The 202,406-nt window shown below is 37.7% G+C and overlaps 2 protein-coding genes and 1 pseudogene across 2 annotated transcripts; 2 read left to right on the top strand and 1 right to left on the bottom strand.

The window, feature by feature from the left end:
- Positions 1-29,982: 29,982 nt before the first annotated feature.
- GSTCD (glutathione S-transferase C-terminal domain containing) lies at positions 29,983-168,501 on the bottom strand. The gene is made up of 12 exons (XM_024574857.4): positions 168,291-168,501; positions 158,084-158,521; positions 157,020-157,487; positions 150,142-150,393; positions 145,825-145,918; positions 67,851-67,966; positions 67,650-67,694; positions 65,522-65,650; positions 40,539-40,672; positions 38,675-38,705; positions 35,261-35,330; positions 29,983-31,957 (listed from the first exon to the last, which is right to left on the bottom strand). Exons 2-12 carry the CDS (start codon positions 158,498-158,500, stop codon positions 31,821-31,823), a joined length of 1,893 nt encoding a protein of 630 aa, XP_024430625.2. The 5' UTR covers positions 158,501-158,521; positions 168,291-168,501; the 3' UTR covers positions 29,983-31,820.
- Positions 55,697-56,138, top strand: LOC112317778 (large ribosomal subunit protein eL32-like; annotated as a pseudogene).
- A 42-nt stretch (positions 168,502-168,543) lies between the features above and the next one.
- On the top strand, positions 168,544-196,236 carry INTS12 (integrator complex subunit 12). The gene is made up of 7 exons (XM_024574950.3): positions 168,544-168,666; positions 179,313-179,477; positions 183,171-183,323; positions 187,141-187,328; positions 189,211-189,370; positions 192,644-192,790; positions 195,547-196,236. Exons 2-7 carry the CDS (start codon positions 179,322-179,324, stop codon positions 196,129-196,131), a joined length of 1,389 nt encoding a protein of 462 aa, XP_024430718.1. The 5' UTR covers positions 168,544-168,666; positions 179,313-179,321; the 3' UTR covers positions 196,132-196,236.
- The last annotated feature ends 6,170 nt before the right edge of the window (positions 196,237-202,406 follow it).

Raw genomic sequence — 202,406 nt, 5'->3', positions numbered from 1 at the left:
TTATACACCAACAATGAACTATCAAAAAGGGCAACTACAAAAACAATTCCATTTACAATTCCATCAAAAAAAAAAAACAAACCCTAGGAATAAATTTGATCAAGGATGTAAGAAAACTTTACTTGGAAAATTATAAGACACTGAAGAAAGTATTTGAGAAAGTTAAAAATAAGTGGAAGCACATACTGTATTCATGGATAGGAAGAATGAACATCATTAAAATATCCATGTTATCCAAAGCAATCTATAGATTCAGCACAATTCCTATCAATACCAATGGTGTATTTCACAGAACTAGAACAAGTATTCTAAAATATTTATGGAACCATAAAAGACCTAAATAGCCACAACAATCTTGAGAAAGAACAAAGTTGGAGGAATCATGCTACCTGATATCAGACTATATTACAAAGCTATAGTAATCAAAGCAGCATAGTATTGGCATAAAAACAGACACACAGATCAATGGACAAGAATACAGAGCCCAGAAAAAAGCCACAACTTTTTGGTCAATTAATATTTGACAAAGGAGCCAAGAACATACAATGGAGTTAAGACAGTCTACTCAATCAATGGTTTGGGGGAAATTGGACAGATACATAAAAAAAATAAAAGAACGAAAAGAAACAAGACCACCTTCTTACACCATATGCAAGAATAAACTCAAAATGGATTAGAGTGAAATGTTAGACTTGAAACCATAAAAATCCTAGAAGAAAACACAAGCAGTAAAATCTCAGAAATTTCTTTTAGCAATATTTTTTTCTGATATATCTACTAAGGCAAGGAAAACTAAAGCAAAAATTAACTAGTAAGACTACCTCATACTAAAATTTTTTGCACAACAAAGGGAACAATCGATAAAATGAAAAGACAGCCCACTGAATGATAGAACATATTCTCCAATGATACATCTGGTCAGGAGTTAATACCAAAATTTATGAAGAACTTATATGACACCAAAAACCAAATAAACAAACAAAAACAAGCAGTCAAATTAAAAACTGGCAAAGGACCTGAATAGGTACTTGTCCAAAGAGGACATACGGATGGCCAGTAGACGTATGAAAAGATGCTTCTTCAATAGCACTAATCATCTGAGAGATGCAAACAAAAACCACAATGAGCTGTCACCTCACACTTGTCAGAATGGCTGTCATTAGTAATTCAACAAACAAGTATGGAGAGAATGTGAAGGAAAGGGAAGCCTCTTGAACTGTTGCTGGGAATGCTGATTGGTGCAACCACTATGGAAAATAGCATGGAGTTTCCTCACAAAGTTAAAAAAAGAAACTTCCTTATGACCCAGTGATTTCACTTCTGGTAATATGTCCGAAGAAACCTGAAATGCTGATTCAAAAGGATATAAGCACCCCTATGATCACTGCAGCATTATTTACAATAGCCAAGATTTGGAAGCAGCCCAAGGGCCCATCAGTAGATGAATGGGTAAAAACGCATTGTACATCAGGGAAATCTTATCCTTTGTGACAGCTTGAGTGTACCTGGAAAGTGTTATGCTAAGTGAAATAAGCCAGTCAGAAAAAGAAAAATACCCACTTATATGTGGAATCTAATGATCAAAATAAACTAATGATAGAAGAGAGTCACAGGCACAGTGAACAAACTGAGAGCTGGTAGAAGGGAGGGGGGTTGCGGAACTGGGTGAAAAGGGAGAAGGGGTTAAGAAAAGACAAACCCCCAAATCCATAGACACAGACAGCAGTGTGGTGATTCCCAGAGGGGATCCGGGGTGGAGGGAGGTGGAAGCAAGTAAACAGGACAAACAGTGACAGTAGGTGACACACAATACAATACACAAATGCTGTGGTATAGACTTGTACACCTGAAACCTGTATAATTTTATTAGCCAGTGCCACCCCAATAAATTCAATAAAAGTAAAAAAAAAATGGTTCTTAAAGAGGCAGCTTTTGCTGCCACCACATTTCCAAACAAAATGAAAGCTGAGAGTCTTTCATTTGAAAATGCAACAAAATGAAAACCTGGACCCTTACTCTGGCCGGGGTTTGGAGGCAGACAGGGGGTATCAGGCACTGTAATCACCTGGCTTGACTTCTCCTTTCCAGGGCCATCCTTGCAGGATTAGAATTTATCTCTGGCAGTGGAATAGTTGATTAGCAAAAAATTCTCATTTTTATGAAAAATTGATTTAATACTTAATTTTTAAATTAAAATGTGGAATATGCAACCTTTTAAATATTAGATTGTTTATATCAACTTTTAAAATAAATGGTATTTTTCCTATTTAAGAAATAAATCATTTGAAAACAGTTGCAAGTATCTTTGATGGTTTTGAAACTTGGATAATTTTTTTTTAGTTTTCCAGGTGTGATTAAAACTAAAATTTTAATTTTTTTCCATTATTTTGATTTGGTATTGTGTTTGAAGCATGTGTGATTGATTTTTTCCTATTGAAATCCAGTTTCCATGTCACTAATGTAACTATTGTTGTTTTAAGTTTGATTCCTTTAACATTAAACTTTCATGTGTAACTGGGTTATTGTCATATTTAGCAAAAAGCTAAAAAATAGATATTTTATATGGCTCTAACACTTAAGATTATCTTTTTTTAAATCCAACTCTAGTTTTTAATTAAAGGCAACATTTTTCAAGAGGGGAAAGAAAATGTATCTGTAATTGATTGGACATTAACACTAAGTATAAACTTTTTCCTTGGCCTTTATTTGCAGAGAGGACAAGAAAGTTGGACAACTAAGCAGAATTTTTCATTTGCTTTTCCAGGAAAAATAACCACCCTGGTAATTTGGTATTATCTCTGGTTTTCAGATGAGGAACCTGAGGCCTAGGGAAGTTAACTCTCCCAAGGTCGGACACAGTCTGGTAAGGGGTAGAGTCTGCTTTCTAGTTCCAATTCCAAAATCTATGCTATTTGTCACCCCCCACAGCCTGAGGGCTTCACAGACTGTAGAGTTATGGCGCATATTGCCAGGGCAGGAGAAAATGTGTGTTTGAGTTAGTATAGCGCAATTCAACTGAATGGCTCCATTTTGAGGAGCATGCTTGGGTGTCAGGTGGGGAAGGAGATTACCTCACCCCATCATTGCAAAATTATACTCTCTGTTACCTTATGACAACCCACTTTCTTCTGTAAAATAGGAGAAAGTAGCTGATAATATATTGGCTATAGAGCCTTGTGCCCTAAACTCCCTTGAGGTTTGAATTATTATAGCTAAAGGAGACGAAAAGATGTAGCGTGATTACATGACTATAGCAACATAAAAACTGTTCTCCTTCTGAGTGTTCTAAGGTTGGTAGCATTAAAGTTATGGTAAAGGAAATGTTGCTTTACATTTGGGGAGTCTGGAGATTTTCTAACCGGGAAAATGCCTCCGTCATTTATACTTAGCTGACTGGGTAAAGACTGAGGCTAAGAATAGATATGTTACAGCACCTTCTGTAAAGTTAAGGGAAAGAGTCATGGCTGGAACTAGGAGAAATCAGGACATTCAAATGTCCTCTCAACCACAATGTAACATATAAGCACCACTGAAGTTTGACATGAGACCCAGGAGGCTGATGGTAGGAAATGCCTCACTCAGCACACTGCAGGCAGAGGCATTTGAGCTACAGAACCAGTTTTTTTTTTTTTTTTTTTTTTTCCGATCTCTGCTCAGAGCCTAGCTCTGAGTTCTCCCAGATACCTTCTTCCTTTTAAGTAAAATCCCCTGGAGAGAGAGTGTGTGTGCACGTCTGCTTTTGTTAGATGATGAAAAGTAGCTGTAGAGATGACAAAGACACTGATGTAGAAGCTGTGTACAAAGAGTTTAAATACTGCTCTTTCCTTCAATGTTGACAAAATAAATATTTTTAAGTTAATTTATAATTTTCTACTTATAATTTTAAGTAGTGAGGTTATCTAAATTAATAAATCAAATACTCTCTATATATTTCTAGCTATTCCATCTGAATCTCTAAAAGTTTATTTGTACAAGTGAGCAAAAATTTGTGAGAAGAAATAAGTCACGGAAACATGGAATCCTGTCATTTGTCATTAAAAGATTGATTTGTAATCTCTTTATTTGTTCAAATGTTTATTTCTATCTCTCAGTAAATCTCTTGAAGGGGATATGATGAGAAAGAACTCTAAGAAAGATTATTATGATTATTTATTATTTAAGACGATTAAAGCTATATATAAATGAATTGGAGAAGTGAAGACCTGGAAGGAAACATAATGTACAGGGAATTGGGGGGGGGGGAAGTGAGGTTTTCAAGAACTTTAGCCAAGAAAAACTCAAGTCTTGGTGACGAAAGAGCTATAGAGGATGGCATTAGAAATACATGAAGAAAATGTGACCCCGAATTCGAGGATTGTTACTTGGGGAGGTTTACAGTAGTGGCGGTACTAACGCTGACCTAGCTCTAATTCTCTTGATCCTGGTTCTTCACTTGTCCGTGTAACTGAATATTGCTGATGGGGACGGGCATGTCGGCTTCTCATAATGCAGTAGTTTGTTATTTCCCCATGCAGTAGTGTCAGAGTACAACTTCCGCTTGATCTCTATACCCTCGCTTAAGGGAGATAAGAAGCCTGAGGTATCAGAGGTGTAAGGAGAAATGGGAGGAAATGATGCGCTCTCTGGTTATCTTAGGCTTCAGAAATCCTGCACAAGCACATCCCGAATGAGGCTTATAACCTTTCTCATTGGCTGACAGTTGTGAAATTAATGTTGGCATCAACTGGGCGGTAGGAAGAAAAAGGTATGGAGAAACTCCAGTGAGCGCATTAGCTGATGTTCTCTGATGCTTCAGGTCTTCTTCCTCTTCTGGGTCAGCACATCTACCTGGTAGAAATAGCTATCTACTGACTCAGATTAGCCCCAGCTAGTGGAAGCAACTCTTCATTCTTACTCTGCTGCTTCAGAAAGAACTGTGGGGACTGAAGTAAATCACAACAGCCATACTAAACTTCTCCCCTACAAACTCATGCTAATGAGACTCATCTTATACGTACATTGTTTGGGAGGCACACAGTGCTCACAAATAGTTTGGAAAGAAGCAAAGTTTGGCGTTAAAATTCAGTTAGCTACCTGTTCAGATGTTCCAAGTGATGGCGTGTGTGCGTGTGTGTGTCAGTGGGAAGGGCACCGGGGTACGCGCTGTGGCCTGGTGAGACGGGGTGCTGTTGGAAATGTTACGGCTCTTAGCTTTCCCCAGATGAATACACCAGTTACTCAGAAATGCAATTAAAAATTAAATTTGTTGCTTTATAATTTTGAAAGTACTATGAAAACAAATTAAAGCAGTTCAAAAGGACATACAATTAAAAGTAAGACACTCTTCTCCCTTCCTGTATCCCCAGTCCATTCCCCAGAAGTAACTATACCAGTCAGGAACGCTTTGCCAATAGCGGCAATTGTTAATTTGCATGAAGATCCAAGGAAGGTGGTGTCAGAGTTGGTTCCGCAGCTTGTGACATAATCAAGAAGCCCCCCTCCATTCGGAGCATGCCAGCAACAAACACACCCCACTGTCACAAGGTGGCTAATGCAGCTTTACGCAGGACATTGTTCAAATAAAGTGTTCCTATTCAGGCAGGAAAGGGGAAAAAGAGCTTCTCCTCATGCACAGCTTTACTTTCTGATACAGGAAAGCCTCCCAGAGTCCTAAACAAACTTCCCCTATGGGCCATTCCCCAGGCAAGAACTGGCTCCGATCACTAGTCCCACCATGGACAGAAGAGAATGAGGCCGCCATGCCTGGTTTGGGTCAATCATAGCTCATCCCCTGGGAGCAGTCCTGTGGCTGCCTGAACAAAACCAGTGTCCTGTTGGCAAGAAAGAAGGGGGATGGCTATTGGGTAGCTAACCACCGGTAATGGCCACACCAAAACAATTCACTGTCTTAATGTGTGCTCAAAACTTCCTGTATATATTTAAGTAAATGTATACATACTACATAAAATATCATATACATAGATATGCCATGTATGTGCTACATTTATGTACATACCACTCATGATACTTGGCTAAGCATTTTTTTTGATAAATGAAGTACTCTGTGCCTAATGCTTAACACATAACTACTACATAGTGTGTTCTTTATCAAGGCTAATTGGCATTATTATTTTCTGTTGTAGTTATTTCTTGTAGTCTATGACACACATACACCTTTTTTTCTTATGTTATCCTCACCTGAAGACATGCTTATTGACTTGAGAGAGGGGGAAGAGAGGGAGAGAGAGAGGGAGAGAAACACTGCTGTGAGAGGGGGACATCAATCAGTGGCCTCTCATATGTACCCCGACTGGGGACTGAACCACAACCTTTTGGTTTATGGGTCGATGTTCCCACCAACTGAGCCACGCCAGCCATTTTTTTAAAAGAATGAGGATTCTTTTTAAAACATACACCATTTTAAAAAATAATGAGGATTATTTTCTAGCAGATACTTTACCGGTACCTTTAAAACAACATGCCAGCAATTTTATACTGGGCTAGTGAATACTCTTGAAGATATTGGCTGCAAAGCTCCTTTAAAGAGAGATAAGAATTACCATGGTCAGCAGTAAATTCCATTTAAACATAGTGAAATAATTTTGTGAATAACAGCTAGGTGACTAAATGTTTACTTTCCGATGATTATCTAGCCACAAATATTTTCTAATCATGTTAATATGCAGGCAGAAGGAAGAAGGTTAAGTATTAAGCATTTTTGGTGTATTTGCACAAAATATCATGTTAACAAGAGAATTTTATATTATTGACAGACTTTTGAGAAGAAAAAAATAACTCTGCCGCTATTTGCCTAATTTATGCTGCGCAGAGGAGATGAGTTATTTGAGAAAGTCTCATGGAAGAGAAGATCAATACAGATATTTCAAGTAAAAGCAAAGCACTTTTCTTCAAGTATTTGACACAACTGGATGAAAGCCTGTGGGAGAGAAAGGGGGTGGGAGAGGGAAGTCTCCTCAGTTACCCCTGAAATGGGATCCTGACAAGGGTTTCAGGTAGGTGAGTGTCAGGTGGATCTGGCTTCAGACTGCCTTTCAGCTTATCTCTAGTAGTCCTTAAGGCCTATTTGTAAAATGGCTCATCTTTAAGGTAAAAACTCTATCTTTTAGTCCCCTTTTCTATTGTTTCTCATCATTTGTCCTAAAATGTGTTGCTAAGTATAAAAATATTAGGGATATATATATATATAATAAGTTATTTAATCTCTCAGGCTTCATGTTCTTCCATTTTTTTAAATAATATATTTTATTGATTATGCTATTAGTTGTCCCATTTTCCCCCCTCTATTCCCCTCCACCCTGCACACCCCCTCCCACCCACATTCCCCCCCTTTAGTTCATGTCCATGGGTCATACAGATAAGTTCTTTGGCTTCTACATTTCCTATACTATTCTTAACCTCCCCCTGTCTATTTTCTATCTACCATTTATGCTACTTATTCTCTGTACCTTTTCTCCCTCTCTCCCCCTCCCACTCCCCTGCTGATAACCCTCCCTGTGATCTCCATTTCTGTGATTCTGACCTTATCTGGGAAGCACTTTATCTGCCCTTTCATTCTAAATGAAAGCTTTGCTGGATAGAGCAATCTTGGATGTAGGTCCTTGCCTTTCATGACTTGGAATACTTCTTTCCTGCCCCTTCTTGCCTGCAAAGTTTCTTTTAAGAAAGCAGCTGACAGTCCTGTGGGAACTCCTTTGTAGGTAACTGTCCCCTTGTCTCTTGTGGCTTTTAAGATTCTCTCCTTATCTTTAATCTTGGCTAATGTAATTATGATGTGCCTTGGTGTGTTCCTCTTTGGGTCTCACTTCTTTGGTAGTCTCTGAGCTTCCTGGACTTCCTGGAAGTCTATTTCCTTTGCCAGATTGGGAAAGTTCTCCTTCATTATTTGTTCAAATAAGTTTTCAATTTCTTGCTCTTCCTCTTCTCCTTCTGGTACCCCTATGATTAGGATGCTGTAATGTTTAAAGATGTCCTGGAGGTTCCTAAGCCTCTTCTCACTTTTTTGAATTCTTCTTTCTTCATTCTTTTCTGGTGGAATGTTTCTTTCTTCCTTCTGGTCCACACTGTTGATTTCAGTCCCAGTTTCCTTCCCGTCACTGTTGGTTCCCTGTACATTTTCCCTCATTTCACTCAGCATAGCCTTCATTTTTTCATTTAATTTGCAACCAAATTCAACCAATTCTGTGAGCATCCTGATTACCAGTGTTTTGAACTGTGCATCTGATAGGTTAGCTATCTCTTCATCGCTTTGCTGTATTTTTTCTGGAGCTTTGAGCTGTTCTTTCATTTGGGCCATTTTTTTTTGTCTTGGGGTGCCTGAGCCACGAAAGGTTAAGTGCCTAAGACAGGTTCTGCTGAAAGGACCGATGCGCCCAACTGTCTCGGAACGTGCAGGTAAAAATGCTGGAAGAACTTGTCCCCGTGTAAAAAGTCTAACCGCATCCACACAACTGCGGCTCCACGGAAAAAAAGCACGTTCTCGGTGGAAGGGATCACTGCTCTTTTCTTTTCAAGTTTTCCGCCTGCCGCATTCCTTCCCTCCAGCCACGTTCTTCCATTTTTAACACCAGTAGGTTGGATTGGATAATGGTTAAGGTCTCCAGATCTAAAACTCTAAGTTAAAAATCAGTGTTTTCAGAAGTGATTAGTCATCAGAATTACCTGCAAACACTTCTAAAAACAGTTCCCTGAGCCCTGCCTTCAGACATTCTGATTCATTCATTCGACCAAAGATTATCGAGGACCTAGCACTGGAGACTGCCACACGATGATGACCAGGACGGGCACAGTCCCATCCTGCCCCGGCCTCTGCAGAAGGACTGAGATTGAATCCAGTAATATTTTTAAAATATTACTCTCCAGGCAGTTCTGATAACTAGGCAGTTTAGAGAAACAATGTTTTATACCACGTCCAGAGAAGAGACATTTCTGAGAGAGTGTTTTAATTTTATTTGGGATGAACTCAGCTTTACACTTTAAAAAAACATCCATTTTTTTACTGAAAAAATTTTTTGTCAGCTTCTCTAAAACATGTACAAGGTGGGGGTAAAGTAGGTTTACAGTTTTTTTTGTGGAAAATAATACAATAATTAATAAATAGTAACATAACAATAACCTATTTTGCATACTCACAACTGTAAACCTACTTCCCCCCTCTGTGTATGTGTGTGTATAACATTTATAGATATGTAAAAGATATATGCATAGCTTAGATTGAAATATAAATGTTAATAAGAAAAAACACACACTTAACAGATGTAGTATGCTGGTATTGGGTGAGATTTTCACAAATTAGCATTGGTGGTTGATGCATTAACTATGGAAATCTGCACAAGTTAAAAGAAAATAATATTTGATTTGAAAGATGGAGAGTTAAAGTTCATATTGCTTCTGCAAATAAATGAGTTCTTTATTTTGAAATCTGTTCTTTACTGTGATTTGCTCTTTGAGGAATTTAAAAGCCTCACCTACTTTAATGTTCAGCAGCGAAACTTGCTGAGATTTACCAACAATTTTATGCTTGCTAGAGTTATCTTCCTCTAAATAATTCCAGACTGAGAATTTACCAAAGTGGAATAAATGAAAGAATCCCTATTTTTAGGCCACCAAATTATAAACACAAAGACAGTTTGACCTCAAAGGGGCTCAGAATAGCCAACCCTTAATTGTTTGATTGGCAGGTTAGTCAGACCCTTTATTGTACGTTTTTACCCTCATCAAAACCTACATTTCTGTTGGGCCAGTGAAAATTGAAAGGTGCCATTCAAATCATCCCATGTCTGTTCATTTGTAGTCCCTCTGTGTCCATCAGAGTTCCAGCAGCTGGTTCAAAGGAAGGCATTTTATTTGTTGCAGGGCCCACAGTCGGGCAGAGGCTGGTCGAAGGGAATGAAGAAGCAATGTGGGAAGCTAAGAGACTAGCCGGAGTGGGAAGCAGGTAAACAGTCTTGGGTGTAATGGGACAAGAGGAGGACACAGCAGACCAGAACAAAACCCTGGAGGAAGGGCCCCTCAGGAGGAACTGTGGTTGGGAAGGCACACAGAGTACAGAGACCCCTTCCAGCAGGTCGCAGGGAGTAAATAACACCCTTGTCTCTCTTCCCCTGTCATTCTACCTTCCTATTTTCTGTGATCTCTTGTGCATGCTTCCCCAGTGTCAAGCTTACCGGGTGCAGAGCAAGAAAATGTACGGGGATGCACGGACAGTGTAAGAAAAACCCAGGCTCTCTACACATAGACTCTCTAAAAAGAAAATTTATAGTGGGTGTTTAAAACTATGCTCCCCATTCTTTGTGCATAGGCCACTTACTGGGTCCATGACTATTCTCAAATCTTAACTCTGTTTTTGGTTGCAAACAACTTTTTATTTCCTATGTTTTTACTAAATTCTAGCTGCAAGAATTACATGCTTTTATGTTGCCTCCTCCTCTAATCAGTTATTACAGGATGAGTAATAAATTGTAAGCAAGGAGCCAGATCTAATACAAAAGAGATATTTTTGGTTAGCTGTAAACTGCTCCTCTACTTTAATAAGGATTATCCAGAACTTGACTTTGACGATTCAAATAATAGGATTAAGACATGATTCAGCTTATGTGTGCATTGCCTCTTACAATGGGAGTCAGCTGTGTAGCTGCAGGACCTCTATCCTTAGCGTGGGTGTGGGACCAAGTCAACACTCACACCTCTTGAATACCTGAGTAATTGAAAATGCCAAAATACCTTTTATAAATTCAGCAAGAAAAAGCGTAATCATTGTTAATGCTGCTGAAAACCTGGATGAATAATTGCCTTTGAGAGGCTGCAAGATGAAGACAACAGCGGGTCAGATGCCAGTGTCTAAAGGAGGACAGCCCACACGGGGCTAGCTGCCCCTCACGTGGCTTCACAAACGGTTACCCGGAAGGGATGTCACCCACTGCAGGCAGCACAAATGTTGTTGCCAGGACCTTACAGTTTTCAAATGCAGGTACTTAAAAGGACTAAGGGCAATCTGATCCAGAATGATAGATGGAGATTGTTTAAATGACTTCTACGTCCAGAAAGCAGAATGCCTTTCCCGAGAAAATGCTTTACAAAGAGAGCATTAGAACATTAGTATCACAGAGAAATACGGTAGTTACTAGTTTTCAAAGAGTGCTTCATAAATTTGTGATTTTACAGTGGAAAAGCTGCATTTTCCAATTTTATTTATTTTTCTCATTGTCAACAAAGGTGTAAGCAGGGGATGGACAGTAAAAAAACCCATTCGATTATGTCTGCATATTGCATTGTAAGGTAAATGCTGGCCATTTGTGTATTTGCAATTATTTTCAAGTACTCTAAGTAAACTGTATTTTATAATAATTTCAGCATTGAGTTTGGGTAGTCTGAAGATTAAGAAGACACTGTTGATTGGAACCAAGTGCAAAATATACTGCATTAGCTTCCTCCTTTGCCTTTACAATCCCTGATGCCTAATAAAGTCCCTAGGTCCAAGTACGGATATTGATTACCTAATCTGTTTCATGTTAAATGCTTCCACCCAGCTATTCCAGCCACAGATAGCAAGATCTCTGGAAGCACCAGTTCCAGCCCTACGTGAGGCAGGCTACACCTGTTCTGTTGTGAGATGGCCAAGTCTTGATTCTAAGTTTGCAGCAATGAGGCAGGAGTTTCCCATGTATTTAAACAAGGCTTCCATCCTTCATCCATCACTCTGCTCCACAAAGATCCAAATGGCTTCTCGTAGCCAGTAAAACTGTCCCACGATAATGTATTGAGAACTCATCTGTGGTTTCCTTCTCTTTACCCACCTGCGAGTAATGCCCTCACTCCCACGCTGAGCTTGTTGGGTCATTTGTTTTTGCATAAGGGTCTATTCAGGGTCGATTCAGGGTCTAAAACAGAAGCAACTTGAAAACAGCTGTCTGCTTTTGAAAGTCTGCCTAAGTCATTGCTCAGGCAAGACTGTGTATCAAGGACAGGAAGAAAAGAGAAAGGGATGACTTTGAGGAAGGCAACAGGTGAGAGGAAAGTTTTCCCCAGGCTGTGGCAGGTCATGATGTCTTTGACGAGGGGAGCCCTGAACTGCACTCTGCGGCAGGGTCCGAGTTCACAGGGACGAGCTGCGCAGCTCATCCAGTGTGAATGGACCTTGAGCGACAGGGTTCCAGTAGAGCAGCAAGTGAAGATTTTTCTCAGAAAGTGAGAAAAATCTTCACTTGCTGCTCTACTGGAACCCCGTCCACATGTCATACACAACTTCTGATAATTCATGAATCTTTGGTGAGGAGGGTATGTGATACACCGTCTTAGGAATCATACTCCATTTCAAATATTTACTATTATTAGCTATTGTTTAGACTAAATGATGACTCCTCTATGGGCCTTATTTCATGCATCCATAGAATTAGGGATTAATATCCATCAGGCAGCATTGTAAAACTAAGATATGAACAGTATGTGACACCCACTCAATACAAATCAATGACTTAACTCCGAAGAGTTATACAATTTTCTCTCTCTCACACACACACACAATTTCGTTAGCAACAGTATCTACAAAATTCTCTATCCTTTCAAAAAAAACCAAACCTTGCAGTCAATTCTTTCAATTTGTGGTAAAACATGTAGCTGAAATCTGCCCTTTTAACAGATGTTTAAGTGCACAGCGTAGTGTTGCTAACTATAGGCACAATAATCCACAGTGGATCTCTAGAGCTTCGGTACCCCGTATAACCGAAACCCCACACCTGTTGGGTAGCACCTTCCCATTCACCCCTCCCCCAGCCCCTGGCAACCACCATTCTGCTCTGTCAATTTTTCTGTAAGTTTCACTATTTTAGATATTTCATTTAAGTGAAATCTTGCAGTATTTTTCCCTCTGTGGCTGTCTTATTTTCCACTTAGCACCTTGTCCCAAGTTCAACCACGTTGTTGCAAATCACGAGTTTTCGTTTTTCAAAAGGCTGAATAATATACCATTGCATATATACACACTGCATCTTTTGTTCAAAGATCCAGTGATGAACATTCAGGTTGTTTCCATATCTTGGCAATTGTGAATAATGCTGCAGTGAACACGGGAATGCACATAGGCCTGTCCATAAAGTGTCCAGCCATGTACTATGAAAAATAGAGACATTTACTGAAGATACAAGATACAAGAAACATTGCACATAGGACAATTATGCCTCAGTCCCATTCAAAGTAGGCACCTTGGGACCTCACACAGTTCTCGCAGCGTCTCTTCCACAGTTCAAAACACTCTGCAAAATCCTTTGTTAGAATTGCCATCAGCTGCCCTGTCATATTTTCCTGAATCTCATTGATGATCCGAAATCTCTTCCTTTTCAAAGCTGATTTTAGTTTTGGGAAAAGCCAGAAGTTGCAAGGCACCAAATCTGGGCTGTAGGGGCACTGAGTCACCTGGGTGATTTGATGTTTCACCAAAATCCTCAAGATCCTGCATTCAAATCTCCAGGTCAGCTTCTAGTTCTCACACTGTCAAGTCAGCAATCCTGTTGATTGCATCCCGTACACGTTCAACTTTCTCAGGTGTTCTGCTTGTTGCAGGCCTTCCAGAATGTGGATCAATTTCGACAGATTCTCAACCATCGCTGAAGCATTTGTGCCACACTTTTATTTGTGCTGCACTCATTGTATCATTCCCGAAAGCTTTCTGAATCATCTGAATGGTTTCCGTGGTGGAACTTTCAAGCTTAATGCAAAATTTCATGCGGATTCATTGCTCTACTCACTCAGTCATTTTGAATGTGACGGCCACACAGCACACATGCTCAATCAACGGTGTCTACCACCCCCACTGACTCGTACAGTGAAGTCGTTGTTGTTCACATATGTGCATTTCAGTCCACCTTCCTTGGCTGCCGGGTTTCATCAATGTCACGCAAACTCTTCTCAGTACATTAATAATGGCTTTTTATTGACAGACCATAGTGCTTTGAGATCCTGATTTTGTTTTTTTCAGATATATACCCAGAAGCGGATTGCTATGGTAGTTCTATTTTAGTGTTTTGAGGAACCATTGTACTATTTCCCATAGGGGTTGAATCATTTTACATTCCCACCAAGAGTGTAATAAGGGTTTCAATTTTTCCATATTTTTTCAACACATCTTTTTTGGATAATAATCATCCTAATGGGTGTGAGGTGACATCTCAGTGTGTTTGGTCTGTTTTTTAAACTGTTCGTTTCTTTTTTTAAAAAAAGATTTTATTTATTTATTTTTAGAGAGGGGAAGGGAAGGAGAAAGAGAGGGAGAGAAACATCAACGTGTGGTTGTCTCTCATGCGTCCCCTACTGGGGACCTGGATGCAACCCAGGCATATGCCTGACTGGGAATAGAACTGGGGACTCTTTGGTTCACAGGCCCGCGCTCAATCCACTGAGCTACACCAGCCAAGTAAACTGTTAATTTCTTCTAACTCATTCCACAAGCCTTTAAAAGAGCAAATAAAAAGCATGCACCTAAAACATTAGTTCTTAATACATTTTGGATCTTATTAGTTCTTAATACATTTAATAAAAGACCCCTTTGAGAATCTAATAAAGGCCAGAGGACCATCTTACCAGTAAAACGTACACACAATGAATAAAACAAATTATTTCTTGGAATGATGGGTCCCATATACCTATTTGCAAACCACAGTTTAAGATTATTTGCCTTATATTAAGCTATTCTTGATACCTACTGATTTCATTCAGGGATTGGCAAGCTTTTACTGTAAAAAGCAAGAGAGTTCATATTTTCACCTGGGGGCCAGTATCTATTAAGACCACTCAACTCTGCATTTGCAACACAAAAATAGCCATAGAAAATACATTAAAAATATGAGCATGGTTGTGTTCCAATAAAATTTCATTTGCAAAACAGGCCATAGGCTGGCTTTGGACCTTGGGCTATCATTTGGCAATCCATGAATCAATTCTTTCGAAAAATTAAATAAATTGAAGTAGTTGTGAACTGGGAAACTCTTGAACACACACACACACACACACACACACGGAAGGCCGTAGGAATACACTGTAGAGGAGTGGCAGCTGCTAGATCCCCTTTCCTCTGGAGTTCCTAGGATAAGAAACCACAGAGACGATCCTCCTCTCCCTTCACATTTGATGATAATCCTTAATTTGCATCTGATGGCAACTGATATCTTTTTTTCATTGTAGTTCAATTACAGTTCTCCCCATTTTTCTCCCAGCTCTCCCCTGCCCTACCCACCTCTCACCTCTCACATTCAACCCTCCCTCCTCCTGTTGTCTTTGTCCATGGGTCTTTTATACATATTCCTTGACTTGATCCTTCCCCTTCTTCCCCTCAATATTCCGCTACCCCTGCCCCTCTGGTTACTGTTAGTTTGTTCTTTATTTCCTTGTCTCTGGTTCTATTTTGCTCACCTGTTTGTTTTTGTTGATTAGGTTCCACTTAGAGGTGAAATCATGTGGTATTTGTTTTTCACCACCTGGCTTATTTCTCTTAGCATAATGCTCTCCAGTTCCATCCATGCTGTCATGAAGGGTAGGAGCTCCTTCTTTCTTTCTGCTGTGTAGAATTCCATCGTGTAAATGTACCACAGTTTTTTGACCCACTCATTTACTGATGGGCAGTTAGGCTGTTTCCAACACTTGTTCATAACAGTTAGGCTGTTATGAACATAGGTTTGAACATAGGTCAAATAATACTGCTATGAACATAGGGGTGCATTGGTTTTTTTTGAATTGGTTTCAGGATTCTTAGGGTATAATCACAGCAGTGGAATCACTGGGTCAAAAGGCAGTTCCATCTTTAGTTTTCTGAGGAAATCCCATACTATTTTCCACAGTGGCTGAACCAGTCTGCATTCCCACCAACAGTGCACTAGGGTTCTCTTTTCTCCAATTCCTTCCCAGCACTTGTTTGTTGCTTTGTTTATGATGACCATTCTCACCGGTGTGAGGTGGTATCTCATTGTGTTTTTAATTTGCATCTCTCTGATGGCTAGTGATGCTGAGCATCCTTTCATATGTCTCTGGGCCCTCTGTATGTCCTCCTTGGAGAAGTGTCTGTTCAAGTCCTTTGCTTATTTTTCAATTGGGTTGTTTGTCTTCCTGGTGTGGAGTTGTGTGAGTTCTTTATATATTTTGGAGATCAAACCCTTGGTGTCTTCTTTCAGTTGTCTTGGACATCATTAGAGCCATCCATTAGTGCTTCTTACCAGTGCATTTTAATTTATGACTGGGGAGAGAGGGAAACACTCAGGATGTAGCATTCATTTCTCTGTACCTGCATTCCACCATGTCGTTTTTAGAACAACAAGCCTCCTTAAAGAACCTCAAGGGTCCATATATTGTTTATTTCCTATTATTGTATTTTTAAAATTTGTTCTTGGAAAGCACAAAACAATAGCAATATGAATATAAATTCTACATAATACATGTCTATACATTTAAAAATCATTGGAGACACATGGACAAAACCAAAGGCGGGTGGGATCAAGGGTGGGAGGTGGGGATGGCTGGGGTGGGGGAGAGTTGGGGGGAATGGAGACAGCTGTATTTGAATAACAATAAAAAATATGGAAAAAACAGAACATGACAGAGGCAACATGAAAAAAAATAAATGGGAAAAACAATGAAAGGAATGACTTCTTGAAAATTCAGAAAGCTTCTCTTGTTCCTGAAGACTTACGCATCCATCACTCCAATACAATAATAATGATGTTGAACACAATAATAAGGTAGTATTTACTGAGGACCGAAAAAAAAGTCATTGGAAAAAAACCCTTGCAAGCACCTTGCTGATAGCTGCCAGCAAGTTTTCATAAAAATAAACACTGTCAGACTAACCTGATCTATTGGGATAAAAGTCCCAGGTAGATCGAGAAAAAAGAGTTCTAATTTTTCTTGGCTCTAGGAAGGTTAGGTGGTTTAGTTGTATGAGGCAATAAATTCAGAGAACATGGTCCAGAGAGCATAATTTTTAGTTGAGAATACAAATTGCTAGAGGGTCAAAACATAATGCAAGGTGTTTTTCAAACTCAGTTAGGAACTGAGATTTTTTTAAAAAAGTTTTTACCACCAACTTAAAGAAATGAAGAAGTCAATCCACAAAATGCCTTAGAAAAATACACCTTAAAAGAGCAATTCAAGAAGAAATGGAGAATCTTAATATACCAATAATCATCAAAGAAATTTAATAAGCAGCTTAAAATTGGACTCCTATCATCCTGTCTCCCATATACTATGTGGTTTTACAAGCCAGTGAACCAAGCATTTGAGAAAGAAAATACCTATGTTATGGAAACAGTTCTAGAGAATAGAAAAAACAGTTTTCCTATCAGTTAATGGTGCTAGAATAGCCTTGATCTTGACGCCTAAATCAGGTTAGGATAAGTATAGAAAGAGACGATCATCCCTCACTTGTGTGGCTCAATTGGTTGGGCATCGTACAATGGAGGAAAGGGTTGCCGGTTCACTCCTGGTCAGGCCATATGCCTGGGTTGTGGGTTCGGTCCATTTGCGATGCCTACAAGAGGCAACTGATCAATGTAGCACAGATGTTTCTCTCCCTCTCTTTCTCCCTCCCTTCCCCCTCTCTAAAAAAAACACCTCTTTTAAAAAAGAAATCCACAATCACATGACAATAACATGTACGAACAAAAATGATAAAATTAAAAATAAAATGTTAGTATCCAGAAAAAATCTTACCTTGAGCAATTTCAGATTTTTCCAGGAATATAAAGACAGTTTATCATTAGAAAATATATTAATAAAGGTATCCTTATTAAAATGTAAAAAGAGAAAAACCAGATGATCTCCTCAGTGGATATAGAAAAAAACATTTTCTAAAATCAGCAATCTACACATGAGAATTTTGGAATTGCAGGGAGCTACCTTGTTCGCATATACGTTGCTCAGGAAAGAAAGACTGGAACACTGTGAAGAGGGTACTTCTTCCCCAAGCAGTATCTGCATTCAATACAGCTTCAGTAAAGTCCTAACAGCAGGAATAACCAGGGCTAATTTGAGGGAGAACAACAAGGCAGTGTTGTCTCTGCCAGACATCAAATCTTAGACAACTTTAGGTAATCGAGAGAGTAATTGGCATTAATTATTCTGTTCAGATTACTTACTTCTGTAATGCATCCATGATGGAAATTGGGCTAGGTTCGGAAAGGAGGCTTAGAAATATATAAAGATTTAAGAAATAAGACTAAGAAGGTAAAATTAGAAGTCTTTAGTCTGACGATAATTCTAACAATACTATACAAACAATAATAAAGAAAACACTGGTTAAAAGTTATACTTCACAGTATATTCAAATTTAAAACAAGAAAAGTCAATTCATAGCTATTGTTCCTTTCCCATGATGTAAGCACTTGAGATGCATTTTAAATGTAGCATTTAGAATTTGGCTCAATTAGAAGTTCTTTGAGGTGAAATATGAAAAACACACTAAATATTTACTGAGAAAGAAGGTAAAATCTCTTACTCTGTATATCTTAAAATGATATTAACTTTAATCCTTCAAAAATTGGGAATTTAATTTACTAAAGTCAAAATTCATAATTTGTCTACAGAAACTATTTCTAGCTATATAATCCTAGAAATAATGTGAAGATGCTCTCTTATGGTGAGACTGAGGGGGGAATGAAGCTTTTTAATTTATATGCATTGTTTTCATTTCCCCAAATACACATACAGGCGCTGTCCCAAAACACCTGTCTGCTCTTAACTCAGCAGAAACATGCTATCCATGCAGTTGATGAAAATCCTACTCAGAGCACCCTTGTCATCACCCTGGATTGTGGCAATTCTGAACTCAAGATATAACAAGGAAAGAACAGTTGTCATTTACCCAGGAATGTACTTATGTATTTTTAGTCTCATTAAATTCAAAGTAATTTGTGGGATGATGTTATGAAGCATCTAATATAAATGATAGGTTTCAATAAAAGATTTAACTGAGATGACTATTAAAAATTTATAGTCAATCTGGTTACGTATAAAATTCACCTTTATTAACTCTATAAGTATATAGTCACCTCCTAGTTGGTTATGTATATAAATTATAGTTTTTTTCTAATTACTGAGTACATCTTAAGGGATGTGATTGTTTTCCTCAAATGAAATGTATGCTGCATTCCAAAACTTTACTGGGCTCTCTGTTATTATTCTTAGATCATTGAGCTGGCTAGTTTATTAAAAGAAGAAAGCAGCATACAGAAAAAATTGTCCTTGGGGCTTCAAGGCCCCGCATGTGCTCCCCTTCTGACGGAAATGCGTGCAGATGGTGAGCAATGATCTGTGTCTGAGATCATTGCCCAGTTGTCAGAAAAGCGAAGAGCAAGCTTCTCTTTTCTCACAGAAGCAGCTCTAGTGACAGAGAGATGGCACCTCCTTATGGATTGCACCTTCGACAGTTTTATTTCTTTAGTGGTGATTCAGTATGACTTATTCAACAAATATTTGTGAAGCACCTCTCTTGAGTCATGTCCTATGCTGGGACAGGTTTACAATGGTAAATATCAAACTAATATTTGTTGAGTACCTTCTTTTCTTACTTTAGCTTAAGCATTTTGCCCTTTCCTCCATGGAAAGGGACAATAATTTGCCATTATCTTCTTACACTAAACAAAATAGAGATAAGCATCCCATTGGGTGCAGAGTTCCAACTGGTTATTAGGATGCTCAAGGAACTCATTGGGTACTTCAACAGCATAAAAAAGACCCAGGCAGAAAAGAAGCCTACACTAAGTTAAATAAAGAAAAATTTACAAGAACCAACAGCAGAGTGGGTGAAGCGAAAAATCAAATCAATAATTTGGAACATAAGGAAGAAAACATTCCATTAGAACAGCAAAGAGGAAAAAGAATCCCCCAAAATGAGGATAGGCTAAGGAGCGTCTGGGACAACTTCAAAGGTACCAACATTCAAATCATAGGGGTGCCAGAAGGAGAAGAGAAAGAGCAAGAGATTGAAAATTTATTTGAAAAGATAGTGAAAGGAAGTTTCCCTAATTCAGTGAAGAAAATAGAAATACAAATCCAGGAAGCACAGAGAATCCTAAACAAGAAGGACCCAAAGAGGACCACACCAAGACACATCATAATTAAAATGCTAAAGATAAAGAGAGAATCTTAAAAACAGCAAGAGGAAAGAGACAGTTACCTACAAAGGAGTTCCCATAAGACTGTCAGCTGACTTCTCAAAAGAAACCCTACAGACAAGAAGGGGCTGGAAAGAAGCATTCAAAGTAATGAAAAGCAAGGACTTACAACCTAGTTTACTCTGTCCAGCAAAGCTATCATTTAGAATGGAAGGGCAGATAAAGTGCTTCCCAGATAAGGTCAAGTTAAAGGAGTTCACCAAACCCTTATTATATGAAATGTTAAGGGACTTATCTAACAAAAAGAAGATCAAAACTATGAACATTAAAATGGCAATAAATTCTCAACTATGAACAATTGAATCTAAAAAAACAAATTAAGCAAACAAGCAAAACAGAAACAGAATCATAGGTATGGAGATCATTTGCAGGGTTATCAGATGGGAGGGGGAAGGGGGAGGATGGGGGAAATGGTGCAGGGATTAAGAAGTACAAATTGCTAGGTACAGAATAGATGGGGCTATAAAGTAGAGTATAAGATAAGTAGTAGCCAAATAATTTTTTTCTTTTTATAAAAAAAGATTTATTTATTTTTAGAGAGGGGAAGGGAAGGAGAAAGAGAGGGAGAGAAACATCAATGTGTGGTTGCCTCTCGTGCGCCCCCTACTGGGGACCTGGCCCACAACCCAGGCATGTGCCCTGACTAGGAATCGAACTGGCAACACCTTGGTTCGCAGGCCAACACTCAATCCACTGAGCCACACCAGCCAGGGTTAAGTAGCCAAAGAATTTATATGCATGACCCATGGATGCTGGTGGGAATGGGGAGTACTGGGTGGTGGGGGCAAAGGAGAAAATATTGGGACAACTGTAATCTCAAAATCAATCGTATATAGATATAGATATATAGATATGTAAATATATATAGATATAGGGCCAAACAGAAGTAACACCTGCTTGAGTGTGGTTGGTAGGGTAATAATATGGGTGTAATAACTTATGGTCTTAAGTTGAACATTTCACCTACAATGTCATATGCTTGAGTGATATTGTTATGTTACAGAATTACATTCTTATGATTGTGTAATAAAAGAATTTGTAATAAAGAAGGGGCATTTATTTATTCAGGATGCCATATATATAGAGAGAGACACACACATATATAATTATATATATAACACACATATATAGAGATAATTTCTCTAATACTCTATAGTAATAAGAAATATCCTTTGAGTGGTTTTTTGGAAAATTTCTATCCAAAGTGTGAGAAGTCTCCAGAGCAATGTCAGGAAATGCTTGTGGCACACGCCTTCCCTGTCTCTGATGAACCCAGGATAGTGCCCTATACCAGGGCACTGGTACTCAGGGTCTCTATTTCTAAACTGAAAGATGCAGTGGCCTTTCTTTCTGCCCTCTTCTGCATTCTTTTCCTTTTCTCCCTCTTCTCTCCCATTTTCAACAACGTTGTCGGTGGTATATTTTATTATTGTTTGCATTTGTCTGCAACCCCCCTCCACCATAGTTACACATCCCACCCTGTTGATCTCAGGAGAGGCTGTGTAACATACTTGCTAACAGAATAGAGGATGTGAAGTGCATCACATCTGAGCAGAATCTGTACGAGCTAGGAAGTTTGCCATGTCTCTTCTTCCTTTACCGTGAGATCAGCTATGTTTCTGATAGAGGCTATTTGGTCAGTTGTTAATATAATGTGGAGTAGAGTCATAGCTAACTTGGATGGATATACACATATAAAGATTATATATATATGTATACACACATATATATGTATATATACACACACGTGTGTGTGTGTGTATGTGTGTGTGTGTATATATATAATGATGTCTGGAAAAGTCCAACCATTGTTAATATAATGAGAATGATTTGCACAACATCGATATAATCTGGCAGCCAAGGAGAGAGGACTGGAATGCGCATACATGAACAATGATGAGTTCTCTGTACTCGTCAGTGGTGGCGGTAGATGCTGTGGAGTGAGCATATGTACTGTGTGGCTGTCACTTTCAAAATGACCAAGTTGAGCAATGAATCTACATCAAATTTTGCATTAAGCTTGAACATTCCTCCATGGGAACTATTTGGATGATTCAGAAGGCTGCAGCTATGGGCAACTGCTGATTGGCAGCTTTGCCATGCACTTTTTGGCGAACATCAAATCATCCAGGTGACTCCGCCCCCTATAGCCCAGATTTGGCACCTTGTGACTTCAAGCTTTTCCCAATATTAAAATCAACTTAGAAGGGGAAGAGATTTCAGACCATCGATGAGATTCAGGAAAATATTACGGGGCAGCTGATGGTGACTGGGAGAACTGTGTGAGGTCCCAAAGTGCCTACTTTGAAGGGGACTGAAGTATCATTGTCCTATGTACAATGTATCTTCTAATTTGTATCTTCCTCAATAAATATCTCTATTTTTCATATTGCATTGGTGGATATGTTCTAGGTAGGCTATGTTCTGGGGGGAGAGAGAGAGAGAAATACACCTTTCTGTGTAGAACTTCAAAAGACACAGAGATTCTGTCACTCTAACCTAACACATCCCAGCAAGATTGCTATGAAGCCTGAATTCAAATATTAGCTGTGCCACTCACTGAGCTTATATCTGAGTCTGCTCTTACTATGAAACTTTGGCTTTAGTTTCTATAAAATGGGATTACTAATGGTATCCAACTCTTTTGTACATTATGAGGATTCAATGGCTTTAAAAGACAAAGTGAGTTATTATTTATAAAGTGGCTAGAACAATGCCTAGCAAGTGTTAAGTACTGTTTGTAAAAAGTGTTTGTTAGATTAATTCATGTGTGTCTGTGTGTATACGTGTGTAGAACAAAGCCTAGTAAGGTATACAACAAAGTATTAACAGTGATTTAAATTTTCCCCCTCTTTTTGTTTAGCTACATCTTCTAGTTTTTCTTCAATAGATAGGTGTTTTTGATATAACTTGAAAAAATCTCTTCAAAACTCCCAAGTCCCATGCATTTAGAGTCTGTTTTTAAAAAAGTATAAATTGAAAATGTATTTCTTTATCATGATTTCATTATATCACTTCCACAGGAACATATCTGTAATTTTATTGGAAAAGTCAATAGAAAAATAGGTATCAGTAAGTGTAAGTTCTATTAATGGCAATTTTCTTGAACCATGGAGAGGGTAACACCTGTAGGCAAAATCTTGAGAATGAGATGAAATGTTTAATTTTTATTATTCACATGTTGTTTTGTATGTGTGCTCTGAAAATATTTTGATTTCTCACATCATTGAAACTTGTCTCCCTAAATAAAATAAAGTTGTTTAGTCATCAATAATTATACCCCTGCCAGGCTCCAAAGTCAATGAAAGATGAGCCTTGGCTTCTAATATTACAACCTTGGGGAAGACAGATCAGTGAGGAGCAGCTTTGCTTTGATGGGCAAGGCTAGGGGTGAGGCCAGGTCATTTGCTGGGATTGCTGTCATTGCAACAAACTTACACGGCCTGTATCCAACACCTTTCACTTGCCCTGCAGAGAAGAAGCCTTGGCAAGGATTCATACAGAAAAGTCATGATCCGAAAGCAATCACAACACCCACATCGATGACTAGCCACAGCCGTCACAGATGGAGAATTCCCTGCCTGAGAACCAGGATTGGAGAACAGTGGGGTCACTTCCTTTTTTATTCTCTATATTCATCATATGGGCTTTTGGGGGCGGGGAGTGTTTGGGGTCACTTGGGGAGTATGGAAAAGACTCCTGTGGATGGTCGCATTCTACAACAGGCACTCCAGGGAAGCTAGAAAAGGCCCTCCTCAGAAGGTAAAGCCTAAAAACTGAAGATTGAACGAGAGTGAGCTAGAGAGAGCGGTAAGAGGAGGCTTACTCTGCGTAGTGGGAACAGTGTGTATAAAGCTCGAGGTAACAGCATCAAAACTATCAAATAATAATAAATAAAGCTAAATATCTACCTTGAAAATTATGAAACATTGCTGAGAGTAATTAAAGAAAAACTAAATACATGGTAAGATATATTACGTTCCTGGATTTTAACACTCAATGTTGTTAACATGTTTATTTTCCCAAATTGCTCTAAAGATTCCAGGTAATACTAAAAATCCCAGCAGGCTTTATTTTATTTATTTAAGAAGTTGATCATTAAATCTTTAAAATTTTATGGAAATATAATGGATCTAGAACAGCCAAAACAATCTGAAAAATGAAAAATAATTTTGGAAAACAAAACTACCTAATTTTAAGATTATTATACAACTACAGTGATCAAATGGATTACTGGAACAGACTGGAAAATTCAGAAATAGACCCATACATATAAAAAAAAACTGACTTGCAACCTAGCTGCCAAGACAATCCAATGGAGAGAAAAAAGGTTTTTAAACAAATGGTGCCAAGACAATTGTATATTCCTCAAAACCTCCCTCGCTCTCTATGTGTATATGGATTTGAGATAAATCATAGCCCTAAATGCAAAAAGGTAGAACCATAGTTTCTTTTTTTTACTAAATGTTTTATTGTTTTATTATAGTTGTCCCAAGTTTTCCCTTTTGTTCTGCCCTGCCCCATCCAGTCCCCACTCCCTCCGTCAGTCCCCATCCTCTTCTCCATGGCCATGGGTCATTCGTACATGTTCTTTGACTAGTCCCTTCCCCTTCTTTTCACCTTTATCCCTGTCCCTCATCCCCTCTGGTAACTGTCAGTCTGTTCCTTGTTTCCATGTCTCTGATTCTATTTTGCTTGTTTGTTTGTTTTGTTCCTTAGGTTCCTCTTATAGGTGAGATCATAAGGTATTTGTCTTTCACTGCCTGGCTTTTTTCACTTATAATAATGTTCTCCAGTTCCATCCATGCTGTTGCAAAAGGTAGGAATTTTTTATTTCTTTCTGCTGTGTAGTATTCCATTGTGTAAATATACCACAGTTTTTTGATCTACTCATTTACTGATGGGCACTTAGGCTGTTTCCAGCGCTTGGCTATTGTAAATTGTGCTGCTATGAACACTGGGGTGCATAAGTTCTTTTGGATTGGTGTTTCAGGATTCTTAGGGTATAATCACAGTAGTGGAATCACTGGGGTAAAAGGCAGTTCCATCTTTAGCTTTCTGAGGAAATTCCACACTGTTTTTCACAGTGGCTGCACCAGTCTGCATTCCCACCAACAGTGCACTAGGGTTCCCTTTTCTCCAATTCCTTCCCAGTGCTTGTTGTTTGTTGCTTTGTTTATGATGGTCACTGTGACCAGCGTGAAGTGGTATTTCATTGTGGTTTTAATTTGCATCTCTCTGATGGCTGGTGATGCTGAGCATCTTTTCATATGTCTGTGGGTCCTCTGTATGTCCTCCTTGGAGAAGTGTTTGTTCAGGTCCTTTGCCCATTTGATTATTTGCCTTCCTGGTGTTGAGTTGTATGAGTTCTTTATATATTTTGGAGCTCAAACCCTTGTCTGAGGTATCATTGGCAAATATGTTTTCTTATATGGTTGGATCCTTTTTCATTTTGGTGATGTTTTCTTTGGCCATGGAAAGACTTTTTTTGTTTGATATAGTCCCATTCATTTTATTATTTTTTCCTTTATGACCCTTGACCTAGGAGATATATCAGTGAAAATCCTGGTATGTGGAATATCTGAAATTTTACTTCCTATGTTTTCCTCTAGGACTTTTATTGTGTCAAGGCTTAATATTTAAGTCTTTTATCCATCTTAAATTTATTCTGGTGTATAGTAAGTTGGTAGACTCATTTTTTTTTTGCATGTACCTGACTCCCAATTTATTGAAGAGGTTATTTTTACTCCACTTTATTGCCCTTCCCCCTTTGTCAGATATTAACTGACCATGGAGACATGGATTTATTTCTGGGCTCTCTGTTCTGTTCTATTGATCTATATATCTGTTCTTATGCCAGTACCAAGATATTTTGGTTACAGTGAGCTTGTAATATAGTTTGATATCAGGTAGTGTGATCCCTCCTACTTTGTTCTTCTTTCTCAAGATTGCTGAAGCTATTCAGGGTGGTTTTTGGTTGCATATGCATTTTTGAAATATTTGTTCTAGATCTGTGAAATATTCCATTTGGTATTTTGATAAGGATTGCATTGAATCTATAGGTTGCTTTTGGTAGTATGGATATTTTAATGATATCAATCCTTCCCATCCATTAACAGTATATACTTCCATTTATTTGTATCTTCCTTTATTTCTTTCTTCAGTGTTCTGTAATCTCTTTGATCTCCTGAACTTGATGCTCTTGGGATGCCCTTTATGCCACTTATGTTGGCTGTCTGGATGTAATTGGGTTTTGATTGTTGTTGGGCTGTTCTTTGGTGGGTCCTTCCCTCCAGCTGGCTCACTGAGAGTCACACTGCCCAACCTGTCTTGTACACCATTGTGCAGGTGCTGCCAGAACAAAACCAAACAACCCAGGAAACAAGCCCACACCCACATAAATAACCCCCACCCACAAATACACTATAAACCCAGCAAATGAGCAAATGTTGATAAAGGTGTAAAGAAGTTAACACTATTATAAGAAAGGAAAAATGAATATGAGATGACTAACTGAAATAAAAATGATTTTGAGGCTATAGAGGGAGGAGAAATAATAAGAGTAGGGAATAAATACAATGTGATGAAAGAAAGAAAATAAAATTTACATCCTAAATAATAAAGGGGTGGAAGAAGGCAGAATGGAGTAAGAGAAGGGAAGCATATAGTATTCGTTTTAATCAAAACATTTAAAAAATACAGTGAAACAAATAGGAATCAAATTGGAGAAAAAGATCCACTTCAGCAATATCAACAACAATGAGCGAAGATTAATACAGGTGGTATGGGAATAGAAGTAAGAAAAAAAGAAAAGCTTTTGAGCTGTCTAGAGGAAAGAGAAGTGATTTTGAGAGGACAGAGGGAGAAGGAACACTAAGAATGAGGAATTAAAACCAGGATAAGACAGGGAAAAATTTAAATTAAAAAAAAGAGAAAGGGCAGGAGGAAGGTAGGGTGGAATAAGAGAGGGGAATGGTAAAATTTGGGATTTCAAATACAAAAATAGTGAAGATCTAGAAATAAAATTGTAGAAATGCAACAACAACCACCATATCAACAACCAGAAAGATTGATAAAGGTGGAAAGAGAATAAGGGTATTTTAAGAATATGAAAAAGAATATGAAATGAGTAATGACAAGAAACGTAGTATGGAGAGGCTGGAGGGAAGAGAAATAGTAAGAGTATGGAATAGAAATAAGTTGTAGCAAGAGAAAAATAAATTTTAAAACAAAAATAAGAAAAGGAAGCAAGAAGGTAAAATGGAGTAAGAGAGGAGCAAAATATGAGATTTGAAATAAAGTAAAATAAAAAACTAGTGACATAATAGGCACAAACTTGAAGGAAAAGAAATGAATATTAAAAAGCCATGCAGGAGAGAATAATGCAAATCATGAAGACAACCATGGTGGAATTCACCTCAGTAGAATTCAGTGTTTGTCACTGTCTTCTCTTTCTGGATCCACCCCTGGTAACGTCAGATGGTGTCCTAGTCTGGCCCTAGGCAGCCTGTTCGAGGTTACAAGTGATCCACAGTCTGTGGTGTCTCCTTCAGGTTTGGCTGGTCCCCACTGTTCTGCCCTGCTGGCTTTCCATCAGCCCAGGGCCCATGAAAGGTCCATTTAAAGACCCAAGAGGAGTGCCAGTACCTTCTCCTCCTGCCTCCAGAGGGAGCCTCTGGTGAGATTGGGAGGATGGGAACCCTGGGTCACCCCCAGGGGGCACTCTTCAGTCTTCAGGGAAGAGGATTGGAGTGTTTCCCAGTCCCCTTGCCACACATCTCGGTCTCTGTCAGATTCTTTCCAATAATGTATGGTTTCTGGTGAATTAGCTGTCCATTTCCTGTGAGGCTCCCAGCTGTTTAAAAAGGGCAGCTCTTTCCTGCTTGGCTCTGACAGCAGCTCTGTCTAAGAGCCAAGGCTGGGCAGGGCCCTGAACCCCTCTTGTTGCACCTGTCTGTAATCAATTTGCTCTGCTGATTTTAGTGGATCAGGGCCTGAGGAACAGTGTAGCTCATAGTGTCTGGTAAAGGTCCTTTTCAGAGCTTTTTCTTTTTTCCCCTGTGGAAATGTTCCCAGCAGGGTGCCCCCGAGCCTGGCCTCACCCATCTGCAGAGCCTGTATTCCTGCAGGTGGAGATTGGGCTCGCCTGTCTATGAGGGGACCTGCCTGGCTGCAGCAAATCTCAGGCGCTCAGCTCCTGGCTGTCCAGTCCCAGCCTGCTGCTGTCTTGCAGGTGGCTGAGGCCCACACTCTCCACTCTGTACAGTCCCTGCTCACCAGCTGTGCTGGGTTGGGTCCCATGGTCCCTTCAGTGTAACTCTATCCTTCTGAGTTGTTCTTAGTTAGCAGAGCTGCTGTGCACATGCATACATGTACGTGAGCACTGGGTCCCTGCCGAGTCTCGAGTCTTGCCTCAGCTCCTCTTTTAAAAGAGTTTCTTAAACAAACAAACAAACAAACAGTTTCTGTGTAGTCCCCATGCTGCAGCACCAAGCCCTGTGGAACCTGTTCTCCATGCACTCCTCCTCCCCCCAAATCAGTCTCTCTCAGTCAGGGCTGGCCACCACCTGCCAGAGCTTTCCACAGTTTTAGATAAGGTTTCTCTCAGATCTCTCCCGATGGCGCTGAGAGGAGTGCTTCAGTGATACTATCACACGGAGCAGTGGTGGGGTGCTCTCCAGGCTCCCTCCAGAGATTCTCAGCTTTGGGCGGGCCTGCTCCTTCTGCACTGTTTCTGCAGCCAGCACCTCCCCGCCATCTCTCTCCGCCCCCAGAGCTCCCAGCCCCTGAGCAGATCTGCAGCCACCCTGAATTTGTGCAGCCGGAAGTGCCAGGTTGGCCAGCAGTGGTGGCAGTTGCTCCACTAGGAGAGCCTGGCCACCCACTCCTTAGTGTCCTGAAGGCAGGCAGGATCTTACCCACTCTCACACGTTCCCCACACTCCCATCCACATACGCAGTCACTCACACACCCTCTCACTCACTCTCTGCTGGATTTTCAAGTTGATTGCTCTATGGTTTAGTGGCAAGCTGGGTATGGGAGCAAGTGGACACAGCTTCCAGCTGCTCTACAGCCATCTTGGATCCCTCTAGAACCATAAAGTTTCTATAAGAAAACATAGGAAGGATCTTCATAACCTTAGAATAGGTAAAGATCTATTAGAGAGGACACATAAAAATATTTACTGTAAAAAGATATAAACTAGGTTTTATGAAAACTAAAACATTTATTATGAAAATGGTAAGCCACAGAATGGGAAAAATTTTCTCCACACATATATCTGACAAGGACTCACACCCAGGACATATAAAGAACTCTTATAAGTCAACAATAAAAACCCCAATTGACCTAATTTTACAAATGAGCAAAAGACTTGAATGGCACTTTGTAAATGATGCTTAAACATCACTAGTCATCAGGGAAAAGAAAATTAAAACCACGACGGAACACCATTTCACATCCAGAAAAGACGGACACTGTCATATGTTGGAGAGAGGGCGTGGGAACTGGCACTTTCCTATGTTGCTGGTGAGAGCAGAAAATGGTAAAACCACTTTGTAAAACTGTTTAGCAGCTGACATTCCTTTATTTAATGACCCAGCAGTTCCACTACTAGGTATTTACTCAAGAGAAATAAAAAACATATATCCACAAAAAGACTTGTACAAGAATATTCGTATGCCTCATTTATAATATCCTCAAAGTGGAAACAATCCAAATAAATACCAATAGGAGAATGGATAAACACATTTTAATATATTTATATAATGGAATACTATGTAGGAATAAGAAGAAACTATTGGTACACATAACAATGTGAATACTTTTCAAAAAATAATGGTGAGCAAAAGCAGCCAGACACAAAAGACTACATACTAAAAGAATTGATTTATTTGAAGGACAAAAATAGGCCAACTGAATGTAGGGTGATAGACATCAGAGAGTGGTTGCCTTTGGGGCGAAGGCAGGAGACAAGTTTCTAGGCTGATGGAAATATTCTACATCTTATTTCTGGTGGTGGTTGCATGGGTGTATACAGTTGTCAAAACTCTCAACCTGAACACTTAAAATTTGTTATTTGTTATTTTATTGTCTGTCAACTATACCCTAATTTAAAAAAAAAGAAAGCCCAGGATAAAAGAGCATAGTGTGTTTATAAAGTACAAATGACTAAAATACTCCGGGCTGATGATTAATTCTTTTCTCAATTTTTATTCCAGAAAACAAGAGTTCTGTGCCCCCCACTGCAGCCTCCAAAAATTATTCATGTATTTTAACCCACAGTGATAAAAGAATTATTTATTAAAGTCCTTTCTCCTCATGGTATGTCGTACAGGGTTGACATCATCAAAATTGATGAAATAAATCTTATCTCAAATGGAATAACCTCGGACATGTAAAAGTCAATTAGCGGATCATGAGAGGGGACATGCCATCCGTCTTTAAAAACTTTGGCCGGTGGAATATGAATCTTTGTAAAGATAACTATTCACATAAGCTCATATATTCTATACTCCTTGCACCTCTGACTTATACTCAATAAGTTATGACCCCACATAATATGACTGATACCTGAAAACACATCCTGTGACCATACATTATATTAGGATATAAAGAACTTAACTAATTCATTACTCTTTCTCTTCTGGGGGATTTCCTCCTACAGACAAGGCCTCGTGTCTATTGTAATTCCTCTTGTATCCTTATACGAATCTGGGCAGAGTCTTCAAAATAATGGATCCTCAGTAATTATTTGATCAATGCACTTACTGATTAGTTAGAGTTTATGTCCAAATTACATGTGTCCACAATGGGAAACACTGCAATTCTTTTACTATGTCTTCATATAAAGTGTCTGGAGCACAGGTGATCTCATTAGGTAATTTATGGGAACTATATAGACATTTTTAATAGATTTTATTTATTTATTTTTAGAGAGGGGAAGGGAGAGAGAAGAGAGGGAGAGAAACATCAATGTGTGGCTGCCTCTCGAGTGCCCCTACTGGGGACCTGGCTGGCAACTCAGGCATGTGCCCTGAGTGGGAATTGAACCGGTGACCTTTTGATTCACAGGCCTGCACTCAATCCACTGAGCCACACCAGCCAGGGCTTATGGGAACTATATTTAAATGGAGTATATGAAATGATCCATAAGTCTAACTCAGTTTAGTTTAAAAGTTTAACCATACTGTTATTACCTGACTAGATTTTTAAAAAAAATAATAGAAAAAGTACAATTTTTAGAAATATAAAAACAAACAACTCCACAGAGTCTAGTTTTGGTCTCCACTGGAGTATCTCAGTGATTATAAAGGCTGCAAGCACACTGTTTTGAGTTGAACACCACATTGGCCAGATCAGAAAAGCTGTGAACTGAGAAGGAAATTGTTATTCCACTGATGGAAACTCAGCCAGAGAGTATCATTCTGCTGGCAGCTGAGACGTCAGGGGGTTCTCACTATGAAAACCAGTGGTCTTTTAATCACACATTATAAAAGCATTTGCGATGCTTTGCAGGCAGCTTTTCTTCAAAGATTTTCCTGCTGCTTTCCTTCCTGAGCACAATGGGTTCAAGATGGCTAATGCTGTTTCCCAGTTATGCCAAGAACCTCCCGAATGCCACTGGGCTTTCATCATGAAGACAAATGGCAAAACATGAAATATCTCATTCTAAATGGGGACTCCCACGATCATGTTATTTTTGGGAGAGCAGCTCTCTGGCTCCATCGACATCACTTGAACGGAGTAGCCATGTTCCTCAGCAGCTCTCGCTCGGTCCAGGTCCACCAGGCACATGCACTGCTTTCCTGAAACACAGTCAGTGGTGTCAGGGGACCCTGTTCAGCTAACAGTGCCATTTCAGTTTGTTTAAGGGACTGTATACAGGGACAAAAGTCTATAGGAATATGGAGAACGCTATTTGCCCCCAGGTCCCATTTAGTCTCAATTTAATTCCTGATCAGTATGAAGAAACAATTACAAATATATAACATTTCAAAGATTTTTTCCTGCTAGTAATTTAAAGAATGTCAACCTTCTAAAATGTATTTATACATAAATCTCAAATAAAAACTACAGATTCTATTTCCCACTATGGTTAAAAATCCATGTATTGACCTTTACTCTGTCATGCTCTTTGAAAACACAATATCTGTAATAGTGTACAAAATTATGTCTGTCTTTAAGAATATCTAAAATGGCATGCAAACAAAGGGACATCTGAAAGAATGTTGCATTTTGCACCTGGAGTTTTTAGGACAATAATGAAGTGAGGAACAGAAAATGTGAAAATTCTCAACTGTGTGCCGATTATTTCAGGTGGATGAGTAATGTTGATTGTAGCATAATCTTAATTTTCAGAGCTCCTGTACTCATAAGAAATAGTGCTATTCAATTTTCTCTGTAATCTTTGGAAAACAAGAGGAAACCTGACTGGCAAGCAAAGCAGTGAATTTGTGTTCTTTTCGCAAATGCAAGCTTTTATTTCAAAAGTGGCTCAGGAAAAGAAAGTGATTTAAGGTTGAATACATTCAAAACCATGGTTTTACACTTTCGACTTCTTTAAATTCATATATAAACTTCTTCTTCCTCTTGGAAAACGGTTACTCACTCCATATAAATTCATTCATTCCATTTTTCCTCAATAATTATAGTAAAACCTAAGCATTATTTCTAAATGATTTATTAAATGATAGCAGAAACTGCTACATTAACACAGTTTCAGAAGTGAAGACAGAAAAATGAAATAGAGAAGGCTTTCTGTGGAAGACAGAAGAATCCTCACAGAACAACACAGGAAGGTGAAATCAGTAGGTAGGAATTGGTACTGAGAGATTCAGATTTAAAATATTTTGCATATTTTCCTTAAAAGGCTCATGTCAGACAAAGATGAACCGGCTTACAGTGATGTAGGAAGAGATGTCTAGAATTCCGTTTAGGCTACATCACACCCTCTTCATCAGCAGCCATATGGCTAACATTCTTTTCCCTTAAAATATCGTTCCTCTTTTAAGACATCTGCAAATGCACCCCATCCCCATCTACTTTTCAATTTAAAATGAAACATTCTCTGTCAGGTGGGATGCTCCACATTCCTTCAGTACCCACCCCAGCTTTACACTGCAGCTCACTTAGCCTTGGCTTTGATCCCAGTCCAGTTCATTTTTCTTTTCCATTACTTAGAAGAATCTCATGTTTTCACATGTTGAAGCAGTGTCTTTACAACTGAAATCCAGTGGTTGGAAGTCTACCTTTTGGGGAGCTTCCTAAAATGTTCACAGAACAAAAGTATGAGCTGTGCAAAGTATAGATGTAGACGTTTGATGGAACCTGACTTTGGACCTGACATTCCCTCCTTTCATGCCAGTGATCACGCCAAATGCTTCTTGTCGTCAAGTAGCAACTTCCCTTCCAGCCACTCCCTTCTGGTTTAATGCCTAAAACATCAACCATGTACACCCCCATCCGCCATACCAGTTATGTTTTCATTGAGTCTAGTGAAGTTACATCAAGTGTACCAGCATCTTGCTGTGTATAATACACATCTCTTTGCCCAAATTTTTGAGGGAAAAAATAAGGATGCTTATTATACCTGGGCAGTACTAATTCCGTATCTACATCAATGTTTTTGATTCTTTTATTTATGCTTATGTGTTAAAAGTGAACTCTAGAAAGCAATAACAATATCTGTATGCAAAATAATACCTTGGAATATGATAATTAGTTTTGTTTTTAAGTAGAAATAAATAAATAAATAATTGAATTAAAAATTTAAAACAAAAAAAATTTTTCCTGAAAGTTTGGGCCACAAATGTGGGTGCACATTATACATGACAAAATACGGTAATTTGATATATATGTAAATTATACCTCTCTATATATTTGACTGTACATCAAATGTACATTCAACTAATTCAAAGTGTTAGGAATGGGAAAAGGAGGAGGAGGGGAAGAGAATGAAAGGGAGAGTTGCAGGCAGAAAAGAAGAAGCTTTTTCTACATGTTTATGCCCCAGAGTGCGAGAAAGAGAAGGAAATTACTTGTTCCTTCAGCCTCAAGTCTCGAAGCTCTCTCCGACTGTGAGTATCTTTCTATGCTGACTTTGATTTTAGAGTTTAAAGGTAACTACTTCTCATATAACATGGTCCCTGAGTAAAAGCCAATGACCACATCTGGTGCTCCGCCAAAGAAACAGCGATCTGTCTTCCCGACCAGATGGTGATCAACATGGGCTTTTCTAAATAATTTTTAAGGCTAGTTCTAGCTCTGCTCAGTCATTTTAAGCCCTAATTTTGGAGCCTAGTCTGCCAGTGATGTGACTCCATCACTGGTGGGCACTGCAAAGGTGGGTAAGAGCTTCATGTCTGCAATCAAACAATCTGAGTTCAGAGTACGGCTCCATCATACCAGCTGTAGGATCCTGGCCAAGCTTTTGTCCCCGATCTCTTATCTGTATGATACAAATAATAGTACATACACACCCGACAAGTATTTTTACAAGAATTTACTGAGATAATGGGTGGAAGGTATTCATCTCAATAACTATTTAAATGTTCAATAACTATTAGCTGCTATTATCCTTCTAAATGTCATTTCTTTTTCTAAAGAAAAGTCTCAGATAAATTTATTAGTTAAACTTGAAATGCAATTGTAGGTCTTCCAATTTAGGCAATATTTAATATTATAAATGTCAGACATATTGGTCTATGATTAATAATATACAAGTATACTTTTTTCCAAGAAAGAAAATACTATCATCCTAGTTTATACATTTTTAATGTATCAATTTTGGTATGCATGGTTGACTTTTCCATCTTTATTGTTTTCTTATGTGGCTTTTGATGGGTCCTTCAGTTTGTTCATAATGTAATAATTCTCCTCAATGTACAAACATTGAAAATATATTTAATTTAAAAGTAATGTTAACAAAAATGGGATAAAGTGTTGTTATTGTTACGAAGCCCTTTTCAATAAGGATTAAGTTTTCTGAGAAAAATTAAACTTTACTTTCTTCCTGATAGATGAACCAGCTCTGTCCACACAGAGCTGTTGCATTCACCCCCAGGCATCTTGCACATACTCTACGGAACAGCTGCGGTGGAAACACATACCTACAAGCCTTCTCGGGGCTGGGAGCTGGACAGCTGTTTGATCTGCAAATCTGCACAGAATCATGTGTTCCTAAAAGCAAAAGTAAAGAACGTGGGCTTATTTTAATCTTTTGCTTCGACATTATAAGAACTTAAAAAAGCTGCCTCATTTTTCTGGAGTTCCACATTGTTTAGTTGAATAAAGTGCTGCACAAATTGTTTCAAATATGCAAAATTTCAGAAAATGGTGCTCAGTAACTTTTTTTTCTCTCCGAATAGACAGCTCTTCAGATGTAGTTCTCAGGAACAGGTGCATGGAAGATCCCCAGGGCCGTTTAACAGTTGATTTTAGCAGGAATAGACTTACAATTTGTGATTATAATATGTGACACTAAGAGAGGTAAAATTTATTTACATTTTTCCTTTAATAAAATTTGAATCCAAGAAGACATTCCAAGTGGCTTTTCTTCCCACTACCAGAGGGAACGGACATACTGTATAAGATCACTATTTGTGGCCTCTGCAGTCCTCTGGATGCCCAGCAGAGTGCTGGCTACTCTGTTACCTTCCCTGACTTTCCTTTAACTCAGTCCCTTTATAGGAGAGGAGGCTGGCTCACTCCCTCTGCTCTCACTCCAAAAGGCTGCATGAGGAGTATTTATTTCTGCTTTCAGAGGAACCATAGAGTAGATCTGAGGGAATGAGAGGGAGATCATTGTTTCTGTTTAACAATTTTAGGAAAGATTGTAATAATAATAACAATAATAATAATAATAATAAGAAGAAGAAGAAGAAGAAGAAGAAGAAGAAGGCAGCTTTAAAGGGATGAAAGCTGATGAGTCTGCACCGCACTCTTAAATCTGCAGGTAGCCAAAGGTGAGTGATTCGCTGCCGTCAAGATGCCGGCAGTGCTCTGTGACAACTGTTCACTCAGAACAGCTGCAGTTTCTAAGTGTGTAAATGATCTCACCTGTCAGCTTGGCCAAGGGTTGAACTCAGATTCATCATTTGTCCCTTGGTCTTTTGTACATTCACTTTGCAGCCTCCATTTTTTAAATAAGGTACTTGAAATGATTGTGCAATGCTGGTTCTTTTTGAAGGGTTAACTTTTTCTCAATTTTAATGCATTGTGAAAAACGCTTTAGTGTTCACTATGGATTTTAGTGGCAATGTGTAGGGTACTAATAAAATAGTTTAAATAAATAACTTTTATTAAGCTCCCATAAATTGGCATCACGAATGGGGCAAAAGAAGAATTTAGAATTATATAATATGAAGAAAAGGCAAGAAAGAAGCATGCCCTTTGTCTTCATGGTATTTTTAAATTAAGACTCACTCTAAATATAGACAATATTGAGGCACTCACAACCTCAGATAAGGTCCGTTTCTCTTGTCCTGATAAGCCCCACCCAAACACAAATTATTGGAATTATTTGTGAGTGTGTTCTCTCCTGTCGAAGTTAAATTCTGAAAGGGGGAGGCACACAGTAGGCATTCAGGAAAGGTTTGCTGGCCAATTGCACGTGGAGAAAATCATTTCCAAAGTGACTCTCAAGATATTTGGCACCAAGTCCACGGAGTTCTGTCTGCTGGCCCACCCTTCATGGTTAGGTTAGGAAACACTGAGATACCAACCTGCCACGGCACTGGAGGGGACTTCTGTGTAGAGCACTTACATCTAAGACCCTCAAAAAGGCGGGCGGCCAAGCAGCTTTGAGGGGTACGGGAGAAGGAGGAGATGGAGAGGAACTGGCTACCAGAGAGTTCTCTGCTCTCTGGAAGAGCCCGGTGTCCTGTCTCTTTTGACTCGAGACATTTTTCTTTCTTTTCTAGGCAGTGGGACTATGGTACCTGACCTCGTTACTCCCGGCTTTTTCCATAAATTCTCTCAGAGTTTGCTTTACCTAGCGTCACTCAAGGAGGGATTAAAAACAAGGGTCTAGTTTTTGTTCATTTTCAATTCATTTTCTACTTTATTAGGAGGGCCTTGAGAGAAAGGTGAGGTGTTTTGAATGTTATGAAAATAAAGTTCCTGGGATCTTAATGTTCCTCTGAAAACCCCATAGCTCCCTAAGATACGAAAACTTAAATCTAACAGGCAAAGATGAGAAAAGTTCTGGTTTGAATACAAGCATGAACGTGGAAATTTCTCTTTTCTCCACAGGTTCTGTCTGTACACGGATGGGTGGAAGTGGGGGACTAGGAGAGGTGAGGGTAGGAGACAGAGTTGGGGGTGGGCATTTAAGAGGTGGAGGTAAAGGAGATGCAGGTGCCAATGTGGTAGAGTGAACATTTTTAGGTCACTATTTCATTTTGGAAAGGGAAGGAAGTAAAATTGCTAGAAGGCAGGGGCTGGTATGTAAAATGATACTATATATTTTTGGTAGGTCTGTACAAGAAGTGGAATTAGCCAAACTAAAAATGCAAATGAATTTATTAACTTTTAATGGGATTATTTATGTATTTCTCTCAAATATTATCATTTCTTAGATTTTATTATGTCACGTTATTGATCATTTAACTAGTTAACAGCGATGTTCAGAGAGCTGGAAACCGTTTTGCTCAGGCAGGCACCCAGAACTGTGCCATGTGCGGGAGACAGCTCTCTGTGAGTGAGTCTCCCGTGTGTCTTCAAGCCTTTGAGCAGAGGCACTGCCCCAGAGCAGAGCCCGGCAAAACATGGCCCACAGGCCAAATCCGGCCTGTGACCCGATTTCGTATGCCTCGAAAGCTAAGCTTTTTTTTAAGTTACATTTTTAAAGGGTTGTAAACATACAACAAAGAGAAAGACAATACAGAATATGTGGGAGATTTGTAAGTAGCTGGCAAAACCTAAACTATTTACAATCTTACCTTTTACTGAAAATTTTGACTCTGTTCTAGATTATCCTTTCAAAGATACTTGGAGAGTAAACAGCCTTGGAAACTATGTAGTGTCTTCCTCTGCAGCAAAGGGCAGGGATACTTACTTAAAGATTAAACCTTAAAACATTTGGGTTTCCAAGCTCAGGTTTCCTCTCCCATAGCAACTCCCTGTGTATGCAGGTGTCACTGGCTTTTTGAGCTTCCCTGGAGCAACTGGGTCTCAGGCAGTCAGCGCAGAAGTGACAGTCTGGCTTCTCCTGTCACTGTGAGCAATAGCAGTGTTTGCCTCTGACTCAGGAGTCCCCGTCTTCTAGCAGCACCCGTGAATCCGTCTGCGGAAGGCTAGCTAGTTGGCTTGCAAGTGGGGAAAACACTCAGACCCTCCGCAAAATCTGGTCAGCTATGTAAAGAGTAATCTTGATTTCAAAAAGAAAATCCACATTGCATGTTCATGAGTAATTCAAATATAACTGTAGATTACATGCTCCATTAGAAATCTGAGAGGAAAAAATATAGAGAAGAGAAAACAAGTACATTATAGGAATACATCTCTAGGCGTTTAAAGGTTACCTTGTATGATAAAGTTTTCTTAAATTGTTCACTGAAATAGAAAAGAAAAACAAATTAGTCATTTTAAGTACCATTTGGAGTAGAAATAGTCTTGAAGGAACTAAATTATAAACAAAAAGGTACATTTTAGCTGAAGAGTCTGTAATGCTATCCTGAACCAAAAACTCTGACAGTTTGAAATGTCTTTATAAAAAGGCAACAGTATACCATCAGCATGTTATTAATTAAAAACATTTCCTTCAAAGATTGTTTACGCTATCAGAGAAGCATAATCTTTTCTTTTTCTCTTCCCCACAGGAGTGCACACAGATTCAGTCTGTTTTAAAATGTGGGTTTTATTGTTACTTAGGTGTGGAGGGTCCGACAGATCAGGAGAGCACCGCCAATAAAGACAGTTCTCTCCTCCCCGTTTCGGGAGGAGTGGCGTGTCATGCCGTGTAGGGCCACAAGGGGACGTGCCAGGGGTCAGGAGGCAGAGGGAAGGGGCCTTTCCTGCAGATTCCCTGGGAAGGAATGGCAAGGCCGGGTACACAAGCTTAGGATTGGCTAGTGTGAGTAATGTGGGCAGTCTCTGGGGGCAGGGGCTGTCCCTGGTTGTCTGGTATCTGGCCCTGGTTCTCCAATCACAAAGGGGGCACATGTCAGTGAACCTACAGAGGTGTGATAAAGTGGGCAGATATTAAACTGAGACTTTAAAATCAGGTAAGTGAGACTGCAGGCTAAACAACTCAAATTAGCATTCTTAAGAATCTTTTTAGCACTAGACTGAAATTCCTTGGTGGGTTATAAAATATGCATTTTATCTAAGTAGATTTAGAACAAAATGAAATTTCAACTATTGAATAAGCCTCAAGTTATATTTTATTTTTGGCTTCTCCATGGTTCCTTTGGTTTTCCTCTCAACTAGTTGCAAATTGTAGCAGAGAACAAAACAATGCAAGACAAAGAATAAGAAGGCTATTGTTTGTACTTTTAACTTTAAATTACTTAGATGGATGCTTTTAAGAAGTATACATACTAATGAAAAATAAATTACAGGGTTTCTAAAAAGTTATGATTCAAATGATAAGGTTTTTTTTGGTACATTGTAGGATAGACTTTCCAAGCGAACACATTTCATCTATTCTATAGTTACAATGATCAGCATGATTCTCAGTAACTATGTCTCAGAGAATGAAATGTCATAAACACTGAGAGAGTGGTCCGCCAATAAGCTGAGTTAAAGTGATGAGAATTAAAATGGTTGTTGAACTTGCAGATTAATCATCACCACCATGGACAGTACTTACAAAAACTATTACTGTACCGAACAACAGCTTACATGTATTGAGTGGTTAACTCTATGCTGCTTCCAAGCGCTTTACATATATATCATTCAATTCCCACAAAAAACTTGAGGTAATTGACTATTATAAGCCCCATCTTGTAGATGAGAAAATGCAGGCAAAAAAGAGTTTAAGTGAATTGCTGGAGGTGAAACAGCGTATACAAGAATGTGGAGCTAATATGTGCCCCAGGTGAAATACCTCTGGGTCCCGAGCACTTAACTGCTATACCTACTGCCTCTCGTGGGCAATGATTTCCATTCAGAAGTACACAGAGAAGTGCTGAAGCTGTTATACTTCTAGTCATCTGACTGCTAGATGGACTTGCTTCTAAATTTCAGCAGGAGCTGGACCCAGGAGAAAAATCAAGAGCAGACATAGAGGACATCCTCTCTTCCTCATCTAACTTATACCCAATACTTGCCCTTGTGGGAAGAGGAAATGAGCTCAAAACTGAAATCTCATTGCAACTTTATATCAAAATAGTTTAGTGCATTGGTGTAATCCCCACATTGCTGCCTTAGGTAGAACACTTTCACCTTTTAGGAAAATTGAACTTGGAGGTATTCTGAATGAAACCATAACAGCAAGGGCAGGTGACAAAGGAAGCCCTTGTTTTAATGCAGAGCTCAATCACCATGTCGGTTGCCACTCCGCAAGCATGCAACGCCACCTGGAAAACAAAAGCAGACCTTAGCACTCAGTTCTTTCTGAACAGTGCTATTTTTGTGTCTGTTTAAAGGATACTTTATGTGAGGACTGACCCTCAAGAGGTTTCAAGTTACCATAATATTATTCCATAATAGTTCTCATTTGGATACACCAGTGAACTAGTTAGCTATCCAATTAATTTAAAAAATTAAGCAAGGTTGAAAAATTACAAATGCAAATGAAGCATAAGATTAATTTGTTGGAGAATCCGAAATGATGTTAAATATGGAAAATATACTATGTATGCATTTCTCAACTGGGGCTCACACTTTTATGAATTCAGTTCAGTTGCAGCATTGTTGCAAGAACACTAGATTGAAATCAGAATTTCTTCTAGTCTAGAACTCCAGTTAGCTATCTGAGACTGGGCTGCTAAAAATTTAATTTGGGGGTCCTTCGTCTCCTCAACTATAAACTATGATTAACATGACTGATGCAAAGATAAAATAAAAATGTAACTGACGACACTTTCTCAAAAGCTGCATAAATATACTCTAATTAGTGCTTTGTAAAAATGTACTAAATCATTTACATAGCACATTTTCATATTAATATTATAACAGTTCATATCATTAAATGATTAATTACATAAACTACTTTCAATGGATTAATTAAAAAAATAAAATTAAAAATTGAAGTCATGACTTAGGCTTCAATAATTCATGAAAAGAAAAATAATTCTAAAAATGATTTTAGGTAACAGGTGTGCGAAGACAAAGAAACATGGCCCAAATGAAAGAACAGATCAAAACTCCAGAAAAATAACTAAACGACCAGGAGATAGACAACCTATCAGATGCAGAGTTCAAAACACTGGTAATCAGGATGCTCACAGAAAGGGTTGAGTACGCTTGCAAAATAGAGGAAAAAGTGAAAGCTATGAAAAGTGAAATAAAGGAAAATGTACAGGGAACCAACAGTAATGGGAAGGAAATCAGGACTCAAGTCAATGGTTTGGAGCAGAAGGAATAAATAACCATTCAACCAGAACAGAATGAAGAAACAAGAATTCAAAAAAATGAGGAGAGGCTTAGGAACCTCTGGGACAACTTTAAATGTTCCAACATCTGAATCATAGGGGTGCCAGAAGGAGAAGAGGAAGAGCAAGAAATTGAAAACTTATTTGAAAAAATAATGGAGAGCTTCCCCAATCTGGTAAAGGAAATAGACTTCCAGGAAGTTCAGGAAGCTCAGAGAGTCCCAAAGAACTTGGACCCAAGGAAGCACACACCAAGGCACATCATAATGACATTAGCCAAGATTAACGATAAGGAGAGAATCTTAAAGGCAGCAAGAGAAAAGGAGACAGTTGCCTACAAAGGAGTTCCCATAAGACTATCAGCTGATTTCTCAAAAGACACCTTACAGGCAAGAAGGGGCTGGAAAGAAGTATTCCAAGTCATGAAAGTCAAGGACCTACATCCAAGATGACTCTATCCAGCAAAGTTATCAGTTAGAATGGAAGGGCAGGTAAAGTACTTCCCAGATAAGGTAAAGTTAAAGGAATTCATTATCCCCAAACCCTTATTATATGAAATGTTAAAGGGACTTATCTTAGAAAAAGAAGATAAAAATATGAACAGTAGAACGACAACAAACTCACAACTATCAACAACTGAACCTAAAAAAACAAAAACTAAGCAAACAACTGGAACAGGAACAGAATCACAGAAATAGAGATCACATGGAGGGTTATCAGCGGGGTGGGGGAGCAGGGAGAATGAGGGGTAAAGGTACAGGGAATAAGAAGCATAATTGGTAGGCACAAAATAGACAGGGGGAGATTAAGAATAGTATAGGAAATGTAGAAGCCAAAGAACTTATACATACAACCCATGGACATGAACTAAGGGGGTGGGGAATGCTGGATGGAGGGAGTTGCAGGGTGGAGGGATGATAAAGGGGGGAAAAATGGGACTACTATAAGAGCATAATCAATAAAATATACTTTTAAAAAGTAAAAAATGATTTTAAAGTGTTTTCAAAGCAAATTCATTATATGTATCTATACTGTATTACAAAATAAAGTAGACTATTTTGAAAATTATTGCATAAACAAAAAATAGGAGTATATGAAAGAAAATCAGATGTAGAAATCCTGAAAGATGAAACAGTTTGTCAAAAAAAATGATCACATTTCCAGTTTATTCTGTATAGAAGCAAATTGTATTACATTATAATTGTCCTTTCTAGGGACAGACCTCTCAACTTCAGGGTAGGCAAAAGCATTTAGGGTAGAGAGAAGATTTTCTGGAAATTTCTGAATGTGATATAGTACAAAGCCAGATTCCCCTTTTGAATGGTAAAACCGAAAACAATGCTGTATTGGGAAGAGAATAGCAAGACCTCTGCTCTCAATCCTTTTCCTGAATTCTCTCCACCTTCTAAGCTTACATCAACTACATAGAAATCAACAATCCCTGTGACTGCTGTCAACCCACAGTTCTTTTGTTTCACTCCAAAAAGTGAGCCTCGAAAGCCTGCTGTCCAGGGAAGGCAGCAACAACTACAGTGTAACTGAGAGAACACAAAACATTGATTTCTCATCTGACCCTTTTATTCGATCAGCTTTGCAGAGAAAAAATAAGGGTAGTTCTATTTACATGAGTAGCTGGAGGAAATCTCATAGTAAAAATTATAAGTGTGTTTCTCTCTGGAGGGAGAGAAAAGAGAACCAACACTCACCGAGTGCCCTTTATGTACGGGTGCTATGCTGAGTGATTGCACGCAAATCTTTCTATGCCTCTTTCTATGCTAACGGCAGCCCTGAAAGACTTTATTACCTCCATTTCAGAAGTGAGGAAGCTAAGGGTTGGGGAATTAAGCAAGTACTCACAGCAAAGCAGCACTTGAGAAGCAGGACCCTGACCCCAGGCACTAATTACAATAGGCTGCTTCCCCACATAACCCTCCTAAGGCTCTTACAGAAAAGTTTAGACAATTTACTTTTTTTTCTTTTAATTATATTTTATTGATTATGCTATTACAGTTGCCCCAATTTTTCCTCATTTGCCCACTCCACCCAGCACCCCCACGCCCTCAAGCAATGCCCACACCATTGTTCATGTCCATGGGCCATGCATATAAGTTCTTGGCTTCTCCATTTCCTATACTGTACTTGACAGCCCCATGGCTCTTCTGCACCTACCTATTTGGACTTCTTAATCCCCTCACCTCTTCACTCATTCCCCACACCATCCTCCTATTTGGTAACCATCAAAACACTCTCCATACCCACAATTCTGTCTCGGTTCTTCTTGTTTGCTTAGTTTATTTTCTTTTTTAGATTCAATTGTTGATAGATATGTATTAATTGACATTTTATAGTTCATAGATTTGATCTACTTTTTCTTAAATGATAACTTTAACATTTCATATAATATAATATTTATGAAATTCCCTTTGTCATTTCATATAATAATAATTTGGTGATGATGAACTCCTTTAGATTTTTCTTGTCTGGGAAGCTCTTTTCCTGCCCTTCAATTCTAAATGATAGCTTTCCTGGATACAGGCAATCTTGGCTATAAGTCCTTGTTTTTCATGACTTTAAATATTTCTTGCCAATCCCTTCTGGTGTGCAAATTATCTTTTGAGAAATCAGCTGACACTATATGGGAACTCTGCTGTGGGTAACTAAGTGCTTTTCTTTTGCTGCTTTTAAGATTCTCTCTTTATATTTAAGACACTACAAAGAAAGAAAATTAGAGGCCAATATCCCTGATAGATGCTAAAATTCTGAACAAAATATTAGCAAACCGAATACAGCGATGCATCAAAAAGAGCATACACCATGATAAAGTGGGATTTATTCCAGGAATGCAGGTTTGGCATAACATTTGTAAATCAATACATGTGATCCACCACATAAACAAAATGAAGGATAAACACCATATGATCATATCAGTAGACGCATAAAAAGCATTTGATAAAATCCAGCACCAATTTATGATAAAAATTCTCAGCAAAGTGGGAATACAGGGAACATAACTAAACATAAGAAAGGCCATATATGACAAACCCACTGCATATTCAATAGGCAAAAACTACAAGCATTCCCCTTACGATTGGGAATAAGACAGGGATGTTTGTTTTCAACACTTTCATTCAACATTGTACTGGAAGTCGTAGCCACAGCAATCAGACAAGAGGATGAAATAAAAGGCATCCAAATTGGAAAGGGAGAAGTAAAACTATTTTTATTTGTATAAGGCATGATACTGTACATAGAGAAACCCAAAGATTCCACTAAGAAACTACTCAAACTGATAAATGAATTCAGTAAAGTAGCAGGATACACAATTAATATCCAGAAATCAGTTGCATTTTTATACGCCAATAATGAACTAACAGAAAAGGAAACTAAGAAAACAATCCCATTCACAATTGCTTCAAAAATAATTAAATACCCAGAAATAAAATTAACCAAGAATTCGAAAGACCTGCACTTGGAAAATGTAAGACACTGAAGAAAGAAACTGAAGAAGATATAAATAAGTGGAAGTACACACTGTGTTCATGTATAGGAAGAATTAACATCATAAAAATGTCCACATTACCCAAAGCAATCTATAGATTCAATGCAATTCCTATCAAGATTCCAATGACATGTCTCACAGAACTAGAACAAATATTTCAAAAATATATATGAAACCACAAAAGGTCCTGCATAGCAACAGTGATCCTAGAAAGAAGAACAAAGTTGGAGGATTCACATTACCTAATACCAAACTATACTATAAGGCCAGGGTAATCAAAATAGCATGGTACTGGCATAAAAACAGACACATTGATGAATGGAACAGAATAGAGAGCCCAATAATAAACCCACAACTTTATAGTCAATTAATACTCAATAGAGGAAGCAGGCACATACAATGAGCTAAAGATTGTTTATTCAATAAATGCTGTGGGAAAATTGGACAGATGTGCAGAAAAATGAAATTAGACCACCATCTTACACCACATACAAGAATAAATTCAAAATGGATCAAAGACTTATATGTTAGAACTGAAACCATAAAAATCCTTGAAGAAAACATAGACAGCAAAATCTCAGACATTGCTCATAGAAATTTTTACTGGATATATCTTCCCAAGCAAGGGAGACAAAAGAAAAAAAAAATAAACAAATGGGACTACATCATTCTAAAAAGTTTTTGCACAGCAAAGGAAAACATCAACAAAATAAAAAGACAACCTGCCAAATGGAGAACATATTCCTGATACATCTGATAAGGGGTTAATATCCAAAATTATAAAGTACTTAGAAAATTCAACACCAAAAAAACAACCCAACTAAGAAATAGGCAAAAAATCTGAATAGACACTTCTCCAAAGAGGACATACAGATGACCAATAGACATATTAAACAATGTTCAACATCACTAATCATCAAAGAAATGCAAATTAAAACCATAATGAGAGACCATTTCATACCTGTCGGAATGACTATTATCAATAAATCAATAAACAAGTGCTAGTGAGGATGTGGAGAAAGGAAAGCCCAATTGCACTGTTGGTGGGAATGCAGACTGGTGCAGCCACTATGGAAAGCAGTATGGAGATACCTCCAAAAATTAAAAATGGATCTGCCTTTTGACCCAACAATCCCACTTCTGGGAATATATCCAAAGAAACCCAAAACACTAATTCAAAAGAACAAAAGCACTCCAATGTTCATTGCAGCATTATTTATAATCACCAAGATATGGAAGCAGCCTGAGTGTCCATTAGTAGATGAGTGGATAAAACAACTATGGGACATTTACATAATAGAATTCTACTCTGCTGTAAAATAGGAGAAAATTTTACCCTCTGTGACAGTATGGATGGACCTAGAGAACATTATGCTAAGTGAAATAAACCAGTCAGAGAAAGACAAATACCATATGATTTTACCCATATGTGGAATCTAATGAACAAACTGGACTAAGAAGCAAAACAGAGACAGACTCATAGATGGAGAGCAGATGACAGCTAGTGGAGGTGGAGTTTGGGGGTGGAGGGGTTGTGCAAAAGGAAAAAGGACTCATGGACACAGATAACAGTCTGGGGGTTGTGCAGGGAGGCGGGTATAAGGGGACTAAATGGTAATGGGAAAAATACAATAAAGATTAAGTCAAAAGAAAAAAGATTATCTCTTTATCTTTAAAATTTGGCATTTTAATTATGAGGTGTCTTGGCATGGGCATCTTTGCACCCATCTTGTTTGGGACTCTCTGTGCTTCCTGGGCTTGTGTGTCTATTTTCTTCACCAAATTAGAGATATTTTCTTTCATTATTTTTTGAATAGATTTGCAATTTCTTGCTCTTTCTCTTCGCCTTCTGGAACCCCTATGATGTGAATGTTGGACCTCTTGAAGTTGTCCTAGAGGTTGCTTACACTATCCTTGTTGTTTTTGGATTTTTTTTCTTCCTGTTGTTCTGATTGGTTGTTTCTTGCTTCTTTATGTTCCAAATCGTTGATTTGATTCCCAACTTCATGCACTCTACTGTTGTTTTCCTGTGAATTGTTCTTTATTTTGATTAGTGTATCCTTCATTTCTGACTGGATCTTTTTTATGCTGTTGAGGTCCTCACTAAGCTCCTTGAGCATCCTTATAGCCAGTGTTTTGAACTCTGCATCTGATTGATTGCTTATCTCCATTTAGTTTAGTTCTTCTTCTGGAGTTTTGGGCCATGTTTCTTTGTCTCCTTATTTTGGCAGGCTCCCTGTGTTTGTTTCTATGTATTAGGTAGAGCTGTTATGACTTCCCTTCTTCATAGCATGACCTAATGTAGTAGGTGTTCTCTAGGGTACAGTGGCTTAGCCATTCCTATTGCCCAAGCTAAGTACTTGGGGTGTGCCCTTTGTGTGGGCTGAGTACACCCTCCTCTTGTAGTTGAGCCTTGACTGCTATTGGCAGGTCAATGGGATGGATTCATCTAGGCCAGTCACCTGCAAGGACTGGCTGTGACCACTGACCACTAACCTCCAACCTCCATAGAGAATCAGCTGTGTAGGGAAGGGTGGTGGTGCTCTGATGTGGTCTTCAGCTGTCCACTAGCTATGCAGGCTCTGGGGTTTCCTGGGTGATACACCCAAGTTCAGCTCCCACCTGTGTTCTATCTGGGGCCACCCTGCAAGGGCTATAAAGCAATCTGAGATGGCTCCTACTTGTGCTGGTCTTGGAGATTACCAGGTGGAGCCAAGCTGTGAGTCAAGGCTGACTGCTTCTAGTACCTTGCCTGTGGCCACTTAGCAAGAGGTATGGGGGCTGAGGATCACTGAGGCCAGCTGTTTCTTATTTGATATGATTTAGGAAGTTGTGAAACATGAGCCAAGATCATCCATTCATATTGAAAAGTCTCAGTTAATAGCAGTCGGGCCATAATTTGGGTGGGATGGAGTCTCAGGGGATCTCCAGAGCAGGGCAAATAGTATTAGCCAGGTTGATGGAGTCTCAGGTAGGAACAAGCCTGCTGACTATGTGGTTCTGTGGAGTGAAGGAGGGGGAAATAACCTTTGCCCGCCTTTCTGTCTGGGAGAAAACTGTCCCCCAGTTCTTGCCTTGATGCCAGACACTTCAGTTCCTCCCTGTGTGCCTCTGGTGCCTTTCAAGCTGCTACCCTGGTGCTGGAGCTCAGAGGAAGTTTCTGAGTAGGTGAGTCTGTGTGTGGGTTCTTTAAAGAGAACTGTTGGGACTCCAGATGTTTCTTCCACTGACTTTATCTCCCTGATTTTTGCAGCCAGAAGTTATAGAGACTTATCTTCCTGGCACTGGAACACTGGGCTGGGGGGTCTGGTGTGGGACTTGAACTCCTTTATCCTGAGATATCTCTCTGGAATTTTTATCTACCACACATGGATGTGTGACCTGTTCCATGTCTGCGCCTCTCCTACCAGTGTGGATGGACATGGTTTCTTTAATTCTGTAGTTGTCAGAATTCCATTCTACTCAATTTCTGATGGTTCTGAGTGATGGTTGTTCTATGTTTTAGTTGTGGGTCTGATGTGGTTGTGGGAGGAGGTGAGCCATGTTTACCTATGCCGCAATCTTTACTGGAAGTCCAACAATTTACTTTTCTATATCTCTCTTTACTTATGTTCAAACTATCATTGCTATATGCAAAAGAGTGAGTTTATTTCCCTCATCTAAATAAAACATCTAAATCTAAGCATTATTTATATGACGGGTTTTAGGTCTAAAAGATTTTTTTATTGTTGTTCAAATACAGTTGTCTCCATTTTCCCCCCACTACATCCCCCTGCCCCACCCATCCCCACCTCCCACCCTCGATCCTACCCCACTTTGTCTTCTAAAAGATCTTATTGCATCACAAGCTCCTAATTTCCATTGTTATCAAATGCAGGTCAGAAATAACAGGCCAATAATGAAGAGATATTGATCAATGAAACCATGTTAATACAGAAATTTACCATACAACAAAGGTGGTGCTTCCCACCACTAGGGAACACATGGACTTTTTAAAAAGCTGATGTTGGGTTAACCTGCTAGGTATGTAAAAAATAAAATTAGATCCTTCCTTTTCACTACACATAATAAATTTCAAATGGATGAGAAGTTTAAAATGAAAAAAAAAGACATAAGTGAATTCCTCCAAAACTTAGGGGAATGGGAAATACTTTCCTAACTATGTCTGAAAATCCACATAAAATAGGAGGGAAGGTTAACAAATTTGACAAAGTAAAAACAAATTTAAAATTCTTTCAAATGGCAAAGCTCCCCCAAAACCACATGTAAAAACCCAAACAACAAAGTGAGGAAAAGATTTGTGATTTATAGCATAAACAAGGAGTTAATATCCCTAATGTATAATGTGCTGCTAATAATAGGGAAAAAGCCCAATAATCTGATAGAAAAGTGGGCAAGAGGTTTGGACAGTTCCCAAACAAAAATATACAAATAGGCCTTAAACCAAAATCATTTAATACCACTCAAGTTAAGAGATGTAAGTATTGAGACTATATTAAGATATTACTTATCACCTATTAAAATAATAAAAATCCTAAAAATTGATGCCAGTGTATAGGTCAGGCTGTGGGGAAACAAAGTATCACATCCCCATGGAGGAGGATTTTGGTAATATTCAGCAAAATTACACATGTAATTTGTGATCTCACTTTCAAAAACTTGTTCAAGGGACACACTGGAAAAATATAAAAGAGATTTATTCATTGAGGCAATATTTAAAATAACAACGAAATGGAAACTGGGCAACTTTCTACATATAAGAGGCTGATGAATAAATACATAAAGTACTCTGCAGCTCTAAAATAAGCTGAGAAGTATCTTTACACGTGGCCGTGGAAGATGATTAAATGAAAAACAATGTTAAAAAACTCTCAACTACTTTCCGTAATCATAGTGCTTTTATAGAACTCTAATATATTGTGAACTCAAACAAGAAATATGCTGATGTCAGTAGGAAATAGGTTTTTTTAGCGTAAGAGAAAGAAGAGATATACAATAAATGAATGAGGCTAGGTTCAAATTCCATCATCCTGAATTTACATTGGAAGTACCAGTGTGAACCGAGGATGATTTTGTTAAAAAAAAAAAAAAAAAAAGTTTTGCTTAGCTCAGACCACTAAGAAGGTAGAAATAAAGACCAAACCAGTAGTAATGACCATTCCTAGTATCTAGAGTGTGGTAATCATTTTCCTTTAAAAGAATTTTGAGCTCCACGGAGAAATAGCTGGCGAGGCAGGAAATACAGAAGAGGGGCTGGCAGAGCTTGTTACAGGGAAAGCATGGATGTTCTCAGTACCATCGGAGCCTCATCAAAAAGACTCAGGGGCCAACTCCAACCGGCTCCCACTGAACAGAGATGGGGATATTTGAGCATCAATGACAATGGATTGAAGTATCTCAAATATTAAATTGATCAGTCAATAATCAAACTGAAAAATACTAACTGGTTACTTTTGGTAGATAACCAACTCACTTTGAAAACTGGAAAATATAAGAAAAGAAACAAATTTTATCTGGCATTTCCTATGTGAACTACATTTCAGTGTAACCAAATAGTTGAGAAAGTAAAGTAAATCAAGGCAGAATGACACAATTAGAAGAATATCATCATTTCAAAATCCTTACTGACGATGGAGCTAGGGGCAATGGCCAGGAGTGCTGCTAACGTCACGCCAGGGCCAGCCAGAGGTAAGTGCCTGCCCACAGGACACACCGCCACCTCCGACGTCATCTCACCCAAAGGGAACCTGACCTGATCATGTCGCTACGCTCAAGATCGAACTACCAGTTCCTGGATGATATAGGGAACGCGTTCCTATGTGAAACAGCACCAGGGGGACGTGATCAGCAAAACCCACACTGCGCAAACTCTGAAGGAGAAAAGGCATGGTTATGTCAACAAACAAACTGCACGGAAAAAAAGACAGTGACGATGGGGTAGACAGAATGGTTACTCAGAGATGTTCACATTCTAGTTTTAGAGCCCTTCAGCATGGCACAAAGGGATTTTTGCAGACGTAAGTAAGACTAAGCACCTTAAAACAGCAACATTATTCTGGACCTAATCTAATCACAAGAGGCCTTAAAATAGAGAACTCTCTCAGGCAGGAGGCAGGAGAGACGAGACTGAAGGAAAAGCCAGAGACTGGAAGCCTGAGGAGGACCTGACGCCTCACTGCTGGCTTTCCGGGACGGCTGGAGGCTGGGAGCCAGGGAACACGACAGCTCTACAGCAGCTGACAACAACCCCAGCTGAGCCAGCAAGGGAGCCGGGACCTCAGTCCTACAACCGCTCGGAACTGAGTAACCTGAATAGCGGATTCTCCAGCCAGAAAAAAGCCAAACCAAGCCAATGCCTGACTTTGACCCAATGCCCCCTGGAACAGAGACACTAATTGAGCCCACCTCAATTTCTAACCTATAGGATGGAGATAATTAATTTGGGTTATTATAAGCCGCCAAATTTGTGGTCATTTGTTACAACAGAAATAGAACACTAATACAGATGAAAACCTATCAATTTTAAGCCTTACAATTCACGTTAGTCATTTAAATTTTTGTATCTTGTTGTAATTCTTACTGAAAGAAATATGCTGTAAAAAAATCATCAAACACCTGGTGTAGACAATTTCTGCAGGAATATGAAGTTGAGTGATTTTGTTGAAGAATTTGCTAGTCTTCCCTCGTAGTCACAAAGGTCTATAATTACTACTTTAGTTCTAGAAAGTGCACAACTCGTTCATTATCCATCCATCCATCCATTCAACAATCACTGGGCATTTTCTGTCTGTCAATATTATGGTAGTGGCTGGGAATATGAAAATCAAAATTATGGTTCCTTTTCTATGCTCTATTAATAGTGACAACTGAATCCAATTTATTTAAGAGATTAATTAACTCTATGTGGGAATTGTATAAGTTTAAAAAACTCGTGAAGTTATTTCACATGTCTAACATGTGTGACTCGCTGGGGACATAAAGAAGGGTGAAACCCTGCGCGGCACTCAACTTTTTGTTTGTGTGCGGCCACCTTAGGTACCCCGTAGCGGTGCAGTGATACAATATTTGTCTTTTTGTGACTGGCTTATTTCACTCAGCATAGTGTCCCCAAGGTCCATTCATGTTGCAGGATGTGATAGGACTTCCTTCTTTTAAAAGGCTGAGTAATATTCCATTGTCCCTACATGTGTAAACTGAACTTTGCTTATCCATTCATCCATCCATGGGCCCTGGGTTGTTCCCACCTCTTGGCTGATGTGAACAGTGCTGCTATGAGCATAGGTGTGCAAGTATCCATTTTAAGATGAGGAAATTGAGGCCCAGAGAGGTTAAGTAACTTGTTTCTCCTTACACAATAAATTAGGGATCCTAACTCAGTTTGGGGACTCCATCCTAAATACTCTACAAATACATTTCCAGTCATTTTATTCATCTCACTGGTCCAACTAAATATCTTTGGAAATCAGAGCACCATAAGGAATGAGCATGTATTCAGGATTTGATAGATGTCAAAATATTTCACACAGATTTTTTTCTTGACTTCATCATTTAATTTCCCCCCTTAATTGAATACTGTAAGTAGCTATTAGCATCTTCATTTGTAATAACACGTCCAAGATCACCTAGCCAGCAAGCTTTCCAGATGATTTCTGAATCCAAGTGTGACTCAAAAGCTCACACTCTTTCCATTATGTCATGAATGCTAAGCCTTTTGACCAGCATCTTTGGAGCTGGAAGAACTTTAAAGACCCTCTTTTTTAAATTAAGGATTTCTGGATATTGATTTTAGGATCACCATTGCCTTATGAGAAAAAGAAATGAAATACATGTTGGTCACACATAAAGACAGTGACAAAGGAAAAAAGATAAATATATTGTTTTTTTCTTAAAACATTCTAATCCACAGTATTATATGAAATCTAACATCTAAACAACACTTACTTATTTTTATTTTTTAAAATTAGTTTCTTATTTTTAATCCTCACCTCAGGACATGCTTTTATTGATTTTAGAGAGATAAAGGTGAGGGGAGGAGGAGGAGAGGGAGAGAGAGAGACACACACACACACACACACACACATCAATGGGCCACTTCCCATACGTGCTGTGACCAGGGATCAAGCCCACAACCTAGGCATGTGCCATAACTGGGAATCGAACTCACAGCGTTTCGGTGTACCTGATGATGCTCCAACCATCTGAGTCACCAGGCCAGGCTCTAATTATTTTTCAAGCATCTGACCCAGAGAATTTGTAATATGATACACACATGATAGATAGATTTATTAACATAATACACACCAGATAGATTTGACAACTGTAGAAAGAACATAAAAACATCAACTATGAGTATGTAATGAAGGCTAATGTGCTGGGGGCAAACACATTTAACCAATCTTTAGCTGACATCATAGCAAATGAGTGTTTCCCTGACTGACCCAAGGAATTCAGAACTGTGGTCTCAGCAAGATTCTTACTATCTACCCCTTTCTCTGTATGTACATCAAATTCTAATAAAAGATAAAAATTGAGGCTGTAAACTTATTGATTAGCCAAGGTCATGCGTACTCCAAAGTAAATGTATTTTCTGTCCAGATATATGCTGCAGAATTCATGGCCTATAAGTTAAGGCCTTTTCCCTTACATTTTCTTCAATTAGTCTGTACCTCATGAAGGTTCTAGATACACTACTTATCCTATCATGTAAATTAGCAAAGTAAAACTGAACAGCCAAGAAACTCCAATCCACACCTTTGCTATATGTAGTAGTAAATAAGTGAAATTAGTTGTCACTCATTCTCATAAAGTCTTTCAACTGGCGGCCTCTAGATAAAGCAACACTCTAAATAGGCTGATACAACATCTTTTCATTCTTAGGGAACGAAAAAAACATTTTGTTGACTCTTCTCTAAGAGAATATATAATAATAAATATTCTAAGGGAATATATGTAGATAAAAAGCATATGCTAATTTTAACATAAGGCACATTTTAAAATATAATATATACCCTAAAACTAAGCTTGTGTTAGATGTATTTATGACTCTAATTTTCTTTGAGATTCATTCAATATTTATTATCCTTTTCCAGCCCAAAGCATGCACATAGGTGTCATTATTCCCCATTTTACAAAATGCCATATGGCTGGTCCAAGGTCACAAGTGATGAAGCCAAGATTTAGACTCAGTCTGTCTGACACCAAGCTTTATTCTGGTTCTTTATGTTCCCATTTACTCCTTTTTTAGATGTGAGGAGTGCACAGAAAGTCACTGTTGGCTTTAGTGCCAACCTGTACAGTAACTATCTGTGTTCCTCTTCCCCTCCTGGAGCCTCAATTTCTCCATCTGCAAAATGAGAGGGTTGAACTGAGTGAGCTCCCAGTCCGCCCCAGCCCAACCATGCTCTGAGCCTTTCCTTCTCAAAAAGAGACTCTTAACCAGATGTTTTAGACAAAAACAAGCTTGGTACCAACTCTGTACTCATGTTCCCTCCCCATCCTTAAGAACTTCCATGTAATTATATTACAGGTAATTGGCTTTAAAATGCAAATAATGTTAAAAGGCATGTAATTACAAAAAGTCTCTTGCTTTGTACACACTCTTCTATCCCTAAAAGAAAATATGGCGACCACAGCTAATGCTTTTCAACTCATTAGTTTTATTTTCTGAAGTCCATCTGTTTGTCTATATCATAAATATTTCTATATCATAATATTGTTTTCTCTTGATTTGTAAATATTAGACATTATCTATTGATTTCCTGTTATGGGAGATTAGGACTTTTTTTGCACATTTAAACACCCTTTTTCCTTTTCTCATTCTCTCACTATTATCACCCCCAATTTTTAGTTGCGTTCATGCAGTGTTTTTATTATTGTTGCTTTGTACACAGTGTTCACTGCTGAGTTACCTGTGCTGTACATTTTCTTAAAAACATCCAAGACTTGCCCTACCCTCTCTTGCATTGGCTACCACTTACTCCTTTTTCTTATTTACTCTCTCTTTTTGTGAGGCAAATTTTCCAGTAGTTTCTTGATGTACACTTTCTCGAGACCTGGAAATGTTATTATTTTCATACATGATTGACAGCTTCATTAGGTAGAGAATTTTAGACTGAAAACTTTCCTTTAGAATTTTAAAGTCTTTGCCTCACTGTCTTCCATGTTGCTCTTGAGAAGTGTGGTGTCATTCTGACTGCAATTTTTTGGAATATGGCTTTTCTCCCCCTCTCTGGAAACTGTTAGGAACTACTTTTCACCCTTGGCATCCTGAAGTTTCACAACAATGTGCCATGGTTTAAGTCATTTTTCAAGTGAGATTTTCAATCAAAAGAAACACATTATTTTTGATACATTATCTTCTTTTAGTTCTTTGATATTTCCTCCCCACCATTTTATCTGTTTCCTCTTTCTGGTTCTTCTATTACTGAAGCATTGGACTTTGTGAACTGAATCTCTATTTAAAAAAAAAATAACTTCTTGCTCTTCCTTGGTGCTGTGAAGGTGGCAGCCATCTCCTACTTCGCACCATGGCTGCCCTCAGACCCCTGTGAAACCCAAGATTGTCACAAGAAGGACCAAGAAGGTCATCTGGCACCAGTCAGACCGGTATGTTAAAATTACGCGGAACTGGCAGAAACCCAGAGGCACTGACAATAGGGTGCAGAGGAGATTCAAGACCAGATCGCTCTGTCCAACACTGGTTATGGGAGCAACAGGAAAACAAAGCACATACTGCCCGGTGGACTTCAGAAGTTCCTGGTCCCCAACGTCAAGGAGACTGAAGTGCTGTTGATGTGCAATAAATCTCACTGTGCCGAGATTGCTCACATCTCCTCAAAGACCCACAACACGAATGTGGAAAGAGCGGCCCAGCTGCCCATTAGAGTCACCAGTCCCAACGCTAGGCTGCGCAGTGAAGAAAAGGAATAGACTGATTGTGTCCACATTGTATTCGTGTTAATAATAACCTAAAATTCTGGGAAAAAAACCCTTCTTTCCAGTTCCTATTTCTTTGTCTTTGTTTTTCATTCTATTTTTTTTCAGATAATGTTCTATATTTCATTTTTTAGATTTCTACTTTTTAATTTATATATAATTCATATTTTTAATTTCCAAGAAGTTCTCTGCTAGTTCCTTTCATTTTTTCTTCCACCCTTGTTTCATCAATGCATTAGCTTTTCTGATCTCCCTCAATCAGAAGGTCCTTTTCCATGTTTGTTGCTTTGGCTTCTATCTTCTGTTTTGGAAGTTTTCCACACTTGATATTCCTTGGCTATCGATTCATATTAAACAGCAAATTACTAAAAGTGACTGGGAGCTCTGAATGAAAGGCTTAAGGACTAGAGGGCTTCACTAGTGTTTGGATGATCGGGTGACCAGGTGGTTTTTATTTCAATTACAGCTATCACATCTGTAATTCTTTTCTCTGGGAACAGTTCTGATTCTGCAGAGAAGGACCTTTTAATCGCTTTGATTACTGAGATGATTCTAGCTTCTGAAGTTCTGGAATTAAGGGTAAATGGCAGCGTGGGGGAGGGGGAAGTTTTCCGTCCTTTAATCTGCAGGTTCTCACCTAGTTCCTGCTCACCGTGTGGCTCACCGCCCTTACCCTCCTTTGTGGCTCCTATCCCTATACTTGGAGCATCTCTGATTCAGTGTCTTCGTAGAACACACTTCCAGTTTCTGCGGGAGTCGGGGAGAAATAGTTACTTGTCCACACAAGATGCTTGTGAGAATCTAGGTCCCTAAATCTTTTTAATTAAACATGATTTCAGCCCCTCTTTCTCCCCTTTCTCTGAGGTTTCTGGTATCCTGAATTCCTGAAATTTTCTGGGATTCTGTGAGAGCAAAGTGACTTCCTGATAGCCTCTTGCCAATCCCTCTCCCCATGTATTTAAGTTTGATCTTCCTCTTCTCTATGTAATAAGTTATCATTTTTCTTCCATCTGCTTTCTGCCTTCAGATATTGTGGCTCAAGTAACATAATGTTGAATGTAATTTCATCAATGTTAGAGAACAATTTTTCTGGTTCTTGTTATTTGGGGGCATGACCTTTCTTGGGGAGAAGGAGGTTGAAATGTCTCTCTCTGCCCTCTTTACCTGGAAGTCCTCCATTCGCCTTAGTGATTTTTCTAAATCATGTTTGCAGAATATGTAATTTCTCAAGCGCTTTATCTTTTTAAAAGGATTATATAAATTACCCATCAAAAGGGTTACTTAATTACATTCTATAATTGCATTAGCATCTTCTAATTGCACACTAACATAAATAGAAATGAGCTTGTAATTAAGCACTCAGCCTTGATAAATCATAATCATATTAAAATCTGGATGGGTAAAACAGAAAAAATTAAATACAGATAACTTGAAAATAAACTGTTCTGAGAGAGAGATATATATGTCTCAGATCTGATATGTGTGTGTGTATTCTTTTTCTCTTCTCTTTTTTAATCCTCACCCAAGAACATGCTTATTGATTTTAGAGAGTGGGGATGGGAGACACAGAGAGGGAGAAGTTTGAATGTGAGAGGGAAACATCGATTGGTTGCCTCTTGTACGCTTTCTGACCGTGCACCCAACCTGCTGCCTAGGCATGTGCTCTGACCAGGAATCGAACCTGTGACCTTTCACTTTACAGGCCAATGCTCCAACCGACTGAGCTACACCAGCCAGGGCAACTTCAATATATATATTGTCACATAAAAAAATATTCACTTTATTGTTGAAGATGAATACCTTATTCTCTGGTTGAGGTGACTATTTTTATTTCATTTCATTTCATTTATGTTATTTTATTTTTAAATAACATTTATTTTTTTAAGGTTAACAAGTGCATGTAATAGGAAACTGAAAAACACAAGAAGCAAAGAACAAAATCTTCCACAACCACAAGCAGTTTACAGGTTGACATGTCCTCAGTCCCCTGTGTTCCACACAACAGCTTCCCTTTTTGTGTAATTAAGATCGTAAAGTTATGAATCATGCTTTTTCACACATCAGGAATATTTACCATTTCAAAGTCTCGAAACTATATGAGTATGACTGCTTTTTATTGCTGGAATTCTTCAACTGAAGTATTTTGGACAGCAGGTTGCTTAGCATTGGCAGTTTTAATTTTTTAATGCAAAGCATATTTTTCATAGTAATGGTCCTTCCTGTAATATTGTTTGACAGCAATGTCTGTGTAATATTGAGAACAGAGGTATTGATACACATTGTAAATTAGGTCTTAAAAGTATAATCCAGGAAAGTAAGTTTTCACAATAATGAGGATTATTTATCCCACACTAGCCAAGAAGGCAATAATAAACCTCCTTTTAAGAAAGAGCCTTAAAAAGTGTACTTTTAAAAAGTCCCTCAACTATCCACTCCTCTGGCAACCATCAGTTTGTTCTGTGTATTTGTGAAACTCTTTCTGTTTTGCTTGTTCATTTATTTTGGGTTTTTTTTTGGATTCCACACATAAGTAAAATTATACGGTATTTGTTTTTGTCTGTCTGATGTATTTTACTTAGAATACCCTCTAGTTCCAACTGTTGTAAAAAATGGCAAGATTTCATCCTGATTTATGACTGATAATACCTTATTGTATGTACACACCAAGTTTTTATCATTTCATCAATTGACAGTTTGCTTCCATATCTTGGCTATTGTAAATAATGCTTCAATAAACACAGAGGTGCATATATCTTTTCAAATTACTGTTGTGGATTTCTTCAAATAAATACCAGAAATGGGATTGCTGGATTGTAAGGTAGTTCTATTTTAAATTTTTTGAGGAATCTGCGTACTGTTTTCCATAGTGGTTGTACCAGTTTACATTCCCCCCAACAGTGAATGAGGGTTACCTTTTCGCCACAACCTCACCAACATGTATTGTTTGTTGTCTTTTTTTAGAACAGCCTGCTGCACAGAAGTGAGGTGATGTCTCATTGTAGTTTTAATTTGAATTTCCCTGACTAGTGGCATTGAGCATCTTTTCCTATGCCTACGGGCCATCTGTATGTTCTCTCTGGAGAAATGTCTATTCAGGTCCTCTGCCCATTTCTGTTTGGATTGTTTATTTTTGGATATTCCCTTGTAGAGGTCTTTATATATTTTGGATATTAACCCATTATCTGATATATCTTTTGTAAATATCTTCTCCCATTCTGTACTTTGCCTTTATTTTTTAAGTTATGATTTCCTTCACTGTGCAAAAAACTTTCTGGTTTAATGTCCCATTTATTTTTTCTTTTGTTTCCCTTGCCTGAAAAGACAGATCAAAAAAAAATATTGCTAAGGCCGATGTTAAAGAGTTTACTACATATATTTTCTTCTAAGAGTTTTATGATTTCAGGTTTTACATCTAAGTTTTTAATCCATTATGAGTTTATTTTTATATACTATATAAGAAAGTGGCCCAGTTTCATTATTTTGCCTGTAGCTGTCCATTTTCCCAACACCATTTAGAAAAGACTGTCTTTCCCCCATTTATATTCTTGATTCCTTTGTCATGGATTAATTGACCATATAAGCAGGATTTATATCTGGGCTCTCTATGCTCTTTCACTGATTTATGTGTCTGTTTTTGTGCCAGCATCATACTGTTTTAACTACTATTGCTATGTAGTATAGTTTGCATCAGAAAGCATGATGCCTCCAGCTTTGTTCTTCTTTCTCAAGATAGCTTTGGCTATTTAGAGTCTTTTGTGGTTCCATAAAAATTTTAGGATTGTTTGTTCTAGTTCTGTAAAAACTGTCATTGTTATTTTGATAAGAATTGCACTGAATTTGTAGCTTGTTTTTTAGTATGGACATTTAAAAAATATTAATTCTTTTACTACATGAGCACAGGTCATATCTTTCCATTTACTTGTTTTGTCTTAAATTTCTTTAGTGTCATATTTTTCAGAGTAAAAGTCTTTCACACCCTTGGTTAAATTTATTCCCATATTTTATCCTTTTTGATGCTTATTGTAAATGGGGTTACTTTCTTAATTTCTCTTTCTGATAGTTTCTTATTAATGTATAAAATGCAACATATTTCAGTTCATAAATTTTGTATCTTGCAACCTGACTGAATTTATTTATTAGTTCTAACAGTGTTGGTGGAACTTAGGGTTTTCTGTTTATAGTATTATACCATCTGCATAGTGACAGTTTTACTTCTTTCTTTCCAATTGGGATGCCTTTTATTTATTTTTCTTGTCTAGTTGCTATGACTAGGACTTTAAATACTATGTTGAATAAAAGCAGCAAGCGTGAGCCATCTTGCCCTGCCCAGTGTGGCATGGTTGGTTGGGTATTGTCCCGCAAAGCGAAAGGTCTCCCTCCAGTTTGATTCTCAGCCTAGGGGGTGGGTTTGGTCCCTGAGTGGGGCACGTACAAGAGGCAACCAATTGATGCTTCTCTCTCACATTGCTGTTTCTGTCCCTGTCTTTCTCCCACCTTTCCCCTATTTCAACAAATAAATTTAAAAAAAATTTAAAAAAAGTGGGCATGTTTGTTTTGTTCCTGATTTTAGAAGAAAAGCTTTCAGTTTTTCACCACCGAGTATGATGTTTGTTATATGTTATAAAAGGTGTTTATTATGTTGAGTTATGTTCTTTCTATATCCACATTGTTGAAATTTTTTTGTGGGAGGGCAGATACAAACATTCAATCTATAAAATGCAATTCAGGGTCATATAGCTGCATATATTGAAGCTGAAATAAAAATACCTTCTTGGATGAATTTTACTTTTGAAAGCTTTTTATATTTTCCTCAGGACTTTAAGAGTCATTATAATCAAAATCAGAATAAATTAACTAAAAGGTACTTATATAATAATCAAATACTTGTTTTGAAAGAAATCACACATATATTTAAATATTATACATATCTTATATGTACAGAATTCATTTAGATATATTATAGTAATCCTTATGATCCTATTAGCCTTTTTTTTGGCTAAAGAAGCTATCTATAAAATATTAAACATAAATATTTATTTATCTATTATTTATATTATTATGAATATAAAAGTAATAACATTAAATTTGGGATATTTTGAAAATACTGAAAATAATAAAGAACAATATTATTATATAGTATGTAGAGCTAGCCACCTTTAAAAAATACATATTAGCAAAATTTCTTCCCATCCTTACTTTGCAGTTTTTACATGGTTGATATCACACTGCAGAGAAAGAAGAGAAGAGGCTCAATAAACTGAGTATTCCCTAAGTGCCAGACAGCCTGCTAAGTGCTTCACATACGTGGTATCAACATGCTATGAACCACATGTATCCATTTAATAGATGGAAATGCTAGGACTAGTTAGTTGCCCAAGGTCATACAGCCAGGAAGTGGCTGTTTGTGTGCAGAAAGGACCAGGCTGCGCACTACGGCCAGCTTTTACTTGCGCTGTGGTTGGGGGAGGGTCAGCTAAAATCTCAAAGCTCCCAGAGATCGACCTGCACCAGCAGACTTTCTGTTATAGTTCATCACTGAAATAGCCTCTAGCTTTACTCCTCAGCAGCCTGGCTTAAGCTTCAACAGGTGGGGCAAGAGGGACTGCTGTGGGTGGGCTTATTGCTTCCTCTAGTGCTGATGCTGCATGGAAGGGGGCACTTGCCCAAGAAAGATGGCTTCTGCAGTATGGGGAAGGATTTATCAGAGAGGTCCTGGCAGCTGACCCTTCAGCTCTCTCCCCAGAGCCACCAACCCCAGATTCTCCTCATGTGTCTCTAGTCTGCTCTGTCCTCACTGTGCTGGAGCCCAGGGTGAGTGGCTACAAAGAAAATTTTCTGTTGGCCCGTGAAGAGGCTTTCTACATATCTAGCCATCTCTCCCTGTTGGACAGAAACCCCCCTACTTTTCATACCCAGATGGTATTTGTCTTCCTTTTCTGGTTTGGTGTTTAGGCTAGGAACCCCAACTTGGGGTTTAGACCTCATTCTTCTCAGGGGGAGTCCCCCGGGCTGCTGAAATATCCCTTTGGGACTTCAGTGGCCACCTATGGGAGTCCCGCCAGACCTCTTGTACCGCCACTCTTCCTACCAGTCTCGTGGCAGTGGTGTGGTTTCTGCCATCTGTCCTTGGTCATAAGGCTTCTCTCCAACTAGTGCTCAGTTGGTTATTCAGGATGATTCCTCTATAATTTAGTTGTAATTCCAGTTTGGTCCCAGGAGGAGGTTAGTGTAGCTTCCATCTACTCTTCTGCCATCTTGCATCTTTCACTATTTTATTTACCATTGTAACTAATTTTTCATGTCTTTAGCAAATCATTGCAAATACCATGTAAATGAAAATTCTCAAAGCTACTGTATGATTAAGTCCATCTCACTGAAAATTTGTAGTCAACGGGTAACAATATTTCAAAACTCTTTTGCAAATTTTAGAGCAAAAATGAAATATTGTTATTCAAATTGAAATGTATTTGGGTCAGAACAGTGTGGCTCAGTTGGGCATCATCCTGCAAAGCAGGTCTCTGGTCAGGGCACATGCCTGTTGCAGGTTCAGTCCCCAGTGGGGTCACATATGGGAGGCAAGCAGTCGATGTTTCTCTCTCACATTGATGTTTCTCTCCCTCTCTTTCTCCCCATCCCCCAATAAATAAATAAATAAATAAATAAATAAATAAATAAAAATTTAAAAAACAAATTAAAATATATTTGGTTACTAGAGACTTTGAATGTTTTTATATGCTGATTAAGCATTTGCATTTCTAAAGAAATATATTTCTCAAATAAGCACAATGTAAATCAGAAACTACAAAGGGACTGTTTGGAACAAGCTCAGTTTGTACCTCATTGATTCTGGTTGTAAAAAGGAGGTACATGAGATGAGGGTGTTGGAAAGCATTGTGGTAAGCTCAGAAAATATTTATATTTCGTTCATTATTTCAAATAAAACTACTTTAACAAAATTAGTAAATCTAACCATTTTCACCTGATATGGTTTGTTGTACTAATAGAAATACAAGTAGCAATTAGTATTTTTATCTTATATATAAATTATTTGTTTAAAATTCCTAAAGATGGTTGGATCTAAGACTTTAAAATTCTCTCCTTAAAATCTTGTTTACAAGATTTTTATATCTAAAGAAAAATAGTAAAAGAAAAAAAGCATTTACTAAATAAACATACTTGCCATCTAAATCCTTATTTGAAATATCACAAAATCAGGGATTAGTGCAGTTTTAATGCATTTCCAATACCTGGTTATTCTGATTTGCTCTCTAGCTACACTACTTTCACTAGAATCTACTTAATACAAGACTTAGAGTCACGGATGCATTTAGCTTGATTTATCTGGTGACAGGACCTCAGATATTGTCCTGGGCACATCATGTCTTCAGAGCAAATCTAATTTTGGTTTAATGCTCCTCCAAGTAATTTTAAGTCATTTTCTATATATCTGGACAAAGATAATTATGAAAGTAAAAGAAATTATGGATATATTATAATGAGATGTAGAGACAATATCACTTCCAAAAGACATATACATTTTTAGTTGTTATTAGTAAATTATGACTTCGAAGGTTACAAGATTATGCCACAGTGATTACTGCCTATAAGCCACAGGAGGATAAAGAGACATGGTGGATAGACTTGGGATTTTGTGATCTGAGAGGTGAGCAAATGGGCAGCAATACGGTGCTACCTCAAACACTCTGCCTGCTGTCCTGTGACACAGGCACTGTCTTGGGGACTCATTTCATGGGAGAAGCTTTACTCTTTACCTCGCTGTTCATATGCAACTTAAGCTGCACGTAAATATATATTTAACTTGAATTTACTGGATTAGATGTCTACATTTTCCTGAATTTACTTATTAAGAGTTACCTCATTAACAGTTTTCTTAAAGTTTACTTTTTATGGGCTTGAAAGAACCAATCTAGATCATGTCTACAAAGGAAACAAATTGCATACTTTTTAGGTTGTAAAAACTAACAAGACACCCCAGAAATTTCCAACAGTTGATACTTCAGAAATTACCTTCACTGGAAAAAAATTGTAAGTACTCTAAAAAGTCTGAGCTTCTGAAATTGGAGAGTTCCAGCTAGCGAAGCCCACTGTGTATGTTACGTGAACATATACAGCTGAAAACGCACAATAGCACAACCTTCCTGGAAAGTGATTCGGCAAATGTATCAAAAGTCTTAAACACCTTGGTGCATAAGATATCCATCACTGTATTGTAACAATCACATTGTAACGACATGAAAAAGGAAAATGATCAGTTACTAAGGAAGAGATTTGTGATAATGTTCAATTAAAGCAGAATCAATATGGTATAATCTCAATGATGTTAACGTGTGTGTAAATGTGCATCTGTATGTGTGTATAAACATCTGAAGAGCAAAGATTTTTAGCACATGTCTGTATTTATCTCTCAGGAATGGAAGTACCGGTGGTTCTTCTTAATTTTACTATGTGTTTTTCTCTATTGAGCATATAGTCCTACAATAATCAGGAAAATGATGTAAAACAAATACGAGGGACAGCAGCAACACTAACGTCTTAATGAAACTCGAATTCCACCAGAGCACATGATCTTGGGTTTAAACGAGCTGCCGAATCACACATCTTAGGTCTGTTTAGTAATATCAAATAATAATAATTTTGTTTTAAGATTTTAGAAACATGATTAATATATTTTCTGTCTCTTAGAAGCTACAAATACATTCAGATATCGAATCCTAGCTAAAGTAAATATAACCTAAAGGTAACTCTGGTATCTACACATTACTAATGAGTTGTGTTTTTCATTATCTTCTTTGTTTTTCTTTTCTTTCGTTATCTCTTGAAAAGGTAGAATAAATCAAGGGAAGTCATGTTCATTAGCGTTCATTCATTCATTCATTCATTCATTCAATGAATAGCTATTTTTAAAGCACTTGTGGTGTGTCGAACATTGTTTTTAGGAACAGGGGATTCTGCAGTGAAGAAAATACAGTTCTTGTCTGGTTGAGGCACAAATGTTATCTCTGTCGTGTAATGGTGAAGTTTCATGAATAAAATAATATCACTGCTATGCTATGTTATATAGATAATAGAAAACAAAAATTATAAATTTTTTTGTTTAGAAAAGAGTATGAAAGTATATATCCTTTTCAGGGGTGTCTCTGGGCCACACTGGAAGAAGAAGAGTTGTCTTGGGCCACACATTAAATACACTGTGACACATAATACAAAAAATCTCATAATGTTTTATGGAAGTTTAGAATTTTGTGTTGGGCCACACTCACAGCAATCCTGGGCTAAAATGTGGCCCGCGGGCCGCAGGTTGGACACTCCTGCTGGTCTAAGGCATGTAATTTTTCTTATTTATTTAACCAAGGAAATTGAAATTGCTCATTACTTACCCCAATATTAAACATTCCTGTAAAATACTCCATATTTGCTTGAATAAACCAAATGTTGCTTAGACCTAGCTCGTCACTTCTCTTCTTAGCACGAATTAATGATAATTCCTTGTTTTCTATTAATGTAACCTAGATTCCACCGAGGAAACAAAGCATATTCAGGAACATAATTCAGACATTGGGGGAAAGTAATACTACTGTATTTCATAGCTTTAATAATATAGAATATATTATATTGACCCCTAACCTGTGCCAAGAAGTACGTTGGATAATATGGTACAAAAATGAACAAGGTCCTTGAACTCTTAAAAGCTTACAGTTGTAGTGATGTAAATGAAACCAGCAATTATAATACAGTGAGAAGTGCTTAATAAAAGACATAAATATGTTATTAGAGCACCTAAACTTGATGACTGCAGCAGGTTTTAGTCAATTAATGTGGAAAAGTAACATATTAACTGAGGCTTGAACAGTGAGTAGGAATTAGCTGGGGCACTGAAGGAGTGTTTCAGCAGAGAGAGAAACATATGAAGGTTCAAGGTGGGAAACATACTGTGTGTTGGAAGAACTGAGAAAGTCGGTATAGTTGAGGCACAGTATGTGATGTGATGGTGGGAATTGGGGGGCAAGGTATAGAAGGTGGACACTAGGCTGGAGAGGCAAAAGGAGCCAGGTCATGGGGGAGGGGTGGGAGAAGTTTCATGCTGTAATATATGGTACAGACTGGTGGGGGTGAGGCAGAAGGCAGTGCAACCATCAGGAGTCTCTCCAGTAATCCAGGCCAAGGAAGATGGGAAGGATTGTTGGTTTGGATGGAGAAAGTGGACTGCACTAAGTCACTTTCATCACTCTCTCCCTAGTTCTACCCAAATTTTGTCCTCATGCTTATCTTTATGGAAAAATCCCGGGTCCCTTTGTATAAAAAAGCACGTCCGAGTATACTTGGTGTCAAAGGCTCTCCCTCTTTATTTTAGCCAGGACTTCCCCTTTCCAGTCTGAATGTCCGTTTCCAGGGGACTGTTAGGGAGGGAAAAAAAGACAGCATGTCCCTGATGCTGTTTCTCCAGGACTCTACTCTGTGAGCTTTCTTCCTCTTCCTCCAACCATACTACTACTGCTTTTCTAAATAATAAAACACCCACCTGTCTGTTTCTCCCAGGAGCCCTTATTTATTTGACTCCTTATTTCCTAGGAAAGCAAAAGAGTAACACCATCCCTCCAACTGCCATCTCTCTGTTGCACGTCATTTGCACAGGTCTATGAGTTCTTCCACATATTTCTCCTGGCAGTGGAGTCACACTGTAATTCTTTTGCATCTTTTAGAGGCTTACAAGCAAAGAATGTGCCCAAGTTCAATTGTAATTTTTTGGCAAAAAAATGACATCAAATTCTAGACTTTTATGTTAAAAGAAGGTCACTGTGAAAAAATGATGTAATATGGCAGAAGACTAAAAATAGCACAAACTTCTAATACATGGTGGCAACGATTGCATAAATTATGGTGCATTCCATGAAAACATATTATGTGGTCATATTTAAGTGATACTTTAGTGAAAATATTTACAACACTTAAGATACAATCTTGACTGAAAACAGAAAACTAAAACTGTATTTGCACTTTTGGAATTTGCAATAGTAAGTGTCCTCAAAGGCAATGACTGTGAGAACACTGGGAGAAAGTCATTTGATTGATCAGTGTGGTAGGTTGGGCTTTTTAAAAAAATTTTGTTATTGTTGTTACAATTTTGATGCAATGAATAAAAATGAGGTTACTGGAAGAATATGCTCAACAAGTTTCAGCAGCCAGTATTTCCAGTGCAAATTATGTTGACAATGAAGCTGGTTTTATCATTATTCTATTTAGCAGTGGAATGGTTATTTATTTTAAAAATTATTTTAAAATATAACTCTTTTATAAAAGTTGAAAATTATTGTGATCCTATGTCACATTTTTTTCCCTTAAGATTCTGAATCTTAGAAGTTTATTTCAAAGAAAACAGAAGATATACGTAGCACAGAGTTGACCTGGGTGATGATTACAAGCTCCGAGAGCAGGGGTAAGCCTGACTCAGCTAACTGAATCACGCAGTTTTCCGACGTTTTCTTTCCTCTATGAGTCAGACTTTACCTTGCACAACGGCAGCATATGAGCAAGCACAATCCCGACATGGCCCTGAAGGAAGCAGGAAAGGAAACAAATTGAAGTTGGTCCCTAAGGCTTCTGCTTTCTCTAGGACAACAATCTTGTCAAATAAAAGCATGGCCTGGAATGTAATATAAAGTCACACGGTCTTGGGAAAGCTAAAGAGACTATGGAGAGACGTCATACCCCGCCGCTGCAGAAATCCACAATTCTGTCACCAGGTTTGGCCTGATTTGCTACCATATACACAAGGTTGTTTAGCTGCTGCTGCTTTCTCAAAGCTCGGTCACTGGACATTTTACCTGGGAATGACAAGAGAGGAAGAAAATGAAACGTGGATTAGGCGGGACTGAGAAGGCCCTCCTAGAATAGACTGCTGCAAACAGGGAGAGGGATGAATAGATAAACGAGTTGCAAACTCCATATAACCTGCTTTGAGCAGACTAGAGAACTAGAACCCGGCAATGAACTCTAATTTGCTTGCTTTGACTTTTAGTCATATCTAACTTCTTTCAATAGCCACTGGCAGAAAAATCCATGAAAAATGTCTTGTAAAGACAGAAAACAGTAAATGAAACATTGAGTTCAGAGTCACAAAGTAACTGTTCAATAAATATTTATTGGATGAAGGAAAACAGTAATGGTGTCTTTGCTCTATGCCTCTCAGAGAGCTATTGTAAAAATTATCTAATTTCAGCACATTGCCTAAGTCTCCTTGGAGAAATGAGATCTATAATAAATAAAAACTTAAAAACAAATTTAACTGGCACATCCTTAATCTCAATTCTTTTGGTAAGGATACTTGGAACATGGGTGTCACACTGAAATACATCAATGGTTATGATATTAAGAGAGAAAATGGATTTTCCCATTTCTGCTGTGAAGCTTTTTCCTCATGAGTCAGACACAGAAATTTAATGCAATTAGAGATTAAAGATCGGCATTTCCAAGTATGAAATGCCTGAGGCCTAACAGCATGAAAACATCTGAACTTTCAAAAGCCATTAGTCAAGCCCGTGAATATATCTTCAGAAGAATGAATGAAATTATTTTTTTACATGTTTCCAATGTATTTTGTCGTAAGAGCAAGAGTAAGAAAATGTAAGAGAGCAGATTTCAGTGATATAGATTAAAAACCCAGATAATCTTTTTCACTTGATCAAATATAATTTATAGATACCAAGGTTTACCTGCCCCATTTTCACAGAAAATTTTTTTTCCTGTTTTTCTTCTTTCTAATCTTACTAAAATAAGAACACTGTGAAACTTTTCTTTTAGGAAAGAATAGAAAATATGGATAAAATTCTACTTAAGAGAAAAAGGCCCATACTCTCATAAGTCAGAGGTATATTTTTATATATGTTCTTCTATTCATGCCCATAAATTCAGATTTTTTTAGAAAGCACATAAAATACTAGAAATCATTCCAGGTCTATGCATTTGTTTTTGTACTATACATTTTAATAGGTGCATAGTATTTCACTCACTGTATACACTGTACTTGTGTAATAAATTTCCTATTATAATGATATCGTCATCACACAGCTGAATTGTTGGGCACGTTCTCAATTACTTAGCATGGCTGAATGTGAATTTCAAACATGCAGAGCTTTTAAATCGATAGTCTGGTGACTCAATTTGTGAAGGTAATTTCATGTAGTTCTAAAAAGAATTATTTCATTTTTCTATAATAATGCAATTGTTAAAAACATTTAAACTCAGAGTAAGTGAAAGCCTCTGTCATCCGAGCCCTGTGGATAACCATTCAGAAGAGATTTATGACAATTTTCAAGCACACGGCAAAGTTGAAAGGATGAACACCCCTATAAACTGCACCTAGTTCCTGCCCTCAACAAATTACTATACTTGGTTTATCACACTTGTATATATCTACCCATCCTTCTATCCATCCACCGATATATCCAACTTATTTTTTACGGCAATACGGTCTTGTTTTGGAGGAGAAAGAATATGAACAAGAAAGGAGAGGAGGTGTGGGGTCAGAATGAAAAAATGGAAAAGTACTTTGAGCCCCTTGGGAGGCCTAAAGTCACAAACACCGCTATTACGTGAGCCACCACCCAGCAAGGAATGAGCACAAGCATTTCAGTCTTTGTTCTGTTTGTAGAATTATTAACAATTCTTCATAAGGATTTTCATAATAAAAAGTCAAAGAGAATTACCTTTTGTTAAGAACAAGGAGATAAGAAAATTTATTTAATGGAATATCTAACAAGTTCTCTACCATATTTCTATTCATTTAGAATTACCTAACTTTCTTAAGTGGGTTTCAAAAGAAAATGTTGAAGAAGTTTTGTATTTCTTGCTGACGTACCCTTGCATGCAAAGACTCCATGCTGAAATGAAGGCTGAAGGCCAAGAGTACTCTTCAGGGCTGTCTTTAAATAAAGAGACTGTGGAGCTTCACATACTATTCACGGACTAAGCTAAAAATGGTGCCCAGGTGCTCTAGGGGAAGCTGCCTCTAATAAGGCATTCCCCCTCCCAGTTCCAGTTTCATAAATGTCATGAAGCTCCTAAGAACATGAACATTGAACAACATAAGAAAGTGGTATTTTAAGATAAGGCATTAATTAAAAGTGAAATCCTACTATTGATTATATCCAATATTCTTGTGCCTAAGAAGCCATGTATAATCATAAATTATAATCTATTTTTAGCTTGACTAAGAATTATCAAATGCTTCAATACAAGTGACTTCATTTGTTCTGTGATATAACTTTCCCACACTGAAGTCTTCTCCTTGCCCGATTCAGGTTAGGAGGAACCTGATGATTTGGACAACTTTGCGTTGCCCCAAAAGAAAGTACAAAGGTAAAGAAGCCAATTTTTAAGCTAAGAAAGAGCCATATTAGAAAAGTAGCATTTTTGATCAGTTCCAAGTACAAAATAAGGCAAAACAAAACAAAAGAAAAACCACGGATGGAAATTGCGCACATGAGTAAGGACACCCACTTGGTCTAATAAATTATCAAGAAAATCATCTTAATTTTTTGTTTCTCAGTCTGAAACACCAAAGTAACATGAATGTTATAACTTACTGGGAAAAGGAGAAGAGTTAAGTGCTTTTATACACATTAGACTTCTTTACTAAAGGGTGCGCTCTGCTTTAAGAAGAACATTTGACTTCTTGGCAAAAAAAAAAAAAAAGCTTCCAGTGCTCTGGGCCCTGTTAGTTTGCCAACCTCATCTTCTGCTATACCGCCATATGTACATGGCAGTATAAGAGATGGAGATATATGTATATATATCTCCCTTATCTCCAGTTTTGCTCCATCCCTTATGCTACAGTTTTGTAGAGAATGGACAGGGAAAGAAGAACACCATATGACCTCACATGTGGAATCTAAGAGAGCAGCTTGGTGGTTGCAGAGATGAGAGGTGGGTGGTGGGTGAAATGGGCGAAGGAAGTCAAAAGGCATGAACATCCAGTTATAAAATCAGTAAGTCATGGGGATGCAATAATACTGTATTCCATTTATGAAAGTTGCTAAGAAAGTAGATCTTGAAAGTTCTCATAATGAGCCCTGGTTGGTGTGGCTCAGTGGATTGAGAGCCAGCCTGCAAACCAAAGGGTCGCTGGTTTGATTCCCAGTCAGGTCACATGCCTGGGTTGTGGGCCAGGTCCCCAGTAGGGGCATGTGAGAGGCAACCACACATTGATGTTTCTCTTCCTCTCTCCCTCCCTCCCTTCCTCTCTCTCTAAAAAGAAATAAATAAAACCTTAAAAAAAGCCTTATCTGCAAATCTTATATTTTAAAAAAAGTTCTCATAATGAGAAAAAAATTATATAACTGTGTATGGTGACAGATGTTAACTCAATTTATTATTGTGATCATTTTACAGTGGTCCCCAATGGTCTTGGCACAAGGGACAAGTGGGGTGGGGCAGGAAACTCAGGAGAGCTTCCCTGGTTCTCTCTCACCTGAGGGGGGTGGAGACAGGAAGCGTAGCTCAGGGGAGCTTGACTGGAGGCCTGGTTCATAACAGGCCATGGCACCTGTCCATGGCCCAGAGGGTGAGGACCTCTGTTTTATAATATATACAAATATAGAATTGTTATATGGCACAACGGAAACTAATATATGTTAATAATGTCTCAATTTAAAAATAAGAAAATATAAAATTATACATAGGCACAATTAATTATAATATATTAAAGAAAGAACCATTAGATAAAATTGTTTCTGTCCCCCTGAAATAGATATAGATGACTTTTTTTCCTGGGACTATATAAACTTGGGTCCAGTTAAAGAGTATTAGGTGAGTGGGATCCAAGATGGCAGAGGAGTAAGTGGAAGCTACACTAACCTCCTCCCAGGATCGATCCAGAATTACAACTAAATTGTAGAGAAATCATCCTGAATAACCAACTGAACACTGGCTGGAGAGAAGGACAGACAGAAGGAGTATTAGGAGACTGACAGGCATATAACAGGTGTTCAGTAGAAGTTTAATGAAGAATTTTCTCTGCAATCATGACAAACTGCATTTCAAAGCAGTATGCTAACTTTTGAAGGTACTAAGTAGGAAACAAGTTAGATATGAATGCTTTGCCTATATTTGTTGAAATTTTAAAAATAGAAAAGTCAACTATGTTTTAGGTAGGAATTAAAGTTCCTAAAAATTTTTGTGAGAAAATAAGAAAGCAGCCATTTAAAAAGTTTTATCAAAAGCTAGAAAGGCAGAACAAAATTCCTAAAGAAATTGCTGAAAAGACACATGAAACTAAGCAGCAGCATAAAGTTTATACTTTAGGTTAAGGCAACTTTGTTTTAAACTTTGGAGATGAGTTCTTGGAAATACTAAAAATGTATAATAATTCTCCTGGTTCGACGTTTTTAAAGCTGGTTGTAGGCTAGCACCATTAACCCTCTTGGCCAGGCTGACTCACCGTGACAATACTCTCGCAACAGTGGATACTAATCTTGGACACTTTCCCTCCTGTGCCGACCACCCCCAGCTCATTCACACATCCCACAGTTCAGTCTATGAAATAAATTAACAACAGTGTAACAGTGTGATGGTATTCTTCACCCTGATAGTTTTGTTTTATACATTATTTGAGCATTCAATAATTTTTCACTGGAAATCCAAAATGTTAAAAGAAGCCAGGTAAATTGAAGAATAATGACTTTACAAATATCCTTCTCAATCAATCTTTCAGCCAATAAATCAACCAACCAACTTGACCTACACAGAACTCTTCTAGACAATGTTAAGGACACAAACATTTATAACACTTGGTTTCTGTCCTTAAGAAAATTATATCTTGTTTAATTAGTATAAAGCATTATATTTGACCTCAGAAAATGTGTCTTACTAATCATACTGTATAATATATTCACAATGAAAATTTAATAACGATAACTGAAAAAAAATCCATGTTTTCACCAAAGCTTCTGAAATGATTGATCATACTTTGTGTTTATAGGATGCTTTGCAATTTATCAAGCCCTTGCATATTTGATATACCATCTAACCTCAGAACTCTGTCAGGACACCAGAGTGGACGACACCTTCCTTATTTTACAAACGAGGACGCTGCACAGTAAAGAGGTGCTCAGAGTTAGCACTTGCTCAGGGACACACACAGCTGCTAAGTCGAGAAGCTGGGACTCTCACCACGGATTTCTAAGCAGGTTCAGCCTTCTTTCCAGTATGATCCGCTATCTCTTAAACAGATGACTGATTGACTGCAATTCCAGAACTTCAGTGTTGGTCCCTTTTTTATTTGTGAGAGTTAAAAGAAACTGAGATGCTTTCTGGCAGGGAAGTGAGGGATTTCCCTAGTAACTACATCTTGGAGGAAAAAATCAATTCTTCAGAATCAGTCATAAAACACATTTTCCTTCCCCTAAATAAAATTTCCAAGAGCAGGCCTACAGTAAAAAGGATCACTTTGAATTTTGAACTCACCATTTTGGAGTATATCACTAATGCATTATTTGGAGTCTCACAAGTCACCCTGTTTGATGGAGTGACCTTTGTGTGCCATTCTTTCCAGAAAAGACCATTTCCCCACCTTGGGACTATCAGCAACCTTTTTGATTTTATAGACAAATGACATGGAGAGATTGAGAAATCAATTTGTTGAAAATCAGATTATCCAGGAGGAAAGAAATAAAAATAGATTGGGAAGATCTTTCATGTGACTGCACCACAGATGCCGACTAGAAATAGCACATTCCTTCACCCCTTCACATCTCATTCTAGAGCATCTTTTAAAAAGCCAATAACTAAACAAATATTTAGGCAAAATGGGGGGCCAGAGTTGAGGAAAGTATAGTCATATTATTTGCCAAAACAAAACTTCTGCTTTGTTTATAGAAGGGTTTAGATACAATGAATAGTGGAAATTTAAAAACCTTCTTATTCTTGCAATGTTTTGTCTCTAAGATGAATCAAACATTCTGACTTCAGAATGCCAGATCCCAGAGTTAATCGAATTCATATATTTTCATTTCTCTCAAATACTATTTACACCACACAAAGCAAACATTACTTTGCTCTGGAATTCAGTTTCAAGAGAAAGTTCACAATATCTTACAAGTTGCCCACAAGACCAAATTGAAATGCTTTAGAACAACAATGCTAACTCCAGAAAATAGTTTAAGTATTTCTTTCTTTCTCTTTTTCAGAGGCTTGTGTTACAACAGTAAGGTATCATATTTTAGTAGTTTCATTTAATTTTTTGAGATATTCAGATATTCAAGTAATTCTCAGTTTGACTTCCAGTTTGGTGTGTTTCACAGTATGTAGGTTAAATGGTATATCTAGTAGCTCAAAATGATGACTGCCAGCTTTTCCAGAGTAAGTTATTTTTTAAAGTATATTTATTGATTATGCTATTACAGTTTTGTCCTACTTTTTCTGCCCTTTGCCCTACTCTACCTGGTATTCTCCTTCTGCCTAGCAACCCCCCCAGTCCATGTCTGTGTGTCATGCATTTAAGTTCTTTGGCTTCTCCATTTCCTATACTGTTCTTATCCTCCCCCTATTTTGTACCTACCATTTATGCTTCTTATTCTCTGTACCTTTTCCCCCATTCTCTCCCTTCCCCTCCCCACTGATAACCCTCCATGTAATCTCCATATCTATGATTTATTCCTGTTCTGGTTGTTTGCTTTTGTTTTTGTATTTTAGATTCATATGTTGATAGTTGTGAGTTTGATGTCACTTTAATGTTCCTAGTTTTTATCTTCTTTTTTTTCTTAGATAAGTCCCTTTAACATTTCATATAATAAGGCTTGGTGATGATGAACTCCTTTAGCTTTACCTTGTCTGGGAAGCACTTTATCTGCTCTTCCATTCTAAATGATAGCTTTGCTGGGTAGTGTAATCTAAGTTGTAGGTCTTTGCTTTTCATCACTTGGAATACTACTTCTTGCCAGTCCCTTCTAGCCTTCAAAGTGTCTTTTGTGAAATCAGCTGATAGTCTTATGGGAACTCCTTTGTAGGTAACTCACTCTTTTCCTCTTGCTGCTTTTAAGATTCTCTCTTCATCTTTAACCTTTGGCAATTTAATTACAATGTGTGGTGGAGTGGGCCTCTTTGGGTCCAAATTGACTGGGACTCTCTGTGCTTCCTGGACTTGCATTTCTATTTCTTTCACCAAATTAGGGAAGATTTCTTTCATTATTTTTTCAAATAAATGTTTAATTTCTTGCTTTTCCTCTTCTCCTTCTGGCATCCCTATGATTCGGATGTTGGCATATTTGGAGATGTCCTGGAGTCTTCTTATTCTCCCCTCATTTCTTTGAATTGTTGTTTCTTCATTCTGTTCTGGTTGACTGTTTATTTCTTCCTTATGTTTCAATTCATTGATTTAAACCCCAGTTTCCTTCCCTTCACTGTTGGTTCATTATGGATTATTCTTTATTTCACTTAGTGTAGTCTTCATTTCTTCTCTTATGTTTTTGCCTTACTCAGTGAGATCTCTAAGCATCCTTACCACCAGTGTTTTAAACTCTGCATATGCCAGGTTGGCTGTCTCCATTTTGCTCGGTTATTTTACTGGGTTTTTTTTTTCTGTTCTTTCATTTGGGCCATATTCTTTGTCTCCTCAATTCGGCAGCTCTTTGTGTTTGTTTGTGTGTATTAGGTAGAGCTGCTTTGATTTCCTGTCTTGGCACACCTGTTGTGTTGTATGGGGCAGAGCCTTAGGTAGTCACCAGGGCAGGGCAGCCCACTTCAGCACTTTGTATTTGGGGGAGGGGTCAGAAAGAAGGCATTGCCACTGCCTGACTGCTAGAGGCTTTTTCTGCACTCTCCCCACTTCCAGTCACTTAGGCACCTGGTGCTCCTCTAGCTCTTGCCCTGGTGGTGATTTCCACAATGGGTGGGTTTGTGTGCATTCTAGGACCCTGTGGGCCCTTTAAATGGACTTTCCTGAGAGACCCGCAGTTTCTTCCACCATCCCGAACCTCACTGGTTTTTACAGCCAGGAGTCATGAGACTTTATTTTCCTGACACTGGAACCCTGGGCTGTGCAGTCTGGCCTGCGGTTCGCTCCCCAGGTATTCCTAATGTGGGACTGCGGGCCACCACGGCAGCCAGGTTGCTACTGCCTCACCACTGCCACACCACGTCCTCTCTGCTCTGGCTCCTTGTCTCTGCTCCTCCTACCCATCTGGGTGAATGTGTCTTCTTTAAGTCCTTGGTTGTTGTAGTTCCATATGGTTGGACTTCCTGGCAGTTCTGGGTGTTTTTTGTTTTAGGTTAGTTGTAATCCTTCTTATGGTTGTGCAAGAAGGTGAAGCATGTCTGACTACACCTCCATATTGACCAGAAGTCTAACGTGATTTTTATTTTTATTTATTTTTTAAACATTTTTTAATTGTTGTTCAAGTATAGTTTTCTGCCTTTTCCCCCCACCACTCCGCACCACCCCATCCCTTCCCACCTCCCTCTCCTGTTTTCATCCCTCTCCTTGTTATTGTCCATGTGTCCTTTGTAATTGTTCCTGAAAGCCCTTCACCCTTTTCCCCTATAATCCCCTCCCCTCTCCCCTCTGGTCACTGTCAGCCTGTTCTCAATTTCAGTGTCTTTGGTTATATTTTGCTTATTTGTTCATTTTGTTATGTTTCTGTTAAAGGTGAGATCATATGGTATTTGTCTTTCATTGCCTGGCTTATTTCACTTAACATAATGCTGTCCAGTTCCATCCATGCTGTTACAAAAGGTAGGACCTCCTTCTTTCTTTCTGCTGCGTAGAATTCCATTGTGTAAATGTACCATAGTTTTTTGATCCATTCACTTACTGATGTGCACTTAGGTTGCTTCCAGAATCAAGGATTTTTAAAAATAGCTTCTTTTGTACACAGCATTCTAACTTCTACTATGATTTGACCCACATTTTTTCTTGTTTGATTTTTTACATGTATTTTAATGAAATAAATGAAAATGGTGAATATCTAAGGTGACATGGCTCCAAATTCTTTGATAATATTAATATGTTAATATATGGTACACCCATCAAGAGGAATGTCTATTCCCTGGAATCTCAGCTCTAGGACTACTTGACCAGTGTACTACAGCGTGACACTGCCTGTTTCTGACAGCTTCCACTTCCTGTCTTTTGAGAGACTTGCCCTTAGAACGCAGTACCGTGTTTCAGGAAGGCAAGCCTCTCCAGCTAATGCTGTGTGAACAGACAAGCTTTCCCACCAAGCCCTGCCTAAGTATAAGTAGCAGATTTGTGAGTAAAATCAGTGATTGCTTTTAAAGACACTGAGCTTTGCAGAGGTTATTTATACAGCAACAGATCATCACAACGACATCCCAACTTTGGCTTGTGAGGATTGCCATCCTGGAGTAGCATTTACGGGGGTGCCTATCTACATATGACGTGGTGCTGGATACTGTGACAATAACCAAATAGAGAATGGTTGTTACACCTAAGAGCTAACTATGCAAGACAGAGATTCATTAAACCTGAAAGGCAGTCCTAAATTCTAGTCCTACTGTTACTTTTCTCTTTTTAGTGGTCCTAAACCTTATGGGTCCAAGTGTAAGGAATATTGGGATTCCAGCAGCAAGGGATGGTGGAAAGAAAAAGATTGTGGGAACTAACCCAGCTATAGGCCTGGTTAGGGATGATGACAGTGATCCAAATTAGTATTCAAAAGAGACCCAGTTGGGACAACATTTCTTATCCACAAAGGTCCAGTAACAGTTGTCTACCAGTGATCCAACCAGTCGAGAAGAGGGAAAGGGAGATATACGAAGCACCAAGAAAAGGAAGGTTGTACCAACAGGGACGTGCAGGTGGCCAGGGCTTATCCTAAGTCACAAGAGATGACAGTTCTAAAAGAGCAGGAGGCTTCATGGAAGCAGCACCAGTTTAGAGGTCTGTGTCCCTGACATGTGGACACATTGGTCCAGGGCCTAGGGATGACAGGGAAAGGCAGGAGTGAGCATTTTTTTTCTAAATTGGGTCTTTGAATCCCCCTCCGTTTCTTTGATTCTTTCATTATAACCCCTGCGGAGTAATTCATTAATTAGCAAATATTTGTTCAGCACTTATCTGCCTGGCCTGATCACAGTGCTGGGGCACGATGGAGAACAAGGAAGATGCTTACACTCCAGCGAAGGGTGTTTACCAACAAAATTTAAATCAAGTGACTAATTCTATAGAGAAAATTCAAATACAATGATGTGGTTGAGATTGACAGTGACTATTTTAGAGTTCAGGTAGTCAGAAAACCCTCATTGAGCAGGTAAGAAAGCCGAGATCTAAGTAAGAAGTGCCTGTGCAGTCTCTATCGGAGAGGAGCTAGTGATGTGGGAGAAAGGAAACTATACTTGTACGTATTTATCCTCACCCCTCATGTATATGAAGTCGCTGAATGGATATACCTATTTGCTGGCATTAGCACTACTAAATGATTACTATGTACTAAGCATGTTTTGTTTCTGATTCCAATCGTTTGTCCCAAGGTTGGCACTATTACTGCATTGTCAGGTGACCTGCCTTGGTCACCTGTTTACTCCGCGGTGGAGTCAGGGTTGGAATCTGCCCAGTCTTACTCCGGGGCCTGCGTTCCTCTCTACCACCCCAGGAGTCACAAATCCTCGTTAAAGTAGTTTTGAACAGGACCCAAATATATGTAGGATATCAATTTGTCTGTTACACATTAGTAAAGTTTACTGCCTCTTTTGGAAAAGAATAATAGAACTTTTTTCATTTCAGTGTGTACTATGCCTCCTCTCCTGTGTGGTACATAGGTATGTTTCATCTGTATTTCTGACATTAGTGAAATTTTCATCACTACTGAATATCATTCTTTTATATTTTGATAATACTCTTAATTTTGATCTCAACAGGAAAGGCACGCTAAAGTCCACTTTTCAGGACATTTCTTGTGGTGGAAGTGCTGGAGGCGAGCATGCCCATCTACAGTGGTTGTCATTCAGTAAGCAAGCGTTGTTCAGGGTTTGTCGTGGTGGTTATTGTACACTCAGGGCAAGCGTTCCTTTTGGTCCTGACCAAAGTGCAATTAATACTAATATTTCAGTGTCTTTACTGCTTAGACTTCAAAGGGCAAAAGTCAATAGTTTCTTTTTTTCTTTTTAATCCTTGAGCATATGTACACTGACTTTTGGGAGGAGAGAGAGCGAGAGCGAGAGAGAGAAAGAAAGAGAGAGAAAGAGAGAGAAAGAGATCGATGCGAGAATCATGGATAGGTTGCCTCCCACACGCTCCCCAGCTGGCGATTGAATCTGCAGCCTAGGTGTGTGCCCTGACAGGAATCGAAACCATGACCTTTTGGTGTATGGAACGATGCTCCAACCAACTGAGCCATACCAGCCAGGGCCTCAGTCCCCATTCTTACTATTTCTTTATTACTGCAGTCATCTTTGAATTAAATACTCTGCCTTATAGTCTCACCCTTTCATGCCCATTCTTTAAAAAATGCAAATGTATTTATGCTACTCTCCTTCTTAAAAATCTTCAATGGCTCCCCACTTCTGATAGAATAGATTTAAAAAATTGAGACTTCATTGTCTGGCCCAGATCACTTCCTGCCAACCCTTTAGTCTCATAGTCTCGCCATTCTCTGGCCAGAATAACCACCAGTTACCCTCTAAACACACCATGCCCTATCATCTTTCTGATGTTTTAAACATTGCTTTGTCTGGAATACCACTATCCCTGGGACTCCAACTGTTTGTGGAACACTAGCCCCTGAAAATATTAAGAGATATTGGGAAGGGAAACAATCTCAGTGCAGAAACATAGTATTTCCCAAAATTGCCTGGCAACTAAATTCTGTTACTAATTCTCTTTAGAAAATATTTTAGGAACTCACTTCAGGAAGCATTGCTTTATCCTATCTTAAAAATGCCTACTCATCCTTCACCTTCAGTTCCAATGAGTGCAGGGAATTGACAGGCACAGATCAGATTCTTTAAACTACGACCATTTCACCTCAGGACAACTGTATTTCCCAGGGACCTCCAGACAATATTTAACATAAAATCAGGTCACATGCTGGTTAGGCTCAAGTCGCTGAGTCAGCAATGAAAAGAAACAAGAGGCATCAAAACCATTTTTTCTTGAACGCGAGTTATAAAAGCTGTTTTGAAGCTCAAAAACATTCGCTATCATTATATTTCTTCTCGGATATTGTATTAGTCCTCCCATATCCATGGGGAATATGTTCCGAGACCCTCAGGGAAAGGTAAAACCTTAGAGTATTGAACCCCATATATAGTATGTTTTTTTTCCTATACATACACACCTATGATAAAGTTATATTTATAAATTTGGCACACTAAGAGATAAACAATGATAACTATAATAGAACAATCATAACAATATACTATAGGGAAAGTTATATCAATGCAGTCTGTGTCTCTCTCTCAAAATATCTTATTTCACAGATGGAAAATTCATTCTTACCATGGATCCTAGCAACCTCAGCATATGATTTTCTTTCTTACTAACTTGAGAACTGTACCTTTTCACATAAATGAGGTACTTTGTGGCTTCTCTTTGGCATGCATGAACTGCTAGCATCACCACTCTCATGCTTTGGGGTCATTGTTGAGTAAAATAAGGGTTATTGGAACGCAAGCATTGAGACACCACAACAGTGGGTCTGACGAGCGAGCCGGCCATACACCCATACGTGACTGAGGGCTGACAGGCAGGTCGCGTATCCAGCTTCCATGAGCTGGGCAAAGGGCTGGCTCACATCCCAGGCTGGACGGAGCAGGACAGCATGAGATTTCATCACACTACTCAGAATGTGTGCAATTTAAGTTATGAATTGTTTATTTCTGGAATTTTCCATTTAATAATTTTGGACTGTGGTTGACCATGGGTAATTGGAACCATAGAAAGTGAAACCACAGACAAAGGGGACCTACTCTGAGTTGGAAAAAAAATAAATGACATATTAAATGTAAATGTTTGAAATATTCAGAGAACACAAAGTCATAAGCATTGTTGGCCACAGTTAATTTAGATGCAATGTTTAATTATATACTGAAACAGCTAATTGCTTATGAGAACTCTTAAAGAGAATGCTTAAAACTTAACTTTTCCTTAATAGCCAGTGAAATACACAGTATAAATTAGTATACACTGTCACCTAAATATCTTCATGTGAATAACCCTAAAATCTACCATCTAATGTTCAGGATCCAGACATGGTGGCAGAGGGCACTTATGAGTAACACCTACATATCCACATATCCACAAAATAGGCATGAAAATTCCTTTATTCTTTAAAACAGAAATGGTCATTTGGTCACTTCTAAGAACTGCTAAATTAGATGTTAAGTCTTATATATTTTCTCTCATTATATAAATCTCACATATGCAATAAACAGAGAAACCAAACATATACTTAAAAACACCAGGATATGGTAGTCAAAATTTCCATCAATTTCCATTAATCTTAGAAACATGTGATTAGTTTTTAATTTCAAGCTAATAAAAGAATCCTGGACTTTCTCCCTTTATAAGCTATTTAGAAAACAGGTAGACTTTCTAGAGAATGACATAGGACATTAAAATAAATACTGTTGTACTGACAGGCTTTAAGACTCATAAATGAATGATTCAGTAAAAGACTTTGGGATTTTATTTACAATAAAAAAATACTAGGTTAAGCTATGAGAATTTTAGATGCTTTTTAAGGAATCATATCTAAACATTGAGAAAAACGTATTGGGATTAGCAGTAAGAAGCAACAAAACTATAAATAACACATTAATTTGTTACAACCCACAAAAACATAATTTCTGTGCTAAAGTATACTATAAAACAATGTTTCAAGAGGAAAGGAGAGCAGTTATTAAACTAAAGCTTTTACTGGTGGTGGAAATACACCATTTTCTTTTCATCAATAATAGAAGAATAAGAGGAATTCCAACAGCCAATGAATACATATTTACTAGGCGTCTACTATGTGCTAAGCGCTGCTCTAAGGGCTGGGGGATAGCGTTCTCTGGTTCCACAAAGCACGCATCCTAGGGAGGCAGCCCGATGACTCGGAACAAACAAATGCATGCTGCATCCGGCCAAGCAGAAGGAAACAGAGAAGGGGCATGAGTGAGGGGCAGGAGACTTACTTCCAATAGGGTAATCTGAGGGGGCCTTTCTGAGAAGGTGACATTGGAGATCTGAATGAAGTGATGGACTCATATGTGGATTATCTTGGAAAAGAGTTTTCCAGACAAAGAGTGTTATAACAAATAGAGTTAATAAATAGGAGACTGGCAGAAGAGAAGGTCAAGGAAGTAGCCAGAAGCCAGAGTATGTAAGGCTTTAGAATCTGTGTAAGAACTTTGAACTTTATTTTGAATTAGATGGATTTTGTAACATTATTTAACTTTATAAAAAGATTTCTATAGGCAAGAAAGGGTAGAAGTCTGACCAGCACTGCAGTAGTCAAGGCCAGACAGGAGAGTTGCTCAGACTAGGATAGAGCAACACAAGTTGTGAGGAGTGGTTAGGGTTAGCATCCGAGGTCTGTCCAGAAAAAGTCCAGCCATTAGTGATATAACGAGAATGGTTTGCATGACATTGATGTAACCTGGCAGCCAAGGAGAGTGGACTGGAATGCACTTGAGTGAACAACAATGACTTCACTGTACTAGTCAGGGGGGCGGTAGACACCACTGAGCAAGCATGTGTATGTGTGGCCATCGCATTCACAACTACTGAGCAAACAGAGCAATGAATCTGTATCAGACTTTGCATTAAGCTTGAACCTTCCTTTGTGGAAACTGTTCAGATGATTCAGAAGGCTTTTGGGGATAATGCAATGAGGGCAGCACAAATAAAAGTGTGGCACAAAAGTTTCAAAGACGGTCAAGAATCTGTTGAAAGTGATCCACGTCTGGAAGGCCTGCCACAAGCACAACACCTGAGAACATTCACTGCCTATGGGCTGCGATCAATCAAGAGTGGTGACCCAGGGTACTCAGCCCCTACAGCCCAGATTTATCACCCTGGGCCTTCTGGCTCTCCCCCAAACTAAAATCACCTTTGAAAGGGAAGAGATATCAGATCATCAGTGAGATTCAGGAAAATACAATGGGGCAGCTGATGGCGACTGGGAGAACTGTATGAGGTCTCAGGGTACCTACTTTGAAGGGGACTGAGGCGTCACTGTCCTGTGTACAGTGTTTCTTGTATCTTGTAACCTCTTCAATAAATGTCTCTTTCTCATAGCACACAGCAGGATACTTTTTGACGGACTTTGTATATATTAAAAATAAAGCTGGCAGAATTTTCTGATGCACTGGATGTAGAGGGTAATGACAGAAGGTCAAACATGACTCCAGAATTTTAGGCCTGAGCAATTAGAAGAACCAAAGTGCCATAGGCTGAGTTGTCGTAGAGGTATGAAGACTAAATCCTGAGGGTTTTCCCACGTTTACAGATTTGGAAGCTGAGGAAGAACCAACAGAGGAGGCCAGTAATGACTCATTCTATTGGTTTCCCAGATGCCAACTAAAGAAAGTGTTTCAAGAAGAAGAGGTCGATCAATTTTGTCAAATGCAGGTGATACTTGTAGGAAAATAAGACTCATCCATTAGATTTAGTAGATGAAGTCTCTGGCGACCTTGACAACAGCAGTTTGATGGGCGTGATGGAGAAGAAGGCTGATCATCGAGGGTTTTGAAAGAGAAGAAGAACAAGGCATCATAAAACAGAAGATCATCATTTTATGATGACCATAGTAATGATTGGTTTGGGTATGAACCATCAATGGACACTAACACCACTGGTGAAAAACCACTGGGGAACGAGACAGTTTCAGAGTACCTTACCAGAAAGTGTCTATTACTACAAAGGGAAATCGGTATTTTTACAATGGAGAAATCTGAGAGACACCATCTTAACCAAACTGATCAAACTTATCATGAATAATGTGTCAAACTGGTATTTTGTGGTACCTGCTAAGGTGTACACAGAGGGGGACAATGTCAGCTCTGCAGTATGCTTGCAAAAAGTGCTTATGAGCCATTTTTTTGTAGACTTGCCAACAGTTTAACTTCTATCTAATAGAGGAAACAGATAAATCCAAATTGAGCACATTATGCAAAACATTCAGCTTAAATTCTTTAAAAAATAAAGCCAATGTCATAAAAGAAAAAAAATATTTAAAAGCTAGGATTCTAGATTAAAGGAGACTAAAGATATATGATAAATAAAGCAATGCATCATACTTAATAGAAACTGGATATTAAAAGACAGAGAGAGCATTATCGAACAATCAGGAGAAATTGAATATGGTCAGTAAATTTGATACCATTATTATATTAATGTTAAATTCCCTGTAATTATTGGATTTTGGTTTATAGGAGAATGCACTTGTTCCTAGGACATCTGTGAGGAAGTATGTTGGGGTGACATGTCACAATGTCTGCAAGGAACTCTCAAGGGACTCAGGAAAACAAATGTATTAAAGAGATAAAGTAAGTAAACAAGTTAGTAAAACTTGGTGAATCTGTATGATGCTACATGGGTATTCATTGTACACTTATGCAATTTAAAAAATAGGTTTTGATGCTTCTCTCCCTCTCTTTCTCCCTACCTTCCCCCTCTCTACAAATAAATAAATAAATCTTTAAAAAATAGGTTTGCAAATTAAAAAAAAAAAAAGACTGGGCAGAGAGTGGAGAAAGAGAAGATGAAAGCCCAGACTTTTTTTTTTTTGAAGTTGTTTATTTATTTATTTATTTTTAAAATATTTTTATTGATTATGCTATTACAGTTGTCTCATTCCCCTCCCATTCCACTCCATCCTGCCCACCCCCTCCCTCCCACATTCCCCCCCTATAGTTCATGTCCATGGGTCATACTTATAAGTTCTTTGGCTTCTACATCTCCTACACTATTCTTACCCTCCCCCTGTCTATTTTCCACCTATCATATATGCTACTTATTCTCTGTACCTTCCCCCCCCCTCTCTCTCCCACTCCCCTATTGACAACCCTCCATGTGATCTCCATCTCTATGGCTCTGTTCCTGTTCTAGATCCATAGAAAGCACAGACTTTTGAGACATACTGTTTTTAAAGGGGGCAGGTAAACGGACGACAGCTGCAGGGCCGAGTCAGGCGAGAGAGAATTTCTAAGGAGTGAAAGACATTGTAGCATTTGCGCTATCTCAGAGCCGAGGTCCAAGAGAAAAAGAACTACTGGGAAGGGGAGGGGAGGAGACGCAGTGCTCGGTGAAAGCCGCGGTCTGAAATGGAATACCGCAGGGGCCTGTGGCGTGTGGGTACAGAAGCTGGTGTGTGGGTACATTTGCTAACGGAAGCATGTAGAAAGTGTTTTGGTTCTTTTTCTTTTTAACCCATGAATTATTGGGGGAAATAATATGAAATAGTTATATATACTTAGTTGACTCAGAAAATCTTACATAAGGATTAGCAGTACTAAGGACTCAATTCATTAAAAAAATCTCTATGAAATTATAAAGATGGAAGAAACTCTAGAATTCTTCATCTAATCCAGCCATTATATAAGCAAAAATGGAGACTCAGATATCCTAGTATGATTGATAGTTGAGAGTGGAAAAACAGATGGTGTAGAGATAATGAACATGGTTAACTGACCAAATACGACAATAATATTAGAATACAAACCATTTATTGGAATTCTCCTACTGGCATTACCATGCTAAATACTTTGTATACATTATTGCTTATACTGAAAACTACTTACATAAAATGATATAAAAGGTATACATTTAATCTTTTATTTTCCACAAGAATAAAAGTTGTTCCCAAAATTTAGATATCACCCCCAAAGTCACATAGCTATTTCCATGAATGAATGAAATTTGTATGTGTATTGCCGTTATCACAGACTTATTTTAGAATATTCTCCTAAGACTTCAAACTCCTGTATCTTACCCAAGTCGGTAACTGACTCTATAGCTTCTTGTACCTAGTACATTTTCAAATATGTTTATGGAATCAAACACTTCAGTAACCTGAAGCCTTTTAAGAACCCTAAACTATTCAGGTGATGGTGCTGCTCATCAGATATTTAAGGGAAATGAGAGGTGAATGAAGGAACAGCAGCAGAAACTGAGGAAGTGAATAGTATCTAAAATCAACCTTAGTTTCTTCATTGATTAAATACACAGTGAAGCAAACTGGGCTCAATGCTAACTGATATGAAAATATGTCTGACAGACACAATGGGAAAATTTCTAAGAAAACAATGTTTCATACCCATATGAACAGTAAGGCCTTTTACATGCTGAGAGGCAAGGGAGAGGAGGCAGAAGGAAAGGTCTGAATTAACTGGTACTTCATAAATTCTCATATAACAAGGGAGAGCTTACAGAGTAAAACTTTCATGCTTCACTTTAGTGCAGTGCCAGACTTTTAATCCCTTCCTGACCTATTTTCATTCAGCACTGAAAAGGGTACATTGTTTGATTTGGGTATTAGCTTTTAAGAAGATTAGTTTCCAGGAAAAGTAAAGCATTTTGCATATAAAGAGGGACCCTCATACAAGGCATCAGAGTGGACTCTGTTCCAAACCACCTGTTAAAAAGTAGGAAACAAAATAGAGTGAATATTCATTCCTTTCAAAAATTACAGATGAAATTGAAAATCATTTTGTGTGAAAAAAGTATTTCTCAATGAGAAATATTTGTCTTCTAGAGTTTTAAGCAAAGGGAAGCTAAATCCATTTTTTCATAAATAAGAAGTAAAAATAGATTTTTCTTCTTAAGCATGGATGTCAATCTGCATTAGATTATTAATTATGGATTATAATGTAATTAATACACAAACAATGAAGAAATACATCAAGCTTCTTAAATTTTCATGCGCTTTAATTTTTCTTAGAGACTTCTGGCTTGAACTTAACCCTTCACAAAAATTTGTCTATTTATTCTAAGTAGGTGGAGATTTTTTTCTCAGTTCTTACTAATAGTTCTAATACCTCTTTCATAACAAATATTTTGTAATATTCTCCTTAACCACACTGAAATGAAATTCAAAGGCAATACAGTTTACCTACCTATATAATCAAATAAAAATCATCACTCAGCTATAATAGAAATGAGAAACAAAATAAATATTCTAGAATAGAATAGTACTGTAATATAGGTACTTAGTCATAATTACTAGGGACTCAAAATGCCCCCACATATTTCTAAAACATCCTCAGGGCTTAACATTAAATAAGTGAGCTGGTCAAAACATTCATGTGGTTTTTCCCATAAAATAAAGACACACTTTTTATTTTCACCAATAACTTTATTGAGTTGGATATTCCAAGTACGTCAGCTATCTCCTGTGTGGTATAATGTTGACTGTTCTCAATTAATGTCTCGATTTGTTCGCTATCAACTTCAAAGGGTCTACCCGACTGTGGAGTGTCTTCCAGCAAGAAATCCCCTGCATGAAACTTCACAAACCCCTTTTGACACATTTGATCAGTCACAGCACCTTCTCCTTACACTGCACAAATCTCTTTTGTTTTTGCATTTCAGTTACATTTTTACCTTTCTTGAACTAATAAAAATAATAAAGCATAACATGCTGAAAATGTTTATTTTCTTCCATCTTAAATATTAAAATGGCTACACAAAAATTCACCAATTTTGATACATTTTTTAAATGCAGCTGATATGACATTGTCACAATACAATCTAACAAAACAGGTCAAATGAAGTTAAAGACAAAACTAAGTGCTACTAGAGCCATCTTAATGGAAAATACAAACTTTCTGGCCAACTCAATATGAAGACTTGTAAATTCTCTGAATTAGGTGAGATTCTCTCTAAAATTTAATGCAATGTTTTGTTACTGGAATATTGTTCTTACTAGCCCACAAAGCACCATAAAATTTAGGAAGATGGGCTTTTATAGAGCATATCATAATTTAGGGGATTTCACTTCCACTTCAAAAATTCTCCCTTATAAAAGTCATTTAATGTACACTAGCATCCACCATTCCAACATATAGGAATTTCTTTTTTTTTTTTTTTTTGACTTCAAACAACACAAATTTATTCTCTTATAGTTCTGGAAGTCAGAACTCCAGAAACTGTCTCAGGGGGCTAAAACTGAGGTGTTAGCAGTGCTAAGTTCTTTCTGGAAGCTCTAAGAGAGGTTTCCTTTTCCAGTTTCTAGAGGCTGCTGCATTCCTTGGCTTGTAGCCTCTTCCTCCATCTTCAAAGCCAACAATGTAGCATCATCAAAGCTTCTCTCTCTCCCTCTGACCTCTGCTTCCACTGATACTATGATCTTCCCACCTTATAGGAATTTAAGTAAATAAATAAAAATTGTTTAAAAATGAGCTTCCTTATATAGCCATCTGGTTATTTTTATGTTTCTTTGGCAAGAGTAACACTAACAAATCATCTGTCTGATATCTTTAGAAATTTTTCTTATAAATAAAAATTTTTAGATAACTGAAAACAACCCTCTTAAGAACCAAAAGTTTTGTTATTAAATATTTCATGCATATGAATTTATTATATATGTTATAAATAATAACACTCATTATGAAATTAATGCAGATTATCCAATACCCAGTTTAAGAAATAGAACAGTACTTGTACTTCCGAAGCCCTGTGTATCGGTCCTTCCCCAACAGCCCCACCTCTACGTGGCACTGCCCTGAGACTGCAGTTCTGAACTGTGTTTAGCATTATGTTCCTTTCTTTTAGTTTTACCCCATACATACACATACCTCTGATACTATACTATTTAGTTTTAAATCTTTTTAAATTCTTGATAAATGGAATCACATTGTATACATTTATTGCAACTTGCATTTTCATTGTTTGTAAGATTCATCCATGTAGGTATATTAATCTTTTATTTTTACTACTGCATTTCATTGGAGAGCTATACTATAGTTTATCTATTTTCCTGTTGATAGTCACTTGGAATGTTTCAATATTTTTGCAATTACAAACAACTGAAAACATTTCTATAATTTTGAAATTTCTTAAGTTGGTTGTATATTTGTTAGCTTTCTTTAAAAAATTTGAAAACTTTAATTATTCCTTAATTAATCCAAGGCATATTTATGAATATCAATTATATATGCAATACATTATAATAATACCCTCAGAGATTATAGAGATGTATATTATAATTTTTACTAGAATTAGTAAATTCAATCTGCTTTTTATTGTTCTCTCTCACTCTCCAGCTATTGGCAAGAATCTTCTTGCTGCTACAATGTTTATTCTAACATTCCCTATTTTCAATATCTTCCCTGCAGACCTGGAGCCCAGCCAATGATATTTGAGTATAGTGCCAACAAGGAGAAAAAATAGATTGTCACTGAAAGGCCCAATGGGAGCTTTTCTAATGGGAATGTGTACTGTCATGAGATAAAATGGTATTATGGAAGAAACAAAGATTTTGGAATTTCAAGTCTGGCTCAGACATTTATTAGCTGTCTGACCTTGTCAAGTTACCCAATCTTTCTCAGTACTTGCTTTCTCATCTGTAAAATGCACATAATAATCCTATCTGATAGGACTATTGTGAGGAATAAATCACACAGTAGCAAATTTCCAGCTAAGCCGCTGGCTTTCAGTTTAAATATAGACTGCTTCTTCATATCTGCTCAGTTCACATTAAAGGGTAATATTTGCCCAACTACTTCAAGAGACCAGGGAGTTTTGCTTACCTCCTGCTTCACGGATGTGTTCTACATAGTTTCAGACTCACTACTTTCATGGAGGGACAGTATTATTACAACTTTAAAAATCACAGCAAGTATCTCATTATAAATGTTAAAAAGCAGAATTACTACTTCAGAAAAACTGAATTATGACTTAAGACAACTTCTCAAATGAGAAAAAGGGCAAAGAGAAAGAGTTAAAAAGAAAAGACATGAGGAAAGTGGTGAAGTACAATGAAAAGTCCATTTATGGATAACCAGTGTTCCTGAAGAGAAGACCAGAATAAGTGGAAAGAGAATTTTATTCCAAGAAACAGTGTCTTGAGGGCACAAAACTTTCCTAGGCAGAAAATTGACATCAATTATAGTTGAAAGAATTCACCTGCTATAGCAAAATTAATGAAAGGTCTACTGTGTGTCCTGAGGGGGAAAAAATGAACTTAAATACACAGAACTTGATCAGATGAAACACTTCCAGCATGATGGTGTGGAGGCGGGGTAACTGGTTATCTACTTAGATAGGAAAGAGAGGTTTGCCTCCCATAGCATTTCTCCATAGCTTTACATGACACATGCAAGAGGGCAACATTTTCAGAGTTTTGACAGAAGAGAGTTGTGGCTTACTAATTCTTTTTTAAAATATATTTTATTGATTATGTTATTACAGTTGTCCCTTTTTTTCTCCCCTTTACTCCCCTCTGCCCTGTACGCCCCTCTCACCATCAGTCCCCCACTTTAGTTCATGTCCATGGGTTGTACATATAAGTTCTTTGGCTTCTCCATTTCCAATACTATTCTTAACCTCTCCCTGTCTATTTTGTATCCACCATTTATGCTTCTTATTCCCTGTACCTTTTCCCCCATTCTACCCCCTCCCCTCCCCTCTGATCACCCTCCATGTGATCTCCATTTCTGTGAATCTGTTTCTGTTCTAGTTTACTTAGTTCATTTTTGTTTTTGTTTTTTCAGGTTCGGTTGTTGATACTTGTGATTTTGTTGTCATTTTACTGTTCATATTTTTGATCTTTTCCTTTTCTTTAAGATTTTATTTATTTATTTTTAGAGAAAGGGTGGGAGGAAGAGAGGGAGAAAGACATCAATATGTGGTTGCCTCTTGTGTGCCCGCAGCTGGGGACCTGGCCTGTAGCCCAGGCGTGCGCCCTGACTAGGAGTGAACGCGATCCTTTGGTTTGCAGGCCAGGGCTCAATCCACTGAGCCACACCAGCCAAGGCTATCTTCTTTTTTTTTTCTTAGATAAATCCCTTTAACATTTCATATAATAGGGCTTGGTGATGATGAACTCTTGTAACTTGACCTTATCTGGGAAGCACTTTATCTGGAAGCCCTTCCATCCTAAATGATAGCTTTGCTGGATAGAGTAATCTAGGTTGTAGGTCCTTGCCTTTCATGACTTGGAATACTTCTTTCCAGCCCCTTCTTGCCTGTAAGGTTTCTTCCGAGAAATCAGCTGATAATCTTATGGAACTCTTCTGTAGGTGTCTCCTTTTCTCTTGCTGCTTTGAAGATTCTCTCCTTATTTTTAATCTTGGGTAATAGAATTATGATGTGCTTTGGGGTGTGCTTCTTTGGGTCCAACTTCTTTGGGACTCTCTGAGCTTCTTGGACTTCCTGGAAGTCTACTTCCTTTGCCAGATTGGGGAAGTTCTCTTTCATTATTTATTCAAATAAGTTTTCCATTTCTTGCTCTTCCTCTTCTCCTTCTGGCATCCCTATGATTCGGATGTTGGAATGTTTAAAGTTGTCCCGGAGGTTCTTAAGCCTCTCTTCATTTTTTTGAATTCTTGTATCTTCATTCTGTTTTGGTTGAATGTTTATTTCTTCCTTCCGGTCCACACTGTTGAGTCTCGATTTCCTTCCCTTCACTGCTGGTTCCTTTTACCTTTTCCTTTATTTCACTTTTCATAGCCTTCACATTTTCCTCTATTTTGCAACCATACTCAACCATTTCTTTGAACATCCTGATTATCAGTGTTTTGAACTGTGCATCTGATAGGTTGGCTATCTCTTCAACACTTAGTTGTATTTTTTCTGGAGCTTTGATCTGTTCTTTCATTTAGAACATATTTTTGTCTCGGCATGCCTATTAAATAATGAGGGGTACAGCCTTAGGTATTTCCCAAGGTGGAGCAACCCACATTGCTGCATTGTGGTGTTATGTGTGGGGGAGGAGACCAAAAGGTAACAATGCCTCTTGCTCAGCTCTCAGCCGGCTTTCAGTCACTTCCCCCACTACTCACAAGCAAATTGGACACTTCTGGTGCTGATTCCCAGGTGGGTGGTTTTGTGTACGTTCTGTGACCACTGTGGGTCTCTCCAATGAACTCTCCTGTGAGGCTGAGAGTTTCTTTTGCCATCTCAATCCCCACAGGTTTTTATAGTCAGAGGTTTTGAGGCTTTATTTCCCCGCACTGGAGCCCTGTGTCATATAGTCTGTCTCGTTCCCCAGTTGTTCCTCCCAGTTTATCTGCATGCGAATGTGGGACCACCCAGTATTCCAGGTACCACCTTGCTGTGAGTCTTCTCCACCCAAGCTGCCCATCTTCCACCCCTTCTAACAGTCTAGATGAATGTTTCTCTTTAACTACTTGGTTGTTGGATACAGTTCAATTTTCTGGTAGTTTTGGTTATTTTTTGTTTTTAAATTTGTTCTCCTTCTTTTGGTTGTGTGAGGAGGCAAAGTGTATCTACCTATGCTTCCATCTTTATAATGCTACATTTACTTATGAAGGTATTAAAACTTCTTCTCTAATATGCAAATATTTAGAAAATACACTCACCCTCTCTGGGGAAATGAAGAAACAAAGCAAACAATATCATTATATGACAGATTCTAACTATTCTAAATAGTTTTTATATGTTTACTCTTCATCCTCATTACACTATCTTCCTTTTACAACTGTGAAAATTATATTCCTTATCATTCTCATTTTATAGTTGGGCATATACTTTGCTATCCCCATTTTACAACTGATAAAATAGTATGTTCATAAAAGTTTATTAACTTGCCCAAAGTCACATAGCTAGTAAGTACAAAAAAGAGGGACCAGAAACCACATCTGTTAGACTTCATAAATTTGACTTCATAAGCACCCATGGAAGCACTCTTGGGAGAGAGCATTTTAAAAAGAGAAGATAGAAAAGTAAACATAGGGAGAAAGATGGGGGAGGGTGTAGTCAAGGAACATGTATAAAGGACCCATGACAATGGACGACAGGGTGGGGCAGACTGAGGGAGCGTGGGGCGGGGGTGGCTGAGGCAGGGGAGAACAACAGGGGAAAATTGGGACAACTGTAATTGAACCAACAATATAAACAAACAAACAAACAAACAAAATAAAAAACTTGTTCATAAAAAATTAAAAACCAAGATGAAATTTTTAAAAACATTTTTCAGAATGCAAGCAAATAAAAGTAGTGACCTTATTGAACACTTCTCAATATCAAAAAAAAGTAAACAAATTATTCAAGGAAATGACAGCTGGTTTTATGTAATCTTGGTGTGGATAATCTTTCTAAATCTGACATTAAAAGCTTACTTTGAATTTTATTTACTTTATATTTTTATTCCCAAATTAATTACCCATTTTTCTCTTTGTTTAAAAAAAAAAGCCCGAGAATACGGCAGGCTCACTACAAAAGAAGAGTGAATTAAATGATGTTTTGATAAACTTTATACAGAAGTCTTATAACTCTATAATAGATAACTATTTACTTCTTAAATCAATTTTATAAAATTAGAGCCTTACTCTGTCATTTTATTACATTAAAGAAATTTCAAAGGAGGAAAAAAATCACCTTTTATCCCTGTACCCAAAAATCCTAACACAATTCATTTAACAAGGTTTGCACTCATTCATCTTGATATCTCTAAGATCTAGAGTAGAATGAAAAATGAAATAGCCAATTCTTATATTCACAAATTCTGTATTTGCACATTTTCTTAATTACTAAAATTTATTTGTAACATCAAAATCAGTACCTGTGGTATTTTTTTAGTCATTTGTGGAAATGCACAAAGCAGCAAAAACGTGAGTGGCCTGATACACTCATTCCCCACTGAAGTTAAACAAGGTGGTACTCTACCTTCTAGTCTTAGCAGTCACACTGCAGACAAGGGTTCTTTTCATGGTCTATTTAGCCATGCTTTCTATATGTTCATGTTTTGTTGGTGGTTTTGCTGTTTAAAATGGTTGCCAAGGATATTACTGAAGTGTTTGCCTTGTGTTCCTAAGTACACGAAGGTTGTGACGTGCCTTGTAGCAAAATATATGTGTTAGATAAGCTTCATTTAACTGTGCATAACCATGCTGTTTGCTGAGTTGATGTTAGTGAATCAACAATATATATCAAATAAGGTGTCTTTAATCAGAGACATCCATAAAGTTAGCATTGACCAGCTATTGGAAACGTGACTAGAGTCTTGCAGGAACGGAATCCTATGCCCCCCCCCCCCCCCAGCAAAGGTGCAGTACTTGCCCATTCAGAGTTCTCAGTGACTTTATAGAACATAACTGCCATGAATAATGGGAATAACCGTATTTATTGAGCAACTCTTATGCATCAGTAGCAACTGATGTGATTTTTAAAATATTCCCTTCCACACTTTGCCTTTGTGTGGAATAATTTGTGATACTTTAGCATTCTGTGTCGTGTGAGTTTGCAAAAGTCATTATTTTACTTTATAAGAGTGAAACTGATATTTATCATTTTTTCTTCATGTCCATACCTAGAAAAAATTTCAAACTCAAGATTCTTAAAGCCTAGAAATGTCCCCAAGAAATCTTAGTGACATCAAGCAAAACTGCCTAAGTGGTATTTGTAAATTTTTATATAAGGTCACAAAAGAGGACCTTACAACCTTCTGCAGAACCCACTTCAACTGTTGGTCTCTCTTGCTGCTAACTGAAATGTATTTCATTAGCATTTACTTTATTTCTACCATGGACCAGGCACTGTGCTCTGGCCTAGAAGTCACGAAAGATGAATATGATACACTCACTATCCTTGGGATCTCAGTGTGAGGAAAACAGAATACGGGAACAGGCAAGTAAACAGATCATTGTAGTACACTGTGATAAGTCCTAAAACACAGCTACACAAGAGCTCTCCTCTGGGTGTGTGTGTGGGGGGAGTGGCAGGGTAGTAGTCAGGAGTCAGAGAAAAGGAGGGAAATCTGGGAATGACTTCAGAGGATGATTAAACCTGAGCAAGTGATATCTGGACAGAAAAGTGGTAGAAGGGATAGAGAAGACATGACAAATTTGAGAAATATTTACAAAGTAGAATGGTTAAAAGAGAATGAGGGAGAGTTAAAAACCAAACACGACTCTCATGTTTATGACTTCAGGAATTGAGGAAACGTTAACCCTGATCTCTCAATTAAGATAGAAGAGCAAGTTTTGAGAGGAAGGACAGAGCACAGGAGTGGAATTGAGGAAATGGAAAAAGGAAAGGATGAGTTCAGCATTGGGCATGTCCAATTTTTGGTACAATGGGACCTGCAGCTAGAGGACCTTCAGAACACTCTTGGAGTCAGAAGCTCAGGAGAAAAATGAATTTGGAACTTAGAAGCACAAGTGGTGACTGAAGCCAGGGAAGATGAAGTGGTCAGGGAGGAGGTGGGATTTAGAGAAGAGAGTGGAAGACAGACCCTAGGTCATACAAATTTTAAAGAGCAGGGAGAGGAAGACCATCACCAAAGAAGACTGAGGTGAAGTCACAACCAAGACAGCATGCTGACACAGACGTGAGAGCCAGGGCTAGGATGGTTATCAGGGAGGGGCCAAATAGCGATAAATAAATGCTGCAGGGACGTTTAGAGAGTTAGGGACTGAACTGGGTTCAATGAATTTGACAGAGGGGAAGTCACTCTAGAGAGATGATTCTAGGCAGTTTAGTTTCAGTAAAGTGACACAGAGCTTGCGGATTATAGAATCTGAGTACATGAAACATGAGAAAGTAAAGACCCAGGGCAGACCCCACTTTCAAAGAGCTAAGCTTTGAAACCAAAGGAGAGTCATGGGAAAGAAGAGCATTGAAAGTAAAGACATTTCAGGAAATTATAGGGATGGCATCATGAGCCCGTTTGATGGAGTTAGACTGGAATAGGAGACATTCTTTCTGAGCTGAAAATGACATGAAGTTGAGGGAGTTCCTGTTTCCAATGTGTTAATCTCATGCTCTGTACTCTTAGCAAACTTTCTTCAGAATTCCATTCCTAAAGTATGGTGTCCTAAGACAACTACCCTCATATGGTACTACTCCAGTTATATTTTTTACACATTCTAAACAAAAAGAAAGAGTAGAAAAGTAAAAGGCAAGAAATAAGTTGAAGTAGTGGGAAAGAATAGGAGAGTTACATTCTCTAATTCTCTAATAACGACATATGAGTACCAAACTCCCCAGAAATGTGCTGCTGTGTGTGAACCCATACTGACAAATTAGGTCTCCTTCACACACACACACACCCTCCTCCTTCTCTTGCCACCCTGCTCTAACTCCCCTCTATACCCTGATCAGTCTTTTTAAGGGTCTGGGAACTCTCCTGCTCTGGTCTGAACTAGATCAGCACAGCGGGCTGTAGGAACTTCTCAGGGGCCAGTCCTCTACTGGGATGACTGACAAGCACTAACCTGTATGCAGAAGTAACGATAAGCCACAAAACTGTAGCCCCCAAATTCAAACTAAAATAGCCAACCCAACTTCTGAGTCAGTTGCAAAAAAAAATTCCCATACACAAATATTTGGCTTTGTAAAAATTGACAAATAATTTAAAAATATGTTTTAGCACTGCATGGGCCAAGCAATACAAGGGTGTTGTTATCTGGCTTAAGAGTTACCAGTTTGTGACCTTGAAACCACAAAACAAAAGTAGAGAGAACCAAGATGGCAGTGTAGGTAGACACATTGCGCCTCCTCGCACAACCAGAACTGATGGAAAATCGAATGGCAAGGAAGTCTGACACCAAGGAAATAAAAAATAAACATTCATCCAGACTGGTAGGAGGAGCAGAGATGGGCAGCCGGGGCGGAGAGGACTCGCTTTGCCGTGGCTGGACGAGACTGGCGGAGTGTGGGACGAAAGGTGCAGGCAGTCCGAGCACTAGCAGACCCTGCGGCCCCACATTCACGCACAGATAAACCAAGAGGGCCGGACTCAGAGTGGCAGAGAGCAGGGCAGGCAGGGCGGCAGGTGGCGCCTAGAGGCCCCACATTTGCGCACAGATAAACCGGACAGATGGCGCGAGCAGGGCAGACCACGCAACCCAGGGCTCCAGCGCGGGGAGATGGAGCCTCAAACTTCTGATTGAGGACGCCCGTGGGGGTTGGGGCAGCAGCAGGAGAGACTCCCAGCCTCATGGGAGAGGTCGTTGGAGAGACCCACAGGGGCCTAGGGCGTGCACAGGCCTGCCCACTCAGGAACCAACACCAGAGGGCCCCAGTTTGATTGTGGGTAGCGGAGACAAAGACTGAAATCTGGTGGAGAGTGGAGCGGGCGCCATTGCTCCCTCTTGGCCCCTCCCCCACATACAGCACCACAGCACAGCAACCAGTGTTACCCCGCCCCGGTAAACACCTAAGGCTCCGCCCCTTTAAGTAACAGACACGCCAAGACCAAAAAAAAAAAAAAAAAAAAAAAAAAAAGGCCCAAATGACAGAACACTTCAAAGCTCCAGAAAAAATACAACTAAGCGAGGAAGAGATAGCCAACCTATCGGATGCACAGTTCAAAACACTGGTTATTAAGACGCTCACAGAATTGGTTGAATTTGTTCGAAACCAGATGAAAAAATGAAGCCTATGCCAAGAGAAACAAAGGAAAATGTACAGGGAACCAATAGTGATGTGAAGGAAACTGGGACTCAAATCAATGGTGTGGACCAGAAGGAAGAAAGAAACATCCAACCAGAAAAGAATGAAGAAACAAGAATTCAAAAAAATGAGGAGAGGCTTAGGAACCTCCAGGATATCTTGAAACGTTCCAACATCCGAATTATAGGGGTGCCAGAAGGAGAAGAGGAAGAACAAAAAATTGAAAACTTATTTGAACAAATAATGAAGGAGAACTTCCCCAGTCTGACAAAGGAAATAGACTTCCAGGAAGTCCAGGAAGCTCAGAGAGTCCCAAAGAAGCTGGACCCAAGGAGGAACACACCAAGGCACATCATAATTACATTACCCAAGATGAAATAGAAGGAGAGAATCTTAGAAGCAGCAAGAGAAAAGGACACAGTTACCTACAAAGGACTTCCCATAAGACTGTCAGCTGATTTCTCCAAAGAGACCTTACAGGCAAGAAGGGGCTGGCAAGAAGTATTCCAAGTCATGAAAGGCAAGGACCTACATCCAAGATTACTGTATCCAGCAAAGCTATCATTTAGAATGGAAGGGAAGATAAAGTGCTTCTCAGATAAGGTCAAGTTAAAGAAGTTCATCATCACCAAGCCCTTATTATATGAAATGTTAAAGGGACTTAACCTAAGAAAAAGAAGATAAAAAATATGAACAGTAAAAATGACAGCAAACTCACAGTTATTAAGGACCACACCTAAAACAAAAACAAGAGCAAACTAGGCAAACAACTAGAACAGGAACAGAACCATAGAGATGGAGATCACATGGAGGGTTGTCAATAGGGGATTGGGAGGGGGAGAGGGGGGAAAGGTACAGAGAATAAGTAGCATAGATGATAGGTGGAAAATAGACAGGGGGAGGGTAAGAATAGTGTGGGAAATGTAGGAGCCAAAGAACTTGTAAGTATGACCCATGGACATGAACTATAGGGGGGGAATGTGGGAGGGAGGGGGTGGGCAGGATGGAGTTGAGTGAGGGGGGCGGGAAATGGGACAACTGTAATAGCATAATCAATAAATATACTAAAAAAAGACAAGAGTAAAAAGGTAGGGAGGAGGGCAAGAAATTGCCATCAACCTAGCAAACTCAGAAAAGGAGTAAATTAAACATAGTAAAAAACCATGATGAATAAAAGAAAAAGATAGATGACTTAAATAAGACCAGTCATAGTAAATGTTATATTTGGCTACCATAATATATGGATGCCCTGAGTTAATAATAATAAAGGCAAAAATTCAAATACTATAAAATGATGTGGCAAAAATAAAAAGATGAATAACAATATTCCATGTAAAAAGCTAGGAAAAAGAAATGAGTTGCAATATTAATATCATATAAAAGAATTCAAGGCTAAAACAATCAGCACACTAATAAATGGGTGACTCTACTGGGATGCAGCAAATTGTGAATATTTATGCACAGAAAAGTAACATATCAAAATATAGAAAACATAATTTAGAAAGATTTTGAGAAACCATTATCAAAGTGGATGTTCTAATACACGTTTCAAAACTCAATCAACAAAATATAATTTAGAGGACTGAGTGTTTAAATAGTGAACAGAGCAAACTGTCTACAGATATTTGTATGTATGTGTCACAGATAGGCAATTTGCTGGAAGTGTATGACTTCCTACTCAGCTCCAGCAACTTACTGCCAAGGGAATTACAGGACTAATGTTTCTAACTGTTTCAAAAGAATCTAAGATATTTTATTTATAAACACACACACACATAAATTTTGTGTCTGGAATAGATGTGACACACATATTTAAATGCACATGAACATTTACAAAATTGATTGTGTGCTGGATTAGATATTCTCTTTTTTATTTTTTTGTTGTTCAATTACAGTTGTCCCCATTTTCCCCCCATTACTCTTCCCTGACCTACCAACCCCCCCACCTTCCACATTCAATCCCCCCTGACCATTGTCTTTGTCCTTAGGTCCTTTATACATGTTCCTTGACTTGACCCTCCCCCTTCTTTCCCTCGTTATCCCTCTCTCCCCTCCCCTCTGGTCACTGTCAGTTTGTTCCTTATTTCCATGTCTCTGGTTCAATTTTGCTCACTTGTTTGTTTTGTTGATTAGGTTCCACCTATAGATGAGATCATATGATATTTGTTTTTCACTGCCTGGCTTATTTCACTTAGCATAATGCTCTCCAGTTCCATCCATTCTATAGCAGAGTAGGAGTTCCTTCTTTCTTTCTGCTGTGTAGTATCCCATTGTGTAAATGTACTACAGTTTTTTGATCCACTCATTTACTGATGGGCACTTAGGCTGTTTCCAGTACTTGGCTATTGTAAATTGCATTGCTATGAACATTGGGGTGCATAGGTTCTTTTGAACTGGTGTTTCAGGATTCTTAGGGTATAATCACAGCAGTGGAATTGCTGGCTCAAAAGGCAGTTCCATTTTTAGTTTTCTGAGGAAATTCCATAGTGTTTTCCACAGTGGCTGCACCAGTCTGCATTCCCACCAGCAGTGCACTAGGGTTCCCTTTTCTCCACATCCTCGCCAGCACTTGTTTGTTGCTTTGTTTATGATGGCCACTCTGACCAGTGTGAAGTGGTATCTTGTTGCAGTTTTAATTTGCATCTCTCTGATGACTAGTGATGTTGAATATTCATTCATATGTCTCTGGGCCCTCTGTATGCCCTCCTTGGAGAAGTGTCTTTTCAGGTCCTTTGACCATTTTTTAGTTGGATTGTTTGTCTTCCTGGTGTGGAGTCATGTGAGTTCTTTATATATTTTGGAGATCAAACCCTTATCTGAGGCATCATTGGTAAGTATATTTTCCCATATGGTTGGTTCCATTTTCATTTTGCTGGTATTTTCTTTACCTGTGCAGAAACTTTTTAACTTGATGTAGTCCCATTTGTTTATTCTTTCCTTTATGTCCCTTGCTCTAGGGGACATATTGGTGAAAATGTTGCTGTGTAGAATATCTGAAATTTTCCTGCCTATGTTCTCCTCTAGGATTTTTATGGTGTCACAACTTATATTTAAGTCTACCGCCAATGTCATTCTCAGTGGACAAAAACGAAAAGCTTTCCCACTAAGATCAGGAATAAGACAAGTGTGTCTGCTTTCACCACTTCTATTCAACATAGTATCAGAGGTTCTAGCCACAGTGATCAGCCAAGAAAAATAAATAAAAGGCATCCTAATTGGAATGGATTAGATATTCACATCACGACTCAAGACTGTACTTTCAGGGATCATTTCCATAGTTTGTTAATAGATATTCACATTACAACTCAATAAAAACTGTCATAAAGCCTCAAAATAAACAAACAAACACTAAACACCTGGAAACATAAAATACTCCATAAATAACTCTAGGATGAAAATATTAATCAAAACTGAACAATGTTCTATTAACAAACTACTAACAATAAGAGCACTATATCAAAATTTATGCAATACAGTCAAAACAGGTCTCAGAAAAAAGTCTAGGCAGAGGTGTCCAACCTGTGGTCCCCAGGCCACGTGCAGCCCAGGACATCTATGAATGTGGCCCAACACAAAATCATAAACTTACTTGAAATATTGAGATTTTTTTGTGATTATGTGTCATAATTTATTTAATGTGTGGCCCAACGCAACTCTTCTTCTTACAGTGTGGTCCAGAGATGCCAAAAAGTTGGACACCCCTGGCTAGAGCTTTATTAGAAATTCATGTATTAGAAAGCAAGAAGCCTGAAAACATAAATGACTTAAGTATATGATCAAAGAAATCAAGTAATTACAACCACAATATATTCATAAGAAAGTAATAAGATAAGAGCAGAAATAATAAACTAAAAACAAGCAGACACAGTAGAAATAAAAAAAAAATCCAACTCAAATTTTGGAAGTGTGAAAGATTCAAATATTTTTTTCATATAAGACTATACTTTGCTAGTGAGGATTTATTTATCAATAGAAGACATTCTATATTCTACAGATTTATTAAACACTTGAGCACTTCAGAAAAAAGCACACTGAAGATATTAAGATGTATTTTTTTTCGAAGACTATTTTTAGAGCAGGTTCAGGTTCACAGCAAATTGAGCAGAAACTATAGAGTTCTCATCCACCGTCTGCCCCTCCACATGCACAGCCTCCTCCACTATCAACATCCCCCACCAGAGAGGGGCGTTTGTTACAGGCAGTGAACCCACACTGACACGTCATTATCACTCAAAGTCCATAATTGACATTAAGGTTCACTCCTAAGTGTTGTACATTCTATGGGTTTTGACAAATGTATAATGATATATATCTACAATTGCACTATCACACACAATGGTTTCCCTGCCCTAAAAATCCTCTGTGCTCCACCTACTTATCCTTTCCTCCCCTGCAGCACCTCTGGGCAACCTCTGATCTCTCCACTGTCTCTGTAGTTTTTACTGTTTTCAGAACTTCATCTAGTTAAGATGTGTTTTTGATGTTATATAATATTTCATGAACATGAAGTACTATATTATATTAATATATTGTATTACTAGATTTATACTATTAATAATTTATTAAATATTGATAAATACATATTATATTAATATATCTATTTTATATAGATTAACAAACATTATTATATAGATTAATAGAGATGAAAATACTTTATAAGCTGCTAATTTTTTGTATATTTCTCACATCCCCAGAGTATAAACAGACAAGTCATTTTTTGACATAGAGGGAAAAGCAGCTCATTTATCTCCATACCAAATTAACCCACAAACATAGTTTCACAAGAACTTAACATATCTTCTGAAATTCTTCCACAATAAAGTTAATTCTATTTAAGTCCAAAATATGGGCAGTACATGTTTCTAGGATCCAAACTTTACAACATTGTAATGTAATGGGCAAAACCTTGCTTAGTGAGCACTTAGTCCAATTTCAAATAAAATAAAATAAAACAGCACAGCATAGCACTGTTAGGGTGGGCTTCACACTGCACTCACATAATTTATACAGATAAAAACTATCCAGAAACCCATTATCCCCTTTTACTGGCTTGTGGAAATGAAACTTAGATTTTGTCTGACGTGGGTGAGGGTTGGCACTGAAAAGCAAGATTATGTAGTGTGCTGAGATTTGAGATAGAAGCTGCACATGGTAAAATGTATCCCCTTAATTATGCAGGTGAAACATAGATATCGTGCTAGGAACAGTAAATATGAAATAGAAGTTGAATTTAAAATGAAGGCAAACATTTATCTGCAACTCAATTCAGTAACACCAAAATAGTGCATGGGTTAGAATGAATTCTGTTGGCTTCTCCCCTCCTCTCCCTCCTTTACTTTTTCCTTCCAATATTTGTTAAGCTGCTAACCAATAAGACAAGCACTGTCTCTGATCAAGGTGCTTACAGTCTAATTAAAATATATTGTACTTTAAAATTTTCTTTTTTTTAACTTTTTTTTATTGTTGCTCAAGTACAGTTGTCTCCATTTTCCACCCACCCCAGCTAACCCCACTTCCCACCCTTGATGCTTAGGTCCAGCAAACCTACTTTGGGGTATATCTTCTAAAAAAATGAAAGCACCTATATATAAGATGTATGTATAAGGGAGTTTATTACAATATTGTTTTTAAGGGCAAAAAATGAGCCAATTAGACATCACATAAATAAAAGCATGTCACAGCATAATGTATACAATGTGATCTTGTTTTTGTAAAATAAATATCATGGGTTTTATGAAAAATAAAATAAAATACATTGTACTTACAACTATGATAAGAGAAATACTATTGACAACGAAAGGAGCTCCTGGGAGATTCAACAGTCCATGATAGGGTAAAGGGGAAGGAGGGATATTTCAGGCAGTGGAGCCAAAAGAAGTTCACTATAGGTAAAACACAGAGAGTATGGGGAATGGTGAGAAAGTTAGGCAGGAACATATACAGAAGCCACGTTGAGGAAGTAGGACTTTCTCTAAAGGCAATGGGAAGACATTGAAGGATTTTAAAGCAGAAGAATGACGTATCCAGATTTGTGTTGTTAAGAATCATTCCAGATGTGAAGTAGAGAATGCACCTGTTGGCAATAATCTGCAAGAGAGACAATGGTGGCCTACAACAGGGGAGTGACTAAGGACTCGGGATATGAAAGGGCTTGAGAGATATAACTCAAAAACCAACCTGATCATAAGACTTAGTGATTAGATGGACAAAGTTGAGTAAATGGGGGGAATGGGGACTCAAGGATCACAGCTACATTTCTCTAGTATCGCCATGAGCCAAGAACTGTGTGCTTTGCGCATATCGTCTCGTGTCAGCCTCATGAGGCAGCTGTGATCACAGATCATTTGTCACAGGCTCACAGAGGCTCCCAACTTGTGTGGGATCTGGCAAGGCCCAGGAGGAAAAGTGGTTTACAGAATTAGAGTTCTCAGAAGAACGGTTTGAAGAGATCATTGAGAAAGTTGGTGTGAGGAGCTAGTGCCATGGAAACTGGTACTTGGTCTAGAGTTCAAAGATCTGGTTGAAAATACAAGTTTGAGAGATTCATGAACTGAAGCCATGAAAGTGAACACAGAGAGAAAGCAGGATGAGAGAAGTAAAGAGCACCAAGCACATCAGCCTGCGGAGGAGGAGCCAGCGAGAGACATCTAGAAGGAACCACCAGGGAGGTACTAGAAAACTCAGAGAAATGTGGCATCACTAAAGCAAAGGGACAACCCCAATCAATGAGTCATTTGTTTCTGAAAGGTCAGGTATACTATTTATTTTTTGGTCTTGGTGAGAACAATTTTGGTACAAATTCTTATTGCCTGGTGAAAGGTCTATTAAAGAAAAGGGAAAACCTTCATATGGTGGCCTTAGTTATAAGAACACTGTATTTTGGCTTATATATTTGTATTCCAGTTCTCATGAGACTGCTGTTGATGACGGGCTCTTTCAGAGCAGGGCTGATGTGTAAACTTGAGGTGTGAGCAGGTATGCAATGCGGAGATTTTTCCTGAGGGTTTGGCAAGTTCAATTCATGAAAGGATATTTCATTTAGAAATTTTAATCAAGAGAAAATAACCTATGTCTTTAAAACCCTAATGAGAGTCAGTAAGGGAGCTGCAGCCCTCATGAGTCAGAGCCAAATTAATAAGAAAAGATGAATAATTTTATCTTTAATTTTTTTCTACATAATCCCTACTTTCTTTTTTTGTACCTTCTTTGGCAGTGATCACTACTTAAATATTTTTGTATTTTTCTTCTGACAGAATAAGTAATGCTCCAAAGATGAGACAAGCAGCTGTCAGTCAACGTAAGAAGTAAAGTAGTTGCTTCTGTGGAGAACGTATCTTCCTCAGCACTTACCAAGGCAAATCTCAAATGTGGGTCACTGAGTCGTGTATCACATTGGCTCCAGTGACATCCGGGGGAGCGGGGCTGCAAGCCATCGGACCCACTTAATATATTCAAGGAGGGGCTCTCTTATCTCCTCTAAGAGTACCGGGATGAAACCTTTCCAACTAGACTTCAGCCTATGACGTAGACACTGTACACCAGACACAAGGCTTGGTGTACAAAATGGAACCTGACTCCACAGATTTTTACCCTTCCTTTGATCTTAAGTCTGTGTCGCTCTTGCATATGCACATATCCAGTTAAGCAAATATAGTTTACATGAATTGGGTGTTAGAGTTAGTTCTAATAAGATATATTGAAATAGACTAAAAGACTACTAGATACTTTTTCAAACCCAAAGCATAACTAGGTTCTGAGAATATGTATGGTAGCCTTTAGCCACTGTATTCATGAACAAAAGGTACTTTTGGGAAAGTCTGTGAGATTGCAAAGGGTATAAGATTTAAATATGGAAGACACTGATAAAATAAGTGAAAAAAATCAGGATATGTATTTTGTCTGTATGATGGCATCACGTGCAAATAAAAAGACTGGAGAGATGATGCACACATGTGATTGGTTGTCTGATTTGCATAGTATTTTCTTGTTTTGAAAAGCTTTCTGTTATACTATTATGTCACTTTCATAATTTTAAAATAAAATAAAACCTGAAATATATTTTTAAAAGGAAAATATGTTTTTTTGAATGCATACAAAATAGCAGCTAAGCTTAATTTTTGAGCTGACTGTAGAAGGTCTGCGATAATAACTTCCACAATGTTTTTATCATGTGTCTACCAACTTTACCATATATGAATCTAGCTCCCTCATGAGAATTCTGTCTCCTGAAAATATAGTGACATCTGGTTTGAGTCAGTGATACCTGTGTAATTTAATTCCCACCTGTTCTCACTTTCCCTCCCCATGTTAACTATGATTTTGTCTACTCTCTAGTTTATCTTATTCTGTGTTATCTAAAACTAATGTGGAGAGGAAAAAAGACTAACTTTCTAAATAGATTTTAGAAAGTTACTTAATAGGTGGGAGGACATTTTCATATAGAGTTGATCTCCAGAATTTTGATTCTGATTTCTAGCAAGGATTAGGGGGCTGTCAAAGAAAAAGTGGACACATTCTACAACACAGTAATAATGCAGAGAATCTGAGGCAAGACTCTTTTGCCTCTGAAACCATCCAGTGGCACAACTAATTTTGCAACTGATAAGCACCAACAGCCATGATTTTCTTTTTCTGGGGGAAAGTGGCTAACATTGTGTCTCTTAACTTTTTTCTCAATTTAATATGGGGATTTAAAGATATAAACAAAGTTAGAGACAATAGCACAATAAAATTCTATGATATTTATTACCCAGCTTCAATAAATAGCACTATTTTTCAAATCTTATTCTATCTATCCCCAACCTGAATTTGTCACCTGAGGTGATCTTAAAGAAAATCCCAGGCAATCATATTATTTCACCTCTAAATACTTCAGTATGTATCTCTGACAGATAAGGTCTTTCTTTTATTTTTTTAGTGTAAGCAGTAATATGCCCAATAAAATTAGCAATAATTTCTTAATATCACCTATTATTAAGTTTGTGTGCCATTACCTCAACTATCTCAAAAAATATCTGTTTTTGCAATTAACTTGAATGGAGATCTAAATAAGTTCTTTGTATTGACTGAGTCCGTATGTATCTCATATCTTTTGTTCTGTAACAGTTACTCCTTCTCCCATTCAATTTTTTTTCCTCACAAAAGTGGCTAACTTTTACTATTCAATTTTTATTTTGGATATTTTTAACTGACTTCTAATAAAAATGAATCATGGTTGGTCCTGCATATCTACAGATTCAGAACCCACAGTCAGAGAGGGCCGGCTAAGGGACTGGGGCATCCTTGGATTTTGGTATGAGCAGGGAGGAGGGGTGTCCTGGAAGCAATCCCTTAGGATACCTAGGGATGGCTGTACACTGCTAAGAGAAATCAATCCACAATAACATCCCTTCCTTCTGCCACTCAGGCTTTCTAGTTATCTGCCTCTTCCAGTTCTAGTTTGCTGATCAGTTGGCATACAACTGATTTGTCATCCAGAGAAGAAGCCAAGGCAAAATTTTAAACTATCATCAAATTCTCATACCTTTTTTTTTGCTGTTTTCTCCAGAGGATAATAATGGAGGTACCATACAGACATTTTCTCAAAAACAGTGGAGTTGGAGCAATGCTCTGAATTCCAAGGTAAAGACATATGTGGAGGGGAAATGCTATTTTTCAACATCTCTTCATCTTTTCTTGCCCTATTTTACCAAGTTATTAAGAGATTGAAAGCGGAATGCTCAGGGATCCCTGTGAGAAAAACATTTAAAATATACTTTTATGCTGGCATACAATTTGGTCAGAAATAAAGCTTAGTAAATAAGCTAATAAAATACAAGGAACCCTTACTAAGACTTGGGAAAATTACAGAAGCCTGGCGTGAGTGCGTACTAAATAAACTCACAGATACCTCATTGCTGTTTGTTATTACAGGTCAATGATGATTTAACTCCAGTTAATTGGTAGTGGCTGATCAGAAGAGAATGACGGATTTGATAGCAACTGAAAGCCTAACATATGGTAAGGAATTAATACCCATCAGTGCTACTCTTACACTTTTATACAAAATAGTCGTCATAAACTTAGCTATTTTAACAACTTCTAATTTAGTGTTACATACTTTAAGATTTTGTTAAACCTTGGGTTTCAACATGACAAGCTTTATCTCATGAAAACTGTGGGATATTCCATTCATACAAAGAAGGTTTTGAGTGTTAGTGTGCCTGTTTCACCTTGGCGGGCCAAGTGTCAGGGTAACTAGCGTATCACAGAGAAAACAGGAAGCTGATTTCTCAGTTTCCTTCTAGTACTAGGTTCACAAGTCTAAAAATTCTGTGAGCTGAGTTATGTAGATCACTTTAAAAGAGATTCACAAGGGATCTCGTGGGCTATCTGGCCCGATCTCATTCTCAATGCAGGGAAACCCTGTTGGACGTGGTAACGATGCCTTATACTCAGGACTATAGCTTTGATACCAAAATCAATTCATGCTAGCATAGCTTGTTATAGTTCTCAAGGCGTTATCTTGTTCAGTATTTCCAATAGTTCTATGAGAATAGTATTAGCACGTCCATTTTACAGATGTAAAGCTGAAGCTGAGAGAGATAAAGGCTAGCCTGATTCACACAGCGAATTCACACAGTCGAGAGGAATGCCATGTCTCAGATTCTGCTAGATCCTTTTGTATGTTCTTTGCACAACACAGCTGCAATCTTAAAGAATTATTACACCAATCATTTGAAGTTGCCTAGGTAGGAAAACTATGGTTGATGAGAAAAATTACGCAAGTTTTCAGCCTTGCCCGAGGTTATGCCACTAAGCAGAGCTGGAGTGGGACATGGATCTTCTGTCTTCTACAATAGTCTTTCTGCCACACCAGTGTGCGTTTGTCTGAAAATTCTGATTTTGGAAGTTCTCTTTTTCCCAGAAAAAATATGTTTAGTACTTGACTCTTTGGGAAAGAGTTAAAGTTATTTCACTTTCCTTGCCTCATGCAGTTGAGTCTTGAACATACTCCATATTTATGAGTCATATTTTCTTTAGAAAAGTTAAGATACACATTAACTTTTAAGTTAATATAGATATTAAGATATACACGAATACAACCATTAAAGACACTTCAGCGATTAAAGTGTTAGAACAGAAAGAAATGAAACTATAAATAGCTGAAAGTGCTTTGGGTACAAAGCTGAATACTTATTTGACATTTTATTAAAATCTGAAAATTGAGTAGAGGCAAAAATGTCCTGAAAATGTACTTGGTGTTGTAAAGTGTTGAGAAATAGAAGCTATTTAATCCTGTTTTGTAAACAACTTTAATCTGTATCTATCTTAATCCTCATTCTAAAGCGGAATCCTGAGCAAAGCCAGGGAGTTGAACCCTCTGGGGTGAAATATCCAGAGTCAGGGGACAGAGAGCCCACTAGGAGGTGAAACGCCAGGCATTCCTCTTAGCTGCTGATTGATAAACAAAATACGCCCCAAATGTCTTTGTTAGGCAAAGTCCAGTGAGTTTTCACACCAAGCTATCAGACACCTTACATTACTGTATTTCATGTACTTCTTGACCTGACTTTGAGGTATTGATCTGTTTAGAAGGCTGGCTCTGTTCCAGTATTCTTTAATATGCCCCTATTCTAAACTCTTATGTATTTACTGTGATTGATTCCTCCAGGGAGATGCTTCTGACTCTGACACCAGATTGCTCCCTGTACCTCCTGACTTCAAAGGAAGAAATGGAGCCTCTTCCCTGGTCTCCCAGGCTTTCACTTTAAAGCATTCACAAAGAAGATAAACCATTTTAGGGTATGGTTCCCCAAGGAACTATAGCACACCGTTAGTGGCACTGCAGGATATTTTAACTTTTGGAAGGAAGTATCTGTTTACTGAGTATCTGTTTATCGGACCCCACACAAACTGTATTAGATGAGATCTTGCACAGATTCGACAGATCACGCTACATTTGTTTCATCGGTCGAGGGTGCTGTGAAGAAATTGCAGACACACTACAGGTAAAAGTTTAAAAGCTCTGACAAGATTGTTTCGCTATATATGTTTGGACAACTGTATTTATTCACTCAACCTACAAATATTAAAGTATCTACGATGTTTCAGGAACTGGTTTTTCAATTCTGGGAATGCAGTAGTGAGGAGACAGCATCTGCTCTCATGGTGCATATGTTCTTAGTAGGAGAGTAGAGACAACAGACAATGTTAAGAATGGATAAGAGCTACGAACGATTACACAGGAAGGAGCAAGTTTGGACAGGGTGGTCAGGAATGTCTCTCAGAAGTAACTTTTGCACTGAGAAATATCACAGGCAAGACAGAGTCATTCAAAGTATTTAAAAAAAATACACCTTGCCCATCAACAACCAAATAGTTCTGTATCTTAGTTTTTTAGAGCAGACTTCACAACTCTGTCACAGCAATGGCTGACTTCTGTTTTTGTCATGGACTGCCTTTTAGGCCATAAAATAATAATCACCTCACTTTTCCTAAATGAGAGAATGGTACTTGAGTAGAGACATAACAAGCCACTGTCTGCCAGGTACATATTAGCTAGACATGCTTTATCTCAGGGGTAATGTAACGGGGTATAGCCAGCCCCTCCCAAGTCTGGCTGGGGGATGGGAGACGTGGAGCAGGGCTAGTGAGAGAGTTACATGGCATATCAATGACAGCAGACTAGTCTTCCAGCCTGCGTGGAGCCAGAAAAGTATGTCTGACTTAAACCCATGATGCACCCAGGAGGCAGCTCCCCTCACCTCGCCTGCGCGAGAGTTGAGATGTTTCGCTCCACGCCAGGGGTCCATGCATGCAGGGACTTACCATGGCAGCCAAGAAAGGTGGAAAACGCAGGAATGCTAGCAGGTGTAGCCGATTGTGTGAGGAGTCGGAAATGGAGTTATGGAGGAGGTTACAGGCTGATATTTAAACTAAAGGCGGGCGCCACGTGGGAAGGAAGACAATGCAGGACTGTGGAGGAGAGAGGATGGGAGACCATGTGGAAAGGAAAGGGGTGAAAGGACTCTTGCTGGTGGGCCGTGAGGAGGTGCCATGTGGCTTTTGGATTAAGAACTGGAGATCCTGGTGACACAGCTGATGGTGCTGGGGACGGAGGAACCAGGAGTCTAGCCAAGCTTCGGACTTGTATTTCTTTTCCTGAGATACAGTACCCCTGAATGGCCTGACTGGGCAAAGTGGGGAAGACAGGATAGAGTGTGTGTTTGTGGGTGTTTTAAAGGGACTTTGGGATTTTAATAGCATCATTCCACCATTACTTGAAACCTGTATAAGTTTTGAATAAATAGCTCCTTTCCTTTCACCAAACTCTGGCATTGAGAGCCACAATTCCTAACATCTGGTGGTGGGCAAGACGAACTACAGTACAGAAAGATCCCGGGGCAGGGGGCTTGCTTGTTTCAGTAACAGTATCTGGGCTCTTCCCATGGGTTGTTTCTGTAACAATAAGACAATAGGAATGACTGGATGTTGGTCCTTATCACTTCCTTTTGAACTAACAACTTTTCCAAGAACGTAAAATTACGAAGGCAGTGGTGATAATTTGTGTTGCTTATTAACTCATACATCTCTTCACAAACCACAGGTTGGGGTGTCTTCTCTGTACCCCACTCCCCAACACACTCTAGGGTTTATTCCCCAGCATTTGATAACAGTCGCACCACCACTGGGTCCCAGCACACTATTACTGATGTCTTTCACATTTAAAAATGACATTGATACCCCCTTTAACATATTTTTTTACCATAATGTAATTTAGCTAAGGACTTGTATAGCATACTACTGTTTATATCCATTATTGTCTTAAAAATGGGAGTTCATGATAGAAGCACTCAACAAAGAAATCCAGGTCTAGTCATGAGTTTTGAAGGCTTAGTTGGGAGACCCTGAGTTCTCCCTTACAGCCTTGCTTCTTTCTATACTTGGCACAGATTTCCAGTGAGTAGAAACACAAAATCAGGAATGATGTTATACTACATTTCCCTCTCTGCATTTTCCCTCTCTTGCTATATAAGTACTCTCATGGGTTGGAGGAAATTAAAAGTAATTTCTCCTCTCAGAGAGAAAGGGTTATTATGTTTGTCGACTACTTTTGCATGAGTAAAAGGCAAAAGCACAGTGAACTGGGAATTGAGAAGTCAGAGAGCAGACCCTGCTCTGCCACTTACAAACTGTGTGAGTTTGGGTACTTCTCTTATCCGGTCTCTGTAGTAGGCAGCTTCCAAGACAACTCCCAATGATCCCTCCTCTGGGTACTCACACCTTTCTATAACCCCTTCCCCTTGAGTGGGCTGAAATAAGTGACTCCTTCCAATGAACAGAATATACCTAAGGTAACAAGACAGTACTGTTACCATAGAACAGTCAGTCAGAGCCTCGGGGAGTTTCCCCATTGGCAAAGATGGAGGCAGGAGGATGTTCTTATGCTGAGTACCAGACTGGGGATGGGAGAAGGGGAGGCAGGCACATGTGCCATAGAAATCACAATGGCTCAGGGAGAAGTGCTCGACCCAAGAGGCCTATCCGTCTAGCCTGGGAAAAGCAGGGATTTGTTGGGAGGTGGATCTACCTGAAGTTCACAAAAGTTTGGGAAGTTGATTGGTCATTTTGAGAAAGTACCTGGCCAGTCCCACACTGAAGCTAGTATAATCCCAGGGAAACAGAGCAGCTTCCTCTCTCTGGCTCACGGCCTGCACTAGCATGGTGCACTCACCTGTTCTCTCAAGGGGCCTTAGCAGCCATGTGGCCCATGGCCTCCAGGAGGGAGCCTCTCACTCTCTCTTGCCCACTTGGTGATGCACTAGAGTCTAGTGACTGGACTGTGCATTCGTGTGCCCTCTTGCCTGGGAGCACATGGCCATGTGGCCCTGGCAGCCACTTGGCCCATGGCTGTGTGGGCTCCACACACAGGCTCCGAGAGGGAGCCTGAAATGGACAGCAGCCAGGAACAAGCAAAGCTACCTGGATGGGGACTAAAACCACACAGCAGCCACCTGCAGGCTCCAAAGGGCTTATACTTTGACTCTGGACACTGGCTTTTGTCTTGGCCAGAGGACAGCTGGATTTTTTCCATGGCAGAAAGAGGAGGTGGTGTTTGAGATGGGAGCCCCCCATTCTCCCAGGTCATGTCAGCACCTGAATAAAAAAACCTCTTTCCTTTTGCACCAGCATCTACTTCACAAGTTCAGCTTTCATGGTGACAGGCAGCTGAACCCCTGTTTTTGTTCAGTTACAGTACTTCAAAATTTAAGTCAGAAAAAGACTGTGATTTCCCTCTTCAGCTTGCTCTCTCCCTGGCTCACTCTGAGGGGAGTCAGCTGCCATGCTCGAGCAGCCCCATGAGGATGCCTGTGGGAAGCAATGCTTCCAGCCAAGAGTGGTGAGTATGTGAGCCCCTCATTTCAACAGTGCTTGAGAACTTAGTCCTGCCAACAGACGTACAAATGGGCTTGGGCGGAAAACCTGTCTGAGTCCAGTTTGAGGTGAAACCATGACCCAGCTGACAACAGGAATTGCAGCCTTGTGAGAGGCTCTGGGTCAGAGGACCAAGCTAAGCTTCCCCAGGATTCCCGAACTACAGAAAGTGTGAAATAATGAATGTTAACTATTTTAAGACACTAAGTTTTGGGGTGAAGCAGTTATAACTAGTATAATCTCTGTTTTCTTTTTTGTTAAAAAATGTTCAGGTTAAATGATTTTTTGAGTCTCTTTGTAGCTCTAAGTAACAATGAATATGTAGCAAACACATGAAAAGAGGAATCACACATTGACATGCAAGCTCCAATTTCATGTTGTTAGAGTAAAATTCACGGTTCAAAAACCCACAGTAGTTTTGGAGATTCACTATGTGTTCATTTGCCCTTTGACAGGCTATGGCCCGAGTCTGCTCTAGTAGCAACACTGTAATTAAGAAGAATAACTTGAAAAAACTTTTCCTTATAAAGTATGTATTGTTAATGGGAAAATCTATAAAGACTAATTAAATACCCCAAATTCACATTTTTCAGGTTCAGGACTTTGACATGTTTGGATTAAGGAATACCATAGGTTTGATAGCCATTGCATTTTTTAAAAAATCAGAAATGATATAAGAAATATACTTATTTTATTACTATACATGTTAACAATGTATAAAATGTCTGATAGCTATTGCTAAATCAACAAGATATATTTTGTCAAAACTAAATGTCTGTTTTGTGCCTGAATTTATTTTGTTCCAAAGCACTTGCTCAAAATATTATTTGCATACAGAGTGTGATAAACTGAAAATGTATATTTTAAATTTAGGGAAACTACTAAATTTTTTTAAAAAACTGGGTATAGCCATCAATAGTGGAGATAAAATGAAGTCATTAAAAAATACTCAGAATATACAAGAAGTAGAAAATAGGAAAGAGAGGAAACAAAGACCAGATGGGACGGACAGAAAACAACCCGGGGAAGTGGCAGATTTATATCTAACACTCTTTCTAGACAACCTGAAAACACGTAGAGAAAATAGCTCGCCGTTGGGAAACCAGTAGAACAGAGGTGAGAGAAGGGGCTTTAGCCCTTGGACACTTGTTAACTATGTGACTTTGGAAAAGCAGTTTGATTATCTGTACAACAGGAAAGTTGAAATCAACTCTGGCAATTTCCAATTATAATATTCTACGGATATAATGAGAATGTATGAACTGTAACTCCTAAATAATTAAACTATGAAATAAATGGTGCTACAACTACAATTCATGGGTTGTTCTTATAAAGTATACGTAAAGCCCTGAGGAAATGACTTATGACCAATAATCCAGAGGGAAAAGAAAACAAAGGTGTATATGCAGAATCATCACGAATACAAAGAAACAAGAAAGCAAGCAAGAACGACACAGCTCTGCGCACACACACAAACCAAAAGCACTGTCAAGAAATTCACAAGTTTTATAATATAGCAGTTATTTTCTTCCTTTTATTTTGTCAAGTTTTTTAGTCAATAAATAAATGTACGTGAAGATTATATCCTAATGAAAGTTTCAAATGTTTAATATGTAATAATGGTACGAAAAAGAGTACTTTACATAATATCTATAGTTCTACTTTGCAAAAAATCTTAAATATATGTCTATTTCCCAAGGAAAAAGAAAATCTTCCAAATATTCCTCTTTTATTGAATGCTTCTCACTCACGCATGCCTTTTCTATCCACATCCTTCAGGAGGGGCTCTGAAGCGCATTTTCCTGACTCTGAGTGTGTCCCCAGCCTGTGAGAGGGCCTACAGAACAGTCTCCCAGGTCACCCAAGAAGCCACGCAGCTCCTCCCTGCCTGGCCCCTGGCATCTCACCACTCTATTCTGTAAGCCCCAAAGCAGAATTTCTCAAAAAGTGATGCTCCCCAGGCCTGCTGTGTCAGAATCACCTACAGTCACCTATGTTAATGCAAAATCTGAAGCCAAACCTTGGCCTACTGATTCATAATTTCGCGGAATGGAGCCTGAAAGTATGTACTTTAACAAGCCTCCTAGCAAAGTGTTAGCTTAACAAGGACAATGAACTAAGTTCTCAAAGGGTGGCCCCTGGAGCATCAGCACTGGCATTGTCTGGAAAGGGGTTGGATGCAAACTTTCAGGCCCCATCCTAGACCCACTGACCTAGAAATTCTGGGCTTGGGAACCCATAAATCTGTGTTTTAAAGAAAGCCCTTGATGAACCTGGTGCACACAAAAGTGTGAGAACCATTGCTCTAAGGACATCGTCTCCAAGCTTTTTTGAACACTTACTCCTTATCAGTAAAACATTTTGAGCATTTTCCCAGTTCTCAACATACATATTTACATATATATTGCTGATAATTCATATGTCACACATATCGTAGATGGACATTCATGGTTTGAAAGTGTTTATGTGAATTCATGTTTTCATTTCTCGTGGGTATATAGATAAGAGTGGAATTGCTAGGTCACATTATTATGTTTAACCTTTTGAGGAACTAACAAACCGCTTGCCAGAGCGGGTGCACCATTTTACGCTCCCGACAGCAGTGCATGAGAATGCCAATTTTTCCACCTACTCACCAGCATCTGCTGTCATGTGTGGGGTTTTTTGTAGCCATTTTATAATATTAGGTGGGAAGTGGTGTCTTTGTGGTCTTAATTTGCGTTTCCCTCATGGCTAACGATGTGAGCATATTTTCATGTGCTTATTGGTCATTCATGTGTCTTCTTTTGAAGAAATGTCTACTCAGATCCTTTGCCTATTTTTTTCTTTAAATTGGGTTATTTGTCATTTCATTATTGAGATAATCGTTGTCTTTATTATAGATACAAGTCCCTTATCAGAGACATTATTTGCAATAATATTCTTCCATCATGTGGGTTGTCTTTTGACCTTTTTTTTGATGAGTTCTAATAAGCACACAAGTTTCACAATTCTGATTATGTACAATTTACCTATTTTTGTTATTGTTGCCTATGATTTTGTTATATTTTGAAGGCTTTGTATACTTCAGGCTCATAACTATTTAAGCCTATATTTTCTACAAAAAGTTTTATAGTTTTAGGTTTTACTTTTGCTCTATTTTGAGTAAGTTTTGAATATGGTGTTTTATAGCAGTTACTTTATTCTTTTCATGGTATTATAAATGTAATTGTTTTCTTAATTTTATTTCAGATTGTATATTGCTAATATGTAAAAATATAACTGGCTTTTGAAAATACCTTGAAACATTGATGAAGTTAGTTTTTAGTTCTAATAGTTTTTTTTAGTGGATTTATTAAGATTTTCTATATAAGAGATCATGTCATTTGCAAATAGAGATAGTTTTTCTTCTTACTTTCTAATCTGGGTGTCTTTTAGTTCTTTTTCTTCCTAATTGTCCTGGTAAAAAAAAACACATCTTTGTCTTCTTCCTGATCTTAAGGGAAAAGGATTCAGTTTCACCATTAAGGATGATGTTAACTGTTATGTTTTTTGTGTAGTCTTTTAATAGGTTGAGAAAGTTCCTTTCTTTTCCTAGTTTGTTAAGTGCTTTTATCATAAAAAAGTGTTGAATTTTGTCAAATGCCTTTTTTTTCTTTTTTTTAATATATTTATTGATTATGCTATTACAGTTGTCCCATTTCCCCCCCCACTCCACTCCATCCTGTCCACCCCCCTCCCTCCCACATTCCCTCCCCATAGTTCATGTCGATGGGTCATACTTGTAAGTTCTTTGGCTTCTACATTTCCTACACTATTTTTACCCTCCCCCTGTCTATTTTCCACCTATTATCTATGCTACTTATTCTCCGTACCTTTACCCCCCACTCCCCCTCCCACTCCCTTATTGACAACCCTCATGTTCTAGTTGTTTGCCTAGTTTGCTCTCATTTTTGTTTTATGTGTGGTCGTTAATAACTGTGAGTTTGCTGTCATTTTTACTGTTCCTATTTTTGATCTTCTTTTTCTTAGGTAACTCCCTTTAACATTTCATATAATAAGGGCTTGGTGATGATGAGCTTCTTCAACCTGACCTTATTTGAGAAGCACTTTATCTTCCCTTCCATTCTAAATGATAGCTTTGCTGGATACAGTAATCTTGGATGTAGGTCCTTGCGTTTAATCTTGGGTAATGTAATTATGATGTGCCTTGGTGTGTTCCTCCTTGGGTCCAGCTTTTTTGGGACTCTCTGAGCTTCCTGGACTTCCTGGAAGTCTATTTCCTTTGCCAGATTGGGGAAGTTCTCCATTATTTGTTCAAATAAGTTTTCAATTTTTTGTTCTTCCTCTTCTCCTTCTGGCACCCCTATAATTAGGATGTTGGAACGTTTCAAGGTGTCCTGGAGGTTCCTAATCCTCTCTTCATTTTTCCAAGTTCTTGTTTCTTCATTCTTTTCTGGTTGGATGTTTGTTTCTTCCTTCTGGTCCATACCATTGATTTGAGTCCCAGTTTCCTTCTCATCACTATTGGTTCCCTGTACATTTTCCTTTGTTTCTCTTAGCATAGGCTTCATTTTTTCATCTGTTTTTCGAACAGATTCAACCAAGTCTGTGAGCATATTGATAACCAGTGCTTTGAACTGTGCATCTGATAGGTTGGCTATCTCTTCGTCGCTTAGTTGTATTTTTTCTGGAGCTTTGAAGTGTTCTGTCATTTGGGCCATTTTTTGTTTGTTTGTTTGTTTGTCTTGGCGCGTCTGTTACTTTAAGGGGCGGAGCCTTAGGTGTTCACCGGGGCGGGGTAATGCTGGTCGCTTCACTGTGACGCTGTACGTGGGGGAGGGACCAAGTGGGAGCAATGGCGCCCGCCTCACTCGCCTCTGGATTTCAATCTTTCACTCTGATACCCACAATCAAACTGGGCCACTCTGGTGCTGGTTCCCGAGTAAGTGGGCCTGTGCACACTCTAGGCCCCTGTGGGTCTCTCCAACAACCACTCCTGTGAGGCTGGGAGTCTCTCCTGCTGCCGCCCCAACCCCCAGGGGCGTTTTCAATCAGAAGTTTGAGGCTTTATTTCCCCGAGCTGGAGCCCTGGGTTGCGCGGTCTGCCTCGCTACCCGCAGTTCGTCAGGTTTATCTGTAGGCGAATGTAGTGCCGCAGGGTCTGCTAGTGCTCGGACTGCCTGCGCCATTTGTCCCACACTCCTCCAGTCCCAGTCCCGCCACAGCCACGTGAGTCCTCTCCACCCCGGTGCCTGTCTCCGCCCCTCCTACCGGTCTGGATGAATGTTTATTTTCTATTTCCTTGGTGTCAGTCCCCCTTGCTGTTCGATTCTCTGTCAGTTCTGGTTGTGCGAGGAGGCGCAGTGTGTCTACCTACGCCGCCATCTTGGTTCCTCTCTCAAATGCCTTTTTATGTGTGTGTCTATCGGGACAATTTGAATATCAAAATAAATAATTACAATAATGGAGTATAATCCATTGAATAAAATACAAATCCATGATCCACACAGCTAAAAATAAGTGTGATTGTTGTGCTGTATTCTATGGATATAGTGTATTACATCCATTGACTTTTGGATGTTAAACCAAACTTGCCTTCTTGTGGGGCAGGTCGGGGAATGAATGCATCTGGTTATGATATACAATTCTTTCTAAAAGGCTTTGCTGGGTTTGGTCAGCTGTATTTTGAGAATTTTCACTTCTCTATATATATCTGTCTATTTTCTTGCTTGTAGTGACTATAGCAGGTTTGCTCTAAAAGTGTTAAGAGTTAGCATTTTGAAACTACTTTCTGTGTACACTAGGAAGTGTGAACATGAGACAATTAGAATGAACTAGGTGCTACAACCAGAATCCTGCTGGTGGATTAGAATTGGAAGCACATTTGTTTGATCCGAACATACAGACACGCACACACAAACCGATACACATTCATGTCCTAGCACTGTGCACTGAAGGCCTAGAATCACTGGTATTAAGGTGCTCAAAGAATAACGGGGACAGGTCAAAATGATGTACAAATCAGTTTAGAGGGACTCCTATTGGCAAGATCTGAGACAATTTGGGTATGAAATAAGTAATGACATTAATGAAATATAACTAATTAAAAATAATAAGCTAGGAGTCCATATTGAGGTACATAAGAGGAGAATAATAAATAAGTGAACAGATGGAGGAGGAGAAGTCTTTTTCTTAATTTGCCAATTAATAAGTATGAAAGAAATGATAAGTGTTAGAAAATCACCATTTTATAAACATTATAGTAATTAATAGTAATTGATTCAGACAAGAAGTATCAATGGATGCTACATAAAATGTGACGAAGAACAAAATACATAGTCTCAAAGTCCTGCCCCACAAATTATTTATTAATTACAAAGGGAAAAATTACAAACTTACAATAGAGAAACCTGGTGTGTTCTATCTTAACCAGGTAATCAATATCACCATTACCACACTGGATAAACCAAAATCATGTGATTTTTCATGTGACACATTATGTCTACGGCATTCCTGCCCCAAATCTATAATCAGAATCTAATTATGAAGAAATGTCAAACAACTCTAAATTTATGAAACTATCATGCAGAATAATTTGCCTGATCTCTTAAAAAATGTCTCTTCAAAAAAAAAAAAGGTCAAGTTTATAAATAAAGAAAAGTCTAGTAATCCTTCAGATGAAAGGACATTGAGGAAACATGAATACTAAATACAGCATGATCCTGGGCTACATCCTGAATCAGATGAAAAATAAGTATAAAAAACATTATTGGAATAACTGATGAAATTTGAATATAGGCTATGGGGATAATAGTATTATATCAATGTAAAAATTCTTGATTTTGATTTTTATACTGTGGCTAAATTAGAGAATCTTAGGACTAAAGGGGCAAAATGTCTACAACTTACTGTAACCAGTCCAGAAAAAAAATACATTCATATGTATGCAAACAGAATCAGGGAAAAGAGGAGGGTAAAGAAATAAGCATGAATGTCAAGGCCAATGGGGCAAAACCTAAGCAGTTCGTGAATCTGGATATTTTTTGCCCTGTTTTTGAAGCTTCTGTAAGATTAAATTACACTAAAATTAAAAAGTTTTAAAGCATACATGTCAACAACACAAATGTGAATTTTATCAAGAACATACCAAGAAATTTAATTTCACAAAATGTACATATCTTGATAAGGCAATAGGAAACTACTTTTTGTTTTGTAAAACCAAAAGATTCTATGTAACAGAGTGAGGTTTAAAAAATGAATAACAAAAAAGCTGACACTGTCCCCGTTTCAGAAAGCTGATTGTTCTAAAGGGTAAAAAGAAAAAGTTCAATTTCCTGAAGACATAATCTAGTATTATCTACACCAGGTGCAATATCCATCCAATCTAATCCAAATAAACCAGACCAAGCTTGTGCTGCTGAGAATAAAAAGGTCAAAATTTGAACAAATTGTTCATCTCAAACAGAGAGAAAGACTGTGAGAAGTGCTCTGTACAAATAAGGGGAATTTATGTTCTGGCACAGTTGCTATTAGCAGTGAGATGACTTTGACATTAAAGAAAAAATTTACCTGAGGTTAGGCCAAAACAGTACCGTTATTTTTTTTATATACAGCAAAAATACAATAATTCTTTTCATATAATTTAAAATTAAAAATCTGAAATAAATTATTGTATATTTACTAAAACAAAAGATCAGTAGTGTTTATCCAGACTCTGGAGCAATCATAATTCCTATCATGAAGCCATGAATGACTTTTTTGTCTGTCTCCTTTTTTTTTCTTTCTCTTCCTCTGTTCCTCATTTTCTCCCCACCTCCCCTCCCCCTCCCTCCCTCCCTCCCTCCCTCCCTCCCTCCCTCCCTCTCTCTCTCAACTACCCTGCCTGTGCAGCCTTACCATAACCATCACTGAGCACTGCCTGTGGCAATCCGGGCCGCAGAAGTTGCTGCCCTTGCACATGGCGTGCACCTGAAGTGGACGTGTATTCTGACAAGGCATTTAAATGAAGCAAAACATCTTTCAAAGCATCCCACTGACAAACAGGTCATGCAGGGAAGCGTCCCTGGGCTTCAGACTGTGAACTGCCCCTGGGTGAGATGCTACATACCTGACAGTAAAACACTGGGGCCCTGGGAAGGTGCATTTTGACTTAGAGCTGCTTTTCCCAAAATTGTATTAGCCTTGTCAAAGAAAAAAGTTAAAAATTTTAAGAAACTATGAAACAGGTTAATAAATAAAAAAACTGAAAATTTAGATTTCGTCTTTAACTATCTTACCAAAATTACACTTGTGTTTTACTTCTTTTCTTCCCTTAGCAACAGAAATATTTTTACTTTGCCGTTTGTTCTATTTCAATCGTGCTGCAGAATACTCCCTAAGAATGCTAGTAGATCCATAAAGCCATTGTTAATACATAATCTTTATTATATTTTTCCATTACCATTTAGTCCCCTTATACACCCCTCCCCCACCTTGTTGTCCATGTCCATGAGTCCCTTTTATTTTTTGCTCAATCCCTCCATTCCCTAACTTCCCACCCCCACTAGCTGTCATCTGTTCTCCATCTATGAGTCTGTCTCTGTTTTGCTTATAAAGCCATTTTTTTAACTTCAAAATAAAGAAAATTAAACTTAAAAAGTTCAAAGAAAATCAAAATCTCATGATAAAATAAAACACCAGGTAATGTTAACATTTCCCTTCCATTCTCTGTCTCAAAAAATATCAAAATAGTGGCTGAGAAGAAGAAGTAAAGTTAGGCGATATGCAAGATATTTTGTATTTTATTTTACTTAGTGATGTGAGATAAATACTATGTTTCTTCAGGCTGAGAAATCCAGGTTTGGAGAGTTTAGGTAATTTACCTGACTATGCGGCTGGGAAGTGGCTGAAAAGCACAAGTTACACGTGCTCGTCTTCTCCTGCCTCCCCGGAATGTTTTACTAAGACTATGGCAGCATAACACCTTGGCTTTTCAAATAAACTAGGAGGAAAATAATTCTAGAAATAAATAAAAATTTCTAAAATGAACTTTAGAGACATAATATATATTGTACTTTCATACTCTGCCAAATTAATCTATATGTAATCTGACAAATTGAGCAATTTCATAAGTCAAATAAAATTGTAAAAAAAAATTAAAATTATTGAAAGGTGTGTTCAGATTTGTGTTAACTGTATGAATCACTTTTAATTAATTGTATGAATTAATTTGTAAAAGTTTTTATAAAAGGGGGGGTGATACCCTTAACAGGAACCTAATCAACAAAACAAACAAGCAAGCAAAATATAACCAAAGACACTGAAATCGAGAACAGGCTGACAGTGACCAGAGGGGAGAGGGGAGAGAATTTCAGGGGAAAAGGATGAAGAGTTTGCAGGAACAGTTATAAAGGACGCATGGACAATAACAAGGAGAGGGGTGGAAACGGGAGGGAGGTGGGGAGGGCTGGGGTGGTGGGGAGGGTGGGGGGAAAAGGCAGAAAACTGTGCCTGAACAATAAAAAAAAGGGTTTTTTTTAAAAAAGGGGGGGTGATAACAGTACAATGTTTTCTCCATGCCTATAACATCTTCTTCAGTGATAGCTATGCTCACTCAACTATTTCATCCATTTTTCTCTGCCCAATCAGCATTTATATCACTCAGACTTCTAGTTACCAGCTGGGAAACAGGATAGTAAAATTTCCTAGAAGCTTTATCCTAGCAATCTGGTTACTAGCCAGACACAGTAGTAGCAGCACATATGTTCCCTTAGCCAGGAAAAATTTTCCAGAGCATCACAAAGAGAGGTCTTAGGGGAAACCAGTGCGCCAACGAGCACAGCACTTGAATATTGTAAGACAGCCCTTCCCTAGCCTGGGCGGCTCAGACCAAATTCCCTGCAGAGCTCATCAATTTCACACCTCGTCATCTAGAGCAGGTTGCTGTTAATAAGCCACGGGCCACCAGTGTGGGTGTCTTTGAAGCACTCCTGGGTCTATCCATCATGGGAAATGGCAGAAACACATTCTGTGCAGCTCTCGTTAAGCAAGGTTGATCATTCATTATTATTAACATGTATTTGTTGGCAAGGGACGATATGAAACATGTAATTAGACCCAACATCTGTGCAGCAGGTTTTGTATTCGGGCAGCACTTTTTTCTCTTCAGAGTGGAAAATAAGTAAAAAAGTAAGATCGGGTTTTAGAGTCGAAGGATTACTTATTTATTTATATAAAGAGCACCACTGATTTAAAAGTAATTCTGACCTAACAGAAAACTTCCCTTGAATGTCTTTGGAAAGCTAACCAATACTAAGTGACTATTAGCAGGAGATGCCTCCATTCTTTCCCTGTCAGTGGCCCCAGGCTTCAGTGGCAAAATTTGGCAAAACTAGATCTCTCAAACCTCTCAAGTTCTTTCTTTATATATCAAAAACAAATGAAAAAAAAAAAACTTGGCAAAAGCTCTATTTCATCTCAAACTCACGTCATCATTTATTGCCACAGATACTAAATTTCTTACTAAAGTGTCTCTTCGGTATTTACCTTCTCTGAGCAATAAATAAATATACTTGACAAACTGCCATAACCTGACAGAGAACATTGCAGGGGAAGTGCTATTCTATCCTGAACAGGCCAAAAAGCAATAACCATGAAGTAAAAATAATAGAATTTAAAAGTATAAATTTGCATATATTCTAAAGCATTATAATAGTATATTTTCCCAAACTAAAATTCATCTTTCAGGATTTTTGTCGTCTTGACATAATGTACTGAGGAGAAGATAATATCACTTCTAATGTTTCTGCTCTAAGTACATCACCTGAATCTATTTATTAAAAAAAATCAGACAAATCCAAATTGAGGGACATTCTTCAAAGTGACTGGCCTGTGTTTTTCAAAAACGTCAAGGTGAAGACAGGCGAAGACTGAGGAAGTGTTCCAGATCAAAGGAGAAACAGAAGGCTATGATACTAAATGCAATCCACAACACGGGGTTTTTCTGTCGCTACCAAGAGCATTAGTAGGACCAATGGGAAAATCTTAATAAGGACTATGCTATTGTGTCAATGTTAATTTTCTAATTTTGATCATTGTTTTTTGGTTATTTAAGGAAATATCCTTGCTTTTTCTTGTTTGTTAGGAAACACACTCAGAAGTCTCAGGAGTAAACAATGGGCATCATGCGGGGAAAGGGTGTATAAGAATTCTTAGTACTATTCTTGCAACTTTTCTAAGTTGGGGAAGTTTAACAAAACAAAAAAATTAAAGAGAATGTAAGCAAAAATCTTATTTATGTTGCTATAGATAATGCTATAATTAAAAACACGTATTTAATGCAAATAAAGTAAGCTTAGACTTCACATAATATCCCTTGATTGTTTTCACATATCATGCAGTTTGCAGCTGTTGTAAGCTGTCGTTTAAATAGCTTTCTCTCAAATTTAGCTAAACCAATGGGGAACAATGGCATGATAATCCTTAACAGCTGATAATTTAAAAACCATTTGCAAAGTGTTGTCTCACTAATTCAAACAGGAAGAATAATATAGCTGAAATAAACAATATTTTAAAATAAATACTATGTTTTTACTTTCTAACAGGTATTGCAACATAAATAAAAGGAAATGTTGCCATACAGAGGTCCTTCAAGCTACTGTGAATGTGTATCTCATACACACACACACACACCAGTTTTTGTTATTTAACATGCAGTCTACATATATGGATTGTTAACATAACAGCTAATATTTACTACATTTTTACTATGCCAGTACTTTAGGTGCATTTATGCTGCAAAACAACTCATGAAGTAGGTCCTATTATTAATGCTAAGCTAAGTTAGCACTTCTCTTGAACTGCATGCTAATCCCTCAGCTTCCAATGACCTCTTTTACTCATTTCTACCTGTCAAAATTATACGTCAGATGTGAAAGTTCAAATGCCAACTATAATCAAGACTACATCAATCCCATGATCAGAATTAGTTACTCTCTCTCTTTTGAGTTTATATAAGCCTTTATGACACAGCATTCATTCAAACTTCTTTAAAAATATGTATATTTCATAGGTACACTGTTAACTCTTATAGTAATTCCTGTCCTGGTTCTGTTTTCATTTTAGCCCACCCCTTTTAGTTTTATCACTTCCAGGGAAAAAGCTATTTAAGTGATGAGATCTAAAGAATACATGTAAGCAACCAAATCCAAACAACAACTCTGACTCTAGAAATATGTGAAGGCTTCTTTTTTGGGCCAATAATGATTCTAAGATGACTTCAGTCAGTGACCCTTGGAAGTAATGGAGTCACAACTGGGGAAAACAAAATTATTACTAAACTTTTATTTTTAATTCAATGAAAATAAAAACATTAACAAAATCTTGGAATGGTTTGAAATGGGAGAAATGTGGTCAGAAAACTCAAAAGAGTGCAACTTTGGTTCTGAGTTCTAAAGCAGCTAGAGTTCTCTGGTACCTCCCAGACTGTATGTTTTAGTCCTCTAGAAACACCCGAATAGCTGTGTTATGTTTGTAACTGCTCCTTTGACAACACACGATACAGTGCGTGACACAGCAGAACAAAGGAAATCGGTGTGCAGTCTCTCACGTGCGAGCAGAGGAGCAGCGTTCTGTAGCTGGTTCTGACCGTCTGGCTGCAGAGGCCGAGCTTTAGCATCACTGCCTGCCTCCAGTCCCAGGCCTGCACTTGCTAGCTGTGGGAGCCTGCACACTTAACCTAATCTGCACTTTGGTTTCTCTGTCTGTGCTTTGGAGACAGTGACAGTGCACCCAGCACTAGGCTGTCACATCGATTATATGAGTTAATATTGACAGTGTCTTGCACACACTACTTTATAAATGTTTTTTAAAAGATATATATAAATGCTAGCTGAAAGGAAAATGCTCAACTCTTAAATTCTGAAGTATAATTATTCCCTTTTCCTTTTTATTTATTTCTGTTTTATGGTAAACTAACAGTGAATGGCTTTATAAAAAACAATTTGGGAGGAGGAATCTTAATATCCTCCGCATTTGTAAATACAGATCTGCCTATGTAAAATTTTCAAGTTGAAGGGCCTTCTACGATAAAAGAGGAAATTGTGACGATTTGATATTGTACCAACATTTTGATGTTGGTTCATAGGTTTATCTTAATCATCATGTAAACAAGGGAGATATCATGCTAGATATTTAATAGATAGTTATTCTTAAACTCATGTAACTTTAGAACAGATACATATATATATACACACATACTATATATGTGTATATATATATGTCCATAGATATTTCATTGAGGTATAATTGACATATGGCACTATATTAATTTTAGGTATACATTATAATGATTTGATATTTGTATATATTGCAAAATGATCCCAACAATAAGTTTAGTTAACATCTGTCATGATACATAGATAGAAAAAAGGTTTTTTTTATGTGGTGAGAACTTTGAACATCTACTCTTTTAGATACTTTCAGATATGCAATACAATATTATTTATAGCCACCATGCTGTATACTACATTCCCATAACTTACTTATTTTAAAACTGGAAGTTTGTACCTAGAATATATATTTTTCATAAGACAGATTATGCTTGTCTGGGATACATTAAGTTTGTTCTTAACTGCAAACAGCAGAAGTGCCTAACTAACCTTCTAAAATCTAAAATTTCTTTTTATTTAGCAACATGCAGGAAAGAGTGAAATAGAAGACATTGCTCAATAGATATTACACTCAAGGATAAAAACATTCAGGCAAATTCAAACAACCTTATCTGAAATAAAAGCATGAATCAATTTAGAACTGAGAATTTTAAAAATCCTATGTGGGTCTGTACGTAAAAATAGCAAAAAGTTCATCTACAAGAACTGGTTACTGTAAATGGCAACCTGGAGCTGAAATGTCAATTTCACACCGCACTGAGCATGTCCTAGGAAACACGGCCAGACTGCTCTTTGTGCAAATATCAGCACCTGCTGCTACACTCTTTGAAGTAATAGATTAGCTTGGTCAGGAACAAAACTGCACCTACATGGACCTCCCCACTCCAGCATCACTTTCCATCTCTTTCCCTGTTTATCACTTTTAAATCAGATGTGTTAATTGATCTGGAAAAATCAACTAACTCCAGATAAACTGCAGTTTGGCTTTGTATAAGTAAGTCTTCAGAATAACCTAAAAAAGCAGGTGGGGGAGAACTGAGTTAGAAAATACTCATCTAGAATTTTAGGCTGACAGCTGAAATATATAACCTATTGCCACCATGTGCCACTCACCTGTGCCCTTCAGTCAGGTGCCCACCACAGGTGCTGACAGTCCCAATCTGCATCATCTACTAGGTGATAAAAATTATTCAGGAGAGGACTGAATATTTTCCATATGAAAAGTTCCTTTGGGAAAACACTTGAAACCTGGCAGGGACTGAAGACACCTCCAGTCTGACAACAAAGCAGAAGAATGTGTTGCTGTCTTACTCAGAACCTCTCGGGAATTCTCTCCCTCACGGAGTGTGGAGCTGGGGGCACTCGGCACCACCCAGTCCCTCCCTGACATGAGCAAATGAGGTCTGTCAGGAACTGCAAGTAGACAGAAACTCCAGAAATAGAATTTTCAAATTCAGGCAGATTTAACTGAGGGCGATAGAGCACACGGATGCAAATGGGTGACTTAGATTTAAAGCACACAAAGAAGCGAACGGATCCTTAAAAAGTAATAGGTAGAATTCTTCCCATGTGCTTTTGGTCAAGTTTCTTCCCATGGTCCAGGGGTGTCCAACCATTTTGGTGTCTCTGGGCCACACTGGAAGAAGAATTGTCTTGGGCCATACATTTTTAATACACAAACACTAACGAAAACTGATGAGCCAAAAAAAAAAAAAAGGTTTTAAGTAAATTTACGATTTTGTGTTGGGACGCACTCATAGCCATCCTGAACTGCATGCAGCCCGCAGGCCCCGGGTTGGACATACCTGGATAGGCCCACATTGCTACAAATGACAGAAGAAGCCAGAGAGCAGTCAACTGCACACAAATACCAGGCTTTTATTATATCTTGAAAATAACGGTGGTCCAAGAAGAGTCTATAAAAATGCTGTAGTCCTTTGGTGAAAGACAATATGCAGAGTCAAATAAAGGTTTGCTGAATCAAAAAGCCAGACAGACATTGCTTTATATTCAATAAATACAGTAAGTGCAGTAAATTTGCTGTAGCCTTCTCTCCAGGAAAGATGCTCTGTTGTTGTTGTTTAGTTCGCAAGTCAATGGTCTCTGGTACTCTAGAATGTCACTACTGTCCACGGGGCCAGAAAATTAATAGATTTTATTAGTACTGATGTTCTCTCCAGGAAGTTTATTTTTAGGAACTAATATGTAAAAGTATAAAGAGATATATAAAATTATTAGTTGCTATTTGTCCTTATGAAGATTTCTGAAACAATTGAAAATGTTTTAAAGTCAAAACAAAATAGCAACCCAGTCCCTCCACCCCCAAAAATGCCACAAAAATTGGCCTTTATTACGAACAAAGAAAAAAAGCATAATTATGATCTGAAAGGCTCTCAAAGAGCTGGTGCCAATTTACTAATCCATCCATAGCGGGCATTACTTCATAAAACTAGTTTTCTTCCATTTAAACTTCCCGTTCCATATGCATTCTCTCTAGTCATTAGTGCTATTCCCTCTCAATAAAACACTTCAGATTCTTCTTTCTTTTCATCTAAAGTCTACTTAGTTTCAAGGCCAAATTCAGGACTTGACATCTTTCTCAACCAAAAACATTCCTTTTCCTTTCTGGCCTTTTACAATAACTACTACTTCGGTCTTTCCAATTCAGTGATCTCTTAAATCACAGAAATTATGTTCCTAACTGTAGTGTAGTAGTTGCCAAAACCTAGCTGGTAAGATCAAAGTCTCAGAACATAAGGGATTAAGAAGCTATGCTTTTAATTCTATTTTCCTCCAAAAGAATGCTCTAGAAGGCATGTATTCCAAAACAATACAGATTTATTGGAGATATCTCCTCCTGTGGGCTTCTAATAGGAAACCCTACTGCTGAAACAGATTCTCCAAGGTTAATGTTAGGAAGTATAATCTCTTGAAGCAGCTCTTACTGCCTTAGAATTCACTGAATTTTATACCTGAATTCTTGTCCTCACCATCCCCCTGCCTCCAGTTTTTGGGGTTTTTTCCCCAAATCTTAGCAGAGTGCTTGGGGTATTAACTGACCAAATTACTAGGTTGCATTACAGCTTTGTGAATGGGTCTTCTTTGTACTGGGAATGTAGAGAACACACTGGCACAGCTTCACAGACCCAATGGGGTGGCTGGGGTACCAGTATAAGGCTGAGTTATCTCAAAACACTGGTTTTGAAGGATTAATGTACTGCATTTCACTGACCATTCCATTGAAAAAATAAATCTCACTGTAATAAGTCCATTTGTTATAACTCCATATAGCTGTTTGCAGATATTACTATTTTCAGTAAACTTTAAAAAAAAACCAGATCTTAGAGATAATTCTTAACTTATTTTCTTCTTCTAGGACACCCAGTTGTGAGTTTCAGTATTATATTTTCAATTTCCATTGCCTCTCACACTGTTTTCACTCTGTAATTCATTCATTATTTCATTCAAGTATTCATTCATGCCTTCTTTGTGCTGGTCACTCAGCCAGGCATAAATAAGAGCTCTGTGCCCTCAAGAAGCTCAGTCTGTTAGGGAAAGGGATAGGGAGGAGAGACATTTAGGTTATTCCCTGGTAAGGGAATCTCCTTCTTTAATGAAGCTAGAAACAACTACGAACACTTCACCCTCCAGAACTAAGAGACAACTGGATTGAGTGTCCTCTACTTTGTCTTTATCCCTTAAGCTTTACCTTTCAAGTGGGGTTGACTGGAATTACCACATCCACCTCCATTCTGCCTTCGTGGGGTGTGTTACTTTCAACACATCTTTCTTGGGCTCCCATGAGCACAATGGAGACAGGCTGGTATTTTTAAAAGACTTTGCTAAATAGTTAAGGTAGAACAAATAGGAAATTAATACAAGAAAACACATGCAGCTTAAAAGTAATCTCAGATATCTGATTTCAGCATTGTTAGCTGACTTCTAGAGCTTAGAAGCCCTGTGTCATTATTGCTCAGCCTTTCTGAGACTGCCACCCTTTTAGGAACCTGGAGGGACTGCCCACTTCTGCTACAGTTTTCTACATACAAAATGGAACTAAAACATAAGGCCTGTGGTATGTCTCAGCTTGAAGAAAAGCATTCTGGTAACTAAATAAAAAAGGCAAACAATACTCTAAGAAAAATATTTTTAGCAAGTAAACATAAGATTAAGATGTTTATTTTATTAAGGAACTCATTCAAGTCGACAAAAACAGATATAAGCAAAATAAATGTAAATATTCAATCCTGCTATAATAAAATAATACAAAATAAAACAAGTTATCCCTATTAGCCTATAAAAATTACCAACAATTGTGATGAATTAATGCCGGTGAAGGTGGGAGTGAAGCAGGGGCTCCAAAAGTTTCCTGAGGGTAAAATAAACTGGTTAAAACCCCTTTGACAATTAGTGTAGCTATATGTATCATAAGCAACTATAAGTAGCTACATGTAGCTATAAATATATAAATATACATAGCTATATTTATAGCTATTTATATATAAATATAAATATAAGCACATATAAGCACATATAAGACTGAGTCATCTCAAAACACTGGTTTTGAAGGATTAATGTATAACATTTCACTGACCATTCCATTGAAAAAATAAATCTTACTGTAATAAGTCCATGTATGTTATAACTCCATATAGCTGTTTGCAGATATTACTATTTTCAGTAAACTTAAAAAAAACAGATCTTAGAGATAATTCCTAACTTATTTTCTTCTTCTAGGACACCCAGTTGTGAGTTTCAGTATTATATTTTCAATTTCCATTGCCTCTCACACTGTTTATAAGCTTAATATATATAAGCTTATCTATGTAGCTATAAAAATAAGTAGCTATATCTATCAAAAGTGTTCACATCCTTTGACCTTGTCATCTCTGTTCTGGAAAATAATTCGAAGTACAGGAAAAGCTATGAGCAGGATGTTTTCATTGCAGTGTTATCTGTACTTTAATAGTTGAGAGTTACTTTATATTCAACTGCAGATAAGTAAGCAAAATATATTAAATCTCCCTGGTGAACTTTTAGGAAACCATTAAAAATAAGCAGTTAGCCTTGGCTGGGTGGCTCAGGTGGCTGAAGCATCACCCTGCACACCGAAAGACTTTGGGCCTGAGATCCCTGATCAAGGCACATACCTAGGTTGTGGGTTTGATCCTGTGAGGCTGTGTTCGGGAGGCCACCAATCCACGTTTCTCTCTCAACATAAATGTTTTTTATTTTTTCTCCCCTCTCTCTCCAAAATCAATGAATATATCCTGAGGTGAGGATTTTTAAAAAATGAGCAGTTATATTAGTGGGTGGTTGTATGGTTTCAAGTTTTTTTAAATTAATTTTTGTCAGAAGTAAACACTATAAATATATGAAGTAGGAGAATTCTTTAATATGGTTTGGTGTTAAATGCCAAGTTCTAGCACACTGATAAATATCTATATGAAAAATATTTAAAGATCCAATAAAATATTTATAAAGCTAGAATATGCTTAAACTAATTACAGTTTATTGCTTTCTAAGAGAAAGAAAATGCTGCATTTTTGTTGATATAGTTTTTTTTCAGATTTAGAAACTTATATTCTGTAGGCATTAAAACTTAACAAAGGCCTTCACTATTAGAAAATCAAGGGAATGTAGCTCTTTGTGAAATACCCTGTATTTTGTCATGGACGATGCATGCTTTTTTGCCAAATTTGAGGGAAAACTAAGGATGCACATTATACATGGATAGTGCCTGAAATACCTTGTATCTTTTCTTGTGTTTTGTAATTATGTGTTGCATAAAATTTCTTGTACCATAATATGCTAATAATTAAATGCTGAAATTCCTTTATAATATAAAGAACAAGTATCTAAACATAAATAAATAATCGAATAAAAAATTAAAACAAGAGATTTTTTTTTTCCTGAACATTTGGGCGAGGAACATGGGTGCACCTTATCCATGGGAGTGCATGATGCAGGGCGAAATATAGTAGGTTGGGTGCAGTCTGGCATTTACGATTAAATATTATAAACAGATGCAGCAGAAGAGCCTGGCTGGCATTGACCATTCCTACTCCTTAATATCGAGATATCAAAGACCTTAGCAATAACTTAAATAAAATAAATGCAACTGTTGTGGCTTAAGTGTCTACTCATTATTGCTAACAACAGAAGCTACATGAGAGAAAAGAAAGAGCTAGAACGCAAGGAGACCATTTGCACGAGAAATGCACAAAATTTGCTGTTCACAAGCAAGATTTTTAATTTCAGAGTAAGCATCGTGATCAAGAGTTCCCAGAATGTGAGCAGAATTTGAAGAGATGCTCCATAATGTCCCACCCTCACCTTTAGCAGAGCACCGGGGCAGTCCACAAGTAAACAATCGGTATAATACGACCAGATGGGGTTAACAGCATAGTGAAAAGAATAAGGTAAGGAAACCGCTGAAAATGTTAAAAGTAACCATATCCAACAATGAACGGTAGAATTCACCTTGAGAATGGAAATTCTTAATATGAGTTATATATGTTGCTTTTAATTGTAATCATATAAGTTCCAAATGTTAAGCCTCCTTAACCGACTCCAAAAGATACAGGGCCACTCTAGGACTTAAGAAAAATCATATTAAACAGCAATTTTCTATAACAAGTATAGTCATTGAAAGTAATTTTCAGGCAATTATAGTGTGGTCTGAACTAAGTTTTGTGAGATAAACTACTATTTCAAAACACTTCCTCTAGTATGAGAGAAGCCCACCCCCAGGTTAATAAATTTCAAATTTTATTAACTTTGCTAAGATAATAGCCATACAAATCAGTGTCGCTTCCCATCCAGGATCTGCGCAGATGCTGAACGGGGTGACTGAGGCGCAATTACAAAGCACAGATGATGCAGAGCTCAAGTTCTGGACTCCGCTGGCTGGCAGACAATGTGTCTTGGCTATATTTTATACAACACATGTTGCTTAACCTCTCCATGATCTCCAATGTTCACATTCTAGATGATCTTTAGTTTGCCGCCTCTCTGCCCTGGAAGTTGGCCTGCATGGCTACATCAACAGGCTTCTTCACCCCCTGGCATCGGGAAGGGTTGGTCCCTGAGAAGCCCCAGCAGGCTAGGCAGATACATAGCGGGTACTGGTGAAGGAGAATGAGAATGTTTCTTCTCACTCTCACCCCTCCGGTCACCCGAGGCTGCCTCCATCTCTTGCCTGAAGGTTACCACAACTCTCAAAGCAGCTTGCTATCCTGGACTTTCCTTTCTTTTCCCTCTTCAAGTCCAGCCAGGCCTAGAGATGGAAACAGCTCTGTGGCTACTAACCCCAGGTTCCCTGCCTTTTCCTTTTATGGTTCAAGACACCCCGACCACAACTTTGTAATTAATCTCTTTACATATAAATCCTCTTCAAATGATCCTGATTTGTTTTTTTATTGTTGTTCAATTACAATTGTCCCCATTTTCCCCCTTACTCTCCCCTGCCCTACCAACCCCCCACCTCCCACATTCAATCCCCCCCACTGTCTTTGTCCATGGGGCCTTTATACGTTCCTTGACTGGACCCTTCCCCTTCTTTCTTCCGTTATTGAAATGATTCCAATTTGAATGTCCCATCTTTTCCTGTTGGGAATCCGACTCATTCAATCACTTTTAAAAGAGTTTGATCAGGTGTAAGTCAGAACCTAGTATCTACTGAAAAGTAGCTATGTAAATTTATTAATGAGATTTAAAGTCACTTGAAAGAAACTTACCCAAAGCACATTTTATAAACAAAGAAAATTATTTTAAAATAACTCTTTGGCTAGGTCATAGATTAATCCACCAATTACCCGATTTTGTAGTAAACCATTCAGATGAAAGCAGGTAGGCGCGACTGGAAAATAATTATCTAAGTAAGTTTCTCCAATGCTGCCTTGGCAGATTTTCTCTCCTTTCCTACTTTTTCTGAAAAAAAAAAAATTAAGTGTGACAAAGTCCCCAAAGGCATAAAACTATATAATCAATACAGTTCTCAAAAAAAGAGGGGGGGGGCTCTATCTAATCTCCACCTCCCCCGAACCCCACAGTGTTTGACGTCTGGTTTTTGGGTGTGCAAGCTGCCACGAGAACACTTCCATTTTTCACTGCAATAGCCAAGCAGAGTAAAACATCATATGACAGATTTGTTTTTAAGATAAAGAGTTGTCCTGGGAATTGAACTTTCCTTAGTTTTATAAAATATTTACTATGTAATCATATGCAAAATTTTGAGGTATTTTTTTCCTAGGAAGCACATAAGTTTGCACTTATGTGTATAGAATACAGTCAACTTACTAATATAATCACTTGATTCAACACAAAAACTAATTGAATAATTTCACGCAAATTATTAAAATTCACATTTAGAAAAATTATGCTACTGATTACTAATATTGTATACTTATGCAATTTAACTAATGACAGTTTTCTATTTCTGACTACACTTTTGTCCCATGGTTAAGGATATTTTTTTTTTATTCTTAAGGCTATTCAATCATGAACAACTGTATTGTTGCAGAACCTGCGAGCTATTGTAATTGCACAGCTATTAGGGAAATTTCCTTGCTTCAGGTGGCTCTCCAATGTGCGGTAGGCCTAATTAAATAAAAATAATGACTGGGCTTGGGTGCTGAGAGAAGCTGGTTCAAAGTACTGAGTAACACAGTTCATTGTGTAGTCAGGTTTATTTTAATCATAAATGTCCTGAATAGCAGGGAGAATGCCAATTTAAATTGGATGAATACTAATTAGTTTTCATTAGCAGAAAAATAAGGATCCACATCATTAGTTTTCCCTCTGTCTCCTACATGTGATTATGAACATTTTAATTAAAAAAATAATTCCAGAAAGTTTAGCAATTTCGAGAGTTGTTAAGCTTAGCCCTGGCACAGTAGCTCAGTTGCTCATTGGTTAGAGCATCACCCTGACATGCCAAGGTTGCAGGTGTGATCCCGGTCAGGGCACACTCAAGAAGCAACCAATGAATGCATGGATAAGTGGGACAACAAATTGATGTTTCTCTCTCCTGCTCTCTCTCTCTCTCTGTCTTTCTCTCACCCTTTCTAAAGTCAATAAATAAAAAATTAATTAATTTTTTTTTAAAAAGTTATAGTTTAAAGACTAAATTACTTAGTGTGAAATATTGAAGGTAGCATGGAACGGCAATCCAGGAGCTAAATTATATGAGGAAGCACCTCTTTGCAAATGTACAAAATGGGATTAATACAGGGCTGGTATTGCATTAAGTATAAACAGAAGTCATCTTTCAGGGCTTTCGGAGCAGTTATATATGGTTTCCATGTAACTCTGCAAACAGCTGCAAACGTTTTGGGTTGTTTGTCCATTGGTCTTCAGTAGAAATGATTTTAAAGGCTAGAACGAAATACTTTACTGCAGATATCCTTGTTTTAGAGAAAAGGTTCTTTCCCATTCCTCCCTGCTTCTGTATGACACAAACAGTAAGGTTTGTTCCACTTAAAATGGGTACTTGTTGAAAATTCAACCATTAATAATTAATGTAAAATCTCTGAATTTTCATCCGCGGCAAACTTGTTCTAAAACATCAAACCCTGTTATTGTGATATCCGGTACCTGTGATCACTGGAATCGTTGGAAAAACTAATAAAGAAAAAAAAGTGAAAGAAATTCTTAGGGAAAGTCTTATCTTAAACGGGGCACAAATCTCCAGTCCTAGGAGAATGTGGGTGCTACAGACCCAGAGCGCTACTGGAATGATGCTCCGGATCTGTTCGTCAGAAAGGTCTTGCTGAGTTAAAATGGTCCCACCCCAACTACAATTTAACACAAATTGAAGAAATTAGAACCCTTGCCCAGTGCTGATTTTCAGAAATAAGTGTTTTGTTACATAAATCCTATTTCAACCTTTTGAAGCAGGTTGAAATTCATTCTCTGAGACATACTAATACTTAACAATATTCAGTCTTGAATGAATGATTCAGGTTTCTTAATTGTAAATTCACAGTATTCTTAAAACTAAACCATGGTAACTTCAAACGTGCCTGGTGACATAATAAATGATTGAGCAGATTTAGGAATAGGCCCAAATATCCTTGATTGTTCAATAAATTCTCAATTTTTAATTTGTATACAGGCAGAAACTTTCCAGATAATTATTATACCCTATATATGACCTAATTGAAATAAACTTCACATAAATACATATCATCACATGGATACTTCTCATGTCAAAAACTTTTATTTTGTTTTAAAAAGCAATACTCTTAGAAGATTCTACATAATACATGCTAGATAAACCAGCCATTAAAACCTTTCTTGGTAATCAGTCATCAAGAGCCCTGCTTGCAAAGTGCTTAGAAACCTGGTCTATAAACACGGTCCCTGAAGTCTAACCCTAGAGAGCAGAGCACAGCACAGCACAGTGCTGGGCAGCACTGCAACAAATCTGACTCCAAGAAAGAAAAGAAAAACAGACTTGTAGCTGTTTTTCTTTAATCACATGCCATTAAGCATACTTTTAAAAAATGTAAAGGCATTGTATTTTTCTAAGAAGACAATCTGATTCCATGGCTTAAAAACAGAAGGAAAAAAAAAAAAAAGAAACCCAGTAAGCCCAGTGCTACGTGGGTTTAAGGTGCTAAGGCTGGGAGACCATTCTACCAATGCTCCCCATAGCAAAGAACTGCTGCCTCTATGGCAGATACGGGTCCTGCACTTACTTTGGTCCTGAGGGCTTTGAAGTAATTAAATTTGAATTTAATTTTGTTACCTGTTTCAGGTCTTTTCTACAGCAAAGTGGGTTTCAGATGATTTAGTTAACAGTACAGTGTTATACAACTGTGTCATTTCCACACCTGAGCCGACGTAAAGTTCAAAATAAACTCATCCACTCAACCATTTTGAAAGAGCAAAACACTCAGTTCCACTTTCCAGTACTCTGACATGCAAATATATAATTGAAGTTGGACACTGCTGAGCTTTCAGTATGAAAGAACCTTTTCTACTTCTCACGAATACAACATCCACATCATCACAACACAGAGGGTGCACGAAGTAGGTTTACAGTTGTTCGTATGGAAAATAATACAATAATGAATACATAAAAATACAGTAAATTCTGTTTTGGGAACTCAGAACTGTAAACCTACCTTTGCCCACCACTATATATAACACCGAGACATTCTCAAGGAATCTTGAAGTTTTCTGCTGCAGAGCAGGACCCCAGAGCAAACTGTCAGCCAAGATTAACAGCTATTCTTAGACTATACTAATCACTATTTTGAAACAATGTTGATATAAAGGAACTTAAGTCATGTTATGTCAATTTGACTTTCTTAATTTCTCTGGGTGTTTGAGAATAGCAACCATTGAAATGGACTATTAAAAGTGAAAGTAAACGTTTATTTGTGTATATTAGCATTGCATTGCTCTTCTTTACAAAGGAAATACGTTAAGATATCCTTGTAGTTCTTACCTTGGATCAAACTATCATTTGATTTGTAAATGATCTCCAGTTTTCTGATAAATATTTTTGAAAAGAGCTGAGAAAATTTTCAATATTCTTTATTTTCTCGATCTTTTACAAAATTCTATTTAAACTGAATTTTTAAACTTTTTATTTCACAATAATTATAAACTCACAGAAAGTTGCAAAAATAGTACAGAGTCCCCTGAAACCCTCACCTAGCTTCCCTGATGATGACATTTTATATAACTGTAGTACAATATGAAAACCAGACAACTATTGTTAGTACAATATGCTGTCAACAGACCTTGCTCAGTTTTCACCAGTTTTTGCCTCAACAACACAAGGTGTGTTATTTCTGTACAGTTTGAATTACAGTAGCAGCTGCCATGTCCATCGGAAAAATAAAAATACAAACTAAAAAGAAACTGTCCACAAAAAAGGCAACCAACCAAATGAGAGAAGATATTTGCATACAATACCTCAAAGAAGGAGCTAATATCCAAAGTATATAAAGAACTGATACATCTGATCAACAACAAAAACAATACTAAAAAATGGGCAGAGGACCAAATGAACACTTTTCCCAAGAAGATATACAAATGGCCAACAGATAGGTGAAATAATGCTCAAGTTCACTATAGGAAAATGCAAATCAAAACCAAAATGAAATACCACCTCACACCGGTTAGAATGTCTATTATCAACAAGATAAGAAGTAACAACTGTTAGAGAAGTTGTGGAGAAAACGTAATTCTCATACACTGCTGGTAAGAATGTAAATTCAAACAGCCTTGGAAAACAGTGTGGAGATTCCTCAAACAATTAAGAATAGAACTACCATATGACCCAGAAATCCCTCTCCTGGGCATATACCCCCAAATTTAAAAATATTTACTCATAAAGACACATGCACACCCAACGTTCATTGCAGCAGTACACACGGTGACAAAAGACAAGGAAACAACCTAGATGTCCTTTGATAGATTTTTAGATAAAGAAGATGTGGTGCGTTTATACAGTGGAATACCACTTAACCACAAGAAAGGATAAGATATTGCCATTTGCAACAACATGGATGGATCTTGAGAATATCAGGCTAAGTGAAATAAGTCAGAGAGAAAGGAGAAGAACCCCATGATTTCACTCATATGTGGGATATAAAACAGAAACCAACAAAGGCATAAAGAAGCCAAACAAGTAAACTCATAGACACATACAACGTATGGGTGGTTACCAGAGGGGAAGCTTGGTTGGGGAGAGGATAAAGAGGGTAAAGGGGGTCAAATTTATGGTGATGGAGAGAGACTGAACTGTGGGTGGTGAGCAAACAATGCAACGTACAGACGATGTATTATAGAACTGTACACTCGAAACTTATGTAGTGTTACTAACATCATCCCAATAACCTTAGTAAATAAAAAGAGGAAAATAAAAATACCTTTTACTCGTTGCCTACCTGTTTATGATACCTTCCTCTTCAATAAAGATCACAACATAGTACATTATTTTCTTTAATGAAAAAATTCACCCAACGATTACTCCCTAAAACTTGTATAAAAATATCCTTACCACCAGTACTCTCTTGATTTCCAAGTATAACTAATTTGTATTATATAAAAGACCAACATTTTTATATAAGGAATGTCTAACGCTACAGTAATTAGAAGAATTTTCCTATTAAAATTTTACCCACCTCTCTCCCGGTTTCAATTCCTTCTGCGTCAGTCTCACTGACTTCTCTAACTTCCTACTAGGAGATGAATTTAACGTGTGGTCTGCTCTGTATCATTCATATACATAATACAATGATGTAATACACATGTTACCCTTCTATCATCTATCTATCCATCCATCTTCTATCTGCGTGTGTGTGGGGGCACTGAATCGTGCGTCCCACTAAGCCTATAACAAACATGTGCTTTGTAATCTTCTTATCGTTTAAACCATTTAATATAAATTCTGTCTACATATATACTGTCTTCTAGAGGCTTTTAGCTTCAGATTAAAATGCAATTTAAATAAAAGATTCTGTTACTTTTTGGTAAAGTACCAAAATGCTTGTGAAAAACTCACCCTTGTAAAAAAGGAAAATAGTTATAAGTGTGTAGAGTTTCGAGTCAAATATGGTCAGGTTTTGGATTCCACAGCTAAGTATAACTTAGAGAAATGAAAAACATTTATGTTTAAATTTTTTCCCCCAGAAAAGTGAAGAATAGAGAAACTTTTGATCTCATTCTCTTTGTGTGCTTTTAGTATTTTGCCAAAATGTTCAAAATATAACAGTTTATAATATAAAGTTATTCAGTACAAATAAAATAATGCTGGGGAGATTATATTCTTACATTTCTCACCACGGGACAACTTTCTAAAAGTAAGAAGACAAATATGTAATTTTTGAGTCTTCTCTAGTGTGGTAAACTAGAAAAAATAAGAATCTGAGACTTGTATTTCAGAAAAAATTATTTTTATTTTTATTTACATTATCAAGATATTTCTACTTTGATTCATGTTTGCTAGCACACTTAGCTTGAAGTAGAAGTTTTCATTGTTACCAAATGGTTCAAAGGCATGCACAAATTCTAATATTTGATGTACTTCATGCTAAAAGCCAAAAAAAAAATTTAGGTTATAGAGAAAAATTTTAGAGAACTTTAATCTTGTTGTTGATCTTATTTTTGTGGCAAAAGTCTGAAATTGAAACAGCCAAAGCATGCACTACGTCAGTTACACTGTTTGATCCCCAAAGCAGCAGCAGCAGATTAGCTGGAATTTGCCAGGGCCCCATCTCAGACTACATGAGAAACTCCGGGTTTGGGCCCAGCAATCTGTTTTACCAAGGCTTCCAAATGATTCTCATGGATGTCCTAGTGTGTAAAGCAATGGTTTAGGACAATGAAGCATCCTTGCACCCTGCCTGGGTCCTAAAACAAGCTTTTGTGTTTTAGATTCCCCAAAGGAGGGCACTACTTATATTGTGGGTGAGACAATTCTTGTGGTGAACTTTTAGCATCCCTAGCCTTATGGAACAAATAGCAACAAATAATGCTATTTTCCATGTCCTGAGGGCCGGTAACAAGATTGTTAAGAAATAAATCACTGTTGGGGAATGGACTCGGGTTAGTCCTTCCACTGCCCACCTTACATCCAGCTCTCTCCAAAGACCTTGACCACATTCTTCCCTTGCTTACCCAAACCCCTTCCACTGGGAGAAGGAACGAAGGCGATCCTGTTGGCTTACAGAGCACACAACAGGTGGGTGGGGTGAGGGCACAGACTTTGCATGAGGCCAAGTTTAATATCATCTATCACTACCTTGTTTTCTATATTTGCCCAATGTTAAGGATCAATTCATTCTTTTCAACCCCCAATATTATATAGAAGACAAATAAAGAAAGACCGGATTATCTACACAAATGATCCTTACCAGGATAAATTTTTAAATGTTTAAAACTTGATAAAAATAAAATATCTTGATACTAAGAGAGTGTAATATGCCACTAGAATTGAAAAAGTATGTATTTCCTTAGAACCATAAATTCAATCAATGATTTATATAAAAGGTATCAGGACATGCCAGTTTGTAATTCTAATTCTAATTACTCATACATGTCTACCACAAGCAAATAAAATCTACTGGGTTTAAAGCCCTCTAGAAAGGAGAGATCTCACAATCTCCTTCTAGGAAAACTGTGCCAGTAAATATGTTTCTTTTTATGTCAGCTAATAAGTGTATGCTCTATGCTGGGTAGCAGAGGGCGAGGGCAAACAGGCAGTGGTGGTTCAGGTTTTTATGCACTGCCTCAAAATCAGTCTCCCTAGGAGATGAGGCTGCCACGTAGCTCAGAAGCAAAACCAAGGGCTTGGATATACCTAATCAGGCCACATTTCTAAAACAGTGGAACTTTGAATATAAGCATAAAACAGATTACAACTATAACAACAACTAAGCCTCTTATTGTCTCCTTATTTTCTATAAGGTCATCTTCGGACTCTGCCCCCTCTTATGTGACTGACAGGATTATTCTGGGCTAGGAGCAACTCCTAATATGAGAATCAGCCACCTACAAACTACTGGAGAAAAGAGAGGACCATAGGGAAATACTGTGTAAATGAGTGGCTCTATTCTAGATCTTAAGGCAAAAGACTAGATCCATTCCCACCGTCATACTCAGAAGGCAAACAGTCACAGGGCGAAAACAGAGTTGCCTGTGAACTTAACAAAAGGGAACCCTCAGGCTCACACTTTATCTACCCTAGCTAATTGGAGTAGGGAATCACTAATTGGAGTGAGGACAAATAGTAGAGTATACAATTGCCTGGATCTTCTCAGTGCAGTAGGAGATGGTTGAAGATTTTCTATCAGTGGACATGATTAATATTAACATACACCCTTTGTGCCTCGCTTCTTAGCATTTCTCTTACACAGGACCATTGAATCACAGCTGGCTACATAAGAACTGTGACTAGATACTCTCACTTCAAACAGGAAAGTCGCTGCAAACAATCTGGCTTTCAACTTAGCAGTTGTGTTTTTTCATAGAGAAAATACAGTGATTCAGAATATAGCATTTTGAAATTATTGTTCATATATTGTAGAACTCAACAAATAAGAAAATACATAGTGGTGTTGGGAGCTATGATGTTTTCTGTTGAAAAAGGTAAACACAGATATTGAATTTAAAAAACTAGGAAGAATCTTATGGTGTTGGAATAGAATTACAGGTATAAGTATTGTATTGTGACCCTTCAAGGCTGGGCAGGTCCACGGTACTCACGCAGACAGAATAATATTCACGGGGCTGTTGGGTTGTCAGGCGCGCCTTTATTCATGGGTGGGCGAGCCACGCACGCTACAAGCTGCATGTCTTCTTGCATGTCACATGCATGACCCTCGCTCCCCAGCGTGGCACCCATCGTGGCCCCTGTCCCCTCTTGTGTCTCTCATCATCGCCCCCAGCAGGGAGTCCCTACCTGTTTAAGTACTGGAAGGGAACAAAGCTGGAAAACTGCCAGAACATTACATAACATAATTCTGCACATGCGAGCTCACTTCATGTTATGGGAACAGTCTATCGGACCCAGTCTCAAAGCTGTGAGAACACTGGTTATCAGGCCCCTCCAAGGCTATGGGAATACCGCTTCCCTTAGCTGCCCAGACACCTGGGTGAGGAAGCCAGACTGCCTCCACTTACCCTATGGTATAAACTCATGTTGTTCAATATATATAAATAACAGACAGATATATAGTAATCTAAATTATTTTAGCCTGTTTAATCTATATGAGACAAGGAATTTTAAAAGTTATTTGTTTAAAACAAACTTGGGAAGATTAAAAAAGATCTATAGTCTCAAATCAATTTAATAAAAATGTATTAAGCACTTATATAGAGAAATCCTGTGTTCAAAGAGTTCACAGTCTACTTGGGAAGGGAAACATGCATATAAGTAATCACAGTGTAAGAGAAGCACACTATAAGCACCAGAAATGAAGTGTAAGAGAGTGCTAAGGGAATGTTGAAAGGGAGTAATAAACTGACTACTATATTAGTATTATTTAACATTTACTATTAACTAGGCACTGTATTAAGTGCTTTATATACAGGGTGGGGGAAAAGTAGGCTTATAGTTGTTCATATGAAAAATAATACAATAATTCATAAATAATAATACAATAAAAATTCTGTCTCATGAAGTCACAACTGTAAACCTACTTTTATCCCACCCTGTATTAATTCACTGACTATATCAACAAACTCATAAGAAAGGCAGTATTATCCCCATTCTACTGATGAGGCAATGGAGGTATAGAGAGGTTGAGAATGCAGCTAGTTGGTAGTCCAGGTTTTAAACCCAGGCAGGCAGACTTCCTAGCCCATGAAGAAGGCTCAGTGAAGGAAGCAGTGTCTGAGTGATCCTTAAGAGATGAGCACAGTTTCAAAAGGATGGAAAGGAGAAAGGAGAATATTCAAAGCTGGAGGGAGGAAAAACAAAAGTGAACATATGGAGATAGTAAGTATAGGTTGTATAAGGAAAAGGGTGGAATTTTCGGGAAATGATAGTAAGATGTAGACAGAAAAATGGGTAAGAGCAGAGGATAGAAAATTAGACAAGCTTGGGAAATACGCTAGGCTCCATAACGAGTAGTAACACAGCTTCTGTTAGTAAAGAGAATGCTTTTTTACAATCTTGATGAAATTCAATGAATTCAGCAGGAATCAGTCTTTGCAATATCTGAATGAGGCAGGAGCTAAAAATGACTTGCCACGATGCAGGTGCTCCTAAGAGAAAGTACCAGAGGGCAGATTGTGACTTTCACAGTCACCTCCACACCTCAGGTCCTGATAGAAAAGGCTGAAGGAATTTCAAGCTGAAAAATTAATGCCGAATGGTCTTAAATTCTAATACTTTGAGATCCCCAGCAAAGTAAATATAAATCCTTTCTGAGAATTTGCTCTTTTTTTTACACTTATTATGATGTTATTTTTATTTTATTTTTCAAATTATCATGTTTTTTTGGCCTTTTTGTTGATGTATAGTTCTATGAGTTTTCACACATGTATAGGTTCACATAAATACCACTACAGTCAGGGTATAGAATAGTTCCTTCATCCCCAAACATCATTTTGTGTGCTTATTCATCATCTATATATTTGTTTGGGGGGTTTTTTGTATATTTCATTTCATTTCATTTCATTTATCATTGGTCAAGCACAGGTGTCTCCACTTTCTCCCCACCCCCTCCCCCACCCCACCCACCCCTACTTCCCACCCTCAATCCTACCCACCTTTGGCTTTGCCCATGTGTCCTTCATACTTGTTCCTTGACAACCTTCTCCTTCTCCCCTCCCCGTTATCCCCCTCCCCCCTCTCCTAATCCCACAAAAACCAATAAGATTCCAACAGATTTAGGTAACCTAGAACAAATTCACAATTTTAAATTACCAAACTAACAGGAAAATAAGATACCAGGAGTAAAGTACACAGAAATAACAAAGAGCAGAACTAGATTTTACTTTGGCTGTTAGAAATAACAAATATGAGAGGGGACCCCAAAAACTGGAACTATCTTCTGGAGGGCAGGCCCCTTACATTATAGTACAGGATTCCTCCGCTAGGAGAGTGTTCTAGGAGCCCGTCTGTATCAGTGCGCCAGCTGGTGTTGTGAGAGGGTGTGTTCAGCTTCAGTGAATATTTTTTGGAAGACTATTTCAATGCCTTTGCCTGTTTCATGATGGGCAATTTAGGAGGGTACCTGTCCACACCACACTGAGTGTTTAACAGTTTTTGATCAAAAACAGCATGACCCCATACCCCACCCTCCCTATTCACCCAATCTCACTGCGAATGACCTTTTTTGTTGTTTCCCTGGATGAAAAAATTCCTAAAAGAAAACATTTTGCCGATGTGGAAGAGGTGAAATAAAAAATGGCAGGATCTCTGAACAGTATCAAAATCAACAAGTCGGAAAACTGTTTTGAGCAGTGAGAGAAAGTCTGGATAGGTGTATTGCATCAAATGGAGAGTACTTTGAAGGTGACTGAGTTTAAACATATAAGAATACACAATTTTTTATAAATAAATTCCAGTTTTTAGGGGTTCCCCCTCATACGTACTATAAAATCACTGTTCAAAATATTATAAAAAGAACTAATACATGAGCAAGGGAAACATTATCAAAAACAAACAAATATAATTTCTAGCAATGAAAAATATATTTAACTAAAAACCTGCCTATAATTATATATTTTTTCAAACATTTTAAATAATTAGGGAAAAAATTATGGAGTAGTTATTAGATGATCAAGGAATTTTTGTTAATTTTTATGTGTGATAATTACATGGTGATTATTTTACATGTAAATTTATTTTTTAGCTGTGTATACTACATAGTGTAACATGTTCTCTGGGTTTTGCTTCAACATACTTCAGCAAAGTAAAAAAGGAATAAATGAAACGAATGTTAGATACATGTGAGAATATGAAATCTGAGTGATGTGTACATGAGAAATTTTTATAATAAAAATAAAATGAAAACTTACTGGATAGGATCATCAGAACTTTAGATATAACAAAAAAAGGGAATTAGAAAATTAGGAGATGTATCTGAAGTGACTATCCATGTAAGAGTGAAATTTAAAGGCGGAAAAAGAAAGACAGAAAGAAACTCACCTTCCTTTGGGCTCACTGCTGCAGGAAGACTGTTCCAATCAAGGGTCCAGGTGGGGCAAGGGTGCGGCGAAAACACCACTTCAATGCCTTTCTCCTAGGAAGGAAATAGGCCCTTTACAAACTGAGGAATTAATAAAATTCTATTATATCCTACAAGGCCTAATTTCTATTTTTTATACTAGCAAGTAAGATCATAAATATGAATGATCATCAGGTTTCCTCAAAATATTTGGTTACATAATAAATATAACACATTGAGACTTTTTGACAGCAGTTATTTTCCTGTTATTTTTAATACTGAGGTAAGAAAAAGTAATAATACAGTGTTTAAAAATTATTACCTGAAAATACATAGAAGTAAAGAGCTATCTAGAAATATATTGGGTGTCAAAGAGAAAAGCCACCTGAGGATAAAATTGGATAAAACACAATCCACAAAGAGATGATTTAAAACTGACTCTGATATACCCATTAGTATCTGTGTTTACATATATGAACACTGCCATGACCTAGGAGCTGTATTTTACAAGATCGAAGAGCCCCTGTTCAACGTACACCCCCAATAAATCATCCATACCAATCTCTTATGAGTGCCAGCAATGTCTCTAGAAAGAGATTCCTCTGGTTTAACCAAACAGTTGTCAATATTTTCAAGATGATGACCACTTTTCAATGTATCAAAAAATTCTCAGGCTTCTTTCCCATGTTAAGTGGTACATTTCCTTATTTGATCAACAGTCAGGTGGTATGGCACATGCATGATTCCTAGACTCCTGCCAATCAAATACTGGGCCCGCAGCCCACAGAACAAATATCCATGGTCCATGGTTTTGTTTTGGTTTTTTGCTTATGAAGCAATACTTTATTCTTTTAATTTAATCTTTATTGTATTCTCCCTCTCCCAGCAATCGCCACACTGTTGTCCATGTCCATGAGTCCTTTTGCTTTTTGCTCAGTGCCTCCACCCCATAACCTCCACCCCACGGCTCGCCCCAGCTGGCATCCTGCTCTCCATCTATGAGTATGACCCCATTTTCCTTGTTAGTTCCGTTTTTTCATTAGATTCCAAGTATAAGTTAAATCATATGGTGTTTGTCTTTCTCTGACTGGCTTATTTCACTTGGCATAATGTTCTCCGGGTCCATCCATGCTGTCACAAAGGGTACTTTTTAAAAATCTTTGGTAATATCTTATTCAAGAGAAAAACCCCTGAGAATTCTATCATTAACCTGTTCATATGTTAGTTCATGAGATTGTTTTCCTTTATGAAAACTAGCTGAACTCCTGTCCCAAAGGTAATAGTATAAAGATTATTTTTGTTGGGGCAGAGCTATAGCGATGCAGGTCTAGAGGTCCAGAGCACCCACTTGCCTCTGGAAAGACATACACATTATGTCTCTGACACCATTTACCTCTCTCCCGTCTTCCTTACTTCAGTCCAGCCATACTGAACGTCTTGTTATTCTTCATTTCACCAAACTCATTCCTATTTCAGGGTCTTTTAAGAATACAAGTATATTGACACACAATTTATATTATACAATTTGCCCCTTTAAAGGACACAATTCAATGGTTGTTGGAATATTCACAGTTGGGCAACCATCATCGCCGTCTATTTTGAGAACATTTTCATCACCTCAAAAAGAAGCCCCATAACGACTAGCAGACACACTCCATCCTCCTCCCCATACCCCTCAGCTCCCTGCCCTAGGCAACTACTGCTCTACTTGGCCTCCACAGATTTTTTTCCAGGGTCTCTTTACTGGTAGAATCCTCTGCCGAGAACACTTTCTCCAAAAACCTTCCATTCATTCAGGTAATTCGCTCAACGTCTTTACCTAACCAGACAAGTCCCCTGACCATCCTACCTAAAAAGGACTCCTTCCCAGTCACCTCCGCTCTCTTACCCTACATTAATTTTTTTATAGCACTCATCATTACCTAATGTGTTTTTAACTTACTTCCTCCACCAGAATGGAAGCACCAAGAAAACAGTACAATTTTTTTCTTCATATATCCAATATTTGGACCAGTGCATGGCATTTAGTAGACACATATACATTTTTTGGACTGACTGATTAAATAAATGTAGAATTTCTGGAAAATAAGGAAAATTGTGGAGATAGGACTGTGCCAAAAAATAAAGAAGGGAAAAGAAGATGAGATGTGAATGTCCCTAAGAAATACTTTATTGGTTTATACTTCCGCTAGCACTCATTTAATGTGTCTGCATGCAATTAGCACAAGTACTGTGACTATACAGCAATGAAAAGTTACTGTGTAATTAAAATCAATATTCTGATAATATATTAGTTTAATATATTTACGGCCTTTCAAAAATATATCAAGAGAGAAATCCACTAGTAAGTAGCAAAAACAATGCCCTGTTGAAAAAAAAAGAGTTCTATTGTATCTGTATTATATGAACAATCAAATTTGAGTTTAATAAAATAAAAATTTTAACTTATTTGAGCATTTCTTTTTTTTCATATTTGAGCATTCTTTTTTTTCAAATTATAAATGTAATGTCCCAGTTTTTATACAACACAAGATTTAAAGTAAAAATGAATCATACAGAATGACTACTATACTTTCATCATTTACAAATGCAGAAACTGATATTACTCGGTTTAATGACTATCGAGGGCCACAATGTAGCTGCAAAGCTGAGACTGGCATCCAAGTCACCTGGTCCTTAGTGTTGTCTTTGCACGGGCAGCTCCCAAGTCAATGACAGAGAGTGGCAGAGATACTAAGGCAGACCCATTCATTAGAAATTTGAAACTCTCTGACACATGAGTCAGGCTCAGTGGTTCTCCATCTACTTGCGAAAACTTTCTTAGAACTACACTTAAATCTAAGGATTTGCAGACCCAACCTTCCTTCCTTTCCCACTCCTGCACTGGGGTCAACCTTACATCATGACTGAAGGCTCCCCAGGCCCCCTCACAGGTGTTTTCTTCAGCAGGCCCCTTGCACATCTAACCTTATCTTGGACTCTAACTCTTCTTGGAGGACCTGAACTAACAAATCATCTGTAAGTTAAAAACTCTATATTCCTTTGTGTTTTAATATCATTATAAAATGACTTATTTTTACAATAGACTACTAACCTTTTCTGAATTTAAATGTAAGTTATCTTCCTTTGTTTTAAATACTTTAATACAGTGTATCAAATGCAAAAGTCTTTCCTATTATCATTTTATTGCTGGAAAAGCATAGAGAGGATAGTCTGAATTACTAATCTTTCTTTCAAGACTCTGCCTGAGTATAAGTTAAAAGCACACATTTTTGGTTTGTTAAAATTTTTAAAAATAGTATTTTAATACAAAGCAGATTACTCTCCTGATGATTACTGATTTAAGAACACTCCAGAGGTGGCCAGTGTAACCACCTGATCAAGGCGCATCAAACTTGAGACATGCCTTGGTAGCTTCTGAAATGAACTATATACTGTAATGCTCTTTCATTGTTTCACCACTAGGCTAACCCAGCTTAGCTGAAGACATAAGCAACTGGTGTCATTACTAAAATCACCTTATGCTTTTCTAAATCCACAAATTTTCTGTTAATTATAGAACTCAAATAATTCCTAACCCAAGTAGGAAAATGTAATGAATAATTTTTCCAATACAACTCAGATGAATAGCTCAAATTACTTCATGAATTCTCTATTCAAATAAATCTTCAAATAGTCTAGTTAAAAGCAAAACATTTTTGTAGTGTCTAGAATGACAAAGAAAGCCTATCGGTGAAAACTTTTACAATTAGCACTATTAGAAATAAATTGTGCTGCAGAGAGAGAAAACTATAAGTTTTATAGTCAAAGAATAAAATAAAAATAAAATTCAAAGAATTAAAAAATATTAAATTTAGAAAAAATCTTAGAAATTAAATTGAGATATTCATCTTCATATTTCTTTATTTAAATCATCATCTCAAAATTAAAAAAAAAAAAACAACTTGAAACCAAATCCTTGCAACAGAAAACCATCAGGTAAAACAATAAACTCGACCAGGTGTGATATGACCCTGGTGTCTTGAATATTAAAAACAAACAAACAAAAAATACTGTTTGGAAATATATATTCTGACTTACTTGACTGCAAAGACACATAACATTAAAAATCTTTAGTTTACTATATCTCACTTAAATGCAAAGGGTTAGTAGAAATACTACTTGGTCAAAAATGATATAAGATAGCTACAAATAAAATTTACAACAAATAATGTCAATAAAACAAATGATTACAAGTTAGGGTAACATTATCACATGGAATTTTTCAAAGAAAATTTTAATGAAAACAAATGAAGTACCATTAACTTGGTCATAGTGGGTCTCGGTCCTCCTACGAATGAAGGTTCATTTTGCTCCTCTGCACCTGGGGCCTCATTTAAATTTCGATGTGGCTCATTTGAGGTGCTCAGAAACTCTGGTAATTGGAAAAAGTGGATCCCACACTGAGAAGCTGCTGTTTTTACTCTTGGCACTTCCTGAATCCTCCGGTACCAAGCGGCCAGCAGTGGAAATTCTACCAGCTTTTCAGAAAGTTTCTTGCAGATAATTAACTAGGCAGGAAAAGAACAAAGCACATTATTATATATTTTTTGTTTATGACAGCTATATTGAAATAACTTCACATACTATAGAACTTATATATATTCACTGTACAGTTCAGACAATGAATTTTAGTAAATTTATACAGCTGTGCAGCTACCACCATAATCTAGAACTAGAACACTTAGGTCACAGGACAAAGTCCCCTTGTGACTACTCACAGTCAGTCTCTGCTCCCTCCATCAGCTGCAGGTAACCACTGTTTCACTCACCATGTGTAAATGTGTCTCTGGAATTTCACGTAAATGAAATCATAAAATGTGTCTGTTTTTTTCTATTTAGCATTATGTTTCTGAGATTCATCAAGTAGTTGCATTCATCAGTAATTTGTTTCTTTTCATTATGATATAGCACATAAAGGCTTTTGCTTATTCAAATTAGAACAATTTGAAACCATTACTCCTGATGTAAATTAATATCTTTTTATTTTCTCTTGCTCAGATGCTTTCTCCCTAGCACCACCATCAAACTTTAATTTCCTTAAAAATTAGAATGTACTTGCTTCTTTGTGAGGCGCTGAATGTTGTTTCCATAGAAACAGTTATAATGTCACAAATTATGATTAATGGTTGTGAACAGATAAGTAAAAAGGTCAAGTTACAGACAATTTTTACAAATATATCTAGCAATATCAGCACCAAAGCAAGAGCCAGAACGCATAGAAAATAAACTTTAGAAAGTCACGTGTGTACATATATTTACTCTACTTTAACTGGACTTTAGGTAAGCGCACGTAATTTACTATAAGGGCAGGGTATGTTCAACTCCTTGTGCACTGCAACACTTAAAGTACTGCCTTGTAAAAAACACAAGCTTTTTAGGGAATGAACAATTATCAAGGAAGCATTTATTACCTTCAAAGAATAATCATGAATTTTTCCAACTGCTTTTTATGAGCCATTAGGACATTGTGAAATTCACTTTGATTGTTTAAAAAATGAAATAGCCCATCAGAAACAAGACAATGCCCACCTTCACTACTTCTGTTCAATATATTATTGGAAGTCCTAGCCACATCAGTCAGCCAGGACGAAAAAATAAAAGGCATCCAAATTGGAAAAAGAAGTAAAACACTCAGTATTCGCAGATGACAAGATTCTATCTACAGAAAACCCTAAAGACTCTGCCAGAAAACTATCACAACTGATAAGGGACTTCAGTAAAATTGCAGAATACAGAATCAATGTGCAGAAATTGGTTGGTTTTTTACACCAATAATAAAGGACTGGAAAAAGAAATTAAGAAAATAATCCCATTTACAATTACAACAAAAAGTATAAAATAGGAATAAATTTAACCAAAGTGGTGGAACATCTATACTCTAAAAACTAGAAAACATTAAAGAAAGAAACTAAACAAGATAAAAATAAATGGAAGGGTATACCTTGCTCATGTATTGGAAGGATTAATGTTGTTAAAATGTTATCCCTACCTAAAATAATATACAGATTCAATGCTATCTCTATTAAAATACCAATGACAGTCCTCTCAAAATTAGAGCACCTGATCTTAAAATTTACATGGAACCACCAAAGACTCCTAATAGCCAAGCAAATCCTGAGAAAGAACAAAGTGGGAGGTATTATGCTCCCTGATATAAGCTATACTACAAAGGTACAATAATCAAAACAGTATGGTACTGGCATAAAAACAGAAACATAAGTGAATGGTATAGAATAGAGACCCCAGAAGTAGATATTCACTTATATGGTCAATCAACCTAGGACAGAGGAGGCAAGGATATACAATGGGATAAAGACAGTCTCTTTAGTAAGTGGTGTTGGCAAAACTAGACAGATGCATGCAAAAAACCAAAATGAAACTGGATCATTCTTTTACACCACATAAAAATAAACTCAAAATGGGTTAAAGACTTAAATGTTAGAAACCATAAAACTTCTAGAAGAAAATGTAGGCAGTAAAATCTTTGACATTACTCTTACCAACATATTTTTAGATATATCTCCTCAGGCAAATGAAACAAAAGAAAATATAAACAAATGGCACTATATTGAACTAAAAAAATATTGCACAGTGAAGGAAACTATTGAGAAAATGATAAGATAACATACTAAATGGGAGAAGATATTCACAAATGATATATTGATACAGGGCCAATATCCAAAATATATAAATAACTCATACAACACCAAAAACAAAAACAAAAACATAAAAACTTACAAACAACGAATTAAAAAATACACATTTCTCTTAAAAAGACATATAGATGGCCAACAGACATACAAAGAAATGCTCAATATCACTAATTGTCAGAAAAATGCAAATTAAAGCCACAGTGAAATATAACTTCCCACTTGTTAGAATGGCTATTATCAATAAATCAACAAATAACAAGTGCTGGTGAGGATGTGGAAAAAAAGGGTTCCTTGTACACTGTTGGTGGAATTGTAAATTAGTGTAGCCACTATGGAAAGCTGATTAAAGATCCCTCAACAAATTAAAAGTAGAGTTGCCATGTGACCCAGCAATTTCTCCCTAGGCATTTATCTGAAGAAAACAAAAACACTAACTCAAAAGATATGTGCACCCCTATGTTCATTTCAGCATTACTAATAATAGCTAAGATATGAAAGCAAACTAGGTGTCCACCATTAGATGAATAGAGGAATGGATAAAGAAAGTGGCACGATGGAATATTTGCAGCAATTAAAAAGAATGAAATCTTGCCATTTGCAGAAACATGAATGGACCTAGAGGGCATTACACTAAGTGAAGTCAGGCAGAGAATGACACATACCATATTATCTCACCTATATGTGGAGTCTAATAAAAACTAATAAATAAGTAAACAAAACAAAATAAAACAGAAACGGACCCATAGATACAGAGAACAGGCTGTTGATTGTCAAAGGGAAGGGGATGGGAGATGGAATGAAAACATATGAAATAGAATAGAAAATATAAAGGGCACAGAATGTAGTAACATGGATTATATTGTAAATATATTTATGTAAAGTATAACATAAAGATGTATATTTGTATGTATATGTTCAATCACCTTGGAAAATATATTATTTATTATGGAAGTAAAATTTGAAAAACACTGTCTAAATGGTGCTCTAAGAGCTAAAACATTTATAATTCTCATCAAAATTTTTAATTGCCTTGAAATAAATTATGTGCTAAGGGAACTGAGCTTAAGCCATGATAAATTAATCAAATAAAAAGTGTTCTTATTTCCTTACCTTTCCTTAACTCTCCTTGGCAGTGATTTATTCTTATTTGTTAGATCTATATGGTATCTTTCCTTCTTTTTGAAAATAAGTTGTGATTGCGTAACAATAATTCATGCGTAAAAGACGCTGAGGAGTTTCACTCTGCAGGACAGACCACCCACCCCATCGATCAGCAGGCCAGGCTGCTCTACACTATCCAGACAGCGCAGGAGGCACGGAACCACATGCATTACAGTGAAGAAGATAACATTTAAGGAAGTGGCTAATGAAAAATGTGTGAAATAAAAATGAAGTTTGTTCCTAAAAAGATATTTTCAAAAACCTACCTGAGCATAAGATCAAAGCCATTATAAATATCGGAGTTTTTAAGGACAAGAAAATGAGAGAACTTATTCTTAAAATAGCAAAAATTATACAACGAAGAGCAGAAAATGAAATCCTAGTAGCTTTAAAATAGGGTCAGAAAAACTTGTCTGAATAACAAGAAAAGCAAGATGTTACATCTATCCAAACTTTCTCCCTCTGCATTGTTTTCCTGCATTGCTTTCCAACACTTACTGTATAAAATATTTTGTACTTATTTTATATAATTTTCTCAGGTCTGTTCTTTCAAAGTATGTCATAGGTGAGCGGTATCATAAGCAGGGTACAAAACTGTAAACCTATCTAAGTAGAAATATAATCACAGCTTTTTTTTTTACTTACAGATTACAACTGATGGGTTAAAACTGAAAACTCTTAACATAGGAGAGAATATGGAAAATATAAATTAACCACTAAATAAATGACATCTGTGATTTTTGCAATATGTCAGCCAATAGTGAGATTCCCATTTCTCCCAAATTTTATGTCAATGGGGATACTTAAAGAGGTATTTAATATTTTGCTCAAAAATCAATTTCTGCAATGATTTTGCTTTTGCACTAACTAGGTGTACTTTTAAAAAAAGTGAATTCAAAGCATTAGAAGTTAAAATGTAGAAATTAAATCATAAGTGTTCAAAGTGCAAAAAGATTTCATAAAACGGCAACTTCTCTGTATTCCGGGAGAATACCCTTTTAGGTAGTTCTGTGGAAGTGTACTGAAAACTTCACAGAGGAGAGGGTTTGTTCAGGCACCATCCATGGAGAAGGGCTGGGCCAGTCAGGGGATATCACTGCAAATGCACAGCCTCTAAAGAGGAAGAGGAGCTTGGAGCAGGGTTAGACACAGCACCTCAGCCATTCTACCTGCGATTGCTCATCGTTGGCTTTATTATGTTTAGTAGAATTGGGTATTCCCTATAACTCTTTGAATGTTGACCTCTGGCATTCCAAACCTTGACTTAGCAAAACTGACTGCTCTTTGATATCATTGGCCTTATTCCTATGATTAAATATCCTGACCTAAGGTTCAGCTCTATGTTTCTGATCCAAACCTGGTAACCTGACCTTGATTCCTGATCAAGAACTTGATCCTGATCATCAGGACTACACTCCAGCACCTCAGTGTGTGTGAAGGTAAGCACGAAGTCTCGGCATCGTAGCCACTGTCTGAACGAAAATGCCTGCCTCATAACCCAAGATGACTTAAAGGAGGAAAATAAATACAACAAAGATAACATCAAGGCTTTGGCGAAGAAAGATTAATTCCTGAAAGAAAAGGTACAGATCCAGGAAAAATACAAGCAAACAAAAGAAAATATTTTGAGAATTGGTTTACATATAAATGTCGACAGAAGAATTTAATCATAGAATACATGTAATCGAGAAGGCCAAGTGTCCAAGTTTTCCTCTACTTGAAACTGAATGAAAACAACTTTGTCTTTGTAGTACTAGGTAGATTGCCTCAGTCGAAGTCCGTAAATGTCCTGCCTGATTGGAGAGGAGGAAAAAACCCCTCTTAATTAGGAATGCTTCAACCTCAATTGACCCTAATCAGGTGAATAGTAGTCAAATTAAGCTAAACAAATGCAAACTAGTTAAAGATGGATGTCTGAATAATGATCTAAAATTACCTTCATGCAGGTGCATCTACTTTTTTTATGTTTTGTGGGCATTTGAAAGTGAATACTTATCTTTTCCGTCACCTTGTTTTATTTTCTTTGTATCAATTACATTGTTTAAGTATATATTACTTATTTACATGTTCATTCTGTCTTCTCCTACTAGAATATTAACTCCATGAGGGCTGGACTTGATTGGTCTTGTTCGTCACTCTATTCCTAGCGCATACAGCAGTGCCTGGCATATATACTAGCCTCTCAGCAAATTTCTCAGATGAATGAATGAATGGATGGATGTGCCACTTGGGCTCCATTTTCATGAAATTAGAAACGAATATAGTTATTCAAGACAACCAACAACAATATTTTCTAACGCGAGGACAAGTCAATCTTAAGAAAATTTAGAGTCATTTGACAAGAAACAAAAACAGGTATTTTTTCCTCACCCAGCTCTATGGACAATATGAATACATATGACACTTAAAATATTAATTAACATCTAAACATTCCTGAATCTCTCTTGTACATGTGAAGTTATTTTGATTTCCAATTTTGTTTTATTTCCCTTTTGAAGAAAAGGGAAATATTCTTTAAGAAAATACCAATTGATTAATACTACCTAACTTAGTGAAGCTCTGGCCTCCAAATATATAGATTTTTCTTAGAAGTCTTTTCTCATCTGTCAGTAGAGATACCTGAAAGCTGGTATCTGATTGCTTAGGAGAGGAAAAGGTGAAATACTTCAAAGCGGGAAAAATGCAGCTCTTAAAAACCAACTGGAAAGCCGCAGACAGCTATAGATTCCCATGTTCGCTCTAATGGTATTTTTCACCTTGTTTTTTCCTTGCATACAGGGAGGGGGTAAAAGATGGGGGAATATATATATATATATCTACCACCCTACTAGGAAAGAAAGAAAATTTTCCATGGAGTCTTATGGACAACAGGGAGGCATACAAATAAGAATAAACTATTTCTAATTTGATAATACTTAACATAATCAAATTAGTGTTTTAAGTGACTACTAAATTATAAAATATAGCTGACAAGAGTTTACAGTGCTTTAACAGTGGACTCTAATATTAGAAGGTAATCACAATTGCAATTTGAAATTATCATAATAACATTTTAGCAAATCAGAATTAAAAGTCATAATTACTACCATTCATTGACAGCTTACTATGTGCCAAACACTATTGTCCACAATTCACACAAGTTATCATTTATTCTGCACATTGAATGTTAGTATCTCTATTTTATAGATAAGAAAATGGAGACAGATATTAATAACTTGCCCAGGAGCATAATGATAGTAAGAAGTGGAACTGGGATTTAAACCTAAGCAATTTTATACGCTGAAACTTGTGGTAGCGTCTCCACTCCAGATATGCCTTACCAAAAAGTGATGTACACAGGGCAAGAGCACGATGTCTGTCAAAGTGAAGTACAGGCCTTCTGCAAACACATGCTCCAGGGGTGGAAGGTCGGAGGCCTTTGCTTTTCTGATGTGAGAAGGTTCTCTGCTGGGAGTGGCCGGCTCCTCCTGTACTGTGAGCTTTGAGAGCGCCACTTGCAGTTCCAGGCTCCTGGATGAAGAGTCCAAATCTTCAGATGCTTCCTGTCCATGGACCTTGCTCTTTATTTTTTCCTTAGCAAGAGAAGGCCCCACTCTGGCAGCCTTCTGTTGCTTCAGCTTCTGCCGACGGAGTTTGTCATCGTTATGCACTCTAACAGGCTCGCCAAGCTTTTTCTCTAGTTGTAGTATTTCTGCAGGGATCGTTGGGCGCTGGTCAAAAGATTCTTTGAGAAAATTCTCAATAGCTAAAGGGATGGTGATTTCACATAGCCTGGTCCACTGACTAACCTACAAAAAAAGAACAAGAAATGAAATAATTCTTTACTTTCAACATAAGAGAGATAACTTTCTATTGGGAGAATTTGTCTTGAGCTAAACCATCTCTGGGCTAGGCTTTTATGCTGTGTCGGGACATAGTACAATGCTTCAGAAGTGATAACATCCAATCATTGAGATGTAGCATTCCTGTATCTGGAATACATGCTATCCACCTGTATCTTCTTACTAAATAAAACCTTACTTCCCAAAGCCTTTAAAGTACACTGCCCCCCAAAATAAGATAGGTTTCCAAAGCATTACTACTTAAGCTCCTGTTCATATGTAAAAGTTCCCTTTAAAAATCCTCAATGTAATTAAAATAAAAGATAACAAAGAAGTCATTCTCTAAAATATCTCCAAACCTCAAAAGTTAAATCGTAAATTCTTATTTTTCAATACTGCACTGAAATATTGGCCTGCGTGATGGGCTACTTTATATTTCATTGGTTACTGTAGGTTTTTTTAAGGAAATGAAATCCTAGTTTCCAGCAGAAAGTTAAAATGTTTAAGTGAATGTGTTATCGCTCTATGGCTTTAAATAACGGAAAAAAACACACTATACTTACTTCAGCACAGGCTTTCAAGCAAGTCTTTTTAAAACCCAGCAGTTCCAAAATCTCCTTCTTTGAGGGGTCTGCTTCGTATGATTTCTGGATTATGTGTCTCAGCACAACAGCAAGTCCTGCTCTACAGAAGTCGTCTGGTAGCTCCACAACCGCGGGTAAACGGCAGTTCTGCACTATCGCTGGGAGTTCTCGCCTTGAAATAACCTGTATTTCAGCATCTTGAGACAGCGCACTAAGTGGTGAAACATCCGTACTTTCTCTGGTGAGAACTAAGCAAACTTTAAAGATTTTGCAGTCGCAGTACGATAATAAAAATAAAGTTACAGATGTATGAAGTGGAAAAATGCATCCTTCTACTTGGTGGGAAAAGTCTAGGTATAGATATTCTTCTGTAAGACTTTTCTTAATGCCTTTCATTCTCTTCTTTCATTGGATCACCTGAAGCATAAATTGAAGTGGTTATAGGCCTTAGACTATAAGAACTTAGAAGCTAAAAGATGAATATTTTAAAAGAATGCTCTATAAATCAGCAGGGATTGGTGATAGGTAAGATTTGACATGAGTTTGTTCGTAGACTGAACAAATGGCTTCCAAAAGAAAGATTTGCACCCTGTGCAATTAATGAGTCTTGGGGGTGACTTTATACCCATGTCTTTAAAATGAGCAGCTCAGTGTGGTGATTGCTGGGGGACAGAGGGGTATAAGGGGACTAAAGGATAATGGGAAAAAATACAATAAAGATTAAATAAAAATAAAATAAATAAAATAAAATGAGCGACTCAGGTGCTCTGCAGTGGAGCCCTCCCCATCAAGTACTCTGAGGTGTCATTACAGGAGAGAACAAGAAAGACGCAGAATGGAAAACAAAAAGTCCCCAAGAAGACCGAGCAGCGCCTGGGGCTAACAGCCTTAAGAAGCTTTGGCAGAGCTGGTCCTCTCACACTGCTTCTGATCACAGCCCTGCAACATAATCATCAGGGGTGATATATGTACTCCCCCATGAGAAATGGGCTCTCCTACAGTAAGTGGGTGTTGATACGTGATCAGCTTATTGCTTGCTGAATCACAAGAAAAAAATAATTTAATTTCCCCATAACTTAGATATTGATAACTGAGATATACGAAAAGTAACATATCCAAAATCAAGTTCCTTATTCTCTCCCACCCCCAAAATCTGCTCCTCACATATCTTTCCCATCTCAGTTAATAGAACACCATTCTTATAGCTGCTCAGGCCAAAAATATGGGGAGTCATTATTAATTACCTTCTTTCACCTCCATTACCAGTCAATTAAAGTTATTTTGGCTCTGCCTACAATATAGATCTAGAATCTGACTTCAAAACATCCTCATTGCTTCCCCTGTAATCCAAAGCACCATGACCTCTTCTTCTGGATCATAGCCTTTGCCTCCCGACATTGCTTCCCAGCCTACAGCCCTCCAGTCTGGTCTCAGCATGGCCACCAAAGTGATCCTGTCAAAACTAAACTGAGGAGTATGTCACTACTCTGCGCAAACCCTCCAACATCTTTCCATCCTCCTCAGAAAAAGGCAAAGTTCCGACAAAGACCTCCAAAGATTCTTCGATCTAATCCTCTTTTTCCGTCTCTGGGTTCATTTCAGCTCTCCTCACACTCCTCCAGCCGAAGTCTCGTTACTCCTCTACCACAGTAGGTACATTCCCCCTCAGGGCCTTTGCACTTGGTGCTTCCACACCCTCATCTCCTTCCGGCACTTACTGAAATGTCAACTCTGAGATCTTCCAGGCTTCTACATTTAAATCTTCGATCCCAATGCCCACCCTCCCTGAAAAAAAACCTTCTACCCCATCTATGCTTTTCTTCATAGCACTCAGCACTGTTGCAACATGCTGTATACTTAATCTGTCTGTCCAAACTAAAATGTTCCATGACTAGAAATCTTTTGTTCACTACTCTGCCTAAACAGTCTCTGCTATATATATGAAATCAAGAAGTATTTGTTGAGTGAGAGCAGAGATGAATATAAACACTTGTTATTTTAAAGATGTAAACACACACTATTTTGAGGTCAGATTATTGATAATATTTTCAAGTTATAATCTTTAAGACTTGTCAATTATAACTTCTTGTTTGATTTTTACATTTCCTGGGTCTAACATTCCCCGTGTTATTATCCATAAATCGCAATTCAAGAATTGACACTAGATGGCACTCTTTAAAAGCATTCACCATGGAAACGTGGAGTAATGGAAGATGGTATTATTAGAACAAAAATTATTTTAAAAGCCCTTAAAAATACATATGCAACTCTTTCTTTTAAGTACATTTGAAATATTACTGGACCCTAAATTTTAAGAAAACTTGAACATAATAAATTTCCTTTAATATTCTAAATTCCTTAGGGTTTTTTTTTTTTTCCTCCCAATCAAAAGCATAGTCAAATACGCTTTAAGCTTTTTGGTCCTCAACTTTTCTATTAAAGAGATAATAATCTATTGTAACAAAGGTATATAGTTAGTAAGATACAATCTTAGAAAACCTCTTGATAATTATCATTACTGTTTTATATTTCTTTTATTGAAACACAACAGACATGCACCGTGGTTTGTTGCTTCTTTAAAAGATTACCTATCCGAATTCTTTATTTTTCTGTAATGATCATCACCATGAATGTATACAGATGTGTTAAATGAATGGAATATTTTTTGCCTGTTGTAGTCTAAAAAAATAAAGACTGTCTACAGGAAAACTATCTCATGTAATTTAAAAGCAACTTTTTAACCCATGGAAACCATTTTTCCCTGAGCTTAAGTACCTTTTTTTAAACTAGAACTGACTTAAAATTTTATTTATATATATAAATATAATATATTATATACATATAATATATATATGTATATATATGAGCCCACAGGCAAAATAAACCAACATTTTCTAGGAAAGTGACAGTCTCTTTGAGGAGTTTGCCCTGTAAATCTGTGGCTGACTAATTTACCAATCCTCTTAACTCCTTCTTCTGATAGCGGGATACTGAAGAAGATCCCTAAGTGCCTCAAGAACAAGATTTGAAATAAAACACGATCGACTTCATTTGCCCAGCAATGTGGGAAACAGTAGTTGTGAGACTGGTCCTAACACTTAAAAGAAAAAAAACCCACCTGAAAACAATGTCATGTTATAGTAAAGCTATTGATTTAGAAAATGTGGGAATATTTTTTGAAGTTAAGGTGTATGTATATTTGCCACATTCTAAGGCGCATAAGAACCTTGCGAATAGGCTCTTACATATTATATAAACTATTCTCTCCATCAGTGCTTATGTACTAACTGTCAATGAGATAGAGTAGCAATGACCTGCCCAAAAAGATATCTAAAAATTAATGAGATGCCTGGGGGAAAAAATGCAAAGTACTGTTGAGATTCTTAACAAAATTAATTTTTTCCAGTATAGATGTTGATTTTTTTTTCCCTAGGAGATTTAAAATATTACTTAATGATCTTGGAGTTAAAAACAATTACTCTCCCTGGGTAATTTCTCTTCACAAAGTACTGATGTAATTTCTAAAATAAATGTTAAGTATTAACAAACTTATACAAATTTCATATGTTTTTGGCTTGCAATATGTCTTTAATGTTTCAACAGAGGAGAACACAGTTTTTGCTTAAAGTTTTCAAATACAACAGGCAAAGAAACTCCTCTTTATCTTCTCCATTTCTACCTAGAGAATTGCTTTGTTCATTAATTTTATGTCACGAGCTTTAAAGAGGTAGGTCCTGTAGAATCACCTCCGGGGTCTCCAGAGCTTCTGGGACACAGCCCTTGTTCCTCCATATCACATTCCTGCCAAGCACAGAGGGAGTGTCATTTGCTCCTTCTCAGCTTTGGCATTGCCACCCTGAAACAAAGCGGGGCAGCAGCACACAGAAACCCAACCTTTAGGGGCTGAACAGAGTTGCTGGAGTGTGCATCTCTTCCCCGGGCATGTCAGTTCGCTTGGGAATGTTGCAAAGGGAATAAATAGGTAAGAAGGAAGATTTAAGCTTTCGCCTCATTTTTTGGAAATCTTCAAAGATAGTTTAAACCACCAAAGGAGTCACAGCTTTACTATTTTAGCCATTTCAACGTATTTTTGCGTTCTCATTCTAGTTAATATATCTAGATGTCGATAAATTGAAGCATTTCACATTTAAAAAGAGAGATGCATTTATAGATGTTTTCTTATCTAAAATACACATACAAACACACACATGGAGGGAGAAAAATGCAATAAGTATATTGAAAATAAGCGTATTTCTCCAGAAGCTGAAAAATAAGTTGGAAAGTTTTGTGCTCAAAATTCAAGTCTTGATCTATGGCAACTAAATATAATTTCTTTATTTGTTCTCAAATAAGAAAATATCTCTGTGCCTGGAATTTGACAGGATCTTAATATGTTAAGTGAACAAATAGTAAAATCCTAAATAACATTAGGTATATTTTATTTTCCACCACCATGTGCTAAGGACAGAGAACTTTCAGACATTACTTCTAATCGTCACAATCCTTAAAAGTACATGCTACTCCCAGTACATGAATGAGAGCCATACATAAATCCCCTCCCCCCAAATGAAGTGAATCTATAAAGGGATCATATTTGAAAGCATTCAGGAATTGGTATTTTTCTAATATAAATAGCACTACTTCAGAAACTCAGAATTTCGTAAATTGAAGCATACTGGACTTTTATTGCAGCGACACTCTCAGCTTCCTACAGGCAACAGTGTCAAACAAGGGAGTGTTTTAGCTCCCTCTATGACCCCTACGCGGAACATAGCAAGTGAAAAATTGGGCAGGACTCAAAGGAAGGAGGGAAAACCGGTGGAAGACATAGCAATAACTTAAGATATGAAAATGATGCCATCTCACGGACAGAAATTAGCAATGACTTGAACAGACTTTATAAGACATATTTTATTTATTTATCTTTATAGAGAGAGAAAGGGAGAAAGAGAGGGAAACATGATTGGTTGCCTCTCATACTCCCCCAACTGGGAACCTGGCCTGCAACCCAGGCATGTGCCCTGACTGGGGATCGAACTGGCAACCTTTTGGTTCACAGGCCAGCACTCTATCCACTAACCACACCAGCCAGGGCTGAACTGACTTCTGATGAATGTGAAGGAAGTGCCAAAGTAGCAGGACTGCATTTAAACATTAAGAAGACAAAAACCATTACTACAGAATAAATATACAACTTTAATAAAGACAACAAACACTGAAATTGTTAGAGATTTTGCTTATTCTGGTTCAATCAATAATTCAAATGAAAACTGCAGCCAAGAAATCAAGAGAATGCTGAGATGGGAAGGGCAGCACTAGAAGAATTGGGGAAAGATCTCCAAGAGCAAAGATGTGTCATTAGAGACCAAGGCTAGTATCACCATACCCTCTTATCCCCAGTTACTATGTATGGATATGGAAGTTGGACAGTGAAGGAGGATGGCAGGAAAACAATGCATCCACTTGAAATATGGTGTTGGAGGAAAACTCTAAGGATGTCCTGGACCACCAGGAAGATAAATAAGGGGATCCTAGAGCAAATTAACCCTGAAATGCCGCTACAATGACAAAACTGAAGCTGTCCTACTTCAGGCACATCATAAGGCAGAATTCTTTAGAAAAGACACTAATGATGGTGAAGAATAGAAGGCAGCAGGAAAAGAGAAAGACCAAGTATGAGATGGATGAATTCCCTAAAAGAAACCATAGGTATGAGTCTCTAGCTGAGCAGAGCTATTGAGGACAGGACACTGGGGACATCACTCATTCACAGGGCCACCAGGAGTCGGAGCCGACTCCATGGCTTGGTACATATGCAACAATTTTACCATCGTAAAAATCATTAGGAATTATGTTATCTTAAGCAATCATTAAGGGGGGAAAAAACTGTTCTAAAGGCAGGGTTATTTAACCATTCTTAGCACTGGATTTGATGTCTTCCTCATTCTTTGTATTGGATCCTCCTCAAACCTCTTAAGGATACATGGCTCAACGCTTTGCCCTGTTCTCAATCTACATTCACTCCTTTGAGCACTGGCTTTCAAACTTCTCATCATGCCTCACACGAAGAAATATTTTATAATGCAACTTATTATACACTGAATAAAACTGAAACAAAGGAATTATGAAGAAATATCCTACTGCATGGGGGATATATGGTATTTTTTACTCTGTGCTTCTTCTTTCCATTTTTCTTTTTTTTTTATTTTTAGTTTTGGTTAGTACTCACTAAACTAATTTCAAGACCTGTTAATGGGCCAACAATTCACAATAACAGCCCTGTTCTCCAGTGCCAGAGGTTTAAATAGCATTTATGACTCCTATATTTCTCATCTGTATCCTTTCTCCTGAACATCAGACTCCTGTATCCTCCTTGACATCTCTACTTAGGCGTTTTTCTAAACCTGCTCCTCCTCTTTTAGTAGTCTACTCCAGTCCTCTTCTTGGTAAAACGACACCACCATTAGCCTAAATGTCTGGGCCTATAACTCTGAAGTCTCACTAAACTCCTTTTAGTCCCTCTCATAACCTACTATTTCTACCTTTGAAATATGTGCTAAATCCAACTTCTTAGCATCTCTACCACTATCATCTTAATCTCAGTCGTCATTAGCTCTTACAAAGACCAGTGCAAAGCCGTTATTAACTATTTCCTCTGGCCCCCACACAAACAGTAAGTACTCCAACAGTCAGGGTGATCCTTCAAAAACATAAATCCGACCATGTCCCCTGCTCACAACCCTGCGATGGCTCCCCAGCACTCTTAAGACTAAAATCCAGATGTTCTAACACAGTCTATATAGGGCCTAGTGTGACCCTAGCTTTCTTTTTTCTGATCTCATCTTCTTCCCCTTCCTCTTGCTCACTCATATCCAGCCAGTTGTCTTTGCTGTTCTTGGAAGATGTCAGGAATACTCACACTTGAGAGATTTTGTACCTGCTGTTTCCTCTACTTAGAATGTTCTTCTTCAAGATACTCACATGGTTTGCTCCTTAATTTCATTGAGGTCTCGGAATATTAACTCGGAGCAACCTCTCCTGACAACCTGAACTGAAAAAGCACTCCCACCATTCGCTAGCCCCTTATCCTGTGTTATTTTATTTCATGAGAATATCATTTATTACCTCACAGTACACCTCCAATGCTTACATTACTAAAAACTTAGTTCAAAAAAATAAATGATGTACATAAATATCAGTAATTATTGTAATAATAGTACTATTGAGAACTTTCATCTTAGTACAACATGAACCCCATTCTTAACACCATTCTTTCTCTTCCAGATGAATGCATCTACTTTAAGAGCCATCTATGCATAAAGAAGTTAAAATCACCTCTGAGCTGAACTGGAAAAATGAATAACTAGAGTTCATCCAAACATGTAAATAAAGCACAGAAATTTTTACATGTGTTGATTTTCAGGCAAGAGAACAAGGAATCTAACCAGATGCTTTATATGTACTGACTTCGCAAGTTGAATATTTATACACCAATAACTATAAAGTAATAGATAAGAGTCTAGACTCTGGAGCTAACCAGATTCAAGTCCTGGTCTTGATATTCAGAAGCAATATAAACCTCATCTGTGCCTTAGTTTCCTCATTTATAAAATGGGGACAGTAACAATGATTACCACAGAGTGCGCTGTGAAAACAGAACAATGCTTATTCCATTAATAAGCCCCTACATAAATATTAGCTATTATTCTTTTATAGTTTATCCCCAAATTCCTCATCCATTGACACTATTAAAATATATAATTGTTGACGGGCAAGCCCCAAGTTATGCTTTCTATTTCCGTACTTCTCAGGAAAGGTAAGAGGTTCATACTGAAATGAAAAGGTATTTCCCCCAAACATTGAAAAAACCTTTTCTTAGGCTGAAAGCCAGGAAGTCACAAAATGGTAGAATAAAAATGTGACACCCTAAGTTCACAGGTATATTAACTGCTTATATTGTACAAAACAAATAGCTCATCACAGTTTATAAGTCTGAAAAAATTGCAAACTCATTTTTCTTAGATTGAAACTTAAATTTAAGGCCATTTAGGTTCCTTACTACATCAAATGCCCAATGTTATGGAGTTAGCTTGTGCTTTATAAATTTCACAAAGCAACACTACTTGGTTGCAAATCTCACCCTATTTTATCACAGTAATATAGATTAAAAAAAAAAACCCACTTGCCCCTACAGATTTAGGTAGCAGCTAATTACCTTAAATATTAAAGATTAACAAAAGAAAAAAGAGCAGCTATTTCAGTGTTCATTATATTTTGTAATGTGGGAATGCATATAGTTAAGTCCTAGAAAACAAAATCCTATAATTAAAATTAGCTGCTTTCTTATCTGGGCAAGAAGTGAAAAAATGTTTAAAAGTAAAAATGCTTACTGTAATCTTAGTCATAAGGGAAGTGTGTCGTCTCCTTTCTTGAATATCAGGGAATCATTTGTTGCCAGAGATTCATCATGCTGGTAGCCAAGCCAGACCTCATAATAGGGATTTCACAGCATGAAATGCTAACATGTTAGAGACATCAGCAAGCTGAAATAAAATCACTGAGTCCCTACAACAAATAATACCTGTGCTTGTTGTGATCTCAGTGGTTTAAATCTTTGCATTTCAAGTACTAATCATAACAGAATCCAGGAGGCTCCTTTGACAACTGAAGTTAAAAACAACATACACTAGAGAACTGTGTGTACAGGACAGATGTTTTAGTTGACTGGCCCCAGAATTTGTTAAATTTCAAGGTCTGCTAAATTGTTGCTGTTAGAAAAGCCAATTGGCTACTCAGTATTTATTCTTATTTCAAATCAGGTGACACAAAGCTACAAAGTTAAACACAGGTTAAAAAAAAAAAAAACCTTAATGGGTCCACCACTACTGAAATTTGAGCTTTGCTTAAAGCAGGCAGACAATTAGAAGTGTTTTTAAAAAAAAAGCCCTGATAAAATGGTTCTCAAATCTGATTTTTTCACACTCATTTTTGAAGTGAGACCTACTAGAATGCTGCCTTCAGGTATAACTCAAAGCACAATTTCCAATGAGTATGCTTAAGGCAATCCTGAGTATTATATATTCCCCACCGGGCGGTTAAAAAAATAAAACAACTCGCATAGCTTAATGTTTTATTAAACATGACAGCAAATCACTCAGTTGTATTTATAACAGAGCATTTATTTTACAATATTTAAATGATCATGTTTACAGATGTAAAATTGTCACATTAGTTCTTGCCAGCTTTTGTATTTTTCTCCTTTAAACACTTTCTATCTACAGATAAGCTTAGAAAAAATAGTCTACCTTCTTTATCAATAATTTAGCATAAGATACATTAAATGCTGGTATTTCCTTGACATTCAAGAGCGAACGACAGGAAGGGGATCAGGGCATTAAGAATAAAAGGAAAGCCCTGGCCGAGAGGCTCCCTCGGTTGGAGCGCTGTACGGTACTCCTTCCGGGTCAGGGCACAGGCCTCGGCTGCGGCTAATCCTGGTCACCGGGCCTCCGCGAGGCGACCTCCGCTGTGTCTCTCACATGGACATTTCTGTCTTACGTCCAGTGTTTCTCCCTCCCCCCCGCTTTCTTTCTAAAATCAATAAACATATCCTCATGTGAGGATTTAAAAATAAATAAATAAAATGAAAAAAAATCGCCTAATCCCAAAACCAGGTAGAGAGATGGGATGGGAAGTACGCGTATCAATTAGCCAACGTTTTTGAAGTCAAAGCAACTTTCATGCAAGATAAACGCAAACTTTCTACAGAAGTTTAAAACCAAAGTGAAGAAGTGAATGGCCCAAAATGAAGCAAGCCCTTTGGAACAACTGTTAAGCAGTATGCTCAGGAAGAGCTGGAATGGAAAACTAAGTGTCAAAGAAGAAAAAGTTAAAGCGTGATGCAAGAGGTCTGAAAATTACACTTAGCAGCAAAGGGCAAACGACCCCCCCCTGACTCCTGCAACTAGAAGCTGCTCCATTCCCCCCACCGGTAGAGGAAGCCCGGAGCCCTCCACCCGCACCCTCAGAAGCTGTGGGCGATGAGGGCTAGAGAGAGAGATCAGGACACTAACTCCACGTCCTCGACCTTCCCTCGCGTCGTCAGCCCGGTTGTCCCCGGATGCAAAGAGTAGGCATTGGCGGTGGGCAGGCACTGAGGAGTCGGCGGCCCGAGCGCCCTCTTTACCTGGTCGCAGAGGCGCGGCCAGGCAGGGAGGGTCGTGAACGTGTCGGCGACACGGGCCGCCTGCGCCTTCCCGCCCCGCCCCGCCCGAGCCGGGATTCCGAGGCCGCTTCTGGAGTCTTCGCCAGCGGACCACTTGCTATCAGAACGTATGCGTGACAAACAAGAGACAACTTGTCCGGGAAACGGCAGCGCCAGCCGTCATTCATAATCCGGCGGACCGGAAAAAGAGGGTGACGTCACTTCCTACCGTGTAACAACGAAAACGTTTCCCCTGTACTGTGCTGCGACCACTTTCGTTCCGCGCTCTCAGAGGCGGTGGTACCGGGACCAGTTCGGAAGGGGCTACCGGGAAAGGACGGAGTAGCGGGGCGGAGCGGTGAGTTGTGACGAGCGACCCCCCTCCCTGCCGCCGCTGGGAGGCTCGAGACCTCCGCGAGGGAGGAGGTGGGAGAGTAGTTGCGTGAGGGGTCTTAGTTTCCCCGCTTCTTGTGAGGAAACCTAACTTAAGGGCGGTCGCGTGTCCCAGGCTGGCCGCTCTCCCCTTTCAATGAGGGCTCGGCTTCCTGCGAGGGGGTGTGGGCTCAGGCGCGCGGGCGGAGGACACGGGCCCAAGGGCTGAGTCCTGGGAAGGCTGTCTCGGACCTTCCTCACAAGGTTTTGGCGACTTCTCTGTACTGCTCGCTGTTTCCGCGTGTGTCTGATCTTCTCTCGGGCTCCCTTTCAAGGACCTTCCCCCGTGCTAGGCCTTTGGTGTGCGATGCTTTGAGAAAAGAAGAGACATTCCTGTTGAGTGACTGCTGTCGCTTTTCAGGTTCTCTGTCACTTGGTTGGTTTGAAATCGGGGGCCTTCTGCGTCTGTAGACGTGTCCCTAAGATATCAGTATAACCCAGGGCCAGGAACTCAGTGGAGGAATCCTGTAAAAATCCTGTAAAGCATCCTTTACAAGGATGTTTATTAGAAAGGGTTGCACGGTCTTGCAAAGACATGAAGGGCAAAATTTTCTAGAGCCGCTGTGAGATGGCAATCCCAGTGTTGCACTGCGCTTGAATAGGTTCAGTTTCCTTCCTGTCGTGGACGTGCAGGTGAACAACTTCGGACCTTTTTTTTTTTTTTTTTTTTTTTTTTGCATGTAGGGTTGGGAACGAGATCTAGGGGAAAACATGTGTTTATATATGCAGACCCACTTTAGATCAGAGAGATCACAGAACCCCTAGTAAGTGTTATTCCAGCAAAAACCTAGTTCATTCAATACATATATTTGAATGCTTGTCAAGTTCCACGCACTAGGTACAGTTATAACCGTGAATAAAAAAAAGTCCCAGCTCTCATGGAGTTTACAGTCCAGTGGGTTAATGAATTTAAGCCTGAGGAAGGGCTGGGAAGAGAGTATTGCAGATAGAACATTATACAAGTACCCAGTAGTGTAAAGGGTGTTTTTGTTTCACGTTTGCTTTTTTTGATGTTTAGGGGTTTGGGGGGAGGGGGAGGGGGTGATAGTAGGTTTGAGTTTCTTTTTAAAAAATATTTTATTTATTTATTTTTAGAGAGAGGGGAAGGGGGGAGAAAGGGAGAGAAACATCAATCAGTTGCTTCTCGCGTGCCCCCAACAGCAGACCTGGTCAGCAACCCAGGCATGTGCCCTTACTGGGGACTGAACCGGCAACCTTTTGGTTCACAGGTCTGTGCTCAGTCCACTGAACCACACCAGCCAGGGCTAAGTTCATTCTTCTTAAATGTGTCCTAACAAATGGTATATGCTAGAAAACATTCCATGTGCACTTGAAAAGTATGTATATTTTGCTCCTTTGGGGAGAAATGTTCTGAAGATACCAGTTAAATCCATTTGATTGAGTGAGTTATTTAAGGCCGCTGTCTCCTTGTTGATTTTCTGTCCAGAAAATCTATCCACTGAAATCAATAGGGTGTTAAAATCCCCGACTATGACTGTATTTCTGTCTATCTCTTCCTTTATTTTTATCAAGATTTGCTTCACTTGTATAGGTACTCCCATGTTGGGTGTGTAAATGTGTATAAGGGTTATATCCTCTTGTTGGATTGTCCCCTTTATCATTATGTACTGCCCTTCTTTGTCTCTTACTATTGCCTTGGTTTTAAAGTCTATTTTGTCAAATATAAATAAGTATTGCTGCCCCAGCTTTTTACCCCCTTTCCATTTGCATGAAATATCTTTTTTTTGTCCCTTTACTTTTAGTCTGTATCTTCAGATCTGAGGTGGGGTCTCTTGGGGGCAACATATATGTGGGTCGTTTTCTTACCCATTCAGGTATCACATGTCTTTGGGCTGTAGCATTTAAGCCATTTACATTTAAGGTGATTATTGATAGATACATATTTAGTGCCATTTTATTGTTAGATTATTTTCCTCTGCTTTTTTTTCTTTCTCTTCTTCTTGAAGCAAGCCCTTTAACATTTGTTGCAATACTGGTATGGTGCTAACAAACAAACTCCTTTAGCTTTTTCTTGTTGGAGAAGCTCCTTATTTCTCCTTTGATTTTAAATGATACTCTAGCTGGGTAAAGTAACATTGGTTGTAGGTTCTTGCTTTTTATCACCTGAATGTTTCACGCCACTCCTTTCTGCCCTGAATTGTTTCCGTTAAGAAACCAGATGATTGTCTAACTAGAGCTCCCTTGTAGGTAACTACCTGTTTTTCTACTGTGGCAATTAGGATTCTCTCTTTGTCTTTAAGGCTTGTCATTTTAATTTGGATGTGTCTCAGTACAGGCCTCTTTGGGCCTGACTGGCTTGGAACCGCCTGAGCTTCCTGGATTTGTGTGTGTTTTCCTTTACCAGATTATGCAAGTTTTCAGTCATTATTTCTTCAAATAGGCTCTTGATCCCTTGGTCACTTTCTTCTCCTTCTGGTATTCCCATGATGCAGATGTTGTTATGCTTCATGATGTCCAAAATGTTTATTAAGCTCTCCTTTTCTGAAATTCCTTTTTCTTTTTGCTGCTGTGCCTTGGTGTTTTTTCTGCCTTGTCTTCCAAATCAATGATTTGATCTTCTAATTTTTCTAACCTACTGTTTATTCCTTCCAGCATATTATTTATTTCAGAAATTGCATTCTTTATTTCTGACTGGTCCTTTTTTGTGGTTTTTATGCCTTTTTTCATGCTGTTGAGTATTCCTATAGTGATTACTCTAAACTCTCTATCTGATAAATTGCTTGCCTCCATTTCATCTAGTTCTTCTGGAGAATTCTATTGTTCTTTCATTTGGGGCCTGTTTCTTCGTCCTCCCATTTTGGCTGCTTCTTTATATTTGTTTCTATGTATTACAAGGTAGATCTGCAAAGACTCTGGTACAAACCTGTGTTAGCCAGTGCCTGTGACTGGCCCTAGGCAGCCTGCTTATAGCTGTCAGCAATGAACAGCATGTAACTCCCTCTTCTGGGCCTGTTTGCATGCAGAAAGAATCAGGCTGCCCAACAATGCTGGCTTTTACCAATACTTGGCCCAGGGAGGGTCAACTAAAGTCTCAGAGCTCCCAGAGATCTGCCTTAGTTGTTAAATTTAATCAATAATATAGCCTCGTGCTGTATTCATCAGCCAGGCTTAACGTCCACATGGTGGGGCTATCGCTTCCCTTTAGGCTGATGCCACTTGGAGGGGAGTGTTCTGCCTGAGAAAGATGGCTCCTGCATTATGGGGAATGACTTACTGAGTCATCTGCCTAGAGATGATAGTTGAAAACATGATATACAAGTGTAGACTAAGTAGGTTTATAGTTGTGAGTACATGAAACACAGAGTTAATAAAGCTCTTGTAATAATTATAACCTGCCTGTCTTTTTCTATACAAACGAGTATAAACCTACTCTTGCCCACTCCTGTGTGTAAGATTACCAAGGAAGAAATTGGTACAAGAACTAATGAAAATGGACTAGGAGAGGTACTCGGGCAATACGAAGAACAACAGGGATGAGGAGATGAGCCAGACAATGACTAGTCAGAAATAGAAGAGGAAAACCAGGAAAGCTGAATAGAATAGAACTCAAGGAGGAGATAGTTTGAAAATGGAAGTAGATAACATGTGTTAACGTGGCCAGCATTTACTGAGTACCCGTGATCTGTCAGGCGCTCTGCTAGACATGTGGTTACAGCAGCAGGTAAGACCAGTCTAGCGCTGACCCTCATGGAATTTACCTTCTAGTGAGAATGACAAACACTGTTTACATAATTGACAGTGTGGTAACTATTACAAATAACTACAGGGTGTTTTGGGACCGGTTAGAATATGTGCAGAAAATGACACTTGAAGGATGAATAAGATGGGGGATGGGTCACTCTCCTAACGTGCTGAGGTAAAAAAGATGTGTTGAAGGATGTAAAATAAGTCATGTGGGTACAACAGAGAGGCAGGGGATAGCTTGAGATACTAGGCATCATATAATGAGCATGTACTCTGTGCCAGGCACTGTCATAACTGCTTTACACGTCCAGATCATTTAGGGCATTGGAGACCTTGTTAAGAATCTTATTCTTTAACCTTTGGACAGTGAGAATTTTAAGGAGCATTTTAAGCAAGTGAGCAACGTGAGAAGATTTTGGGGTGACAAGAGTGGTTGTGGGGAGACTGGTTAAGTTATTGCTGTGGGCCTTACAATATATGGAGGATGGTAGCTTAGTCTAGGGGTGCCAATAGTAAGGGTTGAAAAAGGTGGATGAATTTAAGATGTTTGGTGATTGAATGGGGTTGGAGGGTTGAAGAAGTAGGAGTAGTTAAAAATGATTCTCAGGTTTCTGGCTGGAGTATGGTAGCTATCAGCTGAGAAAGGAATATTAGAGGAAGAACTGGTTGGGAAACAAGACAAGAGCTTTTGAGTGGCTCTGTTAGTTATGTTGAGTAGGAGGTACCAGTGACATATCCAAATCGAACTGACAATTAAATTTTGCCAGAGACACATGGGTTGGAGAGATAGACTTATAATCTCTGGGAAAGGGTGTAGATCAAGCTGTCTAAAGCAGTATTCTCAAACTTTAGATTAGAATGTCTGGAAGGTTTAATGCAGATTTCTGGGCCCCACTCCCAGAATTTTTTCTTCAGTAGGTCCAGTGGTGGAGACGAAGAGTTTGCATTTCTAACAGGTTCCTAGCCTGTGCTGCCGATCCAGAGGATACATTTTGAGAAAAAGGTTTAGAATGAGAGGAGAAAAGATCCAGAACCCAACCTTGAAGAACTTATTTTTGTTTAAGTGAAATAGGAGGACGCTACAAAGAAGACTGAAAAACAAGGAAGAAAAAACAGTATTTATTATATTTATCAAACTTAGGTTCTGAATACTTTGGTGAGAGTGTTTTCATGGAATGATGGGATAAAGGCCAAATTGCCAAATTGCCAAATTGCACAAAATGCAGCATAAGTAGAAGAAATAAAGAGAAAGAGTATAAAATGTAGTTGACTTCCTTAGGATGTTTTGCTGTGAAATGAAGAAGGTGGAATAGAAGAGGCCTGACTATACTTAAATGTCAATGAAAGGATGCCAGTATAAAGAAGGAGGCTGACTGTGAGGGTGGGGGCGAGAAGACAGTAAGTGATCCACAGCTCAAGGTTAGTGCGGGGTAAGGAGAGATAGATCCAGGTGCATGTGGCATTCATTACATGGAGAGCCACCTCCTTATTTATCAGTTGGGAAAGAGGAAAGGATGGTTGCAGGTAAGTTTGTAGATGTGGTAGCAGGAGATTGATTGAATTCATCTCTGACAGCTTCTATTTTCTCTGTGAATTAGGTGAGGCCATCTACTGAGACAAGCAGTTTCAAAGAAAAGGGAGAAATATAACTGGTCTTTCCAGAAAGTGGGGAAGTGAGTTGACCCAAGAAGCATGATCGGATTGCTAAACTGTACCGAGTACCTAGCTGATACTGGGAACTCAGAAGGTGCAGACTGAGTGTTCTATTCTCAGCTGCACTTAGAGTTTGGTGGCAGCCAGGGAGAAGGTATTAATGACAGGCTATAAAGTATGTGACACTGTAGGGCTATGGGACAAGGGTGCTTAGAGTACTAGAAGGGTCTATGAAAGGCTGAACCATGGGATGTAAGCTTGATAGGAAGTAAAATGGCATACTACAGGTCAGGAAGGAAAAAAGGGATGGAGAAAAAAGGTCATTGTTCACTAGAGGGAAGTTCTGTGTTACTTGTATGCATTTGCCATAGACAGTTCCTAGCATGAGCTAAGAATTTACTCCCATCTACTCCGCTTCTACCACTTTGCTAGATATTGGAATGTTTTTAAAGTGGTAACTATTAATGTTTTTTACTGATTGATTTTAGAGAAAAGAAGGGGGGAGAGAGAGACTGAACCCACAGCATTGGCGAATCAGGATAGTGCTCTGACTGAGCTACCCGGCCAGGGTGTGATAGTAATTTTATGACTTTTTAAAAAGTAATACGTAGATTTTAAATTAAACCTACATTTATAGCATTAAGTTTATTTTAGTTATCTATCTCTATCTATACATACTCTCCCCACCCCAACTTTGTTTTCTGAAATGATACGGTTCTTTCCTAGGCCATTTTCATTGTAAGTTTTGGAATATGCAGGAAAGGAATTGTACAGAAGTAACATGGTTTGGTGTAACTCCAGAAAAAATATTTTTGGAGATAATAAAGGAGATAAATTGACAGACTTACACGACAGTTGCTGACCTCTTTAGGACTTCAGTAAAAAGAAAATAAATTTCTTTCACTGCATGTTCATTTGCCAGTAACAAAGGAGAGAAGTAATAGAAACCAGGGAAGGCAATAGGAAATGGAGAGGATAGTTCCCAAAATGCTTTCCTCCCCAATCTCAGTTGACTGTCATTTCTATGCAAGGCAGTTTAATTGTTCTGGTTTCACAGATGGTTAGATTGAGGCTCAGAGTTCTCTAAGTTGCCCAAGGCTCCATAAGTTACCCTGACTCAAGAGCCTGTCTTTCCTGAAGCAGAAAAACTCAGCTGTGTGTAGGAGCCAGGCTGATAAAATCAGTTAACTGACAAAATACATAAATAAGATAAAACACATAACCACGAGTGTTTTATTTTAGGTCTGACTACTGTTTTCTGTTTGATGAGGGAAAGAAGTTGAGCCAAGAAGGAGAAAGCAGGAGGAGCAGGAAATTGGGAGCCTCTATAAATTCAAAATATAGGTGGAAGGGAGTAAAGAAATGAAAAAAGAAAGAAAGATTGGCTCGACACCCTGAAAAGGTTCCTGAGTGAAAGCATTGGAGAGATGGAGTGATGGAGACTGTAGTCAAAATGAGAGTTGATTATAGCCAAAGGGGAGAATAGTTGTGGCAAGTGTCAGGGTTTTTTGTCTGAAGAGGACGCTCCTTGGTGTTGAAGATCTAAACTGAGTGGAGGAAGTTAAAGATGTCAGCATAGACGCCAAAATCACTGGAGGTGATGGCAGTGGGGAAAGGAAGATGAGCTTGGTGCAAATATTTTATATGTTAGCCACAGTAAAGATGCAGGAGTGGATTTCAAAGGAAGATGTAGAAAAATGGTGGTCATGGAGTATTTTTCCCAAAGCAGCAATGTAGAGTGAGGTAATTGTAGTCCTTTTACTCTTTGAGTAGAAATAAGTCAAAGGAACAGTAGTTGAGGGAGAGGCGATTGGAGGTGGGGCGGGGGGAGTAGTTAGAGGTAAACAGATAAAAGGAGTGCTTGGGATAAAAGTGGAAAAATATATGTTGGTGATGAATAGGGTCTAGAAGATGATGACCAACTAGCACTGAAGTGAATGTGGAGAGGGAGAAGGGCTGAGCTGAATGAGAGTGCTGGAGGGGTTTGCAAGGGGAGGTAGTTCGTATGTTAAGGCAGCCATGTTGCATAGACAGGTATAGATAGAGATATATAGATATGGATGTACGTATGTGTATAGGAATGGGGAAACCAAAATATGCTAGGTACGCTGAAGCAGTTGCCTCCAAACTTTCTCATCATTGATTAAAAAAAAACTTCGAACACACTTTCATGTATGAGTATTTATCAACTGCATGCATAAGCTACTATAACTGTATATTAATAGTTTATTTTCAATAAAAAATAAAAGGAAAATCTAATATTTTTCTCCTTGTATTCCACTGTGGAGACCACTGGGCTAGAGGGATGTGTTAGTAATTTAGGGCTGGGGTACAAAGCCTGGTTGGTTTTGTGATTGTAGAAACAGAAAGAGCTGACCCCAGGGTTCCAGTTGGATGTTGGTATTGATGACATGACTTCCATAGTCTTGTAATGGAGTTGCTGACTCTCGTGCTAGTCTATATTGTAAACCTTTAATCTCTGATTATGCAAATGCATAACAGTACATTGCTTCTGCTTTTTAGCATAGAATTTCAAGTACTGGTTTTTCTAATATATTATAAGGAATCGTCTAAGTATCAACCCTTTGGTCAGTATCTCATAAAATATTGTTCTGGATAAGTAAACTACTATGCTCCTTAGCTATAAAAAGCTAGGTCAATAGAAAGACTAGGCTGTGTTTTCCTTGTGTACTCAGGAAGAGAAGCAATTTTACCTTTTTTATTATGGACATTTTAATGAAGAGCTGTTTTCTCCTCAGAATATATATGGTGACCAGCTCCCTGAATGAATTTAAAAGTAACGTTTCTGCCCTGGCTGGTGTGGCTCAGTGTATTGAGTGCTAGCCTGTGAACCAAAGGGTCACCAGTTCAATTCCCAGTCTAGGGCACATGCCTGGGTTGTGGCCAGGTCCCCAGTAGGGGGCATGCGAGAGGCAACCAAACATGGATGTTTTTCTCTCTTTCTCCCGCTCTAAAAAAATAAGTAAATAAAATCTTTAAGCAAATGAAAGTAACATTCCTGTACCTATTATTATATATAGACGATGTATGTATTAGTACATTCTTAAGGAATGACCAAGGTTGCTTCTCAATTTTTGTTACATTCTTATTAATATAACCAAGGTAGGTTATTTTTCTTCTCATAGGTGATTCATATATTTTAGTAGAGCACAGAATTTAACAACTATTTTGAGGCTATTAGATAGATATCCAATACCTTCTTGGAAACTTAAAAACAGCCTTGTGTGTGTGTGTGTGTGTGTGTGTGTGTTGTGTCAAAGTTAGAGAGGGCTTAGGGGGGAAGTAGATGGAGAAGGAACAAATAAAATCCATTTTCAGGCTAAGCTCTCATATGCCAAGATTCAACCTACAATAAGTTTTAATGGCTTTATAAACCTCTGAAAATGAGAGATTACTGTGCAATTGCTGACAAATCCTTAACTCTAGCAGTTCAAGTGTGTTGCATTATTATTATATTAACCTGAAAGAAGAATATTTCAAGCCATAGAATATTGATCAAAGGATTGAATACCAAGTATACATTTTTATTTTAATAATTCCTTGCCTGGAGAAATATTTGAAAAAGTGACAACCAGAAGTAGAACCACAGGATAGCACTGGTATTAGTGGAAAACAAAACTCTTTTAATGTTTTGGAATTTCATAAGTCTTTAATGCATTTCTCTACTTTATTTTAGCTCCTTAGGCCACAGAACATTATAATAAGCACTAAGGGATGTGTGTATGTGTGTATGTATGTGTGTGTATATGTATATATACACATGTATACATTTTACATTTATATATAAATATGTAAATGAATTACATGTATATAATTTATTTCTTTATTTATTTTAGGTAGATATGACACCATCCCTTAGAATCCCTGCTTTTTAAAAATAGGTTAAGGCAATCAGTGGATTGAGTGCCGCCTGCAAACAAAAGGGTGGTCATTTCAATTTCCAGTCAGGGCACATGCCTGGGTTGCAGGCCAGGTCCCCATTTAGGGATGTGTAAGAGGCAACTACACATTGATGTTTCTCTCCTTCTCTTTCTCCCTGCCTTCCCCACTCTGTAGATATAAATAAATACAATCTTTAAAAAAAATAGGTTAAGGCATGAGATACCACAATCTAAATGTGATTCAATAAGATTATCATTAGTATGATTTTGAGGCATTCAAGATGGGAGACGAGAAATGAGGAGACAGAGAGCTGGGGCGAAAGCTGCAGCAGTGCCCTTTTATAGGTCATCACTTACTGCGTCCTCTAACCATTGCCCTCCTGTGATGCCCTCCCCCCACACTAAATCTCCCCCCCCCCCCGTTATGGAAATAAGGTTTGAAAAGGCATTTTGATATAAAGTAAACTTGATCTGAACACATCAGGTTCATGTGTACTGAACTGTAAGTGTGTATTTTATTTTAATATATATGTAAAATGTCAGGCCGTTTTAGTCTAGAATGCCCCCCCAAATTTATGTGTTTTATTAACTAACAATGCTAAAGAATAGGAAAAAAACCATCTCTAATTTATGAAATCAACTTGTAAATGGCAAGCTCAAGTCAGGAAGATGTTCTGTTTACAGAACAATGTTAGGATAGTAACATTGTATGCTAAAGGAAGGCTAGTTACTTAGTCCAAGTAAGATATTTTAATAACACCAGAAAAGGATTTAAAGAATAATGCTTTAATTTTTTTAGAAAACTAATCAGCAACATTGTATTTTAACAAAATGGCACTTATGGCTAAGTATCACTAGATCTTAAAAGTGAATGAAAATCATACCTTAACATTTTTCTTAGTATCTATTTTCACAAATTTAGATACCTTTTTCCTCACTGGCTCTTAATTTGGGTTGTAGGTGGTGGTGGTCATTGACCTTTAGCTATTCTCCCCAGGGGTGGTGGAGTGTTTGCATATACGTAAGCATGTATTTTAAAATGGAGTTAGGGAGGGTCTTTGTGGCAGGGAGGAGCTTATCTGAATTTAAAACTGGGTATGGATACACAGAAAACTGGTAACACTCTTGCTTCAAGGGAAAAGAACTGGATATGCCAGTCAGTGTTCAGAAGGAAATTTACTTCTATATGTAATAACCATTTGGATATTTTAAATTTTGTATCATGTGCACAACATTACTTATTATAACCAAAATAAATTATAGATGTATAATTTACAAATCTCTAGATTACCCTCCTCTTTTTTTCTTTCAGGTATTTGCAATGGCTGCGGCTGTGAACTTGGAACTGGATCCCATTTTTTTGAAAGCACTAGGCTTCTTACATTCAAAGAGTAAGGATTCTGCTGAAAAGCTAAAAGCATTACTGGATGAATCTTTGGCTCGGGGCATTGATTCAAGTTACCGTCCATCTCAAAAGGTACCTAAGTGAATAAAAAGCTTAGAGGGAGTACTGTAAGCTCCGTAGTAGTACAGTGTTAGCATTTAGACCATCTTAAAAACAATCTCTCTGCCAAAATAGTCTTTGCTGCGGCGTGCAGGAACTATATTCTTTAATTTTGTTTTCTTCCTTCAAGCTTTTAGAGAACTATACGTAGAAAAGAAAGCTGGGCATAGGGATATGCTATTCTACTACTTTACATGTATGAAAACCCACCTGTTTATAATACATTTTAATTTCAAATTCTTTATTATCACATTATGTTTTTTTTAAGCTGCTGAATGAAATTGTACCTTCTAATTATCTTTTAATGTTTTAGGGGGGAAATCATGAAGTAGAAGTTCAGGGATTTTGCAGGGAAGTGAATTGAATATGTATAGGGAAATGTAAGGGGAAAAGGAGGCATAGATGAACTATAAGATAGCTCTAATCCTGATAATAACAAAGTGACCAAGCACCTTTTTATGAAAAAACTAGACATTTTGGAACCAGACACACCTGTTTTAAATCCCAGCTCCCCTCTTACTAGTTGTGTGGTAGTAGACAACACATCCTGAACATTTTGTCTGTTCCAGGTACTTTTCTGAGTGGTGCATGTGTATAAGTTTAATTGCGATAACTGCCCTTTGAGACAGGTATTAATTATTTCCCTCATTTTACAATAAGGAAACGAATGTGCATAGTAGCTTCATTTCTTTAACCTTCTTTTCTTTATTAGTAAACTGGGGATAATAACTACCATGCGAAGTTGTGAAAATAAAAGAGATAAAGTATGTAAGTCACCTAGTGTCGTATCTATGAGGTACACAATAGGCTCTTAGTGAATGATAGTTCATATTACATTCTCTAAGACCTTCTAAGACGTTCTTTTACACCTTTCTAAACCTCTAGCCCTGAAACTCCCAATCACCCGGGTCTGTGAACCTAGGTACCAAACTGAAAAAGACAGGAAAAAACTAAATGACCACCCAGTCTGATCCAGAATCGCAAACTCAAGACAGGGCCAAGTGTCAGGCTCAGGACCCAAGTAAACAGCCTTCTCTTAACATTAGCCCTGGTACTTTCAAGACTTTTTATTGTGACCTCAATTTTCTGCCATCCTCATTCTGGTGGATTCAGTGAGTTCAAGCCACCCAAGTTAATACCACTCTACAAAACACACTGCCAAGATCATTCTGCTCTAAGTATTGGTATTTTCCAAATAGGAAAAAGCTATTATTACTAGAGAAGCAGTATTTTGAGATTCTAAAGTGAAAGGAAGTTTTATCTATTAAAGTGCAGGAAAAAATTGTTGTTATTAAAAAGCCTGCTGCCCTTAGGTTTCTAAGTGGAAGTTATTTCTCGTGCTCATTTAGAGAAAATACTCAGGGGTGGGGGGAAGCATTTAAAAAGCACAGGTTCATTTAATTTTAGCCTTCAGCTGAACATTTCTGTCTCTAGAATTGTGTGAGAATGATTTATACCAGAGTTTTTCGAACTTCAGCATTCATAAAAATAGTCTGCTTGTAAACACCAACAGCTGGCTCTTTGAGTGTACTTCCAACATAAAAATTGGTTAATATTTTCATGTACATCAATGAGTAAGTCAAATGTGAAATAATGAAGTTAGAACTTAACTCATCCGTTGATGACCTGAGCATCTTCTTTGTTGAATTAGATAATAGTTTTTAAATACTGCAAGACTGTGTCTTCAATTTCTTATGTTGCAGACACAATACACTTTTAGGTTTAATCTGCATTATTAACATTTTTAATACTGTTAATAATACAGATTATTATATTAATAAATAATTGTTATCATTATTAACAATCTGCATAAAAAGACATTTTTTTAGGTCTTACATGAATCATCAACAAACTTTCTGAAAAGAGTCAAATAGTCAGTAGTTTAGGTTTTGTGGGCCAGTTGGTCTTTGTCACAACTGTCTAATCCTGCCATGGTTGCGTGAAGGCGGCTAGGTAATACCCGCAGGGGTGAGTGTTGCTGTGCTCTGATACAACTCTATTTATGAAAATAGGCGTAGGCCCGATTTATCCTGCAGGCTTTAGCTCTCCACCCCCAGTCTAGACAATCAGCCCGAGAGTAAAGCAAGCCCTGCTACCAGTAAGTCTAAAGCCCATTTCTCATTTCTTCCTCTTCTTTGATAATACTCTTCTGTGATAATACATAAAACCACATTCCAATGTTTTACTTAGAATAGTAGGGAAATACCCTCCTTTGGGGGAAGGGAATGACAATTATAAGAAGCTACTATATACATAAGCTTTTTATACTGTTAATAACAATAGATACTAAGTATATAAATCAGCAAAACTATAAGGTAAGAATAAGGATTAGAAGCTTAAAACACAGTGAAAGACAAGCCACAGACTTAGGAGAAAATATTTGCAAATCATGAATCTGATAAAGGACTTGTGTCAAGAATCTATGAACTCTTAATAATAAAACAAACAACCCCATTTTTAAAAATGGGCCAAAAATGTTAACACTTTACCAAACAAGATATGTGTATGGTATAAATAAACACTTGAAATGCTCAACATCATTAGTCATTGGGGAATGTAAATTAAATTCACAATAATATACTAGTAAATACCTATTGGAATGTCTAAAATTAAAAAGATTAGGCATACCTACCAAGTGGTGGTGAGGATGTGAAGGACCTGTGGCCCTCAGGTACCCCTGGTGGAAATGTAAAATGTGTCCCATTGTGGAACGTGGCTTGACAGTTTCTCAAAAAGTTAAAAACCTACACCTACCATATGATTCGGCCATTCTACTGCAAGACATTTATTCTAGGGAAATGAAAGTACATGCCTACAAAAGACTTGTACATGAACATTCAAAACTTATTTGTAATAGTGCCTAACTTCATACAACCCAAATGCCCATCAATAGGTAAATGGATAAACGAATTGGGGTATAGCCACTCAGTGCACTACTGGTCAGCAGTGTAAGGTGTGAGTTGTTGATATGCTCAACAAGATGAATGAGTCTCAAAATAAATACGCCAAGTGAAAGAAGACAAAAGAACAGGAGTACATGCTGTATGATTCCATTTATATAAATTTCTAGGAGATACAAACTAATCCATAGTTACATAAAGCAGATCAGTGGTTGTCTGAGGATGGGAGGACATAGTTTTTCTAGTATGTATACCTCTAGGAATGATTACAAAGGGCCACAAGGAAACTTTGGAGGATGATACTACTGGTTACAATGATGGTTTCACAGGTATGATTTATTAAACTTTATGCTTTAAATAGGTACAGTTTATATGTCAGGTTTTTTCTCCATAAAGCTGTTTAAAGGAAGGGACGTGAGTCATAACATGGTGTCTTAATTTTCAACGGAAAATTCTTTAAATTTATGATATATTTCTTTATGATATGTTAGATAGTATAAATATTTAATTACTGGTATTCTTTGGTTTTTTAAAATATTTTATTTATTTATTTTTAGAGAGAGGGGAAGGGAAGGAGAAAGAGAAGGAGAGAAACATCAAATGTGTGGTTGCCTCTCGCACACCCCCTACTGGGGACCTGGCCTGCAGCCCAGGCATGTGCCCTGACTTGGAGTCCAACTGGCGACCCTTTGGTTTGCAGGGCCACGCTCAATCCACTGAGCTACACCAGCCAGGGCTACAGGTATCCTTTTATTTCACCTTTTAGGATGTGGAGCCACCCAAAATTGCAAGCACAAAAACTATTTCCATTAAGCAAGAGCCCAAAACATCATCCAGTCTTCCTTCTGGCAATAATAATGGGAAGGCTCTCACAACTGAAAAAGTAAAGAAGGAAGCCGAAAAGAGACCTGCTGATAAGGTAAGATTTTGTTTTAATCTAGTAAAAACACGAAGTAAATTAGTCCATCATAGGCAAGAAACAATGTTTTGTGGTTACTTCTTTTATATAATAGTGGTAAAAAGTACATAATAATCACTAGGTAAATATATTTTGGTAATTTTAGATGTTGAATTTTTTTTGAAAAATGAGTAAAATTTACAAATATTTTTGACCATTTATTGAACTCATTGTCAGCAAATACTTGAGCCCTAGAGCATGTACTAATTTCAAGTATAAACTTTAATCCATGACTAAAATGTTCTAGATGGAATAGCTGACAAGAAAAGATAGAAAAGAATAAAGGAATAAATAAAGAGAGAAAGAAAGAATAAAAACTAAAGCATAAATGACTAAATGGGAAATTTGTTGCAAAATGGTATGTACCTTAACAGGACTGTAAGTAATTCTTGGATTGTCTATTTCGAATGATATTTGCACATTGTTAATTTTTAAGATATTAGAACTTAGTAATGAGTATGTTAAAAAAAATTTTTAATAACCCCTGCCTTTAAGGTGGGATATGAGTCCCATATGTTTTCATACTTTTTCTAAATATTGTGGCTATTCATAAACTGTATTTATTGTTTTCTGTGCTTTTAAATTTATATAGATGCTATATTATATGTATATGTGTATATGTGTGTGTGAAGTTTTCCTATGTTGATACATGTAAATCTGAACATTTCAGCTGCCATATAATATCCATTTCATAAATAAACCACTTTATCGACTCCTCAACTAATGAGCAATTAGCTTATTTTTCCTTATTCTCTATTATAGAGAAGCTTCAGTAAGCTATTTTATACTTATCTCTGCACACGTGGTGGTAGCTTCAGTAGAATGTATCCCTGTGTAAAAGGGTGCAATAGGCACATCTCCAACTTTACTAGGCAAATTGCTATCCAGAGTGGATGGACAATACCAAATTTATACTCTCACCAATCAAGTGTAAGATTTCCAAAATCAAGACTATGTAATTTTTGCCGATCTGACAGATAGAACATTTATATCTTAAAGACAGGAGACAGAATTTGCTTTGAACTAAATATGGCAATATATTAAGTCTAGATAACTGGTAGATAGCTTATTATTTACTTGTTTCAAAATATTTATTTTATTTTTATTTTTTCAATTACAGTTTACAGTCAATATTATTTTACAGTATTTTCAGTCGTACATCATAGTGGTTAGACAACCATATACTTTACGAGATGGTCCCCCCAATATTTCCAGTACCCACCTGGCACCATACATAGCTATTACAGTATTATTGACTATATTTCCTATGCTCTATTTTACATCCCCCTGACCTTTTCTAACTACCAATCTGCACTTCTTAATCCCTTCTCCTTTTTCACTCAGCCACCAACCCCTCTCCATGTGGCAGCCATAATCTGTTCTCTGTATTTATGAGTCTGTTTCTGTTTTGTTTGTTAGATTCCACATATAAGTGAAATTATATAGTATTTGTGACTGATTTCTTTCACTGAGCATACTACCCTCTGGGTCCATCCATGCTATTGCAAATGGTACGCCATTTTTATGGCTGAGTAATATTCCATTGTATATGTGTACCATAGCTTTTTTATTCACTTGTCTATTGATGAGCACCTGAGCTGTTTCCATACCTTGACTATTGTAAATAACATTGCAGTGAACATATAATTCTTTGAATTAGTGTTTTGGGTTTCTTCAGATATATACCCAGAAGTGGAGTTGCTGGGTCATAAGGCAGTTCTATTTTTTATTGTAGGTGGAAACTTCCCTACTGTTTTCCACAGTGGCTGCACCAGTCTGCATTCCCACCAACAGTGCACTAGGGTTCCCTTTTCTCCACATCCTTGCCAGCACTTGTTGTTTTTTGATTTACTTATGATTGACATTCTGACTGGTGTGAGGTGATATCTATTGTGGTTTTAATTTGCATGACTTTGATGATTACTGACATTGACCACCTTTTCACATATCTTTGGCCATCTCTATGCCCTCTCTGTAAAACTGTCTATTCAGGTTCTTTGCCCATTTCATCCCTTATCAGATGTCCCATCAGCCATCGGAAAATATGTTGTCCTATTCAGTGAGTTGTCTTTTCATTAATGATTTCCTTTGCTGTGCAAACATCTTTTTAGTTTGATGTAATCCCATTTGCTTATTTTTCTTTTTCCCTTGTCCAAGGAGATATATTAGAAAAAAATATATTACTAATAGAAATGTCTGAGTTTTTTATTGCCTGTATTTTCTTGTAGGAATCTTATGGTTATGAGTCTTACACTTAAGTCTTTAATCCATTTTGAGTTTATTCTTGTATAAGCTGTAAGAAGGTAGTCTAGTGTAATTTTTTTGCATGTATCTGTCTAGTTTTCCCTACACCATTTAATGAGTAGACTGTCTTTACCCCATTGTATGTTCTTGCTTCCTTTGTCAAATGTTAATTGATCATGTAGGCATGGGTTTATTGCTGGGTTCCCTATTATGTTTCATTTACCTATGTCTATTTTTATGTCAGTACCATGCTGTTTTGATTACTATGGCCTTGTAGTATAGTTTGATATCAGATAGTGTGATACCTATAATTTCATTCTTATTTCTCAGGATTGCTGAGGCTGTTTGGGGTCTTTTTGTGGTTCCATATAAATTTTTGAATTATTTGTTTTAGTTCTGTGAAATACACCATTGATGTTTTGGTATGAATTGAATTGAATCTGTAGATGGCTTTGGGTAATATGGACATTTTAACAGTGTTCACTCTTGCCATCCATGAGTTGGTATATATTCAATTTTTTTGTATTCTTCAGTTTCTTTCTGCAGTGTCTTAAAATTTTTTGAGTACATGTCTTAAATCCTTGGTTAAATGTATTCCTAGTATGGTTTTTTTAATGCAATTGTGAATGGAATTGTTTTCTTAGTTTCCCTTTCTGATAGTTCATTATCAGTGTACAAAAATGCAACCAATATCTGGAAATTTATTTTGCATCCTGCTACTTCACTGAATTTATTCATCAGTTCTTGTGGGGTTTTTTGGTGGAAGATTTGGGATTCTCTCTATATAATATCATGTCATCTGCAAATAATGACAGTTTTACTTCTTCCTTTCTTTTGGGTGCCTTTTATTTCTTGCTGTGGCTGGGACTTTGAATACTATGTTTAATACGAGCGGTGAAAGTGGACATCCTGTCTTGTTCCTGATCTTAAGGAACACACTTTTAGTCTTTCCCCATTGACTGTGATGTTAGCTGTGGGTTTGCCTCATACGGCCTTCATGATGTTGAGCCATGTTCCCTCTATTTCCACTTTGCCGAGAGTTTTTATTGTAAGTGGGTGCTGCATTTTGTCAAATACTTTTTCTGCATCTATTTATACAATCATATGATTATCTTTCATTTTCTTTAAGTTTAGTAGTTCATAATTTAAAATATTTAAAGTAAAAATAGCCAATAAAAATAGCCTTGTTAATGCTATGGCTTTTCAAATTAAAACATATCACAGGGGAAAAAAAGATCAGTGTAAGTAAATTCATTGAACTTCCAGAATTCTTTAATGGCTAAAGGAGTACAAAGAGAAACACAGATACATACTAAACTGTTCTGATTTATTTATTTGGAAAACCTTGACAGTTTCTTTTAACATACTGATTATGAATTTGTTATAAATACACATATCTTTAGTGTGTATGTCTGCCCTTAACTTTGTGAAAACAGCTGTCAAGTGGACTTGGTCATTGAGTTCTGTCTGTCTTATCCCTTTGTTATTTCAAGTTTATTATAACATGTTACTTTTGATTGGGTACTTTTTATAGATGAAATCAGATACCACTGAAGGAGTTGATATTCCAAAGAAACCTAGATTGGAGAAAACAGAAACACGGTCCTCTCCCATTACTGTGCAAACCAGCAAGGATTTAGCTATGGCCGACCTTTCCAGTTTTGAGGAGACCAGTGCTGATGATTTTGCCATGGAGATGGGACTGGCCTGTGTTGTTTGTAGGTAAGTTGTACCTTGCCATGGATTCTTTTGTTTCTTTCTAAAGAGCAAACAACTAAACAACAAAAAAAAGACCAATTATTGTTTTTTATTTTATTTATTTATTTTTTATTTGTAGGTGGGCAGGAGATAAGTAGATTATTCCCTATGAACTGCCCATACAGCAATTTAACTTCTTGAAAATTGTTCAACATTTTCTTTTCCTGACTGTGGTCTCTTTAATCTGTTATGTTGTAGTAATAGTTTCTGCATTCTTGGGTTGTAGAGAGAAAGCAATCATTGCTTTATTCTTTAGTGAGAAAGAGTCTGTTCAGCAGACTCAAGTTATTTCCATCATTCTTTTCTAGGAAGTCTGTGTTGCTTTTTCTACCTCCTGAATGATTGGTAGTACTTATAAAGTAAACTGTTATATACGACTTCTTAAAACATCATTACATCTTTTCCTAAGGATAATGGAATGAAATAAATGGGTCATGTGGGTTACTCTGAGTGTTGTTTTAAAACATTGATACTTAGGTATAAAAACAGATAAATTATGCATATCTACAGCAGTTCATATATCTTTCAGGATAAGCATTTTCAAATTTTTCTGGTAGACACTCAGAAGAAGGATTTCTGGGTTGTACACCTGAAACTTGTATAATGTTATCAACCAAGGTTACCCTAATAAATCTAATTAAGATTTTTTAAAAATCAGAATGATTAGATTTTAAGCTTTTTCATGCCATGGGGTATATTTTTAATTGTTAATGGCTTTCACTGCCTAGCACAACAGAAAAGATTGCCATCTTTGTTATGGTTTTCTGCATGAAAATGTTAAATTCTACAATATTGGGGCTGAGTAAATAACTATAAAGTTTTGTGCTCTATTTTTTTTATTTTTAAGTGATATTGGGATTTTTTAAAAACTTTTATTTATTTTTAGATAGCAGGGAAGAGAGGGAGAAAGAGAGGGAGATGAAACAAAAACATCGATCAGTTGCCTCTCATATGCACCCTACCTGGGGACCAAACCCACAACCCAGGCATGTGCCCTGACCAGGAATCGAACCAACAACTGCTTGTTTTGCGGGACAACACCCAACTAGCTGAGCCACACCGGTCAGGGCAACTTTTGTGAACTTTAGACCCAACCATGTTATATGTACTTCTGAATGGGATCACTTTTTAGAGCTTCATTGTTTTCACATATATTTACTTCAACCTTTATCTGCCATGAAGGTTATTATTTTTAAATAAAGAAATAAATGCTAAAGTAGTAGTGGGGAGAGAACTAGTACTGTAACCTTCCATCAGAAAACTTACTCTGATAGTCTAAGGCTCTGATGATTGCTTTTGTGCTATTGGAATTTATACTTTTTTTGATACACATTTTGCTACCTTCTATTCAATTGATAAAACATTTACGTATTGAACACCCTTTCTAGGTGTAAAGTGCTATGCATGTGCTAGGCACTTTATGCCAGGTCCAGGTTCCCCCTTTAGGCAACTCATATATTAATGGGGAATACAGATCAATGTGCAGGTAACAAATATAAAGGAATTTAATAGAGGTTCAAAGAAGATGTTATGAGACTATTAGAGGACTAGCCAAAGTCTACTTACCTCCTGGGAGGAAGAAAAATATTGCAAGAGAAAGACAAGGAGAATATCGCCAAGTTTTATTACTGAGGCACCTTATATATTTATTAGTGATTGAGCATAACTTTTAAAAGAAATGAAGTGTTTGTATAGCCTACATCTTGGGGGTTTTTATTTTGTTCTTTTGTTTTCTGGGGTTTTTAGTCATCTTTAATATATCAGACTTTCCAGAACAACCCTAAAATGGCTTTAAATTGTTGCATTCATTCAAATAAGTGCAGTGTTTAATGTTTTATTTTCTTAGGCAAATGACAGTGGCATCTGGTAATCAATTAGTAGAATGTCAAGAGTGCCATAATCTCTACCACCAAGACTGCCATAAGCCCCAAGTGACAGACAAGGAGGTGAATGACCCTCGCCTTGTGTGGTATTGTGCCCGCTGTACCAGACAAATGAAAAGAATGGTAGGAATAATTTTTGTTGACATGGCTTTTCAAAATAAAAATTTGAACTATTGCAATATTGAAAAAGTAAATCATATAAGTTGATTGTTTAATTGTTTGTGTATATAGTGTATATATTTGATTTATGTATATGCTTAAAGACCAGACCACATAATATGCATTTTTCTCTGTTCAGCTTTTAGCTTATTCAGCTTTTAGCTATATTCTAATATAGATAAACAAATTGAAGGCCCATAAAATATGATTATTTTTACTAGTATTTCACTGTGTTTCTAAAGATTTAAAAATACTATAATGTGCTGTGGGAAATGGTGAGAAACAAAGTCCCAGTTTTTGATGAGTCTGATAGGAAAATATTGAAAATGTATATTCCTGAGTGAGCTCAAACCACCAAACTTACAGTTGTGTACACGGGCAGTGTCTGTATGTGCATCTCTGGCTTTGCATCTGCATTTCTCCATTACTCTTTCCTTCTCGTTGCCTTGGAGGGAACATTCACCCCACTTTCCCAAAGTACTTGCTTTGTGTACAGCTCACTAACATAACTGCCTTTAATGTCAGCCTGAAACATGATTTCATTTGTTATATTGGATAGTTTTCTAACTTTTATTCATTTAAAAAGTAGATAAATGAGCTTCATCATTTTCCTTTTAAAGAAATCAAGTTGCTACTTACTTTGGTGCCTTGTTTAATTCTCCCATCCCTTGTCTTCTGCCTTAGATTAGGGACTCTTAATAAGAGTTCTCATGTCTGTTAATTAAATGAATTTCTACGTAAATTTTTCTGACCAACTATATCTTTTTGAAGTCAGAAGTACTTAGTTAAGAGTGAAAAATCAAGACATCTATTTTACTTTATAATCAGTTAAATCAGAAATAAGAAATGGTTTTACTTATTCCTATGAAAAGTAGTAAATTTTCAGTACTAGGAATACTTTTCTTTTTAATAGGAAATTTCTGTGACAAGGTACAGGTATTTCTGCTCAGCCCGATTTTTGTTAGTTTATTGTTTAAAGTAACCCTTCAGGACTTCAAGCACAATGATTATGGGTGTGCAGTGTAGTGCCTTCCCGGGCACTGACCTGTAGTCACTAAGACTTGGTAATAGTCAAAATAACTAATCGATGACAGTAATCTGTCTTTCTTTATCTATCCTTAAAGTTTTATATTTTATTTCAATGTCTCTTAATAAAGTAAGCGCTGTTCTCTTCTAAGTCCCCCCTCCCATTTTTCATTACTTATTTTACACCAAATCTGTATTTATAGTTTTTACTCTCTTTCTGGAGTGAATTTTGGCAGCTGACCAGGTATCCTTCAGTTACTTTAACACCTCTAAAATTAAAAATGTTCTCTTTTCCACTCCGTTTTCCCCCAGTTGCCTCTACTTATATCCTCTTCCTCCTTGCACTAATTTCTCCAACGAGGGCAGGCTCTGTAGTACACATTATTACAGAAAGTCCTAGGCAGGAATGCTGTGATAGTCTGAGCCAGGGGCAAAGGTCATTCTTCAGTTCGGTAATTTTCTCTCCACCAGGAAATGGGTGTTGCCTCAGCGCTAGGTAGAGACTCACTCAGCTTACTGCAGTGGTTCTCAGTCTAAGGTAATAACACACCTCCTCAGCAGCACTTACAAATATGTGCTGCTCGTGCTTGCTGCTTTACTGGCAGTTGTTGCCCTGGGTGGAGAATTACACACACTCTTAAGTGTGTGAGGCAGTCACCCAGTGAAAAATTATAGTGCCTTTGTTGAGCAACACTGAGTCAGTGATAACATCCTCACTCCCTCAACTAGCATTACTAACAAAGGGCAAAGACTTCCGGGTATTTCTTACCCAGCTTCTAGGGTGGCTGGGTGGAAGAGAGAAAGCAGAACATCTAAAGGTGCTCTCTTAGGCGGAGGCCCTTTCTGGGCTTCATGGCGATGCATCTTCATCTGCTAAAGTGTGCACGTTAGGTCGGTCTTCAGAGTCTACCCCCGGGGATAGTAGATGTGGGTGCAGAGAAGTGTAAATGGAAAGCCATGGTTATAGAACCTGTATTTCTGATTTATTCTGAAGGCTGCATTCTCATAACGTGGTTTTGCAATAGAGAGTAAGACGGCCTTCCTTTTCTGCTGGTAAGAGATGTTTTACCACAGATAATATTCCAGCATTCTTAATAATGTTTTTGATCTGAATGTTACTTTATAAACGATGTTTGAAAGTAGGTGCACTTTCGTGTGGAAAGTACGTCATATAAAAATGGGAATTTATGAAGATGTTAAGGACCAAAATTATAAATAATACAGGAAACCATAGCAAAAGAAGATTCCACAAGAAGGTCCAAACAAGGATAAAACACATTCAAACCTCCAAAAATGGGAACAAATTATTAATAAATTCCCTAAATGACCTTATTAGGATTGTCAAAGAAAATGGAAATGCTTGGAGCACTTTTGTGATTCGGTATGAACGGATTCTTCCAGATTCCTCATCCTTTGTAAATAATTACAATGAATAAGTAATAACTATTATTGTCAGCACTGAACATATTCCAGACACTGTGCTAAACTATTATGTAATTGTAATTCATCCCCATAATCCACACTTGAAACAGGTGGTAAAAGTATGTAGTTAGGAAACAGGAGAAATTAATTATTGGTCAAAATAAAACTGAATATACTTGTAAAGGAACAATGAATGCAAATCCTCTTTGATAACATAGAAATTTGTATTTGTGAACTTTCTCTAAGAATTCAGTGTACCTAGTTCTACAGTGTGGAAGTACGTCAAAAAGCTTCATCATTTATCACTAATAGGTTTTTTCCCCCAGTCTGTATTTAAAACCATATAATTGATCTAAACTACCCTTTAACTTACTCTCAGTTACTCAGAGACTTATGCCTGACCCCCAAGAAGAAAACTAGTCTTTGCCCATCCATAATAAAAAATAAATGTACTTCATTACAGTTACAAATAGTTTGTGATTTTCCTTTTTTTAAAAAACAATTAGGTTTGTCTTGTTAAAATTAGTATTTAATCCATGCTAACCTGTATGATTTCTACAGATTTTATTATCTTTACTGTTCAGAAACTAATAAAATATATAAAAACATTAACATGGTAATACAAATAATTCCTCTAAGTCTATACTTTTGGTGTGATCACAATATTTTTTAAAAGTTCAGCTATATTTCAACTAAATGAGTAGTACTGTGATAGATTTTTTATTGTCTTTTTTTGTGCATTCAAATAAGATTTTGTAGCTAATTTAATCTTATAACTGATTTTTACAGGCTCAAAAAACTCAGAAACCACCACAGAAACCAGCCCCCACAGTTGTTTCTGTAGCTCCTGCTGTCAAAGATCCATTGGTTAAGAAACCAGAAAGTAAACTCAAACAAGAGACAACTTTTCTAGCATTTAAGAGAACAGAAGTCAAGGTATAGTACATTTATTTTTATTTAAGATTATCTAAGATTTCATTTTTATTTTGATTTAGTTGACTAACGAGTAGTAACTTGAAAAAAATTAACGAGGAACTTTATATATTAATTGGCCGTATGTTGGAAAATAAGATTGCATTACTATTAACGTTAGGTAGAAAGAGAACATTTATATAATTATTTAATCTCTGTGCTATTTCTCCTTTTATCATAATTAGGAACTGTCCATGAGCATTGCAAGTTGACATTCTTCACCATTTCTATGTATCAGCCACCTCTGCCAGGTTTTTGATTTAAATTGGAAATACCTCTGCCTTCAGTGGTAACGGTTGCTCTTCATATTACTTGTGCTGATTGACCCCATAGCTTTTTTCTCCCTACCTGTTGGCTACTGTGAGTTTCTGTGGTACCTACCTCTATACTTAGGGGCCAGAGTATTTAATGAGAGTAGCACTTTTCTCATTCACAGGTTTGTACCCTGAATTTACACTACAATAATATCTTGGCATTTTGTCATGGAAGAAAATATTTTTGTAGTCTAACTTTATAACAAAACAAATGTTTTTCCTGAGTTACACATTTAATTTCAAGCAGAGTAACAAAGATGAAAGAAAAAAACATTAGCCCCAAATTTTCAAAGGTCGACCCCAGAAAATTCTCAAGTTGACTGTATAATTCTCAGTGATGATAAGTAACAAAGATCAAGAACCTTAGGGTGATAATAAAGAATGTAAATGCAAAGTACTCTGAGAAAGATACTAATTAATTTTATTTGTAGATCATTTTTAAGGTTTAATTTACTGGGAAGAGTTGATATCCAAGTGATATTTATTATTGATTTGTAACATAGAAACTTGGTGAACTGGAATAAAATAATAATTCATTGAAAATAACTAGAGTTGCTTTATTCTATAGCTAAGTCACTTTTAGGTAGATTATTATACAAACCTGTTACTACCAGAGTTTATTTTTAGGCAATCCAATATGCAATATTTTACAGCAGATCAGTTAAGGCCTTGCTGTCATGTTTGCTCTGCTTACGAGGATTTGGCGTGTTTATGATAAAAGTGTATACATTTTTACTGTATAAAAAATTGTTGTCATATAAAGAGCAATGGCATTCTAACTAGGATAATGGACAAGAAAATATAGTTAAAAAACAGTTGAGGAACTTACACATTGAAGCAGTAAGGAATGACTTGATATCCATTGTTTGTGTTATTTTACATGAGTGTCCTCATAGTATTGTAAGCCATCTGCCATTCGTTTGAAAAGCAATACTGGTAACAGCAGCCGTTAAAATAAAATGCCATACACACAGAACCTGCTTTCTCATTCGTACTTCATCAGTGTTGGTCTTTTTAATTACTTCAGATGGGTTTTCTTTTGCGAAGTCTGCTGAAAGATGATTTAACCATATGGCAGACAGTTTTATGTTTAACAAAAAGAGAAAAGAAAAAAATTAGATCATTCAGACTGAACATTGAAAGTTTACTACACCTGTGTCCTTTTGCGTCTTTGACAATTTCTCATTACCTGTATTCATTTCTGTAGGAACTTACAACTTACGTAGTTTATCTTCTCTGGATACACTTATAAGTAGTTATTTAGGATATTATTGTAAAAAACCCTATCACTTTCAGAACATATGAGCAAAAATCTAGATTCCTCCTCTTAAAAAGTAAAAATCTCAGAACATTCTATTTTGATTACTTTTCACATTGCTTAAAAATGTTTATATTCAGACAGTATTGAAGGCTACTTTATGGAAACTGGATATACTTTAGACATTATAACTACCATATTTTAAAGTAAGATACTATTTGTAATGCTTTATTTTTTACCTATGTGTAAATTTAACACTTTTGTGAATCTTCTTAGGAATATGACAGTAGAAAGAGGGCCAGTGAGAAGTTCAGTTCATGATTAATTTAAACAGCCCGAACATGAAGGTGAAAAATTACTGCACTCGTGTAAGAGCCATGTTACTTATATAGTGACATTGGTATCTCTGTTAGCTTTCGACTGGTCGAGGAAGTTAATTAGAGAAATTGAAGTGTTAACCTTTATGAAATACAACGAGGAGTGAGTCAGACCTTCCCAAAATGTCATTGTATAGCTTATAAAGCTGTTGATAAAAATCCTTTATACAAAAGCAGGGATACATACCTCATGTGGTAGTTTCAGCAGAAACATGGACAAATAGTGAAAATAAAGTCATGAGGCCTTTTTAATGTATCACCAAAGTTGTATAATTCCAAGTAGTTAACATTGCATATCTATATGTATTTTACAGTACAGTAACTATTTGCAAGAGTAGATTCTGTTTTTGAAATTATCCATGAGTCATTTGGAACAAAGTCCAAAGAATTAGATGTTTTTACTGAGCTAGATAATACCTTTTTGGGTGAAAACAAGTTAAAGCATTAAATCTGATTTTCTGATATGGCTTAAAAGTGAATCTAAAAGCAATTCTCAAAAAGGAAATATATCAGTGGAACAAGAACATGGCACTCCCAAATTTCTGCTTTGGAAATGGTAGATCCCATTAGCTATGGATAAGTTTTGTTGTGTTTTTTTTAGATCAGTTTTATAAGAATTTAATTTTGGTGGTGTGATTTAAATTTCCCAAGTCATTACTTTTGTATAAAAAGTCCAGCAATTAAACTTGTTACATATTTCAGAATATTACTTTAGGTGTTAATTATATTTGGCTTTAATGTAATATGTATATCTTCTTTTTAATTTTTTAGACATCCCCGGTTATTTCAGGAAATTCTTCTAGTACCAGTGTTTCCTCTTCAGTCACTAGTGGACTGACTGCGTGGGCAGCTTTTGCTGCCAAAACTACTTCTGCTGGTCCATCCACAGCAAAATTAAGTTCTGCAACCCAAAACAATAGTGGGAAACCTGCTGCCTCATCCGCTAACCAGAAGCCCGTGGGTTTGACTGGCCTGGCAACATCATCCAAAGGTGGAATAGGTTCCAAATTAGGCGCTGGTAACAACACCTCACCCACTGTACCGTTGAAACCACCCCCACCTCTGACTTTGGGCAAAACTGGCCTTAGTCGCTCAGTCAGTTGTGACAATGTTAGCAAGGTAGGTCTCCCTAGTCCGAGTAGCTTAGTTCCAGGAAGCAGCAGCCAACTGAGTGGAAATGGGAACAGTGGGGCGTCTGGGCCTAGTGGAAGCACCACCAGCAAAACCGCCTCAGAATCGAGCAGCTCTTCCTCGGCATCCCTTAAAGGTCCCACCTCACAAGAATCACAGCTCAATGCCATGAAGCGATTACAGATGGTCAAGAAGAAAGCTGCCCAAAAGAAACTCAAGAAGTGATGTGGTTGAGTAGGTTTTAACGGCACATTACCCTAAAGATTAAAATCTTATTATAGGACATAAATTGTAATATACTATAATTTAATAAAAATCTTCATAATGAAATGTCTCTTATTTCTTACCTTAAAATGCTAAATTTTATTTAGAAAGACTTGGACATCTTTATTTTAAATCTGTTTAACAGTTTTGTTTTAACAATTTCCATAGTATTGGAAAACAGTCATTGTAATGGCTACTTCTTATCTAATTCTTGATGAAAATTTCCAGAATCCCAGAAGACTGGTAGCATATGTGAATCACAACCCAAAAACCCCAGTAGCTTGTGCATCCTCTAACATAAAGCCCCGAGAATTGATTCTGCTCTTGAAGGTGCCTTGCAAGGTGGCAGGGGTGACCCACTGTACAGTTTTCTGCTTCCCACCCCCCTGCCCGTATTCTCATAATCAGTACCAGTCTCCAGCCTCATTTCAATTGATTCCCCCAAATATGTCATCTCTCTTTTTTCAAAGTTAATTTTTCATAATTGGTTCTTGTTACTCTATATTATATCTTTACCTTTCTGTCACCTCATATGAATTTTCTCTTTCAATCGATTGTGATCTACCATGCCCTTTTATTTTAAAGATTTTATTCTTTTATTTTTAGAGAGAGGGGAAGGGAGGGACAAAGAGGTGGGGGAGAAACACTGATCCGTTGCCTCTCGTGCGTGCCCCTAGGGGCCTGGAACCACAACCCAGGCATGCACCCTGCCCGGGAATCAAACTGGTGACCTTTCATTTTGCGGGACAGCACCCAGCCAACTGAGCTACACCAGTCAGGGCTACCCTGTCCTTTTAATGCAATGCTTTTCTCACATGCCCACATCTCCTTACATTGCCAGAGTAGCATGAACATAGTATACTGGTACATGTAATAAATTTTGAATTCTGATCTATCCTGGTCACAAACATTTCTGAAAATTCTTGAGAAAAATACCCCATTCAAGGGTCTGTGGATGGATAACATCTACTTGTTTATATACTGATTTCTTTTTCCTATACCATGAAAAAGAAGGCTGTTTTATTTTTGCTGCCCCCAAATGTTATAGCACTTTATAGCACTATAGATCTAATTTTAATTAACTATAAAAGTAGCTCCTGTATTAAATTATCGATATTGTTTTGAACTATACATATGTACATTGTTAGCTTGCCTTACTTGCAAGCTAACAGATTAGCCTGCCATTGTTTTATGTATAGATTCTGAAAAAGACGTGAGGCTTTCTGGATCATAGAAACCATTTATTACAGTAAAATGCAGCAGCCATTGTGTGCTTCCTGAATATCTCAGTTCATCCAAAACATTCCCATGTTCACTAGACTGTGACCTGGAAATCCAAAAGTTTCCCACATTCCTTCAAACTCTGATGTGTACCACTCCATCTTTTTTTGTAATCTTTACTATTCATGTATTTACTGAATTTATTGGGGGTATGGGTTTTAAGCACACAACTCAATGAAACATCATCTGCACACTGCGTTGTGACCCATCACCCAAGTCAAGTCTCTTTTGGTCCCATTCCCCCGAACTTTGCCCACCTCCACCTCCCCCCACCTACCTTTCCCTCTGGCTGTCGCCACACTATTGTCTGTGTCTATGTGATATTTAGTTTTTTTTGCTTAATCCCTTCACCTCCTTTCAGCCAGTCTCCCAAGCACCCTCTCCTCTGACATCCATCAGTCTGTTCCATGTAATCATGCCTGTTTCTATTTTGTTCGTCAGTTTATTTTATTCATCCGCATATAAGTGAGACTGTATTTGTATTTGTCTTTCTCTGACTGGCTCATTTCACTTAGCATAATAGTCTCCAGGTCCACCCATGCTGTCGCAAAAGGTAAGAATTCCCTCTGTTTATGTGTGCCCCTAAATCTTTACTCTGTAGCCTCTGAAATCCTTTCCCCTGTTCCCTACATTTTTACGACATCATTATTCTAAAATACATTGATAAATGATACATGTGAAGATCAACTTTTTAAAATTAAGCTTGGCCTTTTTATAAGGAAAGATTACTTTAAACCTACCTGTGAAATTATGGGACTAAACTATTCATGGTAAATTAGAAATCAAGATTGAGGTACTTACAAAGTGCAGTAAATATCTATTTAAATCTTTAAAATCTGCAGATGTTTTTGTTTTGACCAAACAAAACTGTTGATTAAACATCAGTTTGGCATTGGTCTCATTCCCTTTAGGATCAAATGATTTTATAAAATTATTGGTTTATAGTTCAGGGGCAGTTTGGCCCAAACTGGACAAAATGACCTGCCACAACAGCTAACGGAACTTCAGTACCTGTGAATCCTTAAAGCAGTAATGCTCGCAGTCTGCGTGTTGGCACCTGAAATGGGACGTGTTATCCCATGTGTGCTGGATAGACTTGAGAAGCAGTTATTTTAATTTGTACAGTACTTCAGAGAAGACTGTAAGACTTGTTAAGGAAGCCATTTATCTTTGGTTGAGTATTGCTCTTTTCGAGTATAAACATATTTACAATTTTTACATATGTGTAAGCATTCATACATCTAATAATGTAAAGTTCAGATTGGCATTTTTACACACGTATATCTGGTATTAGAGTTTCATTGTCCTCAAGCAGCTGTTAGACCTTGATTTTTTCCAGATCAGTAAATGAGCTACAGGGCTTTTATCTGAGCATGGGATGAAATGACCAGCTTTGCATGAATCGTATTTATCATTTAATTTATTTGGTTATGTATAACGTGTTTCCCGCGAGGATTTAAGGTGTATGAGCGCAGGGACCGTGTTCGTCTTGCCCACCGTGCTACTCCCACTGCAGCTCTCAGTGGAAGTGTATTGGCTCAGTGAATGAAGAGACAGATAATTAGGTGAGCCAAAGAGTAAGCTTGTAGGATTGTAAATTCAAATCCCATTTTAGTAGAAATCTGTTCAGTATCGCTTTTCTGTTTTGCATATTGTGGTTACTGCAAGATTATTTAATCATAGATTTTAGTGACTTTCAAAATAGGAGGAAAAAAGGAAGACATTGAAAGAATATTGGCCCAAAGTCAGGAGACCTGGTTTTGAATTCCTGCCCCTCCATGTATGAGCTATGTGATTCTTTGTTTTCTCCTCTGTAAAACATAGATGATAATTAATGAGATGAAATTGAAGACATCTGATATTCCAAGGTTAGGTGATTCTGATGCCTAATGAGGATGTGGTAGTACTATTAGTAACTGATATTATAAATTGCGATGACCACAGATTATAGGAAATACATCATTTTACAGAAATTTTTATTAATGCAATAATTATAAAAATTATATAGCAAGGAGAGAAGGTCATAAATGCATTAACATACCATAATGGTTTTTAAGTAAGATAAGTTTAATTTATTAAGAATACATCCTTTAGATGTTTCTTAAACAAGAACAGCTCTATAAGGTAGCACTACATGCTAAAGTGTGGCTCGTTTTCCTGAAAATCTAAAGCAAATCTTGCCTCTCTGTAGAGTGTAATATTGTGAAAGCTGTAACTGGCCTCAGCAGCTCAGCTGGAATTCTAGTAACTCGGAGTGAAGATAAGTTATATGGGGAGAATTCTGTAGATCACAGAAAATTTAATGACTGAATTTTTATATATTATGTAGTATGTATCAGAGGAGGGAGGTTTTTAAAAATTAGATTTTAAAAATACTAGCATTCTATGAATAGTAAGATATCCCTAAAAAGTATAAAATCTAATGTCCTTCCGGTCAATGGACTTTAATTACTTTCTCATCAACTATAATGTAGACGTATACGTCCAATCTAGCTTGAATTTGTGAGGTCTGGATGTAGCCAGTGTAGAGCAGTGCACTGGGTACCCTTAAGCCATAGTTATGACAACAGTGTTTAAACAAAGTGGGGTGGGCTTTTTTGCCATTTTAGAATATAAAGATTTCCTCTCTTCACATAAATTTAAGAGGCTTTTGCAACAGACAAAAGGAAGCTTGGGGAAAGTGAAACGTTTTTAATTCCATGTTTCAATATTGAAAACTAATTTTTGTAAGTCATCTGAACTATTCATCACAGTTAGCAACAAGCACTTAATAGCCACCTCTAAATGTCCAAATTTTATATTAGACAAAATACGGGCTTTTCCAGTACTTATTTTCTGCGGTGCTACATTCACATGATTAACACTGTGCATTATATCTCTTCTGCATAAGTCAGCCTTCATGGAACTGTTTTGTACTAATGAATTCTAAAACAAGATTATTTTTCTGAAATACAAGGCATGTTCAAATAGTGGCTTCGTAACTTCTTTCCAAGACTTAAGCACCCGTGGTAATTTTGTATTACCGGGTTTTTAAAATAATTTCTAAACTTTATCACGTGTATTGTTAATTCAGATATCATCTATTTAAAAATAACTTCTAGATTATATATATAATATGTGTGTATGTGTATATATATATTTTTTTTACAAAGAAAAATAGCCACAAAAAATTTCATTTTTTTCTTGGTTAAAAAAACCTATTTCAGAGAATTCTTTACAATAACATTTAATTTTAAAAATGTGGAAAATAATTACATTAGCATATGTCACTGACAGTTTTGTTTTTTAAAACTTTTTGAAAACTTATATACACCTTAACTGCCTTGGGATTTTATTTCCCTCGGGCCAAACCAAAAGATGCCTGGTCTCAAAATTACAAGCATTTGATTTAAAACAACATATTAAAATCATGAGGGTATTGTATAATGTAAAAACTAAATTAATAAGTAAAGCCTAGATGCCACGTGAGACATAGGTTGCATTTTAGAAGAGCAACAATGCAGTTTTACAGTAACATGTTCAGTGCAGGAGTGGGGGGCTGCGGGGGGGCTTCTCACAGCTCTTGCTCAGCAGCTGACTGCAGCTATGAGTTTAATGATGTGGTTTCTTCATAGGTCAGACAGGAAGCATCAATCCCAGGACCACACAAGTAGACCAAGCTTTTCCTTTAGTCAGTACTTGAGCCAGAAAAGCAAATATGTTCTACTCTACCTATATAATTTTTCATTTTGTGGGAAATGTTAAGGTCACAATTTAAATTACATATACAGGGTGTGGCAAAAGTAGGTTTGCAGTTGTTCACATGGAAAATAATACCATACTGAATAAATAATAATACAAGAATAAACTGTTTCAGGTACTCACTACTGTAAACCTACGTTTACCACACCCTCTGTGTGTGTGTGTGTGTGTGTGTGTGTGTGTGTGTGTGTGATATTTCCCCGCTGTCTTGGTTCTTGGGCACGTTCACTGTTTCCACAAGAAACACGTTTGGATTTCCTCTTGCTTTACCCTAGGAAAACTGGATTTGTATTTTATTGTTGGGTACAAATGTTTCTGTATATATAAAAAGAGAAAAAGAGTCTATTTTTGGTACCCAACTCAAAACAAGAAAATATTTTATGCGAAAATGACTTACCAATAGAACCTTATAAAACCATATTGAGGTTAAGAATTTTAGGAACAATATGGTATTCCCTATTACCCACAGTTTCACGTGCCCCCTGTCAAGCACAGTCCAAAAGTATTAAATGGAAGACTCCAGAAGTAAAGAATTCACGAGTTTTAAATCATGCTCCATTTTGAGTAGTGTGGGGAAATCTCACATCACCCAGCTCTGTCCTGCCTGGAACGTGCGTCATCCCTTCGGCATATTCGCACTCTCTACTCTCACTTCCCGTTACTCAGCAGCCTTTGAGGTTATCAGTTGACTGTTGAAGTACCCCAGTGCTTATAGTGGCCTAATGCTGCATCACACCGCCTGTGATGTCATTCACCTCACTTTATCTCACCACGTTCCAGGGCTGTCCAACCTTTCGGCGTCTCTGGGCCACGCTGGAAGAAGAGTTGTCTTGGGCCACACATTAAATACATTGTGACACATAATCACAAAAAAATCTCATAATGTTTTAAGTGAATTTAGGATTTTGTGTTGGGCTGCATCCATAGCCATCCTGAGCCTCATGAGGCCCGTGGGCCACAGGTGGGACACCCCTTATAGACATTGTACAATCTTACATCATTGTAAGAGGGTAAGTATATTACAATAAGGCATTTTGAAGGAGAGACCACATTCACATAACTTGTTACAGTACATTGTTATAATTGTTCTATTTTATTATTAGTTACTGTTGTTAATCTCTTACTGCGCCCAATTTATAAATGAAACTATTATGGGTATGTACTTGTATATATAGGAGAAAACATAGTATGTGTAGGGTCTGGATACTATCCAA

This window comes from Desmodus rotundus, chromosome 4 (assembly GCF_022682495.2).
Source record: "Desmodus rotundus isolate HL8 chromosome 4, HLdesRot8A.1, whole genome shotgun sequence".
Lineage (NCBI taxonomy): Eukaryota > Metazoa > Chordata > Mammalia > Chiroptera > Phyllostomidae > Desmodus > Desmodus rotundus.
This window is presented reverse-complemented; position numbering and strand designations above follow the sequence as displayed.

What these genes read in the sequence shown, in the direction of transcription:
- INTS12 (XM_024574950.3), top strand. Translation starts at nt 179,322, where the DNA reads ATGGCTGCGGCTGTGAACTTGGAACTGGATCCCATTTTTTTGAAAGCA. An exon ending in GTTACCGTCCATCTCAAAAG is followed by an intron (nt 179,478 to 183,170) that starts GTACCTAAGTGA and finishes TTCACCTTTTAG; the next exon opens with GATGTGGAGCCACCCAAAAT. An exon ending in CTGGCCTGTGTTGTTTGTAG is followed by an intron (nt 187,329 to 189,210) that starts GTAAGTTGTACC and finishes TTATTTTCTTAG; the next exon opens with GCAAATGACAGTGGCATCTG.
- GSTCD (XM_024574857.4), bottom strand. Translation starts at nt 158,500, where the DNA reads ATGAAAGGCATTAAGAAAAGTCTTACAGAAGAATATCTATACCTAGAC. An exon ending in ATATGCTGCCGTTGTGCAAG is followed by an intron (nt 65,651 to 67,649) that starts GTAAAGTCTGAC and finishes GGTGGAATCTAG; the next exon opens with GTTACATTAATAGAAAACAA. An exon ending in CAGGAATGTTTAATATTGGG is followed by an intron (nt 40,673 to 65,521) that starts GTAAGTAATGAG and finishes TTTGTTTTCCAG; the next exon opens with GTGGCGTTGCATGCTTGCGG.